The sequence below is a fragment of the Pithys albifrons genome, chromosome 21, assembly GCF_047495875.1.
Source record: "Pithys albifrons albifrons isolate INPA30051 chromosome 21, PitAlb_v1, whole genome shotgun sequence".
Lineage (NCBI taxonomy): Eukaryota > Metazoa > Chordata > Aves > Passeriformes > Thamnophilidae > Pithys > Pithys albifrons.
In genome coordinates, this window is record NC_092478.1 from 503,611 (window position 1) to 781,305 (window position 277,695).

A 277,695-nucleotide genomic window follows, 5' to 3' on the forward strand; every position below is an offset into this window, starting at 1 on the left:
TCTTTGGGAAAGATGCCTCTTCGAGGCAGAAAAGTCTTCCTAAGCAAATCAAGCTCTGATCTCCTCAACATAAATCTCCGGAAGGGTCTTCTACCCTTACACCCAACATCACCCCAGAGTGGCCATGGTGTCTCCCACCACCTTTGGGTTCAGCTCTTTACCCCAGGGGCCTGCCTGTCAAAACTTTGGAGCAATTCTAATGAAGTCCCTCATTTCTCCAGCTGACCTCCAGCCTGAGCCAGACAATCTCTGGCAAGTCACGGTTACACCTGAGTCCGCTTGACTGGAGAGCTGCGCACTTGGAGGTTATGGAAGCGCTTCAGAGGAGAGGGGATTCCTGCCAGGCCTCAGAGCAGCATTCAAAATGCATGAAGACATGTTGTAGGAAGGGATTGGGGAAAAGACACACGAGTGTGAACCAGGGGCCATGGCAGAACTGAACTACGCAGATGGGAAGTTCGTTATTGAGGCTGAGTGTCAGAGCATGCCATAAAAATTTAGTTTATCCTCAGAGAGCTGTGGTTGTGGAAGAAGGATGGGAGCAGGGAAGGATGGCAGCTAAGGGGAAGGCAGAAGGGGAATATCAGAAACCTGTAGTCTGTGTGTCCTGGTTTGGGCTGGGTTAGAGTTGAATTTCTTTCTAGTACCTGGTACAGTGCTGCGGTTTGGGTTTGGGATGAGAATAATGTTGATAAGACACAATTTTTAGTTGCTGCTCTGCAGTGTTTCCACTGAGTTAAGGGCTTTTCTGCTCCTCACCCCACGCCACCAGCAAGGACGCTGAGGGGCACAAGAATCTGGGAAGAGACAGAGCCAGACAGCTGATCCCAAGTGGCCAAGGGGATACTCCAGACCATATGGAATCATGGTCAGTGATTGAACTGGGGGCAAAGCCCCAGCTGGGGATCAGTTGGTGAGTGGTAAGCAATTGCATTCTGCATCACTTGGTTTGTATATCCTAATTCTATTATTATTATTGTTATTATTTGTTCCATTTCTGTCCTATTAAACCATCTTTACCTCAATCCATGAATATTACTTATTATTCCCAATTCTCTCTCCCACTCCACTGCAGCCATGTGGTGTTTACCCACTGGCCAGGTTAAACCATGATTCCATGTCAAAGTGACATCTCCTGTTTAGCAGTGTATCATGTCTCCCTTCTGGTTTTTAAACAGTCCCCTTTATCACTAGCAGTTAGAGTGCTTGATTGACAAGGCTTGTAATACACCATGGAGTTGCCTTTATTTTTCCCACATGTTAAAGGAAAAGATACTAAAAATACAATTATGGTTTTGAGCCAGGCATAGTCTGTTCTAATATAATTCATCTCAAAGACTATCCACCGTGCCTGCTGCACCCAAATCATTTATAAAACATTAGCATCTCCTGTGCTGACATTTCACTCCTATATTACAGGAGTTACACGCAGACTTAAAAAAATTAATAAAGTGCTTCTCTCTTCATTCTCCCACTGAGAGCTTTGATTTCCAGAGTATGAAACGAAATAACCAACATAACAACATTCTCCACTTCTAAGGGACAGTGCCAGACTCATTCAGTTGCTATTGGTTATAGAGAGTAGGACATGAGGGAGCCATTTCAGATCATGGATTATTTGTTCTGGCTGCATTGGACATCCCTTTAGTGGAGCTTTAGAGCCCTGTAGACAGAAAAGTTTGGCTAGGAGCTGGAAGGCAGAGGGCTTGATGAAGTAACCTCTTCCTTTCTCCTCCCAGAATGAGTCTTGCTATTCCCCAAGAAAGTTGTTTAACAGAGAAGCATCCAAGCCTCTGCCCTTCCTCTCTTGCAAGTTGGACAGAAGAGGCGATGCCACTCCAGCCTCCCACTCCCACTGCCCAAGTGCTCAAAACCAGAAATGCACTGGGAAGTTTCTTCCTTTTTTTTTTGTACTGCGAGTTTCCCTTTTTGTTTCCAGATACCTCCAATGGTTCTGCCACTGTGTAAATACCCTCTCCCCTTCCACAAAGTGGTTGGGAGGGTGGATTTCCCAAGATGACCCATTCTTCCTGAAGCTGGTGATGTGCCTGATGGAAAACACAAACTTGTTTCCTTTTCCATTTCCAGTCCCACATGTGAGCTACGGACTCGAAACATGCCACCTCTGGGATATGGTTATAAAATAAACAGCAGCCTTTTCTTGTCCAAGATCACTTTTATTTCCCTTGTTTCATTAACTTCAGTGTCTGTTTGGTCTCACATAGCCACGCTGACAGGGAATTCACACCAACTGAAGAATTTGGGCAGCACCTCCCTGAGCCTGTGGGCTGCCATCAGTGAAACTGCCAGCTCTGCCGTGCCCTCCCTCCACCACAGGGTTTAATTTGGGATGAGGGGAACAGACAGACCTGCTCCCTCTCCTCCACCTGGCCACAACCCCCTTCCTGTGGCTCTCTTGGACCATTGATGTCTCGCTCCTACCACGGACAAGCAGCACTGGGCTCTGTGCTTCTCGCCAGTCCTCTGTGAGCTGTAGTTTCCCCCTTCTCTGACTCTTCCCATGATGCAACCTCTCCTTTTTAAGACACAAAACTTCTCCTGATGCTGTCAGGACTGTCTGCAGCCTGGGAGCTACTCCTTGCTGCCCCGGTGAAAACCTTAGTCCAGCTATAAAGGTCCTCATGCCACTGACACGGCTGGGAAGCCCCTCTCTGCCTCCAGCCCCAAAACAGCCCCTTTCCTCCCTGGGGCCTTGGAGTGCTCTCCGGAGACAGAGCTCTATGGCTCTATTTATTTGGGCTAATTAATCTCTCTCTCCCCACTGGTTACAAATGAGGATGTAAGGGTGAGTTTTGGCTCTCTGGACATGGACTTTGCTGCGCTGCACACAACCACCCCCCCGCCCCTCCCAGAGTTTAGTGCTCTGAATTGCTGAGAACGTTGGTCCGCTGTGGTTCCCCCGCGTGCACTGAGCCCGCCCGATGGCTTTCAGCATCTGTAGGCACTGCTGCCGGTTTGTTTTCTTGAGGAAAAAAAATCATATACTGGTCTGCTATAAATTCACCATACAATCCTTAGTTCTGAAGATATAGTTTCCATATAGTTTATAAACATTGTAAGACATACATATGGATAATTGAGGGGAAGGAGGGGAGCCTGTGCATTTCTTAGGGGTTTTTTTCAGATGTGTGAGCATGGTTACAAAAAACACACCTCCTGCAGGTACCTCATTTCTTTAAGTGTTGGGTTTGTTGGGTTTTTTTTGTTTAATTCCACCTCTGATCAGTCTTTCCTTTGGTTGTTGGCTACTCTAAGCCCAGCAGGCAAGCCCTGTTTTGCTGTAATGCCTGAGATATTCAGGGGTTTGAGATTGTCTTCTAAGAGATTCCCAGCCAACTTAGGCCTCTGGGTTTGGAGCCAAAAGGGCTAAAACATGGGAGAACCAATGTTCTTATTACATTGTATCAGTGTCCTTGCACTCTCAGAGAAACGGTGTAGGCTTAATTGGTGATGGTTTTTACAGCAATTATGTTCCTTTCAGTAATTGGAGGGGTCGTTAGAGCTCTCAAATGAACAGGATTTCACAAGAGCATGGTACAGTCCTTTTGTCCGGTTGTTGTCACTGATGAATTGGCTATTGTCCCTGTTATCTGCTTTTTGTAAGGTTGGCTTTTTTGTTGTTGTAGGTGCTCGGTTAGGCTGTTTGTGACAAGGTGTGATAATGCCTTTTAATCCACTCCCACTGTGCTGGGCACAGTCCGCACCGGCAGCCCGGCCAGGCACGGAGAGACCGTCAGAAGCCGAGGCAGCATTCTTCCCTTCGCCAGGCCAACGCCAGCCACGTACAAAAAAAGAAGAATAAAAGAAACTCTGGTCCTTTGTAGATTGGTGGCAGTGCAGCTCCGCTGTGTCCGCAGCCGGCTCAGCGGACGACGGCCGCCAGCACCACCAGGACCGCCAGGAGCGATGCCCTGAGCCCCGGGCAGCCCGCGGCCTGCTGGACCCCGCTGGGTGGGCGGATGGGCGTCCGCCGGGTACACTTACCCTTGCGTTTGGGGGACAGCGTGGGCATCACCCCAAAACTGAATTTGTGCTGATAATCAGGCACATAGTCTGGAACCTCCTGCCCGTGTTTCCGCGGCCCCAAGGACACCGGTTTAGAGGTTCGGTTACGGCTTTTGTGGCTGGTGCAGTTCTTGCCAGGTTTGCGGTAGCCGGGCCGGGAGCCGGGGCCAGCAGGCTGACTGCTGTGCAAACTGTTCTCAGCCCCTCTCTCCTTCCCCTTCTCCTTGGAGGAGTGGTGAGGGTGGTGGGCTTTGGAGGCTCCTCTGTCCGCTGTGGAGAAAGTGTGTGTTTTCATCTGATGAAGTGACTCAGACCCTGAACAGTTCCTAAAGTCTTCTGCTCTTAGCACCTTGAGGTCCTGGCCGTGCATCTGCTCGGGGGACTCGCAGATGACGCTGGAGCTGGAGCCTCTGAACCTGTGCAGCCATTCCCAGAGGGAACGGGCTTTGCAGTCGCAGCTCCATGGGTTCCCATTCAGCCTGAGGAACTCCAGGGCTCCCAGGTGGGCCAGGCAGTCCCCATGCAGCTCCGAGAGGCTGTTATTGAACAGGAAGAGAGTGGTCAGTCTTCGGAGGTCATGGAAAGCACGCCTGTGAATCCACTGCAGCTGATTTTGATGTATGAGCAGCCGATCCAGGTTTATTAGTCCCCTGAATGTGTTCTGATGGAGGCTCCAGAGCTTGTTTCCATGGAGAAAAAGATGGCTGAGGTTAACCAAGTCAACAAAAATATCATCCTGAAGGAACTCAATGTGGTTGTCTTGCAGGTAAAGGTATTGCAGGTTGTGGAGGCCACCAAATATTCCACTGGGGAGGGAGCTCAGCCCGCACTTGTAAAGATACAAGGCATGGAGTTTCACCAGCCCTTGGAAAGTGTCTGCAGCTAAAGCCCTTAAGTAGCGGTTGTCCCCCAGGTCCAGCTCTTCCAGGTTGACAAACCCATCAAAGGTGTTGGGGTCAATGAAAGTGATGTTGTTGGAGTAGATCCAGAGGGTGACCATGGAGGGGCTGAAGTGGCCCCGCAGCAGCAAAGTGATCTGGTTGTTCTGGAGGAAGATCCTCTCGCTGTCCTCAGGGATGCCCTCAGGGATGGTGACGAAGTTATGAGCCTGGCAGCTGACTGTCATTGGGGACGGGTAGCACACACAGTCGGTGGGGCAGCCCAGGGCACTGGGCACCTTCAGCCCCAGCAGCACCAGCAGCAGCTCCGCAAACCCCCCTGTGCGGAGAGAGGGGAGAGCGGCGTCAGCAGGAACCGGGCACCTCCCGCCCACCCATCACTGCTGTGGAGACTATTCTGGGTGAAAAACACCCCCAATTAACTCAGCCCTCCTCTCTGCTCATGAATTACCCACGCGGCTGTGATGAGTAGGCTCATCACCTACGGTAGTTAAAACGTGATGTATGGAGTACTCCCTGCCTCCTCACCCTGCCTGCAACAGGCAGCTGGTTATGTTCCCAGCCCGGAACAGGCAGGAGAAACTTTCTCAGTGAGAATTCACGCTGGCAGTGCAGACAGCAGGGCCCCTTGCCTGCAGGCAGGCAGCGCACTTGGAGGAAGCTCTGTGGTGCGAGAGCAAACAGAGGAGACGCAAACTTTTTTATGTGACCATCCCTCCTCATATTACATCTCTTAAATCGCCCACACTTAACAAAGCAGAGAGGAAAAGGTTCAGAGATTTAGCAATTCCCGGCAAAGCACCTCAAATTACACACATGCAGTGCATCTCCTTCCCCAAAGGCACAGTCCCATCCCCACCATCTCCTTTTACTACAGTTGTTAGACATCATCATCCACCCTGAAACTCAAGCGATTTACAGGCAAATATGTCGTCAGCAGTTGGTGGAAGAGACTGAGCTGAAAACCCCGTTTGGAAGTGGGATGCTCAGACATATTTTTAAATGGATGTCCTGTGGCAAAGCATATTGCACCCTCTAATGCTACAGTATGTGCTTGTGACTGGGGTTTTCTTGCAGCAGAGAAGTGGAGAGTGAGGCAGGAATCACCCCTCCCTCTGCTCAGCTCTCAGAGCACGGGTTTCACCGCCCTGCTCCCGTCTCACTCCCACTCCTCACACCAGGCTTGCTTTCAGGCTATTCCTTCTGTGCCGAGTGGCTTTTCAGACTCATTGCACCAGACTTGTCATTTCTCATTCAGATTTTCCTCCTAGATTTGGCTTTTTCCTCTTACACACAAAATTTGCTCATGTCTAATGAATTCTGCCTCTGGACTTTATGGGGAAAAAGAGTAACAGCAGAGCAGAGCACAGCTGCCGATGCCATCCTGCCCACGAGTCCTACTCAGCTTGTAATAATCTGAAAAACGAGAGTGGAAGTGGAGTTCATCTCTAATTACTCCACGTCGTTATCACCAGCTAGTCCAAGATCCTGGACCGCTTGGGCTTTTACAGTCCCTCTTTTCACTGCCTCCAGCCAAATACAAGTGGCAGGCACAAAAACCTTACTGTTTTCTTATTAATTCTGTTTGAAATATAACTCCATGGTTGCTGTTGCCTTTTGCCTGGTATGGAGATCTACTACCTTTTAGTTAACAGCAGGTGACCCGTCCATCTGGACCCATCCTTTCAAGGCAAACTTGTCACATATTTTAGATAAACTGGGTGATTCAGACTCTTCATAAAACACCAGTAAGAGGCAGTCAGGAAAAGAAATAGCATCCCTGCCCAAAGCATTAGACCAAGCCTTGGCTGTGATGGGAATGGGGAGGACAACTTCCAGGTGCTGCCCTTCAGAAACAAAGCATTGGCTACCAGAAGGGATGTCTCATTCCTGCACCACTGCCAAAAAGGGGTGGTGAGTCGGGAACGTTTAATTTGCGACAACTCCTACGATTGTGTAGGAAAAGGAATGTTCTCCAAGTCACTGCCGTAGCATTTTGGCTTTGCTGTCGTGCCTTTGCAATGAGTGAGGGGCTGTGCTGGTGGGAGCATCGTGCCAGTGCTGACTACCCAGCACTCTCTGCCAAAACAGGAGCCCTCGCTGCAACTCACCACACAAGCACAGCCTGGGAAAGTGTGGTATCCTGGTGATACTGTGATTATCCGAGTGCCAGATAATGATGGAAAAGATAAAGCTATGTTTGCAGATATATTCTGCTGGGTTTTTCACCTGTGGATGTGCTTCACCAAGTTGGGATGGCTTCATGTTCCCCATCTTACCTTGGTGACACTGGACTTTGAAGCCTTCTATAGGTCTTATGTTTATTAGTAAAATCCTGCCAGCCACAAGTGCTGTGACGATCTCCCACATGCAGAGTCTGTTATTGCAAATACCAAATCACAAGGGTCTGAATCAATAAACCATCTCCCAGCTCTACGCAGCAGGTTGGAAGATTACATATTGCTTCCAAACAACGGGTTTATGCGCTGTTCCGTGACACAACATTGCCAGGCTAACGGGATTACCGAGGGGAGGAGGAGCCGGGCAGGGATCTGGGAGCAGAGATGATTTCACGTATCGGGATGGTGGTGACAGGCGGCTGTTAGCAAAGCACAGCGATGGGCGAGGACAGCCTGGGTCTCCCTGGAGCATGGCCAAGGTAGAGGCTTCTGCTGAGAGGGAGTGCAGTGTTTAACAGCTCACTGCCTGCAGGGATAACTCAGAGGGTAAAGGTCAGAGGAGACTGAGTCCATCTCTTTAATTAACAGGCATCTGTGAGTTAATGGCTGGAGATCTTATGGACAGGGAGCTGTGACTCCTGCAGCCAAAGGATGGTGGTGGGGATAGTCTGGGTTGTTGTTGGTTGCCAGCTTCCCAAGAATATGACAGCAGGAAGAAAAGCCAGGGATGTCTTTCTACCTGTGTGCTGCAACTCGGGAGGAAGGAGAAGAGGGAAACACAGGACAGATACATAAGAAAAAAGGGTGAACAGGTGAGCAGGACTTGGAAAGGGAGTAGGCTTAGATTAGATACAAGGGAAGAATTCCATGTGAGGGTGGTGAGGCCCTGGCACAGGTTTCCCAGAGAAGCTGTGGCTGCCCCATCCTTGGAAGTGTTCAAGGTCAGCTTGATGGGGCTGGGAGCAACCTGGTCTAGTAGAAGGCATCCCTGCTCATGGCAGGGCAGATGGAATTAGATGGTCTTTAAAGTCCCTTCCAACCCAAACTATTCTGTGATTTTATGAAGGTCTGGACTCTCCAGTGGATGCACACAATGCACAGGGTCACATCGAGGAAGCCTTCCCTCCAAGCCTGTAAAGCCTGCTGATTGTGGAGTGCTGTGAGAAGCTGCCCCTAGGATGCCCTAGGATTGGTCACCGTTTAGATCTGGGGATGAGACCCCCAAGAAGCAAAGAGGTTGTAGTCATGGAGCCATGAAGCTCCTGAGGTTGGTAACAGTAACATTGTGATATCCAGCAGCTGAGTCCCACTGGGACGAGATAGCCAGGAGCACTTTGATCTCACAGGGCTTCCCAGGCAGGAAAGCACTGTGGGAACTTCCCCAGAGGTCCCAGCCCAGCTCTCCTGATAGTCTGAACCCATCTTAACTTGTTGAACTTGTTAGTCCTGATTCAGCCCTTTCAGCTTCATTTTGTAAAGGTTGCCAGGCAGCTGGAGGGTCACCAGCCCGTGTGTCTGAGCTCACCAGGGAGGGAGAACTTCAAAAGCAGCACAGAAAAATCCTACAAAAATCTGCTGGTGAAGTGAGTAAAACGAAATCCCCACTGACATGGATAAAACCAGCAAAGGGGTGTTTATGCCCTGCCTTTCTCCCACTGACACACCGTGTTACCCTGACTTCTGCTTGCCGTGTCCTTCTGCCGCCTCCTGCTTCTGACTGAGGTTTCAGTGATTGGAATCAATTCGTCCGACTGTCCAAACCATTTCCCATGTAGCATCCCTCTAATTGGGCATTAATTAGGCATCAGTTAATGAATGCTTGAAATAATTTATCTTTGGATGCGTCCAGTTTGCAGTCTTACTTTTAACAGCATTAGACTCATTATTAGATTAACATCGTTATAAATGTTCTCCATTACCTGCCTGTTTCCATTGTCTTAGCCTTATTACCGAGAGTGAAAATCACTCCTCCTGCATGCATTATTGATGAGTAAGGGCTTTCTATATGGAGCACGGGATTAATTGTTATACACTGTAATGCATTTAGTGTGAAGCCTCGATTTGTGCAGGAGCTGAAAGCAGCCAGAAGAATGCAGACTCCCGGAGCCAGCGTGCTCAGCCAGACACTGCACATCCCCTTCCGGCCCAGACCAGGTTCCTCCCGGGCCAGTGCCAGCACAGGAAGAAATCTGAATAAAACCCCTGGTTTGATACCCAGGATCAAAGGGAAAGGTTTGAAGGATTGGAGCACTTCCCTGCCACCCTGGGGGGGACATTGGCCTCTGCAGTACCACTTGCTCCAGAGAGCCTGGTGTAGCTGCCCCAGCCGTTCCCTTGGTTTGTAAGGTTTATAGCACTTCACTGGATCTCCAAGCAAGGCAGAGCCTTGGTTTCTTTAGGGTGACAGGATGCCACTTCTTTTCATTAGGAGACTGAGGTTCGAGGCCAATAAATCACTTAGAACAAGGCTAGAAGCTTTGTCCCTGGGGGGATGCACCTGCAGAGCCCACCCAAAAGGCAATTCTGCCATGAGCCACCACCACCCCCTACCCATTTCCCCTCTGTGAGCTGCTGTTCTCACACAGACACTTTCACCTCCCCACCCGGACAAGCTTATATGGGTCACAGCCCATCTAATTCTCTGGCAGAAGAATCCATTCTCGAGGATGGAGCGGGCTGCCTCTCTTCCAAATCTCTCCTAAACTGCCATCTGCTTTGGGAGACCCATCTTAGCTCATGTCTACATGCAACTTGACTGCCTGCTTACTGTGTCCATTACAGGGGCTGCTCAAGCTGTTAGATTTATAAGCTCTTTAGAGCAAAGCCCTCTTCTTCTGGTTGCTGATTTATGTATCTTTACTGCCATAAAACACTATGTATAGCCACTACATAATACAAATAATAATACTTAACCAGAGTGTGCTACAAGTGGGGAGAAAGCATTTGGCTTCTGCTCGCAGACGGGATTATCAAAAAGGGAGAAGCTTCCTCATCACTCACCCTCTCCCAAGGCCAAATTCACACCTGGTGTAACACCACCATCTCACTCTCAGTGAGCTTCAGAGAGAGACTTTCCTTCCCGTTCCCACCCTGGATCTATCAAAGAATGTTTTCTAAACCCACCCCGAGCAAACTCGTGCACAAAGACATGACAACAACTCCGGGGGAAAACACACTTTGAAACTTGGGAACAAACTCAGAATTGGATGTTCACATAGAGACAAATTGTTGTTAGGGAGAAAAAGAAGCCTCAGATGTTCACAATTTCATCACCCAAGTGAAGGATGATGAAAGACAAGGCCAGAACAGTAGCAGCAACTGGGCATGAGCCAATTGTCAAACTCCAGATCTGGGATGGTTTGACAAAGTGGTATCTGCCCTGTGCTTAGTGGCTGCAGGGTTTATATCCTCTTAGTTTTTTTTTGCAAAAGAGAGGATAAAATAAACAAGCCCATCCTGACTGTCACAAAGCCTCAATTCCCCAGTGAGCAGCCCCTCTGCAAAGCCCCCTGGGCACTGCCCCCCAGTTCTGCAGTGCTTGGCAGCAGGAGCATCCTCACTGGGATTCCCCCAGAGCAGCAGCTGCAGCTCCCAGCACCAGGACACAGCACAGTGCTTCGCTCTCTGCACGAGCTGCCTTTCACACCAAGAGTGGCAGCCACCCATCCACCTTCATCATTTTATTTTTTTTTTTGCGACTGGTGTCATAAATAACTGACAGATCCCAGCTGTTTGGAATTATGGTTTCTGATGGAGTGACAGCTGCTCCCAATCCCCCAGTCATCACCCCGGCAGTTCTGGAACATTTCAGCAACATAAAAATCATTGGAGATAATTTCAGTTTTGCATAATTTGGTTAGGCAAGCTGTGATTTAATGGCAATTATGACCTCCGAGGCAGAAGATGAGCTTGGAGGCTACTGGCTGCACACGACTTTAGCTCGGGGTGCAGCGTCAGGGATGTTCCAGGGAGACAGTGCTACAAGGAAAAAACCTTTCTCCAGCAGCTGGAAATTGCCTTCCTTGGCTGGCAAGTGGAAAGACTGTTCCCAAAGGAAGAAGTATACAAGGAAATTTGGAAGGAATAGTGTTAAAGAAAGCTTTGGGAAGAGGCTGGTGCCAAAAGATGCATTGGGAAGAACCTTTTAAAGAAAAGACAGGAAAAGGCTGTCGTCTGGGGAGTACTGTAGCCCCTACAAACTCTTCTGTGTCACCAGTATCTCATGTGTTAACTGGTACAAACCTCCTTTTGGAGCATCCCAAAATCAAGTCCTTTAGGGTATTGCAAGTTCAGCTTACATTTGCTGACCTGGTATCTGGAGCTCCTCACCTTCCTCCACCAAAGTCAAGGCCAAGGTCACCTGGAAGTTTCTGGATGGTTGTCATTAACTTCTACTGCAGTTTGAAACCAGACCATAAATTTCATAGTGTAATAATGTAAAAATCAATAACTCTGTTTGAAACAATAGCTTTGTCTTCCATTTCAGCCGGCTCTGTTATCTCCCCACGGACAACGTCCCTCTGAATCACACAAATAAAGAGAGGGGAGCAATGGGTGGTGGGGAGGCTGCTCTCCTGCCAGGTGCCCAGCCCCTCCATCATTACAGATTCAATTACTTAATTTATTCCTCTCTTGCAGTTAAACTTCAGGATGATTTAAAAGGCAAAAAGGAGCCTCTTGTACTCAGTCTCTCTGCCATCCTGTCTGACACAAGGTCTCTTGGGCTTTCCATGCAGGAGATGCCCAAGCCCCTGATGCCCATCACCATGGGTGGCACAGCCAAAAGCCAAAATAGTTTTGGAAAAACATAGAACAAACTCACACAAGCAAAAAAAAAAATGAAAGTCCACCCTTTTCCAGCTCTGGCTTTTTGGGTGAGGAAGGTCTGGCTTCCTTTGCTTGCTTATTTTCTGTTGTTTGCTGTAGCACTGGCTCAAAATATACATTGAGAAGCAGGATTGTCTTTCACATGTTGGTGGATGTGTGATCCTCAAAAACAAATTAGCACCGATTCACTTCTATATAGAGTGCAGCCGTCAGGGAATCACTCCTGAATTCACAGTGAAGGAAAGTAATAATGCTTCCAGCGTGCTAATCCTCTCCAAGAGCAGCCCCTGAACTCTCTCCTGGTGCTGGAGGCACCACTGGAAATTACAATTGTACTGAAAAAATAATAAATAAATACAGAAATTGGCAGAGTTTGTGCTAGTCCAGAGGATTTGTACCCTAATGTGGAACTCCCTGTTTAATTAGCACTCCTCTCTGTCTGCATCTCCTCCTCCCGCTCTTGAGCTAAAGAAAAACAGGGGAAAAAGGAGGTCAATGATGGAAGTGGCAGCGGGATTGAAACTCGGTTATAGAAACTTGTTTAATTTAAATGCTTCTTTCAGGACTAAAATACGCAGAAGCAGAGGGAGTGTAGAGTGTGTTTTCCCAGTGTAATCTGCTCTGCTTACCCCAGTTCTCTGTACACCTGACGCTGCAGCCATGCCCTTGCAATACAGCTGCTGGGATGCTGCTGGTCCTGTGGCTGCAAGAACAGGGCACAACCCTGGAACCTCAGTGGAAGTTTGGGAGAAGAGTAGATCAGAGGCTGGGCTGCTACTTGCAGCAGTTGGAGACAGATCATTGGGATGGGATGGGATGGGATGGGATGGGATGGGATGGGATGGGATAGAACAGAACAGAACAGAACATAATAGAATAGAATAGAATATTTCTGTTGGATGTTACCTACAATGATCATCTGGTCCAACTGCCTGAGCACTTCAGGGCTGCCTGAAATTTAAAGCTTGTTATTAAGAGCACTGTCCAAATGCCTATGAAACATTGACAGGTGCTGGGGCATTGGCCACCTCTCCAGGTAACCTGTTCCAGGACTGACCACCCTCCCAGTAAAGAAATGCTTCCTAATGTCCAGTCTAAACCTCTCCTGGTGCAGCTTTGAACCATTCCTATGTGTCCTATTCCTGGATACCAGGGAGAAGAGATCATCTTTTCCTGAGAATCCTTTCCCTGCTGCCAGAGGGCTTATCGCTCCCCTGTGACTCATCCCATAGTGCATGATGGACCAGCATTTCAAAAGCCACCGGGGCCTTCCTGGAGTGCAGACCTGCCAGAGGGAAACAGCACTTCTCACTTCACCTGGCTGAGTCCAGTCCTTGGGTCCTGCTGTGGCTGGAGGTGTTGATGGACACCAGGACGCTCCCACTCCTCAAGGAGAGGATGACATGAACCAGGAGATGCTCTGAGCGTGACATGCATAAATACTGCAGGATTTCAGGCATGGACAGGGGGGTTTTACTGGCTTCTGGCACTGCTGTCCTGTTCCCCAGCAGGCACCAGCCATCCTCTGCTGGTCTCCAGCCCAGGACTGGTCTCTGGCAGGACATGCCAGCAGCCTGCAGTGAAGCCAGAATAGAAACTGGCAAAGGACAGGGAGATCTTGAGGTCCTTGAGAAGGGACTAATAATTCCAATTGCCCCCAGGGAAAGAGAAATACAGGAGGATGACTTGAGCTTAGTGGATTGTCTGAGGCATCTCAGGGGATCATCAGATACTTCCACTCCCTTTTTGTCCTGAGGTGACAAGTTTTCCTTCCCATTCACAGAAATGCAAAGTAGTTCATTCACAGCAGTAATAAGAACGATGTCCTTCTTAAAACAGTTGGTGAGCAAACCCTTCGAGGTGCTTTACAGCAAAACAATTGCAGATAAAATGAAAAAATCCACCCCAGCTGAGCACCAGCCAGATCGGTATCAAATGCTGAACAAGCTCATGTGTAGCAAAGGCAGATTCACCAGCTCATTTCTCTGCCAGCAGCTGGCCAAGACCTATGGAGGGTTTCTTTAGGATCAGAAATACAGCCAAAACTGAGCAAATATGAGATGGAAGAGCAAAGTAACAGCTGCCCGGGCTCAGTGCACGCTGGACTGCCCCATCCAGCCCACATCCACAGGAGCTGGAAAAACTGGAGGCTGCAGAACACCAGAGATGCGATGCACTGGATGGATCTCTACCTGCATGGAGCCAGGAGCACAGTGACCCGACACAGGGAGGCAAAGGTGTTTTGATGTTAACACAGATAATAGGGAGAGAATTAGTTCTATAAACTGTAATCCTGCTGTGGTCCCAACCCCAACAGTGTCCTGTGCGACCGAGATCCACAAGCCAATTCTGTACCATGCCGTGTAGGATCCCTTTCATCCCTTTTCAGTCTTTCTGCATTTCAGATTTGCTGGATGTCCTTGTGTTTGGTGGAGAAGAGGGCAAATTGGAGCCTGTCATGTATCTTCTTCCTCATTCAGCAGCACATCATTCTGCCTGCAGCAGGGGGGAAGGAGATGGGCAGGCAGGCATCAAAGCTGCTGGCTCTGTCACATTTTCTTCCCCCCAACCAAAAAAGAAGTGATGGCGTCATTTGGAGTCCAGCCCACAGGCTCAGGTCTCTTTCCCACACCCAAAAAGGGCAGCAACACCTTTCTTTCACTATGCCCTTGGTCTCCTCTCAGGGTGATGCCAGGAGCTCTCCACATGAACGTCCTTGCAGGTTGCCAGCCAAGTGAGCATGGCAGACACCAGCAAAACCCCATCCCCAGCAGAGACACGAGCCAGTACGCTGGGCTGTGAGCACAGCTGCCTTTCAGAGACCCCTCCTGTGCTTTGCACTGAACTTTTTACCAGCTCACGACGAACGCAGGGATGAAAGCCGAGCGTGAATGGCTGTGCTGTGCCGCTCCTCCCTGCGGCGGCCGCGGCCCAGCCACACTCAGGGCCAGTCGGAGGCTTAATGAGCTGAGGGAAGGTGCTGCTGCCCAGTTACATATTGGGCACTGCCACTCTCCCACACAGCTCTTGGGGTGTGGGGGCACATGAGGGAGCTGAGGCTGGGGAGGGAGGTCACCACTCGCTGAGCACCAGTGCTTTGCCAAACCCCTGAAGTCTGTATGGTTGGAGCAGTCAGATAACAGGAATTAATGTGCAGGCAGTAACCGTGGTCGAGACACAGCACTTTGCTAATATCCTGCTTTGTCTAACTCCAATGCCAGCATTTCATCCCAAAATATCCCCCTGCCTGTCCCCCTGGGAGTGGACTTGGTGGAGATGCTGCACATCCCCCAGTGCCATGCAAGTGCCTGCATTAAAAGCTTAATAAAAATAGCTTGATAGCGGGATGTGTTCCCATCACCGGCGGCTCTCGAGCTCTGCCCATCCCTGGGCCTCCATCGCAGCAAGGCCAAGTAATTACGGGACGGGGCTGCAAGGGCTCGACAGTCTAATTTCTATTAATTACAGCCCGTGTATGATACCGTCGCTGCGGAAAGGGGAGACAGGGAGATGGCAAGTCATTGCAGGGCTGGAGGGGAATGGCATATGCTGAAGGATGGTGATGCCACCCCACAGCAGCCAAAACAGCCAGGTTGGCCACAGCAAGGAAGGGGTTAGGGTGAAAAGCAACAGGCTGTGGAGTGACAGGGATGTTCTATCCTTCACCTCCTCACGTTGTGTTGCTTAAATGCACGTTTTGCAAAGTTAAAACAAATTGCAACCAGCAGAAATCAGACTTATAGGGGAAAAGAAAAGAAAAAAAAAAGAAGATCTTGGCAGAAGGATAAAGGAAGGCAACTGAAATGCTCATTAAAACTGAGGGGCTCCGTTTCCTTGTCCAAGTGGCCACATCTCCGGAGGCTCCCAGATCCTTTGAAATGCCTTGTCAGACAAAGCCTTTCATCCTACCTGATTCTGGCTAAATTCATGGACCCAGAAATTTTCACTGGAAACAGGAATGAAGGAGCAACTTCATTCTGACTTTTCACTTTCCATCTGATCGCTGTTGATACAATTTATTCCTATGACAGCATCTGCTGCTTTCATGGGGTTTTTATTCTGAAGTACAACTCGTCTTTGTTAGTCCCATTTTTGGGCCTTTCATCATTTGAGTCACAACATAAAAGGCATTTAAATACTCCTGCTTGGAAACCAGGCTGGGGAGAGGCTGGGAGCAGGGAGACGCCACGTCTCCCCAGCCCCATCCCTCCTCTGCCATGGGATGAGGTGTCCCAGTGTGCCACAGTCCTGTCGTGCCTTCCCCATGCCTCCTGCCAAGGATGGCACTCATGGGGTCATCGTGTCTCCATTCTGATGCTGTGAAATCCAGACGTGGTTTGGAGATGCAGCTCCATGCAGAGCCCTGCATCCCACATCTCTGTCGGGGCAGCATCTCTCCCGGCTACCACGGACCCAACGAGTGTTCCCAGGGGCTCCATGCCCTCCTCAACAGTCAAAACCTCTTGTTAGACAACTAACTGCCTGTCACTGCTGTGGCTCCAGCCCAGGCTGTGGTGCTCAGCTCTCCATGTCCCCATTGTGGGGAGCTCTGCCGCCCCTCTCTGCCACCCATACCCCCTCGGAGCTCGCTGAGCGCCCTTGTCCCCATCAGTGCTGGCAGATCCTGTTCTGCCCTGGCATCTGCTGAGCTTCTGAAGGCATCTGGGAGTTCAGAGCTACCCACAGAAAACTGGAATCTAATAATAGCTTCATGGTGCCACACCAGCAGAGAGCTGAACAGCTACATCTGGCAGGGCGAGGCCACCGCTGGCTGCCCGTGCCTGCCTGGGCTCCTGCCTGCTCAGCTGGAAGAGAAATGCCTTTCCTGGGAACCTCTTCCCTGGCTCCCAGTTCTGTGTCCCCCTGCAGCCCCCACTGCAGCTCACAGACCACTCTCCATGCTACAAGGACTCCCTGGCAAAAGCAGCATGGCTCACACCACTCCTCAAAACCCTCCACACACACACATGCCATGGGCACAGGGATCCACACCTATGATGGGATTTGGACCCTGTGGAGAAGCCACTGGGGGCACAGAATGGGCAGCACCCACCCTACCACGCTCCCAGCTTGGCTCTGGAGCATCCTTGGGACAAAATGGCCTGTCCCCCTCCTGCTTTAATTCCCCTGCCATATTTTTTACTCCTGCAGGCACTGCTGGCACCCAAGTATCCTCCAGCAACACCCCTCAGCCCACCTGGTATCTCTCACCCTGGATCCCATCCCTTGTCCCACAGCTCCCAGGAAAGCAAACACAGCTGGAAACTGTGCTGCTGCTTATTGGAATAACCTTTCAGGTTTCATTTAGTGCCGCTCCCTTCCACCCAACCTTTCCATCGTCAGCACTTTACTAATTGCAACTTTTAACTCGTTGTGCTCAGGCAGCCCAAGAGCAGCCACTGCAATAAAGACATGGGGTCCCTCTGTTCCCCATCACTGCTCCCTCCCCAGAATAAGGGTCGGTCTAACCAAGTGTGAATATTACACTGACCACAGCCCATATAGCCCCTCTCCTGCTCCTGGCTCACCCCACAAGCTTCCTGCTTTGGGAAAAGAGCAATGCAACCCAGAAGACCAAAAATCCAGGCAAAATCTCAGCCATCACCTGGGAGTATAAATCAGTGTATGACTGGGCAGGGAGGAGGCGAGAGATCCTGATGGCTATCTGAGCATTGTCTGCCTGAGACTTATTCAATTATGGCTCTCAAGTTCAGCATCTGAGCCTGGCGCGGCGCGGGCCGGGCGGGAGGGAGGTGGGTTACGGCCCCCTAATTCAATCACGGGGCAGAGGCGATGGCGCAGGCGGTGCAGAAGAAGAGCTGTCGCTGTCTACAGAGAGACTGAGACTCCAACAGCCTTCCCGGATGGCTCTGCCCACTGACCCTTCCTGGAGCTTCCAACTGCATTTCCTAATGCACTGGGAATGGCTCCATGTCGCTGTTAAAGGCTGGGGCCCGTGAGAGGGAGCGGGTCATTGGTGCCACCACACAGAGTTGCACTGACCAAACAGCACCTGCCGTGAGAGGTGGGATGTTCCCAGCCCTGTCACCACACAGCTTTTTGTCCAAAGACAAAACAGGCCAAGAAACCACTACTTCAGGAAAGCCAGAGGTGCTTTCTGCAAAGTCCAAGAAACAGCGAAGGAGGAAGATGGAGATGCTGTTTTCCAGCTGACACCATGAACCACCGAGTGTGACTAAAACTTGAGGAGGGTTTGCACAGGGGTTCAGGTACTGTGGTGATGCCCATGGCATTGAAACCTCGGCAGCTGCCCAAGGAGACAAGGACAGAGGGACATAATTGGGCAGGAAAGAGAGGAGGGAGCTGGGAAGGCAGATGCTTTCCCTGAAAGCATTTACAAGGTCAACTACTAAAAGTGGAGCAGAGTGAGAATTCAGCTTAGGCAGGGAGTGGGACCACACCAGGATGCTCACTGGGAGGCAGATGAAGACCCAGCTCCCACACTGGCACCGAATTACCCAGCCGAGGGCTGAGTGAGGCAGCGAGACAAGGTCACGGTCCCACTGGAGCGGCACCGGCGGCGAGGGAGCTCCGGCTGCGCCAGCTCTGCCTCCACGGCAGCAAATTCAATCGTGGCGAATAACAGAGTGGAACAAAATCCAGCAATGCAATAAAATCTCCCAGCGTCTTGTTCACCTGAAGCCGAGCACCTGGAGCTCGCACAGGAGGTGGCACGGCCTCTGTGGGTAACCTCGTGTCTGGGGAGCCCAGTGAGGGGAGGGAGGGTTTTAAATGGTCCTTTGGGTGCTTTCCATGGGTGATGGGTCGTTCTGCTGCCAATAAGGCTCACAGGAGTGGGACTGCCAGATTTTAGAGCAAGGGAGAGACACTGGTTCCTTAAGAACCAGGGAGGCGAAATCCAATTGTGCAGCATCCACAGCTGCCATTAACCTGTCTGTGCTCCCACAGCCTCCCATTCCTCTCCTGACAGCAGGGGCTGTCCAGCGCTCGCTGCCCCGGCTGCCGGGGATTTGTGTCTGCTGCTGCAGTGGCACACAGCTGTGCCGCAGGCTGTTCTCGGGTGCTTTGCTCTGCTTCCAAAATGGAGCTGGCTAAATGTCCCCTTGTGAGCTGGGGAGCTGTGGAACCGATTACTGGAGATGGAGAAATGGTGGCAGCTTCAGGAGGAACTGCTGGAACAAACCACAGCTCCAAACCCCAAACTGAGGCCATGAAAGGAAATGACATTGGAGGTCCTTGAAGGAGGGTCCTTGGGACATTCCTTGGGAATACCCCGGGGCATTCAGCTTACAGTATCACTTCCAACAGGCACAAGCACAGCACTCTCACAGCGCACGGCAGGGAATTACACGCTCACTTGACAGCAGCTCTTGCCACGGTGTTCAGAAGCATGGCTGGGTTTGTGCCCTACATTGCCATACACACAGGTGGGCATTAGAGGGGTCTGCACTATTGGGTGTATAGCTGGAGTTCTCTAGGGTGGACCAGAAGGGGCTCATGGGAGAAGTACAGGATCTGGACTCACTTTGCTCAGCCCCACACTCTTCCTGGCCCATGGAGAGGGTGAAAGTGAGATGATGGAGAAGAGAAGGGAGAGGAGAGGTGGGGAGCAGGGAAGAGGCAAAACCAGCCCCACCAACCACCTTGCCTTTCTGCATCCCAGTTCCATTTGCAGATTTATTAAATCGAGAGCCAATTCTGACATAATTTCTTTCAAGCAGCTCCACCTTGCAGGTGTGCGAAATTTATTTGAGATAAAGAAAACCATTACAGAGAGACAGCAATCTTCAAAGACCACCTCCGAGACCTGAGAGAAATAAAAACACTAGCCCGTGCAAATGTGCAATTAAGTTTCAGAATACTCCTGCTCCATGAAAAGCTCTGTCCCTGCAGAGAACAGGCCTTTAAGGCAATTTTCCCAAACCCTGCTCAGCATTCACTCAAAAATGCCTTTTTAAAACAACATCTGATTTTTTTCCTTCCCTGCCTTGCTTCTCCTCCCCCCTGCACTTGCTTCCATCACTTCCAGGTGGAACACAGACAGCTCTGGTTGGGACATGCGTCCTACCCATTCGAAGGGGGACACGGGACACAGGGGGGTCCCACCCACACAGGGCACAGCTCTGTCTCATCCTCCAGTCATATCAGATCCACAAACTAGAAATTTTTAGAGCTAGTCTTGTCATTAAAAGAGAGAGCATGACGCCAGCATGGCTCCACCTGGGGACAATTTGCCAACTATTCCCAGTTGAAGGAGCTTCATATCCCTTATTCATGGGTCATTCTCTGCTTGGTGATTAATTAAAAATGCATAATTAACCTGTGGAATGCACTGCCACAAGGTATGGGGAGGCCAGAAGCTTAGCTGGATTCGGGGGAGGATTATATGTTTAAATGGATAATGAGAACATCTGGTGGTACATTAACAGGGATGAAGGAGAATTAAGGAGAAGAGCCTGGCTCGGGCTCGGCACAGGGTGCAGGAGGGCAGCCACAGGATTGGCTCAAGGAGGGCACTGCTGGTCCAGCCCCAGCCTTGGCAGAGACACCAACACACCCATGGCACCCTGGGGAAGTGCCACTTTGGGAATGAGTGGGTGTGCTTGGGGAGGAGGCAGGGACAGGGCTGCGACTGGAGGGCTGGTTGCCTTTGGGCTTGAGGTGGCTGCCTAGGGCAGTGGGATGGTCACCATGGTGGCAGCTCCTTGCCAGAGCACCCAACCCAGCAGCCACCTCTTGGGCATGGAGACTGGTGGGGTGACACTGACCCCCAAAAACACCCTGATAGCTCAGCCACAGTGGCCTTAAAACCCCAGGAGAGCAATCATCAGCTGCAGCATCTTCTGCTGATGACACCAGCCCTGCAAGCACAATCATCTGTGCTGCTGTTGGTGAGCTCTAAAGTCATGGCACGTGACTAAGAATCCAGGGAAAGTGCAGGAGACACAAGATCAAGCCTTGTTCAAGCTGGCCATGCAGCGAGTCCCAGGCCTAAGGCACGCAGTCCACACAACAGGCAGTTCCTGGGGGTCTCCAGCTTTCAGCCAACACATGGCTCCCAGAACTGAGACTGGCACAGACCCTTCCCCATGCCAGCAACCCCCAACCACTCCAGGCTCCACACCAGAACACAGACACCTTCCACCATCCTCCTTGGATGGTGGGCGCAGACCATGTGCTTTGCTTCACTTTTTTCCCCTAGCCATGGAAGTTTTCTTAGAAAAGCCTGTCAGACAAACCAGAGACTCCAGAGCAAACTCTGGGCTGATGACAGGATTACCAAATCCCTGCCAGCAACGAGGGCTCAAGTAGCTGCTCCTTTGCATTGTAAATCTGCTGCTCCATTGTTAGTACCAATTGATGGTTGTGCAAGGCCTGGAAACCACAACATCTCGCAGTGCAGAAGCGTTGAAGGCTCTCAACAAGGTCCCCAGGAACTGGGGGTATTCTCACAGCCCTTCATCCAACGGCATGACCAGGGCAGTGCCAGGCACCCAGCATGGCTCCTGCTTTACAGCAGCCTGGAGAAGGAGGGGATGCTCAGTCCTCCCAGAGGGACACAAGATGCTCCTGCTGTCCCTTCACTGCATTTTGGAGGTGATGACACGGATGCAGCAAGATTGGGCAGCCAGAGGGATTCTGGGTGTCACAGTGCCCCTGGGCTCGCTGCCTGTCCCCTGGGATGGGGTGGCTGCAGCACATCGTGCTCAGCCTGCCTGTGTGGATGGGCCTGCCGGGCCGGGGTTAATCTTGTTGTCACACTTTCCCTCCTTCTTGCTGGCTCGGCGCGCTTTGACCCGCTGTGAAATTGTGGCCAACAGCACTGAATATTTTAAGAGCAGCACTGCAGTGATGGCCACATGGCAGAGCAGCGAGGCAGGCTGGGAGCTGGGCTGGGCCCCTGCTCCCTCCCCCCCACCCCAACCCATTAGCACAGTTCAGGGAAACCTAAAAAATTCAAAAGACACTGAAATATGCAGCATTTTGCTCTCTCTGGAAATGACGCGCTTCGCTTCCCAGATGCTCCCGAGTAGGAGGTTGTAAATAAGAGGCTTTATGGCACGGAGGGTGTTGCCAGTGGGGCTGCTGAACCCAAACCCACACCCTAAACCCCATCCTGCCCCTAGCTGGGGACAAGGCCATGCTTGGGCTTGGAACAGACCTGCACTGGCACCAGTGCCCATCCTCACTAGTGCAGTGAAGAGACACCAGCCATTACTGGATCTTCCCCTCTCCATCCCTGGCCTCTGCCTGCTGTTCTCTGCCCCTCGCCCCCTGCACCATCCACTCGCCACATCCCTCCTCCCCTCAGCTGGGACGTGGGTGCCGCAGGACCCGACACAAACACCTGTCCTCAGCACTTCTGCTATCTGGGGCATGGCAGAGCAGCAGCAGAGGAACTACCAGGAAAAAAAAGGATAAAAAAGCGCACCCTATTTGCATAAACCTCACAAAAAGAGGAGCTGGAGCCTGAGCCTGGAGAGCTGGAACATCAGTTGGGGATCACCGGAGCTGATAGCAAGTGCAGCAAGTATTAGGGGAGCATCAACTGGACCAGGGCATGTTCTGCCACCAGGTCCCTGCATGTCCCCAAAGTGCTGCCCCAGGGCTTGACACCGATCCAGGAGTGACATGGGGACATTTTTTCATTCAAGTGTTAAGAGGGCAGATTAATCGCCGTGTGCTGGATCTGTCACGAGCTGGGATGTATATTCTTCTAGGAATTTACAAGCAGTTCTGTCTGAGAAATAAACAACTGGAGATAAAAATTACATTGTCACCGTGCAGGTGTGATCAATGGAAGAGACAAACCCTCAGAGTGTTGGCGAAGTGCCACTGGCACAACCTGCCCAGGGAGCACCAGACCCTGGGGCAGCTGGGAAATGCTAAAGAGACTTCTGGAAAGGTGGCAGGATGCACTCCACTGAGCCCGCTCTGTTGTGTCTCTGCCCCAGAGGCCAGGAAAGGTGGGAACAGCCACCTAGACCACGCTCAAGTGAGGAAGCTACTGAACCCTGCAGAAAACAATGCTGGTGTTGGGTGACTGTGAGGAGCACCCAGGATGCAGCCATGGCAAGATGCCTGGAGCAAAACAGTCAGTGGCAGAGGGGGCTGCAGCCCCCAGGTCAGATCCTTCTAAAACCCTCATGGGCTCTGTCTTCAGCCCCCAGCCCTCATCTCCAGCGTGTTTCCAAGGTCAACAATGGGTGTAAGTCAGAGCCAGACTGGCAGCCACCACATTCCCCAGGGATGCACAAGGAGCACTGATGCAGTTTACACAAAGCCCCTTCCTAATTTGGTTTCTCCTTCATCTTTCTCTGCTTCCTGTGGTTGCATGGCCTTGGCCTGGCCTGTCATGGTGTGACAGAGCACACTGCCTGCTGGGCTCACTCCCTGAGGAGGGACAGATGTTGGCTCCCTTTTAGTTTAAATGTGAATTCACACTGAAAGTGCTACAAAAGCTACGTGTGACCCCCTTCCCAGCCTTCAGCATCCTGAGGAGTCATGACTCGGTTCAACATGCCAGGACAGAGATCCTAAAACCATGTGGGGCCACCCAGGTGCTCCCGAGGCTGGTGCCTTGCTCTAGGCTGGCACCCAGCAGCTGGTCCAGCAACTGCCTTCCGTCTATTAATAAAGCTGGAGCAGCTGGTAGAGCATCCACCACGCCAGTCCTCGGGATTTATCCACATTGCTCTGCCTTATCAGCCATGCTTTTCACAAGCACTTAAATTCAGGAGGAAAAGGAAAAAGTGAAATCAGATAGAAATGCAGGTCTGTTTGCTGTTTTCTCCAATGAAATGGTTCTGGGTAAACAGCAGACGCCTTTGATGAAATCCCAGCAGGCTTAAACAATAAAGCTGGTTACAAACTCAATCTGGCGCAGATATCAGATCTGAAATTGTTTCAAAAAACATGTCAACATTTTCTAATGCTGCTGCAAAACTTCCTCGGCACCGAGCCACGAGGCTGCGCCTGTGACGCAGGACCCACCCCGCTGTCCCAGCTCGTGCTGTGCTTCCCACGGGGAGTCCTGCCCAAGGACCTCCTGCAACCCCCTGCCTGCTGGGAGATCCCAATCCGCAGGAAGAGGCTCAGCATCCCTTGCAGGCAAGAGATGCACATTCCCTGCTTTGGGATGCACCACGTTGTTTTCCAGCTGTAAATCCAGTTGTCATCCCCAGGCACAGCCTGGCTGAGGCTTCACAGTTCTAGAGGTCTGGCAGGATTGGAAGAGGGCCATCAGGCAGGTGGATGTCCCTCTCATCCCATCTCAGGGACAGAATTCAGCCCTGGGTTCATCCCAGGCAGCACCAAGGACAATTGACTTTTCCACGGAAAAACAATTTGCAAAGCGCTGTGGTGGCAGAGAAACACAGCCTGGTGCTCCTCTTCCATTTTGCCTCCAGTTTGACACTTCTGCATCCTGCTGAGACACCAGCCATGGCCCAGGACAGGATGGGGCTGCAGTGGGATGCACTGGCCCATCTGATGGAATGCCTGGTTGGGGGCAAGGCTCTGTCCCTCTCCTAAACCTACAGCACAGTTTGGGGGCACAGCGGAGACTGTGCAGGACAGGGCAGCTGGGTCAGGATGACAGGCAGTTCAGCAGCTCCTGGTAATGAATGCTCCTCTGTCAGTGTTGGAGCAACAGGGACCATCCAAACTTGGAAAACACATGGGGCGAGAGTGTAATGAGGCAGGTCCCACATTGGCACTGCCAGCCTGCCAGTTACCCAGCACTGGCACTTCCCAAACAGTGCCAGCACTTGGGGTCTCTGGAGGACACCGGGGGATGCAGGTCCCAGTAGGGACCAAGGCCAGGAGGTGAGAGGCTGAGGAGGAGGAGGAAGAGGCCACAGGTCTGGTCACACCACGAGTGTGGACACTGTCTTGGCTCTGGTTGGGAAGGCAGTGCCAGCTCTGAGGGTGTGTGGGGTCCCCCCAGGGATCTGCTCCACAAGACACCAGCACTGTTGGCTCCAGTCCTACACATACTCTGTCCTGCAACCCTACAGAAGCCCCCAGCTTGGAGCTGATGCCTGACACAGTTCATGTCCCGTGTGGCAGCAGGACAAGGGGTGGCTCTTCTGGAGCTGTAGAACCTTCATCCCTCACAGAACTGGAAAGGACAAAGGGGACGCAGGAGATAAAAGACAGGGCAGGAGGAGGAGGAGGATGAGCAGAGCAGGCAGATGGGGATGCAGGGGGCCAAGCCTGTGCTCCAGCACTGCACAGGGGGATGTGGCAGACCTGCCTCCTCTGCGGAGGTTGCCTTTGCCATCGATCTCTGTTGCACTCAGGCTCATTAGGGCCAGGGAGCTGCTGCGAGCGGCTGCTGGAGGAGACAGACGGGGGAGCGATCGCTGTGGCTCCCTGGATCGTATTAAATATTTACTTTGTTTTGTTTTGTTTTTCCCAGCTATATTGATCAGAGATGGAGTGGGGAGGGGGGCGGAGGGGCTGTCAGATGCTGGGAGGGAGGAGCAGAGGCACCAGCTGAGCTGCAAAACGGGGACAGACCCTGCCACGGTGCTCCCCAGGGATTCACCCGCTCTCCCCAAGGGCACCCAGTGCTGTCACCCTGCAGAGCTGCTCCTCGCAGAGCTACTCATCCCCCACAAGGGTCAGGACAGGCATCACCAGCACATGGGGGGCTGCAGCCAGGCAGCGCCCACTCCCCATCCTCTGCCTGCCCCATCCCAAGGGATGCAGGATGGGGGGATGCCCAAGGCGATGCCGTCTCATGGCAGGGGGTATCCCCCTGCCCCGGGCCGGGAGGTGCCCCCCTCGTCCAAGCTGGGCCCCGAGAGCAGCCGCGCAGCCGGCGCTGTTTCTATTTCGAGAGGAACTCTACTGGAAAAGGAACAAAAGCCGAGGGAAGCTATAAATAGCCGCCTCCTTCACACCAGCGCCTCCTCGCCCCAGCATCCTGCAGCCCGGGAGTCCCACAGCATGGCCCGTGCTCAGCCCCACCACCAAACCCCCTCCACACCTTCGAGCCAACACCCCCATCCGAAAACCAGAGGGAATAACACTCTGGGGAATATTTGTCCCCGAAGCAGAAGAGGCTCTGAACAGCGGTTTGCCAAGTTGCCCGGTGGCTCTGCCCAGCTGCAGCCCAGCTCCTGGGGGGTTTGCCACTGCCCGGCCAGGCTCTGCACCCACAAACACCCCTTGGGGATGAATTCAGCCACCTCGGGATGCTCCTCTTGTCCCTGGCCCTGTCTGTGGTTGGCAGGGAGCAGGGAGAGCCGAGTGGCTCAGGCAGACCTACTTTCAAGGCTTTAATCCCTTTTGCTTAAAGAATTTTTTTTTTCTCTCCCCTCTCTTTCTTTTTTTCCCTTTCTTTTCCTTTCCACACAGCAAAGATGGGGTCTGATCAGAGGAGAGACGCAGGGAGCTGACAAGCTGCGGCGTACAGAGAGAAAGGAGAAAGAAATACATATTTATTACCCTCAATTATTAAAAAATAGTAGCAGCAGATCTTAGTCCCTGGCAGAGGCACTGCAGAGTCGTTTGTCTGAGGACTATTTTGTTTTTTAAATTCCACTGAAATTATAATACACTGGGTTTGTTAGCACAAACACTCTGGCATATCCCTGCTGAGGGGGAATCATCCCGACCCCTCTCCTGGCTCTGCTGTGCTCCCCGTGGGGTGGCCACATCCAGCACCCAATGGGATGTCGAACTGGCAGGCAGCTGCAGGGAGGGCAGTCAGGGATGCAGGAGCTCGCAGCAGCCTTTGTCCCCCTCTGCCTTCATCCCAGGGGATCAGAGGGGCTCGGCCCCACACAAGCACATCCCCATGCCCAAATCTACATGGAAACCCGGCGGAGAGAAGGTCTAGTGGACAAAATCTCACCCAGGCCACCAAGGGCCAAAAAGTCCCACGATATTCTCCATGCTCAAAGATGGGCTTTGCACCCTCAGGATGGCACCGTGGGGGTCCTGTGGTCACGGGTTCAGGATTTCCCCAAGCAAACCAATGCAAATGCTGGTGCAAACGCAGCTGGAAAAAATAGAAAGCGGTTCCCAAGTGCAGCACACGGGGCTGGCGGAGCCACTGGCACCTCCCCTCCACTTGCAGGGCTGCTCTGTAAGGAGCCCTGCCAGAGCAGCAGCAGCCAAATTCCTCCCGCTGCCGCTTCCCAGTCACGGCTGCAGCCTCCCTGTGTGATGGTGATGCCAGGACTTGGGGAGCACATGGAGCACCTCTGACACCCCTCGGCTCCGACACCACACTTTCTCTACAGCAAGGATCAGTTGGGATGCAATGGACCACTGTGGACCCACAGCCTGCTGTGTCATCATCTCTCCAGGGCCAAAAGCTGCTGTCATCCCATCCTGCTGGCCACGAGCTGGGGAGAGACCCAGCACTGAGGGGAACCAGCTTTTGCCACGGGGAGTCACTGGGGCAGTCACAGCTCTACCAGCCCAGGCGGGAGCATCACTAAAAGCTGCTCCCCAAAGCTGGGCTGGCTCCAAGCTGCTGTGCCAACACTGCCAGGAAGCAAGCAGCCAGCGGGCACATGTGCTGTTAAAGAGGAAAAGGAGCTTTCTACACCAAATGGCGCATTTTCTGCTTAATAACCCCCAATCCTAATCTGTGCAAAGAAGATTGCCCCCTGCATCTCCCCGTCCTGCATCTGCTGCGTGCTGCTGCCCACACTTAACACGTGGGCAAAGCCATGGCTGTCCCACCAGCCCGTGCCCTCGGCAAAATGGGCAGGAGAAAAACTGGGCACTGGGAAAGGCAGGCAGTGCCCAGCACCGAGCCCCCATCATTTGTCATCAGTAAAAATAAGATTCCTAAAAGTGTCCCCTCTGATTGCCGGGCGGCAGGCGCAGGGCTGTGGGTTTCCATGGTGATGCTGTTCTGCAGGGATAGTACAGGGGATCGGTGGGATTGGTGCTTCCATGATTTTGGAGATGGGACATGGTGCTGACATCTGGACAAACGACAGTACCAGCCCTACTGCTAGTGGAGGGACCACCTCGGGCTGGGGTAGCACCACCCAAAATAGCAGGGAAAGAGCACCCTCACTGGAGAGGACAAGGATGCTCCTGCATCTCAGTGGTGCTCTTGGGGCCATGCCCTGCTCCCCCAGCCCGTGCCAGCACATGGACCCCCGGCTGCTCCTCATTGACTCCCACCACCTCCCATTTGCTCCTGGCCTGACAGCTCTCTGTTGTTGCCTCCACTCTTAAATCAGACTCCAGCCTCTTTCAGTGGGTTCCAAATCAGGCCAACACCTTGCTCATCCCAACCTGCTGGGAACCCAAACAACAGCCACCATTGTTGGGGTACAAGTGCCTGTGCTAATGCTACTCCACCACAGTGCTTTGGAAACATAATCTCCAGTTAATAACCTGAACACAACTAAACCCCGGAATTGCACTTTGCAAAGCCCAAGTTTTCGACTGTTTGGGGGAGCAGGAGCAGCTCCCTGGGGTGGCGATGGGGAGCAGTGTCACCCACAGGTGTCCCAGTGTGGGGCAGAGTGGGAAGAAGGGCAGCTGCCCCCAGTGATGTGGAGCTGAAGCAGCCAAGTCCCAGGTCATTCCTCTGCAAGGGGGGTTTGCCCTCACACCGCCACAGGGGCACTGCTGGGAGCTGGGCACACCCCAGTGGGAGATGGTCCTGGTCACACCTGGCCACCACCACTTCCATCTAAGCTTCCACACTTCCCTGCCTGGCTTTTGCCTTCAATCGGGTCAAAATCCATCAGTGCTCCAGCAGTTTCCAGCAGCTCAAGTCCCTGCCCGGCCCCAAGGCAACAACATCCCACTTGTGGCCTCATCCTGCAAATCACAGAGACCCACTGCCCACAGTGCTGGCTCGTGCCACCAACTTCAGCACCATCAGGTGCTTCAGGGAAAGGTGGGTGTGAAATCACACTGGAAAATGCGAATTTTTACATTTCCCCAGCAAGTTCACTGATGTTTTTAGGGCAGTGCTTTGAGGCCACCTGGAGTGCCACCCACAGCCTCCGGCACCCAGATGGCACTGCGGGGCACTGGGTGCAGCATCTTAGGCAAAAGGTGGGAATAACACTCAGCCAAGTGTGGCCTTGGCTCTGACCCTGCCGGGCTCCATCAGCACGAGTCACCGAGAGGCAACGGCTCCTTTGCATCCTGGCTCCGACTCCAGATCCAGGCAGGTCTCGTCTGCTGAGCCCTCCTTGATCCCCCCATGCACCACCTCACAGACAGCCTGGGCCACATCCTGACCCCTCCCCGCCCCCCTCACTTCACCGGGCACAGAGAGCTTGTGGCTTCCTCTCAGCTCTTTAGGAAATTAAACTTTTATAAGCAGAAAGGTTTCTGGGCTCTTGGCTCCCCGGTGCAGGAACCGCAGCCCAGCCTGCGCCTGCACCCTGCCCAGTGGCTGCTCCCCTGGCAGGGAGGGACAGAGGCTGGATGCCCCATCGATGAGCTGAGTGATAGCAGGGGCAGGGACGAGGCTGCCCATGACCTTGGTGTCATCCTTGACCTGGAAATCTCCCCCTCCTGCACCGCCAGTGTTGCGCTCCTGCCTGCGGCCATCTCTGGCAGGCCTGACACCCTCGCCCCAGCTGGAGTTGCACCCCCAGCTTTCTGTCCCCCACTGCCACACCACCAATGACATCCCCGTGCACTAAATCCGCCCTTAGCACCACCGGTGTCTCCATGCATGAAGCTCACAGGGCACAGGAGACCCAGAATGCCCCCAGGAATCGCAGCACTTTCCTGGCCATGCCATCACCATCCTGCAAGAAACGCCTTTGCCTGTGTGGCACTGCTGGCGAATCTGCCCCCCTGCGAGCAGGCACATGGAGCTGCTTCCCTGGGAGCCGTCAACCATGGCTTAGATCCTGCTGCTCCAAGCCCTGCCACGTCCTGCAGCCTCATCCCCGGTCCCTGGCAGTGGGATGTGGAAGGTGGTGGCAGTGCCATCACACTGCGGCGCCTCCCACCAGCACAGCCTTGCACTGCCATCACCCTCAACAAAATCAGCGCAGAGGGGTTTGGGCCCAGCACCGGGGCAGCAGCTCCCCCCACCTTCCCTCACCTCACATGTGGGGTGTCCCCTCCACACCCACCTGGGACAAATGCTGGGGACAGGGACCACCTTCCCAGGGACACCTGGCCACAGTGAGATGGGAAGGGAAGAGCATCTCGGTGGGATGGAGGCCTCTTCTAACTGCCTGTTGAATTATTCAGGAAAGGTATTAACTTATAAATGAGTGTGTTTGACTGATTTTGTGGTTGATGTACAGATAAATTCTAATGAAAGACAGCTACAAGATTTTAAATTATTAATTAGACTGCCACTTAACAAAGCCTATTTGGCACTCTATTTCCTTGCTTAACAAGACAAAAACTTTAAGAATAGGTTTTGCTTTAGCCCACAGGCTGTTCAATTTGCATTTTGTTTTTCTAGCTCCACAAATGAAAGCTGTAGATCTTGACCTTAACAGGCTACCCCTGGTGGGATCCAACCCTGCCAGCAGCCTCTCTGCCGGCCTCCACTTCAGGCTCCCAGTTTCCCAACCTGGATGATGCTTTTTTCCTCCAGCCGGCAGCACCACGGCTGGGAATCAGGGCTGGGAACTGTGACTGCTCCGAGGGCTTGGGGTTTGTTCTCAAGTCATCCAGCCTGGCTGGGTTAATATGGTGAACAAAGCCAAGGCAGGTGCCGAAGAAAGGAGCATCTGAGCGCGAGGCTCCACAGCCACAAGGTGACATTCCCCCAAGTGGGAAAAAAGCATCCCTGGGGTGGCAGTGGGCGCTCTGCCCTGCCTGGGGTCCACACCCCGATGTGGGGGCTGCAGGCACAGCGTTGGCACCTTCTCCGCTGCCGGAGCCTCGCTGGAGAGGGGCATGTGGTGGTGCTCTCGAGGGCTGGGCCTGGGGCTGTGCAGTCACCCCCTCCCCAGGCGCGGGGTGGGAGTGGGGGGTCCAGCTGGGATTACCCCGCACGACACCGCTATCCCCACCGTCTCGCCGGGACCGGCCCCGGGGGCCGCGGGACCGGGGGTCCTGCCTCCCGCCAGCGCCCCGAGCCCGCGGGGAGAGCCGGCTGCTGCCCTCGCCGTGATGTCACAAAGCTCCCCGATGATGTCCCAGGCGGTTGTCATGGAAATCGCGTGATGTCACAGCGGAGCGATTCTCCTCGGGGGGCGGAACGGGACGGCTGGCCCCAACTTCCTCGCCGAACCCGCCCGCACCCCCCGGGTGAGCCTCGTTTCGCGTTCCCTCGCCCTGAGGGACGAGCACCGGCACCGCCACGCCCGCCGCAGCCCCGCTGCCTCGGGGACCCGTCGTACCGCGGTGTCCGCGGGACCCGCCGTGAGCTCGGCGCTGTGGGACCCGGCGCCTGCCGTGCCTTCCCCCCGCTCCGGGGCTCCCCCTTCCCGGCGCGCTGCGGGGCCGCCGGTGCGGCTCCCCGGGGGGTGCCCGAGCCCCGGTGGCGGCGCCGGTAACGCGGTGGCGGCGGGGGGCGCCCGGCGGCGCGGCCCCAACTTCGGCGGGGACACAAACTTCGGGGCCGGCCCCGCTGCCCGCGGTGCCCGCGGCGGCCGGTGCGACGCTCACCTTGGCGGAGCATCTTGGAGCCGGGGCGGGCGCGGTCTCCCGGCGGCGGCGGCGGCGGCGGCGCTCAGAGCCTCGGGCGCGGCGGCGGAGAGCGGTAGCGGCGGCGGCGGCTGCTGCTGTACCGGGAACGCGGAGCCGGAGCCCGGGCGAGCGGCCCCCGCGGGGGCATGGCGGGCCGAGCCGCAGGGGCACCGGGCAGCGCCAGCCCGGGAGCACCGGGGAGCGCCGGCCGCGCCTCTGCCCGCCGCGCGTCCCGCCGCCGGCTTTTAGGGGGGAGCCGCCCCCTCGGGGCTGGGGCCGCCGCCGCCCCCCACCCCCTCGGGCAGAGCCTATAAAGGGGCGCCGGTGCCGGTGCCGCGCTGCCTGCAGCGGCGGGCAGGGCTGGGCAGGGCGGGGCGGGGCAGCGAAGCGACGGGGCGGGCAGGGCTGGGCTGGGCTGGGCCGGGCTGGGCGAGCCCCCACCCGGGCCCCCCCTTCCAGCGCCGCCGCCGCCTCTCCCGCCTCCCGTGGACAGTTCGTGAAAGTGCCGCTGCTCCCGTTCCTCGCGCCGCCGCTCTCCCTCCGCCCCACCGGCGGGGATGGCCCAGCGCAGCCCCCCCGGGGCTCTGCGGTCCCCCCGGGACAGGCTCTCCTCCCCCGCCCCATCGCTGTCCCCTCTGCCGATGTCGTCGACACGGAGCCGCGACATCAAGCCGGGGCTCTGCCGCGCCGCCCTGCGCCTGCCGCGGTCACGGCTGTCCCCGCTGTCCCGCCTGCCCCGCACCGTCCCTGCCGCTCCCCGGGGACCCGCCATCCCCTCCGCCCCTCATCGGCCCCTCTGCCCGCCGTGTCCCGGTGTCCCGCCGAGGTTCCGCCGCCCGCCCGATCCGGATCTCTGCTGTCCCCCTGTCCCCTCCGCCCCGGCACGGTCCCTGCCGCCCCTCCGGAGTCCCTGCCGCTCCCTACGATGCTCTCCGCCCCTTATCGTCCCCTCCGCCCCACTGGGTCCCTGCTGCCCCACTGGGAGCTCTGCTCTCCCCTCTGCATCCCGGTTCCTGCTGTCCCCTTTGTCTCCCGGTTCCTGCTGTCCCCGCACTCCCCGACGGGATTCCGACACCCCACCGGGACCGCGCCGCCCCCCTGGGCTGTCCCCACTGCCCCCGGACTGTCCCTCCTGCCTCTCGAGGGTGCCTCGCGCCTCCTCCCCTTCGCACCACCGAGGGTCCCGTTATCCCCCCGGCAGCGCTGCTGTCCCCACTGTCCCACCGAGGGTCCCGTTATCCCCCCGGCAGCGCTGCTGTCCCCACTGTCCCACCGAGGGTCCCGTTATCCCCCCGGCAGCGCTGCTGTCCCCACTGTCCCACCGAGGGTCCCGTTATCCCCCCGGCAGCGCTGCTGTCCCCACTGTCCCACCGAGGGTCCCGTTATCCCCCCGGCAGCGCTGTTGTCTTTACTGAACTGCCGGGGGATCTCCACGACCCGTGGGTCCCTCCTGCTCCACGCCTCGCAGAGACTTGGCTTCTGCCCCACGATATGAGTAGGGGCGACATATGGACCGCTCCTCATGACAATGTTCCCGATGCCCCTGTCCCGTCCCTGTGTTAACTTTAGGACCGCCAATCCCGGGGCTGTCAGCACCGGGAGAGATGAGACAAAGCCACCTCCGCGACGTGAAGGGGGAACAGCCCCGCCATCGCATCGCTTGTCACATCCCACTGCACACCCATTGTCCCGTCGGAACCGCGCCGAGCCCCCTTGGTCCCCCCTGCGCCGTCCGTCCCGTCGGGGCCCGCCGGTCCGTTCCTGCACTCGATCTCTCGGGCGGCGACTGCTCTGGCCTCGCGCGGGGCTCGCTTGGTGCTGCCTTCGCGCCCCCCGTGCGCCACAGCGATGGCGGCGCCCGTGCGGGGCGGGAGCGCGGCCGGGGGGCCCGGCGCAGGTGGGCCGGGACCGGGCGGTGCGGGCTCCGGGGGCCGGGATCGGGGCGGTGCGGGCTCCTGGGGCCGGGATCGGGGCGGTGCGGGCTCCCGGGGCCGGGGCCGGGCGGTGCGGGCTCCTGGGGACGGGCGGTGCGGGCTCCCGGGACCGGGGCCGGGCGGTGCGGGCTCCCGGGGCCGGGGCCGGGCGGTGCGGGCTCCCGGGGCCGGGATCGGGGCGGTGCGGGCTCCTGGGGCCGGGACCGGGCGGTGCGGGCTCCCGGGGCCGGGATCGGGGCGGTGCGGGCTCCCGGGGCCGGGATCGGGCGGTGCGGGCTCCCGGGGCCGGGATCGGGCGGTGCGGGCTCCCGGGGCCGGGATCGGGCGGTGCGGGCTCCCGGGGCCGGCCGGTGCGGGCTCCCGGGGCCGGGATCGGGCGGTGCGGGCTCCCGGGGCCGGGGCCGGGCGGTGCGGGTTCCTGGGGCCGGGCGGTGCGGGCTCCCGGGGCCGGCCGGTGCGGGCTCCCGGGGCCGGGATCGGGCGGTGCGGGCTCCCGGGGCCGGGCGGTGCGGGCTCTCGGGACCGGGACCGGGCGGTGCGGGCTCCCGGGGCCGGGATCGGGGCGGTGCGGGCTCCCGGGGCCGGGATCGGGGCGGTGCGGGCTCCTGGGGCCGGGACCGGGCGGTGCGGGCTCCTGGGGCCGGGGCCGGGCGCTCTTTCGTTACTTCGCCGCGGGAGGCCCTGCGGGCGGCGGGAGCGGCCGAACTCGTGCACGGCTCCGCCACAGTCCCACCTCCCCCGCCGCCGGCCTGGCCCAGCCGGCCCTTTGTCGGTTGTCCCGTGGGCCGTGCGGGGAGGGTTTGGTGGCTCATGAGTGCCGGTGCTGGCTGGAAATAATGAATAATCCCCCTGCTGTCACTCCCCCGCCGCTCTCTGGCATCGCCGAGATGTAGGGGGGCGGCTGCTGGCGGGGGGCGGCTCCGGGATGAGGCTCCCGGGGATGGATCAGCCGCCGCTGGTGTTTTTTCCCGGTGGGATAACGGGATGTCCTTGTTGGGGAAGGAGGGACGCGTGCGGGTCCCGCTGGGTGCTGGCGGGTGAGCCGTGCGGGGCTGTGCTGGTGTCCCCTCGGTTTGGGGACAGCCACCCTCACTCACGGGTTTCACATAGTTACAGTGTCGCTTTCTGGGCTGACCCCCATTCTTTTTCCCCAAAAGAAGTAGCAGCCACGTGCTCCCAATGTGAGAGGCAGGACCCCACCTCCTTCTCTGCTTGTCCCTGCCTGTTTGAGCGTAGAGACTCCTGCTTGTCCCAAGGGCTGGCGTGAGGACAGCAGGAGTGCTGCTGGCCCGTGGGCCACAGGGTGCTCTGCCCTCCTGGTCCCTCCCTTAGCCCCCTCCTCTGTCCCACAGCCAGAGCCCCCGTACGACGTGTGGCACAGCAGATCCCCGAGGAGATCCTTGGAAATGTGGAGCTGCAGGAGGCGGTAAAGGCCCTGCCCCAGAACTACAACTTCGAGATCCCCAAGACCATCTGGCGGATCCGGCAGGCCGGGGCCAGGAAGGGTGAGCACTGACCTGAGAGAGGGGAGACTTTGGGGCTGCTGTGCCGCCCCCGCCCCGTGGGGCACCCCTGGGGCAGATGAGGCTGGGGCCAGGGAGGTGCCAGGCTGCCTGCAGTGCCCTGGAATGCTCAGGCTCTGTCTTGGCAAGCTCTCCTCCCCTCGAGGTGGGCTAATAGATCTGTATCTCTGGATTATAATCACATTGGACAGGACAGGTTGGGCTGCACGGACCTGTCAGCCTGGAGATGTGTCTGGGATGCTGGCCAGGTCCCTCCTGTGTTCCTGTCCTCTTGCCTCTCCCTGTGTTTTCCTGACATGCTGCTGGGGCTGGGAAGGGGAAGCCCAGCAAGGTTGGGCAGCAGGGCAACTAGTGGGCAACCAAGCTGTGCTCTGGTCTGAACCTTCCTTGGGGTCCTGTGCGGGTTGTATAGCCCTGGAGGGGTGGAGAGTGGCATTGGTGGCCTCAGGAGTGGTGTCAGGGCTTTCCCTCCCAGCCTGTGCATCCCACTAAGCAGTGTGAGACACTGCAGGCATCAGAGCATGGAGCCTCCCCTTCCACCCCTGAATGTCACCAGTGTCCCCACCCTCACTTCAGATTCAGGCAGGGGCTGCTCACAGGGTTGTGGGGCTGCAGGGGCTCGGGGCAGAGTCAGGTCTGAAATGCTGTATCCACCTGGAAATGCCTCTGCCCACTGCCACCGAGCTGGCAGGGCTGGCAGGCATTGTGAGGGATATTCAGGGAGCTGAGCTGGTCCTGGCTGTGGGGTGGGAGGGCCGGAGGCTGTGGGGCTGCTCCGCCCTGACCTGGCTGTGGGCTGGGAGGCAGGGCTGGATGTGTCCTATCAGGACATGGCAAGGCTGCCCAGCCATGCAGCTCTGGCTTTCCTTGCTGTGTTTTGCTGCTTGGCACCTCCTAATTAAATGTAAATATGTGGCTGAGCCCATCAGCCAGCCAGCCGTGCCGGGATTTAAAAATCTGTGTGTTCAGAGCCCAGCCAGGGGCTCATTGCTGGGGCAACGCAGCCTCCCGCTGGGCTGAGCCAGCCCTGCCTGTGCTCTGTCTGCAGGTGGGTTTGGGGGGCTGGGGTGGCACCCTCTGGCCCCATCGTGCTGTGTCAGTGGAGAGTGACCCAGCCACCTCCTGCCAACCCTTTGTGGGGGAAGGCAAAGCTATTTGTAGGTCTGGAGTGGAGAGCGGTCCCAAATGGGCCAAAATGGTCTCATATGGGCTGGGAGATGCTGAGACCCTGAGCTGTCAGCACTGCCAGGTCAGGCAGGAGCTGGCAGAGCATGTGCTGCTTTCCCTGGGCCCTGTGGATTGGAACAGGGTGGAATTAGCCCAGTTTGAGCCAGGTCTTTACACAGCTCCACACTGGCCAGCAGGCTGGGCCTGACAGCACAGGGATTTTGCTGGAGGGGGATGTGGAGAGCATGTTTGGATAGATGTCACTGAAGCTGGGATATCTTGTGGGTTTGGGAGGTGAAACAACAACAGGATTAATGGGACTTCCTCCATTCATTTTCCCCATCATAGTCCTGCCTCCTCCCTACCACCCCATGAGGGCTTCTGGCTGGACACCAGGCACTGGGAGGCCCAGCTGGTCTTTGGAGGAAAGAGGACTATTCTGAGCTGCCAGGAGGGAGCAAACCAGAAACATCATTTGTTGTTGAATAAATTCCTGCTAAGGCACAATGCTGCATCGTTGCTGGTCACCCTCCTGAAATGGGGAGAGAAGCAGGAAGGGAAGGTATAGAGAAGGACAGTGAGGATGATCAAAGGTTTGGAACAGCTTCTGTATAAGAAGAGATTAAATAGATTTATATCCTTTAGCTGGAAAAGAGGTGAATGAAGTGGGATATGATAGGGATGTAGAATTGTGAATGATGTGGGGAAGCTGAACAGGGGATGATTATTCACCCTCCTTGTACTGGGAGAACCAGGGGACATGTTTACTTTATTAGGAACAGGTTTAAAATAAACAGAAGAAAGTATCTTTTCCTGTGCAGCTCGTAATTAAAATCTGGAACTCATTTCTGCAGGGAGTGGGAAAGACCAGCAGTGTCAGCGGGTCCCCAGAGGGATGAGGGAGGGCGGATATGGCCTGAAGCAGCACAGGGAGCACCCCGGCTGCCAGAGCCACCAAGACTTTTGGCCAGTTTCTGGCTGTTTTGGGGAGGGTGGCTCTGTGGCTGCTGCTCAAGCTGAGTATGTTGGCCCTGATGACCAGGTCCCTGCTTCAGTATGTCCCTTCCAGCTTCTCCTAACCCTGGGGCTGTTTCTCTTCCCAGTGGCCCTGCAGATGCCAGAAGGGCTCCTCATGTTCGCCTGCACCATCGCAGACATCATTGAGCGGTAAGACCATGGCTTCTTTTCCATGCTTCCTTCCTGGACTCCAGAGGCTGGCAATGGGGTGGGGGCTATTGCTGGGAATGGGGTGGCCACTGGGCGGAGCTGCCTGGGCAGGATGAGGCCCAGGGCTATAGACAAGAGAGTGTGGAGAGCCCCAATGTGGCTGCACTCATGGGGCACAGCCAGACAGCGCTGCTGCCCTGTGGCAGGTCACATAGACATGCTGCCAGCCCTGGGGACAGTGCAAGCCCAGCCCTCGCCGCTTGTCTTCTCCTCCCCTTGCTGCTGTGCTGGGAGCTGCTGACAGGCTCAGCGTGTTGGGGCCCCTGCAGGGGTGCTGGAGCCAGGGAGCAGCCGTGTTAACAACCAGCTGACACCAGCCCGGTGCCAGCACACTTGCCACAGCAGCACTGCCAGCCAGGAGAGGGCTGCCAGCAGGGCCACCACTGCAGTACAGACCTGTCCCCCTGCCCCGTGGCCTCGTTCTGTGTCTGCAGCCATACTGCCCAGCGTGGAGCTCAGGGGCAGCCTGTCTGGCTGGGGAGGCTCAAGGCCACGGTGAGGGCATGGAAGGGGTCACTGCAAGCGACTCCTGCTGGGCAACCCCTTCCCCAGGGCTCCTCACTTGTTTTTTTTGTGCTGCTCGGGGCGGAGGTTGAGGCACCAGAGAGTTGCTGGGCTGTGCAGTGACAGCAGATGCAGGCACCTTGTAGAAATTAGCCGTGATCTTTTTACTGCTGAGTGCATCTCCCTGCCTGCCAGCGGCCCCCTCCCCAGCCCCTCTCTGTTTTAGCACAGTGAATTAGTGGTAATAGCACCACGTGCCTCGTCTGCCATTGGGGTCGTGGCTCTCATTAGCAGCTGCCTTCCCGGGGCCAGCAGGCTCCCCTCTCTGCTGCCGGAGCCGAGCAGCCGCTGCCGCGCCGCAGGCTTTGTCTGTGCTTTGCCATCGCTTCCCCTGTGGGGCCACGGCAGCCCTGCTCTGGGTGGGAAGGTGGGCGTGGGCAGGGGACGGGTGTGTGGGGCAGGGAATGAGTGCAAGTGTGGGCAGATCTACGTGGGTTTGTCCCTTTAAGTGGAGCTGCCTCCTCTCCGGCTTTGGCACCCAGCCGCTTTCATGTCTCCGACTTCAAAGGCAGCGGATTAAGGGGCTCTTTTATCTGAATGAAACCTTAAGCCTCTCTTCCCGGTGCATGGTGGATTCCAGGGTGCTGAATGCCAGGGTGCCGTGGAGGGGCTGTGGCAACACTGATGGAATGGTGGTTGGATGGGGGGATGGCCTCAAGGCTGGCTGGGAGGCATGTATCCTTCCCTCGCTGCCACCATGCAGCACCTAGAGGCACCCCAGTTGTTGGTCCCTTGCTGGGAGCACTGGGTACCATCTGTGATTCTCGCTGGGGATGTGGCAGTGCAGGGTACCAGCACTGCCAGCTGGAGGACTGTGGCTGTGGGCAGGAGTGAGCCCAGCCCTGTCCCTGCTCTCCTGGGGACACACTTGGGACCCAGTTCCACTGCCAGAGGTGAGTCAGCAGGTGGCCCCGTTAGTGCCTGCCTCTTTCTGCTATTAATATTCATCGCCAGCATTAATGTGGAATCGCAGCTCGGCCGCTGCTCCTGCTGGCCCTTCTCACCCGGTGCTGGGGCCGGACGAGCCTCTGACGTGACGGGAATGACTGCAGCCTCGTGCTCTGCTGATGGCTGCTGTGGCCAGCCTGGGGACATGGGCTGGGGGTACCATCAGCTCTGGGCTGGTATGTCCCCTTCCCTCTGGTGGCAGAGAGAATGCAAGGGCTGAGCATGCTGGGGCTACCTGTGCCCCCATGGGGAGCATTGCTCAGTGTGCAGCCCCTCTCCCCAACCCATCCCTGCAGCCTCCTGCCCTGTTCTAGCTGGTGGGAAGTGGTGTTTGGGGATGCCAGTGAGCTCCCCCTCCCCTGTACGTTCTGCTGATGGCAGCAGAACCATGCCCGAGGCTGGTGCCCCTGGGGTGACAGTGCCCATCCCCTTGTGTTCTGGCTCAACCAAAGCCATGTCAGCTGCTGCTCAGATGGAATATTTATCCCTTCTGCTGGATCTGCCTTTTAATAAAATATTTGTGCTGTGGCCTGGCAGTGCTGGGCAGAGCCGAGAGCAGGGATGTGGCTCACTGTGTTGCAGCATGGATGGCTCAGGGAGGACACAGTCCTCCATCTGTCCCCATGCAAGATGATGTCACTGCATCCCTCACTGCAATGTGGGAGCCCTGGTGGGACAAGGAGAGGGGGGGCTGCCACTGAGGCCTGGCTGGGCTTCCCGGTGTTGCACTGGTGCTTGCCAAGCCCCAAGGGGCTGCAGGGATGAAGATGTAGCCAAAGTGTCACAACTGCTGCCAGGAAGGCTGGTGGGGTTCCTATCCTGGAGCCTTTGAAATCGAGAGTGCACTTGGAGCATTGACCGGTGTGAGGCCCAGTTAATTAGCGTTAATAGGTTTGTCATTGTCAAAGCTGTGCTGTGGAGCAGCCAGCTGCGGGAGGGGGCGGCGGGGCCGGGGTCTGCCGTGCTGCTGGCACCGCATCACGACGCTCTCGCCGCACCTTCCAAATTGTCTCCATTTGTCACGGCTGATGTAATTCGGCAGAGGGTAACTCGTGCTGGGGGGCGGCAGCGTAGAGAGCCACGTGGGGGGATCTCGGGCTACGGCTTGGGCAGGGGGCAGCAGCCCAGCCCACCTGCTGTCGTGCCTGGGGGGCGGCAGCTGTGCCCCCTGCACCACCAGCTTGCAGTGGGGGCTGTGGAGCCGGGAGTGGAGCCCTGCTCCCCTCACTGCTGGGGCTGGAGCAGACGAATCAGCTGGGCTCTCTGTGCTCTCGGCTGGGCTTATGATTCCATGTTAATGAAGTCGGCTGTCAGGCTTCGCAGCTGCTGATCCCTCTGTCTCCTCCTGCCGAGATGGGACGAATGGCTCCTGCTAATCAGCTATGGCTTGGTGGCAGGGACGGGCAATGTCAAGAGGGGCCAGGGCTGTCCTGATGCCTGCGCAGGCTGTCCTGCCACAGCCTTAACAGCTCCCAACTCCTGATGGCTTTTGAGCATCCGTGTGGGGCAGTGCTGGAGGTGCACAGTCCATCCCAGTGACTGTGCTATGGTGTGCCCAGGAGCATATAGGGGCTTTTCAGTGACAGGGAGTCTTGAATCATCTCTGGCAGAGCAGTAAAGAGTTAAAAATCTATGCATACAGGTCAGCAGCTGTGGCAGAGCTTGAAATGCCCCACTGTGTCCAGGAGAAAACAGCCCCTGATGGCTGCTGTGCTTGGCAGTCGCTGGTACCATAGCTAGTGTGCCCAGCAGGTTTCCAGTGCCATGCAGGCACCAAGTCCCATGGCCAGAGAGGTCTGTCATGTGGCAGACAGTGTGGCACTGAGTGCTGTGGTGAAGCTGGCAGCATCACCAGGAGGTCCCAAAGGGCCATCCTGGGACACTAACAGAGGTCAGGATCCAGCCTCACAGTGCTGTGACTCTGCTGGCCAGTGCTGTCTTCCCTTCTGCCCTTGTCCTTTAAGCACAACCTGGAGGCTCTGGCAGAGTGGTGCATGCTGTGCAGGGGAATTTAATCACCATCATTAACCACACACAACAGCATCATTAGGAAGAATGAAGTCCTCACTTCATTGAAGATGTTTAAAACCTTCTTCCCAGGTGGTGACTGCTCGAGGGGGACAAGACAGGGGAAAATGTATGAAATCTATAGGGCTGTCACCTCCCAGGGTTGAGATGAGCCAGTGCAAGTGTGGTGCCCACCAGCACATGCCCCATGCCACCTCCTCCACAGAGCTCTGTGGCCTGGCTATGGTGAAGAAGAAACAGGCACCATTTGGGTGCAGAACACACCTGGTGACTTTGCCACCACCATACACTGGCCCTTGGTTTGCCTTACTTTGTGGTTTTTTGCAGCTACAGGGCCAGCAAAGCTGGGGTACCCCAGGATGTGCCCCTTGGGATGGTGGTGTTGGCTCTGGCACCTCCAGTGAGGGCAGAGTAAGAGGTCCCCTCAGGCAAGGAGACCCAGCCAGAGGTGTCTGCTCCTGATGGGTGCAGGAACACCCACCTCCCCCCATCCTGACCCACTTGCAGAAGCTCAGCAGGGCCCTGTGATTGCCCAGCTGCAGTGGGCCTCTTCCAGTGCCGATTGCAATAAAATTGCAAGCTCATTACTTTAATTATGTGCAGCCTTCCTGTGCTAATGAAGTTGGGAGTGTGGTAATGGGGCTTGGTGATGGGCTTCTCTGCTAATTAAGCACATTGTTCGCTGCTCGGGGCTGCACTCGGCCCCCCACAGCCCAGGACAGCAGCATCCACCAGTGTCCTGGGACAGACTGGGTTTGGGTACAGGGCAGGCAGTGAGTGTGGAGTGATTGTGGGGCTTTGCCTTTGTCCCAGAGCCAGGGCATGAGTTATTTGAAGGGCCACATGCAGGTGAGGCAGGTGGCTGAAGCAAGGAGCTGTCTGCGCCATGTCCCTGTTCGCAGCAGGACATGCAGGCACACCAGCATCTCAGTCCTGGTTCCGTCCTCCAGTAGGTAGCCTTGTGGTGCCAGGACCAGCCCCTCTCAGCCTGGTCGCCTCGATCCCCTCCCCACCAAGGGCTGGTGGGGCCAGGCATGATGGACACCCCAAGGCTGAGGACTCCTCCCTGCTGGGGAGAGCAGCTCTGCTTCATGGCTTGAGAACCAGCGCTGTATCATTCTCACATTGCCAGGGGACCTCGCCTTCCTGCCGGCAGCAAACAGTCTCATCCGTTTGTTGATGGGCTGGGGTAAATCAGGACTGCTCCAGCCAAGTGCCAGTGCTCAGGTGACAGGGTGTGGCCACCCCATGCATGTGTGAGCCTCTTGTGTGCCTGTCTCTGACCCAGCATTTTCAGTCCTCAAATTGTCCCTAGGTCACTGTCACCTCCGTCCTGCACTCGCCAGGGGAGAGTGAGGCTGGGAGGCTCTGGGGGTACCAGTGTCTGGGATCGGGGCTGGGACCTGGCCCACCTGGGCATGTGTCCTGCCAGTGATGGGCATGGCGCTTTGTAAATGGGATTTTGGGAGCCATCTGTTTAAAGAAGGAGATAATGAATTAGGGGGAGATGCGAAAAATGCTAAGGCCAGGCGGTTTTTCAGAATGAACCGGGTTTGCAGGACGTAAAAGATGAATAACCTCCCCACGTGTTCAATATTCATGAGCTCCCAGCTGTAGTGAGTCTCCGTGCTGGGTGGGGGCATCCCCATCGCTGCGTCCTCCCTGCCAGCACACACTGCTGGGACCCACCCATGGCTCCACTGACTTCCAGGGACACAAAACACCCACAAGGATGCTCCCATGGCTGTCCCCTGCCCTCATCCTGGTCCTATCTGGTGGATGGGCAGCTCCCCAGCCCGTGTCAGAGACAGGTGCTGCTAATTGACATTTCCTTCCTCTGTAGTTTGATGAAAGACTCTGGCGACACCGAACTGATTAAAACATCAAGGGGAGGCCCTCGTGCTTGCCTTTGATTTGTCTTGGGGGATGATAACTGCTCTGCTCGACTGTCCAGCCCTGCCGGAGCTGGTGATCCTGGTGCGTGCCATGCCATCTGGGTGCCTCTCCTGTGGCACCACCAGTCTCCTGGCACCCCTCCAGCCTTGCTGGCCACAATGGCAGTACCATTGGTGTCCCTCCTCACCAGGCATCATCCCGTAGGCTCTTGGCTCAGCTGTGGCTCTTCTTGCCCGTGGGCCAGTGGCCGTGTATCTCTTGGCTGCAGCTCCGCACACCGGGCAGGGGCCATCGGTGCTTCTGCCCTCCTCCCTCCACTGCTGCTATTTCACTTTCTTGCTCTTCACCCCCAGGGACTTTCTCTGGGGTTTGGGCCAATTTGCATACATTTTAATCTATAAAAAATTAAGCGGCGCTGGCTGCCGCTCTGAGTCAGACCTCCCCGTCCTGAATCTTAAGGAGCTGAATAATTTTCCACTTTTGCTGAGATGTGTGGAGTCTGATTCATGTTCATCTCATCACCTCTCATTAGAGGAGGGGGCTGGGGGCTCGAGAGGGTGGGAAGAGCCTTCTCGAACCTTCACTGGCAGCCCCCTGCCCCACGGCGTGGCCATGCAGGCAGTGGAGGATCCATCCTCCCATCTGGGCCATGCTGGCAGGGAGGGATCATTGAATTTGGGAGCTGGCAGAATCTGGTCCGTCTTCTGACACTCCCCAACTGCATCCCCAACCCTTCCAACCCTTGGAAAATTGTGTGGAGTGGGAGATGCCCAGGCTGGATGCGGGAGGTGAGGATGGCTTTGCCCCCTCTCTGGGAATGCTCCAGCAGAGCTACTCCCCTGTCCCCCTCCCCAGGCGGTGATGGATAGGCCGGAGCTGTTAATATTCAGCACGCTCCACCATTTCTCCACCTTCTGCCATCTGCCCAGCTCTGCCCACCATTTCTATTCTTGCCACCGACATAACGCTCCCTGCCTGGTGCCTGGGGGGAGCACAGGACCCTGGCCTACAGCCAGCACTGGGGGTGACACTGTGCCAGGGCCCCCTCCTCCCCCAGCCCCATGCCAGCAGCAGGGGGTACCCTGCTGGCACCAAGCTACAGCCGCTGATGTGGCCTCGAGTAAATAAAGAATTAGCATCTGGTTTAAGCATCCCCTCCAGGCACCAGGCTTTGTCATCACAATACCTGCTTTCCTCTGTAAGCTACCATGACCCCTCCCTGGGAAGGCTGCCAAGCTAATAATCCCCCCAAATGGTGATACAAAATACCCACCAAGGTGGTGCCTTCGAATCATGCCAGAGCCGTGGCTGTGCTGCTCAGTACTGGGGAGTGTCACTCTGCCCACTGGCTGTCCAGTGCCAGGTGGGCTTGGCATGGAATGCCGGATGCTCTTCCTGGAGCACATCCAGCTTGGCCAAACTGGCACGAATGGGTGACACAGCCAGGTGCAGATTAGGGTGCACTGGCTCTCACAGTGCCCAGGCATGAGGTGGTGGAGGCTCAGCCAGCTTGGCTGGCACAGCTGGAGATGCCACTGTAGCTGTTCTACCCATCCTGGTGGATCCAGTCCCCAGGGCTGGCTGGTGGAAGTGGCAGCACCGCATTGTGCCGGGTCTCCCTCTGCTGCTCTCCCTGCCGGAGCATTAGGAAGCTGGCAGCGTATTGTTTGATGAGTGGATAATCCGCTGAATTGCAAACAGCTTTACCCAATTGAAGAGGAGGATTACCGCTCTCCAGCTTAATCATGTTGACATCTCGGAGAGTAGCCAGTGCTTGTCTTCTTTGGCACGTGGTGCAATGGCAGCGCGGGATCCCCCAGTGCCACGGGGCTGGGGGGCAGACCCTGGGCTGTGGTGACACAGCCGGCCATGACCTCACTGCTGTGCCTTCCCGCAGGTTCACAGACGCAGAGACGGTGGTGATGGGTGATGTGACCTATGGCGCGTGCTGCGTGGATGACTACACGGCCCAGGCCCTGGGTGCTGACTTCCTGGTGCACTATGGACACAGCTGCCTAAGTAGGTGACACTCAGCCCTGCGGCAGGGCTGCCAGAGTGGCTGTGCGTGGCACTGTGGAGGCTGTGCTGCTGCCACCATGCCATGGCAAGCGGCTCCCCGCCCTGCTCAGCATCAGCCTGGAGACTTAGTGCCAAGGGCTAATCCCTTCCCAAAGGGATTTCTGTTCTCCAGCTTCAGCTTCTGGCTTTATATTGGCCCAGGCTGGCTGGGTGGCTGCCTGTGGGCAGGATTTTGGGTGCAGCAGGGCATGCTTGTGCTTGGCTGCTGCAGTGCACAGATCACAGCCCTGTGCCCAAGAGCAGAGCAACAAGGCCATGGCTTGGCAGGACCTCATTAGCCCAGGAGCTGCCAGTGGCAATGAGGCTGCTCTTGCCTCCCCACCCCACCTCCCTGGGCTTTGAGAGAAGTCAGGAATGATGGCAGAGGGGAGGAGGGCCTGGGGGTCCCACTTACCCCGGGGCTGGGAAAGGCAGCTCTGCAGGTACAGTGCAGGCTGGGCGGGGAAGGGAGGAGGAGGCTGTGTGCTCCCCAGGCGGACAGTACTCTGGATCCAGTTGCCATGGAAACTGCGCTGCTGTCCCAGATGCTGCTAACTTTGAAGTCCACCCAGGATGGAATCAGCCCAAAAATAACAATAAGACACTCTGGGTTTTAAGGTGGATCTGCAGAATTGCCATAGCGAGTGGTGGGCATGTGCATCCCTACTGCCACCATGCTCCCAGCACCTGGCAGCCCTCCTGGATGTTTATGGGGTTGTATAAATGGGTTTGAAGAATTGCATCAGGCTCCATATGAAATACTGACTCCCCAGTTGAGAACTCAGTCCTGAAAGCCATGTCGGTGAGAGTGTTCATGGTGATAAATATCTGTGCTAGGTGCTTTGTTACGGAAGGAGGGTTATGGGCACCACTGGAATAGGGAGTATAAAACTCCTGTTTTGTATCCTGCTGCTCATGAATGAACAGCAGGAAGGGGAGGAAAGCACCGTATCCATTGGGCTGCTCCGGTAAATGGGAGTCACATCTTCTAGAACTGCTCCCTGCAGGGACAGGCAGGCACTGCCAGGCTGACTGTCACCAGCCTAGCTGCCACCTGCTGCTCATGGCCTTGTGGCCCTTGCCTGCACTGGGTTGGGTGGGCCACAGGGCACCCACAGGGCGCTGGACTCCTTCCAGGCTGTCCACAGTGCTCCTGTAGCTAGCCTGGCTGATGGTAGGGCACACAGACACTTGCCTGCTCCCTCCCAGCCCCACGTGCCCCACAGGAGGGAGTAATTTGCACTTAATTGTGATCAGGTGAAGAGCACCAAAATGGGAAGTGAATGCGGAGCTGCAGATCGATGTGGACTCTGTGTACTTTAATTATTCACTTCATCGTGGTGACAAAGGCTTCTTAGCACTGGGGGTAATTAGATTTGTGTTCATTGATTCCCCAGGCTGCCATTATCTGGAGAGAAACATGCAGGTGCTCTCCATGGATCCCGTCTGCAACCCCTGCCTGGGGTGCCAGCACAGGCAGAGAGGTGGCACAGCTCACCCTGCCTCCACCAGGGCAGTTGGGGTTCAGGAAACCCCACCAACATCCTTTATCCCCCAGCTGCAGGAAGCAACAGCCTGGGCTCGCTGGAGCCCTGGATGTACCTCACACACCCTCTCTCTTCCTGTCGCCAGTTCCCATTGACTCCACACAGGGGCTGAAGATGCTCTACGTGTTCGTGGACATAAAGATTGATGCATCCCATTTTCTTGAGAGCATTCACTTCAACTTTGCGGCGGGCACCTCTCTGGCCCTTGTCAGCACCATCCAGTTTGTCTCCACGCTGCAGGTGAGATGAGATCCCTGGCAGTGCATGGCACAGGATGGGGCTTCTGTCCTGCCTTGGCCCCTGGCTCAGTCCTTCCCTGTCCCAGCTGCAGGGTGGGAGCAGCTGCCCTGGGGTGCCCATAGTGCCGATTCCCCTCTGACGAGTCACTGCAATAATATGCTGCTGCCGTAATGTTGATCCAGTACTTTGTAATAACTCTGATCAATGTTTCATGGCGGCACCCCTGCCTGGCTCCCCCGGGAGCTGCTCTGTAAATGTCAGGGCAGGCAGTGGAGCACTTGGCATTTTGATGCAGTGCCGGCAGCGGCCGGGGAAGCTCCGATGGGTCTGTCTGTCTGCCCCTGAACGGCCGGCTGGGCAGGACAGGAGGAGATGAATGAGCCTCTTGAGCCATGTCTATCTAAACACGGGACTATCCAAGCATTAAGCCTTTTTCCTTGTCTTTTAATTGATATGTTGGTTGAGCCTCAGTGAGCATCCTGGCTGTGCTGGGTTGTTACTGGTGCTGCCCCAAGTAGGCTGGCTCCCCTCTGCTGTTCTGTGCTGGGTTGCAACAGGTGAGACTGTCAGGGCCAGGGTGTCCCCAGGGGTCTTCAGCCACCCTCTGTGCCGTGGTCTATCCCTGCTGACCTCCGTCTCCTGCAGGCAGTGTCACAGGAGCTGCGCTCCCAGTACAAAGTGTGTGTGCCCCAGTGTAAGCCATTGTCCCCAGGAGAGATCCTGGGCTGCACATCTCCCCGGCTCGCCAAGGGCACAGATGCCATTGTGTAAGTACCTGGGGTCTTCCAGGACCCTCCAACCTGACTCAGTCTTACCACCCTTCCTGTACCCCCTGCCAAGCTTCGGGCAGCGTAGGGGGGTGGTGAGGGACATCCACGGGCTGGGACAGGCCCCCTCCAGCTCTTCACACTGCTTTAAGTGGCGTGTGCTTGTAGCACAGAGGAAATAATTGAGTCGTATATCAGAATAGATAATAGATGGAAGGGCGGGTGGATAATTGGAAAAGACAAATGACCAGGGCCCAACATCACAGCAACATTAATTTTATTTAAGGACAGCAAATTAGAGGGAGCACTTCGCTTCCTATCACCTAATTATTTTAGGTAATGGAAATGCTTAATGTACTGTGAATACAGTGTGCTGCAGAATAAATAAATACAAGCACCCCACCCTTGGGGGGAGCTGGGGAGCCCAGGTGTGGGTTTGAGCCCTGCTGAGCTCGTTCTCACCCACACTCCTTGGAGCCTACAGTGCCAATGCCTGTCTGAGCGTGGCTGTGCAGGGATACAGGCTGGGCACGGGGTCAGTGGGAGCTCTGGCTTCACCTTGAGCCGCACCAGCTCTGCTTTCCATCTCTCCAGGGGCATCAGGAGCAGGCAGGGGTGGCCAGGCTGGCATTGCATTGGTGAGAGCAGGTCCTTTCCACTGACACAGGAACAGCAGTGCAGTACCAACTGGACGCCTTACCTGCATCCTCCCTGCGTTATTATTTTCTTCTTTGCGCCGTCTCTGGGGCTAACTTTTGCAGACAAATTAGCTTTGATCTCCCAAAATGTCATTCTCCAATTAAGGGCAAAATCTAGTCAAGTTTTACGTCTGAATTCATTTTCAAAGCCCTCACTCCATTAGGGCAGCTGAATGAAAGGCTTTGAAATGTAATTGCTGACTTGAAATCCGATTAGAAATGGAAGCAGCAACGTCTAGAACCAGCCATTGAGATGAAGCAGCTCCCAGCCACCCTGTGCTGGTGTGAGCATCCCTCTTTGCTCTGAGCATGGCTGCGCTCCTGCCTCGCCATGCAGGGGGTTGCACAGAGAGCCACTCATGCCTGTGCCTGCTGCCCCTGGGCCCCACCATAGGAGCTTGGAGTCCTGGCCTCTCCACACACTTATGGCTTGGGAAACGGTGGGCATGTGGATGGGTGCCTTTGTTTCCCATGTGTCGTAGCTCTCCCTCCCCTCTCGGCAGGTATTTGGGTGATGGGCGCTTCCACCTGGAGTCCATCATGATTGCCAACCCGGGGATACCTGCATACAGGTATGGCCACACACTCCAGTTGCCAGCAGCTCCATGGAGGGGAGCACCCCAACTCCTCCAACACACTGGGGACCAGCTGTCCCCACCATACACACCAGAAGCACCCCATACTGCAGGGCTGGGCAGACAGCTGCCTGCAGCAGGCTCAGGCAAGTGAGAGGCCTCAGGGTGGGTGAGGAGGTGCAGCAGGGAGATGAACATGAGCCATTTAGTCCAGCTGAATATAAACATTTTGACAAGTACCTGTGAAAGCTCGTGGAGGTGCAGCCATTAAAGCCCGGCTGCTGCAGGCAGAGGCCATAAAGCGCTATGATGAGGCTGCTGAAAGCAGATGAAATATCAGGAGTGAAAGGCTGGGCCCATTTGGCAGAATCTGAATTTCCTAGTAGGTCGTTTGTTACTAACGGGAGGCGCACGTCAGGTTTATGGCACTGGTGAAGCTGCCGAAACCTGAGTGGGATTTGATTAAAATTCTCCTCGTCAAACAAAGCAACAAATCAAATATTTCTTCATAATTGATGAGCTAGGATAGTGGGGAGCTGAGCGTGGAGTGCAGAGCTCAGGCTGTGCTGGGTGTTGGGGTGCTGCGTTGGGACACTTGTCCCTGTCCTTGTCCCTAACAAGCTGTTTGGGTCCTCCTGGCTGACGACAGATGCTGTGGGTGGCAATTAGTGCTAATGAGAGACAGACATCATTTGGGGCCAGCATGGAGGGGGGTCAGGTGATGGAGCGCGTGTGAGCCTGGCTGTGCTTTGCAGGTACGATCCCTACAGCAAGGTGTTCTCCCAGGAGCACTACAGCCACGAGCGCATGCACCGCGCTCGGCAGGACGCCGTCCGCACCGCCGCCAGCGCCCGCTGCTGGGGACTCATCCTGGGCACCTTGGGGCGTCAGGGCTCCCCCAGAATCCTGCAGGTACCGGCCCTCTCCCCCATGGCCCCCGCTGGGGCACTGGGCACTGCTGCTGGGCATGGGAAAGAACTGGTGAGCGATGGCACCACTGGCACAGTGTCCTCGCTGCCGAGGCGAGTGTGGGTGGACATGGCAACCCATCACTGGCCACTGGCCCCAGTCTGCGTGCCCCTGAGCTAAGTGAGCAGGGCAATTAGCAGCAGATGAGGGAGGCCAGGCAAGGGCTCATTAAACCTGCCCCTTGGTGGAGAGAGCTGGCTAGTCTTGGAGACCCCCATGCCCAGACAGCTTGGCAATTAATTCCCTGGGTTTGGTTTAATTGGATGAACTTCTGATCAGGTTAATCATCCCTGCTCAGCTGCTTTACTGGCGCTTTCTGCACCCCAGCTGGGTGAGGGGAACAGACAACAGAATGCCCCATGGGCCTAGGGTGCCCTGCTGACACTCAGAAATTTTGGGGTAGCCGCATGAGCAATTTGGGTAAGTGCAGGGACCAGTGGGTAGAGCAGAGCAGCAAGGTCTCTGCAGCTGCTGGTCCACAGGAGCAGGACACTGGCATGGCCACAGCTGGCTGGGCAGGGGACATGGAATGCCAGCTTCAATGGACGAGGACATCCCTGGCCCCTCTCCTTCTCCTGCAGGTTCCAGCCACAGCCAGCCCATGGCAGGCAAGCATCCCAGGGCAGGGAGCAGCTAACGAGAACAGATTGTTGTCACTGAGCAGTAATTACTTCGTTAGGCTGAGGCATGTGCGGGGGAGAGCTGGGTGCCAGCCGGAGCCATGGCTGCAGTCCCTGACACTGTGCCTGGCCCACGACTGCCAGGGGACACGGCAGTGGGGCTGAGCTGGAACCCACAGAGGGTCTGATGGACAGGAAGGTGCTGTGGGAAGGGCTTGAGGGGCTTGATGGGGACCCTAAACCCCCTGGTGCCTTTTGCCCCCGCAGCACCTGGAGTTGCGTCTCCGTGCCCTGGGCCGGCCCTACGTGCGGGTGCTGCTGTCTGAGATCTTCCCCAGCAAGTTGCAGCTCTTCCCAGATGTGGATGCGTGAGTGCTGCTGACCCCGCTCCAGCCCCGGGGTGCCCCATCCCTGTCCAGGTCTCTGACTCCTGCTTGAAGCCATTCCTGCCATACCTGTCCTGGGTTAGCACTGTGCCTCCCTGCACAAGCTCTGCCCATGGGGCTGGGAGGGGACATAGCTGTTCTTACCATGGTGGCTCTGGCACAGTACAGATCTTGTGGGGGGCTGCTGAGGGGCTTCACTGTGGCTTCTTATTCCCAAAAGGCACAGCCCTATTGTTGTCACATGTGTCCCTTCCAGGTGGGTGCAGGTGGCCTGTCCCCGGCTCTCCATTGACTGGGGAGAAGCCTTCAGCAAGCCGCTGCTGACACCTTATGAGGTGAGCACCCTGCTCTTGTTTTTTGGGGACCCGTCCTGATTTGGGGTGAGGTGTCAGAGCAGGCTTTGGGGTGTTGCTGCAGCCAGCAGTGTACCCTCTTCTGTCTGCATCTGTGCACTGTCCAGACATGCTGCTGGGATATCCAGTCTCTTGAGAAACCAGTGGGATTCCCAGTGTCGCAAGCTTTGCTCCAGCAGTGCCCCGCCCGGCACACCAAGCCACTGCTGGGACGACTGCCCGCCCCCTGTCACGGTCACGGCCTGGGAATTCAGCTACCTGTCCCCTCCACAGGCTGCAGTGGCTCTCCAGGACATCGAGTGGCAGCAGCCTTACCCGATGGACTTCTACGCCAGCGAGTCCCTGGGCCCGTGGACGGCCAACCACGGCGGCACGCAGCCCCCGCGGCGCGGGCGGCCGGCACGGGTGGGTGGGCAGCGGGGTCACCGGGGCTGCGGGTCCCGCTCGTCGCTTCCATCGCGGTGTCGGGAGCGGCGGTGGGAGCCGCGTGCCCAAAGCGCCCCCGCGTGGCTTCGCTCCCGCCGTGCGGGGCTGCCGGAGCCCCCCGGCACCCGCAGCGCGGAGCGCCCGCCTGGCCCCGGGAGAGGGGGCTCCCCCCGAGGTGCCTCACGGGGTGCTGTGCTCTGAGCCCGGGCTGGCTCATGGAGGGCAGGCAGGGGATGGTTCATCCCTGACCCCGTGACACCCCCTTAGCCCCGCTTTCTCTGCAGGGGAAGCTGCCCGCGGCGCCCCCAGCCCCGCCGGAGGGTGGGGAGCAGCTGAGCACCGGGGACTCTGCAGCCTCATGAATGCGGCCTGCACCTGGTCCTGCAGCCGCCACACTCCAGGACCCGGCGTGGGCAGAGGCGGGGGGCACCGCCGCCGCCTCCTGCGAGGGTGAGCACCACCGGGGCCCCCGGTACCTGCGCTAGAATGGATGGGGACGCACCCCGTAACTCGATGAGACCGCAGCCCTCAAGGACCGCCCCGAATGGCCGCGGGGAGTGACGCCCTGCAAGGCCAGTCCGCGCTGCAGCCCTGATCGCACCGGGGGTCCCGTCCCCGGGGTCCCGTCCCCTCCCGTCGGGTCCCGGTCCATCCCCTTCCAACCCGCCCCGCCTCCCCTCTCCTGCCCTGCGCCCTCCCGCCGCCAGGGCGCGCTCCGGCCCCGCCGCGTCTGTCCCGCCGCTCCTCCCCGCGGCCAATCAGCGCGCAGCGTTTGGGCGGGAGGCGGAAGTGGCCTCCCGGTGGGGCGGCCATGGCGGAGGCGCGGCCGCTGCGGGTGCTGGCCCTGCACGGGTACCGGCAGAGCGCCCGCCGCCTCCGACAGCGCACCGGCGCGCTGCGCAAGGCCCTCCGCGGCCGCGCCGAGCTGCTGGCCGTTGACGCGCCGCACCCCGTGCCCGCCGGCGCCGAGGACGACCCCGACGGGGACGACCCGCCCCGCGGCTGGTGGTTCTCGGGTCCCGGCACGTTCGAGGCGGGGGAGGCGGCGGCGGCGCCGGTGGGGCTGGAGGAGTCGCTATCGGCCGTGGCGGCGGCTCTGGCGGAGCACGGGCCGTTCGACGGGCTGCTGGGGTTCAGCCAGGGCGCGGCGCTGGCCGCCATGGTGTGCGCGCTGCGGGCCCGCGGCGACCCGCGGTTCCCCGTGGCCTTCGCCGTGCTGGTGGCCGGGTTCGCCAGCCGAGCCCCGGCACACGCACACTTCTACCGCGAGCCCATCGCCCTGCCCACGCTGCACGTCGTGGGGGACACCGACGCCGTGATCGCGGCCCCGCTCAGCAGGGAGCTGGCCCAGTGCTTTGTGGAGCCGGTTCTCCTCGCCCACCCCGGCGGGCACTTCATCCCTGCGGCTGCGGCGCAGAAGGAAGCCTACCTGGAGTTCCTGGAGCGCTTCCGCCCCGCGCAGGGCCAGGCCGAGCCCCCAGGGGTTGGGGAGGCTTGAGAGCGGCTGTGCAATAAACGGGGCTTTGGTGAGCCACGCGCGGCCCCCCGTGCTGGTGACACATCAGGGTCCCCGTGTGTGCACAGAGCCCTCAGCAGCTCCCTGCACTGCTCTGCTCTGCACTGCCCACCCAGGGCCCGGCTGCTGAATGGTTCTTCATCTCACTTTTATTGCAGCTTTATTGTGTACATGAGTACATATGTATATAAAATTATATACATATATATTATTACACATGTATGTAACATGTTGTATGACACGTAGTGTGACTGTTTGGGAGTTGAAGGCTGGACAGTGACGCTGCTCTGTGTGAAATGATTCCAGAGACTCAAGTAGCTGTTCAAAATCAGGGTCCCTCAGCTCAGCCATAGGAAGTCTCTGCAGATCACTGAGCTCATGCAGCTGTTACCCCCCAAAGATTCTCGGGGTTTAGTATCTGTTAAGCCAAGCTTCCAGCTGGTCCAGATCTGGCAAACCCTCACTCCTGGCTGGTGTTTATTTCAGGAATGAAATATCTGCTGGTTCGCTGTGTGTGTTGAATCTTCCCTGCACGCAGTGCCTCCATGAACAAGAAAACCCTGTCACTCTGTTTCTGCAGATGTGTTTCTGATAATATTTTCCAGAAGTGCAGGGAAATCTGTATTGCTGCTACAATTGCAGGCGTCCTGCCTGGCTGCTGCCCAGTGCAGAGCCAAGGTAGGCCAGGCACCAGTCTCAGGCTAGGGCTGTGCTTGCAGGTCTTCTCTAACCATGGCTTTCCTTGAGGGTTTTTAGTTGCTAAAAGGAGAAATTGAGTATAAATTCTTCATTTTCCCCCTGCTTGAGCAGCGGAGCAGTGCGGTGTCATCCCTGCAGGGGCCAGAGGATGAGAGCAGCAGGCAGAGGGCCAGAGCCTGAGGCCCTTCCCGTGTTCACTCAGCTGGGAACAGGCCCAGCAGCTGCTGTGGGTTAAACCAATGCAGCAGAAACGAGCGGGTCTCAGACTTGTCAAGTTTTTACCCGTTGGTTTGTGGCTGGTTACACAGCAGCACAGTGGTGGTGGTAGGAGGATGGGGAATTTTGGGCAGTGGTGGCTGACTTTACCCCTTCAGCTGGGCTATGTCCTGGCTGATTTTAAGATGTGGGGTGTCCGCACTTCTTGGTGGCCATGCCAGGGACACCAGAGGCTGGTTTGGGAGTCGGGCTGCATCTTGAGGCTGTGTGCCCGGCTACAGCAGCTGCTCTGGCCGAACACGTTGACCAGCCGTGGCAATTCACGGGCGCCTTCGCTCTGCTCTGCCCGTGTTGAGCCCGGGGCAGCCGCGGGGGGCCGGCCGAGCTCCGGCCCTGCGGCGATGTCCGGCACAGCGGCTCGCCCCGCGGGGCAGGCCCGGCAGCCGCGGCCCCCGCACCACCGGCCCCGGCAGCTCCCGAGCAGGGGGAGGGAGGCACCGGCAACGCGCTGGCGAGGGGAAGGGAAAGGCGCCCCGGGTGCGGCGAGAGAGCGGCGCGGTCCCGGCACTGCAGGCAGCTCCCTCGGGTGGGCTGGGGAGGGATGTTGAGGGATGGGAGACCCGAGCTGGAGCGCTGCGGTACCTGCCTCTTCCCAGAGTCTGCGTAAAGATGCCTCCTGCCGGGCGGCTCCTGTACCGGTTTAAATAAATTAATAAAAACAGATAAACTCGTCCTTCTTCCGGGGGAGGTTACTGTGTGAGCAGTGGGAGGAGGAGAGTGCCTCCCACGGCTGTCACTGGTGTCCTCACCTGAAGGAGGGGTTTGCCATGGAAATCCTGCCCTCTCCCTTTTCCACTGGTGAGGCGCCTTCGGGCTGGCCCTGCCTCTCTTGCAAATCCAAGTACGTTCTTGCGATGCAGCCACACTCAGCTGTCTGCAGTGGGGAGCCTGAAGGCATGACTGAGTGATGTCCTTCCTTCCCTCATTCACTGTGCTGATGGAGAGTTTCCTGTTCTCTCACCCGGCATGGCCCAGGGGAGTTGCTTTCCCCCCAGAAAATAGCATGGAGCAGTTGCTGCCCTGAGAGGGAGTGATGGAGTGAGCCTGGGCTCTGGGTGGCAGCCATGCCATGGCCTGGGACAAGAGGGCCCTGATACAGCCACCGGTGTTACCCGGCAGCACGAGAGCCTGGCAGTTGTGGCAGGGGGAATGTCATCCTCCTTCTCCCCAGATGAGCCCTTTCCATACCCCAGCACAGCCACAGGAGTCACCTGCATGACCCCAGAGACAGGTAGGGCCCTGCTTATGGCCACAGGGCTTGTGAGAAGCCCGCCATGGCCACGGGGGGCTGAGACTCAGCAAGGAAGGGCTTTGCTCCCCCCTTCTGGGTGAACAGGACCCCCAACCCTCTCCCAGTGTCCCAAGGAGGGTGGGAGAAGATCAGCACAAGCAGAGACACTGCCAGCACTGCTGTCTCCCCACAAACTCCCACCACCTTTTCCCCCAGTTCTCTGTACCCCTTCCCCCTGTGTCACTGTCAGCTTGGGGTCTCTGCTGCCCACTCTGCCAGCCCACCCACATGGGGTACACCAGGCACAGGCAGGGACTTCCATGGGCAGCGCTGGAAAAGGAGATGTCCCACCAAGCCTGGCATCAGATTCAGATCGTGGCAGGGTTTCAGCCTCACTCATCTCATGCTCTTCCTCCCTGTCTCCCCCAGCAGGGACTGGAACTGGCATGCAGAGAGGGCGCTCTGGGAGAGTGATGTGTTTTGCAGCCTGTTGCACGCGTGGTTTCCCCCAGAGCTGCCTGGCCCCTGCCTGCGAGGAGGCAGCAGCACAGGCAGGGGAGAGCCAGGGGCCATCCCTGGGCCCCGCTGCCAGAGCAGGACTAAGCCGTTGGGAACAGCCCCCCCTTCCCTGCTTCACCCGCAGAAGCTTCCAGTTGTGGCTGAGTCACTCCTGCTGTAGCTCCTTCTCTCCTTGTTTTGGATGGAAGTTTTCCATGGAAACCCACGCTGGGCCGGGCCGCGGGCTGGGATAAACACGGCTGAATCACAAAAGGCTGTTTCGCCAAGAGCTGTCAGATGGCAATAACAGTGTGTGCGGCCAGGGGGCAGCTGCCCGGCCCTTTGGGAGGGGCAGCAGCAGCACCTCTCCCTGCACCCCCCACCGGCCATGCTGGCTTAGCCCTCCTCAGACCACCCCAAGTGCCCACACTGCCGGCATGCCACTTGGCAAAGCCAGGAGTGGGTCACAGGCTTCAGCTAGAAGTTTTCTGGGGCCACGTGCTTTCCTGGAGACGCACAGGGAAATCCTGCCTGGGACAGTACCTTGGGCCCCTGGCTGCAGCCCAGTCCTCAGCTGTGGGTTCTGTAGGGCCACGGCTGCTGGAGGTCCCAGAAAGACGCCCTCCCACTCTGCTGGCCGTGCACAGGAGTGTGTGCTGAGGCCACTGGGAGCATTGCTGAGGTAAGGCAGTGCTTGTGCTCTGCCTGTGCCTTGCTGAGCATCATTCCACCATGAAAGTGACAAGTAGCAAGTCAGCCATGGCAGGGGCTGTGGTCTTCCTTGGCACCATAATCCTTCCCAGCACTGCTGTGATCTCAGTGCTGAGGAGGGACACAGGAGCTGGATGGCCTCTGTCCCTCGAAGCTGATGGCTGGCCCCGGGCCCAATGGCTTGGAAGTGCCATTGGAAGACAAGTCCCGATGTCAGGAATCCAGGATATTTTTATAAGGACTCTGGAAGAAAAAACTAATTCCAGGGTGTCAGCAGGAGAGACTTAGCCTTCAAAACAACAACAGCACAACTGGAGCCTTCCCAGGCAGGAGCATCGGGTCTGAGGGGCCACAGTGCTGCCTTTGGGACATGTCCCCTCAGCCAGGGGTACCCTGGAAGGGACACAGGTGCTGCCACAGCCCGAACTTCCATGTTGATGAGACAAGGAGGTGTTTCCCTGGGGATGGGGTGTGTTTTTCCAGGGAATGGAGTGTGGGTTTTGTGACAGCAGCACCTTTACAGCATGGATGTGCCTAACAAAGCTGCAGCTTTACCTGGGACTGCCCAAAAATCCCCTTCCTTGGAGATGGGAGGTGCATGGCCTGTTACCAGCAGCAGCAATGGAATAAACAGGGGGTAGGTAGTAGTTGGGGCAGTGCACAGTGGGCACTTTGTCCCTGTGGTACTCCCCTGCCTATGGCTCCTCTGTGGCACTGTGGTGCTGCTGGCCACAGGGACCTGATGGTAGCTGTACCTGTCTAGGTGAGGGCAGAGGTGCCAGGTAAATGACCCCATGGGTGGATGGGGGCTGCTAATGGTGCTGCTCTGGAGAGAGGGAGTGTGAGCAGGGGGACCCTGTGTGGCCCATACACGGTTTAGGTGGGACACTCATGGAAGCTCCTTGTTGGAGCCGCAGTATCCCAGGACCATGGGTTCTTGTTTGGGGATTCTCCCTGTCCTCCTGCCACTGCCACTTCATCCACTGAGGCCTGATCCCCACCTCTGGTGTCCCCATGGGATTAGGCATCCCCCTTTTCCTCCAGGGTCTCTGTGGCCACTACTCTCCTTCCAGTCCCCTCTGTCCCCGTCCCTGGGGTTGTGGATCCCCGGTGCCTCCCGCGAGGGTCCCTGCCCCGCCAGCACCGGTCGCTGCCGGCTGCTGAGGGCCCGGTGCCCGGTGTCGGGGCAGGCCGGGCTGCTCTGACTTCGCCGCTCAGGAATCTCCTGGCCGCGACGGGCGGGTTGTGCAACCCGCGACCGCCCCCGGCCGCCCCCGCCTCGACCCCGCGGGCCGCGCTCGGTCCCGCCGGCCCCCTCGGCCCCGCGGGCGTCCCGTGGTCCTCCCGAACACCGGCGGCGGGACGGGGGGCACCGGAGGGTGGGACGGCACCGCGGCTGCCGAGCGGACAGACGCTGCGGGATGAGCCGGCGGGGGCGGCCCCCGAGCGGCGCGGGGCCCCGCCGGGAGGGCAGGTGAGGGACTGCGGGGCGGGGGGCAGGATGGGGGGTTCAGAGCGGGGGTCCCCACCGTTCCCGCTGCCAGAGGAGGAACCGCTCGGCGCCCGCCCCCCCTAACAGTAAGAGTTGATGTGCGGTGAGCTGCATCCTGCATGTGAGCTCCTACTGCCCCGGGAGGCAGGCAGCCCCCGACGGGACCCTCGCCGCCCCGCCTCGGCCGCCTCGGGGACCCCCGGGGGTGGGCGCTGAGGGGAGCCAGAGCTGCCCGCGCTGCGAGTCCGCCTGTCCCGGCGACCATGGCTGTAGACTGTTACCCCCCCAGCGGCACAGTAACAATCTAAAGCCACGGTCGCCCGGGAGGCGTCGGAGCGGGGGTTACCGAGGGGGACTGGGGGGGCAGTCGGTGCCTTGGCGACGGCGAGGAGGCGGCTCCGCCACCGCAGCGATCGCGCCCGACCCCCACCGGCGGCACGGGGGGGCCCTCGGTGGTTGAGGGGGGAACATCGGCAGCATCGGTAGCATCCGCCCACGCCCCTCCCCGCCCCCTGCCCTCCCACGCGTGTCCGCCCCGCCGGGGAGTCCACCCCTACCTGGGCTGCAGCGGGAAGGCGGGGGGGCGTCCGCCGTGGGGGGGTCGGTGTCTGCGGGGGGGAAGAGAGAGCGGGGTCAGGCGGGCACCGGGACACCCCCCCATCCCCGCCCCTTCCCGCCTTCCAGCCCCCACCGTCGGGGCGCGCTCCTCGACGGCTCAGAACCACGGACAGCTCCCGCCCCACCTCCCAGCGCTGCGGCGGGGCCGGGGCCGGGGCCGGCGGTGGGTCATGCTTCAGTAGCCATGACTGTAGACTGTTACTGTCCTGTCCCTACGCAGCAGTAAGCAGTCTAGAGCCAAGGTGCCGACGCGCTGACTCGGGCTCTTCTAGACGGAATCTCCGCGCTCTTTCGACGCACCGGGGTGAAGGCGACCGATCCCGCCGGGCTGCGGATCTGGCAGCACCCGAGCGGGGAGTACTGGGGTGCGAGGGAACCCGAGACAGGTGCAGGGTGCTGGACGTGGTGGCACCGGGGGATGGGGTTGGGGGTCCCGTCGGCGAAGGATGCAGTGAGGCTGGGAGCGGGGTGGACAGCAGGGCCGGGTGTCACCGCAGCGCGGGACACACACACACAAACGCCCTACACAGGGATGCGCTTCCCCCCTCTCCCCGCCCCCCCAGCCGCCGCATGGCGCGGGAGGCCGGTCCCGCCGCGCACCCCCCCGGGGCGGCCCCGCGCTCAGCGCCCGCCTCCGCGCACCGCCCCGCAGCCCCCGCCGCCCCCGCGCCCGGCCCGCACGTGGGGCTGCGCCAGGAGCACCGCACCGCCCCCGCCCGCCGCAGAACTGCCCCCCCGCACCGGCCTCCCGCTCCCCCCCGCTCCGCCTCCCGCACCCCGGGCTGGCAGGTGAAGCTCCCGGTGCCCCGGGGCTCCGCTGCCCCCTCCCGGCCCCGCACCGGGCTCCGTCCCCGCTTACCTGCGGGCCAGCCCACCGGTGCCTGACCTCCTGCGGGCCCCGCGGTTGCCGGGCCGGGCAGGGGCCCCGCGGCTCTCGGCGGGGCCGGCGCCGGTGTCGGTGCTGCGCTGTCCGCAGCGCGCGGGGCTTTTATAGGATCGGGCTTGTAGTAACGGGGATCTCGGCTCATTCATAGAAAAGCATCAACCTACACAATGACGTGAGCGCTACGTCAGCGAGGAAATTTAGGGAACGGGAAGACGCTACTATTTATATCGGCGCGGGGGGAGGACAGCGGCCCGGAGCTGGGCAGGGGGTCCGGGCTGCTGTGGGACCCCCGCCTCCCCTGGCTTCCCCGATCCGCCCCCCCCGGGGCCCGGCTCCTCCAGGTGCACACTGAAGCAGCACCCAGCACTTCGCATCCCTCCTCCACCTGCCGCCAGACTCGGGCTGTGCACCCACTGAGACTCAAGCAGAGGGTCCTGTCACCCTGAGCGCTGTGGCGTAGGGCGCTGTCGGGGTGTCCGTCCGGGCACCCAGGGGAGGCCAGGGCACCCGTGGCCGCCCAACCACCCCACTGGGCCAGAGTATGGCCCCATCCTGGTCTCGTGGTGTTAACCACGGGGCTGGTGATTTGGGGCTGTCTGAGTCCCCCATCATGGGAAGGGGTTGCACAGGGGTCCCCACTCCCGGGCACCAGCCTGGGGGTGCCCCCTGTTCACCTGCACCACCCACCCTACAGAGAGTCCTGAGCTGTGTCTGTCACATATGCCCTCATAAGAATCCCTGCGCTTTCAGTGTCCCAAGTACCCAAGGGTGCCAGTCCTATGCAGGAGGATGGGACAGCAAAAAGGGATGTTGAGGGGTGAGTTTACAATACATAGAGGGACACCCCGTTGCAGCACCGTACTTCCCTGCACCCTTGCTCTTGGCATGTGCTCCCACCAAGGCTGTGTTCTCCAAAAGTCATCAGTGCCACAGAAACAGGTTGTGGCTTTGTGGTTTGAAATAATTTTGCCCCCAAGATGGGCCTAGAGTCATATGCAGGAGGATCTGGGGGGGATCCTTTCCCCCCTTTATGCGTCCATCCATCTGTCCATCTATTCATTCCCCCCGTTCCTGCTGGAACCGTCTGACCTCACTCTGCTCTGGCGAAGCATCACACCGGTCGCCACAGCAACAGCGGCGTTGTCATTGACAGCAGCATCGGCGCCCGCAGCATCCGCCGCTGCGCAAGGCCGCGCTGCTCAAGGCCACACGCTGCTACGGGGGACTGGAGCCACAACCCCCGACACCCCTCTTGTTGTTCACTTACACCCCCAAATACCTGCAGAGCGCTTCAGGAAATTAAACACCCCCCGACCTCACCAGCATGCCCCCATCCTCCTTCAACCGCCCCGCTAAAGTTGCTGCCACCCCCGTAGAACCCCCCGAAACGCCTTGCCCCCCGGCTAGGTAGGGGTGTCCCCGTTCTCTCCCCTATTTTTTTCCCACGCAGCACCGGCACCCGCCCCGTCGGGGCTCTCCGGTTCGGGTAGGGGAGGCGGGGAATCGCTGCCGCAGCGCTCCCCGCCGCAACCGTGACTCAGCCCCGGGATTAGTCAGCAAGCGGGGCCGGCCCACCAGCAGCCGGCTGCGCAGCTCCGCCGCTCCTCCGGGGGCTGCGACCCCCTCCACTCCCCGTCCCGGACCCACGACGCGCACAAGGGCGTGTAGGGGGACCGGGATGGGGAACCGGGGGGGTCGCGGCCCCCGGGAGGAAGGGATGTCGCATCCCGGAGCGTGGCCCGTTGCTGCCATCTCGTGGGCTTCCCACTAGTGGCTCCAGCTGTGTCCCTGCCGCGGAGGGGTGTAGAGGGGGGCCGGTGGTGTGGGTGGCGACGGGGAGGTCCACCTGTGGGGCTTGGAAAGGTGGTGGGTGGGAAGGTGGTGATAGATGAGGGGGATTGAAGAAGGACAGGGTGTCATCCCCCCACCAAGCATTACCTGAGAGGGAAGGGGTCCCATAGTACCTCATCACCCCACAGAGGAGGAATCTTCACTTGCCTGAGCACCACCCCACAAGGAAGGGGTCCTACTCCTACTGCCTCATGATGCATCACTTCAAAGGAAAGAGGTCTCTTCACCTCTTCCCCCAGATATCAGCCCATCAGAAATGTTCTTCAGCCACACTGATACCATGAAGAAGAGGTCCCATCGCCTCATGATGCATCACCTCAAGAGGAAGGTGTCCCATCACTCCACCAAGCACCACTCCACAAGGAAGGGGTCCCGTTGCCACACAACATCACATTTGCAGGGTTGGGTCTTTTTGTTTAATTGAGAATTGCCCTATGATTAAGGGGTCCCACTGCCCCATGAAGCATCATCCCACAGAGTAGTCTCATCACCTGTCCCCCCAAAATGTCACCCCACTGGAAGTGTTCCTCACCCAACCTGAGCATTATCCCACAAGGAAGGAGTCCTGCTGCACCAAGAACATCACCCTTAAGGGATGGGGTCCTGTAATTTCACCAAGCATCACTCCACAGGGATGGGATCCTCACCTGCCTGCAGTTAAGGGTTTTCATCACCCCATAAAACTTCACCCCACAAGGAAAGGGTTCCATTGCTCCACAAAACATCACCTTGCAGGGATGGGTGCTCTTGTCTCCCCAAACATCCCCACATATGGAAAGTGTCCCACTGCCCCCTTCCACTGTCAGGGACCTCACAAAGTTCAACAAGGGGAATTGCAAAACTGGTCCTGGAGAGGAAGAGGCCTGGGCTCTGAGGTATCCAAGGTGCCATCTGGTTGGACAGCAGCTTGGTGGAAAAGACCTGAGGGACGTGGAGGACATCAAGTTGACCACCTGTCCTTGGGATTAAGAAGATGAATGGTGTCCTGCTCTGTGTTAGGAGGAGCATTAGCAGCAGGAAGAGGATCCTTCCTGTCTGCTCAGTGCTGAGGAGGCCACTTCTGGAGTGCTGGATCCAGTGCTGAGCTCCCCAGTATGAGAGAGATGTGGACATACTGGACAGAGTCCAGTGAAGGACCACTAAGAAGACTAAAGGACAGGAACGCCTTCCCAGTGCTGAGAGATAGACATCTCAAATCACCTGGAAAAGAGAAATCTCCAGGGACCTGATCAGTGCATACACATCCCTGGAGGGAGGGTGTGGAAAGGATGAAGCCAGGCTCAGCTTTGTGATGCCCAGTGCCAGGGCCAGGACACAGGTTCCTCAGACCACCAGGAAACACATTTTTGCCATGAGAGGAGCATTGGCATGGGTGGCTCAGGGAGGTGCTGAAGGCACTGTCCTTTGAGATATCCAAAAGCCATCTGGGCATGGTCCTGGGCAGGTCCTGAGTAGCCCTGGAGCAGAGGGTCAGGTGATGACCACCTGAGGTTCCTCCGAACTTCAGCCCCTGTTTGATTTTGTCTCTTGTGCACCTGAACATCCCACCACAAGGAAGGGTCCTCCTGCCCCATGAAATGTCACCTTGCAGGAATGGGCACCCTTGTCTGACCAAGTATAACCGTGCAAGGAGGGGTCCCCTCAGTGTCACTCCATAAGAAAACGGTCCCATTGCCCTGTCAAGCTTTGCTGCACAGTGCCCCCCACCCACCTGAGCATCGCCCCACAGGGAAGGGGCCCCCTTTTCCCACTGCAGCATTGCCACCCAGATTGTGCAGCAGAGAGTAGTCACCTCCAGCCTGGCCATGCTGGCTGAGGAAGGGGACTGTGGTGTGCTGAAGGGGCTCTGCCTTTCCTGCCACCTCGCAGAGCCTCTCTCATGAGACACTGGGTACCCTGGGAGCATCTGAAAGTGTCCTGTGCCTATCCTAGCCTTGTTTCACAGCAGGGAGGGCTCCATGCAGACTCCCCCCGAGCCCTGACTAACTCGGGGAACAGCACCAGGGGTGGGCTGGGCAGTACCGATCCACTCTCAGCCCGGAACAGCCCAGCACCGTCACGAGTTTCATGGCCCCAGCCCAGGTGGAGGGAACACACGCAGGGGGCGCAGCGCAGGGCGCGGGGGGCTGCCATGGCCCGGCACCGCCGGGGAAATGAAGTGCAAGCTGCCAGCGGGGACTGCGGGCTCCTGGCGCTGCCGGATGCGGCCCGGCTGGCCAAGGCGCCGTAATCGAAGACATGTGTGTGGGCTTTGGGGAGAGGCTGCGCTGGGAAACAGGGCCCTGCAGAGACCGGGGGGCTGTATCCTGTCCAAAAGCCCAGGTCCCACATGAAGCCAGGCATGCGAACGCGATCCAAACCACAGCTGGATTTGAACCGAATCTCCCAGCATCTGGGCTAATTTGCTGCAACTTTGATTGATCGTGGGGAGGGGGCACAGGCGGGAGACGCTCCAGCTCAGACCTCCCAACAGAGCCAATGACTTAACCAGAGCTGGTTCCAATCTGCTTAGCACATTGAGGCAAAAATGCCCCTTTCCCTGCACGCTCCCGGTTGCAGGCGCTGGCTCTGCTTGCGATCCCGCAGCGCGGCCGTCCCTGCTCTCAGGGCTGGACATCGGGGCGGCTCCCTGGGGAGATCAGGCAGGTTTTGGGGTCTCTGGGTGTAGAATGCTGAGTCAGACTCGGGTTGGGATCCTTCCAGAAGACTACGCAGGACAGGAGGGGGGCTACGAGTGCAACCAGCCCCCCCCACCTGCCCCAGACCCCTGCGGACACCGATCCGCCCCTCTGCTCCTGGGAGAGGCCGGGAATGGGAGAGAAGCTGTAAAAGAAGGTGGAAAAAGTGAAGCTTTTTCCACTCCCCGCCCTCGGCCGCTGCCCCCAGGGCTCGGCGTCACTCAGCAGGTAGCTGGGGCAGCCCGGGGTCCCGGCCGGCCCCGGGGGACGCAGCTGTCTGGGAGCCGCTTGCTGCCGTGATTTATGCAGCTCAGCCCCATAAATTACCGGGACGGAGCCCGCGGGAGCCATCGCTCACAGCGACGTCCAGAGCTCGCTGCCAGAACCTGAAACACTTCCAGCCGTTAATTGAAGAGAGAAGAAAAAATAGAGAGGGGGAGAAATTAGTGCCCGGGGAGTTGGGATTAAACTACGGCTCTAACGAGGGTCGCCCACGTCCTGCTCCCAGGATCTCTGTGCTTCCTGTGGGCACAAACCCAGGATGGGGAGCAGGGAGGGGGATTTCTGAGCTGATGCCTGGGATGAGCCCACAGCAGGGTCCTCATGGGCAGTGACACTCCATCCCGGTCCCAAGGATGGCATCTCCGTAGTGAGCTGGGACACCCTGGGTCTGATGGAAATCTGACAATGAGTTCCAAGTGAGTGATCCTGAGCCATGAGGGCAACGGCTACCACCACCATGCCCCTTCCCTGCCAGCACCCATCCTTTCTTGTCCCAAATTCAGGGTTCGCCAAACCCTGTCTCAGGGCCCCCACACTGGCTCCCGCTCACCAAGGGACCAGGCGTGATCCAGCCTGAGAGAGAGGGCCTTGCTCAGCTCAGGGTGTGCCAGCGGCACTCCCCAGAATTAGCGGCCGGCCTGGAGAAGCCCATCACGATGCTTCGCTGTACCAGGAGGTTGTGCAAGAGGCTGCGGCTGTGAGAAAGGAGAAGTGAAAGTGTGAATCAAGAGGCGGCTCCCTCCGCGCCAAGGGGGATACCCCGGGCTGCACCCCTAACCCAGCAGCTTTTTCTGGGGCGGTTGGAGGGGTGAAGCTGGGGAAAATGTGAGGTTGCCTTCTCCTCCTCCTCCTCCTCCTCATTCTTCTCCTGCTCCTCATTCTTCTGCTTCTCCTCATCCCAAGCCACTGCAAGACCCCAGCCCACCCTGAGCCGCGGCCACCGCCAGTGCTGTGGGCGCCCCCCGCTTTCTGCCCTCCCGCACCATCAGAAAATTAAGGCCGGTTGCTCTTCACCTTTCCTCCACCAAACCCTTCCCTACATCACCTCCACCCATTGGGGTCCCTTCTAAGCACCCTAAAACGATGGCACCCACTTCAGCTCTCCCACCCGCTAGGTGCTATTCCCCCCCTTATGTATCAGTACCCATCCCTCGGGTGGCGCAGCAAGCAAGACCCCTCCACTTTATCCTTCTCCAACGTCCGCCCCGTCGGGTCCCACCTGCGTGGGGAGGAGCCGCCTGCGGTAACGGGCGGGGGTGGAGCGCCCTGGGCACCGCTAGATGGCGCCCTACGAGCGGTACCGACGGGGGGGACACATCAGCCTTTGCCCGGAGACACCCCCGAGCCCCCCAGTTTCGGGGTTCCTGGCACTCCTCCGGGGTGCCTTCGGGCAAAGAGCGATGTCCTAAGTATGGAGACCCCCGAGGGGGCGGTCGGGGCGCGGCGGTCGGAGACCGGGAGGGGGAAAACCCGGGCTAGGAGGAGGAGGAGACCGGGATGGGGAGGGAGGGGTGTGTAAGGGGGGGCCCGGCTTGCCGGTGCCCCGCCCGGGATGGGAGGAGGAAAACCTCCCGCCGTCTCTTTAACAGCCAGCGGCGCTGCTCGGAGTTCAGGCCGGGGTCAGGGGGAGTTCGCAGCCCGGGTTTCACCTCCGAGCTGGCGGCGTCGGGAACCCCGAGGAACCGCTGCTGCTTCTTCCACAACCACCTCTTCCTCCTCCTCCCGTTCCGTAGGACCGGCCGGGAGCGCGGGGTATGGAGGAAGAGAAGCAGCAGAGGAAGAGGAGGGTGGAGGGGAGCAGCAACCGGCGACGGCCCCCCAGGGGCTGAGCCATGAGAGTTCACCGAGACCTCAGCTGGTTGGCGGAGGCCACCGGGCGCCCAGGTAAAAGGAGGAGGGGGACACCCCCAAAAATGGGGAAAAAAACAACTCCGCCGGCGCTTGGCTTTGCGCACCTGGGCGGGGGGCACCGGCACCGGAACGGAGGCGGGGAGGGGAGGTCCCGCTCCCCCCTCTCCGGACCGTCCCCCAGCTCACCTCGAGGCAGGGGGAGGAAACGGGGGCGGGGGTGCCCGGGGTGTCCGGCCGGCCGCTTGCCGGGACGGGGGCGCATAAGAAGCGGGGAGGCGCGGCGGGGCGCGGGGAGCGGCGGGCGGGCGGCGGGCACCGGGCACCGGCTCTGTGCGTTCTCCCCGCGCTGTCCCGGCAGGCGGGCGCGGGGCCGCGGGGCGGACGGGGCCGCGGGGTCCCGGGGCGGACGGGGCCGGGTGCGGCGCTGAAGGCGGAGGCGGGTGATGTCACTTTCTCCAAAACCCTTCGGGGGTTTTCGCTCCCCTCCCGCCCCCCGATCCGCGGAGAAACGAGCCCCCATATAAGTGGTGTCACAGACCGGGCGCCCGGGCAGAGCGGTGTGTGGGGCTGAGACCTGACCCCTCCGCACCCACCCACCGCCCACCCCATGCGCGGGTGAACCCCCCGACGCGCGCGGCAGGGGGCACGTGGGGCTGGTTGCAGCACTGACGGGGTGGCCGGTGTGTTGCAGGGCGGAGGGCGAGGAGCGGGATGCTGGACGCCATGGAGGTGCCGAGCCACTCGCGGCAGCTGCTGCTGCAGCTGAACACGCAGCGCACCAAGGGCTTCCTGTGCGACGTGATCATCGTGGTGCAGAACGCGCTCTTCCGTGCACACAAGAACATCCTGGCAGCCAGTAGCGCCTACCTCAAGTCGCTGGTGGTCCACGATAACCTGCTCAACCTGGACCATGAGATGGTGAGCCCCGGCATCTTCCGTCTCATCCTTGACTTCATCTACACCGGCCGCCTGGCCGAGTGTGAGCCAGGCAGCGAGCAGAGCCTCGGGGCTGTGCTGGCCGCCGCCAGCTACCTCCAGATCCCCGGCTTGGTGGCCCTTTGCAAGAAGAAGCTGAAGCGCAGCGGCAAGTACTGCCACCTGCGCGGGGGCTACGCGCCCTACAAGCTGGGCCGCGGGCTGCGCGCCACCACGCCGGTCATCCAGGCTTGCTACTCCGGGACACCGCGGCCTGTGGACCTGCCGCCCGTGGAGCCGGCGGCACCGCTCAACACACAGTGCGGGGAGCTGTACGCCTCAGCTGCCCAGGGCACCCCACTGCACCCCCACGGGCTGTGCCCACCCGAGCGCCACTGCTCGCCGCCCTGTGGCCTCGACCTCTCCAAGAAGAGCCCCACCGGCCCCTCCGCCCAGCTCCTGCCCACTGACCGCCTGCTGCCTAGCGAGCCCCGTGAGCCCTCGCTGCCCCCACGGCACGACAGCCCCCCCGTCAGCGCTGGCCTCCTGGCCAGCCACGCTGCTGCCTACAAGGACTCCCCGCCAGGTGGTGAGCCGGGGGGGCATCCCCATGCCCCCGACCCCTTCCGCAGCACACCGCCCTGCGCAGAGCCCCCGCTGCCCCGCGCTGACGGGCGAGAGCTGATGTACCGCTGGATGAAGCACGAGCCCCTGGGCCCCTACCTGGATGAGGGGGAGGCGGAAAAGGAGCTGGAGCGTGAGGATAAGGCCGAGTCACCGCCTGTGCCGCCGCAGCCCCGCTACCCCAGTGTGGAGAGCAATGATCTGGAGCCCGATAACAGCACAAGTGAGGAGACAGGCAGCAGCGAGGGCCCCTCACCCGGTGACACGCTGGACCGCTACTGCAACCACCTGGGCTATGAGCCGGAGAGCCTGGGTGACAACCTGTACGTCTGCATCCCCTGCGGCAAGGGCTTCCCCAGCTCCGAGCAGCTCAACGCCCACGTGGAGGCCCACAACGAAGAGGAGCTCTACCACAAGGCAGCGGCCGAGCAGGCCGTTCCCTTCCTGGACAAAGGTGGCCCAGGGCTGGGTGACATCCTGCGGCCCTATCGCTGCTCCTCCTGTGACAAGTCCTACAAGGACCCAGCCACGCTGCGACAGCACGAGAAGACGCACTGGCTGACACGCCCCTACCCCTGCACCATCTGCGGCAAGAAGTTCACGCAGCGCGGCACCATGACCCGCCACATGCGCAGCCACCTCGGCCTCAAGCCCTTTGCCTGCGACGCCTGCGGGATGCGCTTCACCCGCCAGTACCGCCTGACCGAGCACATGCGCATCCACTCGGGCGAGAAGCCCTACGAGTGCCAGGTGTGTGGCGGGAAGTTCGCCCAGCAGCGCAACCTCATCAGCCATATGAAGATGCACGCGGCTGGCCCTGATGGCAAATCCAAGCTGGACTTCCCCGACAGCGTCTACGCCATGGCTCGCCTCACCGCCGACCAGCTGGGGCTCAAGCAGGAGAAAGCGGCCGAGCTGCTCTCCCACACTTCGCACTTCCTCAGCGACCCCAAGACCATGGAGAGCCTCTACCCTCTGGCCAAGTTCACGGCCGAGCACCTGGGGCTGAGCCAGGACAAGGCGGCCGAGGTGCTGGCGCAGGCTCCGCACCTCCACGCCGAGGCTGCCCGGACCATAGAGCGATACTCGCCCCCCTAACCCTGGCCCTGCGGGGGGCTGGGGAGGCCACTGGGCTCCCCTTGCTGCCCCACGTGGAGCTGGGGCTGGTGAGAAGCCATGGGCATTCGTCCCCTGGTGCTGCCGCTGGCCCTGAAGAACTGGCTTGTAGCAAAGGTCTCATGAGAGCTGCTCCAGGATGGCTGGCTGGCGTGTCCTGCGCCCAGCACCATGGCTTGCCTGGGAGAAGCTGATAATTCAGGGACTGACCCTCTGGCCGTGGGGGCTGCCGGGCCTCCAGCACCGGGCGGGAGTGATGCACAAGCTGTGAGGCCAGATGTGCCCCGAGGCTTTGGAGGACATGAGCCCGCTCCTTACCTCAGGGCTGCCCCTGGGCAAGAGGACACCTGCAGCAGCCACCGTGTCACCCCAGCCTCACGGTGGGACCCGCTGGCACTTGGCTCTGCCGTGACAGGACCCGGACTGTGCCGCCTCGACCGCTGCGGCCCGTGAGTAGTTCATCCCTCGTGGCTGGAGCGACGCTTCCGTCCTGAGCGAGAGCGGCCGGCACGGCCATGCTGGGCTGGGGGGTGTGTGCTGGACCACCCCCTTGGGCCAAGCTGGGGGCTTGGGGACAGACTGACGGAGCGGGTGGTGGGGTCTGAGCTGCAGGCATAGGGCGGTTGAGCCATGCTGGAGAGGCCGGGGAATGGCAATGCTCCTTGGCTCAGAGCAAGCACTGACCCTCCATCCTGACCCAGGGGCTCGGCCGGCATCTTCCGTGTTTGCAGGAGCTGGGGCAGGGCCTGTCCCAGACTGAGCCCCTGGGCCCTGTCCCAGCTGGCGCTGCACCACCATCAGGGATAGCCAGGGAGGCCTCGGGACCCGGCGGCTTTACCCTTGGGTGGCCACTAGCCTTGATTATTTTATTATTTTTTTATTTTTGCCAAAGATGCCTGTCCCCAGCACAGCTGGGCAGGGCCAAGGGGTCCACGACAAAGACAAAGCAGTCTCTGGCTTGTCAGCTACAGGAGGTGGGCAGGGGCTGTGGGAAGGGTCTGTGGAGCAGAGCCCAGTGGGTCCGTGTGACTTGGGGCTGAGTCCCCTCCAGGCACATCCCACCACTGCTGCACCTCCTCTCCCACCTTCTGCTTGGTGTGGGCAAGTGCCCCCAGCCTGGACCCGCCCTAGCTCGTGCCCTGACCCCTTCATTGGGGCTAATGTGAAGCTTCACTCCCCTCCCGAGCCCCCTCCTCTCCATTGCACATGAGGCCCGGGAAGCTGCCAGCAGCAACTGTCCCCAGCCTTGAAGCCACTGTGCCTTAGCCTGAGCTGGCCACTCCTGCCCAGTTGCCCCCTGAGCATCCCGGGGCTGTACCAGTCCCCCAGGGTCGGCAGTGTCCCCTGGAGCTGCTGTGGGACAACTGGTGGTGGTGACAGCACCCAAAGCACAGCTGGCAGCGCCCAGCAGGGCCCCGGCCCCCCCTGTATCACGTCCAATTTGTACACGGGCTACTTGCCCCTTTTTTTTCTATAGTCAAAATGGAATGAGTAATAAAAGTGACATTAACACGCGTGGCCTCTCGCATCCTTCTCAGGGCAGGGCCTGGCCAGTGTGGGGCTGGTGCTGAGCAGGCCTGAGAGGTGCCCTGAGGGTCTTTCTTTGTGTGTCTGCTTGCCCAGAGCCCCTCAGCTGGGGGCAGCAGCAGACACAGGTGGGACAGACCCTTGTCATTGCTGCAAGCACGAATCCTCCCTGGTGGCCACCCACCCCACCCCAACCTCCACAGCAACTCACCTGCCGACAGCAAATGACACACCAGGCTGCACAGACATGTTTAGTTTAATACTAAAAATTATTAAAAGCAACTTAACAAAATAGCCTGAATACGGACACTGCCCCAAGACATGGGCTCCCGGGAGCCTGGCACGGATGGCCTCAGGCATGGGGCACTCAACCTCCACTTGTTGTTGTGCCAGCTGGTCTGGTGGCATCGAAACTGTCCCACAATGGAGCCCGTGACATGGCAAAAGGAACTGGCGCCTGGCAGAGCCACAGGGCATTCCAAGCTGGTGGTACCTCAGGAAGGGCCTTGGAAAGCAGTGCTGGGGCAGAGCCACTAGAAAACAAACACTAAAACACACCCAGCACGGGGAAGGCAAAGTCTCTGCAATGCTGAGCCAGGGTGGCTGTGGGTACGGAACTGGGATGTGGGTGCTGTGGGTGCCATGGCCCCGGGTGGGCTCACGATGGCTCTGTGTGACCCATACGAGCTGTGGGCACCCCAGAGTCTCTGTGGGCCAGGCTCTGCCCTGCAGCACAGACCCTCTGCCCAGTGCCCCAAGGCTGGGGCACTGCTCTGGCACAGGTGAGCCAACACAGCTCCATCGTGCTGCCGAGGCTTCGACGCTGGTGCTGGCCCTTGCTATGAGGCTTGGCAGCTGGCACGGGGTAACTGGGCTTCCTGATGCAGACACCAGGCCTAAGCCATCCACACAGGAAAGAAAATGCTGGGCTCCATCCTGCTGCTTCCTCTGCCACCTTTGACACTTCCCTCTATGGCCACAGTGCCCCGGCAGGGACCAGGGATGGCTTTGGGGTCACTCCCACCCTCAGCTCATGGGATTGGGACTTGACAGAGCTCCAGGAGTTCCAGTTCAGGGGTTAATGCTCCCTCTTAGCTTCTGGATTTGGTGTGTCACTGGGGCAGGACACTTGGTGATGGGACCACATGGGATGTGGCAGGCTTAGCAGCACATGAACCCTACATCCCAGTGTGGAATGAGTGACCCAGGGATGAGACAACGGCTCCATCCATGGGGCACCTTGGGAGAGGATCCTCTCAGCTGGGCAAGTAATGAGGGGCTGAGTGCTGCCTCGGCACTCTCTGGCTCCTCCCAGCCTGCTCTGCAGCCACGGGCAGAAGCCAGATCCCACATGAAAGAGGACCCTGTGGAAATGTGAGGAGGCACAGAGGGGACAGCTGGCTCTGGGGTCTCAGGACAGTTTTGTTAGCCTCACTCTGAATCTTAGGTTAAAAGCGTGCCTAAAGCTAGCAGGGTGGGACTAAGGGGTTTGGTGGAGAAGGGAAGGGGCAGGTAACACCTGGGGTGGGCAGGAGTACAGGACAAAGCAGCTGTGGGAGACTGGGGGTGTTCAAAGCCTCCCTCAGCAAAGCAGGTGGGGCACACACCTGAAAACTAACCTACACTGAAGAAATGAAACTCAACAAGAAAATCCTGCATAAGGGAGAGGACAAGCCTCTCCACAAGCAGCACCTCTGCGTGGGGCAGTGCACGGTGGGGAAGGGGCTGGAGGCCTGAGGCTGTTTGGGCCATGCAGGATGAACAGGCTGGGGCAGGAGGGACCCTGCCCTTGAAGTCCACGGCCTCTCCAAGGGGCACAGGCTCGACTAAGCAATCCCAAAGTCCGTGCCGGCACGTCCCCAATCTCTGCCCTACGCAGCCTACAAACCCAAAGAGCCACCAGTGTGTGGCTCGAACTCTCTGCACCCAAGCAAACCAAGCAAAAGGCTGGTGATCCAGCACAGGGCACACCCAAAGCTTCCCTTGCCAGTGGGGCTCGCCAGCTCTGCACTGGCACTGCCCAAAGGCTGGTGGGACCCTCAACGGCCCAGCCTCCACGTGAACCATCCACAGCAATGACCTTCCTGGCTGGCCTGGCCTCGGGGGCCCTTCACAGCACGGCCATTCTGGGCTGGTTGAAGACGTGGCATTTATTGTTCGTGGTGGGCTGGCAGCGGTGGCGGCACGGCGAGGCCGCTGCTGAGGCCGGGCTCCCACAGTAACAGGCTGCGTGACTCGCTCAGGGGCTGTTGGCCCCCCTCGGCCCCCTCAGCCCTCCTGGGCCCACTTGAGAAAGGTGGGGATGTCCCGCACCGGCACGTTGCGGGTCAGCGCTTTGACTCGCAGGTTCCGGTCGTCCGTCAGCAAAACCACTTCCCTGAGCAAACGGATGGGATCATCTGCAACCACGACAGAGAGAAAGAGTGGAGTGAAGCTCAGACCTGCCTGCTCTGCCCCAGCCCTTGCACCCATCCCACAGTGTGTCCCCCACACTCCATGCTACCAGCTCCCTGCTCCCTGCCAAGGCTTTCTGACATGGCTCAGAAACTGCCCTTCACCTCAAAGGCCATCTGCTCCCCACACTGTGCTGCACAGGGACAGTTTGTGATCACTGCGGGCTGCCCACACAGGGTGGTGGACTGGCCACAGGCTGAGAAGAGGAGGTCCCTGCTTGATCCAGGCCAGGAAGACAGCCCGTGACCCTGGCTCCAGCAGGAAGCTGGTGCTATTATTCTGTTGATCTCATTATAAGATCTAAAGACACCTCTTATTTTTTGCATAGTTTTTTTGGAGTTGCCACTGACACCAAGGCGTTTCTGGATGGGGCTTAGCCAGCCCCAGAGAGTTGATGCCTGAGAAATAACCGAAGGGATCTTGCCCCCAGATGGATGAGCTGCCCCGCACGCAACACGCTGGGCTGGGATGTGGAAGCCACGCTTACGTGTGTGCGAGGCAGGGGAAGCATATGGGGTATGTGTAAGCAGCTGGGTCCTGTGACCAGAGTACTGTTCCTATGAGCACAGGAAACACAGTGCCTCCGAGCCAGGACGGGAATGGAAAAAACAGAGTTTATGGGAGCCCAACGTGGGCCCAGATTGGCTGCACAGGGAGCGGCAGGACGAGGGGAAGGGGAGGGTGGCCAGGAACACGGGCTACACTCACGGTTTTGGGGCTGAGGATAGTGGGGCCAGCACCTGACTGGCCCATGCCAGGAGGAAGGGGACTGGGGGAGCAGTGGGAAGGCAGACTGGGGACTGAGGTCTGCTGGAAGCGGGATTGGGAGCTTTTGTGCGGACACTTTAAGAAATGTGTAACAATAAACATCCTCTGCTCCGTGCTGGTGATGCGCCTGCTTGTTACAAACCAGAGGCTGTCAGCTTGTCAGGCCCCATTCCCCATAATCCACATGATTTCAAAATTCAGCATCATTTGCACATAAACATTTGGTGACGGTTTCTCTGTGAATCTGACAAGTTAAGCTGCTAAGAATTCGCACTGACAAATGCGGGTTGATTTCTTGGGCAGCTGCTGATGCGATTCCCATCCCTGCCGCCCTGGCAACAGTCTGGGGGCTGTCTGGTCCCAGCACACGTGGCTGATGCCAAGGAGGAATCCGGAGGGAAAAGAGCCCTGGACAGAAGGCATCAAGGGGCATGGGGAGGAGGCGCCTTCTGTCCCTTTGTCACCACAAAAATGGCTCTATGGACGTTTATGGTGGGTTTGTCACAGGCTGGGGCATCCCCAAAATGCTGTGAGGTGCACATTTGGCCATGAGGTGGGAGGGCCACAGCCTAGGGCTGACTGGAGGCAGAAGGCGGCACCTTGGTGTTGAAAGAGGCAAATGGAAGGAGAGAACAGATCCAAGGGCCGTGAAAGAGAAACAAGAACAGTCCATGGGATGCAACAGAGAAGGGAAAAAGAGAATGTAAGGATGTTCTACCTTTGTTGGAGGGCATGAAGTCCTTGGCCTTGTCATTGCAATAGTGGAGGCAGCAGGACAGAATCAGGTCATCATTGTTTCCCTGAAAAAAAAAGGGCAGGGTTAGTTACCCTTGGCAGGGAACCCCTGAACCTCCACCCCCTTGACTGCTGCACCACCTCAAGACACCCCAACACAGCTCAGAGGAGAGCAGGGCCACTCTGACCTGAAACATGAGCTCTGTCACCTGGAAAGAGGGGGACAGAGCTACCCTCTGCCTGGACCTCAGGGAACCCAAGGTCCCTGATTTTCCCCAGGGAGGTGGTGGCAAATAACTCAAGTGTCTGGGATGCCCCTTACCTGCTGGCCAGTGGTGTCTTCACTGCGGAAGGAGATGGATTCCAGCTCATTGCCTCTGCTGGTCAGAGCCCTCAGGCAGTTGTCCCGGCTCTCAAATCGCTCCTCCAGGAACTCGATGGACTTCCTGGCTCTCTCCTGCACTTGGCGGGCATAGCCTGCAGCCCGGTGCTCCATCTCTGGGCCCTTGGCCAGGCCATCCAGCTCGTTTATCACTTCAAACAGGAAGAGGAGGTACAGTTACTACGGGACAAGGTGCTCCCATGACCTGCTGCTGGAGCATGCAAGTTGCCAAGGCCTCAGGGCCGGGGCACTGGGAGCTGGCTCAGGAAATCTGGGTTCAGCTGCCACAGCGTCCCTGTGCTCCTGGACTTGGCTGCAGGTCTGGAAAAGCTTTGCTGCCTTCCACCTCCATGGGTCACCTGGCTCAGCCCTCAGAGCACAGGCACCTCACTCCCACAGTGTAACTGGCAAGGGCAACTGGTTTTGCTTGGCAAAACACTGGGGAGCGTTGCTGTGCCCCCCACCTCACACTCCTGCATCACAACCAATGGCATGTTTGTGTCAGGAAACCCTGAACTCCTGCATCCTGCTCCTCCACCTCTGAGCACAGCGATGGCCAGTGGCACTGTGCCTCCTGCCCATGTGGGACTGCCTAGCTCTGCACTGTCTGACATGGAAACCTCCTGCCCTCATGCTGCAGGGCTGCACATGGGAACAGGAAGCAGGCAGTTCCCACCCTGGCACTATTGCCCACACAAATTCCAGCTCTATTTTCCCACCTGAAGCCACCATTCCATGCTCCTGGCAGGGAACAGGCTCCTTTCAACACCTCACCCATCTGGCTTTGTGCATCTGTCCTGACTCGAGATGAGCTTGGAATCCAGGTGGATTCCCAGCCTGTTCACCTTAACTGGAACCTCTTGTACTGCTGCCAAGCAGTCAGGAACTCCAGCTGCTCCAGCCCCCTAAGCCCAAGGGACCTCAGAGCTCCAGGAGGGGGCCAATCTTCGGGTGCTGGGGCTGCTGGAAGGGCCGCTTTGTCGCAGAGCAAGCACGTGTGTGCAAGCAAAAGCACTCATGGACACATTTGGATGCATCCCAGTGTGCCCAGCCTCGCTGCTGATGGCAAGGCTGGGCACACAAATATGCATCCAGATGTGCAAACAAGCGTCCTGCCTGTGATCATGCACTGGGCTGCGTGTGCATGAGGCCATGCGCGCTGGAGAGCTGGAGCGCACGTGTGCACGGCGGAGCCTCCGCGCACAGTGTGTGTTTCAGCCATGGCTTCATTTCTGAAGATTGTTTCCGAGCTTGGAGCCAAGTCCTGAGTTCAAGTGGGAACTATGCATTCCTTGGGGGGTTCGGGGAGAGAGCTCGGGGTCTGAGGCCTCTCCCCAGTGCTGTGAATCACTGCCCAGGGAGCCTGCGTGATCACTCTGTTCCATGGTGAGACTGGCACTCACTGTCTGGGTATTCCAATTAAATCTGCATGGAGTTGCTTTGCTCTTCCCTGGCTGGAGACTCTTCTTGCTACCGACCTGATGCTGCCATTTCCACACAATGCACGGCTGGGCCCGGGGTGGGGGGAGCCATGCAAGAACGGAACATCAAACAGGAAAAGCTGGTATTCCCTCCCGAAATCCGCCTTCCTGCTTCCAAGCTAAACAGGCTTCAAAGGGGAGGCTTGTTTGTGCTTCTGCACCAGGCCTGGCTTCTCCATGGCGGGGTCAGGCTCAAGGAGCACAGTGCAGGTTAAAGAGCAAGAGAAACAAACCCAACAAGAAGTCGGGCGCTTAACCCCTTGCTGCATCCCTGGGAAGAGCAGGGAGGAATACCAGGGGAAGGGCACTGTGCCTATCTCTGGTCCAGTGATGGGACATGGCACCAAGGCCTCTGTCCCAGCAGTCACAGGCCCCTGGCTCATCCCAGGGGATGGCTTCCTCCTTCCTGCCCACCCTGAGGGCTTTCCTGGGGGATGAGGAGAAATGTGACCAGCACCCAGCGTGGACAGGGAGTTGTGTCTTTAGGGCTTTGGGGAGGCTCATGGCAGCAGTGGGAGACAGACAAGTTACTCTCTCCCTCCTACGATGGGCTGTGCAAGGAGGAAGCGGGATGGGAAGGCACTTAAGGTGTTCAATCCTGCTTGTGGCAGGGCAGCCCAGGCTCCTTTTGCAGGTTGAGGGCAGTAGCATCTTGGACAGGGACAGGACCAGAGTTTTTGGCTCTCCTGCTGCCCACCCCTGGCTAAGGACTGATGGAGAAGCCTCACAATAACCACAGGAGCACACAAGGAGGCAGGGCCATGGCTCCAGGGCAGGTCCCAGCTCTCTCAGGTGATAACATGCTCCACAGCCCCCAGGGCTGCCCAGGCTCTGCAGGTGCTGCTGCCTTCCCTCTGCTTCCACACAAAGCCCTGGCACTGCAGTGCCAAGCCACAGAGCTCCCTGGTACCTTATGTGCTGAGCTGGCCAGGCATCCACCCCTGCTCCTCTCATCCAGGGACCCCAGCCCCAGGAATCCCTCCTGAGCTGGGCTGCTCACCATGCAGGGAAGGGTGGCAGCTGGAGATTGGCTCTGGGGCAGGCAGAGTTGTTTGCTGGACACCAGGAGTGGAGAAGGAAGCTCAGAGCTCTGACAGCACCCCCATGCGCAGCAGGCAAGAAGGCGTGCACCTCACTGCCTGGACGCTGGAGATGCCCATGGGACACAGCTGGCCCCTGGTCTCCTGTGGCTGGCGATGGGATGGGACAGCCCATGGGCTCTGCAAGGCTCAGCCCCACTCCTGCCCTGACCTCTCCTGTTGCCCTCAGGGATCCTCTGAGTGCCAGGCTGGCACTGGGATGTGCCAGGCGTCGGAGTGACATTGGCCGGAGGAACGCTACCTCCAGCCCAGAGCGTGATCAAACAATCAGAGCAAAGGCATCTCACCAAATCCTCCCGCCACCCTGGGAGACCACCCAGCAGCACAGCCTTTATCTGCCAGGGTGAGTGTTTACCAATAACGGGAACCAGCTTGCTGTTTTACTGCAAGCTTTATAAGGATAAAAAGAAGGGCTGGGCTTGAGCAGCTCGAGACGCTGGGACACAGGCTGGCCATTTGCTCAGGCTGCCTAAGCCCCAGCTCAGCTGGGATAAGCTATCTGCTCTGATTGTTTAACAATTCCTCCTCCTTGCTCCCTTCAAAATACCCCCAAATCCCATTTAACACCCATCTGCTTCTTCCAGCCCCCTGGTACCCCAAAAAGAACCAGGAGGAGAGGGTTTTGCTGAGTGCTGTGGGCAGAAGGCTGGCAGGAAGGGAGAAGGATAACAGGGGTTGAAGGAATGCCAACAACGACTGGGATGAGACAGGGCAGGATGAAGTCCAGTCCCACAGGACGAGCCGACCAGCTCCAGACCACACAGGCACTGTGGGCACGTGGGACATGGAGAGAGGGAGCCCGAAAGGAGGGACAGACCATGCTAGGGGAGAGGGGAAGCCCCCACTATAGCCCTACTTACCGATCAGGGGCACCACCAGGATGAACTTCCTGCAGTCCAGCAGTGTGACTAAGCTGCTGAGGTGGTCGATGAAACCATTGGTGTCTGGGACCAGGAAAACAGGTCTGATCTCCAGCTCCATCTGCCTCATTTGACTCTGGTCTTTCAGCACAGCCTGGAGGAGAAGGAGGGACACACGGTGAGGAGGAAGATATCAGCCCTACGACCTGTGGACCCAAGGGCAGAAGACAAGCCTGGCTAACATGCACACAGCCATGTGAAGGAGACTGGAAGGAGGCTGCATCCATCCCACCTGCACACCCCAAACACCAGCTCTTGCAGGCCCACAGTACACAGCTGGATGGCAAAAGCCTCCAAGAGATCAGTCTCCAGGAAAACAGCCCTGCCCAGGCTCTGGGGAGAACTGAGACCAGCCTTGGAAATGGAGGAGTTTTCAGAACTGTCCCACTTGCGGGCCTGGCAGTTGCCAGGACCATTGGCACCAGTGCCAAGAGACCGACCTTGACAGAGGCCAGCAGGGAGAAAAGGGGGATGAAGCACGGGAGTTCTGGGGCTCCACACAAAAAGCTCAAGGCAACAACAGCCAAAACAAACCAGTCTGGGACACACGAGTCCTGCCAACTGCATCCTAACACAGGGACCCCAAAAAGGCAGCCAGAGGTCTGTGGAGTGGGGATCCTTAGCTGAGTATCTCCTGTTCCTACCACCTCCTGCACCTGCCTTGCCTCTTCTATCACCACCCAGCTGGGAAACCAGGTGGGTTAAAGCCCTGAAAATTCACAGTGCTGTCCTTGGTTGAGACATTTGTACCCATCAAAACCAAAGCTGCTCACACTCACAGAGGGAGGGGTATGCTGGGGCTCACTGCCCACCCTCTGGGGCTGCACCTGGAACTCTGGACAATGCCAGTTGCCAAAACAGGACCTCAGAGCTCACATATGACTTTCGAGGCTCTCGAAGGACTTGGGCTCTTTAGTAAGTCACAGGATTAAAAAACTCAGGATGCTATTCTAGTGTTTCCTCTACTTAAAAATAGCTTCCCTGGACTTGCTGATGTTTGTTGCCTCTAATAGGAACTGTTCACCCAAGGAGCACAGCAGTGCTGCTGTGGAACACATCCACCATGCAAACCCTTCTGAGACTGGGCTTGACCCCCCCAGATGTGCCCTGGGGACATGTGAGGACCACAGACCTGGCTCTGCCCAGTGTCATGGAGAGCTACCCCTGCCCACAGTGAGGAACTCAATCCTTCCTCAGTCTCGTCAAAGCCTCAGAGGTGCCCTGGAACGATGAGCTGCATGGGCCAGCAGTGGCCATGGAAAGAAGTGGTTTTTAATTCATTTCCAAGTGTTGTCATCTGGCTTTAAATCAAGACGGTTTGTTGCTGCCACCTCCCACAAGTGTCTCTAGGCAAGGCAGCAAACAGAACCTCACCACGTGCCTCCCATCCTCCTTCTGGCAGTGCTAGTCCTGGGGACATGGCTCCCACAGACCCCAAAGGGTGACAGGCAGAGCAGGAAGCATGCCAGGTCCTGTCTACTGCATGTCAGTGCAAAGACATGCCCTCCTCATCACAAAAGATACACACAAGTGTCCCCATACTGATGCTCTGCACCAGATGTGCTGGATGCCTGTGCTCTGCCTTCACCCGGAGAGGTGTTGGCACTCACTGGTGGCACAGGAAGAGCTACAGTCAGGGACACCCTGGGGTAAACCCCAGCATGGTGCTTCTGCTGCCTCCTTGCCACGAAGACAGCAGCAGGTGGGGTCTCTCCACAGGGTCTTTGGGGTGTGGGAGGAGATGCCCATCCCTGAGAGACACCAGACCATGCTCCACCTGCTATGGGGAGGCAGACAAGGGCCCATCAGCCAACCCAGAGACCCCGAGAGCAGCATCTCCCTTGTGCGGTGGCCAAAGAGATCAGAAGCCCCAAAGCTGCATGAAGAGGGGGGTGAAACTACACAGCCTCTAATGAACAGCAACAGTCCTACATGAACAAGGGATGGTGGCAGGAGGGGCCTCCTGTCTGCACCCTAGTCCTGGTCCTGATCCCAACCCCGTGACTTGGGCCAGCTCACGCAGGTGACCTCAGGAGCATGAGCAGGACGCTCACCTCCCCCTCTGGCTGGGGGCACGGGGGTGACAGTGGGCAGGTCAGTACCCTCATGTGTGGCACTTGCCCCGGCAGCTTTCACAGGCCGTGCCCGGCCGATTCCTGGCAGCCGCCAGCAACGCCTGTGCCGGCCGTCACGTCCCATTCCGCCTGCCGGGCCGCCCGGTGAGAGAAGGACACAGGATGCGCCGGGAGTGAAAGAGCGAGGTCGGCGGGGAGCGTGCCAAGTCCCCGCGCACAGCTCCGGCCGCGCTGGGAGCCAGAGGGAAACTCGCCTTTGCAGAGTTCAGAGGCCGGCAGCGAGATTTATTTTTGTTTGTGTGAGTAAAAGGCTGCAGAAGCCTCTGGCCAAGGGGCTTGGGGGAGAGAGGAGTGGCCTGTGATTCATGCGGACGCTGGCTGGCCCCACGCCAGAGATGAAAGGGAGCCCATGTGTGGGGAATGGGGAGGCGAGTTCTGCCTTAACCCTTCTGCACGATCCCACGGGGAGCAAGGGGAGCATGGGTTTGCAGATTGGGATGGCCATGTCTGGGGCCCTGCTTGTGTGCTTCTGTTCCTGCCAGAAACATGTTGCCAGTCCCATCGTGCCTCAGTTTCCCTGATCCGAGGACTGGAAGATAGTGGGCTGTGTGTCTTGCTGGGAGGTGGGGTCTGGAGACAACCATGTGGAGAGCAGGATGGATAGAACAATGGAGGCACAGCCTCGACCTGGCCCAGGTGCTTTTGGATGGTTGGATTTTAGCCTTGACTTATTTGAATTAAATACACTGCATGGCTCAGTGGCAGGGTGACTGCAGTGCTGGATGTGGCAGGGGATGTCTGAGGCTGGGGGCTCCCTGCTCTCCCTTTGTGCTGACAGCTCCCCCTCCAGAACCCACAAGCTGCAGCCTCAGTGCTGCTCCCACTCGCAGCTCGCTGCCCATCCCACTGCTCCGGGCATGGGGGCTTCTCCCAGGAGCTGGGCCAGAGCTGGAGGTGGCTCCCTCGGCTGCCCCAGCTGGTGGCAGCACTGAGATCAGACACTCCTGCACACACAGTCCCAAATTCCCAGCTCATCCATCAGCTGGGATCACCTGCGGGATTCTCCAGAAGGCGATGCCTGGGTGAGGGGGCTTCCTGCGTGGGCACATGGTTGGTCCCCCAAAAGCCGGGCCACCAAGCAGGACTTCGTCCAGAGTAACATGGGGGTGACCTGAGGGTCTCCACCACCATCACTGAATAGGAGAGGTCTCCACATGGATCCCTGGGGCTTCACGCAGAGACCCCAGAGCTCCTCTGCTCATGGTGCCAGGATGGTGGAAAGGCCTGGAACTGAAGCTTGGCAGAGACAAATGTCCTGCTGCCTTTGGGACAGGTCACGTGGGGTCACGCTGCTCTGCTAGGATGGATGGATGGCCTATCCTGCCACTACCTCTCCTGATATGACTTGCTCTCCAGCCCCAGGGAAAACCGGTGCAGCTGCCCCTTCCAGCCCCTTGTGCTCCACGGGGATTGGAGGTGGATTTTCCAGGGCCAAGAACAATGCCTCTCTAGTCTCTGCTCAGGGCTTCCTCCTCCCAAGGTTCGTCTCCAGTGTCCTCCTCAGGAGTGAACGTGCCCCGTGCCTGGTAGCTCACCGGGGCGGCCGCCGCGGTGGAGCCTTGGTGGGTGGGTGTGCGCCTTCCGCAGAGCCCCCGCGCCCAGGCAGGTGCGCGCCGGCGCGTGTGCGCCCGCGGCATTGTTCCTGCGCCCAGGAGAGCGTGAATGGGACACGGCTATATTTAGCCACTTACTCACACTACCGCCACAAAGGAGCGGCTGCATCTTAAGGGGGCGGCCGTTCCGTGGGCTCAGAAGGGACAGGAGAGTGGCTATTTTGGGAAGACATGTCATAATTGGCTGCCCCGGTTAAGCTGCTTCTGTAATGCTGAGCAAAACAATAGCAGCATCCAGAGGAAGAGCCTGTTATGTTTCAGGTGGGATGTTTTCAACCGGTCAGGAAACTCGACCGCTCCCAGCGCGCAGCGGCAGCACAAAGGACAGGGGACGCTGAACAGCATGGACCAAGGGCCTGGCCAAGCAGCAGGGGCAGCAGGGGGAGCAGGGCAGGACCTGGCGGCGGCTGGGAGCAGCCCTGCCTGAGAATGCTGCCTGCCCCAGCAGCGCTGCTGCCACCTCCTCTGTGCACCTGCCTGCCTGGCCTCTTCTTCCGAATACCTGGGCAGGACCGAGGTTTTTCACCTCATCATGATGCATCGCTGCTGTCACCAGCTGTCACCAACTTTGTCCCAATCTGGGCAAGTGCTGGTGAGAGCAGAGACAGGCTGGCAGTGGAGCCAGGGTGCAGCAGCCAACCCATCACCCAGAGCCAGGCAGCAAAGGGCTGCCCACGGACACGAGACCTGACCCTGCTCTGGCCTATCTTTCCTCCTCAGGATAATAGTTTTGGGGTCCAAGCTCGAGTAGGGGAACAGAGCTGATCTCTGCTGTTCCCACTACAGCTGCTCCTGGCCAAGGGTCACTGGGTTTGCCATGTATCCTGCCTTGACTCTGCTTCCCCCCATCTCGAGCCACAGTCCTCTGCACACCCAGACAGGACAGGGATCAAAGGAGCTCAGTGAAGCTCAAATTCCCCTTGAAGTATGAATGTGACCCCAGCATGGAGGCTGCAATGAAGACCTGCAGGGTTACCCTGCAGCAGCAGTGAACCTGGAACAGTGTCAGGTGTGTGATCTCCAGGAGCAGCAGAGCTGGGCTGACAGAGGTGGGGACCAGGGCAAAGGCAGGGACAGTGCTGGAAAACCTGCTGGTGAAAAGGCAGGGACTTTACCTGTGAGAAGCACAACTCATCAGGTCCCAGGTAAGGCCATAACACCATGTTCCCCTTGGGCACAGAAAGAAAACAGACGGCCAAGAGATAAAGGCTTTGTCCTGCACCCTGGGCCCCTGCACACACCATCACAGATTCTACAGGAGGCAGACACAGCACCTGGACCCAAGTCCCCACCACTGTGCAGGCACAGCCACACGGCCCTGCAATGGGAGCTGAGGCTCTTACTGTGCTCAGCCAGGAGCCACATCTGCTGGACTTGAATGGAGCTGTGGCTTGTCCCCAGGATAATGAAAGTGAGACTCGGAGAGCAGCTGATGCTCCCTAGGTGGGCAGTGAATGAGAGGCTGTAACAGGGAAGGCAGAAGGTCCTCAGGTCCCATGAAACACAAAAGCTCCTGGGAAGGGCAGAAAGGTCAAGGATCACTGGGCTAAGAGGGAAAGTGGAGGGGGTGGATGCTGAGCTGGCTCCAACTTGGCCTCTCCTGGCAGCATTTTCCACCCGAGCAACTTTGCTCCTCCAGCTGTGTGACCAGAACCAGGGCAGGGAGAGGACTGGGGCAAGCACATGTGTTCTGCTCCAGGCCATTCCCAGCCAGCTACGGACTGGATGACTTTACTGAAGCCCTAAGGACCTCTCCTCCACCCCGCGCCTTCAGACTCCAACTGCACCTCAGCTCTCAGCTGTGCAGCCCCTGAAGCTGCCCACACCCTCATTCTGACCTCTCTCTGCCTGCAAGCATCGGCCCCAGCACGGCCGGGAAGGAAGGGCGGAGCATGCCGGGGGCAGAAACCCCCTGACAGCATCAGGCAGCCCCCACTCTCCCCGCAGAATGGGCACGGCCATCCCGGGGGCCCTGCTGCAGCTGCACTGGTCGCCAGGGCCGGGATCTGCTGCACACTGCCCTCCCTGAACACGTGCAGTTCCTGTTTGCTGTGTCTGTACAAGGCGGTGGGAAGTGGGGAATTTACTTACACCTCCCGCTTAACAACCCTGGGAGGCTGGAAGGCTTCAGGCCGCTTTAATTTACAGCCCATCTCTCCAATCTCTCACTCGTTTGCTGCTGCTTTCTTCCTCTATGTATTAAGGTGACCCAGGTACCTGCCAACAATAATGGACTTGCTTGCGGGGGCGGCCCCTCCCTCCCGGCACAACTTCTACCTTCGCCTTGATATGAATTGCTCCAGATTGAAATGAGAAAAGAAAAAAGGCAAGATCTGCAAAGGTTCGGGGTGGGTTTGGAAAAGCGAAGCGCAGTGGTTCTGGGCCCGGCGCCAACAGCCGGAGGGTACACATGTGCAGCCTCTCCCAGTAGGGCCTTCAGCAGCCCTGTTTTACAACCACCTCGGCACACACTGCAGAGTTCACGCATATGGCCAGACAGATGTGTCTGGCTTACGTTCAAGGCTGGAAAATGAAGAATTATGGAAGTGAAGGGCCCTGGGCATTAGAGAGGGCGGAGGTGAGGGGGAGGGGAGCCAGGGAGAATTTTTCCTCTGCTGAGAAATCATCATCTGGGCTGTGAGGCTGGAGGAAGAGGAGTCGCGAGCAAGGAGGCAGCCAACAGCCATGCTTGTGAGATTGCTCTTAAAGCAACAGGGTGCATTGCCAGGCGACTGCTCCCAGTGCAACCAGTCTATTTCACCAGCTCCCACTGGGAAATATGCTCAGATGAGGCCAGGGCCAGGCCAGGTTCACCTGTATTCCGTCTGTTTGTCCCCATAACGATGGCAACGTTCTGGCTGTCCGCAGACTATTTTTCCGCCGCTGGCTCCTGCGTGAACTCGGCCGTTCACGTCCCACCCTCTCCCCGCCTGCCTGTGCCCCATTGCACAGGAAAGCTGATTTCTCACAGAACCATGGAGCCTCTGCCCTGGGTGGGGGCACAGCTCACTGCATGGCACACACAGCTCACTGCATGGCACACACAGCACTGCAGTTCAAGCACTGCTCTGACAGGGCTCCTGGGTGTGCTGGCAGCTCTGTAGGGGAGCTGTGTCTGGCTTCCAAAGGGTCCCAGGCGTCCCCCAAACATTCATCTCAGGGCCTGGGAGGGCAGCTCTTACCCAGGGTAGGGACAGCAACACTATTCAAAGGCCAAAGCTGAGCTTGCTGCTGTGTTTCACAGAGACAGCGAGGGGCACCTACACCCTGGGAGGTAAAGGTGCTATGAGACATCCCAAGAGGCTTGCAGAAAACATCTATGCACTGTGGGCACAGCAAGGTGGGATAAGCCCATCCTACCTGAATCTTGTCTTGACGACGTTGCTGCTCAGCAACTTGCCTGGCCAGGGCTTGCTTTTTGGCTCTGAGCTCCTTGATGTCCATCTCTCCTCCACTGCCTTCAGTCTCCGAATCATCTTCAAATGCCTCAATCCTCACATCATCCTCCTTCTTTCAGGAAATGCAGAAAGAGAAAAACAGGAGAGAAGTCATTGTAAAGGATGTTGGTGGCAGGGACCATTCTTGTTCTGCTCTCCCTCTTCCAGCAGACAAATCCGTGTCAGGCATGGTCCATCATCCCTTGCTGATGGGTGACTATTTCTAAACATCCAAAAGAAGCCAATTAGTAGTAAGCATCCAGGAAATGACAAGGTGAGACAGGAGGTAACGGGGCAGGAAAGGCAGTGACCAGGCAGGGCAGGGGCAGCCCAGCTTTAATGCTCTGTTCTAAAATCACACTCTCTTCCTCACCTTGGAACACTCTTCCCACAGCCTTGGGTGAGTCACTGATGTTTTATAGCCTTCAATTCTGTGAAACCATGGTATTTCCCTGTCTCTGCTTTGCCTGGCTGTCGAGGTGACACATCCCTTGGAGCAAATGCTGCTGTATGAGGCTGCTCTAACACTGCTGCCTTATCCCAGGCTGGGCACACAGACTGGTCATATTGACAGGAACTTCGAATCCATGAACCCAGGAGAGCAAAGAGCCTCTTGCCCTTCTCTGTTTTGACCTCTGAACAGGCCAGAGAGATTTCTGCATCCACCACAAAACTTCTAGCTGGGTTGGAACCAATGTTGCATGAGACACTGAACCAAGGTTCTCCAACCTCCTGACCACACAAGCACTTCTAGACCATGTTGCATCTTCTCCCTCTCCTAGAGACCCTTCCCTGGGGCTCCTCACCAGGAGTTCTGCAGACTCTTCCCAGTATACCTGCCCTGACTGAACTGGAGTCCCCAGAAGGAGTCACACTGTTCCCTCTCCAGGTAAAGGCCTCACTGGACTTTTTCCCATGCACCAAAATCTTTGGGACACAGGAGTGTGGGAAGGAGTAGCTGGTGTCTAGCTGGGGCTCAGTCACAAGTTCTGCTGCAGCTTTGTTGCTCTCCCCAGTGTCTTCAGGTGCAAAGGCAAGCCCACAAGTCCCTGTTCCTCAACACGTGTCCCACATGGGCTGCCCAGGAGCTCAACTCTGCTGACAGTCCCCTTTTCTCGTTCAGGTCCCTTGCCTCCTCACTGCAGTGACCAGAGCTCTTCCCAAGCCGTGCCACTGCCCATCAACCCCTCACTGCACAAAAGCCAAGGGTTGTGGTGGGGCTGGAAAGACTTCCCAAGTGGCACCTGGGCATAAAGACCCGCTCCAAGTTCCCTAGAGGACTGCAGGGGACAGATCCTGTGCAGAGGGATAAATAAGAGCACGATTGCACTCTGCCCTATGCAGGGTGCCATGACACGTCGCAGCAGGAGGGACTTGTGGTCTTAATTTAGAACAACCCCAGCACTGTACAGTCATACACTCAGTCATGTCACCAGGACCACACACCTGCCTGGACACAGAACCATGTTCTCTTCTCTCCTTGTGACTTTCTAGGCATGGGAAGGAGGAAGATGGAGTCCTCAGGCTCACTTCCCTCTGCCGGGACAGCCTGGGCCACAGGGGATGGGGGAATGCTGCCAAGAGGGAAAGTGTCACGTACTGGCCTCAGGGAAAAACGTCGCCCAGATCTGCTGCAGTGGGTTGGGACCTGCTTGCCCAGGGTGTTGGTGGTCACACTGGAGAGCTGGAAGCTCGCTGGAGGTAAGAGTCCAAGGAGGAAGCTCTAGGGTTGCACAACGAGCTCATGGAGAGGTTCCCACAGCTGAGCAGAGTTGGTGGGAACAGGGCAGTACAGAGCTACCCTCGTACTGTGCTTGTTCATATCAGGAACTGGAGGGATTGACTCAATAAAACGAGCGTTCTGGAGAACAGGACCATCCCTGTAGTGACACTGGGTAGAACCAAAAGATCCCCCCATATTCCATATGTCATCCTGAAAACCTCCAGTACCTTCTCCAGAAGGGGACAAAGGTCCAGGTCCCTTACCTTACAGAGACATCTCTTGCTGCCTAGCGATTTGCTCTGAGCCTCAGTGCAAACAAAATCCCCTAAACTCTGTCTCCTGCTCAGCTGGAGCTGGATGCTGGGGCAAAGGGTGCTGAGCACAGTTTTGTTCATGGCTCCTCTGGCTGTCAGCTCCCTCGGGCACACAGAGCCATGGGACACAGACAAGGTGCTGTCCCTGCATGTGGCGATTCCCCTGTGGCTCTGAGTGCCTGGCCTCAGCACAGGGAGGGGAGCCAGAGTGAGCTTGGGCACTGCTGGGCCACCCAGCTTCCCATTTCCAACCCCTCTGCCCCTCTCTCCTGTTTCCTTGGCCTTTCCAACTGCAAGATTAAACAGAAGAAAAGAGTCAACCTGCAGAGCGGTTGGCAGGGCCCTTAAACACACACACGGAGCCTGGAGTGAAGCAAGGCCTACAGGAACAAGCAAGGGCAGAAAAACAAGAGCTGAATTCCTTAATCACATCAGGATGTGAGAGGCAGGGGAGGGACGGGGCGCCAATGTCAGCTCTTCCTGTACGTGTGCTGGAGGCTGGAGCTCAGGCCTCCTCTGCAACCATCTCCACAGCTATAAACTTGATCCTGAAGCTGAACCCTGACACCCCCTCGCCCACCTCCTCTCCCGGGGCCGCAGTGCTGCACGTTATTAAAGCTCCCCCAGCTCTGGGTATGAACCAGCAGCATCTGGAACTCATAGGAGCATGCCAGATAGAGGCAGGCGGGCTGGACTGGCAGGAAAGGGCAAGAGCGAAGCACACTCGGGAGACAAGGGCTGTGCACCATTTGCCCCCCTGGCTCCCCCCCCAGAATGCACACACAGCTACGCCAGCTATAAATAGCGGGAGCTGCAGGGCAGGCAGAGGCTGGGCCCCACAGGGGTGATTCTTCCTTCACTGAGGCACGCTCTTCCCGCACAGTACCTGATCTTCCAGTTGTTTTCCCTCTTGGCTTCCCATTTCCTTTCCCATGGCGTCTGGGACGGGTGCCACTGACACATATTTTCCACCCTTGAATGCCAGCAAAGGCTCTTCTTGTCCACAAAGGGCTTCCAGGAAATACTTCAGAACTGTGACCCTCTTGCAGTCGGCTGCAATAACCTACAGGGTGAGGATGAGGGGGTTGGGGAGAGGGAAAGGAAAACAAAGTCAGTGCAAAGGAGAGCGGATGAGTAACAAGCAGGGGGGAATGCCTGGGGATGGAAGGCCTAGCGGGATGCAGGCAGCACCACAGGGATGTGCAGGGTGCCTCTCTGCTAAACATGGATGGAAGGGGTTTGCTTTGCCTCACAGCCCACTGTCCCCAGGGAAAAGGAGGCAAGGAAAGTCAGGACACCCAGCTCCAATCTGCGTCCTGCCCTGCCTCCTGTGTGCACCACATGGCTGGAGGGCTGCCAGGGGACAGCCAGCCCCTTGCCCAGCTCCACCAAATGGGGAAAGAACTGCTGAACCATGAGAGATCAATGAATGATGTGGCCTGGCCCTGTGTTTTGCAGATTCCCCCCTAAAAGCTGTGGAGAGATGCAGCTGTGAGAGCAGGTAGGTGGGGGCATTTGAGAAACGCTGAGCCCCTCCTCACCTCCAGCCTGACTCAGTCCCATGGGCCCATCTCACAGACCCACTGGGGAGCCTTGTCAGGGAGGCTGGGACGGATCTGGCCAGAAGCAAACTCAATACCCTGGGTAATTATCCAATTTATGAGGCTCTCAAATGGAGTTTCCAGAGCATGGGAGCCTGGTGCCTCCACAGCCCTATCCCACGTGGCACAGCCTGTGTCGGCACCTCCATCAGGACTGGCCTGGCTCAGCCCTTGCCCCTTTGCAGCAGGGCTCTGCACCTGCACAGCACTCCTCTGGTGCTTCCTGCTCACTGGTGTCACCCCCAGGGAGCTGCAGATTTAGAGGGAGAAAGTCAGCAAACAGGACTAAACGTGATACACACTATGGACACAAAGTCCACATTGATGCCCGAGCTTCTCCTGTTCCACCCAGACCACCTTGGTTTTGTCTACTTGTACAGAGCCTCAGAGACCCCCATCCCAAAAGGGTCCTTGCAGGCTCCCAGGACTGGGATTCTGAAGCCAGGGAGAGGGTCAGACCCCATACAGGTGACTCAACCAGGTGCCTCACAGCCAGGACATACACGGTGTGATGCCAACGCCGCACACCTCGGTGTGACAGACACTGGCTCGTCAACATGCTGTGCCCTGAGGGGCTGTGCCATGGTGAGCAAGGGCTGGCAGTGGCACCGGCCCCACTGCACCAGGCTGCCCTGAGAGGAAACTTCTGCTCTTCCACAGTGCTGCCAGTTTCCTCTCTGTGGCTAATTTTAACCACCGTGCTGCTGTAGTGCGTGTCAAAAACCTGACCCTCCTCTGACCTCCAACCTCCCACCGCAGTCACTGCCACAGCAAGGCACCCCTGTGGACCCACAGCTGGGGCTGCCCCCATTTGAAGGTGGCCCCCTGGGATTCCATGTCCTCCCTATACCTCAACAGACAGGCAGAGGGGGAAGAGAATCCCCTTCCTCCCTGCAGAGGCAGTTGCTGCTGCAGAGAGGTGGTATAAGCAGGCTGATCAAAAGAATTAAAATTTAGGGGAGAAAAGGACCTGAAACCACTGATTCTGCTCCTAAAAAATGTGCCCTGTGAGACCAATGTAAGAAAGGACAAAGTGATACTGGCCCAGCAGCCCTGGAAGCAGTTTGGGCTGCTGGGGACTCTCTTTCACGGGACAGCCCTTTGCTGTTTGTGGCATCCAGCCAAGAGCAATCCCTGCAAGTGTCACCACAGGAACATTCCCATCCTCCTGGCTCTCCTTTAGGAATGATTGTGTGCAAAGGAAAGTCAGAGAACAAGAACAAAGTGGGAATGGCTGTTATGGGAAACATCCCTCCCAAGAGCTCTGGGCTGCAGCAGCCCCGAGGGAAGTGGTGGAAACCTCACCACCAGTTTCACCCCGACTTGACGGGCTAATGCCATGGAGACCCAGTTTGACTCACACGGGGTGACTTCAGCCCAGGGATTTTCCAATCTGGGTATCTGTAGTTAGTTCCTTTGTGAGCAGAGTGCCCACCACCACCAGCCATGTCCTGTGGGATGCCAGGATGTGGCCAACAGCAGCACCGCTGACAAATGGGATAAAAACTGCCTGTCCAGGTGAGGAAGAGACTGGGTGACCCACCCCAACACCATTCTGGAGGGATTTCTCAGGACACCTCTAGAAATAAAAGCCATTGCAGCCAGTGTAGGACCCATAAGGTTTTCAGGAGGGGCTGAGTGTTGACACAGATGCAGCACAGTCATCAATGCACGGCAAAGGCTTAAATCTGAGCCTCCTGGACTGGGAATGATCAGGCATAGTGCAGAACACCCATGGCTGGGGCTCAGGACAAGGGCAGGTGGGATCACTCCTTCCACACTTGAAGAAGAAACTAGTAGGAAACACCAGATTTCCTGCCAAGCCAGCACAGCACATGCTTAAATCCAGTTCATCTGCTGGAGAGAAAAGAGCCCAACCGAAGGCCCATGACATAATGCCACAGCAACTCGTCTCATGAACATATTTTTCCAGCCCACATGAATAACAGGGAAGGAGCAAATGCTCTGCACATCCCTGTCATGTGCAGCCCTGCTCAAGGAGGATGCGGCAGAGCCTGGGGTGGAGCAGCCAGCCTGGCCCTGCCACAGGGCAGCCCAGCCTCAGCGGTGCTGAGAAAGAAGTGACCTGTGACTGGCACTCGGGCCTCTCTTGAACGGGACCTCGGGTGTTGCAGAGCAACCTGCTTTTGCCAGAAACTTCCTGTTTTGCAGTGGAAACCCGAGTGCCCTTGGCAGCACCGGGATGGCTGCTGAAGGTGCTGGCTGGCTCATGTGGCAATGCCAGTATGGCGTGGTGAGGACACCAGGAGCTGCGTCCACGCTAACCAAAGGAATGGGAGCACAAAATGGCACAGTGTCGTCGTATTTGGTGATGTGGCAGCAGACACCCCGGCCCCAGTGGGGAAATACAGCCCTTCCCCCTCTGACTGTGCAGTGCAACAGCAGGAACCGAAAGCCTGGCTTCAAGTCACTGCTGGGTATGAAAATAGGCCTGACACGCACACAGCCGCTCTCAAAGGAAAACTGAAACCGAGAATTGCTGAAGTGGTCTGGTGCCCCCGCCCGTGACCCGGGCTCAGTTCCCCAGAGGCACCACCGAGCCCCTCGCCACCACGGTGCCTCTCGGGGACACGTGGCCAGGGACCAGGCGTGGGACCGAGGCAGCTGTGGCTGCAGCAGCCCTGATTGCCAGCCTGACCTCATCAGGGCTGGAGGGGAGAGGTTCCCAATCTCCTGCTCCATCAGACAGGCTCACCACCAGCTCCAGCACCAGCCACCCACGAGGGGCTGGTGGCTCCTTGGCCACACTGACAAGGCTCATTAGCCAACGGCTAATTCGTGGGGCTCACATTAACACACTGATCATTGAGCAAGACACAGCAGGACACACATTAACACACACTAACTGCCTGTAGAGACCCACTGGGCTGCACATTAACTGTACCAGCTGTTGAGTTTTCAAAGCCACGCTGCAGTGCCAATGCCCACCTCCTGCCATCAGTGAGCTGCACCTCTGGTCTGAGGAGGGAGCCTCCAATCTAATGAAGCTGATCCCCTGCGTGGTCTTGGCTATATTTCCCCCTGCAGATAAAACAGGCAGAAGGGAAAAGCTTCTCTGAGTGCTGTGGAGGGCAGAGAACCCCTGCACCTGGCCCAAAGAAGACAGTCCCGACATCACCATGTGCCCTCCAGGAGATTTAAGGGGAGGAAAGGGCCTCTCTCTGAGCGCTGTAAACGCTGTGCCTGAGGGGACACGTGCACCTGGTGCTGGCAGGGTGACACCCCAGAAACCAGGCACGGTCTGGCTTTGGGTCAGAGCCGTGCCTGGAGCCGGCGGGCAGCTCTGCCCTGCCCCGGCCCCGCACGAGGCTCTCCCGCAGCTCAGCAAATCGCTGTCACACCCTTCGCCGCCTTCAATCAACTTTTACAACTTGTTAATTTTACGCAGCGTCCTAAAGAGCAAATAACTGGGAGGCAGGAATGCAGACTCCTTCAGCTAGTCCAAAGAGCCCGCGGCAGCCGAGCCAGCTGGCCAGGGGAGCGCTGCTCAGCCGGGGGACCTGCTGCATCCCGAGGGAACCTGCTCCGGAGGGGCTGCCCCACGCCCCGGCAGCCTCTGGCAATGCCACGCTGCTCCTGCAGCCTGTGGAGGGACCCTGGCAGCTCCTCCCTCAACAAAACCTTGGACTCCACAAGGAAGCAGAAGGCAGCAGCTTTGGAGGAAGGATTGCTTAGAGGATAGGCTGCCATTGCAAGCTCTACATTCCTGTGTTCGAGGGGGAGACACCAGTACATCCTGACAGCTGGATTCAGACGGGGAAAAGGACATGAGAAGTTTGAGTCATAGCATAGAGAGATCTTGTCCCAGATTCAGAGATGGGAACGGGACAGGACCAGGACTCAAAGCCAAGTTCCAGCACAATCCAGCATGGGGATAACACTGTTTTTGCCACATCAGTTTAAAGATGGCTTAGCTGAAGTAGCTGAACGAAGCTGAAACCAAGTGAGCCCCAAACAATGTAAAACACGCAGCGACTACATGGCCCAGCTGAAATGTTTGCACTGACCCTGCTAAAATATCCAGGGAGGCCATAGCTCAAAGTCTCCCTGTGCCCTGTGCTGCCTCCTCCCATCCCTGGGGATCCAGCTCAGAGGAGGAGCCCTGAGGAAAGAGCCTGGTTTGGTCTCATCCTTTCGGGGATTTTTATCTTGCAGGCTTGGACAAGCTGGACTGGGTTTAACCCTGGACTCATCACAGCCCAACTTCTGTGGGCTTATTCCCCAGCCAGGATGTGACTCAAGTTGCTCCTTGCTCTGCTCAGCCCCAGATACAGCTTGGAGGGGTTTGGCCACCTGGGTAGGGAGGACCAAAGTGTCCCTCACCACTGGGCAGCAGCACTCGCAGCTGGATGTAACCCTGGTTTCATCAGCTGAGAGTTGTCTGCAGCCACAGGTCTCTCAGAGAAACTTCTAATTTCAATTAATCCCACAAGCAGGTTCAGTGGATGCAGCTCCCACATACCTGCAACTCTGTGTGTGACCCGAGAAAGCACCAGTGGCTGCACCAGGGCCCAAACCAGGGCACCACTGGCTCCAATGGATCCTGCTGTTGTCCTGGCTTTGCAGGACCCAGTGCCAGCATGGGCAGTGCCTGGCACCAACCAGAGAGCACATGTGGGGAAAGGATCCACCACATCCATGCCTGATGCTCCATCACAGCAGAGAAAACCCCCAGGGAAAACAGAAAAGCCCAGATAAACCACTGCAGTTGCTCTTCCCCATGGCCACTGCTGGAGAACCACCCCTGCAAAGCAGGGGCTCCCCAGAGAAGGCATGGCCATGTCTTACTCAAACCTCTCCCCCAGCATCCTGAGCCTTGCACAGGCACAGCTCCAGCCTCTGCACTGGAATACGTGGTCTCAGACAAGTCACTAAAGCAGATGTGCTTTTGGCCTGGCAAACTCTGCCTTTCCAGCTTTGGCCACACAGTTCAGCCACAACTGGCCTTCAAAGCTGGAAAGCAGCACAAAAAAGGAGCCAACTACCCACCACCACCAGGGTTTTCTGGGCTAAGACCAGCCTTGCTTATCCAATGCAGTGATGCAGAGGATACGTGGGTGACATAAAGGTGCCAGTTCTCTCTCTGACTCACACCCAGTGGCTGTGGGGCAGGAACACAGATGAAATTTCTACTGATCTAGGTCAGAAGCCACTTAAACTTTGGATGGAAACCCTAGACTGTCACAGGTCCCAGCCTATGTCCCTGAAGTCCTCTGCACAGCCTGGCACTGCCCAACAAAACATCTCACAACTTCCTCTCAACTCTTCCCTTCCTTGGTGATGGCACATTGGCAACCTTCCTTGGTGATGAAGAAAGCTGGTTTTCCACCCCAAAGTACATCTGAGGGTGCTGCAGGAACCTTTCATGAATTTTGTGGAAGAGTCAACACTAAAGTTGCTGAAAGCAGATGCTCTGGATGAAAAACCATCCTCCAGATCTCTCCTCAGTTCCTGTGCCCAGGATGGCCTGGAGGGCTGATACAGCCCAGCTCAGGACCAACTGCTCCCTGAAGCTACACAGCCCAGAAGGGAAAGTGCCTGTGGATTCCAAATCAAGCTTTTAGCTTTCATTGATGCTTGGAAAGACTTGCCCTAATGTCTTCTTCACCTGTTAAATGTGCTAAAGAACCTTTCTGTCAGATCCAGGGAGCAGCAGCACTTATAGCAGGGAGCAGGTGGCTCCAGGTGGCATCCAACACCTCATAGACAGGAGGTAGGTCATCAGCTTCTTTAATTTTACTCCCACCAGCTCATTCCCACTGGGCAGCAGCAAAACACAACGAAGGCATGACTTCAGCCGGGGTGAGAAGTCCCAGAGAAGACGATGAAGTACAGGAGGTCTCCACTGCATGATGGACATGTTTTGTCAGGTTTGTGAGTCTGGCTCCTGCCTGGTTCTTCTTGTGTCCTCAGGCAACACTGCCAACAGCTCATCCAGGGCTATGGGCTTCCCCACTGTGCAAAATGGTGTCTCCAGGAAGGCACTGCAGGAATTGCTGCAGGAATTTTCACTGGAGAAAGCATTTGCTTCCACCCTCCATGGCCACACATCCCAGTGCTGATTCCCACAGCAGTGATACATCCATGACATTTCTGCTGTCCCAAGAAAAGCCTTGAGCACAGGACCACACATTTCAATTGTCTGCTGAGTGAACAAGGGGCTAAAAAATCACAGCTTTCAAAGATACTGTGAAAGAGGCAGATGACTCTGGGAGGAACAGTGAGTCACACACAGGGACTCCTTGTTACAGCCACCTCAATGGCCTCCTCTTTCCTATACCAGCTCCCAGAACATCCCCAAACTTCTCAGGAGAAAAAAGACAAAAAAATCAAGACACAGAGTAAAGCCAAGCCAAGTCCAAAGGAGCCTGTTCTGCTCCTCCCTTGCAGATCCTACTGGCACACTAATGGGGGAAGACAAGTCCCTGAAATCCTGCCCCAAGCCTGTGGACCCAGGTTGGAAGAGGAGGAGGGCAAGATCCGTATTCTCAGCAAAGCCAATATGGCACCATTGACAGCTTTCACAGGGCATGGACTGCTCTCCCTGCTGCAGGAGTCTCCAGGCTTTTCCTTTTCAGGGACTGAGGGAATTTATTTCCTCTGCCATTTCGGAGGATGCCTGCCTTGCCAGAGATTGTTTTGCAGAGTTCAGACAGATAAGAAAGTGGTTAGCAGGCTCTTTGGTGGAGGAAGGGAGGATTGCTTAGTAAGGGAAAGGGGACTGCTCTGCTCTCAGCAGCCACATGCTGCCCTTCCTCTGAAGCCACCGCTCTGGGGGCCGCTGGTGCTGGGGACAGGGATGGGCCATTCCTGCAGCTATCCAGCCCTGGGTGTTTTTTGGGCACATCTGCTCGTGGGGCCACACTGCTGACCAGAGATGCTGTTCCTGTGCCAGGACTGAGATCTGTCTCTCTTGGAATTCGGGAAATGCGCCTGATGAATGTTCAATCCAACATCTCAATTGCAAATCTCAGTGCGCTCTTGCAACAGTGAGAACCCTTTGCAGGGTACATGGAAAAACGAAGGGCAGGAGCCAACTCCAGGCTGCCCACACTTCAGAGACAGTGCTGTGGTTATCTGGTACCCTTCCCATTCCAGAATGTGCCTCTCAAGTGGCAGCAGGAAGGACCCGGCCTCACTGTGGGGCTCACATGGAGGAAGTCTGAAGATGCACAATTCCTGATGAGCGTGTTCACCTCCAGCAACACCAACAGTGCTCCATGGAGGTTTGAGCTCAGCTCCTCCAGATCCTACACCCAGCCCAGACTGAGGTGTTATACCCCACAGCAGGGCAGAGCAAGCCCTCACTGACAGCTCTCATTGACAGCACAAGATCTTTCCCAAGGACTTCCCCACGGAGACAACTAGAAACTGCCCTGCTATTTGACCCCAAGAGTAACTTGGTGATTCCTGCCCCACAGGCATCAGTGTCTGGGGTAGCAGAGCACTAAGAGGTTTGGTGGGAAGCTGGGTGGTGGAAGAAGAAGCGTGGCAACACAGGAACAGGGGAGCAAGGATGAGAATCTACGATACAAAATGGCAAAAAAAAGCATCACTCCCTGATGGCCTCCACCTGCCCTGCCCAGACCATCCACCTCTCGTTCTTCTAGTGTCACCTCTGCTGCAGGCAGAGAGGAAGCCACAGTGTGAGCCTGGAGCACCCATGGCATGAAGGACTTCCACGTCCGGAGGTGTTTCCAGGCTGCCCATCCCTTGCAAACCTGACTCCTGACCTCAGCAGTGGGAGGGAGAAGTAAGAGTGGAATATTCTGCCTGGTCCTGGCAGAGCCTTTTGGGAAGCCATTTCTGTGAGTTTACACAGCTTATACATTCTCCATGCAGTTCCTGGCTGCCTTCCATCGCAGATGAGAGTTTTATGTTGAATTTTAAGTTTGACCACAAATATTTAAACTTCCTTGGACCACAAATGCTGTATCTTCTTTGTGGTTTAGTTGGCACCAAATGAGTATTTGCAGATCCCTATATGTCTGTCTGTCATTTAAATATCTCACGGAGCTGCCAAAGGCTTCAAAAGTGAAGGGGCTCCTCCAGCAGACCCCTGATTCCCTTTCTCTGCCCTTCACTGCTTGGTGCAGGAGAGGGAGAGATGCAGGCCAAGCCCTTGCAGAGGGCACAGCTGCTCTGGGCTGAGTGTTTCATACTTACACTCTATTAGGCTTGCTTTCCAGAGAATGTCATCTGAGATCCCACAGTAACTTCCACAGCTCCTTGCCCTGGTGGATACTTGAACTGGGATGAAAGTCTTTGGAATTTTCTCCTCTTCTTTTAGGAAGCCCAGTCTACAGGAGACTGTTTTAATGAGAACTGCTAAAACCACTTAAAGCAGTACAGCTCCCACCTGGGCACTGCTCACAGCCACCCCACGGGGGTTTTCACTTCCTCAACCACCAGCAATTCTCAGTGGGTGACAATCCTGACCTGCTGAACTGGGCTCCTGCTCTAGGGAAAATGGTTGGAGTGGCCACTGTCAGTGGCAGAACAACACTGAATTCAGGGAGGGCTGCTCGGCCAGGAAAATGCAACCAAATAAACACTGTAAAAGATCCCTCCTAAGCACCCCATGCCAAGGGAATTTGGTGTTGCCGTTCCATGGAGCTGGATGGGGAGGGGAGAACTGAGGGTCCCTGAGCTGACACTGAGCTGGGTGGGTGAGTTATGGAGAGCAGCAGCCCAAAATCTGAGTTAAAAAGCACACACACTGGCTTGAGTAAAGTTGTGCTTCATTTCCTTCAGACTTTCTAGTCTAAGACAAACTGGATGCTTGTCCCACCAATTTTAGGGGAACTTCAGAACACAGAGCAGTGTGGTAGATGCTACTTCTGCAACACTGCTTTTACTGGCACAGGGACCCATGCCACTGGCTGCTCACAGCACTAGTCCCACCATCCCTTGGGAGACACAAAGCAACTGTGTGCCCAGGGCAAAAACTCCAGCAACGCCTGCCCACATCAGAAGAAACAGATACCTGAGTCAGAGCCATGCAACGAGAAACCTCCACTCCACAAACCAGAAGCCAGACTGAGCAACGTCAGCGCCGAGCTGCCCCACTGCTGCTCGCACGCTTCGCCAGCCACGGATGCTGCTGGAAAGCTCGGGGCACTGCAGCTCTCCTCAGCTTAGAAAGTGGAAAGAGAAGCAGCCTTGCTTTGAACCAACATGCAGGCAAAGGCCTCGTGAGAGGGCAGCTTATGGGGCTGGGGTTGCTGCGTGCAGGGAGGAGCTCCTCCTGCCATTGGCTGCTCTGCCGGGGCCAGTGCTAAATTCCCTTGAAAACAGAGGGTGGGGATACAGCAGGCAATGTAATAACACCAGAAAAATGCCACCACAGCTCTGTCGGCTGCGGCTCCACAGCCCCAGAGATATTGGCAATACTGGCATTTCCCCTGCCGCAAGAACCACACTGGCAGGGCACTCCTCAGCTCGGGGCAGGGTGGGAGGCAGCTCACAGCATTTCCAGCAGCCACTTCAGGGAGGGACAAACACCGTGTTTTGCTTTACAGTGAAATGCTGCCACTTAGGGGACTCCCGATGACGTTCTTGTGCCTGAGAGCCCATGTCCTCTTCCAGGAGGGGCTGCTCCAAGCAGGACATGCCCAGTTAGCCTACCAGGGAGGTAACTTTCTGCACTGAACCCAAGCTCCGGCCCACACGGATCCTGCTCTGCTCTAAGGAAGCAGCGAGCACAGCTCTGCTACTTATACCCAATGCTCTGCTCTTCTGGCAAACGATTAATGGCCTGAGTCTTGCAGTCGCTCACTTCCAGCTGAGCCAAGAGCTGCAAACACACCTAGGGAAGGAGGGGAAGGGAAGGGAAGAGGGAATTGGAACAGTGGTTTGTCAGGGAAAGGAAAATTGCTCTCTCTGCCTTTGTTTTTGGGAGAGCTCCTCCTCCCAGGAGCGGGATGCTGAGCACAGAGCGGGGCCCCTGCTCCGAAATGGAGGAGCTGAACCAGAACAATAGGGTGGGGATTCTGGATTGGCCCCGACAAGTGGGGTGGGCTGGAGTGGCGGCACCGATCCATCCTTTTGACTTCATTCACACTTACAGCTGCATTAGAGACATTTCCTGAAAGCACAGTAGGAAGAGAGGGGTATTCACTCACTCCACCCTCCATCTCACACCGTCCTCGCGATCCAGCCGTGCACCGAGAGCCAATTCTGGCCTCTGGCAGAGCTGCAGGCCAGACATTACAAGCGCTGGTGTGAGCAGCACAGGTCCCCACCCGATGAGCAGCGCACAGACTTGGAGCACAGAGGAGGGGTGCAGCAGCCAGAATGAAAAAAACAATGTAGGGAAATGCAGAGCATTGAGTGCATCCAGGGTGGACAAGGAGGTGTCAAGAGTGGGATCTGAGTGTCTGGCTTTGGAACAAAAAGAGGTGCAGCCACCGGCTGATACTGCATGAAACAAGGCAGAGCTTCTCCTACAAAGGAGGGGAGCAACACTCACGCTGCACAGGGCCTTGAGGCAGGACTTGTGCCACAGCACTCCCACCCCAGGGTGACTGTGGCACAAATCCTGCCATGCCTGCAGCACGTCATCTTCCCATGATGCCACAACCTGCAAGGTGGAGCAGAGGATTGGGAACAGCATGGCAACCCCTGTGCCTGACTCACCACGGCCCGGGAGCTGCGAGGCCCCAGCGCACTGTGATCCTGCATGTGGAGCCTGAAAAACAACTCCTCTTCTTTTTTAAAAAACAAAAAACCAGACATCCTCTTCCAAATCTGGAGTTACTCAGCCTGACTCACACCAAGTCTCTCCTGGCTCTGCCAGCACTGCCTGCATGTACCTGGAGTGGGCTGTGCAGGCTGTGCTGGTGATACCCACAGCACTGCCCCACGTGCTGCAACACCAGCTTGCTGCAGCAAACCTAATTATTTTCAGCTTCAAACTTCAACCATTTTTGGTGAATCCCCAAATTGAAAAAAAAAAAAGAAAAAAGACAAATAAATCAAGACTATATTTTTTTTTAAATGGGAAAAGCATTTCTTTCATTCTCCCATAATATGAATCCAGCAAACATGAAAAACATGAACCCAAACCAAAGCTCAGACATCACATCTGGGGAGAGACCAAGCATGGAAAATTTTAATCCAAAGGTTAATGTTTGGGAAGCTCCGAGTGTGTGAAATGAGGGGTTAGATGGGTGCTGCTCCACGGCTTGAACAGTTGTTGCCGCCAAGTGGTGGCTTTCAAACGGTGCCTGCCTGCCCCAGCCCAGGCACTCAGGGTCAGGAGCTAAAATAGAAAACAACTGAAATCACTGGAAGCAAACAAACACTCAGATCAGATGCTGGAAAAGCCAAGCGAGGAAGGAGCCAGCAGCATGAAACACAGCTCGAGCCCTGTGACTGGAAACTGTCTTCTGACTCGCCCTGGGTGAATTGCATCAAACCACATGGTTGTGGGAGCCCTCACCAACCCCTCCTGCTCCTCTGAGCTCTCCTGTGCCACTCCTGCAGCTCCAAGATCACCTGGCTGCCCTGTGACACTCCTGTCCAACTGTCACCTCCATCTCCTTTGCTCACTGCTCTGCAGGGTGACACTGCTGCGGTTATCACACCTTGGGGCTTTTTCCACCCCACACCTTTCTCACCAGAACCACCATTTCCTGCCCAAGGACAGAACACCCAACTCCTCCCCTTCCCCCCCAGCCCAGACAATACACATCCCTATACTTGCCCAGAGCAGCATCTCCACTGCTCTCCTGCTCACTCCAGCCTTGCATCCCAAGCTGCTGGACTTCTGCACCCCCCCTGCACATCTGCCCTCTGAGACTCTCATGCTCCCGTTTTCCCGACATCGTGCCTCCAAAATGCCTTTGTCTTCATCTTCTGCATTAGATTATGCCCTTTCCAGACTGCTCCTTCCAGACACTAGAAATCTCTCATCTCCAAAGCTCCAACAGAATAGCACCCTAATTGCCTTTGTTAGGAATGGGGCCATGCCTGTACCATTGCCATGGCTGCTGCGGGGCCGCGGCGGCACCAACAATGGCTTAAAAGCTCCAGGAGTTCAGCGTCGAGTCCTCCCACACTAAACTAAACACAAAGAGAAGGAACATATGTCTGCAAAGGGGCTGAGTCAGGTGGGTCACAGCCCAGCCCGAGGGCTGCCCACGGGTGGGAAGGGAGGGCATGGCCCCAGCAGGCGTGAGAGCATCCGGCTGCATCCACAGGGATGCTCCTGGGATCGGCCAGGGCAGAGCTGCTCCCTGAGGCAGCACACATGGCTTCAAGGAGCTGCAGCATCCCTGCCCATGGGCTAGGCTTTTCTCCTAAGCAGGCACTTGCCAGGAGAAGAGCTGGGCTGTTTCTCTCCAGAGTACCAACAGCTCCTTTCCAGACAACTGTTTCCTGGAGCCATAGGAAGTTTGATTTTCATCACTTCACTGAGGGATGCAAGAGAAAACAACTGCAACCTGCTGCAAAGGGAGGAGAGCGACATCTCCCAAAGAATTTGGATGTCATACTGCTCCCCCCACAATGGTGTAAAGAGGAGAGTTTCGACAATCCAGCTCCAAAGATTCTAATTCTGACTGGGCACAGGCTGCTCGAGGTGTCACACACGATCAGGCTGCTGGGGGTACACAGACACTGGCCAGAGAAGGGGAGAGGGGGAACTGTCAGCTCTAAGCAGAGAATCTGCAACAAGATGGAAAAGACACAAAATAGGGCTCCAAAATGCAAACTGTCCTTTACCAAACCATTGGCTAAGCCAGCTCCAGACCAGTTTTAGGTGTATAGTGCCTTGCTTGGCTGAGCACAAAATCCAGTCAACTCTTGCTTCCTGACCACACTCCTCTCTCTGCAGGTAAACACCTAAATCTGCTGACAACTACTGCAGAAGTGTGGGGGTGAAAATGAAAAGAAGAAAACAGAAGTGAGGTTGAGGGAAACACCAGGAACCTCTGTACACATTGAATGTTTCTCTAAGCTTAGTCCAGAAAAAGGACTCTAAAAGTGCATGCAAAGCACCTCTGTCTGGGCAAGGGAACAAGGGAAGGGCTGACAGGAAGGGCAATGCCAAGGGAAGACCCCAAGGAGGAGCTGAAGGGAAATTGTGGCAGGGCTGACCTGTAAAGGCAGGGGAAGTGTGTGATGAGGAACACGAGCAGAACAGGCTGGCAAAGACATGGCTCAAGACCGGGCTCCCTCAGGGTCCATGCTGACAGAAGCGTGTGCTAGCACGCTCCAAGGAGTCCCAACAAAGGACAGGCAGGCTCCAGCTGCCCAGGGACCAGCTCCCTGCAGCCCTCCAGCCAAGGGGGAAAATGTAATCAGAGCAATTCCTATTAGTAAGAATATAAAGACTTGGAAGCTCTGGGCTGTCTCTTGACAACTAATTAATTACCAGGTAGCATCCCCTTGAAGCTGCCAACACAGCACACACAAGTTCCAGCATGATTTAGAGAGAGAGATGAACCTTACAATAAATTCTAGAATTTTGCTTCATCTCCCGCCATCTGAGATCCTGGGGGAACAGGAAAGGGTGGCAAGAGGCAACTCTGAAGCCATCTGGGATCACCATTAACTCATTCACTCATGGCCTCTGAAACAAAAATGCTGACTGCACTGTGAGCAGCAGCTTCCAGCCAGAGAAGCTCCTTGGATTCTCCATTTCTTAAATGCTCTTCTGACAGTTTCTGCCACAGGGTGCTCATCCCTGGCACTCCCTCACCTGTCCCCCAAGGCTTTGGCCCTCAGCACAGTCTTTGAAATTATTAAAAGCAGGAATTGTATTTCAAATAGTTTCAGGTGAAATGTTCCTCACTGACAGAAATAAAAAACAGTAAGTGAAAAAGTATGTCAAGAAAGGGGGAAAAGGACAAGAGGAGACAGACAGAGTGAGTGCTGCTGACAGCTTTTATGAGAAAACACAGAAAACCACTACAGTGGCAGAAGGGATCAAGAGGCCTTGGCTTGAGCTCATGGACCTGGCTGGTGTGGCCTTGCAGTGCTGTGCCCAGCTGGTCCCTCACCTCTGACTGCATCCCACTCCTTGCCATCCTCAACAGAGCATCCCTTTCCAGCTGATGAGTTGCTGATTGTCATGGAACTGGTGCATCAGGGCAGTCACGGAGCCACATAGTGCATCCCCACACAACTACACCGTGCTGCAGGAAAGGAGACTCCCAGGATCACTGCCATTCCACACAGGGACAAAGGCTATCTGGGCTGCAGAGGTCACTGGAACAGCAGCAGATGCTGCTAAACCACTGCAGTGTCCCAAGCTTTGTCAGGACATCTCACGCTAAAAAAGGAAAGATAACAACAAGCTACAGCTGAGGATCAGGATGTCTGCCCTGTTGGGAGAGGTGGGCTTGGGCAGCCAGGCCCAAGAGTCACAGAAGGGTTTGAGTTGGAACCTTAAAGATCATTAGTTCCAAACTCCCTGCAAATGAAAACTTTCATGATTCAGTACTGGGGGGTCTAAACTAGGAGGTAACACATGAAATATGAGGATATTTAAGGATGGTCATCCCAGTCTAACATTTTTCAGGCTCTAGAGACACAGGGGAGATGGGACATGCTGCTCAGTATGGCACATGGGGACTGAACTATGCAGGACACCAGGGAGCACCTCAGGGGCTGGTTTTGCCAGCACCCAGGGTGGTATGAGATCAACCAGTAGTGGCACCTTGATCAGCATGTGGGGACAGTGCCTTGAGGTGACATTTTACACATGACAACTCTCCTACCTCACCACTTCAGGCAAGCAGCTGGTCTGGGTTGGCAGCTTTTGGGACCAGAAGCCTCCACTGCCCTGCTCGAGGCCACAGCTCTACCGGTGGCCACAGATTTCTTCCTTAGACACCAGGACAGCCACGGGTCGTCTTGTTCAGGTGCAAATGTTCTGGGGCAAGCCAAAACATTTTTTTTTTCTTTTTTAGATTTTAGATTTACTTGATCTAAGTCCAAAAACTGAGATGACATCAAAGGGCCCATTGAGTAGATCCCCTCCAGAAACACAGGGGGACTTTACCTTGTTAGTACAAACACGGTTCCCCTCCAGACTTCCTGGGAACAGCTGAAGCAGCGCTGCACTTCAAAAAACCAGCCTGCACATCACAGGGCTGGGGAGGAGCTCAGTTCTGGCTCAGGATTGTTGACAACCATTTCAAAGTCCATGCAGGATCACACACAAAAATTGTCACAGCCCTGAGGGCAACAACTTTCTCTCTGACCCCAGGATATGGGCAATGGCAGGGCAGGAGTTGTCACATGAAGCAGTTGGGGAGGGTATGAAGTCTGACGTGAGGGAGAGAAAGAGAAGAAGACTTAGATGATGGCGCAATTTATCCCTCCTGGAACTGGTCAGTGATTGTTTCCCACGAGCTACCAAGAGGGATGAATGTTCCTTCAGGATTTCAACCCCTGCCAAGAGAGTCCATCTTATTCTGAGGGATGGCAACTGCCAGCAGTTCTGTCCCTGCTGCAGTCCCCAGCTTAGATCTGCCTCTGGCTGGGGTCAGAGGTCACTTCCAGAGGGACAGAGGAGACCAGCAGGAGCCCAGGCTCAGCCATGGCATGGAGTGACAATCAGGAGATATGCTGCTTCCTGAAGAACTGGAACTGATGTGCAAATAATGACAGACAAAATGTGGGGCGAGGAAGGGTTAGAGAGAGATTAGTCTGGGGCACACTTTGGGAGATACACAATGTTAAGTATGAGGGCAAAGGAAATGAAAACTGGAAACTCAAACATAGTCAAGAATCCAATCCCAGCCTGGGCAGGAAGTTTACACTCTGCTTCTAAATATACATGTTTTTAAATCAACAAACTTTCTTGTTCCTCAGCTCTACTGTACAACCACACAGGAGAACTAACCGGATAGAGGCACTGCCAAGCTCTCCTCCTGGCAAGGCTGCTGTCCACGAGGGACAAGGGATGGGCTTCCCTGATCCTGAAGATGCTCTGGGAAAGCAGAATTCCCAGCTCCAAGCATGCTGCTCGGCATTTAGCACCCAGTCCCTCACAGCCAGAGCTTCCTGTGCTCTCCAAGTGCCATGCCCATGGACATGAGGAGATGGAATGATACTCTGGGAGCAGGGCTCAGTTGTGGTGCCTCTTTCCCCCCTGCTCTCTGGCCACTGCATTCATGCTCAGCAGTCAGATAGTCACATTTTTTTTAATTTGATATAATTATCTCCTAGAAATTACTGTACACAGCCTCTTGGGATCTAAAGCAATTAAGTGAAGATAAATTTCTTTCATGGAGCAAGCTGTCAAAGGATGAAGCAATTTCATTCCCCATTTGAAGTGGAAGCTTTGGGTCATGCATGGTTTATTTGAAACAATGCCATCACCTAAAGCTGCTGATCTTATCTGTCTTTCTCTGTCTCTCCATTTCAAACTGCTGAAGATGTGCAGCGTGGCACTGCCTGAAGTGATGACATCTGGCACCAGGCCAGCTACAGAAACAAGCTGCTCCTCCCCAAGCCTGAGTGCAAGAGGCCAAACATTCCTACTAAAAAGGGGGAAACCGAGGTGAAATCTGGGAAGAGCTGAAAAGTGGGAATCCTGCCCAAGGGAAGAGACTCACAAGCCACAGGAGGAGTGAGGTGCCTGCAGGAAGGGACGGCACTGCCCAAGACAGGATGGGAGCATGTAGAGCATCTCTGAGGGGTAACAGGCTACCAGGCTTCCTCTTCCTCACCAGGCTGCCCTGAAGCCATCTGAACCAGGTGCCCAGAATTTCATCACAAGAAGGAACAGCCCTTCAGTCTGTATGAGGAGAGACACGGCAGGATGGAAATTATATCCCATTAGCACACGCACACTAAGTTTCTCAGGATTTCCAACAAATTCTCTCCTGTCCTCACACTTCACCATGCCAAGATGTTTCATCTTGGACAAAAAACCCCACATACAAATTAAAGTAACTCATTTAAATAAAAGCATTCTCCAAAGTGGTGGGTTTTATCCTGAAAAGGGGATGATATGGAGCAAAGAGTGGCCGCAACGAGGGCTCTGCTACCTCCACAGGTTCAGCTCTGGAGATGCTCCCATGGGGGACTCCTGGGAAGGAAGGCATATTTGGTAGGTATTACATACTTTCCAAATATGAGGTGTCCATCCATGATGATGCCTGGGCACGTCAAGGCAGTCTCTTCAATCACAGGGAAGTCAGTGAGGATTCTCAATTCTAAAAGGAGGTTGCAGCTCTGAGTATGAGAACAGGCAACTGCTGAGCAAATTCAGCTCCCATGGGCTGGACTGACAAGAGCATTTTACCCACGAGGCTTCTGCAAAGCTCAGATCAGTGCAGATCAAATCACTGCTCATTAGGACTAAAAAAGGTTGCTGATACCAGAGGGAGCTAATAATACAAGCTGGCCACGGGTACAAGTTTGAGAAGCATCTGGGTGACTTAAGAGTGCAAAAATGATCTTCAGAAGTGACCTCAGCACCAAAAATGTGGCATGTCACTGACAGCTGGGAGGTCACTGTATGAACTCCAAAAATGCACAGCAGAAGCCACACCTCTGATGAACCCTTGAAATGCTGCTCCCAGGCTAGTTTTCCATGGGAAACATCATGTGTGGAACAGGTATCAGGTGAAGTGACACACCACTGGAAGGATGTAGCAAACTCCATCTTCTTCTGTCCCTTCCTTCCGTAATAATGGCTGCTATAATAAACATCATATCATTTATGCTTAAGATAAACACAGAACTAAATTCTAAATCTGTTTGGTCGTTCACAGACCAGGCAGGAGTAACTCCTCAGAAAACACATTTGTCTTCATACTGAGAATTTTTGGTTTTATGTGCATCTACCTATTCCAATACAGTGGAGTTTTGGGGAAGTTTAAAGAAATGAATCAACAAAATGACTACAAATAAATACTATTATTGTCACTATTCATAATATATAAACTTATAGACAAATATTTTTGCATATGGTGGAGAAAATGCTTTATGCAAAATGCTGGTATGCACAATGTTAAAGCAAATTTTGTTAATTTAAATAAATTTCCTAAATTATTTTAGGAAATATATGCAAATACATTATGAGGAAAAATGCAATTAAATTATCTGGATTAAATATCCAGCATATTTCGTGTCCCACCACAGATACAGTCAGGCCAGCAGCACAAACATGTGAGGTCTATGTTTGGGAAGAATTTTAATGCTTCCCAATGAACCTTCCCTTAGTACACCTCATCTTCCTAGGGGAGGTGGGTGGCCTGGGGCTGAGGCCCTGGCCTGAAATCCTGGGTATGGGTATCAGGGGTTTGTTCTCATCCTGAAGCAAAGGCTTCCTCTGGGACCCGGGGCAGTCCCTCAGCCCCGTGTTCCTCTGCTGCCAATCTCTAACGAGGAAATGGCTTTTCCTTCTGTCATAACGTGTTGTGGAGATACATTCATTAATGCCTGAGAAGTGCCTTTGACTTCAATGACAGTGAGAAATGAAAACAATAAATAAGATCACAGTAGTATCTTCTCTCTCTGACAGGAATGTGACAGCACGAACACAGAGGTTTACAGCTCTGGCCTGCCGTGAGAGCTGGGCTCTGCATCCTCACCCAGACCCAGCCCAGAGCTGGCAAAAGGATTTGGCATCCACAAAAACAACACAAGGTCCAGCTGGGAGCAGAAACGTGGGGAGCAGACTCCAAGCTCAATGACAGAGGTCACCTTCCGTCTCCCGTAGAGACAGAGTAGATCCCCATCTGTTATTTGGGCTGACCACTCCCTGCATTCCACCCCGTCCACTTCTCTGGCAAGCTTCCCAGGATGTGGATCTTTCTTATTCAGGGTAACAATGAGGAGTTATTAATTGGGTCTTTTTTCAGGTTTCCTGAGGTCCTTCCAATAGCTGTGTTGGTGGATACCACAGCCATCGTCATCTTCAGATGGGATGTTTTAAGCAGTTGGTCAAAGACAAAACAGTGCCACGGAACAGGGTTACCCCGAAGCTGAGCCACAGGCAGAGACCAAGAGTCAGATCAAGGACTGAGTTAGTACCAGAGGAAGGAGTCTGAGCAGTGGCAGCATATCCAGCTGGCAAAGTGTGAGGCAAAGAAGCAATCCTGAGTCTCTGTGCAATCTGAAGCACCACATTAACACCTGAGCACCACTAGGATTGTCTGAGAGGAGGCCACGCTTCATGCCCAGGCACAGCTCAGCCAGCCAGAGTAGCCTTTCAGTTTCCTCAGGGTTTCTCTGGGTAGCAATAAGAGATGGCTCATTGGGAGGGGATCCAGCATTAATGGTGTTTTAATAGACTTGTCAATATACTTATAGACTAATCAGCAAATTCCATGAGGTCTGGGCTTTAATGTGTCATTCTAAGTACACTAAAGCCATGGTGAATACCTCTTCAGTCAGAGCTGTGCACTCTCTGGGCCTGATGCCCTGCCAAGTTGTGGCAGTTTTTGTGCCATTTGGGTGCTGGCACAGCAGAAACGAGGCCATTTCCTGCTGAAACCCTCCAAGGGAAGAGAGGGTGCAAGCAGCCTGCTCCAAGGAGGTGCTGCACATGAGTTGACTCTTCTTTCCTAGGTCACTCTGCTATTGCCGACTCTGAGAACACATGGTCAGCGAGTTCCTTGAATAGGACATTTCCCGTTTCCCAAGAGTCTGTGTTGAACCTCTGGAAGTGGCTTTTAGGACAAAAGGACTAAACACAAATAAGTTTTCCCCCTCATTACATAAATCTGCCCTGACCATGACTGAAGTGAGGATGTTCAATAACGAGCATCACCTGATCCGCATGAGAAGTTCCAAAGGCAAGCATTGGACAAGGCTGATTTATCCTGTCACTCTTTGCCTCGAGCTGATGATCCCACCACACTTCCAGAAAACACTTCAGAAAGGTCTTTAGCTGACACCAGAGGCAAACTGTGCAGGGCTGGCTGAGGACCCGACACGTGCAGGCACACATGCACTACTCACACCCAGGCTGCCTGATTCACTTGGAGCCCATGCAGTGGCTCAAGCACCCTGTCCAAGATGAGCCTGGAGGAGAGGCAGACATGGATCCAAGGCAGGGGAGGAAGGGATGGAAACATTACAAGCCGCTTGAGAAAATTCCCCATGGCTTCCCCATGCACTGGGGTAGTGTTCCTTCCCTCCACATGCCAGGAAAGAGGCATTTCAGGGGTAAGGAAGGCTGTTTCCACCAACTGCTGGTCCTTCCCTACCCACTTCTGCCTGAGGAGATGGGGCTGCCTGGAAGGCAGCACCTCACACTTCCCTGCAAGTCATGTCCAGACCACAAAGCCACTCTGGTGCTCACTGACAGGCACATTAAGAGAACACGTGTAACTGGATTTTAATGTGCTGGCAGGTGGTTCCTCACCTCGCAGTGTGACTGCAGTTCCCACACACAGCTCTCAGCCTCAGGACCAGGCAAAGCAGCAGGACCTCAGCTCTGCAGAGGTGCTGGACTGGGGCTGCAGTCAGACCTGCTCCTCCTCGCCATCCTGTCTGGCCAGGGCTATGGGACTTGTTCACACTTGGCTGTGGCAAAGAGGCTGCAGAGCTCTGAACTCCTGCTGCCCCCAACACCATCTCACAGCTCGATGCCCTGGCTGGGCGTCATCAGGCACAAGCACTCGGCACAGCCAGGGCGAGAGGACGTGAAAAACTCGTATGCCCCAGAGACTGCAGTGCACAGGATATGGACTGGATTAGAATCTGGTCAACAGAGGTCTTAAAATGTCAGTGTAAACAGGAGGGCAGTGCTGGCGGGGCTGCAGGGAAGCTTGCTTGGGCTTATGCAGCTTAACAATAGGTTCAGTGACCTGGACAAAGAAAACCTTTACTGATAGAGCCAGCAAATTGGACACTGTCTCAAAGCCTCCCAAACTCTGAAGAGAGTAACTCACTAATAGGCAAAAACTTGGAATTGCTCAGTCACCTACTCATGAACAAACCTCATACTATTTAACACAGTTAAATGCAAAGTTGTTCTGCAGAAGCAAAGGCTGCAGGACACTGTGAGTCTGTGGGGGGTACAGAGGAGAGCAGAAGACCCCATATCACCCCCTCCTGACAAGCTGGTGCAGCAGCTCAGGAAGCAACAAGTGGAGCCTGGACAGCTCAGACACACCATGAGAACGGCTCAGGGGATCAAAACCATGCCCAAGAGACTGTCCTGCCTCTCACTCTGTCTATTCTGCTTACAGAAAAAGGATGGGGATCAGGGGCACATTTGTATATCAGGGTTAGAGCAGCAACTCAGGACTTCCCAACTTGCAGCAAAAGTCAGTTAGTGAAAACTGAAATGAAGCAAATTTAGCCTGGAAATAATGCACGTTTTTAACAGAGCTTGAAACTGGCTCCTGTGACAATTTTCCTGAGGATCCTGATGGGTTCTCAGCCTTCCAGAATCAAGGGTTTGCACTTTCTACAAGATCTGCTGTTGGAAATTGCCCTGTGGTTTCCTGAAGGAGAAAAGACCAGCAGAGATGGCCACAGCTCCCCCAGCCTGCCAGCACCCGGGGCTCTCCCAGCTGGATTCCCCACATCCAGGACTGACACAGACCACTGTGGGCTCCTCTTTGAAGAGGGGGTTTCTGACCTGTACGTTCTTCCCAGAAGCTCCCCGATGTTCAAAGCACCTTGCTGACAGACAGCCAGGTGTGCCTGTGACAGTGACCACCTCCACAAAGCCAGCAGGGGGGCAAGGGGGGAGCAGCCCCCCAAACAGAGCCCTGGGCAAGGCACGGGGGAGTACTCCAAGCCCAGCTGTGACATTTCCTTTCACCTATACCTGTACAGCTGTTTCCTACAGGGCTGCAGCCTCAAGTGAGATGCGTGAGGCTTCCGTAGGTGCTTGGGAACAAGATGGAACAGAAACGCTTCACACCTGGCCCCAAACTCACAGCACGCTGGCAGGTGGCCAACATAAACTGGCAGAGTACCAGTTGCAATGGACATCAATTAAGCAGCCTGTCATCCTCAGACTGCAGGCTTTGCTTTTTGCAATCTGCATCGCTCCTTAAGCCTTCAGCAGCACTAGCACTGGAGTTTTCCAGATGGGATCATTTCCCGCAGATTCCACTCGCTAGATTTATTGCAGGCTTTTTTTTCTTAACCCCCCGCCCCCCTTTTAAGAGCCTGAACTATTATTCCACATTGTGGATTTCTCCAGGGCTGGATTCAGTGTCCTCACGCCGCGCTAGTGCTTGTTTGCCATCAGTTTCCTTTAGCTTCAGCTGCAGAAATGCAGCTTTAAGGATATCCTCAAAACTCTCTTAGCTTAAAAAGTGATTAAAAACTGAGACTAAATGATAATGGAACAGGATTCCTCTCGGGAAGATGCCTGCACAGCCCTGGAAGATGCAGCAGAAATCACTAGGACAGCACTCGTCCACATTGCTATGATACTACATTTAAAACAGCACAAGAGTCACCAGTGTCCCCTCCTCTGCCATCCAGACCCAGGGACATGGACTTGTCTTGGCACTTCCCACTGCACTAAGGGCGCCTGGGAAAGGCAGAGAGAGGCTCCCCTGGTGACCACAGAGCCCCTGGCACCCGCAGCTCAAGGCAATGCCAAAGATGGACGAGGAATTCAGAGCAGGTGATACTCTCCACGCTACCTTCGTGGTGGCATAAAATCCAGCCTCTCCTTCATCACCCCATGACATCATCTTCCAACATGGCCCATAACTTAGTTTAATTGCCTTTTACAATCCAAAGGCACCACATGAAAGCGAAGGTCGAGGCTGGGATGGAGTTCAGATACTGGTCAGCAAATGTAAACATCTCCAACTCTGCCGCCTCGGGGCTGCCAACTCCTGCCAAGTCCCCGCTCCGAGCAGGCTGCCTGTGGCAGGGATCTTTCACTGCTTGTTTGGAAATTCAGGCAGGCAGGAATGGAAGGAGTTTTTCAAGGATGACTCCTCTTTGGACTCTCCTACTTGGGGCTCCGATCTCTGCTCACAATTTCCCTTTTCCTCTCTGGAGCAAACTCCAAGCTGGAAGCTCTTGCTCTCATGGGCTGAGTGCATTTGCTGGCCAGCTGGAGGGAGATGCTCCAAGGCTATGGAATGGGAATATGGAAAGGATGCTGAGAAAAGAGTTCTATTTGCTCACTGGGGTTTTCTCTCTGCTTACAAAGAGTTTGTGCTCTCAGAGTCCTAGTCTTGCTAACCTTCTTCTGATGCCTTGCAACAAGTCCTCCAAAAATCACTGTGGTGTGGCCACTCCAATGTGGATTTAATCCCTGGCATTTCAGGAGCCATTAGGTCTTGGAAAGGACAAAAAATCTGGTGTTTAGAGGCATGACAGAGCCCAGTCACTCCAACAGCTACTCCTCCTGGGCTTTTAAACCTGGGGCTCCCGTGCCAAGAAGCATCACACATGACTACACGCTGCCAAGAGATCTCTGAGAGTCTTAAGAAGACTGGAATACCATAAATAAGTTAAGTGAATAACAAGACAGGACTAATTTTAGCCCAAGTCTAAATAATAATTAGCTTCTAAACAGCTAAACAGCTAATCTAAAGGCTACTGCAAATCTAAAGCATGCTGGGGCAACTAGAGAAGGGTGATATTTGGACTGACCACCTGGGCTGGACAGTGCAGAGGAAAGAGATCTGGGATTTCTAAGGAGAACAAAGCTTGAGGTTTGGGCTGCCCTGAAGGTGAGTGAAACAAGAAACAGCACCAAGTGTGGGAAGCTCACTGGCCACCCCGGAGCTGGAGGAACCATGCAATACCCAGCTCATAGGTCTGGGACAGTAAAATACTGCTGATTACTTTTCAGAGCCTTGCATTTTAGGGCTTTCATTTGCCTGGTGAGGTGAGACAGGGTTGAGACTAGCTGAGTGGTGAGTATCTGAGACAGTCCACTCCACACCAGCATGCACATGAGGGGGAAAAAAGTGCCTTTCTGTTTGAGAGGAGGGAACCACAGTGACTGGCCCTATAAGCACATGTATTAATCATGCACCGTCTGGTTTTAATCCACACACTGCTGATCCTGCGTCTCACTGTATTGTTATCAGGGGAAGGAGTATTTCTCCTCAATCTTATTCACCAGCCAAAAGCCTGAAAATGCAAAAAACACATTTGTGAAGTGCCTTCCCAAGGACCCTGGGCCCCGGACCTGGTGAGCTGGGGCTGCTGCCTTTTTATTGGCATTTAGAAACCTTTTATTAACGTGTGTCAGGGCTGGGGGAGGAGAGACAGGCTCAGGTTTCAGGACCCCCCATGCAGAGAGGTTTATTGTGGGAAGGGACATTAACACTTTCTCCTCCACATCTCCCCAGGGCTGGGGCATGTGGCAGAGGGTGTGCTGCAGGCACCACTTGGGTGATGCACATGTTGAGCCCATGAAGAGCTTGCAGGGATGTGGACAATCAAGAGTTGCCATGTGCCTGCTGAGAGGAGAAATGTCCCTGCTCTGCTCCATGTCAGGGATCTGCAGCCCTCTTCTGGCCTTGCCAGCAGCTCCATGGGGTCACTGCAGAGCAGGATGCTCCTGAGACAACAGGATTCAGAGAGAGCTGAGGAATCCAGGCCATGTCCCAGGTTCCCAGGGCTGCACTCAGGCACAGCTCAGATGCACCACCACTAGGACTTACTTTAACCTGAACACAACCCAAGTGTTTTCCATTACAAGTACCCCATAACAGCATCATGAAACCACAGTTGCTACCTTCCTTCTTCCCAAACCTCAACTCAGCCATGCTGCTGCTCCCTGCTCTTGCCTTGGGTCCAAGGCTGGGTGAGTGAGGTCCTGGCACTGCATCCTTGGGCTGCAAAGGCTGCAGACACAGCTGACAGCTCAGGCACCAGGCAGCATAGTTTGCTGCTGACTGGTACATTCGATGGTGTTCCATCACACAAGCTGCAGTGGATATCTGCCCAACATACACCCAGCAAAACAGCACCAAGTTATGCTCACCCCAGAGCCAGCTTTTGTTGGTTACAGCTCCAATGACAGTGCAGGAGATGATGGGAAGCTCTAAGTGTCCCACTGGCTCCAGCAGGAATCCGAACGCGCAGCTTCGTGGCAGCGAATGGAGTCAGAACATTTTCACTCAAAACAAGAGCCAGGCCAAATGCTCAAAAACTCACTGAGAAACTCTGGCTGAATTCTGCACTCCATCTGCTAAATGGGACGTGGCGAACAAAAAGGAGTGGGAAGAACAGTGTTTGTCCTATACAGCTCACAAAACAATCACCCTCTTGGTACAGCCAATAACCCAACACCATCTTAACCCCCATTCTCTCCCTTTTTTCCCTTTCTACAGACTTTTTTCTGAAATGTTATAAATTAAGAAACATGGGGGTAAATGCATGGGGTAAGGATTTGGAGCATCACCAAGCAAGGTGAGTCATTATCCTTGAAGTAAAAAGCCAACTGCCTCTTCCTAGCCATGCAAGTGACAGAAAAAGGACCACAGTGAGCTTCCCAGAACCCTCCTCCTATCCCAGAAGACACTCACAGGATGCCATATAAAGACTAGTACATTTTCATTGCCTCTCCAGTGAAGAATTTGGGCTGAAAACTGGGACAAGACTGAGAACACAAGAGAAAGAAATTGGGTGCAAAAATAACTCCTGATAAAAAGCAATGAAAAATCAGTATGGGGAAAAAAACAGTGCCAGAGAGAGCTGCTGGGTGCTGAGTGAGGCACAGGGATATAGATCCCATCATGCCACCATGCTCAGCATGGACACACAGCCTTCCACTGCGAACAGCCCAGAGATGCACCTCAAAGACTCAGAATGGACTGGTTTGGAAGGGATATTAAAGTCCATCTAGTTCCAAGCCTCTGCTATGGGCAGGGACACCTTCCACTAGACCAGGCTGCTCAAAGCCCCGTCCAACTTTCCTTGAACTGATGAGCTGCTGAGGAGCTGGATTCATCTGGGCTCTGCACTCTACAAGGAGAGCAGGGAGCAGATGGTGCACTGGGCCTGCACACAAGGACTCCCCATTTAAGGTGGGTTGAGGGTTTCTTTGCAGGGAACTGCCTTTCTGTATCTTGCTCACAGTCACTCATGAAAGGCACATGAGTTCATGCCTATCAGTCACAATGTCCTGGCTGAGTCTGCAGTGCCTTCTGCAACACTCCACTTCTACAGAGTCAAGTAATTTCCTTCACTAATACTGCAGAAGGAGAAGATTTGTGGAGCAGGGTAGTCATCTGACTGTAATAACGCAGCTGCCACTCCAGTCCCTTTCTACAATGTTACCAAATCACAGAAAATGGGGTAGGCATGTGCAAAGAGCTCACTTTACCTCTATTCCAAGGTGTTTACCTCACCCAAGTTGTACCTGAGAGAACCACCTAGCCTGCTTTTAAAATCTCAAGGCTGATGCATTTCTGCCAAATTGCCAACGAGAAGTGCTTAACTACCCAAAGGTATGAAACCCTTCCTGAAGAGTCATCTTCATCTATGTTGCTGCAATTTATGCCCATTCCTTCCTATGCTTTTCAGTATGGAGCTGAAGGACACCTTGTTCTTCCTCTTCTCTGCATTTTCCCTGAATTTCCACTAGATTAAAAAGCTCCAGCTCTCCCAGGCCCTTCCTGGAAGTCAGGCTTTTGAGCTCTCTGCTCTAACTCATTAAACCTCCCCTCCATCCTCTTGAGCGTTCTCTGCACAGTGAACATACATACCTGCTGTTTCACCTGTCTGACCATTAATGAAAATGAAAGAAATAAAGAGGGTACAGGCACAGCCAGGCCTGCTTGATTTCCCCTGGGATCTGTGCTGCCTGTTTGGCAGAGCTAACACCATGCCTGACATTCCCAGCTGCCTGAGCGGCTGGTGCTGAGCTGCAAGGGCACCAGCTACCACCTGTGGAGTTGTGCAGTTTCTTTAAAAACCACCAGAAGGAAAGTGAGCTGGGACAGGGATAACTCAGCTCGGAGGCTCAGATGTAGCCACAGGACAAAGACACATCTCTAAGATGACTGCAAGTGCCTGGCAGGGCAGGTAGATGGCACTCCGAAGATACCGGTATGTGGTTAGAAGAGGCAGAGTTCAGGGAATTCAGACCCTCTCCCACAAGTTATGGGGCACCAGACAGAGCTGCTCAGTCACCTCACCTGCCTGCTGGGGGCTCTGATTCGTGGCTGCTGGGAAAAGAATCTCTGTGTAGGGAATGGGGCACTGGGACTGTCCCCAGCAGAAGCCCCATGAGGCATACACAGGCATTAGGGCAGTAATGGCAACCACATGTTTCTTATTTTAATCCCATCAAATAGAGCCTTGAAAATTCTTGTTTCCACAGTGACTTCCTGGACAAAGGTGCTTCCCCAAACTGGGAGGGCTCTTGGTTTTACCCTTTTACCCTGTACTCCTCTCTGCTGCAGGCAGTGCAGTGAGCACAGGTTGGGCAGACAGAGAAGTGAAACAGAAATTCGCACCTTTGGGTCCCTCTGTGAGAAAGGTCCTAAATTTCTCACTGTCATTTCAGGAAAACATCAAGAAGAAGTGGCATATGGGAGGGCACACTGCCACATCACACACAGGCTCTCCACAGAAACCTGCCCCTGCATCCCTGCTTCTCCCATAGCACCAACAGCTTGGGGAGGAGATGCCAGGGCTTCCCAGATGAGCTGCACTGCTGGAGCTGGGAGTCTGTCTCCAAGCAGGAAACTGTTGAGAGCCACTCTTATCCTGCCGTGCCTCCAAGGGCGTGCAAAACAAATGCCATTGTGCCTCCTTCATCCCTCATCAGGCTCACACACACTCTCCAAGTGCAGCCCCCAGATCCCTCCTGGCCAGGTGGTGGCAGAGAGCAGACCCAAAACCCCACATCAACAAGGGAACTGATTTCATTATTCTAAAAACAAACAGCCAAAGAAAAGTTCAGGCTAGAATGGGCTCCTAGAGCAAAGAAAGGAAAATAGAGAGCGGGCAGTGGGGAATGCTTCATATTCCTAAAAGCCTTTTGTACGTTAACACATGGTGTCTGCTTCTCTCTAGTCACCTATTTATCACTCTCCTCTTTAGAAAAGGAAAAAAGTCCTGGCTGCCTTCCTAAGGCAGAGTTTTGTGGCCGGGGGGAGGGGGAGGGTGCTTTAAGCATGATGCAAACCATTTGGAGTGCACCGAGAGCTCTGCCAACACAAGCTGCACTATTTAAACAAGTGAGGAAATGATCGTATATACAACATGCCAGCAAGCACACACACACCAGAGGAAGTCGAGAGGGGTTTTCATGACACAGAGCTGGATGTCAGCGGCTGAAAGGTCGATATTTTCCCTTAACACCCTTCTCAATGACTTAATCGTGTTCCGTTTGCACAGAAAACTTCCCAAGAATAAAAGTCTGGATGAATTGAGGGGGGATGTTTGGCCTACTGCTGACCTTGTCCGAGGTCCTCTCCACGTAGCAGGGCTCCTGGGGGGCAACCAGCAGGGGAACGAAGCCCGAGAGCAGCCGATCCTCTTCCAGGCTAAGCAGGGCAAGGTCGTCATCTGGGTCCTTGTACAAGGGCACCTCCGACTGATTCACTGTGGTCAGTATGTTACAGAAGTCAGCCAGCGTCGCCCACACATCTACTGAGACCCTGGGAGAACGAGGAGAGACATGAGCAATTCAGGGCTGGAATGTGCTGGGAGTTGCCTGCAATGTTGCAGCGAATACCAGAGAGGTGAGGAGAGGCAGGCACAGCACCACTGCTGCCCTGCCCCACAGGAGGACTCAGCACAGCTGTGCTGGCACCAACCCGGCAGGGACCATAACCCTCACCCGCCACCCGTCCCCCTGCGTGGGGCCGGGTCCCGGGAACCAGCCCTTCCCAGTGCTCTGCCCACCTGTGCCACTCTGGAGCCAGCACATCTGCGGGGAGCAGCGTCCCCATGCAGTGCCGGCAGAACCCAGATCACTCCAGATGGCAGAAGGGATGCTTGTGACTCAAGAGCCTGCTGAGAGGGAGGACAGAGCGGACACCCGCACTGCTGTCAGGGCAGGAGGGGCTCCTGGAGGGCTTCGGCCCAGCCTGGAGGGCTCCAGCCCTCCCTGGGGCACTCTCTCCTTCACACAGCTGTTATCTGCTGAGACCACGTGCTGCAGACACAGAGCCTTTCTCAGTTAAACCCCAGTCACAGGGGGGTGGTAAAGCCAGGTTTTGCTTCCGGCCAAGGGTTTCAACACTCACAAGTGACCTGCCAAGCTGCCTTTTCCATGTCTCACCTCCCCAGAGTGGCCATGATGTGTGGGGAGCTGGTTGCAAACACAAAGCCACTGGCAACCCTGGACTACTTGCCACATGTCCCCATCACACATCCCCACGGCTGACCACCCCGGCAAGGGCTCAGCACCCCAGAGTGCCAGGATGGAGAAAAGCAGGGAAGGAGGCAACAAGCACAGGGGTACCACAGCTGACCAGGCTGTCTTGCATTGCATTTCTTCTTCCTGTTTCTAAAACCACTCAGATTGGGGTGTATTTTAGTGCGTAAACTGGGATGAAGCAAGGAATAAAGGACACTGGGATTGATGTGCTTTTGGTGGCAAAAAGGAAGGCTGCTCCTCCACCCCACATCTCTGGATCCCCAAAAGCAGAGGGCAGCCAGCATCACCAGGGGTGCAGCAGTGGCCAGTGCAGGCCGAGGCAGCCCAGGCTGGAGGGAGGCCCCCTGCTCTTTGAACTGCTCCAGGTGGACAGAGTCTGCACTTGGTTATTTACGGGAATCAATGTACCAGGAAAGCACACTGAAATGAAACATCTTGTTTTCAAGAGCGTCCTGGGAGCCAGGCAGAACGAGGGGCCATTAATCAAAGCCCGGCACGTAATCAGCACACATGTAATGCAGAGTCGCCCACGTCCCTGAGCCAGCACTAGCCCAGGTCCTGCAGAGGAGAAGAGGTCCTTCTAAACCCTCTGGTCACAGACACCAGGAGCTGGGTTCATTCACAAAGCTTCATTGCTTGGCTCAGCCAGGTCTGGCTGTCAGAAATGTTTAAATATGGAAAAAAATAAACAGTTGCAACACGTTTTTCGGAGGGATCTGTCCGAGGCCCTTTGTGATGTAATGGGAAACGCTGAGTTTGTGCTACCAGCTGGAAAATAAACAGAGCTGCGAGGGTTAAAAGGAACTGAACTTTCCACGACCCCTATCTGCAAAAGAAGAAAATAATAAGAGGAATGATCCACTGCCCCACAGCCTTGATAGTTTATCCTCCAGCCTGGGCTGCAGAGACAAGCACCGGATGTGATAGGGCTGCTCTGGGCCACCTCCAAGGCGAGCTCTGCCCATGGGAGATGTGCAGGGCTTGGGAGGCTCAGCCTCCCCCAGTGCCCTCTTGGCAACTGGGCTCTGCTGCCTGCGGCCAGTCACATCGCACTGGTGGGGCCCCATGGCTGCCACGAGGGTTTGGCTGCCATGAGGGAGGTGCAGAGGCATCAGCATGGAGAGGAATGGGAGCAGCCGATGGGAACGAGTGCATGATGGTGCTGGGGACAGCCACGGATGCAGAAGATGTTCCCAGGGGGCTGGGACAGCCAGGTGCATGGGGCCAGGGAGGAGGGCAAGGAAAGTAACACATTGTAGAGAGCTTGCCTGTATTCCCAAAAAACAGAGCTGCAGGCAGGGGATGGAGATTAGCAGTGAGTGTGGGAGGAAAGCAGAGGACAGCGGCAGGATGCTGGGCTGGACTGCGATCTACAGCAGAGCACGGGCTTGGTGAGGTGAAGGAGCAGCACAGACAAAGTACAGGGAGCATCTCTCTCCACAGCGTTTGGCATCCAAAGTCAGAAAAATGCTACATGAACAGTTACTGAGCTGACACTGCTAATGCCCTTGCAGGCACCCAGACCAGTGGTCCCCTCTCCTCTCCATCAGCACTGCCAAGCAGGGCACCCCTCACCACCCCTGAATGCAAAAGCAGTTCCTGTCACTTCATCCTTCAGCTTCACAGTGCCTTGCCACATCTGCCATATGCCCTGAATGTGACACCTTCAAGACCTCAGACTGTGCTGGCTTCCCAGGTAGCCAGATCTCACTGCAATGCAATCTAGGCAGTCCCCTTTGCAGCACCCTGCAGAGCCTTCAAAAAGCCAGCAAAGAAGAAGGTGCTGGCAATTCTGCTCTAGTTTTCTCCTGTGATGGCAGAGGCAGCACTGCAGAGATCAGGTCTGGCCATTTTCTGCCACCCCCTCAGGTGCAGCTCCTTGCCTGCAGCGCATCTCCCAGCACTGCCACCCATCAGTGTCATTCACCAGCAGCTTCCAGCTCAACAGCCAGTGAGGGCAAACAGCTCCTGCTGACACACAGGGCCCTGTGGATCTCCCAGTGCACTAATCCTGGAAGGTCGCAAAACACTCAGAAGCCCTGTCAGGCACCTTTTCCCTGCTGCCCCTGCCCAGGACCACCTCAGGGCCACCCCCAGGCATTTCTGGCTTATGTCGTCACATGGCACAGCAGTGCCAGAGCCTCTCTGCAGAACCCCTGCAGTTCCAGGTGCCTGGAAGCTCTGTGTGATGCACAGTGCCACAGCTTCATCATCCCTCTGCAGAGGAAGGCCCCAAACTACTGACACTGAGCCCAGGCACACAGTTCCCAGGTACAGGGACAAGGCTCCCAGAGCTTTTAACCGAGGAAGCAAGAAGGGGGTTAGCGCGAGGTCTTCACTCAGAACGGGGGTTCATTCACTTCCCCACAGACACATTTACATTTGCTTATTCCACTAGGACAGGAAAAAAAATAAGAGTTAATTTCTTTTTTATTGCCTCAGGATTCCAGGTTTAATGTAGCTGTCAGTGTGAGCACAGCCCAGCTGCACGCTGACAGGACACGGCCCAGCCAGGCGACGGTGAGAGCTGCACAAGTGCACAGCGAGCTGGCCTGTGGCCCCAGAGCAGAGTGTCACCCTGGCAAGGCTGAGGATGGCTCCTGGCAAAGATGGTGTCTGTATGGGCATCACCACAAGGCAAAAGGCACACACCAAAGAGTGGGGAGAGCAGAGAGTACCAGGGTGAGCCTGCTGCTCACCGAATCCCCACAGCCGCGGCGCTCCGGCACAAGCCGCCATCCTCACTGGGGCGCGGGCTGCCTGGTGATTAATATCAAGCACAATGACCCCATGTTACAAGCCTGCAGGGGCCTGTGGAGGTGGCCATTTCCTGTGTAATACCAGCTTGTTTAAACACTAACATCCAAACTGCACAGCTGCAGAACAAACCCGGAAAGCGTGGCGCAGAAGAAGTCCTGCATTGTGTTCCCAGCCGGCCCAGGCCGTGCTGCCGTGCAGATGGCAACTGCCTCGGGGCTGGGAGCCCCCGGGCCAGGCACTGCTCACTGCCAGCTCCTGGTGCCCATCCGAGGAGGTGATCCACATCCTCCCCCTCGGTTTCCTCTCTCCAGGACCAGGGGAAGCTGAACTAAAAGCTCGAAGCAAAAAAGGGTTGGCCATGGAAGCTCTCCTCAAAAGGTGTTCACCAACCTTGTCCTGGGCTCAGACGGAGCAGGACAAGGTGGTCACTGCCCCTTTGCACAAGTGATTTCCTCCACTCTTCCCTGCACATGGTCCCTTTGGCCAGCTGGGCATCCATAAACCCATTCATCTCCCAGGAACCTGCTTTTGGAGCTGGAGGGACACTTTCCTCCCCAGCAGAGGTGCAGTCTCCTCCCAGCCAGCTTTTGCTTTACCACAGCCTCCTTCTCCACAGAGACTTTGGCTTCTGCTTTGGTCGACTTCACCTTCATTCTCAGCCAGGTTTGCACAACTGAGACACCTCTGAATCCTCACTTTGATGTCTCAATAGAGAAACTCTGGTGGCCAGTGTTACTGGGGCTGGGCTCTGCAAAAGGGATTTTCCATTTAGTCTCCAGCAGACTGCAGCAATGTTTTGGCACCCCTGTCCAAGACTCTGTCCATCTCTCCCAGTGGGAGCTGCCATCTCAATGACACTTCTCCGCAAGAGCGATGCGATGAAAGCGATCTGGCAGATCTCTCTGGGAAGGTAAGCTCTAGAATGTGCTCACAGCTTTTGGATTTAATTTAATACTTGGTTTAAATTAACCATTTTTAAATGCTTGCAGAGAGTCTCCACCAACAGAGAGGCCCTTCACCCCACGCAGAAGGAGTGTGGATTTGCCAGGGTCAGCCCTGCAGCAGTGTGTCTGTCCAGCCAGTGGCTTCCCCATCAGTTCTGGTGCTTCATTTAGCAATGGATTAATTGTGGCAGCAAAGCTGCTCCTTGCTCTCCCCTCTACAGCCCTCTCCACAGCCCTATGCCCCAAAAGGAGATGGATTCACTTGGACAGCAGCCTCCTTGGAGATCCACCTCTCACCCCATCTGCTGCTAATATCGCTTCCTGAGGGGATCCACCCCACTGCCCTCTCCTCAGGACCCTTCTTTTACATCCCAACCTCTGCAAATTACTCCTGGGGACAGTTGGTCTGAAAGACACTTCTCCAACCCAGTCCAACTGCCTTAAACAACCATCTGCTCAGACCTCGACGCAAAGTCTGCCATGAAACATGCAGAAAGAAGTTAATTTTAAGATACAGAAGTGACTGTTGCTTCCTGCTAGAAGATGTGGCAACACCTGGCCCAGACACACAATTCCCAAGGCATGGGACACTGCTGCTCTGAAGCACAGAGTTCCAAGGTTAAGTTTAGTTCCTATTCTGAAAACAGATGAGGAAAGGGCTGTGGAAAGCTTGCTGAGTCCCTCTTCCAAAGTAAGAAGAACACCCTTCCCCTCTCAAATACACACAGCAACCCCAAGAGAGGGATTTACACAATCCATTGCCTGAAATACTGGTCCAGGGCATCCCCTGAGCCATGGTGACCATGCAGTGCACCCAATAGATGGATGACTGCACTGGACCAAGGAGAGTGGGTTTGGGGAAAGAAGGAGCTTCTTGCTCGGGTTGAATCTCGAACCACTTTGCCCCCAGGTAGGGAGAGGATGCCTGCCAGGAACCAGGGTTTGTTCTCAAGCTCCCACAATGAAAGGACCCTGAAGACACAACATACCTGAGCCTCCTCCCATCCTGCTGCACAGAGCCCACTCCTGCATGGCTCACATCCACATGTCAGGTTTCGGCAGCACTCACCCCTCACACCTTTCCCTTCACCTCTGTGTAAGGCGGAAAGCAGCGAGCTGAGGAATTTGGTATGGGGTTGGTTTTTTTATTGTACAGACTCAAATCCAGCAGTGTGATAAATGCATCCGAGCTACAATTAGGAAGATATATAGCATCAGAATGCGAAGGTCTGGGCAGCGTGGTGAAACGCGGGCTCTCCAGAGCCCCAGCTATGTTTCCCATTATGTAACCCTGGTCATGGGCAGACAGCCAGACTCCAAATGAAAAAGAGACTCTGGCTTGGCACCGTTTCTATTTTCCTATCCTCATTCGGGGTCAGCACAGTGTCATACAGCTGCAGAGAAAGCTCCGGGGATTAAACCTGGGAAAGACTCCAAGACCAGGACCCGGGTTCAAGTACCAGCTGAAAGCAATAAACCAACTGCCACAGCTGGGCTGAGTTTAGACGTTCTCAAAGTCCCCCAGCTCTCTGTGGTACGAAGAAGGAGCAATTGTGAACATGGCAAAGGCAGCATGAGCGGAGGCCGTGGGACACAGCCCAGCCTGGGGCTCTGGGGGAGCCCTGAGAAGCTGCCCCTGCCCCATCCCAGCCTGGGGCTTTCGGGGAGCCCTGAGAAGCTGCCCCTGCCCCATCCCAGCCCGGGGCTCTGGGGGAGCCCTGAGAAGCTGCCCCTGCCCCATCCCAGCCCGGGGCTCTCGGGGAGCCCTGAGAAGCTGCCCCTGCCCCATCCCAGCCCGGGGCTCTGGGGGAGCCCTGAGAAGCTGCCCCTGCCCCATCCCAGCCCGGGGCTCTCGGGGAGCCCTGAGAAGCTGCCCCTGCCCCATCCCAGCCCGGGGCTCTCGGGGAGCCCTGAGAAGCTGCCCCTGCCCCATCCCAGCCCGGGGCTCTGGGGGAGCCCTGCTGAGCTGCTGCTGCCCCAGCCCAGCTGCTCTTGGATTTGAGCTCTGGGCTTCTAGTGGGCTGCCAGGTGGGTGTGAGGCCTAGTTTCCCCAGAAGCTTTAGCACATTCATGGCAACCCTGCAGGGCTCTCCTGTGCTTCAGGGGATTTTTACTGTCTCTTTTCTGTGCCCATGCTATCATGAGAGGCAACAAAAGTGCTTTAAGCATGTCTAACCAGCTTTTCTACTGGCAGCAATGGGGCCTTGTGGCACATCCCACCAGCAAGAGGCACAGAACATGAGTGACATGGCACAGGCTCTGTCCTCAGCTCTACAACTTGGCATCTGCACTTGCTCCTTGCATGCTCTCCCTGCTCCTGAGCTCACCCTGTCCATAAACCTTGGCTTACTCCACCACGCCTGCTGCTCTGACCCATGTTTTACTTCTAAACCTCTTTGAAACTGCTCCTATCTAAACCCCTAGACTGGTGGCTCTACCTGGTTATTGAAGAGCCCCAGGGCAGCCAGCAGGCTTGTGCCAATAGAGAGCTGAAACACTAAGCCAGTGCTCTCCTTTTCCTTCCCTATCCCTGGGGAAAATATTCCAAGTCCCAGGTCATGCTCAAGAGCAGAGCTGGTTCCCTGCTACTCATCACTATCCACACCTACGGGAAAGCTCAGCCACTGCTGACCCAGAGTTCTGGACCACCAACACCATTCCACACAAGAGGACTGGGCTGAAAGAGCAGCCAGTCTCCTCACTGAAGGTAAGACATTCTCTGGGTGAGCCAAAGAGTGGAGGAGCCAGGAGTCAACATGGGGCAGGCTGTCCAGGAGTCAACATGGGGCAGGCTGTCCCTGCTCCAGAGCGTGGGCATGGTGAGACCAGGGGCTGCTCAGCCACTCTCTGGGGAAAGGGGGGAAGCAGCCAGGCCTCTGGTGCAATATGAAGACCCTCATTCCTCCATGGACCAGACTTGTGAAGTAGAGCCCCTCAATCTATTTCCACTACTTCTGAAAGAGCCATGTGGTGCTACAGGATAGGCTGCCACAACTTCCATCTTCTCTCATCCCACAGGGTGAGCAGGAGCCCACACCTCTCCATCATCCCAGGGGGAGACAGACTATTGCCCTGCAGGAGGTGGAGCAGCTCATCCCAGCAAAGGTGCCGAGTGCCAGCTGCATGAACCCATCAGAAATTCCATCTCAGGGCTGCCCGTGGCCAAGGGCTCAGCAGCTCCCTGTGCAGGCAGGGCGAGGGCAAGGGGGGATTGGTGCAGGCGGGTTCACGTGACAGATCCCAGTTGGAGTTCCTGCCCAAAGATGGGCAGCAGTTCACATGAGCAGGCAGCGGTCCCACACCGAGCAGCCGACAAACAGAAAACAGACTCCATCTCCACAAAATGAGGCCCAGAACTTCCTGTGTGAGATTTCCATTTCCTCAGCCAAATGAAAAAGAACTGGAGTAAGAGGCAATAAACTAGGAGAGCAGGACTGGACCTGACGCACGGAGCAAGGACCCATTAATGGTTAAGCCACTTTGCTGGATTACTCTTAATGCGCCTTCCCATCACCCTGGGTTCTGGCTCCTTTGGATTAACAATAAGACGTGATTTCAGGGTCTGGATCCAGAGCTCCGGAGGCAGATGGAAAATCCTGCGGGAAAGCAGCTACGGAGCATGCTCAGACACTGCTTCGCATACTCCATACTTGGCCCCTTCACTCGATTTTCTGTCCAAAAATATGCAAATTGCCTAGTCCGCATTATGGACTAATGGGCTGAAATCGGCCAGTTTAGAAAATTAACCCTTTTGTGCACTGCAGGGTAGAAAAAAGTGGTTTCTGAAGTGGAGGGGAAGTGACTTTGGAGCTCCAGGAAGAGGCAAGCTGCTCCAGGCCAGCCCAGCCTGACCACGGTTGGTCTGACTCAGTCAAAAAAAGGCAACAAAACGTTTATGCTGGAAATGGAGTTCCCTCTGGTTGAGAGAAAGGCCCTGCCTGTCCAGCAGGGACATCTAAAGGAGGGGTATCCCAACCAAACCAAACACACCTTCTAAGCAGAATGAAAATCCATCTCATGATCCACCTTCTAACACACAGAAGCAACAACACGCACCTGCAAGGCCCCCTCAGAGGTCCTCCAGCCCCACCCACACATCCAGGAAGAAGTCACTGTGTCACCAAGGATGACAAGTGATCCCCAAATATTCCCTGGGAGGTGAACCTTGCCTGGGTGCTCAGGTCGGAGTGCCATAGCCAGCAGTAAGCATGAGCAAGGGGGAAGGATGGCATGAGGAGCCCAGGGAACAGACACCAGAAGACAAACCAGAGGATGCACGTACTCTTTGGGGAGCTCGAGAGAGGTCGGAGGAGGATTCCAGGTGTCCGGGTGGCCAAGCATCCAGTCTGACCAGACCTTCACACTGGGGAGCAGCTCCTTCAGGTCCTGGGGCAAGGCAGACACCTTGATGTCATCCTCCTCATCCTCCTGCTCCACCTCTTCTGGTTGAACTGCAAATACAAGATGTGAGAGCTGAGCCAGCTCACCACAGTCAGGAACCAGGCTCAGGCAGGGACTGGAGATGCACGGCACAGATTCCAGCATGCCAGCCTTGGATGTACAAGGGAACAGCCACAACCCATAGCAAGCACAAAGACAGACCTGTTCTCCCTACACAGACCGGCCTGGAGGTCTGTGATCCCTTTCATTGAGGGCAGTGGACTGTCACTGCAACAGTTTCAGGATTCTGAGGTCCTAGTTTAGGGAAGTTTCCCAATAGCTGGCAGAAAGCATGCCCTGAGTCCATCCCTTCCTTCCAAACATTTCTGTCTGCACACATCAGGGGCTTTCCTGCAGATGATCCAGCCATATCCTGGGCAGAGTTTGGGATGCTGGGAGGGAATCCATGGGCTCCAGCAGAGGGGAAGGGGTGTAAAAACCAGCAGGAAGTGAGGGCCTGAACTCCACCAGGCTGCCTTGTGGGCCCCTGCATGGCTCCTTCTGGTAACCCCTTACCTGGCACACATTCCCTCAGCAAGTTGGTGCACCTCCTCACCAGGAGTGCAAACATGGAGAGCCCCAGGGCTGTGGCCTGTTCCTGGATGATGGAGCGACAGTCTTCAGAGATGCACTCTAGGAAACAGAGAGGGTTTGAGTCAGACATTCCATCATGCTTTGCCTTCACAGTCTCCCTTTCTGCATCCCACATGGAGCAGGCGTAAGCAGCTCCCCAGCTCACACCTGCCTGGACTAAACTGCTCCATGCAGGGAGGAAAAAAGGTGATGAGTAGCCACCCTCGAGCCGGAAGAGGCTGCAGCCACACTGCCCACACCACGCCCGACCCCACCGTGTGTGCTAAGCCAGCCGGCGCCAGGCGGGCACTCAGGGCTCCCAGCACAGAAGCTGCTGCCGGGAGCTGATGCCTTTCCCTGAAGGAAGGGGGTATGTTTAAGTGTTAAAAGGGTAATTAGCTGCATGTTTGATCTCTGTCCCCGCTGGAGTTTAACCTCAGCAGCTGAGAGGAGGGCTCCTCCCATTAGTTCAGCAGTCACACAACAGCTTGTCAAGAGAGTTTAATTGGAACTGTTACTCAAGTAGATGCCACACGACCACAGCTCTTCCAAACAGAGCCGGCTCGGAGTGAGAGCAAATCCCCCCCATTACATCTACACCCAGCCAGAAACCACTTCTGAGGCTGCTGAGAGCAGCGGGGAGCTGGCTCGAGGGAAGTGCCTGGAGCCGGGCGTGGGTTCCGCGGAGCGAGGCCAGGAGTGTCCGTGGGGAGTGCCAGGCTGCCCCTGCCCCCTGCACTGCTGCCTGCCCCCACAAGGGTTTCAGGCATTATGGGCAGCCTCTGGCTCCCAGTACCCTCTGCCCTCCATTCACATCCTTCCCTGAGATGTGGGTGAAGCCCCAGCATGGGGACGGGCAGGGAGAGCCCCAACAGACGCCCAGTCACCTCCACTGCAGACATCAGCACCAGCTGCACGTTCAGCACAAAGGAGGTGTTGGAAGCTGAACTTCCCTGATGTGGCAGAGCAGGGATTTTGAGCACAGGGCAAGAGCATTAGAGTAAGACACTGAGACCCCATTTCAGCAGGGGCCAGCAAAACACCTGAGATGCAGAGAACAAAGAGTGGGGTTTTAAGGGCAAATTATTTCAGACCTGTGGGGTGGGAGATTAAAAACAACCAGGAAAAGTCTAAAACACACCAAGAAAACAGAATAAAAAAGGGAAGATCTTCAGGCTCCATTTGGCCAGTTCCTACAGTTGCCAATGAGTTCAGCATCCAGGGTGAAGGCCACTGAGGGTAACCCTGGCTGGCACCAAAGGTGCCTGGTAGCTGAATAAGGGTGCTGAACTCCCAGAGCCTGGGCTGAGCTGGTGCTGCAGAGCAATGGTAGGAAGTGCCACACTGCAGGGGCTGTCAGCTTGTGGAGGAAATGTAAAACTAAAGATGTGACCACTCTGGGACAGTAAATCTCTTTCACGAAGCCTTTCCCACAATTAGCACAGAGTGCTAGTCCCAGTGCTCTGGCCACAGTCCAGCCCAAGAAATTACAGTTGTCTTCCCCGCACTCCCTCCTCCTGCACTCTGGTGAGATGCTGCACTGTCTTCACATCTTAAATGGACACACAACAAGATCATGGTGGTCCAGCTGCCGCACCTGAATCTGGCAAGTCCCTAAGGGGTGAAAAACTCCAAGTGATTCAGCAAGCACCCCTACACTTTTGAGTGGGCAGCATCCCTGGGACTCCAAGCACTGCACTCAAACCAGACTCTTGGTGACTCCTAAACTGGGCTTGTACAAAAGCCACATTCTTCCCCTCCAAAATAGACAAAGCTTAAAGGTGTTTGTGATGGTGAGTGTGATGAGCAGCTGTATTTCAGGGTGTATTTCAGAGACTGGCTCCAAGTGCTGGAGCAATGCTTTGTGGTGGCTGTGGCCAGGCTTGGTCACAGGGCTCAGCCCTTCCCACTCCTCTTGTTGCAGGCTACAAGTTCCCCACAAAATATTTAACAACCAAAATACAGTAAAATGTTTCTTGCACATGAGTTGCGGCAGGTGCAGCCATCTGCAACCTGCTCACTCAGGCTGAGCACTATGGCCACAGCTCCAAACATCTTGTGTGGCTGCAAACCATGTGCCCACCAGCTCACGGTGCTCCAACACACTACAACAACACTCAGCCTCCATACACCTGCAAAGCTGCCCACTAACAAGCAAAGGGAACAGGACACCCACATTTAAGGGCTCTTTCCTCACAGTTCTAGCTCAGCCCTTCTGGGTGTTGTCAGCTCATCATTAAATTACACTAAACTCCCTCAGTCCCGTTAGTTCGTTCCCTGGCCAAGCTCACCAGCCTCTTTCCCAGGTGGCTCCCCCAGCAGGGAAGGACAAGCATCCAGGTGGGTGCTTCTTCAAGACCCCTGAATATAAACCAGCACTCCAACTCCCCGCCCTGCCAGCAAAGGCTCTTAAGAGCTTAATTGTAGGACAAAAGAGGAAAGCACCATAAATCAGGATAAACTTTCTCTTTGTGCCTTTTCACCACTTTCCTCAGGAGGCTGGAGCTTTGGCTTTCCCTGAGCTGGGAGATGGGAGCCAGTGGAGATGACTGTGAGGTGGAGGCTGTGGGGTGGCAAACACCAGGCCACCCCTGGCACAGGAGACCGTCAGTGTGAGGGCACAGTCAAAGGGCAAAGCACCTGCACTGTTTACATAGAAATTTGTGGAATGTTTTGAGTGATGGGCAGTAAGGAAATCAACTCTCTGCACCCACCATGAGGTCTCTCACTCACACCATGCACTGAGCTTACCCTGGCACTAAGATTAAAACGCTTTGCAGAAGATATACTGAGATCCTGACTGCCCAAGTCAGGGTAAACACTGCAATTTCCACATCTGTTTCCCCAGATCCACAGTGGTGCAGGAGAAGTGGAACAACAGCATCAGGTCCACAGGCAACCCTGCATCCTATCCCTGGAGGTGGTCACCAAAAGCTGGTGATAGGGGGCATTGATGGCAGTCCATCAGCTAAAGCTGCCACAAATCCATTCCACTTCCTCCTCTGAAACCCCAAATCAGGCTGTAATCAGATAACCTTCCCAATTCACACCGAGCCACACTGTACAGCTGGGGCACAGTGTGGAGGTGTCAGGCAAACTATGGAGAGAAATCATATGCAAAAAAGGCTGCCACGAGGTCACAAGCCCTGAGGTGGTGGGAGCTGTGGCTCTAATGTGCCACCAGCAGCCCCAGCAGGAAATCATCCAGCACCAACAACCACAACATGTTCCCCCTTCACCTTCTCCCCCTGCAACCCAGCAAAGAGCCCTGTTAATGCCAGCAGTGGATAAACAGCTCCTGTCACCATGTCACCTCTCAGCTCTTGCCTGCGCAGCCCTCTGTGAACCTGATCACACAGCACAGCGGGGTTGGAAATGTCACCTTTCACTGCCATCAGAGGTGCTGTGCGGGTGCAGAGGCGGGGGAGCAAAGCTGGCACCGCCACCTCAACAACTGGTTGTTAAACCACAACCCAAGGTCAGGACTTCAGGACTCGCAGCCAAGACTGACTCAGGGCAAACCCATACCCTCATCCACGCTGTTCGGCCACACAGCCTGAAGTCACAGCAGGGAGCTGAGCCAGTCTGAAATCCCTCCTTCTGGAAGCTCCCTGGGGCTGGAGCTGTTTCTGGGCCACTTGTAGCCCTACAACAACAACGTTAGCAAGCCTCAGGTACACACAACACTGCACAGGGCTACAAAGAAGCAGGCAGAGCGTTTTAAAGCAGGAATGTGCCGTCAAACGTTTTGCAGCCTGAAAGGACAGTACCCACACTTCACAGGCTGATTTTGCCTTGAAGATCTGTCTTTCTGAACAAGAAAAAGCAAGAGCCTTGCAGTCCCCTGTCAGCCCCTGTGGAAGTCAGGGCTTCAGAGGCAGGAGCAGCAGCAGGACGTGAGCTCTGACAGTTGTGAGCACCATGTTACTGCCTGACACCAGCCACTCTTGAGACCCTTTTTCCAGCTGGCTTGGACTTTAACTATTGGAGCTGAAGTTTCCATGCTGGGTGCCTGTCTTAGTCCAAATTCTTCTGGAAATCTAGGCAAAACACCTTGGCCACTTCTGAGAGGAAAGCTAGGAAACAAGATAGTGGCTTTTACCTCTGAAAAAAACCACTTACAACCTCTTCCTTGAGCTAATCTAGCAACTGCAAGTCCTGGAACGGGGATTTGAGATTTCGCTGCAGAATAACCTTTTCAGCAGAGAGTTTTCCTGTTCTACTAGAAATCTGTCCACACTTGGCCAAGCTATAAACATCTGAAAGACAGCAGTTTTCTGTATTCAATAGGAATTAATTTCAGCAGTTAAAAATTTCTAAGATTTCACTTCCCTGAGCATGCTCCATCTTCCTACCTCCCTTCATCTAACCTGTGTTACAAGCAGCAGAACAACTGTCCTGCTTCCATCCAGCGTGTGGGGACCTCTGAAAAAAATGTTCTTTTACTAGTCACTGCTGTTTGCTGTGAGCTGGAGGTTGGATCCAGACTCCTCCAGCCAGCACCCACACTACCTGCTCTTAAGCAGAGCCCAAAAACAAGGGAGGATGAAGGGATGGGATGGAAAAAATGGGAGCTGACTGAGAATCAGACTGAACACAGAGCAAAAGCCACTGGGAACCAGGGCCAGCTGGTTTTTCTGCAGATCACAAAAGCCCTCTGAGCTGCAGAAAAGTCCTTCCTCTTCGTGCATAGCAAAGAGGGTTTTTCCCTCCAGCTGGGTACTGGGCTGCATGGAGAGTGCTGTTTTCCTACCAGGAGGCCGTTTCCTTTGCAGGGAGGAGCGGGGAGAGCGGGGCAGATCGGCTCCCACAGCGCCCTCTGCGAGCACCTCCCTGGGCTCTCACTGTATCCACACCAGGGCTGAGAGTTCTGCCTCCACCCAGCCCGCAGCAGGACCTGACCCAGGATTCCTGCAGCCATAAATCTACCTGTTTCACAGGGAAAAGGGTGTGTAGGGAAGGGAGAGCAAGAGACATGGAGAAAGGGGACTTTTGTAAAGGGAAGAAATTTGTGTTTCTCTGAGAACGTTATATTCATGGAAAACATAAACCAACTGTCGTCAAAGTCGTCCGAGCTCAGGAAATGGAGCGGCCGGGAGAAGGCTGCCATGTGGCCGGATGTTATGTATTTCTAATTAGTGCTATACATCTTTCAGCAGCGAGTGTCCTTTTGCTGGGAAACACAACGCGCTGCCCTTGTTATTGTAACTGTCAGAGAGTGCTTAAACAGATAATCTCCAGGAAAAGTGATAAACACATCCCCTCTCCCACTAGGGTGTGCAAAACAGCAATGCCAAACCTTTATTAGGGCAACCAACCAGCTACAGGAAATGGGAATGGGAAAAGAGAGGCGATGCAAGGGACAGCTGCCTTTGAGGAGAGGGATTTGCTGGGGGAAGCTTCTTGCAGCCACTCGAGTGCCATGTGCCGAAGGAAATCCTGCGAGGGACAACTGGGGCAGAGGGAGCTCAGGACACGTAGCCTCGGGCAGGGAGTGCTTGCAGGAATGGGGCAGGGGGCAGGGGGCGAGGGCTCCCAGCTGCTCCACTCTGAGTGCCGTTGGCTGCCATGGAAGGGAGCCACAACCCCCAGGCTCATGAGCAAGCAGAGGACATGCTCTTCCATCCATCCTTCATCCAGCTAACACAATGCAAGGAATGCTGAACCTTCTACAGTTAAAACACCACCAGCCATCAAGCCCTAGAGACTCAAAGGAGACCAGATTCCTTTGATTCAAGCATCCAGACTGCTCTATCCAAGGGCTGGGAAGGCTCCACTGAGACAGTTCCATGCTGGTCTCTCCGTCCTCACCTGTGCTGCGGCTCCAGGACAGGAAGCCCAGAGCAGTGCTGACAGCAGGTGATCCCAGGGCGGGCAGGCTGAGCAGCAGGGACACGCTTTGCTCACAGGGAGCAACAGCTGAACCCACCTTTCCCAGGGAGGGCAGGCAAAGGAACAAATGGGTCTATGGACATAATCCCAAGGATGACATAAGGAGCTGGCCAGGGGACACGGGAGCTGCAGGAGCTCGCTGAGTGCAGGGCTGGGGGTGAGCAGTGCCTAAGGCACCCAACTGATGTGTCAGCAGCTCGAGGCCCAGACAACTGATTCACCAGCTGCTGCTGCCCTGGGAGGAAGAAGGCAGAGGCTGGTCACCTCTGAGCTGACACCACCTGAAGGCAACTCATTCGCTCTCTTGCCGCTCAGACGGTGTTTTCCCCGTGAGTCACTCCCCGCCAGACACAGTGTTGGCGTGGCTACAGGTTAGCCCACCGGGCTGGCTGGCTGCAGGAGGCAGGGAACAGAGCCCTGCCACCGGCCCAGGCAGCTGCCCCACTGGCACAGACCCCACACGACCGACGGGAAGATAAAGCAGTGGAAGGAGGGGGACGCTCACAGCTGTGGGGCATTTCCCTGACGCCCCCTCACAGGGGACGTGTGAGTCACTGGCACTCCCAGCTCTCGCTGGGAACTGGCGAGTCACACACACACTCATTTGCCCCCGCAAGAGCCTGGGAATCTGGAGGCATTCACTCAGCCCAGGCTGATCCCCTGCAAAGAGCCTGGGAACCATGGGCAGCTTTCCTGGAAGGATGCTCCCCAACTCTGAACTTGCACACAGCAGACACGATGGCAGCCCCTCCGTCCCAGCACTGTGGCTGAGCTGAACATCACCACCTGCAGCACCCAGGGCTAAACCCTTCCCAAAGCAACCTTCAGATTGCAGTTATACCCTGAATGCCCCCAGTCCACCTCCCTGTACCACAGAGAGACAGGAAGGTCCTGAAAGGGACTTGGTCACAGGGCCCAGACATGTAGCAACACGGAGGAACTTACTGCATGTGTTCCCAGAGCAGCTGGAGCTGCCCTGGAGCCCTCGGCTCCCTCTTGCTCCATGCTGAAATCCTGACTTGTCCGAGGGAGGGAAGGAGGGAGGCCTAGGAGGTGAGGAATGCTGGGGGCCTGGGGAGGATGGAGCAGTCCTCCCTGTGGAAACCATTAGATATTCAACACTTCATTTGTTTCCAGCCGTCCTGGGCTGCAGTGCTGGGCTCTAGGACGGGAGGCTCTTCTCTGACGTAACCAGGAAGCAGCTGCAAAATTAAGGAATCCCTCATGACATCATAAAAAGGGTCGATGGTTTACAGGGGAAGGTATAAAAATTAATGACATATTCCCACCCGAAGCAGCCAGCCTGCCCAAGAGCCACAGGGGAAGCCATGCTCTGCCTGCCACGGAGCGGCTGCCTGTCCAGGACAGCTCTGTGCTACCACCTCCCTCCGGCTCCTCTCTGGCTCTGATTGTCCCTAAGCACAGGCAGGGCTGGATCTTTGCACCTGGGGTGCGATAACCAGCTCAGCATATCCTTCCTGACCCTGATGAACAAAGCTTTGGGGAATGACTTTAGGGACAGCTTTCTTGTGTACTGAGGACTGGCCAGAAGTCAACAACAAAGAACATCCCTGTGAAGTGACTCAGGGAGAGACAGCTATTGTTTTCCATAGGGAAAGTAGACATGTGCACAGAGTGCCCCAAACACCCCAATTTCAGCAGCTCTGGAAGACCATCAGGATCTGCAAGAAGGGGCAAAGGCAGTGGCACTCTGTCCCTCTCCACCATGCAACCCAGGCTAGGGCAGAAAGAATGACATTAGCCTTGAGGGCAAGCACAAAGCCATTTCCACTTGAAAAGGGAAAAGGATAGTGGTTTAAAATTAACTGCAGTTTTTTCCAGGAAATATCAGTGGAAAGAAGCAGCCATTTTTAGAAATGTTATTCTCAGAAATTTCCTGAAAAGACCCATCAGTCAAAACACAGATTGAAGCCATTTCCACTTGCATTAAGCAGCACTTTGGAGCTCTCCCTCCACACTTGGGGTGCTTGACCCAGCTGGCAAGGCCAGGATCCTGCTCTGCACCCCTGACCCCAGTGAGGCTGCAGGGGTCAGTCTTGGATGTGAAACTGCCCGTGCAGTGTCAGAAACACTCCTCCTGCCCACAGAAGCACGTACACCCTGGTTTCCACTGGGCACATTCACACCGAGACACACCAGTCCTCAACCCCCACAGCTGGGGCAAAGGCACCTCCAGTCTCACCCACACTGGCAAATCTGGAGAACTGCCAGAGACTGTCATTTCTCAGCACTGCCTCCACCAGAGTCACTCTGAGCACGTGAGCTGACACTGGCACTTACAATGCAGGCACAGCAGTGTCTTCACTCGCCTCAAGGCTCCACACAATCCCCAGAGCCACAGGTTCTGCTGCCAGCAACTGACAGCAACACGAGTTTGACCCGTCTGGCAGCTAAAAGGCTGGCAAATCCAAATGTACGTAACTCCTGGCTGGCTCATAAGCAAACGTGTCCCTTCAAGCTGGCACGTCGGCTCATCAGTGTCTCTGCAGCTCCAGACCAGCCTGGCACCAGCTGTCTCTTCCTGCAGAGGGAATATTTGCTATAAGATGCACAAGCAAGATGGGATTGAAGTGACTGCAAGGGCGAAAGGGCCCAAAGGCAAGCAGAGCATCAGGATGAAACAGAGAACACTGAATGAAAGAGGAAAAATCATGGATGATAGAAATGAGAAAAAGGTTTCAGGGGCACTGCAGTGATGCAGAATGATAACAGAAACCCCCTGACGTCTCATTCTCTGTCTGCACAGATCTGTGAGCCTTTCTTGAAGACTACAGCTGCACTGACCCTCCCCTCAAAAGGGCTGGCAAGGAGTGTCTCAGCTGCCAGGGGCACGGCTGGGCGTACACAGCACCATGGCAAGCGCTACCAGCATCCCTCCCAGGAGCTCCATGTGCCCAGCCATAACTGTCAGATGTTGTTTACAGTGGGGAGGAGGTGTGAATGGGGCTTCCCAAGAGATTTCCTCCAGCCTGGAGAGAAGCTTTACCAGGGCAATTGTAGCAAGTAACAGGCAGTGTTTGCAGCCCTCAGCCCATGCTGGAGGTGGGCACATCCCCGGCAGCAAATGTGAGCAGCCAGCCTCGAACTTGCCTCCTCAGGGGTGAACTTCAGAGGGCACTTTGAGCCTGGAGTTAATGAGAGCAAGTGCCTGCAGACAGGAGCATTCAGAGAAAGGAGCTTTTGATGGGGCAGGAACAGCAAGGGGTGAAGCTTCCATTTCAACACATTCACTCCTTTGCTGCTCTTCTTTTTATGGCTTCCTGAGGGACCAGTGTGTCAGTTTGCAAAGCAAATGCCAAAACATAAAGTGAAATCCATGCCCCCCTTCCAGCTCTTGGGAGGCAGCAAATCCCAGGGTCTTCACTGAATGGCTGCAGGCCTGCACTGCCACCTTATCTCCTGCTCCAGTGCCAGCTTGGTCCCTCCAGCCTCCCTGACCAATGGCAGTGGCACCCCGAGCCCCCCAGTGCCAGAACACCCTGCCAGGTGGGGCACAGCCCAGCCACTCTGCATACAGTGATGCTTACCTAACACTTTCCACTATAAGACCCTGGTTTCAGTTCCTAAGAACTTTGCCAAACTTTAACCATTTAGGCTGTAATCCTTCATGCCAAAAGCTTTCTTTGAGCTAAATTTATTGGGAAAATTTCAACTACAAAGGTTCAGCCATTTGCCAGAATGAGGTTAGGGAAAATATATTGTTCTTCTGAAGTTAAAAATTCTTTGACCATTTCAGCAAAATCCCTAGCACCTTCACACTTTGGAGCAGGAATCAGAAGTTTGGCAGGGAACAGCGGCGGGGCCTGGGTGTGCCTTCTGCCACCTCCATCCTGCTTTGCCAAGGCAGGGGCCTATGGAAATCTGGGTGCTTATTATCACACACCTCTTATATGTCACTCCAACTGAAGCAGCAGCTGGTTTATCTGCTTGGAGAGGCAAGGGAAGAAAGAACCAAGCCAGGTGAGACATTGGAGCAGGAAAGGCAGGTGGAAAAGGCCGCTGGAAGTGGCACTAGGGAGGTGACAGCGTAGCAGTCCCTTCTGCAGCCCCCTCACTGCTCTGCTGGCACCATCAGTGCCTGCTCTCCCCAGAGGAAACAGCCCCACACATCCAGTATTCCTGCTGTGGCAGAGGCTTTCGTGGTGCAACTAGATTTACATGCCAGCCAAGGATCCCAGATGAGGTCAGTCTGGTTCCATGGGGGAGCTCACTTTTCTGAAATATATGGAAATTACATATCCAAAAAAACACTCAGAACACCAGACTTGGAGCCATCTATGCAGCTTCAAGTCAGCTCCATCACACCTACTCATCATAAAGTTGTCATAACAACACATCACTTTTTCTCCCCTCAAGGTACCATTTTCAGTCAACACAGAAAATTAACAGGCAGCAGAGACCCTCCTGCAGGACGTTCTGATGTGCTGAAATGAGCTTGGGTTTGGTACAGCTGAGGGGCTGCAGCACAGAGTCATGGTTCAAGGATTAAATGGAGAACTTGATTCCATCTTTGCCTTGGTCCTGAACTTCCAGGGGGATCCAGAAGTCACCCTAACCCCTCCCAATGCATGCCATCAGCATCTGTGTCCCTCACTTGTTGGCTGGCCATGGTGACACAGAGGGGATGGAATTTGCATATACTGGGCACCTTTGCTTCGAGTAGGATCAAAGGCAGCTTCTGAAGGAATATGTTTTAGGAGAACTGCATCTCCTGCATCTCCATGTGGGCAGTCAAGGAACTAGAAACCCTGGTATGTTCCTGAAGCTCAGTTCCCCACTGGGACCTGTTAGAGGTACCATGAAAAAAGACATCCAAACCCGAGACACTTTAAGCACTAACCAGTGAGTTTACACCATCCAGTTATTTGGACCTGAATCTTCTAGCTCTTCCTACGCTCCATGTGGCACTGAGCATGATAATAACACTCTATCAGCAGCCTCTCTGGAAAACTCCCATGCAAAGGGAAATTAATTTTATAAGCAAAAGGACTCTAAGGGGAAAATTGAGCCTGGGATCCCTTCGCCATGTCATCGTCTTGCCTATCACAGGAGGCCTTATCTACATTACACCACCACTCAAGTGCTGCTAAACACAGGCTTTGAGGCTCACTCTGCTTGGAAACACCCCCTCACAATGCTCCTCATGAGGATACATCCAGTTCACCCACCAACCTCTCACAGTGAATGGGGGCCATGGTCTTCTGTGGGAATTTGGAAAGAATTCTGCTCTGAGCGGTGCCATGCGAAGGAAGGTTCTCAGGTATCAGGTGAGCAATTCCCCGTGGGAAGGGCCACAACCACAGGCACAAATGCACAGCACGCACAGAAACCACTCCAGGAAGTTCAACATCCGAGCCCCCCTGTTAGAAAATATGATCTCAGTGCTCCAACAACTTCTATGGAGCCGGAGCCTCAGGTTCCAAACCCCCGTGCAGGCTGCGGCACGTGCGCGCTCACTCCAGCTCTGGAGCCCTCACCACAGCACTCGGCAACTAAAGAGCCTTAACCTTCTACTTTCATTAACAACCGTAAGATATCACAGTTTTATGCCAAATTCCTCTTTTCCCCTGTGATTTGAGACAGGACTGGCATGGCCGCAATGCTCCCCGTGGCTTCCGTTGCTGCAGATCTCCCAGCGTGGCCACTGGGAGGTAAGGGCTGCCCTGGAGGGTGGTGGCCCAGCCTGGGGTGCCCCAGCACCCCTGTGTGTGCTGCTGTGCCTCCTGCCAGGAGGACGGGAGGGGGCTGTGGACTCCCATGCAGCCAGCGCCGCCGCGTTTCCTGCAGAGATTTGAAAACCTGCTGCAGTTCCAAAGTGAGCTTCGATTTCACTGTGACCAGCAGCTCAGAGACTCACAGTTACTATACAGCCGAATAAAATATTTTTTCATAAATTTAACGCCAGCATGTCTGTGTTTGGAAACTTTGAAAATCCATGTTGTATGGTTTACTGCACTGGAAAAGGTGCCAACAGAGTTTCAAAGGAAGGGAAGTGTATAACTGTTTCCTTTCAAATGCATTTTCCAATGGGATCCATTGAGGGAAAAGGCTGGAACTAACTAAAACATTATTAAAAACTGTTATGAAAAGAGACAGAGAGATGGAAAAAGATAGACAAAAACTCCAATACACAGCCGAAAGGGAGGGAGGGAGGGAGGGAGGCAGCAAGAAAGGGGATATGGGCAGAAAGACACTTTGGGTGGGGAAAACGGGGCGAGACGGGGAGTTTTAACTGGCAGTCACCCTTCGTGGTTTCATACTGTTGCAGATCAATTGATCAGGATTGCAAGTGCTGCTGGCCCAGTGGCACAAGGCGAACCACAGAGCTGGCTGCAAGCGCAGCCCTTGCGAACTGCTGACCTTCAGTTTTCAAACCAAAAATATTCTTTGGGAAACAGTTACAGCTTGGTTCCAGCCCGGGCTGCCAAGCGAAAAACAAGCACTACTAACCTGAAGTAACGGCCCAAGTAACTTACACCAAAGCAACAATCAAGACTAGTAACCTGAAGTAACTCCCTGGTGCGATTCAACCAGCAGCAACCACGCGTGACTTGTGTACAGGGGCTTGGCTCTCCATCCTCCCGGGGTGGAGCAGGGAGTTCTCCCATCACTGACACCCTCTGTCACAATGAGCACAGGCCCTCACACTGTTCCTGCTCTGTGCCCCACACTCAAACTACCCTATCACCAAGTCTATAAATACCAAAGCAATGGGTCCATACGGTGCAGTGCCAGCCCACTCCCAAAACCACCAGTCCAGCTCCAGGCACAGTCCTGGATTTGCTCCCAAGGAAGAGGGAACCAAGAGGGGTTCAAAACATACATTTTGCCAAAGATCTCAGTGTCCTGCCCATCAGGAGGCTGCCAGGGTCGGGGCTGAGTCTCTGTCACTCTGCCAGGCTTCAAAGGGCCAGGCTAGGGGTGGGCAGAGCTCGGCGCACTCCTGCAGAGCTCCAGGCCTGTGGTTCCACGGGGTGTAGTAACCCTGGGCTGTAGCACACATGTCGAGGGATGAGGGGAAAAAAATAAACAGACAGACAAAAGAATGAGGATGCTCTGCCAATTCCAATTGTGCAGCTTTTATTTTAAATGCTTATCAAGCTGAGAAAGAGCAGAGTTCTTGGAAAACAAGGTTTCCTTTCTTCCCATGCCAGTGTCAAACACCCCGAAGGACGGGTACAGCAGCGGCGCTCGATGCCGACTGCCCTCTCCGCAGCTGCCACCCCGGCGTGTCCCACCCGCCCCAGGAAGGGCTCACAACTAAAGGCCCTGGGGTTTCTGCTAAAAAGATCTCTGTGATTTATACATATATATATATATATGTATATATATATTTTATTAATCTCCAATCTGGCTGGGTTCAAATTATGGCCAATTACCCACCAACACTTCTCGCTAATAAAATCAGTTTTTACAGGCCCTAATTACTGCTTTCGCTGAACTGCTCCACAGGAAGCAGAGGCTGCGGCTCTGCAGACGCAGCAGACAGCAAAGCTCCAGCGAGGAACCCGCGAGCAGCGGCAGCGAGTGACTCAGAGGGCCGAGCGAGGGGCGGGCGCAGGACAGCGTGAGACACGGCGCCCGTGGAGCGCCTCGGCCCCGTCACGGAGCACCCACCACCTGTGACGCAAGGCCGGTCCCGGGGACAGCAGTGACGGCCGCGGCGCTGCGCCGGAGAGAGGATTATATCTGGAAACGGCTGCATCAATCACACGTGACAGGAGAGGCAGAGTCATCTCCCACGGGGAGCAGCCTCGGACAGGGGTCCCCCCACGCTGGCTGAGGGGGCACAGGAGAGGCGGCTGCTCAGCCCAGCTCCCACCTCTGGCTCTCTCCGTTCCAAACACAGCTAAGGGAAGCAGATGGAAACGGCGGAAAGGTAGAAAATTCCTGTGGAAATGCTAAGTATCCAGCCTGCTTCCAGCGACACACACACGCTCCTGCCAGCACAGCACAGCCCTGAAGGGCTTCCCAAGCACGAAGAATGAGCAAGAACCCAGTGGGTGACTGCAGCCCCCAGCCCTGTGCGTCCTGCACCCACAGCTCTGCACAGCACAGGAGAGCAGAGCTGTGCCCTCCGTCAGGAACACCCTCCCTGCCAGGAACCCCCAGCCCAGGCTGCCGGAGCCCCCGGAGCGCGCCTGCCACGCAGGTATCCCGGCTCGGCCGGGAAACGCGGCTCTGCAAGATTGATCAAGTTTTTTTCCTTCTCTTAACTAGGATTACACTAATTTCCAAGGCCTAATGGAGTCCAGCTGCGATGGGAAGGCAACACCACAGTAGTAGAAAGACCTTTACACATTGGTGCAAATTTGTACAACATTAAGCACACACACACACACAAAGCCCTATAAAAAGGATGCACTGCAGTGGGATATTTTTAGTCTTGACAATACAGCCCTAAAAATACGACTTTGCTAATACATCACTACAGAAATATTCCCAGTGTCCATTCAAGAACGGTTTAAAACATTTATTTTTGTTTCCTTTTGCAATGGTCAGAGAGGAGGGAGAAAATAGAAACTCATTGATAAGAGGAAACGAGAGAGACATGAAAAATTGAAAACTACCTAAAAGCTCATGGAGAGGTTTATTTTATTAGTTCTTAATAAATATCTTGCAGATTTCCTCAGGAAATACACCAGATCACATGTAAAATAGTTTGGTACTGATGTCAACTGTGTCAGCATATGAAATCTATTAGGGTGAAGCCACAGCAGGGTGATCAGCGTGCTGAAAAACTGCACGGCACTGAGGCAAGGGGGGTGGGGGGAATCTCACGGCCCTTCCAAATTCTTCGAGAGGTAAAAAAGTCAGCCAAGACGCAGAGAGAGAGAAAAAAAGATCCCACATCCTGCTTTGCGCTGCCAGCAATGTGAAGTGCCCAGAGATTAATTCTATGTCTGGCCTGGAAATGTGACTTTAAAGCATTGGAGGGAGCGGGGAGGAGGAGGAGGAGAGAGGAACGAGAAGGCCAGGCGACCGGGACTGGCACGGTGCCACCGCCCCCCTCCCATCCTTCCCGAGCCGTGTTCCAGCACAGACAGCACAAACCCCAGCAGACGCAGCTCCCGGCGCTGCCAGGGCCTCGCACCAGCTGGGGCGCGTCTCCTGCCCCGAGCAGCCAGATGGGCCCTGCAGCATCACTTCCGCTGCGCCTCCTTTAAAGCCACACGAGCCCCCGTGGCCGCGGTCCACGCTCCCCCCACGGCCCTGCACAGGGCTGGGCCCCCCGGCAGGACGAGCCCTGTCCCAGCACCAGGCAGGAGGGCTGTCAGCCCTTGGCTCCTCGGGCCTCGTGCTGAAGGCTTTGTGCTGTTCCCAACCCGCCCTTGGCAGCCGGAGCCTCCTCCTCATCCCTGTGCCATTGCCCGGAGAGCAGGCGCTGCTTGCGCAAGGCATCCCTGCTCTGCCCCTGGGGCCGGCCAAGAACCACCCAGAGTTCACCCAGACAGGATCAGGGGACCACACACTCCTGGGAGGGAGGGGAGAAAGGGGGAATGGAGAAACTCCACAGCCAAACCCATCCCTACACAGCATCCCCTTCCCATCCCACAACGACATGCTCCTGGTCTGCCTCTGGTTCCATCCTGCAGGCTGGGGGACCCAAGAGCCCCAGCAACAGATAAACCACTCATGTCCTCTGACTGGCACCTATGAGCCACCCTAAGGCCACATTAACCACAGCCATCATGAGCCACATCAACCAGCATTAAAAGTGACCCTTCCATTAGAGAAGGACTGTGTACCTTCAGGGCTGCCACGAGCCAGGGTTAAACTGTCGTGGTCCGTGATGCTGGACGGGGCGTCACATAGACAGGGTGACTCCTGAAGGTACACCAAGCAAGTCCTCACCTTCCTCCTGACCATCACCTAGCACAGGCAGAGCCAGCACCATGATGCCAAGAACCAGCTGCATGGCACATGCAGCCTCTGGCAAACCTCATCAGGGGAAATAAAAGATCTCCACACATAAACCTGTGTGGGGTCACCTCCTCACTGCAGATGCAACCAAACATAGAAACACAGTCTTGGCTATGCTGCCGTTCCTGATCTCAACATTAAGGCCAGAGATCCCAGAATGCTGCCGAGGGTGCTCGCTCCCAGTTGAGGCCTCCCCAGCACCAGGCAGATCATTCACCGAGGGGCTACAGCCTGAGAAAAGATGGAGGCAGGATGGAGCTGGCAGGGATGAGCCTGCTGGGCACCCCCAGGAGGAGGCCCTCTCACCGAGCTGGCAGGCTGCACTCAAACCTGCACAGGGCATGGGGCGGGCAGCCCTCCCTGCCTACACCTGGCAGCTTATAAAACAGCCCCGCAAGCTCAATCAGGAGTTTTACAACTTCACAAAGCACCATAATTAGCCTAATTATACAGTGTTCTCTCAGAGAATTAAACAGAAATACAGTAATTGACTTGGTGCTGCTTAGAAGCACGAGGAAATCAAAGGTGCAAGGCACATTAAAGAATCAGAAACATCTCTTCAAAAGCAAGAGGATTTCCTGTCACACTGCAAACATCAAAAGCTTCACCAAAGCTGCTGCACCTGGTGTACCCCACGCTGCCTCCCTGGCACCCCTCTTTCCCCACCACCAAAGCAGGGGTGATAGAGAGCTTGGGGACAGCAGCCTCAGGCACCTTCTTCCTCACTTTACAGCAGGACAGATGGACACAGATTGCCAGTGTTCCATTTCCTGCCTTTCATTTTACACAGTGATGCTGCTGTTTCATTGAAATGGCAGGTTGGACTCAGCATTCACAGAGCTGGCCATGCCTTGGCACCTCAGCAAAGCCCCTCCAACTGACCTTGCTGATCACCTGCTCTGTCCTGACTTGCTGCTCTGGCTCCCGAAGCTTGGCTCTAAAGCAGACTCAGGTTTTGTCATTACAAATCATTTCCCCTCTATTTGTTGCCCTGAAATAAGACCTCTGTATCACCCTGCATTTGGTGGAACAGCTTCACGGGCAGATGTAAGGAGGTGCTTGTGTGACAGGCAGACTGGGCAGAGCCCCCAGCGAGCTCATCCAACACTGCTCGGGGGGGCTCTGCTGCACTTGGGCTGGAGGGCAGGACTGGATGGAGAGTATGAGACACAGGCAACACTCGGTTTTGCTGGAAACCTTTCCCTTCCCTGCCACAAAGCCCTGCTCAATCTTTTGCCTCCGAAGTCAACGTCTAGATTTCAGAAATCTGAACTGCCAGTGGAAATTCCCTGCAGCGTGTTGATTATTACATCTCCTGCTGGCACTTGTGGCAAGGGGAAAAAAGTCACATGGCTTTCTGGACACATGTTTCGCTAAGGAGTCTTGCATCAGAGGGCAGAAGCCAGCAGCCAGGAAAATAACTCCAATTACGGTAAATAAATCCCCAAATATGTGACAATCTGCCTTTTAAACAGGAAACAGAGGGGAATAAGCAAAGGAAGACTTTGGTCTAAACATTGCTGCCACCAGCCTCAAGAGCCCAAGAGTGAGACTCTGAAGACACGTCTGGGCCAGAATTATTTTACCTGAACTTTACTGATGTGTCTCAAGTCCGAGACAGTTTCCTTCCCTGAAGGGAGAGGCGCCGACAGTTCCCAGCAACTGTGCCAACCTCCAAGATTCCCAGTGGCTCAGAGGAGAAGCCCTGGAGGGTCAGCTGCCACCTCCGGACATGTACACATCCCTCAGGAGGCTCAGCACAGGAAGTTGTGCGGCTCCTGAGACAGCAGTGCAGGTATTGCTCCTCACACCATCTCAACCCTTCCTCCCGCTTACACATCCAAGGTCTGGGCTGTGTCTGGGCACAGCTGGTAGCAGACATCACTTGACAACAGGTTAAGTGTAGAAGCCCTTTGCCCAGGCAGTGACATGTCAGAACCTGCTAGCCCTTGAGCCTCTGTGCAAGGCAGGCAGCACAGAGCAGGGAAGGATGGACATCAGCACCAGCCAACCCTCCCCTGGGTTTCCTCTCCTGATTACAACTCAAACACAAGGCAAATATAAGTAGCAATGTGAAGGGAGAGGAAGGATGAATTAAACATCCAGTTCCTCCAAACTTAAGGCCTTGGGAAGTGTTATGTCTTAACACCACCTCGCTGAAGACAGCACTGCCCAGTCTCACAGGGAAAGTCACAGCGACTGCCAAGTGCAGCTGGAGATCTCAGCACAGACACCTCCGTCCACATTTGCTGCATGACGAGTGAAGCCCCAGGACCCAGAGAAAGCCAGTTACCAAAGTGCTCAGCTTCAGCCTCCCTGCATCGAGGGGGCTGTGTCTGCACACAAACCAAGACCCCAGGCAGCTGGAGGGACCTCAGGCTCTGCTCTCAACAGATCACAGGGCTGCAGATGCTCAGCATCCCCACAACACAGCCCTGCAACGCAACGTCTGCGTTGACCTCCCTGTTGTTGTGCCCAAAGCTGCCACGGCTCACAGCACTGCCTGCTCCAAGGTGCCAGCTGGACCCTGTGGAAGCAGGTATTTACCACGCAGAGGGGAATTAAGAGAAAAGGACTGAGTTCTGATCCCCATACCAGGAAAGATCAAGCTGCTGCTGCTATCTACATCCTGAGGTTTATTAAGCTTTCTTTTATGCCTAATTTTAAAACTCCACCAAACCAAGACAGCTACCCACAGCACTGCTTTATTTTTAAACTCAGGTAGATGCACTGGACTCTCCTTGCATTCAACTCCTGACACCTTTTGTCAGCTCCAGCATGCAAGATGTGGTTAGAGCCTCATGAGAAGACACCAAGATGAGGCTGCCGCAGGTGATCAGTAAATGCTTCCTCTGAGCTTTTTCTGATTTTGCAATTAGCTCTCTGAGCAACGCTGGGTCTGAGCAGCAGAAACATGACTGTGGCAATGGTCAGAGCTGATGTTCTGCTGAGGGCAGACACCACCAGCCTCTGCACTATCTCTGGGGATATTTTAAGTGTTCATGCTGTAGCTCTCTGGCCCGGCAGCTGCGGTCAGCAAAGCGAAACCTGCTCTGTCCAGCACAGCACTGTGAGCAGCAGTGGGGTGGCAGAGGAGCAGGCTGCTGGTTAGCACAGCACAGCCTGATTTCAGGGGGTCCTCTCCACCTAGGCTGGGTGCTGACCCCACATGGAAAAAGGGAAGTCCTGTACCTGCTTAGACACTGGAGATCCTTTGTTATGTCTATCAACACCTGTGCAAGATCAGCACCTCAAGCTGGTGCAGATGTTCAGGGAGCAAGCAGTGCCACATGCATTAGCAAATCCTTGCAAAGGCCATAGTCAGCACACACTCAGGTGACAGCAGCTCTCTGAGCCAGGCAAAGTATGCCCAGCCCTGTGGCCTGGGCAGTATTGACCTACTTGACACTGCGCTGAGGACACCAGTGTGGCAGTGCAAAGAGGACAGGCACAGCTCTGAATCTGCTGCAGGGAGTGGGATGTGAAGCCTCCCTTTCTGCACGAACCATCATGGTTTCCCAGCCAACACTACCTGGCACAGAGAACCTGACCATGTTCCGTGCAAGAAGACACACCCAGAGGGCTGTGAAGCAAAGCCCAGACCGCCTCTGCCACACTGTCTGCCCTCTGGAGCCACCACACTCCACATGAGCACAGTCCCACTGTCAGGGTGCAGGTAGCAGGTTTTCCTCCTCATCCCTTGGCCTCGGCAGAGCAGGGGCCCTGTACACTGGTCACCCTGCCCACCCCATCACTCTCCTCTGCTTGGAACACACGGCACTTTCCCAATCCTCAGCTGAAGCCGCGCGCTTGGCCGGACCCTGCCCGTGCCTCGTGCCCTGACTCTGCTCAGCCCCGGGGGATGCAACTTCATTCCCCACATGTGCTGAGGATGCACATATGGCAGCCCCCTCCCTCTCCACTTCCACCTAAGCCCGACCTCCTAACAACCTCCACACTGCACAGCCCGAGCGGCCCAAGAGTGCCAGAAGGCATCCAGGTGCTGCAGCCTGATGCTTCACACCCGCAGCCAGGCAAATTTGCTGGGATTTCCGGGAAGTGTCTCCAGGGTGCCCCGTGCTGCTGCACCCCCACTTTGGTGCGCGTGTTTGGAATGTGGGGCCATCGGGGGGGGTGGAGGGGAAGTTATTCTGGTGGTGGCCTATGAATAACATCCAGTGATTTATAGGAAGTATAATCCAATAATACAGTAAAATAAAACAGTGTGTCTGAGATGGGTTTGATTCCAGGAATTATAAAACAAATTATTAAAGAGAGAGAGAAAGAAAAAAGCCTCAGAGAGGCCAGATCGGAGTAAATTGGGCACAGATGGGCTGGGAGGGGGTTTCTCTCCCTCCACTCACCGAGATGCCCCTGCCACAAGCACGGCTTCAATTAGTCTTTTCAGAAACCAGAGTTTTATTTCCCCAAATTACAGAATTAAAAAAAAATTAAAATTCTTGGAGTGTTTGTGGTTGGGATAAAGGGATCCAAGCTTCTCTGTGAGTTGGTTGCACAGATGGCCACCAAACGGTTAAATGGGCCACCCCACAATGGTCCCACCCCAGCCAGAGCACAGGATGGCCCAAAACATTGGTGGTTACCTATGTCCTGTCATGGAAAGCTCCAGCAACTGCAAGTCTCTGCCATGCAGAGTGGCCATCTCTCTCTGCCTCCCTCCCTGGGTGGGCACTCTTTCCCCTACGGGTCTGAGCTACAAGCAGCTTTTTCACACCTTTCACTCCTGACTAGAGACAGCCGAGTCAGTGGGACCCTCACTGGCTGCACAGCGTGGACCTGCCTCCCTGGACAATGCAGGAACACGCCACTTGATGCTGAGCAGCAGGGGAAGCACTTCATGTGGGAATTCTTTGGCTTCCTCTGTCAGAGAAAACAACAGATCCAATTCATCTCCCAGGGTCCTCCCAGTGCTGCACAGGCAGCTCAGACCAGCTCCAGCGTGCCTGCTGCTGTCCCTGGGAATAAGCACAGCTCAGCCTTCTGCACCAGCCACAGGGCGCTGCCTGCACTCACCTGAGCCCTGGCTGGGCAACCACTGCAGGCTGCAGGCAACCACAGCAGCAACCTGCATGGGAGGAGGATGTGAAATACCACGTGCTGCTCACAGCTGGCTGGCTCTGAAACCAGTGCACCTCAAAAAAAGTCACTGTCAGAAGAGCACATGGTGACCTTGCACAGGTTGATTTATGAAAGAGTAGCAGTGGCTAGGAGCAGAGATACAGAGGACATGCCACAGCTGCCATACAGGGGTCATACACCAGGACAGGGACACCCCTGAGGGACCACAGCCAACCCACACCACAGCAAAAGAAAATGAGTAAAAAGCAAAGAGCAGCAGATATAAGCATCACACACAAGCCCCAACCTCCCGTGCTGCCTGTTGCTTCACTGAAGGAATTGGGACAGACCTGGAACAATCCACACCAAAAATGGGAGAAGCTGAGGCTCAGATGGGGCAGGATCGTGTTTGATGTAAGCTTGAGGAAGAGGGAGGAGAGGAGCTTATTGAAACATTTAATTGTTTAGGTTTCCTTTTTCTTAATACCTGAATCTGTGCTTAAAAGTTTGTATTCAGGGGCTTAAAATTTTGCAGAAGTTCCCCACATTCTGACTGTTTTGCCCATGACACTGTGACAACTGCCAGCACCACCAGATTCCAGCACCAGAGATTCATTAGACACCAGACTCAGGACAACAAGTTTCTCAGGAGTCACTGGGGCTCCAGAGACCTAGAAATACACGGCAGGGGAGGGAGGGAGCAGCTATCCCTGAAGAGAACACCCCTGGACAGAGGGAAGAGAGGTGCTCAGACAGAGCTCCCTCCTGGCCCCAAACCCACAGAGTTCCTCCTGCTACTGCACACTCACAACTGAGGGTCGGTCAGGCCCGTGCGATGGGAAGGACATGGACACGCTCTGATCCCAGATTTGCAGGAGGATTTCAGTAGGAGGAGATCTCTGGAGGCTGTTTGGTCCAACAACAAAGTTAGATCCAGCTCTGCAGAGCGGCCGCAGCCAAGCTTTGACTCCGGTCAGCTCCCCTGTAACACTGCCTGGCAAGCTGGCACACAGGCAGGGTGGGACTCCTCCTGAGCCCTGCCAGCCTCCCCCAGCCCACAGGAACACTCAGCCCCCTCACTCCTGCTGCTGCCCACACTGCTGCAGCGCAGGGAGGTGACTCATGTGCTGGGAAATGGAACCCGCACCTTCCCGACACTGTTCCTGCCGCGCGCTCCAGCCAGACCCCTGCCCACAGCAGCCCACACGCCAGGGAAGCAGCCAGAGCCCTTGCTCCATGCTGGGCATTCAGTAATCATCCAGCAAAGATTCCTGCCTGCCTTCTAACCTCCAGACCCTTTGCTGGCTTAGCTTTTTATTTCCATCTGCACCCAGCTCTTCCCAGTATCACAGCATGGGCACTGAGCCCCACCTGTGCTGTGCCAGCACTCGGCATACGAGCACTCAGAGACCACCAGGGCATCTGCACTAACAACAGGATTTGCTTTGCCAACAATATTCCCAGCAATATTTCAGGGTCACCAGAGCAAGGAGCCCTCAGGGACATCCTTGAGGGGCACTCGGCCTCAGATGGCAGCCATGGTGCCACCTGACCTGCAGGCATTCCATGGACACTGACACCTGCAGCCTGCAGTCCCCAGCAGGAACAGGTTTGCTTTCTCCAGAGACCCAAAGGCTGGGAGCAGCTGGCAGATACCTACACAGGAGGCAAATAACTCAGAGAACACTTCTTTTTCGCAAGATAAAAAGTGCTCCCTTTTTCCCTCACACACATGCACAACTCAGCTACAGATGGAAGAGCACAGTGCAGGGGTCTGAGGGCTGGGATTGCTTCCAGCTCTGCCACAGAGGCTTGCCATCCAGCCCAGACAAATCTCTTCCTCTCCTTACCACCCGTTCCTCTATGTGGCACAAACACCACTATTAATTCACCTACCAGGGGTATTATTAATATTAATAATTACCATATCATGCAGACACATTTGCCTCTAATCATGAAGTACTTCACAGCTCAAAGATAAACATGCCATTGCTGGCTGGCATCTAGCAGGTGGGAGGGCATGGCTGCCTCACCAGCAGGACTGACAGCTCCTCCCAAGCTTACTCTGGGAGAGGAGGGTGCCTGCAAGGCAGGCACAGCACAGGGGGGCTGATTCCCAGCCCTCTAGCTGCTGCTGGTTCACTCCATCAGGTGACCCTGGCTGCTAACCACCAGCCTGACAAGTGGCCAACTAGCTCACAAGGGAGAAAACTTCTAGGAGCAGCTCTTTGGGGCTCAGCCTGATCGCCCACACAATGGCTTTAGCTGAAATCCATCAGCTGAAGGCCTTCACCCTTGGGATCTAAATCCCAACCCATCGGCATGTCTCCTCCCACCCAGGGAGCACAGCCCCATCCCTGCTGCCAGACAGCTCAGGCAGACACGGGTACCTGCTGCTGAGTGCATGTTGGGGGGACACAGGGAAAAAGACATTCCCTGGAAGCCTAATTTTAGAGTCTGGAAGAGGCTCTGCTTTGGTGGCATCTCTGCTGACCAACAGATGGTAAAGTCCCCATACAGGCTTCTACTTGGATGGAGGAGGTAAGAGGAGCAGGAGAATAAGTAAGACGATCTTGCTTTGTTCTCTGTGCCTTAATATGGGGCACAGGTTCCAGCCTGGCCTTTCAGACAGTGGCATTGTATCCCTTGGGCACCTGCACAGACACAAGCAGTCACAGACAATGCCACTCTCCAAACAGCCAAGGACTCCAAGACCCTCCCAGGCCTTCTGGTGCCAGCAGAGGCACTGGGCAGGGCTCAGGTTAAATGCTGTGAGTAATGCCACATCTTTCTTCTGTGCTGATGACTCGGGCTCCAGGCAGATGTGATGCCTCCTCACTCCTCAGACGCCTCAGTCAGCTCCACAGAGGCCCAGCCAAGGTCCCTTTGTGTCAACACCCACAGGCACCTAAACATCACTCCACCCATCTGTCTCCAGCTGGTGTGTCCCCCCACCCTTCTCCACATGAGCAGCTTGGCCATAGGGAGTGGCTGCTCCCAATCCCAGTTCCCCTAAAGCAGCAAGTGGTACCTTTGGGCTGGGAGTTGTACACTGCAAACATGTTGATTGCCACGAGCTGGAGCATGCGGGTGCTTCCAATGGGAGGGGGGCTGTGCTGCAGCAGGACCTGGAACTCCCTCAGAACCTCCTCGGCCACCGCAGGGAAAGTCTCCATCCTGCAGACAGAGAGAGAGGCTGTAGAGTGCAGGTCAGGAAGCTGGCATGGCTCACTCCATGTCACACCACCTGGGGAAGAGGGAACCCCTGGGGTACTGTCTCCCATCCAGGAGCCACGGGAATGAAGGTGCAGGCTGCAATAGAGGCAGCTGAAGCCCTCCTTAGAGAGGGCAGTGAGGGATTGTTCTGTGACCGACAGGCAGCATTCCTTTGGCAGGAAAACATGGCCTTTATGAGTCATTTCTGACCAACCATTTTTTTCTACTGACTTCTACCAATCTGGGAGGGCTGCCAAGGGGCTAGCAGCTCACTTGGACCAGGAGCAGCCCATGGGACTCCCAAGAAACCCAGGCTGCAGCAAAATGCACACACTGGTGCCACATTGTGGGTGTGGCAGTTCCAATGTATTGAATGTTGGCCAGAGCATGCTTCCTCCAGAACGGTGCTGGTCCCTGGGCTCCTCGCTGCAGGATCGGATCCCATGGCACTGAGCCCCATCCCCTCCAGGCTACACACTTCCCAGCACTGTGACTGAGCCCCTAAACTTCATCACTTCGAGCCCCACAGGACAGGGACTCACTGCCTCATGTAGCTGCTGACAACATCAAAGCCAGAGCGGGTCCCCACGGCCCACGGCGCTGCCATCACACGTCAGGACACAGCAGTGGTGCCACCGCTGGGGAAGGGTGGGCTTTCGACACCACTCACCAGCACCCACGAAAATCTGACACGTTTATCCTACTCTTCATCACTAAGGAAATTAGCTGAGGTCACTTGTCAGAGCTGTTGGATCCTCAGCAATCTCCCAACTGAAGTGGGGTCAAAAACCGAACTGATCACAGAGAGCCCAGTCCACTCCCAAAAACACGTGAGATGTGGCTGCCCACAAACAGCCCTCACAGAAAGTCCTCACCTGGTATGCCATGAAGACAACTTCATTACCAAGCAGCTGCCCAAAACCTTGGAAACTACTGAGGGGGGGAAGGTCCTCCTGCCCCACTGCCTCTTCTGCTGTTTTCTGTATTAATTCTTTTTCCTACACTAGAGAAGGCCACAGCCAGGTCCAGCAGACTGAATATCTCAGACCAAGTGTCCAGTCCAGTTACCAGTGACATAGCTGGGTGTCCATATGGGAGCAAGGGAGCCAAAATCCAGATGCCTCACCCTTTGTGGAGCCCGGACAGGCGACCTCAGGGGCCTTCACAGCAATTTCCTCTATCTTCCCCTGAGAGATTCAGATGTTGTGATATCAGCACACTACAAGCTGGATTAACAAGTTAGTTCTGGTAACCCACATGGGCAATTCTGCTTGGCTTCTCCAACAGACTTTCAGAACAGTGACAGCTTTATTTTTAAAGACAAAAATGGCTTTCTTTTTATATATTCATGGGTACCTTTCAACACTCAGGTCTGTCTCGCAGCAGGGAACCCTCTCCCTGGGCACAGTTTACTGGAGCAGTTCAAAGTCACTGTTACCTTCCCGAAAACATGGGCTGGAACAAACAGACCCCTCATAATTTGTAGCTATGCAGAATGGAGTAGCTCCATCAATACAAAAGCACTGCTCTTCCTGCAAGAGGCAACTTCCCTGGATTTGGGGTACAGCCAGGGAATTAGAGCAAACTGATTGCTTCTAAAGACTTCTTAGTTTTGAGAAATCTCAGACCACATCCAGTGTTTCCAGCAACATCCTCCTCGAGCAGACAGGACTCTGGGGATGGAGGAGCCCTTTGCAGGATGGGTTGTTAGTAAGGAGATGAAGATTATTGCCATGGAATAACAACAAGAAGGAGCAAGAGCTTCCTCAGCCCCACTAGCTGTGCTTTGATACCACAGCACATCTGGAACAGCGTGCAGTAACTCCACTGAGCTCAGAACCAGCAGGTCAGGAGCCGAGTAGAAGCTTTTAATAAATTGCTTACCTGTGGTTTTAGGAGCAAGAGTCCAATTAGGGCAACATCATCTTTTCCCTATTTTTTACAGATAAATTACCAAAGATCCTGCTCAAAGAGGACCTGACTATTCCTCACCTTTTAACTATTTTAAGCACGGAAGCTGTTTAGCAGAGCTGGATGATTTTCTCTTCCTGTGTCATGGTATTACTTTCTAGTTCCCTTCTAAGTACTTCAGGGGATATTCTACCATTAACCATACTTGGGTTTTCTAAATGACTGTCCTGGGAAGCAACTGCCTCAAACTCTGCATCTTAATTTCACAAAAGTCTCAGGAGCCAAATGTGCAACTGATCTCTGCAACATCCCCATTAATCCCCTGCTGGCATCTGTTCAACCAGAGCTCGGCCGTGAGCACGGCCCCACAGAGCAGGGGACCAGCAGCTCCCCAGATTCCTGGCCCTCCAGCACAGACACACTGCACTCACTTCCCAAACCTTCTGTGGGCTCTTGCAGCTCAGCTCCTCTTTTCCTGTAGGCAGGAGGACATCCAGCTCTTTCTCCTTGCTGCTGGCCAGTCTGCTGCCAGCAAGCAGATAGTCAGTGCCTTGTGACTCAGGGAGAGATCAAGAGCACAGGCAGAGAGTCAAAGGCTCTCCCCCTCACCCTGACACTCTTCAACAAATTGGCCAGCACAGCTCCTGCTTCCCTTTGTTTATAAAGGGCCCAAAGTGAAGCATGTGACCCTCCTGAGTGGCCATCCCCGGTAGTGCTGGATGGAGGAAGCCCCAAGGTGTCAGACAGCATGGCAAGATCTGTGCTGTGCCCTGCACTGAATGTGCTTTCCTGCTCCAGAAGGGAAAGGGGACAGAGAGTTGTACCTCTGAGTCAAAAATCTCAACAGTAGGGGCAAGATGCCATTTTTCATCCACATCACCTTTATCTATGTGGCCTGGAAAATGTGTCAGCTCTGTAACTTGTAGCTAGCAGCTCTTCAAGAGACTGAAGGGGCCAACAGAGCTCATGAGAGTCCAGTTGCTTTGGAGGCACTGGCAGGCCCAAACAGAGACCACTGTGCCAGGGACTGTCTGGATTCATGCATGGTTTCTCCTCAGCAGCTGCTCCCACACAGGCGCCCCATCCCAACCACAAGGGCAGTCTGGACCCAGAGACAGCTCCATGGGAAGCCCCTCAGCTGCGAGGCTGAGCTCTGCCCTCTGGGTCATAAGGATGTCCCCCAGGCTGGGATCACAGCCCAGCCTGGGATCAGGCTTGCTTTGCTTCAAGGGTAGCTGCTAATTACTTGAAAGCCATTTCTGACAGCCACTGCCAAGGGCACTTTGTACAAACCAGTTCCCACATCCAGGCCAGCTCTCAGCTACAAGGCTTTCACAGAAATGGCAGCGAGGAGAGGAAGGGTAAGGCTTGTCGTGATATGCTCCAGGTGGCAGCTTTCAGCCACCACATGGATTTGCCTCCATGGCTTTGTGCTCCTCAAAGGCAATGGTCATTGAGAACCCACATCTCTGCTGTTTAAGGGTGAGGGGCAGCAGAAGAGAGGAAGGCAAACCCAGAAATTAAACGGGAGGGAGCTCAGTTTGGTGATGTGAAAGAGAGAAAACAGCATCTAGTCCCTCCTGTGTATCAACCATCTGAGCTCAGCCTCTGCCAGAGGGTCCCAATGCACAGGCCAAAACAGGCTTTGAGGGGGGAGAAGGAAAAGCCCAAGCCATAAGCAGTGTGGATCAGAGGGCGGGTAAGGAGAATAAAAACCAGGAGGCCAGGCCTGCAAGAATTCACACCCTGTGCCCTCAGCTCCAAACACAGCTTAGTTGCTAACAATATTAAATTCCAAAAAGACTTGTAATGTAGGAAAATAAAATAAACATCCTGCACACTTACCCAATCCTGGTAAACAGCTTCCCATGGGCATGGAGAAAACTGAGGATGAACCTTTTGTTCAGCTGCATGGGAAAAAAAAAAGGAAAAAAAAGAGAGAGAGGAGAAAACAATTAAACTCTCTCCTATTTCCTGTGAATTAAGAATGTCCCCAGTGACAGAAGAACCTGGCCTGGATACTGGGGGTGGCACTGGAGATGGGAACCAAATGGACATGCCCGAACTCTTACAAACATCATGCACAGAGGCAGAGGCAAGTGCCAAACAGCTGGAGCTGAAGCCGGGAGAGGCGGTGGAGACACAGCACCCTCTGCCGGGTCCTGAGATCCTGTGCAGGGGCTGCTGTGACCCGGGTTCCCAACCCCAATACCCACACCCTGGGAACCCCCGGGCAAAGGTCTCCCTGTCCATGCTTCACCAGCCTGAGCATGGCACAGCCCATGGGACTCTGCAAAAGCAGTCCCCAAAGGCAGCCTTTCCTGCTAGCATTCCCATCGATGGAAAAAACAACCCAAGTACCAGCAGCAGCCTGTTCCGCGCCCCCGAGCGTGTCAGAGGCAGAGCAGCAGCTGGACGAGGCAGAGAGGGAGTGGGATGTCCTCCCCAGGGCTCTCCACAGACAGCCCAGCACGGTGAGCTCAGCAGCAGTGCTCGAAGCACTGGTTTGTGCCTTGCCCGGAGCAGCTCTCAGCAGCAAGGGAGGACTGGGAGGATACTGCACCTCATCATTTAACTCCAGCCTTAGGCAATTGCAGAGATGGTGTTCAGATAAACCAGCAAATCCTCTGAGAGCCTGCTGTTGAACATCCATGGAAGTTATTTAACTGCCCAGAGAAGCTGTGGATGCCCCATTCCTGGAATAGTTCAAGGCCAGGTTGGATGGGGCTCTGAACCAGTGGAAGGTGACACTGCCCATGGCAGGGGAGGGGCTGGAACTGGATGGTCTTTAAGGTCCCTTTCTACCCAAACCATTCCCTGACTGCACAGAGCTAAGGGGACACGAGCTGGCTGCAGCACACGGCACAAAGGCAGCTTCCTGCCCTGCTTTGGTCTGTAACGCCAAACTCTGACTTGAGTAATTACTTACTCCTGCTCAGGGCTTTCCCAGTCCTTATCTAAACAGCTCTGAGGAAGGCTGTGGGTGGGGAAGCACTCACTGCCTGGACCTGAGGTGGCTGTGTCACACCAGGAGTGGACTGGCCTCGCTCTCACCTCCCCCAGAGCAGGAGGTTTTCCTCTTGCCCCTGCGCCTGCAGAGCCTCAGCACGGTGAGGAAAGCCAGGCTCGAGCTCCACGCAGGGAGACACTGACCAGGAGCAACCCAGAGCACCACCACCCTGCTCCCATTTGCACGAGGCTTTTATAGCATCAACTCCTCCACTTCTGTTCACATGGGGAATCAGAGGCACAGGGAAAGGATAGGATTACCTGGCAGGGCTTTGGCAGTGCCCAGCCAAGAGCTGGGCACACAGCAGAGGATGTAAGATGGGCAGTGTGTGATGCCTCCCAAGCTCCCTGCCAGGCCTGTCTGCAGGGGACAGTTGTCACAGGCAGTCCCAGCTCTGGTGCTACCTCCCATTTGCATTTCCTGAGCCCTGGGCTCCTGCCATGACTGATGCCAGCTGCTCCACGAGGTGGGAGTGCTTGGTGAGGTGTAATTAACCCAGCTGCACCCCCGGAGGACCCATGCAGGAGAATGATGCCCTGCTGCAGAGTCACTCCTGGGCCATGTGCGAGCTTAAACATAAAACCTGTCTCATAAAACAAGCCAGACCAATTAAACTGGCTCCTGCAGCAAGGGGTTCTTGCTTACTCACTATTTTACTGCTGCCCTAAAGAGCCCTTTCCACTAGGACTCAACTTTATTTGCCACCATTTTATTGACTGTGCAGACGGAACCCAGAAAAGACTGGGGAATACCAGGACAGCACAGCAAAGCCCTTATTCACTCTGCCAGAGAAGTCTGGTTATGGCTGATTCTTCACCTTAGGACACCATGTCAACTGAGAGCTCAAAACCTTTCACAGAAACTTCAGGTATTTCTTTTTCAGACAACAGCTTGTGGAGGCAGAAAGCTGGTTTGTGACCAGCTTTGTGGCTCTGGCTGCAATCACACCCCCTGAGACATACACGGCCCAAGGAATCTGTGCCCCCAGCTCAGTGCTCTGCCTCACAGCAAAGCCCTGTGCAAGAACTGGAGGAGAGGGTCCATGCTCTGTGCTCTTTGAGGAGGAACATGGGAAAGAGCAGGAGCTCATGGCCTGACCCATTTCTACTGGAAAGCAACACTCATGGACAGGCTGCATGAGGCGAAAGAGCAAACTGGGGCCAAAGTTCTCCTCCAATGCCCACAATTCACCCACGGCCTTGGGAGCACTCACACTGCAATCCCCCACACTGCTTTCCATCAGCAGGGGAGAACCAAAACTCCCCACCTTGAATGGAAAGTGACACCCAGCAGGGACATGCCCAGAGTGTTTCCACAGCAGCCAGCTCTGGTAGGGCTTGCCAGGACGTTGGATTCACCCTCATCTTCTCAGAGCAAGTTTCACACTCAGCTCTCTCACTCGCAATCCCAAGGACTAATCAGTCACACTCCACAGGAACCAGTGCAGAACTGCAACAGAGGTATCTGCATATACGTATTTATAATTGGGATTTTTTAAGGAAATATGATACCTGCCTCTAGGCATGAAGCATGTTTCATACTTTTGGCCAACTTAATCACAAACCCTGCAAGCCCAGGCAGAGGCCTCTGTGCCCCAGCACTGTGGCATCTCAAGCAGGCACCTCTTGCTTCTTTCATCACTTTTTCTCTCACAGCCTCAAGGTTTTGATGAGCTCATCACTCAACTTTGGACCTTTCATCTCTGAGTTCACACTAAGGCCACAGGCTGCTTTGACTGGGCTTTTCTCTGAATGACTGTTTCTCTACTGACTCACCTGACCCTCAGCCTCCGGGAACCCTCCCAGCTGCTCCCATGAAATTCCACTTCCCACGGCGAGAGGGAAACAGTGACCTGCACCAGTGGCCCAGCTCTGAGGCACGGAGGAGGAAGTTCTGTCACCTGCTGCTCTGCATTCACACGGCAGAGAGGAACACTTCCCAAAAGCACTGCCAGCAAGCTCACTGCCCTGACAGTGCTACCATGACACCTGCAACAACTCACTACCTTCACCTCACTCACTGTGCAGCCGAAAAGCAGCTCCCTTCAAAGATTTCCCAAAAATGGTCTTTGTGCCAACGTCAGGATAGCACTTTTATTTCACTGCCCTTTGTGGGCAACGTTGCTCCTTGGGACAGGACACCAAATCTGGTTGATCCCAACTGCTCACTTGGGAAAAGCTCATCAAAAAAGGCTTATAAAACAACTAAACCACCTAAAAAAGGGATTTTGGCCCTTCCAGTTGAAAAGTGGGCATCACCAATATGGAAGGTCTGAGCATATAGTGAAGGCATTAGTTATAAAAACAAACCAGCTGTCAAGAAGAAAGGGTCCCTGCACACAGTAGTGCCTGGAGCTGGAAACAGCTGTTTCTGCTGTCATGAGTCAGCATGTGCAGACAGACTAAATCCACCTGGGAAGAGGCAACCTCACCAGAGGAAGCAGCCCAGTGGTGCTTGGGGAGCGCTCACACACCTCAGCGCCAACCCTGCTGGATTTGTTACCATGGAAGAAATCAACAGTGACTAACAACTTCTCAAGGAGCAGCTAAAAGAGCAGAGATAGCAACGGGCCTGAGCAGCCAGAGCTCCAATCCATGGGGAGCACAGCCTGACAGCACAGACCCGCACTCAGGCCGCTGCAGGAAAGGTTTGTCAGGTCCTGAGCCAGGAAAGAAGAGAGACTCAACCTCCTCAAGAGACTGTGCACTGACAAAAGAGGGTTGAAAACGGTGTCTCCCACTCCAGAGCAGCAACACTGGAAATGCCACAGGGGAGCACAGGAAAAGGAGTGCCATGATCAGGGCTGGGAGGACGAGCTGCTGCGCTTGAACCCAGTGCAGACCCGTCTGGCTCTGGGTGAGGAGTGCACAGAGCTTTGGCACCTGAGCATCAGCCCCAGCTGTGAAGGAGGCACCAAATAAGGGAAAGATTCTGGAGAAGTGACTCCTGGGGAAAAAGTATTTCAATTTAAAAATTGTTACTTCAGGTTTGGAAGTAAATTTTGGGATCTGGTCTTTATCAAACAAGGCAAACTTTCTTCAACATCAGCAAAGCATCTGTGGAGCAGAAAGTGGTGTCAGAGTCAAAATAGGCTGCAAAAGACAAGTCCATTAATCAAGATACCAGATGCAAAACTGCCTGTAACAAATGCGTTGTCTCCACCGGAGTGGAGGGGACTGGAGCACAGCAGGATGTTCTCCTAAGACTAGGGCTCTCCTCAGTGACAAGGGGTTGGGATATAGACCACAGAGCCACACAGCTCTGCTCCAAAACACGTTCCACACTCATCCCAAATATTTGCAGGGTTTCTTGGGCAGCCAGGCTTTTCCAGGCATAGCTTCCTTGCTGAGAACTGTGTGAAATAACATCCAGGCACCCAAAACGTGCCATATTCTCACTCCCAGTTCAAGGGTTAGAGATACCACAGTAATTAAGATTATTCCACTCTTTCCACAGGCAACTCCTTCAGAGCTCCACACCACCCAGTCCAAGAGCAGCAGTGAACCCACCCCCTGCCCTGGCACGGCTGTATGAACATGGACCTGAGCCTTTGTCCCACACCACCCCAGATTTGCAAGGCACAGCTCTGGGTGCTGTTTTCCTCGGCAGTATCACACTGAAGTAATACCAAACACTGATACAGAGCTCTCTGAAAAGCCCAGGATGCTGCAGTGGGCTTAGCTGGCAGCACACCAGGAGCAGCTTTCACTGCTACAGGTGCAATCCCAACAAAGTGCTGCTGCAAAGTGTTTTGTGCAAATGGCTACCTACATAAAGCAGACCAGACAAAAGGGCTATTAAGATTGTCTGTCATTTTCAGTGTTTACAAGGCACCCACAGAGCTGTGGGCAAATTCCAGCTGGGCTAATTACCATAATCACTCCTCTTCATATACCACCTGCAACCACAAATGGATACAGAGCTTGTCTTGGCTTCTTCTTGCCACGTGTTTGGTGCAGGTTTCAGTTTAGCAGTCACAATGTCCTGCCTTGAAACAGATTAATCTCTTCAGCAGTAGAAGCAATTCCAGTGAAAATCCTGCTGCTTAACATCAGACACGGCACAAACGTAAAATCCAATTTGCTATGACATGGAAGGAAGAGGGAAGCCTGATGTATCATGGCCTTGAGGCACAAAAAAATTAATTTACAGGTAGGGACCCTGAGACAGATCATCATCCTTCGCAGTGCAGCAGCTCCAGCACCAGGACACATCACATGGCTGTAAGAGTTACAAGCCAGCAACGCAGCAAGAGAGAAAGAGGCATTTAAGAAGCCCCTTGGCAAAACCACTGAGCTTCTGAGTTCTTCCTTCATCACTGCAGGGAGCAGGTGAGAGCAAAAACGTTAAGCAAGAAAACAGTTCACTTCAGTAACATAAAGATCAAAAGCTGTGGTAACTTCACTGGCTCCAAAACAAGTATCTGACCTATAAATAAATTCAACACTATTTAATAACGAATTTACTAGCAGAACTTTCAATTCAATGAAAGCAGGTCAAATAGAATATTTATAGGTGTATTATTTCCTTTTCTACCAAACTCATACCTAAATTTGGTTTCCCTGAATTAGTAATATGCAACATTCTTGAAAAAACATTACCATTAAATGGAATAAAAATGATTAAGTAACCTCTTAAACAGCAGTCTTCAGGGACCCTCACTGAACTGGATGGAAAGAGGGTGGTAGAGGCTCACTAAAAACACTTTTCATCAATGTACTGAAAGGAAATTCTGCTGTCAAACTGCAGCAAGTAATGATGGCTACAGAGCTTTCACTCAGGTTTATTATAATCACTTCAGAATCTGGGGTTTTCCAGCATCAGAGGTCATGTTATGCATCTGGCATCGCATGTAACGTTAAGTCTCCAGAAGATCGTGCCCAAGGCAGCTTCTCCAGAAGGGCTCCAGGGACTACAATGGCTGAATTTCCAGTGCAATGTCCAGCAAAAAGGATTAAAACACATCCCTTGGATGTACAAGCAGAGCAGGCACCGGGCAGCACATTTCACATCTAAATACAGCACTGTCAGGGCTGACACTGAAATACTGCACCCAGTTCTAGTGCCCTTATTTTTAAGAGGATGCTGAAAAATTGGAAACAGTCCAAAAAAACAGCCATAAAAGTGATTCAAAGGCTAGAAATGATGCCTTGCAGTGAAAAATTTAAACAGCTCAATCTGTTTAGTATTATCAGAATAAGCCTGGGACTGCAGGGTACAAAGTGCCTCTGTGGTACTCACGGGCTCACAGGACAGCAAAACACAGGAATAAACTGGAAACATTCATTCCGTAAATAAGGTGTTTCAGATCCAATGTAATTACTACTAGAACAAATTCCCCAGGAAAAGGGTGGCTTCTCAAGACTGGATGTCTTTCTGGAAGTACTGCTTTAGCCAAACACGAGTTATTTGGCTTCATACAGGAGTAGCAGGGTGAAATTTAAGGACCTGTGATATACAGGAGATCAGACTAGATGATCTAATGGTCCCTGCTGACCATAAACTCCATGAACCTGTGCAAACATGCCAGAGAGTCCTCAGCTGAGATATCAAGTTAACTTTTGACACAAAACTTTCCACGAATTGGCTCTGGTGCTGCAGGTCGTTTAAGATACAAGCTCAGCTCTTCAAGGCTGCACCTGGTTAGGCACTGACAGAAAGGTGACCCAGGCGGAGCCTTCTGTGTCCAGCAGGTAAGAGGGAGGCCACATGTGCTCTGAAGCAGCCCCAACCAGCAAAAGCAGCTTATACTCAAACACTCACCATTGGCCAGGAGCAAAAAGCATTTCCTTTCCTGCGACAGAAAACTGACACTAAAAAATGTGTGATGAATTCTGGTCATAAGAGATCAACTGTCAATGCAGCTCAGGGTGTCGTCAGCCTTCCTCACTACCCCAGAGAAGATTATTTGTACAATTAAAGCACATAGAAGGGAGATAATATGAGAAATTAGGAAGGGTGAAGACTGAAGAGATCAAATCCTGAAAGTCTTAGCATGGAGTCAGGCCAAGAGAGAAGACATTTGGCCAACAGGCTGAGCAGAGACAGAGCCTTCCAGAAGGATGACACCATTGCTGCACGCAACCTTCACACTCCTGTTCTCCCAGCCATGCTCACCAGCCACGATAACGGGACAATGGCAGCCACTCCCAGCCCGCCTGTGCCTCAGGCTTCCCAACCCACAGGCAGTTGTCTACCCTGCTGCATTCCCAGAGTAATTCCAGAGCCCTCCCTTCTACCTGGGCAGTAGCACACAGGGCATGAAGGCATCTCCCTCTCCACTTTGAACTATGCAGCAATGAAATCTGCTGGGGAGGAAGAGGAGAGCCAAGGACAGAGGAAATGACACAGACTCCAGAGGTTCCACTCCCTGATCCTCCGGAAGGAAGTTCCTTTCCTAGTACCCACCTCCACAGTGGACACGAAACCTGTCTGGAAATGGCTCATTCAACACTGAAGAGAAATAAACATTCCCCATGGCAGAATCAAGAGGTTTGGCTGTGGATACGAGGTGCCAATCTCAAAAAATCTACAACAGAGAGCAGGAAAAGTTGGCCTGGGCCAACTTCAGACATAGGTCAAGGGCAGACTAACAAGAAATCTCAAGAGCAATCAGTGTCTACAGCCTTCACTCTGCTCTGGGAAACCTCCCAGCCCTGCTATTAAGATATTTTACTTCCTTTACCAGTACTGCCAGTTCTGGCAGCATTCTTGTCTCAAGTGCAAACTCCCCCTCCCAATACACTCTGCAGTGTTTGGATCATCAAACCCACTGCCCTGAGAAAGGACTCATGTGGAGCAGCAGGAGGGGGTTTGGTTACACACAAATCCCTGACTGATCAGCACCAGCAGGAGAGGAAATGAGGAAAGAGTGACTGACAGGGAAAGGAAGTTTCTGGATGATTGTACTTGGGTTTGGAGTATGAGAAGCTTGTTGGAACTTGAAGTCTTGCCCCCCTCACCACAGCCTCTCTGAGCACTGACACAGGCACAACTCACTGATGTCCTTGTAGCGCTCCCATTGCTGACCCACCACGACACTTCCACACACATTCATATCAGATGCCTGTTGCCAGAAGGAGAACATGCCATTGTCTCTCTCACTCAGGCAACGTTAGTCCCTGCCTTGTTCTTCACAGTTAAACAGAACCACCAACATGGTCTAAAAAGAAAAGGGAAAGAAAAAAAAAGATCAACACCAATTTCTGGAAACTCTTACTGATAGCTCAGCCTTCACTTTCTGGGTAGTGACAAAAGGTCAAGTTGTGCTGGAAAGCAACATGTGGGTTCTACCCAACATGAGTGCACAGGTTGAATTGGGGATCAGGCTCTGTGAGCTCTGCTGAGCTGTGGTGGAGCAGCACTGAGCATCCACAGACCACGAGACCAGGCCAAGTGGAACAGCATTTCTGGTTGCATTCCTAACACAGGAACTGCAGCCAAGAAGGTTTATCAGCAACATAGAGTAAAAAACAGTTTATAAAAAAGAAATCAAGTGCAAGCAGGGATGGTGCACAACTGGCAGGCAAAAAAAGCCAGTGCTGAGCTGCATGGCTGAGTGTCACGTCTCAAACCCAGCAAGGCCAGCAGTGTGGTTTTGGTGTTTAACCAGTTTCAACTGCAGCCTGGCACTCTTCTACTTCCTCCACAGAGAAGTCTTCTCACTGCTGGGGGACAGAAATGAACCTCACCACACAAAACAAAACGGCTGGAGTAAAAATAAAGCCTCAAGGTGGTTTGATGACTGAGGTCATACCAGTAGGTGGAGGGGTTGTAGGCAGGGGGAAGCACCCAGAAATACTCACACTGCCAACCAAGAATGAGATTACAGAAAAGGAGGCAGGGCAGAGAACTAATGCGAGTCCAGCAGTAAAGAGGCTGAGAAGTCTCTTTCACACGCCACCAGCTCCCCCATGTTCAAAACAGTTTGTAAACTGTTTCCTAAACACAAAGGGAAAAAAGCCCAGACCTAGTCCTGACCTCCAGGAATGAGTAACCAAACCCAACAGCTTCCTGCAAGCTCATGGGGGTGAGCAAAATGAGGGCAGGACAGAGGGAACTACAGGTTTCTCTCTCTCAAGTCCCACTTTGGGCACAAAGATCAAGGATGCAACAGCTCTTGCTGTTCTCTCCTGTGGGTGTTGGATCAGGGACAGACACATAGAAGGGCAGCCCTTAGCTGACTGCTAGGGCCTGGCACTCCTGCCACAGAGAGCTGCTCTGCTCGTTTCTGTGCCACTGGGGAGGCTCAGCATGGGCTGGCAGCACTGCAGAGGTGTGGATCAAACACAGTTATAACCAGACTGCGGGGGAAGCACAGCCACCCACTGACAGCAAGGACAGACCATACTGCAACAGAGCACAGAGGGGATCACTCACATCAAACACGAGAGAGCAGCGAACCGTGGAGGGGACAAACTTCCTGACAACTCGAGACACCCTCCTGTGACAAGGCACTGACAGCAGCCTGACCCAAGGCCTTACCTGAAGACCTTGTGTGTATCCCACTACCCTGTGTGGTGAGAAAAACACAAGGGGACACTCCCTCGTGTGTCCCCTCTCTCTGGGGACACACTAAACCCCCGCCCTGGTGGGGCTCAATGTTTAACTGACAGGAGAACAGTTCAGCTGGCAGCACACAGGGCATGGCCAGGCACTGCTGGGCCAGTGGTTCCCCTGCCTCCACTCTCTGCACAGGTGTATGGGTTTGGATAAAAAAAAATCCCTGGAAGTGTGCAAGAGTCAGGACAGGACATCAAAGTGCAGCCTTCAGGGTACTTTTTGGGGAGCTGTGCCCCAACAGTGGGGAGAAGGCAGCACATCAGCCCTTTCACTCTGCCCATCCAAACCACAGGCACAGCCCCAGTTGCCTGGATTCAATTTCCAGATGAGAGGCTCCTCAAAAAACTGGTCATTCCAAGGACTCTGCCCACCTGACACCATGAAGGTAGCGAATGAGGGAGGTCTGTATTTAATTCAACAAAGATTATTCTTAAGAGCCTGTACAGAAAAGATCAATCTTTCACTGTCCTGAGCAAAACCACCCAGCCATGCTGGGAGGGGGAGAAATGCTCCCACCAGTCTGGCAGAGACACACCAAAAATAACCAGCTCCCCAAGCAGCTTCTCTGTGCATCCATAAGGAAGAACAACTATCATTAGAGCAATACATCATTTCCACTTTTTCCTGTCACTTACCTCTAGTCACGTGTAATGGAAAAGAGCTACAGGGTGAGGGAAGAGCTGAGAGTAGAGGGAGCAGCTCCCAGAAACAAAGGTGTCTCTGGGGTCTATTTGCATGAGCAAAGCTGGGCCATGGTCAGAGACACCCAGCTGACACCACAGCAGCCTTTTAAAAGAACAGACACTCCCAGGGAGCAGAGGCAGTGACGCCAAGGCAACCCCAACTACGAACACAGGTCACCACTGCTGCCATGTGTGACTGGTCCAAGCAAAGCACAGGCTGATGGAGCAGAATGGCCAAGAAACCCCCAATCAAAACTTCTACTAGACTAAAATGAGTTTTTATCCCACTGCACCCTCTCTAGATGCAAAGTCCAAGAAACAGCTCCACCAGATGAAAAATTGCATAGACTGAAACAAGGCAGGAGAAGGAGCCAGTCCAGTCACCCAAGTGGCTGCTGCTCAAGAGGAACAAGCGCAAAGCACCCAGAGCAGGAACAACCAACATCATCAAGAACAAACAGGTATGAAACATGCAGGAGCTGAACAGGACAGCAACCCGTTTCACTAAGGACAAATGTCCTCTGCTGAGCAAGGAACTTGGGCAGCCCCAGGGACTTGCCAGTGCTCCTGGATGTACAGGCATTCCCAAAGTTGCCTCCTCCAGTCTTGGACTTTGACTGGACTGCAGAAGTGTAAGTGGATGCAGAACCAAGAATTACAGAAGGTGAGAGATGTCTCACCTTGTAAAGAAACAAACCACAGGAAGTTGTGAAGATAGCCCCAACCAGGCATTGCTGGACACGTTTCCAGTTAGCTGAATGCAGTCTTAGAACAGAAGGACAGCTCTCACAACCTCCACTGCTTTGAGAAGACAGTGCCCTCATCCAGCTGCAGAGGGCCATTTCCCTGTGTGCTTGGCACTCATCTGACTTTCTAGGATTGGGAGATAGAAGGACATGAAGGGGTCCAAAAGAGACCAGCACTGCTCATCTGAAAGAAAATACAAACAAGCATCCAGAGATATGCACTGTGCACAGCTCCAACATCGCCACTGTCTCTGGTATCCACACCCACCAGCAGCACAGAGGGACACCTGTTTGTGTAACAGGCTTCCAAGACAAACAGGTGGAAATAAAGAAGAAATACAAAAGTAAGAAACTATCTATATTTAGGCTATTGAGAGAACTTTAACCTCTTTTGCTGTGTCTTTGGGTTTTCTTTGGTAGACCTCCTGGTGGTATTTACTGCTGGCTTGTGGAAACCCTGGTGTACTGTCCACACTCCCTGCTGATAAGAAGGCAGGCTGTGTAAAGGAATGGAAGTTAAAACCTCTTCTCAGCTCCAATTATTCCACTGCTGTTGCTCCCAGCAATGAGGCAAACATAACACCTCTGTGCCTGACCAGAAGGCTGGAGGAAAACAGGATTGTTCTTGCAGCAGATACACAGGGCTGTGACAGCAGATGAGACTCAGGTCTTTGCTTTCCCAAGAGCTTTTTGGGTGGCTCTACCAAACTCTTGCTGTTCTACAAGACTGACTTCTCACAAAGAGGCTAAGAGACTTAATTCTTTAATGATGCTGAAGTATTCAGACATCTGGAGCCAAGTATTATTCAATTACTGTCCTGCCAAGGGAAAACCTCTCTTACCTAATCTTAGCTGCAGCTCTGGAGCATCTTTATTAGTGCCTGCATGCTGTGTGGGTAACACAAGGAAGTGTCTACTGCAGAGCACGGGCAGCAGCAATTGTGAGAACCTTAACTCAGCATTTCCTGACAGGAGTGATTAAAATCTCAAACTCAGTGTAATATTAACACTTTCTCAAGAGACTGACAGCCCGTTTGCCCTGTTTACTTTAACCAATTTACAGTCTGCATAGCAAGTTGCATATGGTACTATCAGATTTAAGATGAATATAGACCCACAGCAAATGAAACTAGTGGCAGGGAAGAAATGGCAGAGACTCTGTCCTTCAGCTCACCTTGTCCTGCCAGCTGTTTTTAAAAATCCAACACAACTGCTCACTGGTTCAGCCTCCCTTTTTGCATTTCTTATTCGAATTGCACACCAAGTGACCAGATGTTGTCAGATAAGTGGTCAGCCTGGGCCCTTCTGCCCCTGCACACCTAGAAATGTGCAGCATAAAGAGACAGTCAAACCACCAGTCACCTTTGGTGGGGTTTGAAGGAACAGCCTCCATCAGGGGGGTACCAGCAGCCTCTCCCCCACACTTCTGCCTTGTACATACCCATGGTCTATATCTGCAGTGCTTTATCTGCTTCTAGGGTCTGAACACTTACCAGTTCTACCCTGTAAAATTCCATTCTCTGGCCCAGAAACAGCTGCCATAAGACTGATGCCTGAGGAGCTACCTGTGGAGCACAGCTGTGAGGACACATGAAAGAACTTGGCTTGCCTCAGCCTTTTCAAGGGCTAAAGCTGGCAAGGAAGGGACCGATGACACATTTAGATTCACTTCCCCAAAATGACAAACAGGCGTTGGCACAGCTCCCCTGGGAGCAGAGCTGTTCCCTCCTGCCCGGCCAGGGATGTGGGGCAGAGGTGCTGCCAGGATGAGGCTGCTCCTGCCGGGGCCAGGCAGGGCCCTTCTGAGGCCACACAGTGCCCCACAGCGGCAGCTCACGCTGCTCGGCGCCCAAACACACAGGGAGGCTGCAAGGGAGACGGGGAGAGGCTCCAGCTGCAGGGAGGAAGGAGTCCAGAGCTTCCCAAGGAGCTGCTGTCTTTATCCAGCCCCGAAGCTTCACAGCTCAGGAGCTCTGGCAGAGGCACAGATTTAACATTTCCTTTCCACGTGGTTATTTTTGGTGATGTGGCCATGCCACAGCCCCACAAGCAGTTGTGCCAACTCGAGCACGATCCCACAGCAGGCACAGGTAAACTGAGTGTAAATCCCTTGGCTGCCAAAACCAGCAGTGCCCAAACCCAGGCCCTCAGCTCCCCCTGCCATTTGCCATTTTATTTCTGACCATGTTGCCTCTCCATGACCAGAAAGATTGTGCTTTCCATAAACCAATTTTTCAAACAGATGAAGGAATCAAAACTAACAGTAATAATCACACAAATCTGTGAAGACATTGCCAGTGACCTGTACTTGAGACAGCACAGCCCCCCGGGGTTACACCACAAACAAGACATCACTGCTTCCCACTTCACGAGCTGTTACACTACCTGAGGGCACTGCAAAACAGAAGCCCTCAGTGCCTCAAAAACACTCACAGCATCTAATTTCAAAGCACCTTCATCAGTGATTGATGAAGAGGCTAAAACTTGGCACTTTCCTTTTAACAATGCTGAAAAGGTCTCCAGAAGGGAAGTTGAGGAGAGGGAAAACAACCAAGGGTAGGAACATCTTAAAAAATGCTGCAGCATCGTGCCAGAGCTTATCTTCCAAAGCTCTAAGACTTCACCCCAGTTCCACCCAGCTGAAGTCACAAACTTGTTATAAAAGCCCAGTCGTCTCTGAGAAGCTCTGCAGTGCTCAGAGAAGGTCTTCCCAGTTCTCCTAAACTCACATCCTTAACAGCCATTTTAGGACAGACAGCCCAGAGCTCCCTGGCAAGTTCTCTTGCAAGTCATGTGTGCCAGTGCAGTGCAAGGATTCCTGGAGGATGAGCTCCCAACCACCACTGCCTTCGCCCACATTCCTGAGCCTGACAGAGTTCACTCCAGCTCCTCTGGCAAAGTACAGCTGGACAGGCTCACAGGACACACTGTGTGACAATCACATTTTTAATTCTTGCAGAAGAAAGGTGCTGGTCTGGCCTCTCACCAGAGCAAGTAATGTAAATGTAACACCTACAGTGGAAATTGAAACCATGGTTTTCACATTCCCAGTGCAAGCCTCCAATCATCTGGCACTGGGACAACTGACCCACTTCCAGAACAAGCCTCAGAACTTCCAGGGTCACTGTTAATCCTGGTTTCCAGCACCTGACCTCATTTCCCCCTGGGAACCTCACCCAAGTTAGAGCCCTCAGCAGAGGCATTTTACAGCATCTTCTGTTTGTGCCTCTCCTGTTGCACACCAGCCACGCCAGCACACGCTGCCAAGAACTGGATGGTAACAACGTGCCTTAAACACGAGAGGCACGAGGTCACCAGCTCCTCAGCCTGACCCAGGCACAGCTCCCACAGGGAAAGCCAAAACACTGGAAAATTTAGCAACAGGAAAGCAAAACAGATCCAGTGTCATTCCACTGCATTCCAAACACATGACACCAAAGCCAACCGCCAGTACTCACGTCGCTGGGGCTGAGGCTGCCCAGCCCATTGTCCTGCTCGGAATCCCGGCCGGACTCGTGGCCCTGGGAGCAGCGGGGGTGGCAGGGATGGATCCAGATCTCCAGCCGTGTGGCATCATCTCCAACTTGGCGCAGTGTGGACTTCTTGCTCTTGCCCCGGTGACTGGGGCTCCCATCCAGCACCTGGTGTTTCCTCTGCTCCATCTGCTCAGACTGGGCAAACAGGACAGATTCAGAACACCCAGGGATCAAAGTTCAGAGAAGTATATAATTATATTTACATGGATAAATTAGCCTTTCTCCCTGCTTCAGAACCACAGCAATACACTGACAGCACCAGAACCAGAATCTGGTTCTGACTCTACAGGTGAGAGGTTCTCAACTCCAACTGTCCCCGAACAAGAAAAGCTGTGTCCAGTCACAGGAGTGTGTGGCAGCCAATGTGCTGTATTTAGGGTGGCTCTCTGGGGCACAAAAGGACTACAGCCTCTCTTGTCCACTCCCACAGGTGTGGGGCACCTAAGGAATAAGGTAATGAGATCCTGCTGCACGTCAAGGCCACGCTGCAAACCATAGCAACCTACCACCCTTGCTGAGCTTGGCTAAATTACAGCTTGTGATCCAGAAATAAGTGATTCAGCTACCCAAATCACCCCAAAAGCAGCCCAAGGAGAAGCAGAAAGAACACCATGATCCCGAAGGCTGCCTCTCTCATCTGACTCTCAACATGGAATTTCTTAGAAGAAGGTAAGAAGTGACTCCAAGCGCAAAAGACACCATCGCTCTCCCCTCTCACCACAGGGAATTCAGCAAGGGCAGGTGCAGCACCCCACAGCCCAGCTGCAAGACTCACCTTGCGTTTTGTCTCCTCAAACAGACTCATGAGGCTCTCCTTAGCTGTGAGGATGGGGTTGCTGGCAGCCAGGCTACGCATGTAATAGTACACAGCATCCAGCTTCCTCCTCTGCAAAAAACACAACCAGGCTCAGACCTGCCACTCCTTCTCAATCACTCAGAGTCAGGATCCCCACGTGCTTCTCCTTCCTTGCCCCTCAATACATGTGCTCTCTCCCTCAATACTGCCTGGGACAGACAGACGCAACAAACACTGTGACCAGCAGGATCTTGAACTCTCCATCCACATTCACAGCTACCTACAAGCAGCAGAACAAAGGTCTTTGTGTGTCAGAAAGGTCCCTCCCAGCCATGAAGGAAATGTGCTTCTGAAGAAAGAAAACACATTTTTGAACTGCTCTGCTTTAAACCAGCATCTTCAAGTGTTGTGAATGGGCAGATCCCTACCAGCATCTGTGTCCCAGCATGATGCTTCCATTATCTGCTGTCACATCTGCCTTGAAGTTTTCCTGCATGGCTGGACGAGCCAGCACAACTGAAACCCAAGGAAGTCACATGTGGATATTGCTTAGACCAGTGCCCACAGGTTTAGTGAAGACATGGCAAACAAACCCAGCATCCTGATGGAAGGCTTTGAGCACAAAGACCTCATGCAAAACTTTAAGCACAACACACTTTTAAAACATTTGCTCTCTCAATAGTCCACAGAACAGTCGCTGAAATGCCTGAGGGAGTGGGGTGTATCTGACAAAGCTGCCTGAAGCCACTGCAGCTGGAATGCACATAGCACATCCATCAGCTTTCTTCTTTAAAAAAACACAACATCTGAGCACTGCCCTAAACAATGCCTTTCTCCACCAGATGGACTCTCCCAGCCATCCCAGAGGCTCTCCCTGTGCCTGCACATCCCTGCATGATGAGCATCTTACCGTGTAGATGGCCAGCAGTGCCAGCTGGTTGTACGGGCGGCCATTTTTGGGAGCAATTTGCTGAGCCTTCAGGTACCAGCTGGGGAAGTGAAGCACCAGAAAGTTACTGAAAGGACATCAGGCTGCCTTCCTTGCTGTTCAAGATGGGCATTCCTGTAGGGAACAGGCCCTTTCCACAAGTGCCCTCTGCCTGCAGGAGAGTGCACAGGCAGCAAGCTGTGCCCGGCCTGGAGAGGGATGGGGCACAGGACAAGAGGGGCAGATCCAGCTGCAGAAGGAAATACCCTTGGTTCAGCCCAAAGATGAGCAATTAGCCAGACCATCAAGCACTCGCCCCATACAGCCTCACATACAGAGCACAGCCAGTTCAGGGAATGCTTCTCTCAGTCTGTTTTAGCTCCCTGGCAGCTGGGACCAAACCTGCCCTGTTCTTTGGCTGGTTCACTTTCAAGATATTTAATCATCCCAAGTGAAGAGGCACCCGTTCAATAGCAGCCCATTCATCCCTTCATCCTTGCACTTATTTTCCCTTCATTGTATTATCCACTCTCCAGCTTATCATGCCACATGGATCCATTAACACTTCTCAGACACATCATGAACACTCTGTGTTCCCCTCAGTCTCCCTGAGATATCAGCACACTCCACAAGGTCCACAGATCCCAAACCCAGGAGCTTTCTCTGCACCGTTCTCCAAATCTCCACAGACTTCATGGCTCCATCCCACATCCTGGGCTCATTTGCTCCTTGTCCCCTCAGTCTCTGCTCCACAAAAAACCATCAGTGACAGGAAGCAGTAAGTGCCAGTAAGTCCTGACAGAGACAGAACATATGGATGCATATGGGAAGCTCTTCCAGATGAGAAGTCACCAGAAAATACAACGGCCACGCTGCCAGCCTCAGCAGCCTAAACCCTCCCTGCTGCAGGATCAGCACAGGACAACTTCCACACTAGCTGGATGATGAATGGGTCTGTGGCTTGCTCTCTGGAACAGCAAAACAGTCTCAGCTACAACTTTCAGCTTCACAAGACTGTGATACAATAGAGGAGTGAAAGACTCCAAAAGGGAGAGGAAAGATTTCTTTGGTTAGAGGCAAGTCCAGGATGAAATGAGATCCACGCCTCACAGCCAGAGGCAGAGCTGTGCTCTGTGCTGCCACAAAGAACACAGTCCCTGTGCTCCTACCTGCGTGCCTTGCCGTAGTTTGCCGTGTCGTTCGCTTGTTCTCGGTACCGGCAAATGTCCCCTTGACAAATCATGCACCTCTGGGCACTGATCAGCGCGTACTTCACCTGGAAAGGAGCATGCAGGGAACCTGTGAGACTGCACAGCCCTGGCTCACCTGCAGGCCCAGCCAGAACACAGGGACCGCATAGAGCCAAGAGGAGGTCAGTGACACACTGAGGGTCTCACAAAAGGGCAGCAGAATGAAATCACAAGGCTCCATGGCACTGGTTCAACACGTGCAGGGGCAAGTCAATCCCCAAACATCTCCTCTCTGACAACAATGTCCCACCTCTCTCTAGAAGGAAGTTGTTCAGTCCATGACCGATTTGAGGCCAGTTGTCAAATAAACACATCATCTTGGGAAAGGAGCTAGACTAAAATATTCTTTCCAAGCTGTCCCTCACACCTGCACTCACAGCTCAGAGCAACACATCAGGGAGGCAGCACAACCGCCAGCTGTTTCTGTTCACTATTCTGAATTCCAGACAGAAATCAGAGATGTGCAATATCTAACAAAAAATAAGGGTGCCTTTGGACACTTCCTTCCCTTTATTATTTCGCCAGTAGCTGAGAAAGATTCCCTGCAAACAAACTGACTCTGTCTGAAGTACAGCTGCCTGCCTCTTGGCAAGGGCAGCACAGAGTTCAGCCCCTTGCAGAGGATCACCAGGATAAGGAGCCTGCAGGGGGAAGGCAACCTACCATCTTCCGGAGCGGCTTACTGCGGATGGCCATCCCGTCCATATAGTCCTCCAGCTTGAACTGGTAGGACACCTGCAGCTTCTGGAGGAGGCCATCAAAAAAAGCAGAGCCCTGCAAAACACACATACACTTGGATGTTACGCTTTTGCTGATGACAAGCACAAAATCACCATGCCATCCCTGCCACGTGCATGAAAGGAGGTCCCTCTCCTTAGCCTGTTTCTCTTCAGAACACAAGGAGGTCGAGGGATCTCCAGTCTCAGAGGTTTTCAAGATAAAATCAAGGTTGACCTTGTCTAGTGTTTGATGAGTCCTGCTTCGAGCAGGAGGTTGGACTAAAAGCCTCCAGCTGTCCCTTCCCACCACACTAATTCTATAAAACATCCTCTCGGGTCTGTCAGCATACCTGGTACAAAGAGTAAACAGAACTGCACATTTTAACAGAATGACTTTTAAAGCAAATTTGATAAAGATGGCACAAACACCTCCCAGGAATGCTTCTGTTTATTTCCACTTCAGGGTATTCATTTCATTTTAGGTTATCAATTAGAAATTGATAGAATTGATAAAACACATCAAAACAAGGCCATTTTGAATTATAACAAATATCCACCTGGATGTGCACCTGCCCCACTAAACCATAACCTGTATGGGAATTCTCCTTGCACAAGGATGACCATAGAGATATGAAGAGGACCAAGACTAGTTGCACCATTCCATTCTAAACACCAGTCAATTCCACACAAAGTTTTAATGGAGTTTGGGGCTGTTTCTCTCTTCTTACCTCATCTAGAAGCAGGAGCAGTTTGTTTCGAATTTCTTGGGCATTTTCCCCCTGCGGGTCCTTGAGGAGCTGCCGGAATTTCTCAATCACCTGGTAGAACGCGTTCTTCCACAGCAACTGGTCCACGTTCTGGGTATCGGAGAACTCGATGTCCATCAGGATGCACCGCTCATAGAGCTGCAGCATCTCCACCCTACAGCAAAGCACAGTCAGGGGTCAGTGCAGGAGCATTGCCCGGGCTCAGGAAACGTGCTGAACCACCTGCTGCTCACACACAGCAGGCATGAGCTGTCAGCAGCACTGTGGCAATTCACTGCTCCCAGACTGGTCCCAGAGGGAGTGGGAGCTGCTGCAGTCTAACCCTTTCTGCTCCAAGAGGGCAAATCTCCCTTGTGCACGTGCATCTGAATGGACCAGGCTCAGCAAAGAGCAAGGAGCTCTGCTATAGTCCTGCCACTGGAAACAGCAAGGCTCGTGTGTGTCCTGATACCAACACAGAGAGCACACACAATCCCAGACTCTGCTCCTTCTGAGCACAAAGTCTGGGCCAGGAACAAACACACAAAGAACCAGAGGGCAACAGAGGACTTGACATTAAAACGATCCCCAGGTCCCTCCCTTCCATCCAACCTAAACACAGACCCCACTTCCTCAAAAATGAACGAGGGGAACATCCCACCCCAAGGAAAAGAAAACCTCAGAGTCCCAGAAATTACATTCCCCTTGCCAACTACCTACAGCCATACCTGGATGCTGCAGCAGAAATCCTCCCTCAAATTAAATAAATTAACTCCAGGCTAGAAACATCTCTGCAATATGTGGGACAAGTTTATGGTGAGGGGGATCCTCAGCTGTTCCTGCTTTGGCAGATGTATTCCTTATAAAGCTTTGAGTCCTACAGAAAACAGTATGACAGCAAAAGCCTGGAGCAAAGCCAGATGGCAAAAAACCTGGAAGAGCCTGACAGGATCAAGAGAAGGGATGCTGGCAGGATCCTGCAGAGAGCACAGAGCAAGGTTCTGGTGCCTGACCCCATGCAGTTCCCAAGCCCAGCACAGTCCCACACCCCCACACACACCTGGGCAGCACAAACACCAAGAGTACTGGACCTTTCCACAGATGGATATCGGATAAGAACTTGTACACAGCTCCAAAACAGGCTGGCAGCACACACTCAGACACAGGCAGGGTACAAGGGACAGTGCCAGCAGGGACAGGGCCAACTGTGCTGATGCTCCCAGGGCAGGGTGGGCCTCCACAGGCCACAGCAGCACTGCAGTGTTTCCTCTCCCTCCACACAACAGCTCCAGGTGACCTCAGTACCTCGACAAGGATCTGAAACCTTCAGTGCTGCTTCAAGGACAGACACATCCACCCCTGTGGATCTATAGTGCAAGTCCCCAAAACAGAACAAGCCTTGAAACGAGCTTACCTGCTAAATTCACTGCAAGTCAGCTCTGAAAATAAGCCCCAAGAGAGGCCCTGGAGACACAGAGGTCACAAGTAAATGAAAGATGCTGAGTAGAAACTTGCCACAGCCATGGTAACTACCCTCCAGAGCACGAGTGTCACTTCTCTCTCACTAGTCTGGCATCACCAGAGTACTCCCACTGGAGTGTCACAGTGTTGAGAGGCATCAAGAGCAAAACTGCACAGCATTTGAAAGGCAATACCCTTGGCACACAACACCAGGAAACCACAAAATGCTTCCTGAGCACACACAGACAGTCACCATCCCTGAAACCCACAACAGGAATCCAACAGCAGATGACTGAGGAGAGATGAGAAAGCAGAAGTCTGACAGCAAACACTGAGAGCATGAGAGCACTGGAACTGAAGTGTGAGAGAACAGCTCCAGCAAGAGCAAGAAGAAGCCAAAGGCTGCAGCAGGTGCTTGTCCTGCTCCTCTCTGACCCTGCAAGACAGGCAAGGCATTCATCAAGCACAAGAAGCCATGGCTTAGCTCCCAGCCCGGGTAAATGTCATCCTCACCCCCAGTTTCCTTCCGATGCCCACACACTGGCACACAAACAAACCCAGCACATCAAAAAGTAGCAACCCATTGGCCCATCTCCCAGTCTCTGAGACAGATCCCCAGTACACCAGACCCCCAGGGAGACACCATTCTGTGGTATTTCACCCTGGAAGGTACTCGGGCACACACCCCTCCAGAGCACAGCCACAAACCTCAGCTGGGCCATTTTCTCCAGCCCCTCCGGGCTGATGCGGTCCCTGGAGAGCAGGTTGCTGAGCTGCTGCTCCTGGTTCCCAGCCTCTCGCAGGAGTTTGCTGAGCTCCTGCTGCTGCATGCTCCGCATCTGCTGCTCCAGCTCGGGGCTCAGAGGAGTGGGGGGCAGTGGGCCACACAGGTACTGCCCTGCCTGGCCAGGGTACCCAGGGTAATAGGCTCCTGGGTACACACCATTGGCTGGACCCACGGGATACTGCAGGGAATACCCACCATACGGATACTGGGGGCCTTGACTGGAGGCCCGAGGGTAATAGTAGGGGTTGTCAGAGTTTTGGAATTTATAGTAGGAGGGCTGGGCCTGGCGGGCTTCCCCCCAGGAGGGGGGGCTCACTTCATCGTCCGTGTCCAGGAAGTGGAGCTGGGCAGTCTGGCTCTTCAGGGCGGGTTTTTGGTCCGGGTTATTTGGGTCCCACAACCTGCGTGCGGTGCCACCTCGGCCCCGGCTCCGGGCGCCTTTGCTGCCCCCAAGGAGGAGCCTGGGCCCAGGGTGAGTGGCTTCAGGGGCACCCACGGTGCTGGCAGAGAGGTCCGTGTTGGCTGGCAGGAACAGAATCCCGCGGCCCCTCCCTTGGGGCTCCCTGCTGTGGCTCCCTGGCTCCAAAGCCTCTGCATCTTTGCAACTAACAAACGGTTTCAGGGACTTTTTTGTATCTGTATCTGCCAGACTGACACCCCTGGTCATGGTCCTGCTGTCAAACGTGACTCTGAAGGGTCCCTTTGCTTCCCTGCCATTGCTGCTCCATTCGCTCTCACTCCTAGAACCTCGGCTCTGCTCCGAATGCTTTTTCCTGTCCGAATTCCTGCTGGAGCCATATCCTTCTGCCTCATCAATTCTGTCATCATCCAAGGAGTCAGTGGAGGACACAGAGAGCTGCTTCCTGGGCCGTGCTCGTTCCCTGGCCCGCTCGTGCCTCCTCTCCACGCCATCCAGGAGCAGGCCCCCGTCGGCGCTGGTGCTGCTGCCGGCAGAGCTGGTGCTGCAGGTGCGGTAGCGGCTCCGGCGCTTGTCGGTGCGGGAGTAGCGCTTGGTGGGGCCCAGCCTGCCCGGCAGCCCCTCCCCACCTGCCCTCCTCAGCCGCTCGCTCCGCTCTGCTCGTCTTCCTTTCTCTCCCCGTGAGGCCTTCCCTCCTTCCCCTGCCTGGCTCCCCTCTCCGTCCTCCTTGCTCGGTTTAATTTTCCTGTTGTTGTCCTTTCCAGTGCCTTTCTCTGTCTCTTCATCTCTCTCGAGTTTCAGCTGCTCCATCCTGCCAGTGACGGCCTCGGCCGCCGCGCGCAGGGGCGGCTCCTTCCCCGCGGAATGCAGGCGCTTCCCGGGCTGGTAGATCTGCTGGTCCGGTTTCCTGGTTCTCCTGGGGGCCTTGGAACACCCCTCATCCACAGAGGGCTGCTTGGACAAGATCTCCTGGCTCTGCCCACCAGGTTTGGTCTCTGTCTCTTCCTTTTCCTGAGAAGGACCGTTCTGTTTGGGGCCATCGCTTTTGCCCAGCTCCTCCCTGGGGGGAGTCCCTGCTCCCACAGAGCCCCCGGCACTGTCCTCCTTGCCCTCCTCAGTTCTGCTCCTCTCCTTCTCTGAGGCTTCATGCTTTACTGGCACCAGTTTGCCACTCAGTCTGGAGAGGCCAGGCTTGTAAATCTCCTGGTCTGGGCGCCTGTTGTCCTTGCGATGCCTCGGCTCCTTCACCTCCTTCGTGTTTTCTGGGGAAACACAGACAGAAGAAAGTTACTCCCACCACAGCGAGGCAGGGACCAAAACATACTCTGACCAATAGCCAAGGGGAAACATTAAGTAGAGGCAAAGAGCCTTCCACCCTCGGGGCAGGCCTGAGAGAACAGGGCTGGAAATCTGTGTAAGGATTTCCAGGAAATCACAGAGTAAGAGCAGAAACTGAGAAAGCCCAACAACGCTGACCAAACCCTTGGCCTGACTAATCTACAAAACACAACCTGCAACAGGTTTCTTCTCAGAGCACCAACAAGGGACAGATAAAGCCAACAGAAGACTTAAGCCCATGTGTAAAGCTTTATGATAACAGGTTCCAGCAGCAGTCACCTGCCAGCAGCCCGTTGGGAGTCAAAGGCGCGTCTTCCCCCTTGGTTACAACCCGGTAACGTTTCTCTCCTCCTCCGTTAACCACATTTACACAAGAGCTCGTTACGGAGCCCAGCCTGGGCCGCGCACGGTTAACGAGCCACGACAGCCGGGCTGTTCCCAGTGCACCTGCTCAACTTCTCCCGCTGTCAGTAACTCGCACGGGCCCCAGAGGGACCCTCTGCCGCTCCCGGGGGTGCCCGCGGGGCTGGGCCCGACTGCCCCACACCGACCCACCCGCCGGGGCTGCCACTGCGACCACAGGTCTGCGCCCCCACCGTGGCCACCAGCGCATGCCGAGGGGCCGCCGGCGGGAGGGCAGGGCCGGCCGCGGGTGCTCCCGGTGCGCTCACCTCGGGCCTGCGCCGCCACCATGTCCCGCAGCTCCGCGGCCGAGACGCGGACGCGCTCCAGCCCCTCCGCCATCTTGGCGGCGCCGGCGCGGACGGCGGCCGCGCAGGGACAAACCAAACAGCCGCCGCGGCCGCGCGCAGGCGCTCCCGGGCCCGCGCACATGGCCGCGCTCGGGGCCGCGGGGCCGCGCCCGGCGCTGGGCGAGGTGCGGGCGGCGGAGCGGCGGCTGCGGGGCCGCGTACACCGCACCCCGGTGCTCACCTGCGCGGGGCTGGACCGCAGGGCCGGCCGGAGGCTCCTCTTCAAGTGCGAGCTCCTGCAGCGGACGGGCTCCTTCAAGGTGCGCGGGGCGGCGGCGCCGCAGGGCCCGGGCAAAGGGCGCTGCTGGGCTGGGGAAGCGCCAGTGCCCACCGGCAGCGCGGGTGCGGTGCTGCCCCGGGTACAGGGCAGGCTGCGGGGAGCGGGTTCCCACACCGAGCCCCGCGCTCCCCGCAGATCCGCGGCGCCCTGAACGCCGTGAGCAGCCTCGTGGAGCGGGGGCAGCGGCCCCGAGCCCTGGTCACACACAGCAGCGGCAACCACGGGCAGGCGCTCGCCTGTGCTGCCCGGGCAGAAGGTACCTGCATCCCGACCCCCGGGCAGCGGGCACAGCAGAAATGCTGAGCTGGCTCCTGGGCAGAGGCCGCTCCACATGCCCAGCTCAGCCTGCCCTGGAAAGGACAGATCGCGCCCCAGACCCTGTGCTGGCAGAGGCAAGGCATGACCTTTGCCTGCACTGCTAGTGGGTGCTTGGGGCTTTCTGGCTGTTGGATTTGCTCCTTTCCCATCACACAGGGATCCCTGCCTACGTGGTGGTGCCCCGCACTGCCCCGCAGTGTAAGCAGGCTGCCATCCGTGCCTACGGTGCCACGGTGGTGCCATGCGAGCCCAGCGACAAGGTAAGGCACAGGGGAGACCAACCCCGGGCACGGCCCAGCTGGACTGAGAGACCACCCACCCACCTGTGCTTGCCCTTAGGCCAGAGCCGAGACAGCAGCCCGTGTAGTCCAGGAGACAGGAGGAGTCCTGGTGCACCCGAACCAGGAGCCAGACGTGATTGCAGGGCAAGGCACAATCGCCCTGGAGGTGCTGGAGCAGGTGAGGGAAAGGCACGGGAAAAAGGGGGACATGAGGTGCCAGGAGCACTGACACTTCCTTTGGGTACAGGCACCCGAGGTAAACGCAGTGGTGGTTCCTGTCGGAGGTGGAGGAATGATTGCAGGAATAGCCATTGCCATCAAGGTAGGCAACAGCTCACTGGGGCAGCAGGGGCTGCACCTCCCTCTGGCAAGGGCAGGATTCCCCAGGCAGGCAACAGCTTTAAACTTTACAGAGAGACCCTGCTGTGAAAACCTGTGGCTGCTTGGGGTCCCTGCCTGGCCCTGCATGCACCAGAACAGCAGAGAGGCACATACCAGTGCCAACCAAATGGCTCCTCTCTCTCTCTCTCCAGGCTTTGAGACCAGATGTGAAGGTATTTGCTGCTGAGCCAAGCAATGTGGATGACTGTTACCAGTCCAAGGTAAGAGGGGTGCTGACCCCCAACCTTGACCCACGGGATACCATCGCAGACGCCGTTAAAACCAGCATCGGACCAAATACATGGCCCATCATCAGGGATTTGGTTGATGATGTCCTGACAGTCTCAGAGGAAGAAATCAAGGTAAGGGCTCCCAGTTCCCTTCTCAGAGTAGCTGCCAGCAGGCAGCTGCCCCCATCCCTGCTCTGCCCCTCTGCTCCCACCCCACCACACTCCCAGGACAGCACAGGCCCCTGCACACCACCACAGCTGTGCGACACCCACACTGTCTCCAGCTGGAAAGGGCTGGGGGAAGCTCTGCTCTCCCTTGCCAGAGCACTGCAGGGATGTGCTCACACTTTGCCCTCAAAGCCCTGGAGCAGCCTGTCCTGGCTGCTGGGCTGACAGCTGCGGCTCTGGCCCAACAGCAAGCCACATGGCTGGTGTGGGAAAGGATGAAGCTGCTGATAGAGCCAACAGCAGGCGTGGGACTGGCGGCCGTGCTCTCAGAGAAGTTCCAGGCAGTCCCCAGGGAAGTGGAGAACGTTTGCATCGTGCTGTGTGGGGGAAACGTGGACCTGAGATCCCTGACCTGGCTCACAGACCTCTCTGGGAAAACAGAATGAGGACAGAGCAGTGTCTCAATGGAAACCTCACTCTGAATTTGTACAGTGGCTTGTGCACTACTAAAAAAACAAATGAGCAACGCTGAACATTTGTAACCTTTTGTGGACAGATAAGGGAAGCTGGCATTGATCTCTATGGGGGGCCTGGAAACACAGCACTGCCTCTTTCCCCCTTCCCAGCTGCCCTGTTCTGGGCCAGGCCTCCAGAGAGCTGCACTCAGTCACCCTCCCCAGCTGCTACTTGGCTTTTCTTTCTCAGCATCCCAGGAACTGACAGCAAATTCCTGTCCTTCATACAGCAAAATCCCTGTACACACCACCATGGCAGGGCATGAGGGAAAGAAACAACTCCAGGGGACAGGGGGTTCAGCAGACAAGGAGTGCACAAAGCTTCCTGGCCACCACCAAGACAGAAACACTTGGGAATTTTTGACATTTTCCATTAAAATAAATAGCTATAGCTGATACCTGAGCAGCAGCTGGCGAGACAGCTGCCCCTGTTACACACCCCAGCAGTAACACATCCAAGGCATCAGTGCTGTCCTCAGTGTGCAGGGGCCAAGAACAGCATCCAGGGAGGCAAGGCACAAACTCCAGCCTTGCTGGAGACTCATTCCATTTCCACCTCCTGCTCTGGCAGCACACTCTCGCTCCTCACCCATGGCACAGGCTCTGGAACATGCGGGTCGTAAGTCCATTTGGGAAAAACACGCTTGTAGAGGTTCAGCAGCACCGTGTCCTGGGACTTGAGCTGTCCATCAAAGTGGCACTTCATGTGGCCATGGGTCCCTGGGCAGAGAGAAGAGGCCATTAGCAGTCTCTCCTGCCCAGGAGAACCACACCATCTCAGCAACACAGATAAATACAGGATCAAACCTACCCAATGGCTCCTTGATGTGTCCCCTACGTCCCCACTTTGTCCTCAGCTCCACGGGCTTAAACCACATCACATCATCTGGAGACCAAACATGAATGGCAGGTGAGGAGCAGGCTGGGCTGCACCAGCAGAACTGCTTTCACAGGAGCAGGAGTCCTGCTCCCACATCTGCTCTTCCCACCAGAGCCGAGCCGTACCTCTGTTAAAGAACATGTACCGCACGACGGCTGTCCTGGTGAAGATCTTGAAGGGGTGGCCACTGAGCACCAGCCGCTTGATGACAATCCTGTCGGGGTCCACGGAGAGCAGAGAGCCCGTGGCAATGAGGTCATGCATTCCTGCAAGGCAGAGCCACCAATGCACCAGGGCAGGCGCCTCCATCGCTGCCTCCCCCAGCACAACTCCCTTCCCCAAAGGGTTCCAGGCCCTGAGCAACCCCACAGCAGGGACAGACAAATGTGATAACGGGGATGGAGATGGGCTCATCTTCTCAAACAGCAGCTTTTTCAAGTCATACTTTCAGGAGAGATGCACTTGTAAACGGGGGATGGAACAGTCTGCTAACATCTGTTTCCCAGACACCAAATGCTCAGCATTTATCAACTTACCATTACTTCTCTGTTTAAAAAGCAGCACTGAGGCAGGAGGGAAAGTGATGGGAGCGTAAACAGTCACCACCAGGGCAGCATCCGGGCGCAGGAAACGCTCCAGCTTGTGCTTATCAGCTAGGACAGAACAGCAATGGTCAAGTTCAGGCCAACAACAGTCCTCAGAGCTCTGGGATACTCCACTGAGACCATTCTCTCCTGTCAAACAGGCTCTGCACCTTAGGAAAAGAGGTGACAAACACCCCTTCATTGCTGGCACACAGCATCTGGGAACAAAGGCACTCCTCTGAGCTACCAGTTCACTGTATAGTCTGCCACCACCTTGCCTGGACCAGTGGGCCACCTGGCCCAAGCCCTCCCACTTCCCCTGATTTAGTGCCTGCCCTGGAAGCCTCAGAGCCTAAGAGTGAGTCTTCACAAGTCCTTCAGCCAGGTTCAGACACCATGGCTAAGACATCACTGGCTTCCTGCCCCAGAATCCCCAGCCCCATCCCCTGGTGTACCTGTGCCCACCCCACCAGTCCCTCACAAACCTGAGGTGTGCTGGGAGAACAGGGGGGATGCTCGGAAGCGTCTGAACCCACAGTGGAAGATCAGCTCCTCTTTGGCCTTCACTGGCTCAGTGTTGCTCGGATGCCGACGCACCAGGAAGTTCAACACGGACATCTGCAGGCAGCAGCACAGTGAGGGGCTGATGGCAGGGCAGACAGGTGATGGTGGACAGCAGAAAGCAGCAGGACATTGCAGCAGATACAAATGTCTTTGAGAATGGCTTCCCAAAGGATCACTGGTCACCAGTGCCAGTACTCAGACACTCTACCCTAAACCCCTTGGGCAGCTTCTGCCTGTGCTGACCAAAGGGAATCTTCTACTTTGAAACATGAGCAATGCAGGGAGATTTCAGCCCAAACCCTCACAGCCAGACTCTCTCCAACCCCAGGGAATCCCAAGAACTGCACACAAACAAGGTATCAGCAGGGCCATACAGTCACCTTTTGTTCATGGGGAAGCAGCGAGAACAGGACCAGGGGTTTCCCTTCCTTGAAGCTCTCCATCACTGAGACAGGGACATTGCAGACATGCAGTGTAATGTACCAGCCCACCTGCCAACACAGCATCAGTTGTGAGTATTTCTCTCAACTAAAAAAGTGTCAGAAGTAAGATATGCCTGGGAGAGAATCCAGGAGAACAATTTCATCTGAACATAGGGCTCCATGCTATGAACCAGCTGGCTGAAAGATCCACCCATCCACCTCCCTAATTAAGTCTTTCCTATGAGGAGCAGGGGAACATAGCAGGGAAGATCAGCAAAAGGGAGTTACCGAGGCTCCCTCAGTCTCCTCTTTCTCTATTTGCCGAAAGAGGTGCTTTCTGGTTCGGGAAAAGTCCTGGAATTGGAAAATCCTGGCATAATCCCTTGGAAGATTCTCTTTGGGGTCCCATGGAGAAGTTCGGAAGCTTTTCAACCCCCTGTACTTCTGGAACCTAGAGAACAGACAATTTGAAAGACAAACTACTTCACCAATGGAGGTGTGTGACCACCACCTTCTGTGGTCCACAAGGACTCACACCTTCAGATGGCAAGGGGCACAAAGCAAACATTAGACCTCAGGAAACATCTTAGAGAGATCTGAAACAGCTAAATTCCTGAATAACCTGCCCTTGCATCAGGGTCACCCTCCTCCCTCTCCCAGGTCAGGACCCAGCTCTCCCTGCTGCAGGGAGCTGGCCAGACCACCTGCTTCCCCCCAACTAGTGCCTGCCCTGGAAGCCTCAGAGCCTAAGAGTGAGTCTTCACAAGAGTCCTTCAGCCAGGTTCAGACACCATGGCTAAGACATCATAGGCTTCCTCACCAAACTAGACAGAAAGGCACCATCCAGATCCTCTGGAAGGCATCCCATTTCTTACCTGACTCTGGCAGGTACATCACGTGGTGTATCCACCTCATCTGGAAACATTTCATCCATTCTCTCCTGTTTGTATCTCTCCAGCATCTGTTCATCTTCCTCCATCTTCTCGTCGTACTGCTCGTCCCGCAAGCACTCGGAAACAGTCATGGTCTCACTCTCCTCCTCTCCAGGTTCCTCCTCGCTGCTCTCCCCATCCTGACACAGGGCAGCACAGAGCCCATGAGCACAGAGCTGTCCATGCAGCACTGAAACCCTGTGTGTGCTCACAGTGTCACTTGTGACCCCAGAGACACCCCAGTCCCTCATTTTGGTGTCTAACAGGCCAAAAAACCAACATGATACATGAGAGACTTAACAGTGGAAATCCAGGCAAGCCCTGGCTCTGTGTCATGCCCTTGCATGGATCAAGGCAGGAGGACAGGATTATCCTAGAATATGCAATAATGCCCTGGAGATCACCTGCACTATCAGCTCTTGGAAGTACCTGGGAAACTGCCTCTTCCATCAGATCATCATCAATGCCATCATCTTCATCGTCATCTTTCTCACTGCCTTCTTCTCCATCATCCACAATCCAGGCAGCCTGGTACTTCGATGTGCCTTTGGGGACCTTCACCACCCTCCTGCTCGCCTTCAAAGAATCTGGAGGATTCACACCAGTTAATACAGGAACAACTCTCCTTCCCCTCACAACATTTGCACCAGGACAGGCACGATCACATCTATGACAGAGCTGCTATTTCCCAGCCCTGAATTTGCCAGGACAGCCAAAATGTAACCCTGCTGACTTCCCAGGCAAACCACACAGCCTGCTGATCAGCCCTGGGCTTCCAACTAGGATGTTTCTTCACAGCCATCCTGGTGACAGAGGTTTCTGACAACCCTCTTAACAGAAACAAGGAAAAGTACAGAACTATTGTTGCTACACACCCTCTGCTTCTTGCAGTTCTTCTTCAGTAGGCCACGTCTGTTCCCCTTCCATCGGATCAGGAACCACCTCTGATTGCAGAGACTCCTGCTTGCTTGGATCTGCCTTCATCAGGACCTTAACATCCTCCTCCATCTCATCAGTACCATTTACAGAGTCATCCTGAAGGGCAAGAACACACCTAATTAAAGCTTGCAATTAGTCTCAAGTAAATTAATGTGATTCTGAAGGCAGTTATGTTGTGCCATTACATTATTACAAGCAGCAGGAAAGGAACCTCAGCCCAGCAGCACAACATGGATACAACTCCCTTTCCCCTCCCCTTGCCCTCACACACCCAGTTGCACTTTCCTCAGGGAAGTTTAGAAACCTCGTGTTTTAAGAGGCCTGGCAAAGCCCTGACCCTACATACACCTGTAAGACCCCCCACACACCTGTACCTCCATGTCCTGACTCCTCTTCTGTGCTTTCACCACTCGGGGGTTCAAAGAGAGCGGGTCAGGGGGGGCATCCACCTGGCTGACCTGGAAGTCTCCGTGCCCCACGATGTGCACCAGGCTGTTCACACCGAGGGGCTGTCGCCGGACAAAGCCAGACACCTTCAGGGTCCCAACCAGGTGACTGTCCTGGCCAGGCACGAACTCTGCCGCGTAGGCGAGCAGGTGGGCGCGCCGGGCCCGGAAGGAGAGGGGCCGCTGCTTCTGCGTGCTCAGGTGCCTCAGCAGCAGAGAACAGTCCTGCTCTGTGTGCAGGGGGAACAGCTTGGCCTCGGGAAAGCGCTTCTCAGTGGCTTTGGTGAGCTTCTTCCTGGCATCTATCCACTTCTTAGGGGGCAAGTCAGGGCCTCCTGGGACAGCAAGAGCTGCCAAGCAGAGGAGAGAGCTCAAGATCAGATCATAAACCTTCTTATGCCCCTTTTACCAAACACAGATAAACACTCAGGCATCGGTAACCCAAATAACCAAAGATTTCCACCACAAGGTGCAAAGGCAGTTTCACTCTTTTCAGTGATGCCCAGTGAGAGGACAAGGAGCAATGACCACAAACTAAAACACAGGAACTTTCATCTCAACATGAGGATGAACTTCTTTCCATCGAGGGTGGCAGAGCACTGGAACAGGTTGCCCAGGGAGGTCATGGAGTCTCCCTGCCTGGAGAGATTCCAAATCCCCCTGGACATGTCCCTGTGTCACCTGCTCTAGGGGATCCTGCCTTGACACGGGGGTTCCCTTCCAAACTTAACAATTCTGATTCACACATTCAAAAGAACATCTGAGGCAGAAAACCTGTCTTTAGAAATAATATTTTGAGACTAAATGAGACCATGGAGATAAGAGCCCAGGAACTGAATTTAACAAGAAGGTGCCTGAATCCCTTGGCTCTGCACACCTATGTAACCATCCCAGTGCTGACACCAGCACACAGCCAGGGTCCTCAACCCACAGCAGCCTCTTATCTCCAGGACTTGCCTGCCATGGGATAACACAACAAGGCACCACAAGCAAAGCATTCACTCCTCTGTGATCAGAAACAGACCAAAGATCTGTGACAGCCCGTTAACAGATGAAGTTTTTAATCACTGCAACAGTAAATCCCCATGAAATACCTGCACAGCCCACCAGAAGCCTCCCCCCATTTGTGGCTCACTCACCGTAGCTGGGGAGCCCCTGTGCGAAGAGGCAGGACAGGCAGTGCTCCCCTGCACCGTCCCAGCCATCTGCAGGGTCCAGGAGGAACAGGAGCGAGTCGGCAACCTTGGCAAGGTCTAACACGGTGTGAAGGTCGCCTGCACGCACAACAGCGCCGTTATGGGGCTGCCAGGGGCGTGGAGCCGAGAGCCCACCCGCAGCCCCTCCTCACCTGCCTGCGCTGTGACAAAGCGCCAGCGCTGCTTGAGCCGCGGGCAGAGCAGGGCAAAGCCCCCGGCCCCACCCGGCCCCGCCCGGACAACGGCTCCGTCCTGGCTCTGCAGCAGCCGGAGAGTGTCGTGGGCGGCAGCCCTGCTGTGCAGCAGCACCACAGCCACGAGGTGTGGCGGCCCATCCCCGCTGCCCAGGCTGCGCTTCTCTGCCAGCACCTGCGGGCGCGATGCAGAGCGTCAGTCCCGGCCCGCTGCCCAGGCCCTGCCGCCCACACCTCCACCCGAACCCACTCGGTCCAGCGAGGCTCCGCTTGCCCCAGAGCGAACCGGCTCAGGCTCTCCCTGCTCTCCCTGGCGCAGCTCCTGCTGCCGCCGCAGACGCCCAGCCCGGCTCGGTTCCACCACCCGCCCCGAGACCCGCACCGGCCGCACTCCGCTGCCCCCGCACTGCAGGCGGCCCTCACTCACCGCCTCCTTGCGCTGCCGGCGGAGCTGCAGCGCCTGGTGCCGCCGGTCCACCCTGCTGAGGTCGCGGAGCCGCCGGCGGGGCTGGGCCTTGACGGGGACGCGGCCTGCGGGGACAGCACGGTCAGGCGCGCCGGGGCCGGGGGAGACCAAGGGGAGCCCGCCTCGCCTCACCCCCGGCACGGCTCACCCCCGGCACGGCGCTGCGACGACCCGCTGTGCTTGCCGCCCTTGTGCGCCTTGTTCTGCTGCTTCAGCGGCCCGGGCCGGTGCGCGCCCACCGCCGCCATCGCCAGCACCACGCGGCCGCCGCCAAACGTCACTGCCGCGCGCCCGCGGCGCACACCGAGCACGTGCCGGCGACAGGGAGGGGCGGGGCGGGAGAGACCCCCGGGACAGGAGACCCCCCCGGGACAGGAGACCCCCCCCGGGACAGGAGACCCCCCCCCCCCCGGGACAGGAGATTCCCCCCCCCCCCCCCCGGGACAGGAGACCCCCCCCCCCCGGGACAGGAGACCCCCCCCCCCGGCACAGGAGACCCCCCCCCCCGGCACAGGAGACCCCCCCCCGGGACAGGAGATCCCCCCCGGGACAGGAGATCCCCCCCGGGACAGGAGACACCCCCCCGGGACAGGAGACACCCCCCCCGGGACAGGAGACACCCCCGCCGGGACAGGAGATCCCCCCCCCGGACAGGAGACCCCCCCCCCCCCCGGACAGGAGACCCCCCCGGGACGGGGCATGGAAGGCGAACGGGGTTCGTGCCCGTGGCGCCGTGGGGTAATGAGAGCCGTGAGCCGGAGCCGTTCCTTCAGCGCTTTATTGGTTGGTTCTTTGTACACGTATTTACAGAGAGGGACAGGGCACGGCCGCGCTCCGGGAAGGGGCCTGAGGGATGAAGCAGGTGGGGAAAGGCCCTGATGAGCCCCCGGCATCACGCCCAGGCCCGGGGTTGGCCGGCGCTGCCCACTCCGCACAGACCGATGGAGCAGAAACATTCCTACGGTGCCTCAGCCTGTCCGGTACCGCAGCGCCCGTGACCTCGGCCTTGCCAATCATTATCCACCCAGGAATGTCTGCTCGGGGGTAGAGGCCTTAGCCCTACCCAGCCCTGGGGGCACATCACACCAAACAACACGGGCACCTCGAAGGTGCCAACCCTGCCCTGGCAGAGCCCCTGCTCCAGGACCACTCCATCCCGTTGGGATAAACAGCTCTCTGCCCATCACGGGAAGCTCTGGGGCCGCAGCACCCCAGAAACACATGGGTGAGCAGCAGGATTAAACATTGACAGTGGTGTTGCAATTGCCAGTGAAGCTGAAGCAACCCGAGGGAGAGGCAGAGCAGCTGCTACTCCCACCCCGACTGAGCAACTGCATGGGAGGGAAGAGGCAGGTTCCTGCAGGTCCCTGATGCCTCTGAACTTGAGGCATCTTCCCCCACCTTTTCCTCCAGTGAGGAAATCAGGGTGACTGATCATGTCAACTGTGGGCTGGACTTCAGGGATCCTTTTCTACCCCTAGAAGCAGCCTGTTTCAACATTTCAGACTTTAAATACTAGCTAGAACTACCTGAGAGGAAGGAAGACACAAAATTAAGAAACCAGTGACAGATAAACACTGCAGTGATTCTCTCCACACAGGGACCCGCTGGCTGTGAGAGCACAAGAATCCCTCCCACTGTCAAGGCTGTTTGTCCATCAGCCAGGACAGCCCACAGCACCACCGATGCAGAGGCTGCTCAGAGGGGACTTGGGGGGAATAACCAGGATACCTCGAAATCAAGAAAAACATCCCATGAGTTAGTTATATCTTGTCATTTAAGCAAGACCAGGGAAAGGAACAAGGCTGGAAACTTTCTGCCCCCACGAGTCACCCTAAGTCTGCAAACCCAGAGACAGCCACAAGGTCCCACCATGGAGGCTGATGCCTCTCCAGAGCTCTGCAATCCTCAAAGCTGCTGAGAGCTGCTCTAGCTTGGAAGAGCCAACACCTGATTTGCACTGTGGATTTGGCCCTTTACGTGTAAAAATCCCCACACATCCCTATATTGTAAACTTCCAGTGACTCCACTGACCTGCACAGTTCTGCAGGGCCCTCCACACAATACCAAAAAATCACAACCCACTGAGCAAGCAGGAGAAAGCAAAGCACTACCTCACTGTGGCTGACAGCACTGCAGGTGAAAACAAGCTCCTCCTCTCAGAGCAGCAACTGCCGAGGAAATACAGATACAGCTGGAGTGTGAGCAGGGAAGAACCCTCCCAGCAGCTGAGATGGAACTCCCTGCAGCAAGGCAAGCCCTGGCAGGGAGAGGGCTCCCTTCAGCTCTCTTGTACCATCACAACACAGAGCCTGGTGCTCTGCACACACAGGACACTGTGACAGCACCTGCTCAGCACCACCTGTCACCCATCTTGTCCCCTCTGCACCCTCTTCTCCAAAAAAAACAGGTTTCACATCACAGTCCACAGCCCAGACAAGGTGTGCCATGAGGAGTGGAGCTCACAGGCTGCTCCAACTCTGGCTGAATCCCAAAAAGCAGCTCACATTCCTGCTCCCTACAACAGCCTCACTGCTGCCTCCTGAAGCAGAAAGAACTCTGGGCTGACTCCGTGCAGGGGGAGCAACAATCCAGGTCAGGCTGGATGCAAAGCCAAGGCCTTGGTTTATGAAGGAAGACTGGTTGCAACTGGAAGGGCCAGTTTATTAAGAGAAACCTCACATTGCAGAGAAGTCACAACACATTGGAAAGGGTCCAGGCCTGCCGAGGGGGCCAGTCTTCTGCAGCAGCACCATCTACGTCCCAGCTCCAGCCCCAGCAGGTGGCACAAAGGGAAGGGTTACCTGTAACACAACTTATGCTTACAAGCAGCCTGAGAGCGCCAGTGTTAAAGTTCCAAAGGGCCTCCCCGTCAGACAACAGTTAAAAAATGGTTTAAAATGTTTAAAAGCTCCATGTTCTTGGCTGCAGCATAATGGGGAGGCAAAGGTCTACAACACACACAGGCCTCTGTGGGTCTCAGCATCGCCCTGATCTACCAGTGAAGGCCAGAGGGAGGGGTCTTCTCGTCTTTGTTGCTTTCCAGAGAAAAGGGTGGGATTCGGACATCGAAGTGGGAGCCATCAGGCCTCTCAAATCGGAAAGTACCCCTGCAAAAATAATGGCAGAGATCACACTGAGGCCAGGGGCAAACACACCCAGGAAGCATCAGCAAGAAGGTAAGACACGAGCTCTTCCATATCCTGCAGGGACCCTGGGGTCCATCTGCAAGGCTGGTCCAGCAGCAAGGACACGGGTTCAGCAGCAAGGACAGCTGCTGCCAAGATGACTCATTTATGGAGGACTCCTGGGTGGTTTTACATCTCATCTAACACACATTTCCTGCACTAGCTGTGATGACTGGAGCCCACAGGAGGCAAGCACCTTCCATGCACCTGCAGTGGTGTTTATCCAACTCCCGCTCCCCAGGAGACAGAATCATCCAAGTTATTTTAACAAAGTGATTACTTGTAAATTCAGATTTGTATTTCTTGGCAGAAGATCCACTGGTTTTGTCATCTGTGACAGTAAGAAATCCCATCACAGATATAATCTGGAATAGTTCTGCTTTGCATTTCAGAACTGAACCTGCCTGTCCTTGCACAATGAATGTGTTTACTGCTCTGAACTACAAACGACTGTGCTGCAGGACACGACATGAGCACAAGGATTGTGGAGATAAACTAACAGGTTCTCCGGACAGAGAGGACACAACTGAACACCACAAGTCAAGCTGAGCAGCTCCTGAGCTGCAGAACCTTTGTCTCTTTCTCTTCAGGATGCACACAGAGGAAAAAGCTACCAGACCATCCAGTTGTATTCCCCAGGGCATGCACTCAGGCAATTAAAAATGCCTGACATGGCAAACCAGGGTATATCCTGTATTCAAAAAGCTGCTCTCCTGCTTTTCCCAACTCAAAGGCAGTTGAACTCTGAAGCAGATTTAAAAATGCAAGCCAGAAAGACCTATCATACAGCAGGCAAGAGGTGTCTGTGCATTCCTTGTGCACACAGAGGTGGCACTAAATGTGCTAACTCAGCCAAAATGCAAATAAAAGGAAACTGCTTTCAGCCTGTGGCACAGGGAAAGAACAACTCTGCTGAGCACTTCCCTTCCTGCACTTACAGAAGAGACAGACTGAAGACCTTATCTGGTCTGAACTGGGAAAAACCCTGCATGCCAATTCCTTGTGGACACAGAACTGCACAGAGATAAAGCCCAGTCCTTTCCCAACAGAGGGTTACCAGTGCACACTTCCCTGCTGCCAAGGAAATCACCAGCACAAGGCCTTGCCTCTTGCACATTGCAGTGAAAGGGACAGAAGCTGAGTACAGCAGAAGATGAGAGAGAACTGCTTCAAGTCTTCAAATCCAGTCTAGCACAGACCACAGAGGGAGGATAAATTAGTCTGGAACCTCTCCTGGTGCAGAGAATCAACAGATCATCTTATCACTAACCAGGATACAGCTTTAGAGAAGGTCATCAAGTTTTAACCACCAAATATGTCCCATCCAGTCCACTTCTCCCCAGCTTTCAGCCATAACTCCAGGCTGTAAAGGGCACCCCAGCTCCCTGTTGTGGGGTCCTATTTCTAAAAACTGTTTCAGTAACAGGGACTTCTTACCACATGTGACCACTGGAAGCCTGCAGGGAGACGTGACTGCTGTACTGAAATGCTGGCTGTTCTTTGGACAGAACTGGCTCCTGAGGACAAAAGACCACTGGGCATCAGCAACACATCTGCACATTTTTCCACAGACAGGCATCAGCAGGAAATTTATAAAGCATGAAAAAAACCCAGAGACCCACCCCCAGCATTACTACCAGTTACACAGCAAACAACTTGCCCAGTGAGCCAGAATTCTGTTATTACTCCAGTTTTCCCACTACCAGTCATTAAGGATCACTCTCTAATACTCAGTAGGAAGTTTCAGTTCATGCAGACTTAACAAATGAAAAGCTCATGATGCTTTTCATTGCCAGGTTCCCATTCCATCTGTTTCCACTGCCCACTAAACAATTTACTGGCAAATCAACCCAACCACGCAAGAGAACTGCAGCAAAGCTCTGTGCTTCCTGAGCAGAAGAGCTGCTCGCCATACCCACTGTGCCCGCCATACCCACCCTGCCCGCCATACCCACCCTGCTCGCCATACCCACCCTGCCTGCCATACCCACCCTGCCTGCCCTGCCCGCCATACCCGCCCTGCCCGCCATACCCGCCCTGCCCACCATACCCGCCCTGCCCGCCATGCCCGCCATACCCACCCTCCCCGCCATACCCACCATGCCCACCCTGCCCGCCATACCCACCATGCCCACCCTGCCCGCCCTGCCCGCCATACCCACCCTGCCCGCCCTGCCCGCCATACCCGCCCTGCCCGCCATACCCGCCATACCCGCCCTGCCCGCCATACCCACCCTGCCCGCCATACCCACCCTCCCCGCCCTGCCCGCCATACCCACCCTCCCCGCCATACCCACCCTCCCCGCCATACCCACCCTGCCCGCCCTGCCCGCCATACCCGCCCTGCCCGCCATACCCGCCCTGCCCGCCATACCCACCCTGCCCGCCCTGCCTGCCATACCCACCCTGCCCGCCCTGCCCGCCATACCCACCCTGCCCGCCCTGCCCGCCATACCCGCCATACCCACCATGCCCGCCATGCCCGCCATACCCACCATACCCACAATCCCCAGAATCCCCACCATACCCACCCTGCCCACAATATCCACCCTGCCCGCCATACCCACCCTGCCCGCCATACCCACCCTCCCCACCATGCCCACCCTCCCCACCATGCCCACCATACCCACAATCCCCACCATACCCACCCTGCCCACCACGCCGCGGCCTCGGACCGTTTCCAAGGTGCCAGACAAGCTAAATATCCTCCAGTGCCGTTCCCGGAGCTGAACCACTTCACTGTCAAGGTTCTCCAAGCGAATACAGTAGCGCCACTGGACAGGAGAGAGACTGTCCTTAAGAACTGGAATCAGCTGCAGCCAGTTGAGAACTCACAGCCGATCCTGGGAGCAGTTGCCAGGCAAAGGCTGCTCTCCCTCAGAGCTGATCACACAGTAATGCCACATGCCACAGCAAATACTCCTTCCCTTGAAACAAAAGGCACTTACCCAGTAGACATGGGAATTCTGGGCTTCCTGTCAAGAGAAACAAAAGGCTTTAGCTGCTGCCCTTTGACAAACCATGCCAAACCTCTTCAGCTGTCAGCATAGCACCAGCACAGGGGCTCTCGCTCCGTGCCAGGCTGACGCAGACAACTCATGTGAGCACAGACTGCTGCTCCCCGAGGCCATCCATCAGCACAGCCTGGCACTGGCTCTGCTCTACACATGTGATCATGAGGGGGGAGATTTGCAAGGATCTTGTGACAACCCAAGTTGAGCTCCCTGTTAATTACACACTTTATACAGATCTGGAAACACCCGTTGCCTTGCCTTCAGGCACCTGTTTTTCTGACAAGGTTAGGACAGTTGGACTCCACAGAAGTTGTAAATCCACACCAAAACGTCCACCTGCCACAGCATGGGGTCCCCAGCAGCTGTGCTCAGAAACCAAACCACTGCAGGAATTCCCAGCCCTCCCACTCAGGAGTCTGTTGGAGCCTTGTTATTTTGGATGGTCCACATGAAGTTCTCATGCTGCCAAGATCACATGGTTACCAGCTCAATCCAGAAGGCTTCAGCCAAACCTTGTAACCCACACCAGGGCCAGGAAATGGGCAGGCACCCACAGCCCATCACTGGGCAGGGTAACAGATGCACCTGTCACTACAGCGCCGATGGCCCCGGTGCCACCTCACACACACCCATCTCTGAGGGGGGCAGTACAGGACTCATCCACAGGCCTTCCTATGTATCTTGCCCTGCAGAACATGACAGGGTAATTCCCATTCTACTGGTAACTGGCAAACACCAAAATATAGGAGCTGTTCTCCAAAAATGTGTAGCAAAACAGTTTCATGTCCACACCTCTGCTGCACAACATGAAAATGAAATCACAACTGTGATTAAAAAGTCATTTCTGTCATTAACTATGATTAAAATGTCATTTCTGCAGTAAGCAGAAAGTACCTTAAGTCAGTAAACTGGTCTCAGAAAAACCTGCCAGGTAAGCAGATGGCAGAACTGACACACAGACACAGCACAGCCCTACCCTCATGCCCATGTAGAAGGGGATGACCGTGACTCGGATGTTCTCCGTGGTTTCCCGGTGCACATCAGAGAGCTCCAGCCAGGGGTGGTTCTTCTCCTGCCACGCACACAGAGTATCCCTTGCTACAAAAGGTGGGACTGTGGGAAGGGAAGGGTGAGAGTTTATGAGAACCAATACTGTACCTGGAGTGCTCTCCCCTCACAGTAAGTCCTTACAAGTGAAAAAAATTATTTAAAGATGCCTTTACTGTAACAAACTCCAAACCAGACACAATTTTGACACCATATCCAAGATTTTGGGGTTTGGGTACTCTTTATAGAGCACCTCAAGCACCTGGCTTGGCAGAGTTCCCTGTGAAGCCAGAAATTACCTTTTGTTTGGTCATACATGAGGAACCTCTCAAAGAGCTCATGCTGGATGGGCACTTGATCAGTGGAGCTGTAGGGAAGGATATCTTCATGGCTTACATAGTCCAAACCTGAAAAACAAACCCCAAAAGCCTGTGAACTTCCCCAGCAAAAGAGCAGCTCCAGAATCTCTGGCAGAAAAATGGATCACATTAGTAAGAAATTAAGAAAAGGACTTTAGCAGCAGAAGCCAAAGCCAATACCATGATTACAAGGAAGAATGGAGGAAACAGTCCAGCAATAACCCTTGGCAACATTCTCCTGGGAGATTTCTCCATGGAATGATTCCTCTGACAAACACACACTGTCTACACAAGAGTACTTTGGGCAGGAAATTCACAGCACAGGAAGAGATGCAGCTGCCCTGATGACAAGGAACATCCCACATGCAACTTGGTAAGGGATCTGTCTCAAGAAATGAGGCACAGCTCTGTCTGATCACAGAGTGCCCAACTTCCAGCTACCCAAAGGGCTTTGTGTGCTTTAGTCACTCTGCTGTTTCCAGCATAGCCCTGAACTACAGACAGATCCACCACAGGAATGTCCTGTAGGAACTGCTGCTTCACTGGCAGGAGTTGAACACTGATGACTCTTCTGACCTCCCCTCGTGCCCTTCAGAGGCTGAAGGAGGATTTTGCTCACCTGGGATGGCATAGAGGGCTCTGCTGTCATCGTGGTTTGCCAGGAACGTCACCGCTTCTGTCTGTGACCTCTGGGACTGAGAAAAAAGGGCAGTTTATGTCTTTCTGTGGAGATTGTTGTGGGCCAGTTTCCAGCCACACTTCAGTTTACTGCTGTGGTTTGTAAAGCATGAAATTATTATTTTATTTAACTAATTCACCTCGGAACACTTCTCCTTTTAATTCCTCTAGACTGACTAAGTGAGGAGCATTGTCAGTGCTGCAACTTACATTGACAATGACCTGCATGCAACAGAGTAGAAATGACTACAGGATGAGGGAGAGGATGGAGAGGGGAAACATGATACACAAAGCAGTCGTGTGACATTCCAGAGTACCTTTCTCAGTGAAAATATGTCCTGAAGAACAAATTTGTCCTAGCCAAATTTAGCCACCACAGCCACTTTTTTCTGTGCCTGTCCACCTGACCTACTCACAGAGAAACAGACACTTGAGTTTCAACACCAAGGTTAGCCCTTACTTACTATGTGTGGACAATCCCGGGCATCTATTAACACCTGGTAGTAAGTGTGTGTTTTGCCCTTGACCTCTTTGGAGCCATGGCCTGCCACGTTCTCGTTCCTAAACAGAAAAGCAGAGCTCTGAGCTCAAGTGCAGGACTGCAGCAAATTACTGTTACTGGAACCAAGCACATTCTTAAGTCATGACTTTATTAAAAAATACATTCCAGTCTGTAAATCATTTGATTCCATCAAACAAAATCCCTGTCAGCCACCCCCAGGACTCAGACCAGCTGCCATGCCCACTAATAGTGTTTGGTAGAGACACAACAGCTCTGCTGTCAGACAGCTCAGAGGCTCTTCCTGCCCAGTCCAGTCTCCTCTCTGGGATGGGTATTCCTTCTGCCCTCTGACTTTCTCTCTGCTGGATCCTTATTCCTTCCCAGCACAGGGGAAATGGAAGCAAGAGGGGACAGAACTGAAGAGCAACTGCAGAAAGATGAACTCGGCCTGGTGGGCTGAAAGTGGGGAGGAAGTTGACAAATCCAACAAATCCAACTCACTGTCAGTTCACAGGAGCAGCAGCTGCAGCCTGCACTCTGTGGCACAGGAGCCTGGGCCCAACTCAGAAAAGTGGGGGCTTTATAACACAAAATGCCAGGAGCATCATTTCTCTAATTGTTTTTCATTTCCTTCACACACATTCATTCTTCATACTTCCATCCTGTCTCTAATTAACACAAAATTAATATACCTGCAATGTCCTCTCCCACTTTATGCCCATGCAAACAGACCCACACAATTGCCCTCGTCAAAAACACACTTGCAACACAATGAAGATGTGCCAGTACAACAAGAAAAGCCACAACAACCCCTCAAATCCTTACTTTTCAGTGACAGGAGAAGCCACATCCCGATCATAAAGCCTGGCTTGCCATGGGAACAGGACTATTCCACGATAGCCAAACACACTGTGCAGGAAGAGCTGAAAGGAATAACTGCAGTTTAATTCCCAGCAAGCTTCAATCGACATAGAAACAACAGAAAACATGAAGCCAAAAGTCCTTTTCTGACAGGATTTAAAAGATCTGTTAACTGAGGTAAAACTAGAAATATTTACACAGGGTTTGAATGTGTGGGATGAGGATACAGGGAGAGTCACCACAGTGAGAACAGAGCAGAAACAGGGAAACAGTCTGGGACAAGAGAAGAAATCCATGCCATCTCTATCCCATAAAGGGGGACTAAACCAGTAACTAACAGAACAGCAGAAAAGAGACCAGCACAGGAGAGACTGCTCAGAAACACAGCTGAGAGTCACAAGCACAGAAGTGACAAATGTAGTTGTTATTTCTTAAATCCAGTAATTGTCTCTTCTGATGCTTGAGGGGGAAACCCTCAGTGGGGCACAGGCCACTGTAGAACAGTTGTGTTGTGCTGCAGATTCTTATCGTCAGAGACTGACAAACTGCAGGCACAGCAGAGCCAAGGCACACTGCACTGTGAAGCTTCTGGCCTTCTGCTCCCCTGCAGCAGCCTCCTCTCCCTCCACAAAGCCTCAGCTGCCTGCTCGCTGTGGCACAGCCCGCAGGGGCAGCGCTGCCTCCACAGCCCCTTACCTGACCCGTCTCGTATTTGCCGTGTTGCTTCGGTGCCTCAAACACCCCCACAGTCTCCAGCACTTTGCCCTCCGGACGGTTCCTTGGAGTAGAGAGGCAGCTTGGAGGGTCTGCAGGGGCTGAACGAGCCCCCGGGCCGGGGGGTCACTGCCCCTGAGCCCAGGGTGCTGGGCAGACACTGCTCCGCCCGTTACCCCCGGGTGCCTCACACGTGCCATGGCAGCCCGGGTGCCCTTTCCCTGCCCTGCTCCCCGCCCTCTGACAGTGTCCCCTCTCCCAGCTGCCCTCGACACCCCCTGCCAGTGTCCCCTTCAGCCCCACTCCCTCCCTCCCATATCCCTGCCCTGACAGCTCCATTCCTGTGTTCCAGAGCCCCCCGACCACCTCCTGCCCTCACCGCAAACCCCCGAGAACCCAGACCCGCCGCGTCCCCTCCTCGCAGGCCTCACCGCGACGAGAGGTGCCTGCGCGGGGGCAGCAGCAGCGGCGGGAGCGCCGCGGGTCCCCCCGGTCCCAGGGCGCGCAGGTGGCGGGCGGGGGGCGGCTCCCAGAGCGGGGGCGGCCCCCGGGCCCGGGCCCGGCCCAGCGCCGCCGCCACCACCGCGTACCGCCGAGCCGCGCCGGCCGACATGGCGCCGCCGCCCCACAGTGCCCCGCGGGGCCGGCCCCGCCCCCAACCGCGCCGGCCCCGCCCCTGGGACCGCCCCTCCCGTGGGCCCGCCCCGCCCGTGGGCCCGCCCCGCCCATGGCCCCGCCCCTGGGACCGCCCCTCCCGTGGCCCCGCCCCGCCCGTGGCCCCGCCCCCCCGCCGGTCGCCGCGGTGACGGCCGGACCCGCCATGGCGTCTGCAGTGCGGGCCGGGCCGCGGCTGCGGCGGGCGGTGCGGGCCGGGGAGCTGGCGGTGCTGCCCGCGGGGCTGCGGCACGACGTGGAGGCGGCGCTGGCGGCAGAAGGAGCGCTGGTGCCCTTCAGCCTGCTGCGGAGGCTGCACGGCGCGCTGCGGGACGCAGGTAGGCCGCGGTGCGGGACGCGGGTAGGCCGCGGTGCCCCGCAGTGACCGCGCCGTTCCACCGCCCGCAGGGTCCCCGCTGCACCTGCACGAGCTGTTGGAAGGCTGCGAGATCCACGTGCCCGAGCTGCCGGTGCCGCCGCGGGTAGGTGCGGGCTGGCGGGAGGCGCGGGGGGCGGCGGCGGGCCCGGTTCTCACGGGCGGTCGGTGCTCCCCCAGAACCCCGAGCTGGTGGCCCGGCTGGAGCGGATCAAGGCCAAGCTGGCGCACGAGGAGTACCAGCGGATGACCCGCAACATCACCGGGCAGGTGAGAGGCTGTGCACTGCCCGCCCGCTGCCCGGGTTCAATAATCACGTTCTTATTAACATTAAAATACAACCGATCACAAGTTATTTTAATTCCTTCTTTCAGGAGACGAATGGGCCGTTGGCTGAATTTGGGAGACAAGGTGAGTGGCTGCCTGTCCTGCTGACACCCAGCAGTGTTTGCCTGCAGGTCAGTTACAGGAACTGTTCCATCTCCAGCTGCTGACATCAGACAGCCCTTCCCTCTCTGAATATCTCACCAGAAGGTTTTCACACACTGAAGTGTTCCTTGAATAAAGGACTTTGCTGGTCATTCTTACCAATGTTTCTGGAGGCATCAAGTGTGTCTGGGATTCCTGTATCCCGGCTGAGGCTGTCCCAGGCTGGCTCCACAGCAGGATTGATTACACGTTGTCCCCAGCCCTCTCCCCAGCTTTACTTAAGAGCATTTCCCCCTTTCTGTCCTGCAGTTCGCTCTGTCAAAGCCGTTCTCATCACCATATTCAACTTCATTGTCACCGTGGTGGCCTCCTTTGCCTGCACCTACCTGGGCAGCCAGTACCTCTTCGCAGAGACGGCAGCGGTGAGTCAGCCTGGCACCCCTGCACCACGCCACGGTGCCCAGGCCAGGGTGGCACCACGCCACGGTGCCCAGGCCAGGGTGGCACCACACCGTGCTGCCCAGGCCAGGGTGGCACCACACCACGGTGCCCAGGCCAGGGTGGCACCACGCTGTGCTGCCCAGTCCAGGGTGGCACCACACCACGGTGCCCAGGCCTGGGTGGCACCACGCCACAGTGCCCAGTCCAGGGTGGCACCACACCGTGCTGCCCAGTCCAGGGTGGCACCACACCACGGTGCCCAGGCCAGGGTGGCACCACGCCACAGTGCCCAGGCCAGGGTGGCACCACACCCTGCTGCCCAGTCCAGGGTGGCACCACACCACGGTGCCCAGGCCTGGGTGGCACCACAGCCACAGTGCCCAGGCCAGGGTGGCACCACACCACAGTGCCCAGGCCAGGGTGGCACCACACCCTGCTGCCCAGTCCAGGGTGGCACCACACCACGGTGCCCAGGCCTGGGTGGCACCACAGCCACAGTGCCCAGGCCAGGGTGGCACCACAGCCACACCCCCAGCATCCCCCTCTCTCTTTGTGTCCCCAGCGCGTCCTCTCAGCCGTCATTGTGGCCTCGGTGGTGGGCTTGGCCGAGCTGTACGTGATGGTGCGGACCCTGGAAGGGGATCTTGGGAAACTGTGACCATGAACCTTCGTGCTGGAGGCTTTTTTCCTCCCCAGGAGTCATTAATCTGGGACAGGTTTATCTTCTCATGTCTGTTTGTACCTGCTCCTGCTGTGGGAAGACTGCTGCACTCCTCAGGCTCGTCCTTTGCTTGCTGCTCCTGGAAGGAATCATGGATTGAAAATCCTGCAGCTGCAGAACAGGAGAGGGAGTGGCTGTGGACTCTTACCACCCCCACATGGACAAGGGCATCAGCTCCCACCATCCCTGTTCTCCTGTGATGTTTCTGTCCTTTAATTCTGGAAATAAAGAACACTGTGTGTTTGTAACCTTCTTCCTGCATAGTGGGGAACGTCTGCTGGCATGCACAACATGCATCTGAAAAGACACAGAGAGCTGTGAATCTTCCCCCTGGATCCTGCATCCTGCTCTGTCTCCTGTCAGAACCTCCCTCTGCCTGCCCTCAGTGCTCTGCCTGGTCCCTCACTTGTTTTTGGGAACCATTAATTCTCATGTGACTCAGATGGCAGCACCCAGCCCTGCTGATGTTTGGTGGTTTGTCTCAGGGAGGAGCATGAGCCATGGCTGGAACAGTGAGGGGTGGATGGTGCTCCTAACCCTCTGCCAAAGGGTACCCAACTTCTGGGGTAGGGAGGGGATGCACATTAATACTGATCCTGGGGGCTTTTTGGGTGCCATGGAGCAGAGAGCAGAGCCAGCTCTGTGCACCCGCGGTGGGGAAGGGGCGCCCAGGCTGGCCCTGCCAGGCCCTGGGGACACAGACACCTGCCAGGTGGGCACCCTGCCAGGGCTGGACATGGTGATTAATGCTCTGATGGCAGCTAAGCCCCTGTAGAAACACAGTTTAATATCCGATACGGGGGATCTGCCGGCACCTGCGAACGTGCCTGCGGATTAGGGGCGGCCGCGCCACAATCATCTGTGGATACGGCCCCAGATTAAGGTATTTTTTCCAAAAGATTAGTCGGTATTAGGGGGCTGATGGGGAGCTGCCCCTGCCGCGGCCGCACCGGCATTTAGGATATTGGATGACAACCTCGGGACCTTCGGGGCCAGCGGTAATTCCACACCCTAATGAAATCGTGGCGCTAATCCGCGGGGGCCGCAGCGCCGGGGGGGTCCCCAGTGCCCAGGGGGTCCCTGCAGCGGCTACAGCTCGCCCAGGTTGGTGATGGCCGCGCTGTAGATGAGGTCAGAGATGGAGCCCAGCGAGGTGGGGAGGCCCCGAGCAGGGCTGCGGGCTCTCGGCGGGGGCACGGCAGGAGCCGGGCCCGGGGTGCTGCCGTCGGGGGGGGCCGCGGGGGAGCCCCGGTCCCCGGGCGGCGGCAGCGGCGGCAGAGGCGGCGGCTCCGGTTTGGCGCTGCGGATCCTGCGGGCGCGGCGGTTCTGGAACCAGACCTGGCACGGGCAAGGGGAACTGTGAGACCGACAGCGGCCCGACGGGGCAGCCCCGCGGGGAAGAGGAGAGGTCCCGGCCCCGGGAGGGAGGGAAGGGTCCCGTCCGCGCTCACCTGGATCTTGGCCTCGGGCAGCTGGGTGAGCTCGGCCAGGCGCTCCCGGGTGGCGATGTCCGGGTAGGGCACTGCGGCGAAGGCGCGCTCCAGCTCCGACAGCTGCCCCCGGCTGAAGGTGGTCCGTCGCCGCTTCCGCGGCCCCCCCGGGCAGGGGCAGGTGCACGGCCCCGGGCCGCTGCCTCGCCCCGCCGCCCGCCCGGCGCCCGGCCCGCCCGCCCCCTCGGGGAAGCGGAGCAGCGGCTGGGGGACGCGGGAGGGGCCCGGGGCCGCGCTCATCCTGCCCGATCCCCCGACACTGCCGCCGCTGTCCCGGCTTTTATCCTCCCCGAGCCCCCCCAGCCGGCCTGGGACCGCCCCGAGCGGGCGGCGCTGCCACCCCCCGAGCTCTTCCCGACGGCTCCCGAGGCTGGTACCCGCTCCGCGCCCCCGATGGCAGCGCCCCGACAGCCTCGGCTGGCTCAGGGACCGTCTCCCCCAGCACCCTCGGGGACAGTAATCCCAGCACTGCTCTTGCTGGTGTTCCCCCGCCGCCGTCGGGGGCACGGTACGATCCGTGAGGATCCCAGGGCTCGGCGACCCCCCTGCCACCCGCCCCCTGTGCCCCCTTCTCCGCTCCTCGCCCGCCCCCCCGCTCGCCTCCCACGGTGCGGCCGCCGCTCTCCCGCGGGGCTGGCACGGGTCAATGTTTAACCGGAGCGGTGGTACCGGTTGTGCGGGGCAGCCCGGGCCGGCTGGCGGTGGCTCCCACTGGGACCGGCCGAGCGCTGCGGGCACCCCTGGCACGGGGGACTGGGGGGCTCATGGAGCCGGAGGGGCAGCGGGGCGGGGAGACCCGGCTGGACCCCCGGCCCAGGGCCCTCCCACGGGGCCAGCAGAGACCGTAAGTTGTGAGGGAGACGGAGCGGGTGGAGGCCCCCCTGTCCTGGAACAACAAACCTGGGCAGTGACTGCCCGGCTGATGCAGCCGGGGCGGGGTGGCATCGCAAAAAATGTGGGGGGCACAGGACCGTCCCTCTGCGGAGATAAGGAGGGACACGGCTCTGTGTTCTGCCAGAGCTCAGGGCACAGGGGGGCGGGAGGGCAGGGCCAGAGCAGCATGACCGGGGTCCCTCTGCTGCAGCCCCTGCGGTGCCGCCGGGCAGAACCCCCAGCTGGGGGGCACCCACCACCCCGCTGCTCTCTGTGCCCCACAGGAGCTCCGGAGGGGAGCGGGAGGGCCCCGTGGAGAGCAGAGAGACGCGGTTGAGGGTGGTGCTAAGGTAAGGAGGGGGACGGGAAGGGCTCGGGGACGCGGCAGGGACCCTCCTGAGACAAGGGCATGGCGAGGCCCCCCAGGGTCCCCGTGCAGCGGCATCTCTGTGGCCCCCCATCCATGCCCCATCATCAGGGTCCGGCCACTGTCCTGCACTGAGACGCGGCGAGGGGACCGGCGGGTTGTGCACAGCCTCGGTGACGCCGCGGTCCACGTAAGTGCCACCTCCCCGCCGGGGGTCGGGGGGCCCTGTGGCACCCTCTGAGCTGACTCTGTCCCCACTCTCAGGTGAGCGCGGCCAGGCACGATGCCACCTTTGGGTTCAGCGCCGTGTTCGACGCCGGCACCTCGCAGGAGGCTGTGTTCGAAGGCAGCGGGATGAGGCAGCTGGTGGAGCTGGCCATAGATGGGTGAGTGCCGGCGAGCCCCTCGCGGGCCCCAGCCCTTCATCCACCCCCACGCCAGGCCTCGGCGGCGGCTCTGCACTGCTGGGGTTGTGTCGGGAGGTGGCATCCCTGTGCCACCGCCCGGGGCCATACCTGACAGCATCTTCCACAGCTTCTCCTGCACCGTCTTTGCCTTCGGGCAGACCGGCTCGGGGAAGACCTACACCCTGATGGGGCCCCTCACCCAGGTACAACGCTGTCCCCTCGCACCTGACCCGATCCTGGTGGTTGAATGGGCTCTTCTCACCTGGTCATGGGCACTGGGAGCAGGTAGGTGCCCAATACTGCTCACCATTTTGGCATCTCTACAGAGTGAGACCCAGCCAGCAACCCCGGCCCTGCTGGGGCTGATGCAGAGGTCCTTCGCCTACCTCCTGGAGCAGAGCCAGAGCCGTGGCTCAGACCTGGCTCTCAGTGCTTCCTACCTGGAAATCTACAATGAGCAGGTAAGTGTTTGCCTGGCTGCCCATTGGCCCTGCTGGCACCGGTGCCCTGCTCACCCAGTGTCTCCCCTCTGCCAAACCCCAGGTCCGGGACCTGCTGAGCTCGGGGCCGCCGTGTGCTCTGCCCCTGCGGTGGAGCAAAACCCGTGGCTTCTACGTGGAGAACCAGCTCAGCGTGGACTTTGAGAGCCTGGAGGCCATAGTCAGCCTGCTCCTGCAAGGTGCTGCACCCTGGGTGCTGGGCTGGGGCACACACAGGGGGTTCCAGACCCAGTGTGGGAGGATTCAGTCCCCAGAGACCAACCCCAGGGCTGGTAGAGCTCCAACAGCAGCCAAGAGGAGCAGCTCCCCTTCCTGTTGCAGAGCCAAGGCATGTCCCCCTGCAGCTCTCACTTCCATCCCTGGCAGGATCCCAGAGGCGCCGGACCTCAGCACACGCCCTCAACAGGCACTCGAGCCGCAGCCATGCCCTTCTGACCATTCACATCCGCAGCCGGACCGTGAGCGCGTCCTCTCTGGGGAGGGTTTGGGGGGCTCATCATGGGGATGCAAACAGCTACAGGCTGGTGGGGTCACCTCCTCCTCCTTAAGGACACAGTGGTGGGGCTGGGGTGAGCAGCAGAGTCCAATCCCAGACCCAGGGGTTGGGACACTGCTGTGGGCCGTTGGGAAGGGGTGAGGGGGACCAAAGCATTACCCTCCCAATGCGGGTCCCCAGCCCAGCGCTGGCCCCAGCAAGCAGGGCACACTCTGCTTCGTGGACCTGGCTGGCAGTGAGCGGGTGAAGGAGACCGGCTCCAGCGGGGAGCTCTCTGTGGAGGCCAACAGCATCAACCGCAGCCTCCTGGCACTAGGTAAGGGCTGTGGGACCCACCATGGGAGCACGAGCTGCTGGTCCCCTCCAGAGCCCTGTTGCACCCTCTGTGGCTCATCCCATGGCAGGACATTGCATCTCTCTGTTGGCCAAACCCCAAGGGAAAAGGACGCACATCCCGTACCGGGACAGCAAGCTCACCCGGCTGCTGGCCCGCTCCCTGGGCGGCTCGGGCATCACCCTGATGGTACTTGCACAGAGGAGGCTGGGCAGGGGTCCTGCCCCGTGGATTGGGAGGCCAGAGGGCGACAGTGACCACCTGGCTGAGAGCTTACCTGCTTCACTTTCTTGTCTGCAGGTCGCCTGCATCTCCCCATCCTCACACTGCCTCTCAGAGACTCTGAGCACACTGCACTATGCCAGCCGGGCCCGGAGGGTCACCACCAGACCTCTGGCCAACAGGGTATCACAGACAGCAAACCCCTCTCAGCACCTCTGCCCCTCTTCTTAGACCTCCCTGACCCACCCCTTTATGCTTCCAGGTGTCCCGGGAGAAGCTGCTGCAAACCTTGGAGGAAGAAATTCATGCCCTGAAGTTGGAAAACCTTTCCCTGCGCCAGCAGCTGTCCCTGCCCAGGGTGCTGATGAGGAGCACAGAGGTCCCAGGGAACCCACCAAAAGCTTGCCCAGGTTGGGGAGGCAGGCACGGCCCCACAGGACTGCGTCAGCTCCCTCTTGAAGGGCAGCTCCCATCAGAGGGAACCCCAGCCTGGCCCAGCCTCTATGGTCTCCTGCGGGACTTTGTGGTAGAGAACGAGCAGATGAGGTATGGGAGGCGTATGTGGGATGGGACACAGGTGTATCTGCTTACAGAGCAGCCAGAGCCCCCAGCTGGGCAGCATTCCGTGTCAGCCTCTCCCAGGGACTCTGTGAGGCTGGGCAGGGCCCTGGAGCAATCTGCAGGCTGCCAATGCCCTCCCTGCCCTGTTCTCTTACTGCTCCCCAGGCAGCCCCAGTCGTCCCCAGACCCCAGTGGTGACATCCCAGATAGCCCATCCCACAGAGCCACCCACAGCTCCTGTCACAGCCAGGCCCTGCTCCGGAGTGCCCATGCCCCCCAGGTGTCCCCTGGCCACTCTGCAAGGCTCCACCAACCCGACAGGACAGCTGCCTCCATGCCCCGGCTGCCGGTGAGAGTGGGGCCCTGCACCCCACAGACATCCTGCCCATGGCAGTGGGAAGGTGCACCACCCACCCATCCACTGCTGGCCCCTCTTGCAGAAGCTGCCTCCTGCCCCCAGCCACCCTGGCTGCACAGGGTGCCCACAGTACTGCCCTGGAGCAGCCAACACCACCATGTCCCAGGTACAGCCCCGGGGTCCCTTGGAGGGGGTAGCACAGTGTGGCATAGCAGTCCTGACCGCTCTGCTCACCCACAGGTGCTGCCAGTGCCCCCTGTGCCACAGCCGGTCCCCATCGAGGGAGGTGCTGGAGTTCTGCCCCTCAGAGAGGAGGACACGGCTCTGCCTGGCTCCCATCAGCTCCACAGGCACCTACAGCCACTCCAAGGGAAGCGGTGAGAGCCAGGCCTTGAGGCCACCCCACTGGGCATCAGCTGCAGCTCAGGAAGGCCCTGGGGCTTTGGGATGGCTGTGTCAGTGGGCCAGGGTTTGTTCATGTGTCCTCACGGCAGGAGCCGGGGCAGAAGCAGGAGCTTATCTCAGCAGCACCCACTCCCTCGGGAGCTGCCTCATGAGCATGGTACCAGCCCTGAGGGAAGGGTTATCCCTTCGGCACCGCCATGGCCAGGATTGCCAGAGCCCAGAGGTGAGCAGGGCAGTGGGGGAAGGCCAGGCAGAACCTCAGATGGGGTCCCTCAGGGATGGACACATATTCTGAGCACAGTCACTTATGCAAGGGGCTGTGGACTGATCCCGGGGGCACTGGAGACCTAACCTCGCTGGCTCCCTGCTGGCAGCTGCTGGCACTGCCCCTCTCCTCCAGTGGGAAGAAGCACTGGACTGGCTGGCAGAGCAGATCTGAACAGCCACAGCTGCACCGTGGATGGGGCCAGCAGCACAGATCTGACACGGACTGGAGGGACAACCACAGCCCTAGGGGACACGGGAATCTGGGACTACAAGGACTGCGAAGACCCGTTGGATGGACAGACAGACAGAGCTCTCCAGCCTGCACGTCGCTCACAGTTTATTTCTGTCTAGCTGGGACTGTGCTGCCAGTGGTGGCTCCAGGCTGCCAGTCAGGTGCTCTCCTCTGTGGGCTGTGGGCAGTCCAGCCAGTACTGGGCGATGGAGCGCGGGTAGCGCGGCCGCACCAGGTCCACGCGCTTGGTGCGCAGGTTGACACGGTAGTACTTGTCTGGGAGGAAGGGGACAGAGCTGTCAGGACTGCCCGCAGCTGTGTGGAGCTGCCAGCCCTCACTGCCAGCCCTGGGCACCTTCCCACTGTGTCCCGGAGCTTGGGGATGTCGTGGAGAGGGAGCAGCCCTCCCCGAATCATTCCTGGATCCCTCCATGCCAGACTCACCTCCTACAAAGAAGTAGACGCTCTGGAGCGTCTCGCACTTGGAGCCTGACAGCCTGTCGCTCTCAACCCCCGCAGAGTCAGAGTCGTTCTGCAGCCAGCTCCACAGTCCCAGGTTCAGTGACCGCTGGCTGTTGTACCTCTTGCGCTGGCGGCGAGACTTCCTCCGCCGGGGCTGGTGGGAGGCCACGTAGATCCTGCCAGCCATGGCGGCATCCAGAGGGCTGGGCACTCCCCGCCAGTCCCTGCTGATGTGCCGTGGGCCGCTTGCCCCGACTGGAAAAGGAGCAGGGAGTGAGTGAGAGAGAGAGCAGTGTAAAGGGTGAGCTGAACCCATGGACAACCTCTAGTGCCTGCTCCAAGACCCACGGGAATGTTTCACAGGATCCCAGCCTGGAAGGGATGTGTGACAGGGACACAGGCCAGGCAGAGCTGGAGCAGCCCCCCACCCCATCTGGGGCTGGGATCAGCCCTGTGCTCCTGAGCCCCTTCTCCTCCTCTCCGTCTTTCATTTTGCTTGCCCAGGGCTGGGGTTTCCTGTGGCATCCCCAGTTCCAGTGACAATAAACAGTTCCAAGCAGTGATGCTGTGGTGTGAGGTGGCTGGTGACAGGCTGGGTAAAGCAGGGAATAAGGGCTGAGAGGGTGGGGTTTGGGATGCTGTGGGAGATGCAGCTGTGGCCTGGGGGGTTCCTGTGCAAGGCCTGGGTAGGACATGGGGACTGATCCAGCCTGTTCATACTTCCAGGCATTGCTCCCCCTTCCCTGGGTGCCTGCACCCCTTGCACCCTCTCCATGTGGGTTGTATCGGCACCTTCAGCCCATTCCCCCGGGGCTGGCTCAGCCCTTACTCAGCCTGCTGCCAAAGAGGATCTGGAAAACATCCTCCCAGCTGTCTCGGTTCATGAAGGCGTAGTGTTTGAACACCGTGGAAGGGGAGGACTTCTCGCAGTCGGCCTGCGTGGGCTGCTGGGCAAAGTCATAGGACCAATAGTACTTGTCTAGGAGAGGATGTGCAGGATGTTAGTGGAGGACATGCACTCGAGGGGGAGTAGCAGAGAGGTGTCCTGCTGGTGCCAGGCTCTGCCCAGGAGCAGGGGCCTGCACCCCTTACCCTTGAAGAAATAGACTCTCTCGTTGCCATGGAAACTGTGTGCAGGGAGGGCAAAGGCTGCGTCCACATTATTGGGGATGCCCTCAAAACCCTCAGCGATGTCCCGTGGGTACCCAGGGTCCAGGGCTCCGTCATCAAACCGCCAGTACTGGGTGCCCTGGGGAGTGGGGGACAGAGCAGACATCCTTCAGCCATGGCTCTGCCAGGGGGAACGAGTGGATGCTGAGTCCCACCATTGGGCTGTGGCTGCCTGGGGCCCCTGAAGAGCCACTAGGGTTTGGAGTCATCTGGCAGCCCCTGGGTGTGGGTGCACAGAGGGTGCTGGGGAGGGATAGGGTGGGTTGGGGGCCTGTGCCAGCCACCCTGGGAATTCCCCCAGCCATGCAGCTCAGCTCCTGCCCACCTTGAAGAGGTAAGTCTTGCCCTGGCAGTTGATGCGTGTGAAGGCTGCATCAATGGGGCCCTCGATGCCCCAGACATCACTGATCAGCTTGGGGTAGCCAGGCAACACGCTTGTCTTGTCCAGCTCATAGAAGTACTTCCCTGGGGAGAGAGGGGAGGTGAGTTAGGAGGGACTCCAGGTGCTGGCATTGGGTCATGGCCCAGCAGTGTTTCCCAAGTGTCCAAGAAAGGTCCCCAAGATACCTCGGAAGGCGTAGAGGGAACCGTTCTTCAGGTCGGTGAATGCATCAAAAGGTCTCCCACTGCACAGCTCCTCAGGCTCATCCCCGGGATCGCGACCCCCAGATCCGGCTGTCGTGGGGCTGGGCACCACCTCCACAGGCAGCTCTGTCTCCCCAGGGCCTGGCTGGCTCTCCGGTGTGGTCTCTGGCAGCACTGGGGGCGTGGGCAGTTCTGTGGGGTCTGCCCTCGGGGGCTCTTCCGTGCCAAAGTCGACAGTGAGGTTGTAGTCGAGGTAGTCGTCCTCCGGCAGGGCAAAGACATCTCCGCGAGTCACTGCGGGAGGGAGCAGGTTGGCCCTGGGTGTCTCCCACTGGGTCTGGGTGTGGGAGCTGCTCTCCCCCAGGCAATATGGATTTAGAGTCATGGAATTGCTAAGGTTGGAAAAGACCTCCAAGATCATCAAGTTCAGCCATTAATCCAACACTGCCGGGTCCAACACCTCACCATGCCCCCTAGTGTCACAACTACACAGGTTTTAAACAGTTCCAGGGATGGTGACTCCACCACTGCCCTGGGCAGCCTATTTCAGTGCCTGACACCCTTTCAGTGAAGAAATTTTTCCTTCTATCCAATCTATACCGTTTTTACTGATCCCATGCTGCAGATGGCAGTGAGCCAGCTCCCAAAACCCCCATGACCTACAGCGCCCTGACTTCACCCTGTGGACACAGAGGAGTGCAGAGCTGACCGAACACAGACCCTCTGAGCCCTGCAGTGTCAGGCACCCACAGCAGCCTGTTCCTGGCCTGGCCGGGAGGGCAGTTGCAGGGCCGGTACCTTTGGCCTTGCAGACGGTGGAGTAGTCACTGCAGCAGCTCTGGTAGTACATGCAGAGGGTGTCACACTGGCACTTGCGCTGTGCATCGAAGCCATCGTCGCAGCGCCCTTCGCAGGAGTCTGCAAAAGCCACCCCACAGTTCAGGAGCAGCAACATGGGGTGGGAAGTGGGGCCTATGCCTGCCCCAGCCCAGCCTAAGGGGTGAAAGCAAACTTGGCTATGTCATGGCTGGGGGCACACCACTTCTTCATGATCAACCCCTCACCCAGCTCCCACCCAGGTCCATGCTGTGTCAGGGTCTCAGCTCCGCACCGGCAGCCAAACTGTAGGATGGCCAAGGATTTGCCAAGGCATCTTTGATACCCATGTGCTGCCCACTTGCCTTCTCCCCATCCTACAGGTCACAACCACCATCTGGTCTCTCCTCACCCAGCCCAGGCTTGCCCTCCCCTCTGTCAGCCCAGGAGCCACACTTGCTCCATGCCCAAAGCACCTGGCGAGGGGCACCTGGCTGGCTAAGGCTCACCTTCAGCAGCACGGGCAGTGGTGACCAGGGCCAGCACCAGGGCAGAGATGAGCAGCCTCATCCTGAGTGTCCGGGAGCGCAGCCCTCCTGTGACTGTGTGGGCTGGAGCACGGCAGAGGCTGGAGCCCCAGCATCCACTGTTTGCTCAGTCTGCCCCAGGGGAAAAAACAAACAGGCCAAGGTCAGAACAGGGGAAAAGGGGTAGGGATGATCTCCCACTCAGCTTCCCTGCAGTCTGTACCAAGCCAGGTGCACTTGGAGGGGACAGGGGACCCTACATGTGCAGGCACTTCCATCCCAGCCTGGGTGCAGGCTGAGCACAGCTCAAAGAACAAAGAGGCACAGCAGGCCAGAGCCAGGTAACAGTTTTGAGGTCCTACCACATTTATTTCCTAGCAAACCTCATGGCATTAAAGTTCCCAGCCGTTTCCCAGAGTGGTCTTTGCAAGACAAAAACCCAGATGAGACAGAATGGGAGAGCAATGATCAGGCAAAGACTAAAGTCCTGGTCTTACACTTGTCCAAAATGTCACCATTTTGAAGGACTTACTCTTGGATTTCATCTTTCTCAATGTCAAGCCTGGGAACAGACCTGGGGAACCACAAAGCACATGGCTAGGGATGGGGCAGGTGCCACCTCTGGGCATGGGGACCAGAGGCCAGAGGGGAGCAGCCAGGAGGGAGGGAGGGCAACAGTCCTCTGCACTTTCTCTGCAAAAGGCAAACAAGAGCCTGTGTATTTTGCTCCCGTCGTTCCCTTTCCAACCAATCTTTTCGGTTACTAATTAATGTCGACTCAGCTCTTTTGGCAGCTCCTGATAACTCTGGGATGGTTATTTAATCAGGGGCAAGGAGCAATCGCACATGAAGCTGCAGCAATCCTTCCTCTGCTGCCTCTGCTGTCACTGCGCTGCTGGGACAGGAGCCCCATGGGGTCCATCCCAGCCCTGGGGCAGGAGCAGTGCAGCTCCGGGCTTTACATGATGCAGGATTTGGGGAGGGAAGTATCCCAGCAGGGTGCCTCCTTCTCCAGGGGTCTCCCCACTGTCTCCTCGGACAGAGGCAGTTCCTGGCACTATGTGCTCCTGTCCTTACTGGAAAGAGCTTTATTTGGTTTTGAGACAGAAATTTCCACCTGGGGAGCCAAGGCCAGACACCAGACATGGGTTGTTGGGATAGGACTTCTCCTGCAGCCGTCCCCCCGCTCTATGGCGGGGCTGGCATTGTCCCCAAGTGCCAGCACCAGCCAGCGCTGCACTCCGGCTTCGTGCCATCCCTGTTGAGCCAAGCCGGAGGGCCAAGAGCTCTGGGACGGCTCAGGCTGGCGGGAGGCTGTGAGGAAGAGACGCTGGGCAATGCATGAGCTGCTTTTGCCGATCGGCTGAGACAAAGCTCCCTCATGTCACTCCAGGCTCCCAACCACCAGCACAGACCCACGAAGGCTCAAGGCGAGCCCTTTCGTGCCAGTAGGAGATCTCAGGAGGAGGGCTGGTTGGATAACGGGGCCCTGGGGAGCCCCTGCAGCCAAGGCTGGGCAGAGCCAGCGAGGAGAGCTCAGGCGAGGAGGCTGATCCCCCAGCACAAGGCTGGAAACCCCTGCCATTCCAGAGCCCGGGCTGCTGGGCTTGGATATTCCTCCCGAAAAGCAAAGCAAAGCAAAGCAAACCAAACCAAACTAAAAGCAAAGCAAAGCTCAGCTCTCTAACTAAGGGCATGGTTTGAATTCTAATGGCCCCGGGCTGCAAATCCCTCTCCTCTGCACTGCAACGGCCGTATCATCGCCCCCGCTTAAAAATCATTTATCAGGAAAATCCTTACTAGTTCTGTGCCGAGCCTCTCCCGCCGTCCTGTGCCCCTTGGGCTGCCTGGTTTTCCGTCCTTCGCTGGGAGTTGATGTTCCCTTCCTCCGTCTGTCCCTGCGCAGCGGATTCAGAGCGGATTAAAAGCGACTCTGTCACATCAAAACATCAACTTGAATTTAAGTCTCAGACTGAGCTGGTAACAACCTGGTTTTGGAGCCAAGGACTTAAGCTGCTCCTTCCTTCACAGGCGAGAAATGTCCAAAGCATTTCGGCCCTGAGCACGTCTGGCCTGGAAAAAAGAAAACAAAAGAGGCCCAGGCTGCCTCTGTTCTTTCCTTTGTCATGCAAATCCCGAGCCCACCCAGAAGAGCTGCTCTGAATTTCCACTGATTAAAGGGTATTTGCCCCCTGCTGATACCAAATGGGTTCAAAACTGTGCCAGGGTGGCCACAGCTTCCCCGTGACCACGGTGCCCACCGCAATGCTTGGCCTTTTTACCTCCACTGTGCCCACTTCCCTGGTTGCAGAGGGTCCTGGAGAGACCTGGTGCTTCAGCAGAGTGGAGGTCCCTGCCTGCTGTGGAGGTGCCCACTGCAGCAGCAGCTCGGGCAAGGTGAGAGGGACATGGGACATGGGGACAGCAGGACAAGCCCCAGCTTAGGCCGGACAGAGAGGGCTGTGGAGTGCTGGAATGGTTTGTGTCTAGTTCCAGCCTCCTGCTGTGGATAGTGACACCTTCCACTAGACCAGGTTGCTCCAAGCCCTATCCAGCTTGTCCTTGAACACTTCCATGGAATGGACATCCACAGCTTCTCCGGACAAGCTGTGCCAGTGCATCACCACCCTCACAGGGAAGAATTTTCTCCTGGTATCCAGTCTGAATCCCTTCTCTTTTAATTTTAAACCACACCCTTTGTCCTATCACTATCTACCTGTGTAAAGTCTCTCTCCCTCTTTTCTAGGTCCTGTTTCAGTACTGAAAGGCCACAATCATAGATTCAGTTAATTTAGATTGGAAAAGACCTCTAAGATCGAGTCCAACCATTTTCCCAGCACGGCCAAGCCCACTCTAAGCCATGTCCCCAAGTGCCGCACCCGCGCTCCTGCTAAACGCCTCCAGGGCCGGTGGCAGGAGGGATGTGGAGGGATGTGGAGCATCCGCAGCAGGAGGGGCCGCAGCCGCCGGACCGAGCCCCTCCTCGGAGAGGCGGTGCCTGCGCCCGGTGACATCAGTCCCGGGGACCGGGATGCTGAGCCCGGCTCGGGAAGGCGGCACCCCCTCCGCTTCCAGCTCCGCATCCCGACAGGGCACAGGGGGCACCGGGACGCGTCCCACCCCCGTCACCCGCGGCCACTCCGCGTCCCCGCAGGAGCGGGGGGTCCCTGCGGGCGCTGCGGGGCGCGGGCGGGGGATGCTGCAGTAGCAGCCGCCGATGCTCGCCCTGCTCCTCTCCCTGCACACCCTGGGCCGGTCCCTGGCCATGGCGAGCGCGGAGCGGCTGACGGTGCCCGAGTGTGTGAGCCGGGCGGGCGGCTGGGCGGGCGGGGGCGGTACCCGGGAGCACCGTGGGGTCTCCCCCGGGGTGGGCACCGAGGTGCGGGAGGCGCTGGAGCGAGTCCTGCCCGCCCTTCGCCGGGCCATCGCCCACGCCACGCAGGCGACCACCCCTGAGGGGCTGCGGGCGGCCATCGCCGAGGTGTTCCACCTGGTGGAGGAGGCCTGGGGGATGCCCGCGTTGGGCAGGGACGTTGCCAAGGTGCTGTGCGATGTGATCCGCCTGGAGGGGGGCCTGGACCTGCTGCTGAACCTCCTGTACACCGCCGAGCTGGAGACCAAGTGCCAGGCAGGAAAACTCCTGGAGCAGATCCTGGTAGCAGAAAACAGGTGAGTCTGCCAAGAGCCCCCTGCCCTGCCAGGCACAGCCCTGCCCACCACCCCTGGCACTGTCAGCTCTTTCAGAGTCACAGAATGGTTTGAGTTGGAAGGGACCTTAAAGATCATTCAGTTCCAACCCTGCACCATTGGCAGGGACACCTTCCAGCAGAGCAGGTTGCTCCAAGTGCCGTTCAACCTGGCCTTGACCTGCCTCCACCCATCCCACCCACATCCCCCAGGTTTCCCTGCTCTGGGTGCTCCCAGTGCCCAACCCTTCGGACCCCCACGGCATGCCCCCCACACCCAGCACTGGTGCAGCTGGGCCCTGACTCACATCCAGGAGATGGTGTGATCTGCTCCCTTCTCCCACAGCTGGAGGGAGGAGAACCAGCCCCAGCTCAGGGATGCTGGTGAGGATTTGGGTGTCCTCATGAGCCCCCCTCAGCCTGGGGCCACCCTTTGTGATCCACCTGAGTCAGTTTGGCTGGCTCAGAGCATCTGACCCCAAGGACAAGACGCAACTCTCCCTTAGCCATAACTGCAGCAGGAGGAGGAGGAGGACAAAGCCACTTCTCAGAGACTTCCTGCTGCTGCTCAGGGCTGAAATGAAGCCATAAGGAGGGGACTGGCTGGTGGGTGGGCCTCAGAGGCCTCCAGCCCATGGCCCCTAGCTCAGACACATGTGCTGCTGCCCAGGACAGGTGAGAGGTGCTGGGTTGGCTCTGCCAGAGCATGGGTACAGGTGGGGTGGGATCATGTGCCTGCATGTGTGTGTGTCTGTGTGTGTGTCTGTGTGTGTATCTGAGTCTGTGTCTGTGTGTCTGGGTGTGTGTCTGGGTGTCTGGGTGTGTCTATCAGTGCATGTACAAAGGTGCATGTGCATACTGGTACCTGACACATCCAAATGCACAGCACTGCTGACGCAACACCCACACACAGCTTGCCCTTCCAACACCCCAAATGCACCGTGGCAGCCCCACTGCCCCTCGGAGCACCCCAGCCCAGCCCACCCCATCAGGGCTCTGGAAAGCACGTGGAGGGAACCTGGCCAAAGTGTTGCTCCAGCTTCATGGGTGATGTCTCTTGCTGTCAGGTTGTGGACTCCCAGCCTGGGCCTCACTGCATGCACTGGCAGGCAAAAATAAGCAACGACGAAATCAGGAAAGCCCATTAGGCTGGAATTTAATCCCAGGAAGCATCACTGGCACGGTCTGCATTCAGCACTCAGCTTCTTGGCAAGAGAAAGCATTTACTGCAGTTGCCATCTGTGCTCCAGGAGCAGTTCATGGGTCAGGGTCTTCAAGCAGCCATGGGCCCCCAGCCCCTTGCTCCCTGCAGCCTGACCCATCATCAACCTCTGGAGCAATGGCAGGGAGGTGTGGGGTCCCCCTTGGATCCAGGCCTCTGGCTTACAGGCCTCTTCCAGTCAGTGCACAGCAGCAGTGGTGCTTAGCTGGGAACTGCACCGGTCCTGGCTCCATTTGTGGCTGTGCGAGCCGTGGACCTGGAGGGGCCGTGTTTGTCATCCAGCTCCATGGCCCAGTCTGGGCTCAGAGCCAGACGCAGGCTGAGGGCTTTTTTTTTTTGTTCCCCAGAGCTTTCCACAGCATTTCCTGTCAAACCCGCTCCAAGGTCAGCATGAGCCCTGTGGGTCACAGGTTTCCCAGAAATGCTCTTCCCTCCTGCCAGCACAGAGGCTGCTGTGCCATCACCCCACCCTCGCTGGGGATCGAGTGTGACACTGCCCTCCTGAGCAGCATGGCATGGGGCACCTGTGCCAGCACTGCACATCCATCAGCTCCTCACCTACCTGTGCCTCTCCTTCCCACAGGGATCGGATTGCTCGGATTGGTCTGGGCGTGATTCTGAACTTGGCCAAGGAGCGAGATGTTCCGCAGCTGGCACAGAGCACCTCTGGGATCCTGGAGCACATGTTCAAACACACAGAGGAGACCTGTTTCCAGCTCATCTCTGACGGAGGCCTGGATGCCATTCTGTACTGGTGCCGCTGGACGGACCCCATTGTGCTGCGGCACTGCGCCATGGCCTTGGCCAACTGTGCCATGTACGGAGGGCAGGCCAACCAGCGCCTGATGATCGAGAAGAGGGCAGCAGAGTGGCTCTTTCCACTGGTGTTCTCCAAAGATGATGAACTAATCCGGCTGCACGCATGCCTGGCCATCACAGTGCTGGCCACCAACAAGGAGATCGAGAAGGAGGTGGAGCGCTCGGGGACGCTGGCGCTGGTGGAGCCCTTCATCGCCTCGCTGGATCCAGAGCAGTTCGCCTGCGAGATGCTGGGCAGCAGTGACAACATCCAGGGGCGCACAGCAGAGGACCTGCAGCGGCTCGTGCCCTTGCTGGACAGCTCACGGCTGGAAGCCCAGTGCATTGCTGCCTTCTACCTCTGCACAGAGGCTGCCATCAAAACCAGGCAGAAGAAAACACAGGTAAAGGGTAGGTTGGCCTGAAGGAAGGTGATGCCCAAGGGAAGGGTGGCCACAACTGCATCTTGGTGTCTTTTGCTCCCCTGTGAGCTCACCAAGCACCCTGGTCCTTGCCTGGTCCAGCACAGTTTGTGGGGAGGAGGAAGGAAAGCACAGTAACCTCTTCTCCTTTCATGTCCGCAGGTTTTCAGCGAGATCGGGGCCACGCAGAGCCTGAAGAGGGTCGTGTGCTACTCCACCAGCAGCACCACCTCCTCCCTGGCCAAGAAGGTGCTGCGCATGATAGGGGAGGAGGTTCCTCGGCGCATCCTGCCCACAGTTCCCAACTGGAAGTCCTGCGAGGTGCAGACGTGGTTGCAGCAGATCGGATTCAACAAATACTGCCAGAGATTTCTGGTAGGGCTGTGGGCTGGGGGAGGGACACATGGAAGGGCCTTTCTGCCCCATCTTGCAGCAGAGGTGTAACCTTTTCCTGGGATCTTTGCAGCCTGGATTTCTCTTGGCAGGATCACCAGGTGGATGGGGACATTCTCCTGAGGCTGACAGAGCAAGAGCTGCAAGAGGATTTGGGGATGGACTCCAGCATCACTCGGAAAAGGTAGGACTGTCACAAGGGCACACTGGACTCTCTTGGCCATCACCACAGAGGCAGAGCTGGGGACAAGGTCTGTATGTTTCCCTTCTTGCAAAGAAAAGAACAGAGATTCTCCAAATGCAAAATCTGGACTGCCAGGACTTTTCTACTGCAGTTTGCAGTCCCAGGGGGATTTCTGCAATGGGGTCAGTGCATGGCAGAGTTGTGGGAACGGGAAAGGCACAGGGCAGGTAGGATCCTGCAAGTTACTCAGAAAGATGGGAACTTACCCAAGCCTCTCCTCCCTTTGCTGAGCTTGTCACACCTCCATGTCCCGAGGACCAGCACTCCCATGCAGCTGTTCTTCTCTTTTCTACTCCTGTAGCTCATCCTTCACCACAGCATGGAGCTGCACTCCCTGCTGAGCAGATAAAAGATGTGGTACCACATGTCTCTAGGTCCTGCCTGGTCCCTCAGCCCCCCCTCCCCGCTCCACACTGTCGTGTTTCTCCACCAGGTTTTTCCGGGAGCTGACAGAGCTCAAGACCTTTGCAAACTATTCCACCTGCGACCACAGCAACCTGGCTGACTGGCTGGGCAGCATCGACCCCAGGTTCCGACAGTACACCTACAACCTGCTGACCTGCGGCATCAACCGCAACCTGCTGCACCGGGTGACGGAGCAGCAGCTGCAGGAGGACTGTCACATCGACACCGGCTTCCACCGCGTCCGCATCCTCACCGCGGCCAGGGGTGCGGGACCCGCGGCGGTGGGGCAGGGGAGGATGGATGAGCATTGGGAGGTGTGTGAGGTGAGCTGTTGGGTGTTTGTAACTTCTGGTTGCTGTTTGCTCTGCCTAGAAACACTTCACTCCCCTATAACGCTGCAAGCCACGTCCAATGGGACTGATGTGTTCATCAGCTACCGAAGGAGCACCGGGTCACAGCTGGCCAGGTGAGTCCTGCAGGCAAGAGCAGGTGCTGGGCTAAAGTCCAGAGTGAAGGCAGATAATCAGTCAGTTGTGGGAAAAGCATGGACTGGCAAGGAGGGAGAGGCTGCCAAAAGCTGCAGAGCAAATGGCGACAGCACATGCCATAACCTGCACAGTGGCCGGGCTAATTCCCAGTGCTGTCACTGCCACCTTGTCCCTCTTTGACACTGACTTACCCTTTCCTCACATTGTGCTCATAGGGGATCACAGCAGGGAGTTAATGTCAGCCCCCCATGCTCTCTGCATGTGCCCAGACAGCTTTAAGCAGGCTGGGTTGGAGCTGGCATCTCAAGGACCATGCCATTCCCTATGCGAGCCTCTTTGCTGCTCCTCTGTCTCACCATCTCTTGGTCAATGTGGTGGGAGAGCACGTGAAAACTCTCCTCATGGTGCTGTCCCCTTTTGCCACCAGCCTGCTGAAGGTCCACCTCCAGCTCCATGGTTTCAGTGTGTTCATCGATGTGGAGAAGCTGGAGGCAGGAAAGTTTGAGGACAAGCTGATCCAGAGTGTAATGAGTGCTCGGAATTTTGTGCTGGTCCTCTCACCAAATGCACTGGATAAATGCATGGAAGATCCCGAGTGCAAGGACTGGGTACACAAGGTAAGCAATGCCATCAGGTGGGAGCTGGGTGGATATTGGAGCAGGAAGGTGTTGCTGATGGGCTGACACGTGGCATAGCATGAGCACCTGTGTGTTACTGCAGGAGATTGTGACAGCTCTGAACTCTGGAAAGAACATTGTACCTGTTACAGACCATTTTGAGTGGCCAGACCCAGAAACACTTCCCAAGGACATGAGGGCTGTCCTGAAATTTAATGGTATCAAGTAAGTAGAAGCCACCTGTGCCTTGGTGTTCCTTGACACCTGGAGAGAACACCTTGCATAAGCAGTAGCAAAGAGCACAAGGATATTGGGAGAAACAGATGAGAGAGGCAGAACAGGTCAAAGGGCCAGTGAGTCACTTCAGGTACTCCAGAGCATGCAGGGAGCAAAGGTTCCCACCACATCCCTGCTGCTGGTGTTGTGCCTGGGGCTCCTCTGGGTGACAGAGCTCCCCACGCCAGCACTGCCAGGAGGACACCCTTCCCTGTGCCCCCAGCCCTCCAGGCAGGAGTCATGCTGGCAGGTTTTGCAGCTCACTTGGATTTCTCTCCTCTCCTGCTTCCCCTTTATGCATCCCAGCCTGGCAGGGCATCCTGCAGCATCCAGTGTTGCTACATTTTCCATGGGGAAAAGGAGGATCTCTTAGCTGGAGTGGAGGAAGGGAGTCTCTGGCTCCCAGCTCAAATGAACAGAGATATCTTGTGGCTTCTCACACAACAGAAAAACTAAACCACATTCTCACCTCAAACACAGGTGGTCCCACGAATACCAGGAGGCCACAATCGACAAAATCATCCGCTTTCTCCAGGGCCGCTCATCTCGGGACTCCTCGGCTGGGTCAGAAAATGGGCTGGACTGCTTGCTCCCCATGGGGCAGAGCTAGAACCAACACAGCTGCCTCATCTCCTCTGCAGACTTCCCAGGTGACCCCTTTTTGTGGGGGTCCAAATTTGTTCCTCCTGACTCTTTCCCATCTTAGTACCCTGACTTGAGAGATCTGTAGCTTGTGACTCTCTCCTCACCCTCCAAATACAAGTCCCTGGCCCTGTAAGGCCAGTACTCACTCACACGGCGCGTGGTGAGCCAAGCCAGGGTGAACTCCAGGATGGATAAGTCTTCCACACCCTCCTGTGGGACAGCAGGACATGCAGGGGGTGCAGGGGAGACTGTCCAGACCCCCACAAGCAACTGCAGCTTCCCCCAAAAACTCATCCAAAGAGGCAGGGACTGGTGAGGGTCCATTGCAAGAGGGCACATGGGAGAGAAGAAAAACTGACAGGAAATGGTCCATAAGCACCACCTGGCTCTGCTCGTGCCATGGAATATCCTTGCAGTCAGAAACTGAGAGCAGGGAAGGGCCAATAAAAGCTAAGCCCTAACAAAATCCCTGTGTTTGAGAAAGATAACACACAGAGGCCTTCTCAGCTGCTTTCTCTTTTCCAGTAATGTCCCTTTATCACAAGAGCTCACTCCCTCCTGGAGGGCCTTCCAACTCCCCATGCTGCAAAACCACTGTGTGCTCTTAAGTGCCGACGGAAGTTTGGGGTTAGACCACGTGAAGTTTCTGCAAGATCTCTGCAAAAAGTGCATTTAAAACAATGCCCCTCCCTCCACCTGATGTCTCAGCTTTACCACTCTATCAGGTCCATTCTTGCAGGACATGGGAGGCTGGACTCTGACTCTGGAAAATACATCTCCATGCAGATAGGGAAGATGCTAATTGCTGTACTCGTGGAGTTATTATCCACTGGCTGCATTTTATTCAGTCACTGCTCCACAGCAGATCTCCTGTGGTCCGCTCCTTCAGCAGGAGCTGCTGTATCTCCCTGCTGACCACCACACACCCCAACAGCCCTGGCAGAGCTCACTGGGGTTGTCCCTACTCACTGCTGGATGCAATACCAAGTAGTATTTCTACCAAGCTCTTCTGAACACCCATCAGGGCTTTTTGCAGCTATTCACCTTAAAATATCAAGAAAGAGTAAAGCTGATGCAAAGGGCTGGCAAAGCATGCCAGGAGTGTCCTCTAGCTGGGAGCAGGACTGGCACTACCTGCTGCTGACACTCCTTGGTGAGGAACCACGACCATCCTGACAAAATCCCTGAATTCCATGCTCCCAGCCTTGTCCTGCTTCTCCCACCTGCTTGGAGGTCAAGGAGTCTCTCAGCAATATGCCATTTTGCAATTAGTGCCAGAAATTGCAGCTCCTACCCGAGTTCCTATTTTTTAATGCGGAACACAATGAGTAATGCAAAAAGATATCCCTGCTCAGAACAAAGAGGAAGATGGGAAAACAACAGGCTGCCTGGATGCTCTGGAGAAGCTGTAGAAGTAGCAAGCTCCACTTCCCATCCCTGCTCAAGATAACTCTTTCAGTAGATAAAGAGAAGTCTCAGCCACCTTGTCCTCCTCCTGGCTCTCCCTGAAGCTTTGCTGTCTGCCTTACCTGGCAGGAACACAAACTTTTTCTTCTGGCTTAGATCCATGAACATTTCAGGGACAAAAAATCCAGAAGTTAATTCTGGTGCTTAATCACAGCTTTATGGCTAGCTCTTATCAGCTCACAGTTAATGGCATCTTTGCTCTCCAGTGAAAGGTTAATAGCCATATCTGCCCAGAATTGATCAGAAATAGAATCTATCTCATCTCCAGATTAAATACAAAGAAGCCAGCAGATGAGCCCAAAGGTGAACCTGCTAAAGCATAAAAGCCACTTCTGAGCTGCTTCAGGGAGTCTTGAATAACTGATTGAATGTCAAGGCCTGCATGGCCACTGAAGGAGTCCCACACAAACAGTCATAAGGATTTTTCTCTCTACAATAATACCCAGTAAGATTATTGCATTTTGTTTCCCAGGAGCTCTGTAGCAATTAACCTCCTCACCTACCATTCAATGTGGAGATTTACTTGTTCTCTACAGCTCAGGTGACTCACCTGAAACAAGTTCCCATCTCATGCTCCAGCTGCCCAGACTGTGAGTCCTCCTGTTTCTCCATCATTATCTTTGCCTTAATGAACTCACCTTGCTCCTGGAAAAACATCTGTCTCATAGCCAGCCCCTTCCTGCTGGGGAAGCCTCAAGGAAATTCTGTCCTCACCCTCCCTCATTCCTTTGCTATGTCATGTCAAAAGTGTTTGGAGTTGTTCTATCAGGAACTATTAATAAATCTGGTTTATACTCTACATCCCCACCTCTTCTCTGTCTGTATCACAGGCTTCTCTCCCTGCAGCTTTCTCACACTTGCCCTCCCTTGCCATCACACAGCAGAGCTGACATTCCCCAGGCATCATTCCACGTGGGACCCCCTTCATGCTCACCTTTGCATGGCCTGATGTAGCTCACTGCATCCCCAGGGGCTCTGCCTGCTGCCCACAGTCACCACAAATGGCTTTCCTTTCATACTTCTTGGAGGAAGCCTAGGAAAACTTAGTTTTAATAATAGGCATAATAGTTCCTATTGAATTTCTCCCCTGCAAGCACAGTGGCACAAGCAGGAGAGCAGAGCCAGTACACAAGTTTCACCTCACTGCACAACACTGAGCAGTTGCTTGAATTGGTGTCCAGGGAATATGTGACAGAGCAGAACTTTACTTCACAATCAGTTCAGCCACAAGCACCCACCACAACACTCACAGCATGCCCTGTTCCTCAGGGAGGCTAATTCTGGGCTTAGTCCAGCAATGAGACCTGTAACTCTTATGTCCCTTGGCATAACTACATGAAACAAGTGGCATAACACCAAGTTCTTAAAGCCTCCCTGCTTCTCCACCTCCTGCTTCTCTATTCCCCAGTTCTCTTGTTTTTCCTCTCCCACAATCTCCTTTTATCCCAAACTCCTAATGGACAGGAACAAAGCTGTGTATAAGGATGCCACATTTCCTTCGTACTTAAGGACAGGTTTCAGATGAAGCACTCCTGCAAGCTTTACTCCAGTAGTCAGGAAAAACAAGTTTTGGCTCCTTGCAAGTCCCAAACCTGCATTTTTCCCGACTTGTGACTCTCACATACTCATTCTCCACAAGACAATCAAATTTCCACTGCTGCTTTTTTCTGCAAAGTCTTCAGTAAAGGACAAAAGATAAAGACAATGGAGAGAAGACCCAAGCAAGGCAAGGACAAACAACATCAACAGCTGTAGGAGAAATCTGTTGTTTTATGAATGATAAAAGAGAATGGAGGCTTTATTCATTCTGAAAATAACAGTAAAGACATTATTGCAGGTACTTGATCAGCGTGTGCAGTGCAGTGTACACAGAACTGCTGCTTTAAGGCACTTCAACGGAAATAGGATTGTGGCAATACAGGTAATACTTTGAAAGGAACAATTGTAAGCACCATGATATGGGGTTTGCTTGTTGGCACCAACAGATCCTGAGAGAGGCAGCAGAAGTGAGGTCACCAACACCAAATTGTGCCTTGGGGTCCCTTCCAAATCAGCATATATTGTATTTGCACTGTAGTATTCTCAGCTGATCTACTACTTCTCAAAAGCACCTTTGAGACCCTGGGCTGAGCTGCAGTCAGGCAGGACATGCCACTGGCACTCCTACAAACATTTCCTGAATTGAATCCTCTTCCTAGGATACCTCTAACTTGCAAAACTGATGCTGGTTCAGTCAAGGAGTATGGCAATAGCAGTTCTGTGCTAAACTACCCCTCTCCATAAGGATTTCTGTGGGAGTTTGGTCTGGCATGTGACATTTTTGCAGGGGTTTTATTGGCAACATGTTGATCCAGAGCACGGATCTTCCTCCTCAGCAGCACAGTGTTAGGTATCTCTGCTTCAGTGTGGCTCTGCAGGCTTCAGTCCGTGCCTCACCCATACCAAAAGCTCATTTGCTACACCCTGCAGCACTCAGAAGAGAACGTGTTTGGCAACTAAACCAAAAGTCAGTCCTCTCTCTCCACTAAAAGCATGTCACAGCCTTCTTCAAACCCCAAACCACTAACCAGCCGTGCAAATGGCCCACAATAGGTTGGTTGGCTTTGGGTCTCTTGGGTTTTCTCTGACAGATAAGCCAACACAATGTTCAGGAGGCATTCACATCTGCAAATCAAGTTTCTCCTGTAGTCAGAGTCATGATTTCCAACCATTTGGCATTTAAAAGTTACTAAGGACAAGAAGGGTGTCCATCCCACACTTATCTGTCCTTTGAGAGAAGAATAAAGAGCAGTCTTCAGGTGGACCCTGCTGTGCTGGCCAACTCCTTGTTGCTCAGTCTTTTGCAGGGGATGGGGCAGCATCTTGGAACGCATTGTAGTCATGTTTTGAGTCCCAGATTTCTATCCACCTAGGACAGAACAAACAGTTAGAGCCTTTGATGGCACACTAGGATGTTGCTGAATTAAGTAAGTTTTAAAGTTTCAAAGGAACAGAACAAAATGATCCTGCCAAGAAGCTGTTGCACTTCTACTGCAAATCCCAACACAGTCCCTCTCCCAGAACCTACCAGGGGTTTGTTTTCTATCACAACACAACTTGTGCTTTAATTATTAAAGAAATGACAGGAAGAGATACCGCTGAGAGAGCTCCATCTATTCCACAAAGGAGAACTTTTGAATTCAGCTCCAGATTTTGGATACCACTGTGGGTAGAGTGAAAGTCTGAAGCACTTTGAATACTGGCAGCTACATTACTTAGGCTGTATGTTTATCCCTAGGACTTGGATTTCAGAAGAAATTACCTGCACCTCTGTTTACTGGGTTAACAAACACCTTCTCAAGAACCCCAACTGAAAATACACCTTAAAAACTGTCTCTCCTAAGAAGAGTAAATAATATTTTCCATATGACATTTCATAGGTCCAGTGGCAAAGTTCAGAAATTTGAAGTCAGTTACCCAATGATGGCTGCTGGAATAAGAAGGATTATAGCCCCGAAGAGAAATGGGAATCCCCTCATGAAGTGCAGCGTGGCAGGGTAGAGAGAGTTGAACACTCCTGTGGCCACAAGGGAACACAGCCCTTGCACGCAGGCAACAGAAGCAAAGAGAGCACCTGGAAGGGAGAGATAAGAGATTAATGGTGAGATAGACAGGTGGTTAATGCCAGAAAATGGCTTTAACACAGCCCGTTCAGTGGAATTCTGTCAATCTTTCTAAGGGTTTGCATTTCCCATCAGAAAACTGGTGTGTGCCTACCAAGTGTGGCAAGCTGGGAAGCAGGGCTGGCCTGGCAGGTGAAACCTGTCCCACTTGTTTCTCTGCAGCCAGGACCATCTCACCAACCTGCAGAATTGGTATCACCAGAGCTGAGCAGGGGTATTACCTATCAGCTGGATTGTAAATGTTTCAGACTAGGGCTATATGGATCTGTTTACTGAGAAGCATATCTTATCACTTGTTAAACATTAAGTACAGCAGAAGACTGCAATTTATGGATTTAGCATCATAAATCTGGTGTCAAGTACATGCCACCTTCATTCTAAAATAAGAAACAGGAATTGTGCAAAATCCCCTATTGATCATTCCCACCTCTGCTGCCTCCTCCCTCTGCCTTAGGGACATTCCTATGCCGTGTTTCACAGCAAGTGCAAGATCTCCAAACACAATTCTGGATGAAAGGCAAATATGCTCCTCCTGCAGGTTATCCATGATCTTTCACCATGGTCAATGATACAACCCTCCATCAACATCTGGTTCTTCCCACTGTTACTGATCTACAGAGAAAAGTTATGGCCAGGAGAATCACTTTTCTCTTTGTTATATAACCCATTTTAACTCTTGCTCCTTGTAAATGTTTTGGAGATGAAGAGATGGATGAGTGAACTATTCCTGCAAATACTTCTCATCTTGCTTTTCTTCTCTTGTCCTCATCTTGAAAACACAGCAAGTCTAAATGAACTAATTACAATTATTGTGGGGGAAAAAAAGAGTTACCCTGGGCCTGAAGGTGAGGACAGGGACACAGGAGCCTAGAGGAGCCATGGAAGTCCTAACCTCCCCAAACAGTTTGGTTTCACTGTTACAAGAAGACAGTGTTTCAGGACCTGGCTTAGGCTCACCAGCTAACTCCTTACCTTGTTCTGCCTCGCTGACCAGTTTGGAGAGCTTGGATCTGATGACTGGCGTGGCTGCCATGGAAAGGAACAGAACCCCATAACCTGTGAGCAAGATACAGCACATTAAGGAAAGCTCAGCTGAAAAATAAAGTCTCTCAAGTCAGTCCCAGAAATCTGTAGCTGCAGGCAGCTTCTCCCTGCTATATTAGACCCAATTCACCCGAATCTCATAATGCACTTTAGTCTGTGTCTGCAGTGTAATACAGATCTGGGAAACCTAATATTGTAGGAACTATATGGATGCACTTTCAGCTGTAGTGTTTGGCCAACATTGCCATTAGCAAGACACAGCTTTGTTGATGCACAGGGTGAAAGAGGGGCAGAACTTCCTCCACTTGCTTGACTGCCCAAAAGCAGTGGATGCATCTGCCCTCCTGCTTCTAAAGCGTCGCTCCACTGAGCCTGAAATATAAGCATTTAAGAATTCAGCATCACCTGTAAACATCAGTGGTGTTGTGGTTGCAAGGGAAATCACAACCAGTCCAGCAATGTTGGAGATCAGTCCTATCTCTGCCACCCAGGTGTCTGCAAGGCAGAGCTGCAGCAGCCGCAGCCCCGCCAGGCTGCTCAGGTAAGCCAGGTAGTTGGCGGCAGAGCCGTACCCGATGAGGTCAGAAGCCCAGCAGAGAGGGAAGCCAAGCTCATACAAAACATAGAGGTCCTTGGATCCAAAATGCACTGTGACAAGAAGGAAAAAAGCCAGGGAGTAAAGAATGAGCTTCCACCTGGCGCTGGGGTGTTCCGGGGCCGTGTACAGCCTGTACACAGCCTTGTAGTGGCTGAGCGTGAACAGCCGGGCTGGTTTCCGCTGCCTCACTGACTCCCGAAGGCAGAGAGCGGCGTAGAGGGTGGCAGCCAGGCTGGCAGCGAAGGCGAGCCAGAAGGGGTTGACGTAGCCCTGTGCCCGGCGCCACTGGCCGCCGCCGATGCTGGCCACCATGCCCGCGGTGCCCAGGCAGGCCTCCAGCACGGCCACGCGGAACGTCCGCGCGCGCCGCTCGCTCGTGTCGGCCACGTAGGCGAAGCTGCTGGCCAGGATCAGGTTGTAGTCGCCCGTGAGGCCGCTCAGAATGCGCCCCAGGAGAAAGTAGGCGACGTGCAGCTCCAGGTACATGACGAGCAGGTAGGTGGCTGTCTGCAGGGCCAGGCCTGCCGTGGGCAGGATGAGCGCCGGGCGCCGGCCCACGCTGTCGCTCCACGGCCCCAGGAGGGTCACGGAGAAGAGACTGACGAAGAAGCCCCCCAGGTTGATGTAGAGGTTCCAGTGGGACACCAGGGCTTCCACCTCCTGCACGAGAAACAGGCGGTTGAGGACCCTCAACAGCACCGAGTGCCACCCTGGGCTCTTCACTTGCCCGGCCCTGCCCAGGCTCCCCTTGCCCTCAGGGCCGCCCTGTTCCTGCCGCTGCTCCCCTGTTCCTCCTGCCCTCCCGCTGTGCCCCTCTCCCCACACCTCTCCCCCTGTGCCCCCCTCCCCACACCCCTCTTCCTCTGCCCCTCTCCCCACATCCCTCTCTCCGTGCCCCTCTCCTCACACCCCTCTCCTCAGTGCCCCTCTCCTCACACCCCTCTCCCCCTTTCCCTCTCCCCGCACCCCTCTCCCCACACCCATCTTCCCCTGCCCCTCTCCCCCTTTCCCTCTCCCCCTTTCCCTCTCCCCACACCCCTCTCCCCCTTTCCCTCTCCCCGCACCTGTCGCAGCGGGTCGGCGCCAGCGCTGCTGTTCCCGCAGCCCGCGGAGCCGCTGCCGTTGTGTCCGTGGTATCCGCGCTCGGCGCCCAGGCGGTCCCACAGGTACTGCGTGGCGAGCGGGCCCTGCAGCCCCACGCACAGCGTGGCGAGGAACAGCAGCGGCTCCACCGCGGGCAGCGCCGGGCGGCGACCGGGGGGCTGCGGGGGCGCGGCGGGAGGAGGAGAGGGCTCTGCGGCCATGGCGGGCGGCGGCGGGGCCCGCTCGGGACGGGACGGGACAGACCGGGACAGACGGGCCCCGCTCCGCCCCGGCCGGGATGGGACAGACGGGCCCCGCTCAGGACAGGCCCCGCTCCGCCCGGGCCGGGCCCCGCTCCGCCCCGGGGTTCGCCCGGGGGATCCGCCGGCGCTGCCCCGCGCTGAGGCCGGCGCTGCAGCGCTCAGCCCCCCGTGTGTTTGTTTCGTGGAACTGCTGAGGTGGGAAAAGCGCTCTGGGGCTGTGGAGCCCAGTGTTAACCCAGTGTTAACCCGGCGTTATCCCAGCGTTATCCCGGCGTTATCCCGGCGTTATCCCAGCGTTATCCCGGCGTTATCCCAGCGTTAACCCGGCGTTAGCCCAGCGTTAACCCGGCGTTAGCCCAGCGTTAGCCCGGCGTTAACCCGGCGTTATCCCGGCGTTAGCCCAGCGTTATCCCGGCGCGGCCAAGGCCACCCCTACCGCGTGTCCCCGAGTGCCGCAGCCACAGGGCTGCTCAATCCCTGCAGGGACACTGATCCCACCACTGCCCTGGGCAGCTGTGCCGGGGCTGGGCAGCCCGCTCTGTGATGGAATTTTCTCTGATATCCAGTGTAAATCCCCATGACCTGGGTTCGTGCCGTTCCCTCCGGTTCTTTCCCTGGTGTCCAGAGAGAACAGCCCCTGCCCCTCCCGAGGAACCTGCAGACCGCAGTGAAGACTCTCCTTGGGCTCCTCCAGGCTGAACAAAACGAGTGACCTCAGCCACCCCTGGCGTATCTTCCCTGTAAGGTCTCCCCTGAGCCTCCCTTTCTCCAGGCTGAGCCCCTGCAGCTCCCTCAGCTGCTCCTCATCATGCTGGTGCTCCAGCCCCTTCCTCAGCTCTGTTCCCTCTCTGGACACGTTCCAGCCCCTCCGTGTCTCTCTTGTCATGAGGGGCCCAAAACTGAATCAGGATTCAAGGTCCGGCCCCAGCAGTGCCCAGCACAGAGGGCACTTCCCTGGTCCTGCTGGCCACGCTGGTGCTGGTACAAGCCAGGCTGCCCTTGGCCACCTGGGCACACACCAGCTCATGTTCTGCTGTCAACCAGCACCCTCAGGTCCCTTCCTACTGGGCTGCTTCCCAAACACTCTGCCCCAAGCCTGATGGTTGAAGAAATTTAAATGTAAACCCTGTTTTTCATTTCTCCAAACAAAGCAAAAATCAACATTTTAAATGCAGTAGGATCTCTGCAATGTTGCAGTTAGCAATATGTGATCTCTTAACTCACAGCACATTAGAAAATACTTTTTTTTATAAAAAACAAAATAACTTATAAACCTAGTTAATAAAAGTCTTTGGCTGTGCTGTTTGGTTTCCTGTGAGGTTTCCTCTGCCTCAAAGAGCAGATCAGTAAGCAATGACCAAAGGTGCTCTTTAAATTCAAAGCACACGATTCAGAGTATTAGATTAACCCATTTATATAAACTCTTCCAAAGTGATGTAAATTGGCATCGCTCCTTTGACACCAGCATGGACTGTTAATGGCCCACAGGCAAAGCTCAGACAAGACAAACCATTCATTTTGCACTAACACTCTTCCAGAGCTCAGTTTGAGCATCTTTGCGAGTATCGTGACTCACGTGACAGAGGGAACCATCGCTGTGGACGTGTTGCTTCTGAAGAACAGGCACAATTCATCAGCTGAGAGCCTTCCACGTGGCTTCTTACACTCCATAGGCGAGGCTGCTGCTGGAGGCCAACCTTCCTGTTACAGAGATGCAAAAATGATGCATTCTTTCAGATTTTCATTGCAACCTTAGGGCATGAGAGAAAAAAGAGAAAAAAATACCTTGCTGTTGGCAGATTCCATCACTACACCTGTTCAGACACTAATTAAACATTAAATGGATGCAAAATGTTGGGGGAAATAATTAATTTGGAAGTTCTTTCTCATTCTTTTTGTACAGAGGATGAAACAAGCTCTGTTTGTTGTGAGCAATATGCCCAAGTCGAGCCTTCAGAGCTGTGAGTTTGCAGCTCTGGCAACTGAAACCCCACTGGTTTTCCATCATAAGCACGTTGTTGAAAGAAAACAAGCCCTGGCAGAAAAGGGATGAGAGGGAGAAACAGCAGAAGCTTTTTGTGGAGCTGACACCACATGACCTAATGTCTGTGCTTCCCTTTTTCTTTCTCTGCTTGAGTAAGCTATAAACAGTGCCAAGACAATTTATACCAATAAAATGGAAATGTTATCATCATTAGCTGAGGGATGTGCTTGTATGATCTACCAAATAAAGCCATCAAAGTGACATTAACAAGACACTCCCTTTGGAATTATAAAGTTTAGTTTCATTCCTGCCTATTTACAGACTCAAGTAATTCACAGCTTGTATTTTGGAGGTTTCCTGCAACTGGGACAAGAATTGCTGATGATTTCCCTGTAGCACCTTTTTTTCTTTACTCGTTTTTTTGCCTCCAATACACCCTGCAAGTTCCCAAAGCTGTGCCTATAAACATGCTGGAGCTGAAAGGTGAAAAAAAAAGCCAAGTGTCTGCAAAGTGATGCCCTGTAGCCAACTTTTCCCCAATCCACTAAGATCTGAGGTAAGGCCTGTCAGTCCCTCTCTGTGGGGGAACTTGGTGTAGCACCTGGTGACAGGAGCTCTGCCCAGTGGATTTTGCTACTCAAAGTGAATTTCTTAGTGAACACAATGATGTTTATATAACATTTCCCATCGTTGTTTCTAATCCCTGTATTTGAGCATTACAGATGCAGATGTGGTTTTCAGTGCTCTACATACTTTTTAAACAATTTTCAGCCCATTTTGGAGGGAGCAGTTTCTCTTTTTTATAGGAGGAATAACAATACCTAGTCAAACATGGCATTGTTAAAGACAAAACCATTATTATGTAAAAAAATAAAAGCTATGTCATTTCAGGTTGCTTTTAATAAATTTCCTTGGTCTACAAAGAGTTAATTCTGTCCTGGATTTACCACCTTTTGGGAAGATTGTCTTACGAAAGTTCCTGGTCTGACACTCTTTGGCTGTCCCCTCCCTTCTTTGTTCTCTTCCTTCTTTCTCCGATTACAGTTCCAAAAACAACACCCAATCTCCCGAGGTCAATGGTTAATATTCCCCAGTGTTTATATAGTCCCCAGCAGCAGACCCGGGGCCTTTCAGCACTGGGCCAGCTCCAGCACCATGCCTGGCATCTTGGAGATCATCCTGGCCTTCAGGAAATACCTCATCATAATCTTGGTTCCCCTGCTCTCTCTTGCTCTGCCTCTGGCTGTGCCTACCAAGGTAAGAACTTCAATTTAAAAGCCAAATCTCCACACCTCAGAGCTGCTCCTTTTAAGTGACAGAGCAAACAGACCACACAGATTCTTTCTCGGAGAGCCTTAATTTATTGCTTGAAGATCTCTTTTGTTTTTCCTGATCCGACACCTACAGATATTGGGGTGATACAAAAGCAATGATGGACAAACAGATACATCTGTGATTGCATCTTCTAGAAGAACATTCAGTGACATGATTTGTGACTTTTGCTTTGCATCTGACTGATTTAGCAAAGGACTTTCTATGCTGAAGATTATACATGTGAACCTAAGTTACAATCAAAGGTTCAGTTTTCATTCCCCTTCAGATTCTCTAACAGTATCCAGTCCATGTCTTCTTTAACTTTTTCTCTCATCACTGCCAGGTAGAAGAGGCATTTTTCTTGGTCAGATAGATGAGACATTCTGACATATAAGGAAAAATAGTATGTATTTCACTCTTGTTTTAGCATATCTCTGTAAGAATCTTCCCAAACAAGGATTTTAAATTTAAAATATCAAGTTTTGGAAGACACCTTGCTTGGGGTTCCTTCAGAAAGAGTAAACTACAAGGAGTGGCTGGTAGTGGGGCAGGTATTTCTGGGACATTGATCATTGATCACTGAAACAGCTCTGTGAGCTGGCAGCCTGCCAGCCTTCTGCTGCTGCTTCTTTCTGGCACTCCTAATCTCTTCATGCAGAAATATCTAATCTCTGGCCTTCAGGTCTCTTATTGCACTCCCACTATCTTGAAATAGCTCGTCCTGATCTACCTCTCCTGTCACTTCCCTTCAGAAGTTGTAGCTCTTTCCTCTGGTCTCTGCCTGTGCCTGTTACCTGGTCCCTGTTGACTCCCAGTTTATAGTCTCCTTCTCCAAGCTTCTTTCTCATTTCACTCACTTTTCCCTGCCCGTCCCAAAGTTCTTTCTTCCTCACAGCTCCGTTTGTGAGTGTTCCCAGAGACTCTGGGGCTCTGACCAGAGGGTTGTGAGTGTGAACAACAGAGTGGCACTGGCTGGAGGTGCAGTGTGGTAACTGCTCAGGTGTGGCCCCTTATTCCCTCAGTATGCAAAGAAAAGGGATTAAATTATTACTTAAAAGCTTACTAGAAAGAAAAACAGAAACAGTGCTTTCTTTTGCTAGTTAACATTCCATAGGCAAAAGAGTTACTGAAGGGAAAAGTGATCTGGATCAGAAGACTTCTAAGAAGCCAGAGATTTTATTTTAATTATTTTTTTCTGCCTCGAGGCCAGAAGTTCAAACTCACTTGCTGGAGGCATTGTTGCATACAGTAAGTCCGTGGTGTTACCTGTGGAATGATTTGGCAGTCTTGGCTCAATTCCTCTTTGAAAATTACTTTCTCTGGTTTCTATGTAGTCAGCAACAACATGAAAATTAAAATGTTCTGGACTTTCCCCTTTGAAATCTCTAAGAAGACTTTTTGGGTTAGAACTGTGCACCGTGGCACTGCTGAGCAGGAAAAGCTGGTGCCTTCACACGCAGCAATGTGAGCAGGCAGGAATTCCACATTTTTCTATTCTGTTGAGCTATTAACCTGCCCTATAATGACATAGCACTGGACACCAAACTATTATAATTGAGAGCAAACAATGATAAAAATTTTGCTTAAAGGCAGACAAATGTCCTTACAGGAACACTGACTTTGTGAAAAGGATCATACTTTCATCAAACAAACAAGTCAGTGAAAGCTGAAATGACCTATGGCCAGTCTGTCAGTGAGGCTTTCAAAGTCTCTGCCAAGCTAAAAATCCACTGAAAAATTGTAAAAGTATTTATAGTACAAGGAATTCAGGCTATTGAAATTAACTGGGGTTCACCTGTGCCATATCCTGGAACACATGGAGAAAAAGGTGAAGCACCTTTGACTGGATCATAACTATCTCTGCAACTCAAAGAACATAAATACAGAGTATAACACCATCAGCACCTTAATCAAGAATCAGCACCTTAATCAGCACTCTAATCAAGAATCCTGTGCAGTGACTCCCAGTCCCTTATCATGAAAGGTTCAAAGTCACCCCTTTGTTTCTTTTCCTAAGTAACTATTTTTATTCCCCCTATTTTTCACATTCATCATTTTTAACTCGGAGTTCTGATAAGGTTGTTGAACAGTTTGTCATTTGGTTAGAATCTGCATAGGTCAGAGGATAGATGGGAGAGGACAGGAAATCACCTATTCTCTAATCCCTTAATCAGGCATTGCCTCCTGGAAGCGTGTACAGTGTGTTCTGATCCCGTGTTCTCCTCCCTCTTGCCCCCAGGAGGCAGAATGTGGGTACGTTATCATAGTGATGGCACTTTTCTGGTGCACAGAAGCCCTGCCATTGTCTGTCACAGCTCTGCTGCCTGTCCTGCTGTTCCCACTCATGAATATCATGGATTCAACAACAGTAAGAGATCTTACTCCATATGTATTCACTGGGCATCTTCTCTAATTCTGGGTTTATTTCCCGCCTTATTATTGTTGATAACAACAACAACAACATATCATTAGTAGTATTAGTAGAATTAATATTAGTGTTATTACTACTATTGCTGCTGCTATTCCTACTCCACTGTTGTTACACAGGGAATTTGCTGTCTTCACTGTGGAATAGAACTTGCACAGGCCCAGACTGAGCTCTGGGTGGAGCTGCTAATCTGAAATCAAAGCAATTTCACTGTTCAGTTGCAATCCGTATTTACTCCTTGCTGATATCTTCAGAACAACCTCCTTCAGAAAGTAACTTCTCCCTTGGCTTCTTGTGACAGTTTCCTCTCCCTTGTTCCACGTTCCAGGTGTGTCAGGAATATTTAAAGGACTCCAACATGCTTTTTATCGGGGGCCTGCTGATGGCCATTGCCATTGAGAACTGGCACCTGCACAAGCGTGTGGCTCTGCGTGTCCTGCTCATCACTGGGGTCAGACCAGCCCTGTGAGTACCACTCAGGAAAACACCACGAGGTAAAGGGTGTTAGTTCCCATCTCCTGTGTGAATCTGCAAACCATACCCTGCAAATGCTTTCCTGCAGTCCAGGGGAGTTAGTGCCTGAGCAAGCCTTGCAAATGGGGATCCTTTGATGTGCTACAGGCCTGGTGTGTCTTCTTTGGAATTCCAAATGACTTTAGGTGGAGAAATAGCAACAAGAGAGTCAATTCTGGAAAGACACAGCTCCAGACAGCCAGGGAAGAGCACAGCTGAAACACTGAAAACATGGAATCTCTGCCTGCTACACTGATTGCCAAGAGAAGAGAAAACATGAGGATGCTTGTTTTGAAAACAACAAATGTTTTCCAGACTAGAACCCTGAGCTATGCAGAGGCTACATCACCCTATTTAATCTGTCTTAGCTGATAACAAGAGGGAATACCAAAAGAAATTACAAAGCAATAGAACAAAAATGCATACAAGATAAACCCTTTTTCATCTCATATATAATCTACCTCTCATCTAAAGAATAATTTTGAGACAAATCACAGAGTAGTACTGAAATGAGGATTAGAATTTTAGATGAGTAAGAAAAGAATGTTAAATAATAGAGGTGGGACAAAATTACAGAAAAATAGAGATCCTCATCCTTATGGCTTAAACTGATTGCCATTTGGGATTAAGTTCAGCTTGCAATTCTTGTTTAAAATGTATTATCATGTATTAGTATGTTATTGAGATGGCATGCCTTCCTTGGAAGCATGCAGAATAAGCAGGATCTGACTAGATAAACTGCTTGCCCCAGGCTACCAGCTTCCACTTTCCTAGTCATAAGAATGTAAAAAATTGGTTGAAATTACGAAAAAGAAAAATTAATGTTAAATCTCACCGTGTTGTTCACAAAGCAGCCCAGGGTAAGAGGAAGTGCTGGGTGGGAATTGCTGAGCATTTTCCAAACCCAACATTTGTAGTCGAATCTTTGTGACAAAAATAGAGCATTGCAGTGCTGAGTTTTGACCCAGCCTTTCCAAACCTTCTCATTCCAGACTGCTCATGGGTTTCATGGTTGTGACTGCCTTCCTGTCGATGTGGATCAGCAACACAGCCACCACTGCCATGATGGTCCCCATAGCACAGGCAGTGCTGGAGCAGTTGCACAGGTCAGAACTGGAGTCCAGCCCTGCTGACCAAGCATCTGAGAACATCAACAAAGCCTTTGAACTGCAGGAAGAGTCAGCCCCACCTGTTAACTCCAAAGAAACAGAGGAAAAAGGTGAGTGTGTTATGGGTGGTTTTCTCTTTGGGGTGATGGAGCATGGCCTGATGCCTTCATCACTGTCATAAGGGTTGCCAGTAAATTCTAAAAGAAGGACATACCTAAAGCATCCTGACTACACCACACAGCACTGCTGAGGCTCTTCCATGAACCACCACAAAACCACCATAAGATCTACTGACTTGACTGAAGTTAGAAATAGATAAAAAATACGAAGAGATAACTAATGAATAAACCAACAAAAAGAATGAATTCTCCATTAGCTGAAGCCTTTACATTAGGCTTGATATTTCCCTGTATATTTATGTTTGTTCAATTATTGTCTACAGTGTAACATCAGATAATGTGGAATTCCCAAGGGAAAATTCGTGGCTTATTTCAAGTCCAAAGGGTAGGGATTAAAATCATTTTTCTAATCCGAAACTACATGATCAAACAATATCTCTTTACCAGCTGTCTTGCCCTCTCCTCATGTTTGCAATGACTCCAGTGTTTCTGAATGTAAGTCCCAGTGCCAGCACTCAGTGCTGGTACAGAATGAGTTCCCTTCAGCCCAGCTCCTCTGGCTCTGTTGTAGCTCCCTGAATTTTTACCTCTCTCCCCTCCATATGCAATTCAGACATTGCCCTAGTTCACCAAGAAGTGTCAGCAAAATGGGCAGAAGATCAAAGAATTAATGATGCCAGCCTTAAAATGAGGAAATCTGGTTCCTTCAGTTTTGAGTCCATTGTGTCCTAGCCTTGAAATGCTGAGCTGTGCAGGCATGATACCTTTTCCTTTCCAACATAGCTTCTGCATCTCTTTTGTTTCTTGGGATCCAGGTAGTACCCACAGCCTGACAATTGAGGAAGACAGAAAGAGAAATGAAGCTCTGCTAGAGGAGAAACACAAGAAACTCTGCAAGGGAATGTCTCTCTGTATTTGTTACTCAGCCAGTATTGGAGGGATCGCAACTCTGACTGGGACAACACCAAATCTGGTACTGCAGGGACAAGTTAATGAGTAAGTGGTTGAAGGTGGGGTCACATACCCACCAAACAGCATCATTCTGTACAGCTGATGTCCAGGCAGCACAGAGAAGGAAAAGCAATTTGGTAACTTCACTGGGAAGTGAGCTCCTCTCCTTAATGGGCCTCCCAGTACTCAGAAGAGAGTGGAATTTTGGATGCTAACAGCCACCTGCATTTTACAGGCACTATCCTGATAGTGGTGGTATCATCAACTTTGCCTCCTGGTTCTCCTTTGCCTTCCCCACCATGGTTGTGTTACTGATTTTGGCATGGATTTGGCTACAGATCTTGTACCTGGGCTTTAAGTGAGTACCCTTCACCCTCTGCAACCCAACTGATGGGCCTGTGATCAAGGACTCGTGGCACAAGTGTAACGTTGACACAAGTGATCCTTTTACTGCTGGGGAAAGTCACACAGCAAGTGACAAACTCCTCACACAGAGCAGAGACAAGAAGAGCAGCACACTCAGTGTCTGTTAAAATACTGCAACTTTTTCTCTGAGGAATCTGATCAAATCCCAGCCAAATGTACTCTGTAAATGAAAAGAGGAAGTTCTAACAGCATATGACCTGTTCTGTGGCATTGCTGTCATGTCCTAAGAGATTGCTGTGCTTCAAAGCAGGACATTGATTTCCACATGGAGCTGGTAAATGCTTTGTAAGGAGAGCTACTTCACACCTAAAGGATTAGTATTGTGCTAGTTCCAATGCCACTCACTCTGAGTAACCAGCTTACATTACCCACCTGTTTAATACTTGGCCTATCACGTGTTCATTATGCCCAACCTCCCTTATTTTACATGAAAAAAGTGCTGTAACACCTGAAATGGTACATTCATCTTCAAATTCCTCCTTTAAAATTCTTATTTTCTGTCATTTTCAAAAGCTTGGCAACTTTTTACCTTGTAGTGATCATATGGACTTGTCAGTCAGACTAACATTGTCCTGGTCTAGTGGAAGGTGTTCCTGCCCTTGGCAAGGGCTTGGAATGAGATGGTCTTCAAGGTCCCTTCCAATCTAAACCATTCTGTGATTCCATAGTCTTTTTCCCCATGTGCTCAGATAGCACATTTTTTTAGTGTTTAAAGCATGAGTTTTTAGGGGCAGGAAACTTCTTTCTGACCATCTTGGCAAGCTGTGGTAGAATGCAGTTAGTACCCACCATGGCTGCTGGTGCTATGATTATTATAATATATTTCATTTCAATATTCATATATCTAAAAGACATTATGACTAAAAATGAAATTTGAATTCTTAACTCTGAGGGTATCTGGCAAATTTCTGTGAGATTTCTTGTCCATTTTCTTCCAGTTTTAAGGAGAATTTTGGTTGTGCTGCAAATCCCTCTGTCAAGGCTAAGGAGAAACAGGCCTTTGCCATCATCAAGGAAGAGAGCAGGAAGTTGGGCAGAATGAAATTTCCAGAAATAGCAGTTTTGATCCTCTTTTTACTCCTGGTACTGCTCTGGTTTACAAGAGAACCTGGGTTCATACCAGGCTGGGCAACAGTTCTTTTCAACAAAAATAATACAAGGTACTACCACTTCTCCTCACTTTCAATAAAGTGAAGTATGCTGGATTTTATAAAAATGAAAACGTAGCTGACTAAATCTCTGACTGCTCTGTTGCAGCTATGTTACTGATGCTACAGTTGCCATCTTCATTTCAATTTTGTTATTCATCATCCCTTCTGGCTTTTCCAACAATGCACAAACAGGTGAGTTAACTGAAGCATCAAAAATCAACTGTCAGAATAGGTATGGGAAACTTTACATTTGAGATTTACAAAGGAAATTTCAAATATTAAATAAGGTTTCGAACTGCTCTTCTGGCATAGTAGAGCTTTGTGTTTAGGTCAGCAAGGCAAGCATTCCACAAAGGTTCTCTGCTTCTCATCATTTAACTAAGTAGGAAACTCTTATCCCAGCACTTCCTGCCTCTAGTATACACATATGTAAAAACTTCTGAGGCTGGAATCTTCAGGAGAGAACATATGACTTGACAAAAACACACAGAGCTCTGCAGGTATGTTGTAACATTTTTAGCTTACCTGTGCTTGCATTCTGCTGTGCTTTTGGAAGCAGCTATGGATCATTCATCAGTGGGTTTGCAGGTCAAGTTTTAAAACCATAGTTGGTGAGGCTTTTAGCATTTGCTTCCAGAGATAATTCCAGGTCTTGCTGACAGAAGGGTTTTCTGATGTTCAGACTAAACTCACATTCCACTCAGAAGTTCTCCTTTTTTTGAAGAATGGCTTACAAAATCTTTTTGGATTTCAGGTGACAACAGGTCGAAGTTCCGAGCACCTCCACCTCTCCTGAACTGGGAAGTCGTTCACCAGAAAATGCCATGGAACATCGTGTTTCTGCTGGGAGGTGGCTTTGCCTTGGCCAAAGGCAGTGAGGTAACATTCCTCGGCTGGCCTGGGATTTGTCTCCTCCTGGGTGTTTTCCACCTTGCTCGTCCTGCTGTCCCAGGACACCAGAGGGCACACTGGGAGCATCAAATGTGCCTTTCCTCAGCTGCTGGCAGAGGGACAGAGCTCACCATCCTCGGGAGGAGTCCTGTGATTACAGCAAATCCTGTTACCTGTGTAATGGGATGGTACTGCCAATCAGGGCAACATGGTTAACTGTGTTTCTGGAGAAGTGGGTGATTAAGAAACTACCCCAGCACATTAAAGGTTCTCTTAAGTAAAATTGAATTGATGTGGCAAGTATGAGGAGATAAGGTACCCAGGATGGGTCTCCAAACTATTTCAAACAAATTACTTATGGAAACAGGACTTAAATTAAACTACTAGAAGAGAAATGTAGAGCTTGCTAAAGAACCTTCAAGAACAGATAAAAGCATTTGGGTGTCAGACTGAAGGATGTGCTGCTCTACTCCTGCAGGAATCTGCCAGGAGCCCAATGCTACATGTTATTTTTCAGTAATGATTTAAGTGGTGGAGCAGAAATTAATTCATTACAAATACAGACAATAAAGAAACTGGGGAAGACTTCAAGTGCCTGGAAATACTAATTTAGAATTCAAAGATCAAAATTAACTATAAAAGTGTTTCTAGAAAACAAGGATGCAGCTTAGTTTGGGAAACAGGAAGAAATAATCAAGTATCAGAAATGTGGAAATGACAGGTTAAGTTTTGAAGCTGCTCATACACCTTGTCCTGGTCAGTATTTTTATATTGCTACTGAAAAAAAAGCAAACAACTGGAAACTATTGGTAGTTTAATCATACCTAAGACATGCAAAATATAATCCTTCCAGTAAGGACTAAGGCCTCAGGTACAGTAATTTGTGCAGTTTTGGCTATCAGTCTTCAACAACACATGGCTGTGTGAAGAAAGTTTAGAGGAAGGCAGTAAGAATGGGAAACGTTTGTAAAGGGAAAGATTTAAGAAATTACATTATTTTATTCTAGAATAAGTCATCAAATGCATAAAAGCTGCTGCAGAAAGCCCAGAATGACAGGGAAGATGCTGGTACTTTCCATTGACTGAGAAGAATGGAGGGTGTGTAAAGCTTCAGATAGTTCTCAAGATCTCAAACAATGTGATGAAATCACATTAAATCACTAGAATGTCTGCTAAGATATATTGAAAGTATTTTAGAAAATGATTTCAAAGATATTTGTTTATATTTAAAAAAACCCCAAATATTGATCATGTGCAACTAATGATCTGAACAGAGAAATAATTATTTTCTATCACTAAGGTCCTATAAATGTAGTATCTTCTTCTTTCAAATTCTGTGGAAGGGAAATTACATTCATTTTAGTTTAGCCTACCAAATGGTCCTGTCCATGCCCACTGGCTCTCACATGTTTTTCTACAGAGAGCAGTTTGTAGAAGAACTGCTATGAGAAGGAAAGGTCAAACTGACATGAGAACTGTAACTGGACTGCAATGTGGTTGTTTCCTCTCCAACCTACTGTCCTGACAGCCCTCTCTCCTCTGCTACAGAAATCTGGTCTGTCTGCATGGTTAGGGACCAAACTGACCCCTCTGCAGAACATCCCTCACCCTGCCATTGCCCTCCTTCTGTGTCTCCTCATTGCCACCTTCACTGAGTGCACCAGCAACGTGGCCACCACCACCCTCTTCCTCCCTATTCTGGCTTCAATGGTAAGTTCAGGATCTCAAAATGTTCTTATAAGAACAGTGTTCAACTCTTCTCCAAGCATAATCTGCCCAGTTGTCAAAACTGACTGGCTGCCACAGCCAAGCACTGGTTTGTGTGTCCAGTCAGGGGCACAGGACTTAAAACATACAGCTATGTATGTGTGTGCATATATGTGCATATAAATACACTGTGCTTAGTTCCACCTTCCTGAAATCATTGCTGGTCAGAAGTAAAGGGATTAAATTCACTGGCATATTAGACTTTGCCTTCTGGCCTAAACAACCCCATGAGGTCACTGCCAGCTGTACTTGTTTTTTCCAATTTGTTCTGCATGGAGACAGCAACAGCAGCAGCACTTGCTCCCCACAGCTTTCCATTACTGTATTTCACTCCAGCCACTGGCCTTCCACAAGTCTCTGAAGGTGATAGCATGACCTAATTCAGGCTTTCTGCATTTCCACAGGAGATTCTTGTTGCTGGGGTGGACATAGTTCTGCACTGTGAAAAGCTGATTCCAGATAAAAACTGGAATAAGCTCCTCCAAAATCTTTTTGCATAGGCCAGAGACTCCAGCAAACTCCTACACTGATCCACTTACCTTCAGAGCTTGGGCTGCCCTGTCTCCTCTGATCATTTAATTCTGTTCTTAACCAGTTTGAAGCCACTCTCTGTTTTTTTCAAGGGTTTAGAGTTGAACACAACCATTATCATCCATTTATACAGCAGCATCAGGAACACAAAGCACTGACCACAAAATCAATCCTTGCATTTGCTGCATAAAGACATGGGCAAGAAGTGCCTAAAGCAGCACCAGAGTATGAGTGGCTGCAGGTTTCTGCCATGGACAAATACCATCAGTTTTCTGCCAAATGATTTTTGTGTATCAAACCCATAATCTTTGCTCTCCCTCCCTGCACAGGCTGAAGCAATTTGCCTTCACCCCCTCTATGTGATGCTGCCCTGCACTCTTGCTGCATCCCTGGCATTCATGCTCCCAGTGGCCACTCCTCCCAACGCCATTGTCTTCTCATATGGACAGCTCAGGGTTATTGATATGGTGAGAAAAACCAGGCTCTTTTCAGAATTTTCACCTCTACATTTGATCTTTCCTTTTTCTAATATTGGTTCTTCTTGTAAGAGTGTTAGAAAACTCACTTTGCTCAGCTGATGTCAAACAGAAAGAAGACACATGTGTGCACTAATAAAGGCTCACACTGACTCAAACATACCCTGAGAGCCTTGAGAAGATGCTGTTGAGCTTCTGAAGACCAGCCAAGGCCTCTGGAAGATTTTCCAGTAAGAGCTGCCAGTGAGAAATGGCAATGTCCAACTGCTTGGAAAGCCCAAATGTAGAGCACAGGGGTGTCAGAGAGCCTTGTCATCTGGGAAGTCCTTCTGCAGGGATGGGGAACAGCCTGACACATCTCCTGGGGCTGCCCTGATGCTCTGAGAAATCACTGTGTTAAAGAAAGAAGGACAAGGATGCCCTGTCTCCTGACAACTTTCTAAGAACAAAGCCACAGTAACATTAGGGATAAAGGCCAGGTCAGAAGAGAAAGTCCTACATAAGTGGATTAAAAGGATTTCAGGACTTCTACTTAAAGAGTTTTATGCAATGGAAACTCATTTTGCCCCTAATAAAAATTATATTTGTGAGGAAAACATATTTTGATGGAGTTCTCATGGTGCTGTAAAAAAAACCCAAAGAGAAAGAATATCCATGCAAACAATCCTAACCAGCAAGGAAGGGAAAAAATGCTCAGTTCGAGTAACAATGCTTCTTTTTTTTTAATTCTAGGCCAAAGCTGGATTTGTCCTCAACATTCTGGGAGTTCTGACAATAAATCTTGCCATCAACACCTGGGGTTCATCTTTGTTCCAGCTGCACACTTTCCCATCTTGGGCAAACAAGACAGGCACATGCCTGTGATGTGGAGAGGCAAAGGAACCAAAGACTGTTTCTGCTGGAGCTGCAGAGAGAACAGGCCTCTCATCCCCACCAGTTTTGCCAAGGCAGTGGTTGAGACAGGCCTGTCCAGGGGAAAAGGACAAGCCACCTGCAAGCAAACCCATTCTGTTCATACAGCAGCCACGTTGCCCAGCAGTGCTGTTTGGCTGGCAATTTTGTCACCCAGCTGGAAGACAAGTAACCTCTGGCTTTTCAGCTGGCCCAGGAACCTTTAGGTTTTCTGTCTCTCAGGGGTATTTTCCTCAAGTGCTTTTTCACTCCACGTATAAAGTCCGAAATCTGCAGTGAGAAAAAAGAGAGGTGTATATATATATATATATACAAAAGGAAGGAGAGAGACTCTGTGTTCCTAATTTCATGCATAGATCTGTGTATTGTCACAGCTGACAAGACTATTCATTTGTACATGTGTATATGTTCAAACTGTACATGATTGTTATATACTCCATGGGCATTGACAGCATTACAGACAAATCATGTACTGTCAACCCCTTCTATTACTTTGAAATATATTTATTTGCAGTCCCCTTGTTGTGAATGTAAAAGACAATTTTTCCCCCCCAGAACATCTGCCCTGTTGTTATTTATATAAGATTACAGCCTGCAAGGTCATGATAGGACCAGAATTATTCCCTTGAGGAGAGAATCCCCATGTCCTAAAATACACATGATTGAATTAAATATTTTTTTAATGTACCCCTGTGTTCTGGGTAATTTTTAATTAGTTATCCCTACTTCTGTCTTCCATGTATCAACTGTTTGTCTGTTTGCTTATTTAAAATAGCTTTATATAACCAGAGAAATCAGCATAATTGATTTTCTTTTATCTTTAAAGTAGCAAATACTTTATTGTTATTGAGAGTCCAGTTTTCTTGGAATGGCCAACCCAAGATTTTCCTCTTAAAAGGCTTGTAATCCTGTTAAATATTTAATCTCTATTGTGCTGGACCTGACTTTGAGTAGCACATAACTCCTAATAACCAAACTGGCACAGATAGTGGAACCTCCAAAGACACTTGGCCAAAACACTCTGTTAGTAGCACAGCTGAGGTTGCCCTCGGATGGACACGTGCCCCTGAGGTCTGCACTGAGGTCTTTGTTCTGTTGCTGTCTAAATTTTGTACAGAGTGGGTTGCATTTCTGAAATCCCACTCTGGTGGGATCCCCAGACTGGTTCCATGAAAATGAACACGAGGGAATTTCACTCTAAAATAGTGTGTGCTCTTCAAAATCTTTCCTCTTTCTTTCTCTCTCCTAATTATTAGGAACAAGGACAGTGTGCAGAGACACTTGGCTTACAAACTGCCAGAATTCACTGACCTGCAGTAGTTTCTCTCCAGTTCCACCTCTCCAGACTGTTCTGGTGCCTGCTGGTCACTGACCCCTCTGCATTGATGGCTTCACTGGCCAGTTACTCTGGGAAATCACTGTCCTGGCAAGAACTGCCTGGTATTAACCATTCAGTGGCTTTGACAGAGTGTTTTAATTTGATGTGTCACAGGGATCCCACAGAGTATCCACAGGACAAGAAGGAAAGGCATCTATTCTCTGTTGCTAATGAGCTACTCAGTAATTGATTTCAAAGACATTATGACTTGTTCAGGTCACTGCTAAACCACTCTCCTTTTCCTTGGCATTTACCTCTATCAAACAACATCCCAATCTCCCTAAATGTTTTCATTACCCTGCTCACTCTGTGTCTGAGGACCTAAAAATGCCAAGCTGAAGCTGATGATTTGCTGTGAACCTCCCTCCTTCTCTTTTGTCTGCAGCACCAGGGCAGTGTGCACAGCTTTTGTTTGCTTTTTGTTTTCTTTGAAACCCTGGCACAGAGTTTACATGTCCTTCTAAATTACTGCTTACCTAAGCAGGAAAGGTGGAATTCTTAAAACATTTCCCATCAGCCTCCCCTTCCAGCCCTTTAAAACTGTGTTATGATTCTTTGAAGTCTTTTCTATTAGTCTACATTATTCAGAGGCTGTGGTGTGTGGCAGTACCTGCAGGAGCACAGGTGCAATCTTTATGCCAATCTCAAGGAGAAAGAAGAGAGACCTGAAGTAGCTCAGCATGTCACAGGCCAGCCCATTAGTGCTGGGTGTTCCATGTCATTAGCATGGAGGGTGCATAAAGGTGAGACACACACCAGAGAGTGCCTGCAGTGAAAGCCACTCCCAGTGTGGAAATGTCCAACTTCCAGAGAAATAGGGGTGAAAAGCTGTGGGAAGAAATGGAAGAGAAGAGGAAGAGAAGGGGAAGAGAAGGGGAAGAGAAGGGGAAGAGAAGGGGAAGAGAAGAGGAAGAGAAGAGGAAGAGAAGAGGAAGAGAAGAGGAAGAGAAGAGAGAGCCAAATATAATACCATAAAGAGAATTAAAATTTCACTACTCATTTCCACCTTGAAGTGATGGTGGCACAGGGCAGTTTATTGCCTTGGGTGTGTCTGAGCTCAGGACCAGTAGAGGTACAGCCACATATAATGTGCTTGTGCAAAAGGCAGTAACACTATTAAAAATTTTCATAATTTTCTAAGCAAAGCAGGTAGAAAGTGTTTCTAAGCCCCATTATTACCCAGATCACCTTTGAAGGGTGGTTCCCCATTATGTTTCCAGATATTGCCCTCAAGGAGTGGCTCCATTTCCCATTGTGTGATCAAATTGCACAATCTGCTGTGAAACTGCCAGCTCAGCACCTGCTGTACTTAGGGGTGATTTCCAATGCACTCTTCGTTTGGGAGCTGACACTGAGTTTGTTTTACACAGGAGTTGTGAGTGATAAATTTGGTAATGAGAAGGGGATGTCTGCCTTTTTGCCTGCCTGGTCTAAAAAGCAAGTGCTCTACAAAACCACAAAATACAGGTTTCCCACAGTGGGTGCCAGTGAGTAAGTGGGTGACTCGCAGTCACCTCCTCCATCCTCCCGGAGTTTGGTGCTGTCTTGCCTTGCCCTGCCCAGGCACACACACACACACAGGCTCTGCAGGCACACACATGTGCACCAAAGAGAACAGGGAGGCCTTGCCCTGGGAAACACACACATTGCTGTGACCACTCCATACAGCCAGATGAGTGTTCAGCAGGCTGATGAAAATCACTTACTTTTGGGAAAGGCACTTCATAAACACCTCGGCAGCAATTTGTAAAGTGGCACATGAGTGATGCAAGGGGCACTGAAATCATAAACAGACCTAACAGGACACTTGGCAATTTGAAAGCCAAACCAGGGTAAAGCCAACTTGTCTTTCTAATCCTCAAATTGGTTTGGAGAAACCAAAAATTTGCTCCCAGTCACTTAAAATATATTAAAATTAACTTTAAGGAAGCCTTGTTGTATAGCACTGACATATTGAAATATGTCCAGGTCTTACAACTGAATTCCTAAACTTTTATTAATAATAACAATAAATAAATAAAATCTACTTGGAAGGACAACATATCATAAAATGGACACAAAATAATTAGTTCTCAAAAAGTTAAAAATTATTTTCAGAAAACCAAATACAAACCAACAGCAACATCAGGTTCAGGGTTTAGCCAATAGTCAGCAGCACGTTTGTAACTATGCACCTTTCTCAGGGGCTGTAAGAGCAGTTCCAGTCATGTCCTTGGAGGAATTGTCCCCCTCGGATCACTCTGCATGTTGGCAGGATTGTGAATCTTAGTGCAACACTCCAGCTTTCTCCATTTGGCTTATTTTATCCCAGGAATACAACTCTGCTCCCAGTTAGCACGATGGATTAGGGCAAAGGCAGAAGCAGAGTTTAAACTTTCTGCAGTGATGAATAACTAAAGAATAGAAAACAGAAACACAAGAGCTTAAGAAATACATAACTTGCAATCACCCAGGAATTTCACAACCCTCAATTTTTTTTCCAACATGGGACCAATAAAACTATTTACAACTTGATTCACTGAACTTTATGGTTTGAGTTAGTAATGAGCAAGGTGCCAAAGTCTGGAAATGAAGTGGTTTGACTGTACTAATCACCTGGTGTCCAAACTAACAACTGCTTAATAGAACTTAATCACTACTGTCAATGCTGTGCATTTTCTCCTATTAAGGAAACATTTAATATTATTTATCCTTTAATCATACTAACAGACTGAAACCATCCAGGAGGTGCAGGTTCCCTCCCCACATGCCATTTAGTGGCTGCAGACACTGCACCAGAGCACGCTCAGGGTCCCCACATCCAGCCCAGCACAGGGTCCCCACATCCAGCCCAGCACCTGGCCTGGGGTTGATTTTCCTTGCAAAACTCCCTTAAATACCTAATGGGGAAGGAATGGAACAAGGAAACACTTTCCAAAGGCAACACATGACAGGAGAGTAGAAAAACAAATAAAATTGATTGAAATTGACAAAAAGGAAAAAAAAACAACCCAAAGCACAAACTATTTGAAAATAGAGAAGAAACAGAATGGTTAATTCAAGGATTCAATCCTCATTCAAGGTTTCAGCTTTTATATATTGTTATGATTTATATCAGACCAGATGCAACTGCTTCAAGGCTCAGCCCTTGTTCACCTGTGCAAGGTATTTGTGGTACAGCATTAATCATCACTGCTTTTAGTTACACTGCACTTGAAATATTAACTGTAGTCACCTAAAACATCCAAAATTTACTTTGCTTAAAGTTTATAACATCCAGCCAACTTCAGGTTGGCATTGAGGCTCTCCTGCCAGCCCAGCAGCACCACAGCATTTCCTCACTTGCCTTGGTCCAGTCCATGAGACGTAGAACAATTTCAAGTTTTCCCAACACCTGCCACAGGGACCCAGGGCTTTCCATTCTTTGGAAGGGAGTGGAAAACTCTAGGATGCCAAATATCAGTAATTCTGCTGATTATAGAGCTTGTAATTTCTTTCTATAAAGCAAAAGGAGAAGTGGTCAGAGCTCTCCATGAAACTAATGTCTATATTAATCTGGAATTGCACAATGTGAGATGAGCAAGGAGTGTGGAGAAGGGGAATGCAGTGCTGGTACAGTTAACTGTTAGGGCACCAGTTTTCCCAGTTGCCCATGGAGAGGATCTTAGACAGCGAGTGCTGGTTATTCTGGGGCACTTGTAGTGTCTGCAAAGGGAAAGTCACTTTTCTCTTTTTGCTCTAGGACTCTCCTGATGAGACTTGCCAGAAAGATGAAAAAGGATCCTCTTTATTTTTGAGATGTCTGTCACCTGAAGGGAGTCTGAATTTTCCTCCTTGTTCCTACCTCTGGCAATATCATTCCTGCTACATGAAACATGCAGGAATCATAAATCACTTGTCTGCATTGCAGATAACAGGGTTGGACAGTGTGAGCTCCCCCACAGCTGTGCTTTGGCTTTTCTCCTCAGACCTGAACAAGTGCTGTGGTATTGAGAGCTACAACTGGCACTGAAGCAAGAGTAGTCTCAGAAGATACCAGCTACCCAACCTGAAATAATCTTTGTCATTCCTTTACTATTACAGCTTTATCACCCAGTCTCCCTAGAAGGTAGCAACATCATCAGAATTTGTTCTGATGGCTTTTAGAGACTTGGGGTGAGGACAGACCAATTCTCCCTCTAATTACTGGCAGAAGTCAATGCCCACAGCTGGCACTGCAGTTCTTCTGGACAGCCACTAAAGGTCAGTGAATGGCACAGAAAAAACAAGCTCCACAGGAGTTCATACTGTATGTTTCTGTATTTTGGCAGAGATACTAAAAGGAGGGGGGGGTGGTGAAAACCCCAAACCCCAAACACGGAGCTTATTAGCCTAGAAGAAAACTCTTTGGTCTGTTTACACAGTAACCACACACCTGTATCTGAGAAATAAGAGACAAGTGATGGGGAAAGGGAGGGGACTGACATCTTTGTTTTCCTCTGCACCAGGTGCACTCAGGTCTGTGCTGTCTCTGCAGCCCTCCTTTGCCTCAGTGCCCTGTTGGTCCATGTGCCTGCCAAGCAGCCCCTGCAGGGAGGGCTCCAGCTTCGTTCTGGAGCCCCGGTGGGTGCCCACCTCAGTCAGCCACATCCTGAGCCTGCCCCAGCACAGCAGCAGCTCCTCCACATCACAGACAGACAAAACACTACATTTGGTACAAAATGGTTGTATTAATTCATTTTCCTCACTGGACACAGCACTTGATTTCCTGTTGCTGCCAGTTTACATCCCATTTTTATGGACATAAAGGTGGCAGTAAGGCAGCTTGTCCTGTCACAAGGCATCTGTGTCATAAAACATCAAGGTAGGGGCCAGAGCTGAACTAGAAGAGTGTCCCATACCCTTAGCTCCTCAAACTAAAGTATAATACAGTGAAATCCATTTGCATTAACCATCATAAGTCTGTGTGTCTGGTTCTCCTCAATACGACTGTTTGATACTCCTTGGCAAATGCAGAACAAGAAAAGAGGGATATAAATAATAAATTAAAAAGAATATATTATTACATGATATATAGATTCTTATATTTTATATTATATATAAAAAAAATTAAGGATAAATTTCTTTATACCATGAGAATGACTGAAAGACACTTCCTGTCTATTAAGCAGCCCCATGAGCAAGAACAAGGAGCTGCAATTGCAACACTATTCCATGAGACCAAACATAGAGTGATACAATTGTTTAGGTTGGTAAAGACTTCTAAGATCATCAAGTCTAACTGTTCCCCCAGCACTGCCAAGGCCACCACTAACTCACATCCACAAGTGCCACATCTATGTGGCTTTTAAATCCCTGCAGGGACGGTGACTGCCCCACTGCCCTGGGCAGCTGTGCCAGGCTCTGGGCACCATTTCAGTGAAGACATTTCTCCTGAGATCCAGCCTCACTGAGGCTGCACTAATCCCCTCATCCAGACCACTGACAAAGCCATGGAGTAGGACTGGCCCCAGCACTGAGCCCCAGGAAACAGCACTGGGGAGCAGCCACCAGCTGGGTGGAACTCACTGCCCACCATTCCCTGGGCTCCAGCCAACAGTGCACCCATCCAAACCATGAACAGCCAGTTTCTCCAGGAGAATCCTGTGGGAAATGGTGTCAGAGCCTTTCCTAAAGTCCAGGTAGACACATCACAGCTTTTCCCTCACCCACTAAGCGGGTCACCCTGTCATAGAAGGAGAACAGGTTGGTCAGGCAGGACCTGCCCTTCATGAACCTGTGCCAACTGTGCAGAATCACCTGGCTCTCCTGTACATGCCACGTGATGACACTCCAGGTGATCTGTTCCATATCCTATCCTGCCCCTGGGACCTCTGCAGTGGGCCAGGATTGCTGGCAAAGGAGGGAAAGGGGCTCAGTGAGCCCTTCCACCACATGCCCAAGTGTCCTGGAGTGGGTCCCATCTGGTCCCGTGGCCTTGGGCATGTCCAAGTGCTGTACCAGTTTGCTGACCATTTCCCTTGGATTATGGGGCTTTCTTCTGCTCCCCATCCCTGTGCTCAGCTCAGGGGGTTGGGTACCAAGAGAAGAACTGAGGGAAGGAAGGCATTAAGTACCTCAGCTTCTTCCTCATCTGTTGTCACCGTGCTTCCCTCCACACCCAGAGAGGATGGAGATTCTCCTTAGCTGTTCTGTTGTTGCTGGTGTATTCATAGGGACATTTTTACTGTTGTTTACAGCAGTGACCAGATTAAGTTCCAGCTGGACTTTGGCCCTTCTAATTTTCTTCAGTTGGGCTATTGAATTCCCCACTGCTGGCTGGGAGAAAAGCAAATTTATTTCCAAGCTCTATTCTTTTTGTATTCACTTCTTTTTAACAATAGTAGGACAGGAAATTATCCAGTATTTACCCAAGCACAACAATCCACGTGAAACTCTGTTAAGAACATGTTTTGCCACAAAATACAGGACAGTGCAAAAGGCATGACATGATTTATCACAGAATGGTTTGGGCTGGAAGGGACCTTACAAACCATCTCATTCCACCCCCTGCCATGGGCAGGGACACCTTCCACCAGCCCAGGCTGCTCCAAGGTTTATCAGCTGCTCTGTAGCAATGGGTGGAACGGGACTGGGCTGCTCAGGAGGGATAACATGGTATTGCATTAGCACATAGTATTTATATCATTTTTATTTCTTTAATCTGACTGCATGCAACCCTACAGACCAGAGAAAGTAAAATCTCTGTTTAGGAACTCAGATCTTCATTGGGAAAGGGGTATTTAGTGTTCTTAGGCAGTGATTAACATGAACTCTGAGTTAGACTTTATAAACATGGTGAGTCTTAAATTTACACAACAAGTAGAGTAATAAAGATTAGAGGAAAGATCTTGAGAGGGAGGGAGAGAAACCTCAGTATCTAACCCAGGCTGCTAACAACACTAATTACAACTGGTCTCACAACAAAATCTTTCAGGAGACAGGATATTTCAGCTTAAGATTTAAAAATAACCAGGTGTTATTCCCTCAGCACAAAGAATTGTCCAGCACATCCTACAGAAGAGCACCTGAGTTTTCTTTAAATCTTACTCAGGTTATTTTTTGTCATGAAAGCAGTACCTGCATCCTTGGCAGTTGTAAAAATATCATGCATGGCACCACCTGCCAGACTAATAACAATAATTAGAAATGTAATAAACTGTTCATTGGCAAGGGAACAAATTGTCTTATCCTTTGAAAGTCACTCTGGCCCGAGGCAATTCCTCACAGACATTTGCCACTGATGTCACAAGAGTCAGAGTGAAAAGCACACTGTGCAGAAAAACAAGAGAGGAGGAAAATAAGGGGAAAAAACCACTGACAGAGACATCTGAGCAACATAGAGCAGCTGCAGAGTATTCCCATTTTACTGAACAAACCATTAAAATGACTTACACAGAGGTGACAGTGAGGGAGAACTGATCCTGTTGCTTCCTATGGAACTTCATAGACTGGAGTCTTTGGAGAATCTCAAGAACTCATAACACTTGCTTGAGATGAAACAGTTTTAACTGAATTTAGAATGAAAACCTCAGGCTTGCAATTACTTCTTTTTTATCCTCCTTAATTCTTTTCATCTTTTGTACAATGATCTTTCATAAAATAATTAGGATCTTTCATAACACATTTGCACTGAATACCTTCTGTAGTGGGTTGCTCAGACTCCTGTACCTCACACATTTCATTTTAAGTCTGGCAATCTGAGATCAATATTTCATGCCCACTGAAGCCCATTGCAGTGCTCAAGCAATCTCAGATGGTCTGCCAGGCAGGAATTAATGGGCTGTTCAAGACTTTTACCTCCCATTACAACTCTCCATTTGAACAGACCACACGATTTCTTGTTTTCTAAGAGCCTGTTTAAAATCATCCTCAGCAATAACAAGGTGGTTTCATATTTTCGTGACCTTATAATGTTTATGCCCCCTCTTTCATGCAGGATGTTTTATTTTCAAAAATCCATTTTCAGTTTCTAAAATGTAAAAGCCACCCAGATATCTGGGAACATAAAATATTTGCCTTCCTCATCCATCTCCTAAGCTCTGTGCAGGCACTCAGGAGAACAAGATGATGGGTCCTTGCTTACAGAGGAGAGGAGAAAATCAAGTCCTAAACGCTGCATAAGCACTTCTTTCTGAGGCTTCTGATGATTTCACAGTCCCAGTAAGTCATCTAGGAGGGGCCCATGCCAGGCAGCAGCCTGCTTTTGTTCTTTGCTTTGTACTAAGAAGGGAGGGACATTGCTGAGGTACAACACTTTGGGTATTTATGTGATTCATTCCTTCTTTCATTGAATCATTTGCTGGTTCCTAAGATAATACCTCTGGGATGATTTCAGCAGCTGTTTGTGGAAGAAGCACCAGGTTTTGTGTTTTCCACTATTCTGTGTGAAGATAAAGATGATCCAAGGGTTGTCCAAGCAAGATGGGAAAATGGTTTGGACAGGAGGGGGATCTTCCCTCCCACAGTTCTGGTTACAGACCTGGTGGCTCCAAAGTCCTGCACAGGAGTTGGGAGGTGGCTCAGAACCTCAGTGCAGCCCATGGAGCTCCCCACACATCCTGCTGAAGATGCTGCATATTCCCCAAATCCCAGCAATGCCCTAAACTCCAAATAACTCATCCCAGGCTGTGTTTGCATTACATTTGGTTAGGAAACCCCAAGTATGCCAGTCCTTTTCAATGTTCCACATCAGCTCTTCCCAATTTACCTTTTTGCTTCAAAGTCAATACCAAAATGACTGGTAGAATTTGAGAAAACACCTTGAAAAGGCAAAATTACACAACTTTCAGCTTTACCTATAAATATTGCAGACAGGACTGTATTCTCTTAATGAGCTCATAAGAAAGTCAAATTTCAGCCTGGTCTAGTGGAAGGTGTCCCTGCCCATGGCAGGGGGTTGGAACAGGATGATTTTTAAGGTCCCTTCCAACCAAAACCATCCTGGCATTCCATGATTCAAGAACTAAACTTGAGTTGTATTCCTAAACCAGTTTTTCTGGTACAGCTCTATTAATCCTGATGATGCATCTGTATTTCTCCCATTGTTATTGTCAGTGAACTTTGGGAAGCTTAGGACAAATGTTGCCCCAAATTCTATGGAGCAGAGAAATGCTAAAAAGGTGTGCATGTATTGGCACTGGCTGCTTATGGAGCACTGGAGTTGGGAAGATCCAAGCACACTCCAAGAAAGAAAGAAGACAGACCAGTTGTACTGGTTATTAGGCATAGTTAAGGGGCTAAAAAAAACAAACTCAAACCAACACACACACACGTTTCTGCCAAGCCAGTTATAAGAAGATAATCATGTGCTAGGCTAAGCCTCTGGCAGGAGAAAAACACTGTTAGCTGTCTTCTAGTTAGCTAAATATTAATCATCCTGTATAGAACCAATCATGTCAGTAACTGGCCAGAAACCTGGTTAAAGGTTGTGGTACCGAGAGGGTGTTTGATCTCTGCAGTATTCCTCAGCCTCCACAGAAGATATGTTGAGCAGGGCAAATTCCAAAGGAATATTCCAGTTTTTAGGAAATCTGTAATTGTTTTGAAAGGGATCTGTAACGTTCTGCAAGATGAGAACCTGGACAGACACTCCAACAATTCAAAGCAGATTCTCTTCAGCTGCTGCAAAGGAGCAGTGCAAGAGCACAACTGGTTTCAGCTTGGGTTGAGGAGTAAGAGCAGAGAATTGCAAATGTGCTTCATCTGTACCACAAAGAAACATCCCTTGTCACTCACAACCCAATGCCCTTCCTGAGCTCTGTCCCAGCTCCAGGAATGATGCTGCATGTTCATGACAGAACACCAGTGGCAAGGAGGAGCAAAAGCGGCCTGAGAACTGACAGATGAACATTTCTGGGGCAGGTGTGGGCTATTCAACACCTTTGAAATCATCACACAGCTTAAAATAAATGGAAAATAAAGAGATCAGGCAGCAGCCTTAGGAGCAACAGCATGAAGTGAGTGTGAGTGTTCATTGCCCTGCTCATATCTCAGCACTAAGTGGCCAAACCTGCACAACACACTCACAGTCAGGAGTGGGACAGGACTGGGCTGGGGAGGCTCCTGCAGTTCAGAGTTCTCACTGGTACATCCATATGTTCTGGAAACTCCCACAGTCCCTCAAGGCCTTAAAACCAGAGTGGAACAGCATTCCCCTTTGAATCTCTCGTGGTCTGACCTTAAGAAAGTCCTGTCGAGATAGAGGAGTTGGAGGTGACTGCACAGAGATCAGCCAACCATTCCACTCTCTCCCATGTCAGCACCACTGCTGGGATCCAGTCATTTGTCTTCTGACATTGGCCACACTCCTCTACATCCTTCACTTTGGCATTCTTCAAATTCCCATGCTCTGGAAGCTGATGTAAGGTAGAATTTCTCCTTTTATTTTCATGTCACCAAAACTCCCGTAACAGCCTCGCTCTGCACAACCCTGTGATGTGAGAAAGAGCCTGGCAGCCAAAAGTGCAGAAGCCATAAGACCAAACAAACAGAGACAGGCTGCCAACCTACCACTCAGCCAGCAGCTGCAGGCTAGGAAAGCTCCCCTGCTGTTAATCTTGTAACAAAAAAAAAAGGGGAAGAACATCTCAAAAGCCTTTTTCTGAAGTGCAATGTCAACAAAAAGGGAGAGTTGATAGAAAGGTGCCAGCTTTCAGTAATTACATTCAGTGAGAAGAGAAGAAAGTTTATGACATGTTGCAGAGCATTCCAACATGATTCCAAGGTCTGAAACTTTTATATCCAGTGGTCAGCTCCTGTCCCTCCCTGGGGACAGCAGAAGGATCCAGCCCCAGCTACCCTGGAATGATGCAGGGCCCTGAACGTGGAATGGGAACAAAGAACTAAGCACAAGGCAAAACAACCCTGTGAGAAGAATCAGAGATTATCACTTCCAATTATTAGCCCAATCTCTTTCTCTTAAATTAATTAACTCCCTCCTGCATTGAAAGTTGCAAACTAATAGCAGTCTTGTCAGAAAGGCAGAGCAAAACCTACTGCTGGATGCCACAGTGACTGTAACACGTGTCTAGAATTTCATCTAGAGCAGAAAGGCAGAAAGTCAGGCCCAGCACCACCTCTCGAGCTCATCTCATTTCTAAAATAACACAGTAATAGCTTGTGGTGGATGCCACATTGCTCCTGATGCTGTGCTGTACAGGGAACACTAAATCACTGCTCAGAAAATGATATTTCATGTATAATGATGGTTCTTTAAATTTTAATTTAAGATTAAACAATTAGCAAACCAAAAGTTCTGCAAATGCCAACAAAAGAGCATCTTGCAGGTGTGCTGGATTTGGAGGCTGTAATTCAGACCTCCCTGGTGAATTTTATCCTTCAGTTTCCTAACACTGCAACCCACAGCTCCTCTGAGCTGCAACAGTAACAGGGCAAAGACAGATGTACTTTACCAGAAGAAGAGGCTCAGAAGGGAACAAGAATTATACTCTTAAATTCCTGTTCGAGGCCAGGTTGGACAGGGCTTTGTCCCTGCCCATGGCAGGGGTGGCACTGGATGGGCTTTAAGTTCCTTTCCAACCCAAACCACCCTGTGATTTTATGAACTCTTGGGAATGCTGACACTGCTGGGCTCAGTTTACCAATGTGTTTTCCAAGACACATTAGAGCAGCAGATAAATGCACTTGTGATTACTTGTGAGGGACGAAAATGGACTGAGGTGTATGTAGGTTAAAGCAAGGTGTGTATTCCCTAGGGATATCTCAGAAGATAAAAAGCAAGCCCTGACTACTATTTAAAGGCAGCCCAGCAGACGGTTAAAGTTACACCCAGGTGTGTCTTCCCTCAGGTGATCCCAAGGGAGAGATGCTGGGCCACTTTTCCTATTTAATGGTGGCAGAGGAGCTGGTTAGTTTACGTCCCAAGTCATTTTGTAAGCTTATCATTCAAATGTTAGGATACAAAAATTGTAAGCCTAAAAAGCTATTTATGATAACAAATACTGCTGCCATCACTGCATAACAAAATATAAACAATGTATTAAAAATAAGCAATTATCCCACTACTAAATTAAATAAGAATATTTTATCAAAGGGATGAATTTATGCTCTGGTTGAACAAAAAATGAAGTAAGTTCAAGGGAGAGCTCCTTGCTGACAAATTTGCAGATGAACAAGATCATTCTTGCCAGTTAGAAACAGCAGGAGAGGTTTATAGTGAGGTCAGTAGTGGTTTTCCATGTAAGGGTATCGAGGAACATTTAATGTTAAAATTGATCAAACACTCTGAATTGCACATGAAATGTCCCGACCTTGAGCTCAGCTTATGCAGTTCCAGTGCTCTGCCTTGGAAAGCACCAGTCCAGGGAAAGCTTTTGAGACAAGGATCAAACTATGGAACACAAAGATAATCATATTTTTCCAACTTCTATTGCAAAATAACTTCCTATGCCCAGGATGCCAACAGGCAGCCCCACAGGAAGCAGATCAGGTGGGGTGACTCCCCCTAAGAGAAGGAAAGAGAAACAGAAACAGGCTCTTGAGTTCCCCATTCTGGACATGCCCAGAGACCTCAGGCCGTGTCAGGCAGGCTGGCATTCCTCTTTGCTCTCCAGTTCTGCCTGTGTGGAAGTGCCAAACTGCCACTTTGGTCCCCTGCACTGGGCAGCTAAGCCCTCCTGGAAGTGGAGAGGAACCATTTCCACTCACTGACGTTACTATTTCAGTCTAGAGACACAGTCAGGCATCTCTGAATTTGTTCCACTGGCTTGCATTTTGAATATTTACTTTGCAACTTTGATGGTTGCAATGTTTTCCCCCAAACTTAAATATCAGATTAAAGAATAGAATTTAACAGTTTAGCATAGCTGCCATTACACCAAATCAGCATCTCAGTCTTTCAATAAAAGCCCAGGGCAAGGAGAGATGTAAAGTTATCACCTTACAGTAGTCCAGTCTGGATCTGACAAAGCCAAGGGTGGTGTGATGGAAGCCTCTTGATCTCTCCTGTTCTTTGCTTGTGGCTTCATCTCCTGAAGAACAAACAGTTTTAATTTAACAGAACTCTGTGAGGAAAAAGAAATACTGACTTCAAATTCTACAAAACTATTTTGCCACTGAAAGGAGAAACCCCACAAAGCAGAGCTGTTGGGAGGGCTGAACTCTTTATACCCACAAAGTGGGTGTTGATGGAAGGCTGTGACACACGTCAGTAAGAAACAGGAGAATCTGCAGCAAATTCTAACACCCCATTTTCCTCTATGCACTTCCTCCTGAAAGCTGTCCCAGGAGAGGAGAGGTGATGCTTTCCATCAGTGGTTCACTTTCATTCAGGCTCTTATCTCTGCACTGCCATCGCCCCGTGACGCAGCTGAGCACACACACCCCAGGGTGAGTGTCAGAGCAGCCACCTGGGGACCAGCAGCTGCTGCTGCACACCTGGGGCTGGGCCTGAGGGACAGTCAGGCCACTAATGACTCTGCTGCTGGGCTATTGCAGTTAGCACCGAGTTACTGACACAAAACCATCTCGGATTTGTCCGTCTCAGCCATCACAGTAAGACTCGTAAATTAAGGGTAGTGCAGAATTTGGGAATAATTAAGTAAAGATGTCGAGTGTAGCCCAAACCACCTCAGAACCTTCCCTGCCAGCTTCAGACAAGTAACTCTGAGGAACATCAAACGTGAAAGTCCTTGGAAAGGACAAGCAATTATCCAGCACTATCTTTGAGATCTTCCAGACAGGAAGAGCATATCCACCAACAGCCCATGACCATCTGTACAAGATGCAGCAGATAACTTGACAAAGCCTTCATTTCCAGTATCAGAAATCCTTGACAGATCTAATAAAATCAAACTGCCAAACTCTTCATAGGAAATAACTCACCACAGGTGAAAACACAGATTTTCCTCCACCGGCCTTATTACTGTGGCAAGTGGGTGCTGTGGGAGAGGTTTTCTGCCACCAAGCAGTGTAAGATATTCTGCAACAGGTATCACAGAAACACTTCATGAATAGCATGAACTTAACACGAATGTGAATAGGTCCTCCAAAGCAGAGAGTGTGTTTTGATCAGAGTTTCAATGCCTTATTCAGTATCTGCCCACAGTGGTGGGAGATAACCAAGGGTGTACCTGCACAATGACCCGGGGGCCGCAGGGATGGCTCTGCTGTTTTGTGGAATGATGATGATTATATTTAGCACTCATTCCAGGCTTTTCATCTTCAAAGCACTTTACAAACATTAATTAATCCTCACAACACCCTATGAGGTAGGTGAGTATTATTACAGTAGGTGTGATCAGGTTTGTGGGGGGGACTGGAGAGTGTGCACAAAGCCAGGTAAGGGCAGCAGAAAAACATATTCCTACAAGTGCAGCTCTAAACTCCTGTTCATCCCTCAGATCTGCACACAAAAATCCTCTTCACAGAAATATATGTGCACACACATGCCCACACAGACCCATTTCCCCTATCTGGTCCTGTTTTTATGGCTGTGCAAAGGCACTCTGGTTTTGAGAAGGAATATTGTCTTGTGTCTTGTTGTGTTCCTCTGACAGTTAAACAGGGTAAGATGTTTTGACATTCCAATGTGGAGCCACAGCTCCTTTCCACGCTGAGAGTTCAGACTGAACAAATGCAAGAAAGGTGCCTCTTTCTGGTCGGTGAACACTTTCTGATATTCTGGCAAACTCCATGCCAGGAAAGAGTGTTTTTAATAACCACAGGTGGATAATAGTTTTGCAAAACACAGTAACAGACGGGTATTTTAAATCAAAAGGAACACAGAGAGGTGGAGAGGGAGCGCTCTCTCTCCAGACAGTTAGAGCTCAATACCTGCCCAACTTCTCTGAAGAATTACCAAGCGAACAAGGAAAAAAAATGCAGCTTAGTCATATTTGTATTCTTATTAAATGCAGGACTGCCTGGGGCGAACAAGAGCTGATATCATAATTATTGGCTTGCCCAGCCAGCTGCCTTCTCTCACCTGATGTAAGATCAGATCTCTCCAGCCTCTGGAGCCTCCGGAGCGCGGAGCCTCCGCTCTCTCAGGGCTCTTTGAATGACCTAATCCTGTCCTGGAGCAGCAACACGCGTTTTGCTTCGGTAGAAAGGTAAGAGGAAACCTCTGACAGCTCCAGACAGCTTTGGAGAAGTGAGCCGTGAACGCCAAACGGAAGGGGGAGCAGAGCTCTCCTGCCCGGGCTCATCTATTTAATGTGGAGTCCCCGAGGCTGACTTTGAAGAACTTGAGGCTGAGGGAAGGGAAGGTCAGCACCTCCATCCCGTTCCTCGGCAGCTCCTCCAAGTGTTTATCAGCCACAAGTGCGGAGGAGCAGGAGAAGGAGCCAAGAAACTCGAGGTAAGTTCATAGATCCTTTGGTACTGGGAGACATCAGGATTGTAGGTGATTTCCCAAAGGAAAAAAAGCGGCTCTTCTGGTCTCGGGTGTCGATCAGCTTAGTCCAAGCTCCTTTCTGTTCCATAGTTGTAAGGAAAGCTGGAAGAGTTTACTGTCACCTGGGAAAAAAAGAATCCAAACCAACCAGGGGAATTAAATAACAGAAAGACAAACTGAGGAACATTTCTAAAATAAAAGAGGAAATCTCATGTCTCACCAATTCTTAATAGATTTATTTCATACTTTTCCAATGGAGAATCCAAACCTTGGGAAGTTCTGCAGTTTGAAACCAAACTTGCTTTCACTCTGACCTCTCTTTTAAATCTGGTGCTTTTGCCTCCTGTTTTGTAGCAGTAGGTGAAACTTTTGTTTAGACTTAGTCCTATACAGAAAGGTGACTGAATGATCTCCAGAGAGAGGCAAGGATGTGTTAACTGCAGGAATGACTGAATTTGAGCACTAAGAATAGAAACTTGCTTCTTATTTCTTTATGTGCACAGGAAATACTTCACTTTCTTTTCACTCCTTAGTTTCACTGTCAGATTTCCAGCAAGAATGGAGCTGTTTGTGTTACAAACACAATAATTAACAAACCTATAAATATCAACCATCTTGTCATTCACCTCTTCACCCTCCTGCCTTACTGGATAGCAGATTAAATCTTGGACAATTAGATTTTATTCTATAAATGTGTCAGTTTGGTTTATCCACATCGTATGTTTCTGATTTGAATACTATACCAGCTATGTTGAATTGGATGAGTTTTATGCTGGAAATGTATATATTCTGTTAATAACTGAGCATAACCCCCCCAGAAATATTAAAGATCTAGAGAATATATTTGCTAGGGAGTAAAGGATTGTGCAGTTTGTTGCCAGCCAGGTGATACCCTGTATGATATACACAGCCAAGAAAATACACAAATAAAACAGGTGGTTTATCCTCTATCCTGGTGAGAGGAGATGGACATGAGTAGAAGCAAATCAATGTAAATGAAATAAGGGACTACATGCTGGTAATCTGGGCACCCACACTCACCTCCAGTGTTAAAGTGCAGTGTGAGAAAGGACTGCCTTGTACATGAGCACAGAGACTGGTACAACATCCCTGAGTTCCTGGGTATTCCCAGAGCCACGTGCCAGTCACTGAGACAGGAATCAGCCAAATCCTCTGGAAATATCCATGAACTGCTGTGGGAGTGTGACCCCAGCACTGCTGGAATACATGAAGGCTCTTGCTGTTACTGGAAACACTGACCTGGAAGAGGAAAGTGTAGAGAGGGAACCTTCATCCACACGGAGCAACGTCCTTCTGGTCATCCCTCGTAACAACACCTTCTCTTTTTCAGAACAGCTCCCAGCTCAGACACAGTTTTTGAAGGGGGCCATGACAAAGACACACTGAAAAACCTCAGAAAGTTCATTGTGTCCTTTTTGAGCATCTATGTTGTAAAAACAGAAATTACAAGAAAACGTAATTGTTTAGGATCTCTGGAAACTAAACATTAACCACAACAACAATATTCTAATACTTTTGACCACAAAACTGCAGAGATTTAACACAAGAAGTGGTGTCATGCAGAACTACTTTCAGTCATGAAATCACTCCTATATCCTGGTTTCATAAGCTGTTAAATGACCAAGGACAGAGTGACAGAGATATGCCCTCCAAAAAATCTGAAACAGACATTTCCAAGCCCTGCAAAAAGTCTTGAGAATTGATCCGTGTCAGAACTAAAGTGATCCTTTGGTTACAGCCCAAAGTGACCACAGGTAGGTTGGGAGGCAGAAGTTCTGCATTAGTCCATGCAATAAATTTTAAAAGGCATAAAGTTGCAAATAAATCTAAACAAAATAAAAGTTAAGAAACCCCCTATGTATTCATCCCTTTAAAAGCAGCAACCCAAAGCACTAAAGTGTATAATAAGGAATTTTTACATGTATTGCTCTGCCCTGCTTATAAAGCAAATAATTACAGATACAAAATATTGCAGCCTGGCTCCTGTAGGAGCTTTGGAGGTGGCTCTTTCTGACTGTGCCCATTGGAAAGCAAGGAGCAGAGTTGCTCTGGAGGTGGCACAGGTGGAGCAGGAGTTGGTAGCTCAGTGTTCCTAAGCTGTAGCTCAGAAAATGTTGAAAAATCGCTGCTGGTGGTGGCTGTGACCTCTGCTGTTCCTCAGACACCCTGAGCTTTACAATTTGGGTCAAACACACCTCTCTGCTCTCCTGCATCTCCAAAATGATTTGCTCAAAAGACCAAGAGATTAATTACGGAGATGATGCAGATTAAGAGAGAGGTACAAATAAAATCTCCTCTCCTACATCTGTGAGTCCAACCAGTGCCACATCTTGCCTAGACAATCCTTCACTCTGTTGTTATTTGGAAGCAGAGTGGGAGTTCTCAGAGCTCTGCAGGGCTGAGAGAGGCTGGAATATCCCAAGCAAACCCTGAGAGAATGAACAGCCTGATCTGGTGGAGGGTGTTTGGAACGAGGGGGTTGGGATTGGGTGATCCTTCAGGTCCCTTCCAGCCCAAACCTTGCCCTGGCTCTGTGGTTCAGAGCAGAGCTGTGAGGGGCTGCTCTCCCTTCTGAGTCACTATGGAATCAATACCCTAATGTGGTGCTAATAACAGGATGCTGCATATATTAGAAATCAAAAGCAAAGTCTTGGCCAATTCTATTTATCAAAGACACTGTGCCACTTTTAATAAGATTAGGGCAATAATTTACTCTTTTGCCCCATTGCAAACATAAATCCAAGTCATGCCCTCATAATCACATCCAGCTCCTCTGCTAATTCCCAACTGTCTCCTCACCCCATAGACAAACATCCTGTATTTTTGTTGTTTTCTTTAAAATCAGTTAAGTCCTGTACAACCCAACCTGTGCCCTGAGTCTCCTGGTCACACAGAATATTCTGCCACTGCTTTTCCCACCATGCCAAGAGAGCTGAGACCCCCCCACTGTAACCCAGAGCACTGAGCTTGCTGTTCTTTGCAGACACCTCCTTCCCAAGGGCTGTACCCCACCACTCTTCCCTCAAACAGTAACTAAAAGAGCCCCCATGGAATTAGAGAATGGTTTGGCTTTAAAGGGACCTTCAAGACCATTTTGTTCCACCCCTGCCATGGACAGGGACACCTTCCCTAGCCCACCTTCCTCCAAGCCCCATTCATATTTCAAACAATGATGAGAGAATATATTATTCTTTATTTTCTTCAGCATGCAGGAATTCAGAGTTGTCCACAGAACAACAAGGCTACCTTTTTTTGCATTATATAAACAAAATAACAGCACATAAGGTCATTATATGTCTTCTACCTCAATTCCCTGTGTTTTCAAATGAAATCTGCATTCTTTGTGTTCTGTTAAGTGTTTCTCAGTACTGAAGGGAGCTGCTAAACTTGTAGTTAGTAAAGTGATTCCTGTGTAGCCTTTACAAATCTCAGCAGTGCCTTTTGAGGCTTAGTAAATAAATGTAAGATCATTTTAAGATGTTTGGACGAGACTGGGCTCCTGCAATCCAGAGCATTATTATCTTTCTGTTGGTGAAGAGCTCAGAAATGAGTGAAGCAGAGGGTGAGGTTCCATCAGAGTCATGTAATGAAGCTAAACATGCTGTCATTTTAACCCAATTTGTTTCCCTCTGTACTGCTGCCTCACCAGTTTGTGGGAGCCTCTCAAAGGAGCTCATCCAGTGTCAGCTCACAACTTCCACACCTACCCTGACTTTGCTCTGCAATGGGCAGGGATCCCTGCCCTGCAAACTCCCAACTGCTGGTTCAACAGACCTGCCAGGACAGGTCCCTGCAACATTCCCCTCTGTGGGCAAATGGTAGGATGCCAGAAATATTAGACAGGAACCTGTTCTCCCAGGAATGTAAGTAATTCATAGAAGGAAATAATTTACTATTTTCCCAGCTGGAATAATTAAACAGCCAGGCACTGTCCTCCCAGGCTGCAGCAAAGGGGAGCAAGGAAGAGGGGAGGGGGGGAAAGCTGGAATGTCCTGCAATATAAATTCTCTTCCAGACTAAATAACCTTAATTCTGTAAATCTTTCTTCATAAGCCAGAATTTCTAGGGCTCTGACCATTCTGCCTTCTCTTCTATGGACTCCAAACTGGAGTGCAGTTCTTCAAAATGCAGTGACCAAGCCCACAAACCTCTACCAAGAGGATTTAACTTCACAAATCTCACAGAACACATTTCTGTCAGCACCTCCTGCTTGCCAGCCTGTCTCCTGTTCCATTCTGCCCTGATGTGGTTGGTTCAGGCTCAGGCTGCAACCCATGAAAACCTCAAGGTCTTTCCATGCAGAATTGCTGCCTCGTCACTTCTCCTCCTTGTCTGTCTGCAGGGTTTGTTATTCCTGCCTGGATGCTGAACTCATTATTGCTGAACTGCACTGCACTTTCTTCAGATTGTTTTTCCTGACTCCTTCTGAATATTAATCCTGTCCTCTACACACATGGGTAAAGCCTCCCATCTTCAGCTGTCTCCAAATGTGATGAGGGCTCCTCTCCAGACTGTCACTCAAGTCATTAGTGAAAATACCAAGTAGTACCAGCCCTGCAAACACCCTCCATTCTGGCAGTACCAGTCACTGACTGCTCCTCAGGCTCTGCCCCACTCAGTTTTATCTCCTCTCTGCCAGAGCTTTGTCTCAAATAACTTTTCTCAGCTTCCTTAGCAGAACATCCTGGGCAGGAGCACAGGAGGCTCCCTGATGTCCACCTGAATTACCTGTGCACCTTCTCCCCTTTCAAGGCCATATCCAGGGAAACTGCACTGCCAGGACAATTCCTTCTTGGCAAACTCATAATGCCTTGTACTTTTGCCTTTTTTCCCCCTTCGTCTGGTAGTTTTTTTAATTTTGTACTTGCCTGGAATCAAAGTTAAATCTGCCCCCTGTAATTCCCTGGCACTTTCAGAACAGGGACTGTAATTCCCTCCTGTCAGTCTTGTCCCTGCCCCTGCACTCAGCAGGTTCTCAGCCCAAGACCTGCAGCTCTGCAGGAATTTCAGCTGATTCTCTAAACTCACTAGAATGAAATTAATTGGGGCCACTGAATGTGATGACATCAGCCCTGTGCTCTGGGAGGGGAGAGCTCAGTTCTTCTTCCCTGGCTGAGATCAGAGGCAAACACCATTAATAGCCCAGAATTTCTCATCCTCTGACTTGGCATTGCCCCGTTAGTTTTCCATTGTGCTTTAAGGTCAGTAATTAATGTTTGCCCTACTTTTCCACCCAGGAATAGTTGTGGGATGGGTTCTTTTTTCTTTGAAATGCAGAATGTCTATAGAGCACCTGATCTACCATATGGATTTGGGGTCAGCTTTGTGACACCTGAATTCTGTTTTGGTAACATGCAACAAACACTGTTGTCCAACATCTTTTATAAGAACCTTTCAAAGCACTGAAAAATTACATACCAGGACCAACATTTTCAAGATTAGCCATTAATGCAAAGTAATTTTTTTGGATAGTCTGCACACAGTCTTCTGATGTGTTGAGAATAATACTAATTATTTAAATCTATGGAAAATTACTGTCTCTAGGTATATATCAGTTCAGTACACAGCACAAAATACTTGTGCTGGTGTGGAAAAGCTCTTTGCCTCATAGAATTTTCATTTAATGGTTAAGACTCACTAGAAACCTGGTAAAGGCCTCCTAGATTTCTGCCTATCCTCAGAGAGGTGAGTGCCCTACAGCTCAGTCTGACATGCCCTGGCCAGCAGGAGTGGCCAGCAGACAAACCCAACAGCTAAAACCGACCACAATTCACTCACAGCTGCTCTTTGCTGCCTCTCTGACTCTACAGAAACACTGCAGGAGACTCTTTTCCACAGGTTCATGCATCAATGTGCAGGAAGGCTCAACAGGACTGCAAAAGGGGCTGAAAAGTTTGGCTTAAACTGCTGATGTTCCTCATTGTTGAAAGCCTCCAAAGAAACGGCCATTTTAAGAAAGATATTCAACAAAAGTAGTAAAAGATCAGGTATAGAGAAAGAGAATATTTTCCCACATGTAAAGACACCATTAAGCTAAAAAAAAAAGAGAAATGATGACAAAGTGAAATTCCATAGAGAATAATAATGTGGGAACTGTAAATACTGAAACTACCACGTGGTATTCACTCCTTGAATTCAACAATATGAATAATCGAATTTTATCATCATGGAATTCTGAAAACTGAGGCTATGATGGATCTATGACACTTGCCCATGGCTCTATGAAACCTGGAGGAGTCACGTTCCCACCTTTATTTCATAACCACCCATGCAAACATTTGCACTCTTGATAACATAAAAATTGCAATTCCTGTGTTCTCCCCCCTCCAGCAGCACAAAGTTTCTCAAAAAAATGTAAGATATGCCAGGGATGACAATAAGAAAATGAAAACTGGCAATATTTGGCTTGGAAAGAGAGAAGGAAAGAAAGGCTACAGAGAAAGCAAATAAGAGAACCCATAGGAAGAATTCCTGTACTCTGGTTGAGCAGGTCAGATGTGATGCTGGGTTCATTAGTGATGATAATGCTCACACAAACATGCATGATTTTGGAATAGACACAGGGCCTGGAATTCCCTGGCAGAAAATCCAGGCACATGGGAGGGTTTGGCTGTTTTCCTGCTGCCCCCTCCTGTCTCCACCTGAATGGAGCTGGGCCAGACCATCTCCTGAGTCCCACCCAGCCCCAGCCTGACCCTGAATCTGTCCAGCCTTATTTCTGCTCTGCAGATCTTGGTATGAATCAGAACCAACAGCTGGGAAAAGCAGACACCTCAAAGCTCTGCTCCACACACTCCCAAACCCAGAGAGAAGGTCTGAGACCAAAGTGGGGGATCTGCCTTTGGAAGCTTCTGCCCAAAAAAAGAGTTGACAAGGAAGCAAAGCAGGAGTTTGCTTCCAGGAGGAACTGAAGCCTTTTCACCAGCAAAGAACAGCCAAAGGTGGCAAAACTTCTCATATAGAAATTCTTTTAACACAGACTCAGACAAAACTCATCCCAAGCACAAATCTCCTCGATAAAACACATTTCACACCTCACAACTGGCACTGCCATTACATATATCTATATATGTCCAGATAAAATTCTGGGTTTGATAGGAAAAAATATTAAATCAGAGGGCATAAATATGTGAATGCAAAAAATATAAAATAAAAGTGTGTTCTTTAATTTCAAGCCATTAATTCATGAATTAATGAATAAACACCTACAAAGTCTCCAAGCCACAAGCTCTTGGCTCAGGTTCTGCTTTCCCTTGTTAACATCTTTTTGCTCCTACTGAATCCACAGTTCTGTGTTCTGGGTTTGCATCACACCCCCCAGTCCCCAAAATCCTACACTGTTATAAATTTAGTCCTGTACTTGTTTGGTCAGTCTGAGAAAACTAAAACACAGAACAAGGAAAATATTTTACTGCCTGTAGAGGTCTGTAAGAGGAGGAAAGTTGTTGAGCCATAGCCATTATTGATCTTGATACAGATTTGTGAGGGTTTATAAAATCTAAATATATATTAAAATATCAATTATCTTCTTTTCTCCTGAAATTACTAGTCAGAGGACCTAGTCAGCAATAAGAAAACTGTATTTCTAGTCTCTTAATGAATATTCTTTATCAGCTGTGCTTTATGTGTTGGAAACAAACACCTATAAAAAGTTTAATTTGCATTCTTTTTTATGTATAAGAAAACAGAATGGCTTTTGTAATAGGTTCAGTTTTACATCTCAGCCTTTAATGTGGTAATCCCCTTAGATCAGTTAATTATGTTTTATGTATCACTGAAATTCAATATTTTAGGAGAAGAAATAAGCAGAGTTTCAACCTCTTTATAGCCAGATGCTCCCAAAAATTTAAAATTTCATTTCAATAAAGGAATTAATTTTTCACACTAAGGAGAGAATGGACAAAGTCCCTGTTAGAGGGGCTGAGTCTGCCAGGGGGGATCTCTGAGGCTTCACGAGCTGCACAAAGACTTGTGTGTGTCCAAAGCAAGAGGAGCAGAGGGGGAAATGCAGCACTTACACAGTTCCTAATTCATTTTAGCCTTTCTCTTGTTCTAATTTTCATCCTGGAGGATTCAGTGACAGCATCGAGGATGTGGCCACACTTCAGTCCTCTTGCTTACATGAGGCCTCCTCGATGAAGCAGAGACTGTTCATTCAGTCTGTTTATTGCAAAGCTGGTTTTGCACACACACTTTTGGGGTGTTTGCTGTTTCTGCAAAATTCCTGTCCTTTGTGTCGGGGGTGTTTTTACCTCATGGTTTGTGGTGAAAGAAATCTCTGTTTTCTCAAGTTGTCAGGGCCTTGCTGTAAGTGAGAGGTGCTCATTGTGTAAGAGAACTCAATTCCTCTTCATAGAGTATGAACTTTGCATTTTCGAGGTTTTGTGGTTTATTTAATCTAGTTTTAATTTTTTTTCATACCTTGCCCTAAGATAATTAACCACAATTTGGGACAGAAAAAATTAAAAGCACATTTGTTGTTTCCATTATCAGCAGAGTGGACGTGCTTGGACTGAAGTAGAGTGACAGACACATGAAAAGATTGAATTTGGAATTTGTTAGGAAACAGTGGAAATCAAATATCTATTTTGAACACATACAGAGCTCTTGATTGAGATCCTCTATTTCTTCAGATATTCCTAAAAATGTCAAGATATTTAAGCATGGAGAAGACTTGTATAATGGTCTGCATTTCTGAGCTACTCTGTTGATGGAATCCTTTTGAGACTCAAACCCTGAAGAGGTTCAGGGTTCACCTGAAGAGGTGTCTGCACATCACAGACTTGGGCATTTTCTTCTCAGTGGTTTTGCTGAGCAAAAATTAAAATTAATATAAAAGCTCCTCACGTTTCACAGGGTGGATGAACCTGGCTGAAAAATTCATCCTAGTTATACAAGTCCCACTATTCTGGGAAAATTTTGCACTAAACTCAAATGTAAATCACAGTGGCTTGAACAATGTCTTTAAACTACCAGCAGTGAAGAGAACTGGGGAAAGGAACTCTGCTTTGTTTTGCTCTTGTTTTAGAAGAAACAATTTTCACAAAGCTCCAAGAATTTTCCCAAAAGAGTTAAAGTCAGTGAAGAATTAAATTAAATTAAAAATCCAATAGCTATTCTTGATACTTTGGCTGCTAACAGAGAGGATGCTCGAGGAACAAACGAGCCACTGGGAAAATGGGTGGGTGTAGCAGAGGAGAGAGCTCTGGGAATGTGGGCAGGGAAAGGGGGAGGTCCAGCCTTGGACAAGGCACTGAAGGGAGAGAAGGTTCATTGGGGGAGGGAACAGTGTGGCCTCATTTACAGTTTTTAGAGACTCTTACGCTGCTCTTGCATTTCATAACCATAAATACAGATGGTTTTAGCTGAGCCTGTTTCATATTCTCCCTCATTTTCAGATCTTGTCCCCTCCCCTGGGAATTTCCTTTTTACTTATATTAACAGCAAACATGAAGTTTTCCCACCCTTACAGACAGCAAACAAAACCTTTCCTGAGGAGTTTGGTGCCTTCATGACCTTGGGTTTTGTTCACTTTGCTGGGTTTGCTTTTCCTTCCTCCACCCCTTTCCTTTAGTCTTCCTCATTTCAAATGTCTTGTGTTTCATCCTCTTCCCACCAGTTTTCCTCACAAAAAGTTTGCCATGTTTGTGTTACTCGTTTTGCAAAACAATGTCAGGCCATATTTTCCCACAAGGTTCTTTAATCTCCAAACTGTCCCTCATTAATCTTCAGTGTGTCTCTCTCATTTTTTCTGGGAATTCCAAAGACAATACTTTAAAGTACAAAAGCAAATTCTCAACTTGCTGCTGGGGTGAGAATGACTTTGTAATTTTGGGAGCAGGGAGACAAGAATGTTGGGATAATCAGGCATTTGCCTTTTTGGTTTTTCGCCTGCAATTTGTTTCTCTGTTTTTTCCCTAAGAGTGTTTTGCCTCTGCAGGCAGGTAACTGTATCCCCCTGGAAATATGTCACCTTTTACCCTGCAGGGAATCCATGGCATAGAAACATGAAATATTCTCTGGGTTAATGTGTTAAAACTGCCCAATGCAGTGCCAGGGTACTGAGAACATCCCTCCTGGGGGAAAGCAAAGGCCCATCGAGCCCAGCCTGCTATTCCCAGCTATGGACAAGACCAAATTCCTGGGAAAAGCTCAGGAAGAGCAAACACGGTTTGCAAGTCACAGATCTCTTATCTCAGAGCTGGCGTCCATCCAGTCAATAAACCACAAGGGCTTTTCCTTTCCATGAACTTGGCCAGCCATGCCTTGAATGCACAGGGATTTCTACCCCACAGCTCCCCGTGGTGGGGCCTCGCTCGGCTCAGCTGCTCCCGGGGTGAGGAACCACCTCATCTGGGAGTTTGGAACCTCCTTCCCCCCCAGAAGCTGCTGGGGGGCCCTCAGTGCTGCTCTCCCTGTCTGAGCCACCTGTGGTTTAACATCTCCTCAGTTCTTTCAGCACCCCCACTCACCCTTTTCCAGCCCAAAGCCACTTACTCGCTCCTCACATGGAAACTGCTCCGGACCCGGGATCAGACTCGCAGCCCTTCTTTGGCAAACAATGTTTTTGCACTTCTCCTGAGGTTTACCTGTAAGGTTAAAGGTCTTTTTGCTGTTCCTCCCACCTAATCTTCATCATAACTATTTAGAAAAACACCATCATCTGTAAATTTTGGCATGGTGCTTTTCACCTGTTTTCCCTTTTTTTTTGTGAATTCATGAGGCACCATAAAGTCCCAGCAGAACCCTCCAGGATCACCCCAGTGACCTCCTTCCTCGTGCAAAGTGATCACCCCCTTTTACTTTTCATTTTCTCTTTTAACCAAATATTCACCTGTGCAAAGATTTTTCTGTGTATATTCAGGATTTCAGTGCCTGTGTATTTCCCTCTCTGTGATGAAGCATCTTGTCAAAGCTCTCCCTGCTCACCTAAACAAACTCCCAGCCCAGTTTCCCCAGTTTAACCTTAACGTGTGAGCCACATTGGCCACTGCAGGAGAGAACAACACTGGGGCTTTATGGGCAGAAAGGTTATTGCTGGGACAGGAAGGTGAAGAATAAATACCATTCTCCATGACCTGTTCCTCCATCTTTCCTGCTTTGTATGCACCATTTCTCATGCATGCCTAGGAAAGAGTGTCAGCAGAATCCATCACTCTGCATCAGCTGTGCCTCCCTGAGCCAGCTGGATTAGCTGCTCCTTGTTAGGTGGATGCTGAAAGACCTTTGATCTTATGAAGTCAGAGTAGGAGCTTTAGTCTTGGGGTTTGGGTGGGTTTTTATGTTGGGGTTTTGGTGGTTTTGGGTTTTTTTTTCCTTTTTTGGTTTTTTTTTTCCTTTTCAAATGTTTCCCCAGAAAATAAATGCTTGAACTAGTGCTGTGCTACTGACTGCATGCAATGTCTTGTCTTTCCTGGAGGTTTGTGTGAACTGCACTGCATAGCCCAGAGTAGACACATTAAACAAGTACCAAGTGTAGTTTGAGCTGATTCAGTAAAACTGACAGAATCTGCCCAAATGAAAAGTGTAACTCAGGGCAGCTCTGCCTGCCAACACTAAGAACTCAAAACAGATGATAACAGCTGAAATTCTACCTGTCTACATGTATTTAGTCTCACATTTCCAAAGAAAAACCAAAATAACCCTTCAGTTAAAACAGCTCCTGAACTTGGTTTTTGGAGTCTCTGCTGTTTCTCCACTGAACAAATCCCTGCCTGGTGAATCAGCCATTCAAAGGGTTTTTTTTGTTTTTTTAACATACTCAGCTTACAACTGTGCAAATAAGATTCCCAAATCCATTCCTCAGATCAAATAAAGGTAATTACAGAGCTTACTGTGGGCGATTCCCAGTGGGAGGGTGGGAGTGGCCACGGGTGGGGCTGTACAGGCACAACAGAGAAAATGGGAATGTACCACACCCGTCATAAAACATGCTGCCACAGCCAGCAACAGAAACCATTAGGGTGGATCATCATCCACACCTTCTCATAAAGGCACAACCATGGCATGAGATCCCAGGATGAACTCTCAAGTCACAGGGAGATGAGTGTGACTCACCCAGGGGGAAAAGGAACGTAGAGCACATTACGAGGCTCCCAAAGGACCTGCTCGTGTGTCCCCCACGTTCCCCTGCCCGATGTGCCCCAGAGAGGATGAGCAGGGCAAACAAATGCACACAGCCCTGGGGCTATCAGTAGGGAATTCATGGGAACAGCCTCTTATTAATCATCTATCATTACACGAACACACAAGCAACAAGGAGCAGGGCCACAACATGTTATATTTTGGGTATGGAGTAGATGACAATCCCTGACCCACATTATTTATTATATCAGTGGTTCTCACATTTTTTGAAATGTTAACCCATCTCATCTCTTGGCAGCTGCCTTTAAAACCAACTGATAATTTGCCTTTCCATTCAAATTTAATGATGGACTCTAAAAAACCTGAAATCTTTTAGAAAATATTGTGGATAGCCTGTAGACTGCTCTGGAAACTAAGAACCAGAATAGGCACAGAGGGGAAAGAAATACATCTGGACTGTATGAAAGAGATTATAACATGATAGAAGAGAGTAAAGTGAGATGGACTGTCATTGCAGGGAAAGGAAAGGAAAGGGGATGGATAAAGGAAAGTGTAGGAGAAAGGGACACTGAAGCCAGCAAATAATGATGTGAAAAGTGGCTATAAAAAAGGGTAAGAGTGAAGCACAGGGGCAGGTGCTGCTGGAGAGGAACAACGGGATCACCCCTGGTACATTCTCCTGGCTCTCAGCAATCTGCAGTTCATTAATTTCTGAGCCAAAGGAGGGGTCTCCTTATCTGCCTTTCAATTTATTGGCTAGAGGTGTTTTACCTTTACTTCTTCCTCTGATTTTGTTTTGTAAGTCCCATGATTGTACCAATAGCTCTGCTACACTTGTCGCATCTCCCCAGACCCAGAGTAAAACTCTGCTCTGAATTCAGCACAAACAGTTCAGTTCCCACCTGCTGCCCTGAGCCTGCCAACACCTCCACCGTTACCTCCTGTGCTGGTCTGACCTGCCACAAGTTGGTTACTCATGGCAGAATCACAGAGTTTCAGTAGCACATTAACTATTTCAACCCTGACTTCAGGCTTAGGTTCTGCCAGAAAGCAATGGAATTTCATGCTCCTCCTTCAGGAAACAGCACAACCATTCATGCAGAAAACAGGACATGCAAAGGATTGGGTTGGACAATACTGCCAGAGTGGCAAAGCTGGAAGGGAGAGCTCACATCCCTTTGATTGGGTTAACTGGTGGAGTTGGAAAGATGGATTAGTGCTTATGAAGATGAGGGAAAGGTGTGGGGAAAACCAAGTCTATATGATCTGCTCATTCACCTTCTCAGCTGAATTTTTCCATGCTTGGTTTCTGTTGAGTGCTGAGTTCTCCTTTTGCTGAGCTAATTGCACAGGTTCAGTGCCTGTGAGGGACTTTTCTCTGTCAAGGCCTTCCCAAATGATGGTCTGCCCAGTCTACAAGAAATATGGTAATTCTTACAGTGTTGTTATGGCAGCCACACTGCATGAATTTTTGCAATCTTTTCTATTTCTGCATAAATTAATACTTTAGAATTAGAGTTAAAATGTATGTTTACAGCAAGTAGGATCTGGAATGCAGCATTTATTTCTATTGGCATTATTGACTGACAGATCGCAGACTTTTAACTATAAACTGAACAATGGAATTCTCAAACTTCATAGATCCTCTGACTCCTTTCTCAAAAAGGCTCGGGGGGAAAAATCCCAATCAGTTATTTCTTTGTTGCATTTGCAAACATCAGTGTGCTCTGGAGAGGAAAGGGGGATGCAGTGCTTTGGGGAGGGGGCAGAGGAGGGAACCCAGCCCGGGGCAGGGGCAGGCAGGGCTCAGGGAGCTGCACCTGGGGCTGGGTGAGGAACTGGGAACATCCAAACACACCTCCCTGTCCTGAACAGCGAGAGGGCCCTCACAGTGACCTGCAGAGTTCAGGGGAGCTGGGGTTGCTCTGTGAGGTGTATCCCCAGCCAAACACCCCACGAGACACAAGCCAGGGATTGTTCCGAGCCCGGCCGTGGCTCCCGGCCATGCAGAGCTGAGGGATCAGCTGCTCTTGGCTCACCCCAGCACTCAGCTGGGGTTACAGGTTCTCACTGTTGCCTTAGTTCAGAGATGGGTATCTCATCAGAGCAGCCTCAGATTGTCATGCAACATTTACAACAGTCAAAATGACATGAAATGGTTCCAGCTACATCTGGGATAATCCGATACCTCTTCCAAATCAAAGCAGCATTGTTTTCTTTCACACATCCTACAGCCAGGCAACCCACAACTTCCTTAACTCTGCCTCCAACAGTTTAGTGTAAATGATTTATTGTGAGCCTGAATTATTGGCAACCTCCCCTGACCATAATTTCTTCTCTTAAAGAAGGTTTGTCAGTAAGTGGTCTGATTTCTCTTTGCTAAAATCTGTATTAACAATGCAAAGTGGTTTGGAGTCGGTTGGGTTTGTTTGGGCTTTTATGTTATACATTCTTTCTACAAAACAAAGTGTCTCTAAAGGATATTTTAAAAACAATAACAAAAGAGAACAGTAACAGCAAAGGTGTTTCAGTAGGTTGCTTTGGCAGTTTGTACTGATCTGTATTTGTAGCTTTGGTTGAGACAGAGCAGTGAGTGAAGCTGCAAATGGCTTTTGAGTGAAACATTTTAACACCAAGAAAAAATGAAAGAAGTGCATGGCCAGAGGTTTTCCTCTCACAGCAAGACATATCCACAGCCTGGCATTCCAGGATAAGCATAACCTGGGGATGAAGTTATTGCTGAGCTGCTGGTGCCAATCAGAAAACTGAAAGCAGCCCTGTGATTGAAGCCTTGGGGTTATCCCCATACAGGAAACCCTCTGAAATTCTCGCCATTGAACAGCCACCACTGGATGCAGGTTATCAGTCCAACATTGCTTTGGTACAAGGCTGCTTCTCATTTAATAGTCAGTAAAAAAAAGCACAACAAAAAAAAAAAAAACACTTTCCCTTTGCAGCAGGGAATTTTCATAGTGTAAAATGGCACTGAGTCTCCTCTTTTCCTACCAGCCTCCAAGAGGCACCAAAATGCAGCTGATCAACAGAACCTGGCAGAGGTCCTGGAGGGGAGGGGAAGGACAAGAATAATTTGGTTTTCCTGGATCTTTTGTACTGACTGTCCAAATAACCACAATGTACTCACTTGGCTTTCAAGAAAGGAAGGCTGGTTGTCTTCAGTGAGCAGACCCAGACCATTCTGACCAGTTGAAACAACTCTGTAGGTAGTGCTGCTTCTTCAGAGAATCACAAGATGCTTTGGGTTGGAAGGGGCCTTAAAGATCATCTCGTTCCAACCCCTTTGTTGTCCCAGTTCCTAATGGTAAACATAATGAGAACAGAAAAGTTTCAGGCATTATTATACTCTGCAATCAGAGGTTTTTAACTTACACATTTTCTTTATTCTCATTAATCTGTTTTTCTCAAACTCCTTTTTCTTCATTTGTGACCCTTTGTCAAATGTCTCTCCCAATGCAGAAGCCACCAGGCAGGAATCCTACCTGAGCAAAAGGTTTTTAAGAAATTCTAATGCTTAAGACCACAAATTAGGCAGCTGGGCTGAAATATTGCAGTATGAAAGAGAGGTCAGGCACAGCTTTGTATAACCTGAAAATAAGTGGGAAACCAGCACTAAGAGGGCAGACAGTGTGGAACACTTACAAATGACAAGGAGACACACACATGTATTTTCCAGTTGTCAGTTTTCCGTCTGCTTCTTTCAAGATGAGAAATGTATCTGCTCATCAGCCTCCAGTTAAGCTACTGGGAGGAGAGTCAGTGCCTGAGACACTTCTGAACTTTATCTAACACAATTTTTTCCTGATACACCACTGTGGGTCTCATGCTTGATCTCCAAGCCCATTGTGCTTTATGCCCCCAGGCAGTGCAGTCTTACTCATCATAAATACAGATTTCTCTTTGAACTATAAAAGCAAATGAGGGTTTCCACATTTTAGGTGATATATCTTTGTTAACCAAACCTAATAAACCCCTTAGTTATTTACCTGACAGCTATTTCAACACGTGGCAGAGACCTGGCAGATTAACTCTTGAATTAATCCCTGTCCCCCTTATCTAAACTGTGAGCACAAACCCCTTCCACAGGTACACACAGTGCAGGGTCATCTGCATGTCATGGGAATCAGGATGGAAGTTCTACCTTTGCTTTACTGCACAGCTAAAGGGAACAAGGACTGGAGAAAAAGGTCATGGTAGAAATCAAAATACTGGAACATTAAATTTATTCCTCTTAATCCAAAGAACACCATCAGAAATGTCTTATATATCCAAAGATCAAAGACAGGGAACTTGGGAGGAGATCCAGCTAACAAAACCAGGTATGGAATGATGAAGTAATTTACGTATCTCAGATACATTTAATTATGCAAAACAGAGTGGAAAGGCTGAAGGGATTGGGACTAATGAAAGAGAAAGTGAAAATATAAGTGATTTGTAACCATCAGTCTGAGTAATGACAGAAAAAGATCCTTTATTTTTTACAGTCCCTCTGAAAGCAGCTGGGGTGTGTTTGTACCACAGTCTCTCCAGTCACTGATAGTGCTCAGTTTGTGCTGACTCATTAACTCTTGAGCCTACATAAAACAAAGAAATTACCTATTTTCATAAAAATTACATGATGAATCCACAGTAACTCCATAGCTCATCCTCACTGTCATTGTATCTACAGAACATTTCTTTGAGAGCTGACCCAAACACTCAACTCTATCTGGTGTTTCTTAGCACAGGTTGTTGATCAGCTGCACATCTAACTCTGTCCAACCATCAGCACCCAACAGTTCATCTTACACTTTAAGTTCTAAAAAATGCTTATTGTAATTTGATTTTGTCATGACAGGATTCGTGTCTGGCGTGGACTTGGTAATGGTTTCGCTACTCCAAGATCAATCCAATATTAAATTTTCCTCTTCAGACACTCTGGAAAGGGACCAACAAGACCTCATGAAGACACAGGGGGGTTCAATATCCCCAATTCAGCAAAGTGTGAGTAAACTGGCCCAGGCCTGTTCTCTGTCTTCAAAGTTCAAATACAATATTCAGCTCTTGCTGTACAAATCTCACCCAACCTACTGGTAACAAAGCAAACACCAAAAGTTTTATTCTTAAAGAGTAAAAATATGAGTTATTCTTCTGAGCTCATCTTAAGCTCTGTGTTATATTTCTTATTCAATTGCTTAGAACTCCTATTTCTTTAAAAATAAAAAAAAGAAATCCATCCCTCTAACTTCTAATCCCAGAAAAATGCCATATTTATAGTTAATTCTCATGCTGTTTCTAAAATAAATTAAAAAAGCAGACCAAGAGACATCAGAGCCTTTTTGTCTCCTCCCTGCCTGTAAAGGATCTTCAAGCACTTCACAATTCATTGGGACTTTTTGGAATAAAAAGTATATTCCAAAAATGTATATTCATCATGTTTCATAACGAAAGTACAGCTGAGAGTAAATGTTTTTCATCAGATAAAAGCAAAATAGCCACTGTCATTCTTTTATTGTGACAATTCCAGGTGGAGAATTGGCAGTCCTGCCATTCTTACAGCTTTATGGAACTAAATGCAAGGATGACTCTTTAATTCTAATCCAGGGAAAGATATCACAAGCTTTATGATATGCATTAGGACCATAGAGCAGAGTGAGGAGGAATTTCGTAGTTATGAACAGCAAGTTTGTGTTCATCTGAGAAGCCAAAAGTGCTGTCAGGTCAGACTGACTTTCTGCAGGGATCCACAGCAGAACAAAGGGTTAACAGCCTTAACACACCTGCAGATTACTGGGAAAGCTGTGCCAGGTTCCACTGCAGAGAGCACTGGATTTATGCTGACTTCCCTTTGGGACTTCTCAAAGTCTGGTTCTTCCATGAAGGAATATGTTCCTTTTCCAGTTCTCCTAAAATACTGTAAGACCAACCAGGATTTGGAAGGGGAAGGAGCAAAGGGACACTCAAAAATCTGGTCTGACTTTTTGAGTACCACAGAGCATTCCATTTCCCCCTTCCCTGAACAAACAACCTGCTCTTGACTGATGCACATCTTCCCAAAGGCATCCAGGTGGTTACTCATCCTTGGTGCCAGGGCAAATATGCAGATTTTCAGTGTCAGGATCCAGACACCAATTCTTGCCAGGCCTTTCTCCTCCAGATTAAAGAGCACTTTAGGAGCTGTTATTTTCTTTTTGCTAAAGTGCAAAAGGGCTGGGAGGAGATGAGACAGGCAGAAGGTTAAAGTGTCTGCCCAGAGCCTGCCTGTCTCAGAGTGCGTGGCCACCTTAATGAAGGGAAGTGATGTAACCACAACACATCTGGCCGTGTGTAACACCAGCAGGGGATGAGCTCAAGCTTATTTGACTAAACTTGCACACAGCAAGGCTTGCACTTATCACATTCCTGTCATTTAATCTTTCATCCCTTGATCATAAATCATCTTTTCCCTGAAACTGTCAGACCAACTAGTCAGTGGTTACCTAAGACACT

The 277,695-nt window shown here is 53.4% G+C and overlaps 16 protein-coding genes and 2 non-coding genes across 27 annotated transcripts in view; 9 read left to right on the forward strand and 9 right to left on the reverse strand.

Moving 5' to 3' along the window:
• Positions 1-1,233: 1,233 nt before the first annotated feature.
• On the reverse strand, positions 1,234-31,853 carry RTN4RL1 (reticulon 4 receptor like 1). Its single transcript, XM_071575251.1, has 2 exons — positions 31,496-31,853; positions 1,234-5,244 (listed from the first exon to the last, which is right to left on the reverse strand). The coding sequence occupies exons 1-2, from the start codon at positions 31,506-31,508 to the stop codon at positions 3,884-3,886; spliced, it is 1,374 nt and encodes a 457-aa protein (XP_071431352.1). The 5' UTR covers positions 31,509-31,853; the 3' UTR covers positions 1,234-3,883.
• Positions 31,854-33,328: 1,475 nt separating this feature from the next.
• DPH1 (diphthamide biosynthesis 1) lies at positions 33,329-52,122 on the forward strand. Its single transcript, XM_071574861.1, has 12 exons — positions 33,329-33,413; positions 34,803-34,955; positions 37,244-37,307; positions 44,701-44,822; positions 46,494-46,648; positions 47,294-47,415; positions 48,617-48,685; positions 49,444-49,600; positions 50,545-50,645; positions 50,920-50,998; positions 51,290-51,421; positions 51,727-52,122. Exons 1-12 carry the CDS (start codon positions 33,365-33,367, stop codon positions 51,802-51,804), a joined length of 1,281 nt encoding a protein of 426 aa, XP_071430962.1. The 5' UTR covers positions 33,329-33,364; the 3' UTR covers positions 51,805-52,122.
• A 44-nt stretch (positions 52,123-52,166) lies between these two features.
• Positions 52,167-54,618, forward strand: OVCA2 (OVCA2 serine hydrolase domain containing). The gene has a single exon (XM_071574862.1). It carries the CDS (start codon positions 52,254-52,256, stop codon positions 52,938-52,940), a length of 687 nt encoding a protein of 228 aa, XP_071430963.1. The 5' UTR covers positions 52,167-52,253; the 3' UTR covers positions 52,941-54,618.
• Positions 54,619-57,787: 3,169 nt separating this feature from the next.
• Positions 57,788-70,198, forward strand: HIC1 (HIC ZBTB transcriptional repressor 1). The gene is made up of 3 exons (XM_071574860.1): positions 57,788-57,847; positions 65,914-66,064; positions 66,723-70,198. Exons 2-3 carry the CDS (start codon positions 66,013-66,015, stop codon positions 68,666-68,668), a joined length of 1,998 nt encoding a protein of 665 aa, XP_071430961.1. The 5' UTR covers positions 57,788-57,847; positions 65,914-66,012; the 3' UTR covers positions 68,669-70,198.
• A 253-nt stretch (positions 70,199-70,451) lies between these two features.
• Positions 70,452-178,639, reverse strand: SMG6 (SMG6 nonsense mediated mRNA decay factor). 2 transcript variants are annotated; one of them, XM_071575421.1, is made up of 19 exons: positions 178,557-178,639; positions 176,051-177,809; positions 173,864-174,056; positions 173,080-173,190; positions 172,336-172,442; positions 171,149-171,227; positions 170,218-170,328; positions 169,365-169,577; positions 154,751-154,812; positions 150,810-150,955; positions 126,806-126,922; positions 126,132-126,300; positions 117,219-117,420; positions 88,162-88,338; positions 85,162-85,308; positions 77,994-78,147; positions 74,493-74,704; positions 74,154-74,235; positions 70,452-72,612 (listed from the first exon to the last, which is right to left on the reverse strand). In XM_071575421.1, the coding sequence occupies exons 1-19, from the start codon at positions 178,627-178,629 to the stop codon at positions 72,482-72,484; spliced, it is 4,245 nt and encodes a 1,414-aa protein (XP_071431522.1). In that variant the 5' UTR covers positions 178,630-178,639; the 3' UTR covers positions 70,452-72,481. The 2 variants fall into 2 exon arrangements, with proteins under 2 accessions (XP_071431522.1, XP_071431521.1); XM_071575420.1 differs by having other exon boundaries at positions 85,162-85,311.
• TSR1 (TSR1 ribosome maturation factor) lies at positions 177,753-187,701 on the reverse strand. 3 transcript variants are annotated; one of them, XR_011699546.1, is made up of 16 exons: positions 187,582-187,701; positions 187,395-187,498; positions 186,926-187,142; positions 186,717-186,851; positions 185,500-185,927; positions 185,068-185,227; positions 184,622-184,779; positions 184,136-184,332; positions 183,549-183,711; positions 183,219-183,329; positions 182,760-182,892; positions 182,227-182,343; positions 181,816-181,956; positions 181,622-181,696; positions 181,210-181,530; positions 177,753-177,809 (listed from the first exon to the last, which is right to left on the reverse strand). XR_011699546.1 is itself a non-coding variant. In XM_071575423.1 (15 exons), exons 1-15 carry the CDS (start codon positions 187,679-187,681, stop codon positions 181,352-181,354), a joined length of 2,412 nt encoding a protein of 803 aa, XP_071431524.1. In that variant the 5' UTR covers positions 187,682-187,701; the 3' UTR covers positions 181,166-181,351. The 3 variants fall into 3 exon arrangements, 2 of the variants coding, with proteins under 2 accessions (XP_071431524.1, XP_071431523.1); XM_071575423.1 differs by lacking the exon at positions 177,753-177,809 and having other exon boundaries at positions 181,166-181,530; positions 185,506-185,927; XM_071575422.1 differs by lacking the exon at positions 177,753-177,809 and having other exon boundaries at positions 181,166-181,530.
• SRR (serine racemase) lies at positions 178,699-180,822 on the forward strand. Its single transcript, XM_071575424.1, has 7 exons — positions 178,699-178,897; positions 179,053-179,173; positions 179,392-179,495; positions 179,575-179,694; positions 179,764-179,838; positions 180,050-180,259; positions 180,544-180,822. The coding sequence occupies exons 1-7, from the start codon at positions 178,718-178,720 to the stop codon at positions 180,739-180,741; spliced, it is 1,008 nt and encodes a 335-aa protein (XP_071431525.1). The 5' UTR covers positions 178,699-178,717; the 3' UTR covers positions 180,742-180,822.
• Positions 182,607-182,697, reverse strand: LOC139681781 (small nucleolar RNA SNORD91 family). Its single transcript, XR_011699558.1, has one exon. It is a non-coding gene; the product is annotated as a small nucleolar RNA SNORD91 family (small nucleolar RNA).
• On the reverse strand, positions 183,987-184,079 carry LOC139681780 (small nucleolar RNA SNORD91 family). The gene has a single exon (XR_011699557.1). It is a non-coding gene; the product is annotated as a small nucleolar RNA SNORD91 family (small nucleolar RNA).
• A 2,375-nt stretch (positions 187,702-190,076) lies between the features above and the next one.
• POLDIP2 (DNA polymerase delta interacting protein 2) lies at positions 190,077-198,450 on the reverse strand. The gene is made up of 11 exons (XM_071575042.1): positions 198,228-198,450; positions 197,779-197,860; positions 197,047-197,144; positions 196,184-196,280; positions 195,661-195,736; positions 194,982-195,089; positions 194,612-194,748; positions 193,570-193,596; positions 193,270-193,395; positions 192,059-192,138; positions 190,077-190,543 (listed from the first exon to the last, which is right to left on the reverse strand). Exons 1-11 carry the CDS (start codon positions 198,407-198,409, stop codon positions 190,429-190,431), a joined length of 1,128 nt encoding a protein of 375 aa, XP_071431143.1. The 5' UTR covers positions 198,410-198,450; the 3' UTR covers positions 190,077-190,428.
• A 130-nt stretch (positions 198,451-198,580) lies between these two features.
• VMA12 (vacuolar ATPase assembly factor VMA12) lies at positions 198,581-200,670 on the forward strand. Of its 2 annotated transcripts, none has more exons than XM_071574907.1 (6): positions 198,581-198,788; positions 198,859-198,932; positions 199,007-199,096; positions 199,201-199,237; positions 199,565-199,677; positions 200,393-200,670. In XM_071574907.1, exons 1-6 carry the CDS (start codon positions 198,617-198,619, stop codon positions 200,615-200,617), a joined length of 711 nt encoding a protein of 236 aa, XP_071431008.1. In that variant the 5' UTR covers positions 198,581-198,616; the 3' UTR covers positions 200,618-200,670. The 2 variants fall into 2 exon arrangements, with proteins under 2 accessions (XP_071431008.1, XP_071431009.1); XM_071574908.1 differs by having other exon boundaries at positions 200,259-200,486.
• Positions 200,671-201,184: 514 nt separating this feature from the next.
• Positions 201,185-202,438, reverse strand: SEBOX (SEBOX homeobox). Its single transcript, XM_071574909.1, has 2 exons — positions 201,869-202,438; positions 201,185-201,755 (listed from the first exon to the last, which is right to left on the reverse strand). The coding sequence occupies exons 1-2, from the start codon at positions 202,145-202,147 to the stop codon at positions 201,507-201,509; spliced, it is 528 nt and encodes a 175-aa protein (XP_071431010.1). The 5' UTR covers positions 202,148-202,438; the 3' UTR covers positions 201,185-201,506.
• Positions 202,439-202,553: 115 nt separating this feature from the next.
• On the forward strand, positions 202,554-206,972 carry KIF12 (kinesin family member 12). The gene is given in 18 exon segments (XM_071574897.1): positions 202,554-202,619; positions 202,621-202,751; positions 203,065-203,130; positions 203,259-203,337; positions 203,412-203,533; positions 203,682-203,757; positions 203,881-204,015; positions 204,098-204,233; positions 204,421-204,512; positions 204,731-204,866; positions 204,955-205,073; positions 205,185-205,289; positions 205,369-205,652; positions 205,833-206,016; positions 206,108-206,191; positions 206,266-206,402; positions 206,520-206,653; positions 206,805-206,972. Coding segments are annotated over 18 exon segments (2,151 nt in total). The 3' UTR covers positions 206,870-206,972.
• Positions 206,973-207,010: 38 nt separating this feature from the next.
• Positions 207,011-212,397, reverse strand: VTN (vitronectin). The gene is made up of 9 exons (XM_071574906.1): positions 212,290-212,397; positions 210,472-210,621; positions 209,945-210,064; positions 209,129-209,440; positions 208,887-209,026; positions 208,484-208,640; positions 208,221-208,370; positions 207,374-207,646; positions 207,011-207,205 (listed from the first exon to the last, which is right to left on the reverse strand). The coding sequence occupies exons 2-9, from the start codon at positions 210,530-210,532 to the stop codon at positions 207,087-207,089; spliced, it is 1,332 nt and encodes a 443-aa protein (XP_071431007.1). The 5' UTR covers positions 210,533-210,621; positions 212,290-212,397; the 3' UTR covers positions 207,011-207,086.
• A 1,142-nt stretch (positions 212,398-213,539) lies between these two features.
• Positions 213,540-219,749, forward strand: SARM1 (sterile alpha and TIR motif containing 1). Of its 2 annotated transcripts, XM_071574896.1 has the most exons (9): positions 213,540-214,158; positions 215,981-216,599; positions 216,780-216,992; positions 217,103-217,194; positions 217,688-217,923; positions 218,032-218,125; positions 218,575-218,764; positions 218,868-218,989; positions 219,521-219,749. In XM_071574896.1, exons 1-9 carry the CDS (start codon positions 213,707-213,709, stop codon positions 219,648-219,650), a joined length of 2,148 nt encoding a protein of 715 aa, XP_071430997.1. In that variant the 5' UTR covers positions 213,540-213,706; the 3' UTR covers positions 219,651-219,749. The 2 variants fall into 2 exon arrangements, with proteins under 2 accessions (XP_071430997.1, XP_071430995.1); XM_071574894.1 differs by having other exon boundaries at positions 217,688-218,125.
• A 3,153-nt stretch (positions 219,750-222,902) lies between these two features.
• On the reverse strand, positions 222,903-239,024 carry SLC46A1 (solute carrier family 46 member 1). 3 transcript variants are annotated; one of them, XM_071574902.1, is made up of 6 exons: positions 238,323-239,024; positions 227,521-229,503; positions 226,264-227,116; positions 225,787-225,870; positions 224,609-224,765; positions 222,903-224,060 (listed from the first exon to the last, which is right to left on the reverse strand). In XM_071574902.1, exons 2-6 carry the CDS (start codon positions 227,758-227,760, stop codon positions 223,985-223,987), a joined length of 1,410 nt encoding a protein of 469 aa, XP_071431003.1. In that variant the 5' UTR covers positions 227,761-229,503; positions 238,323-239,024; the 3' UTR covers positions 222,903-223,984. The 3 variants fall into 3 exon arrangements, with proteins under 3 accessions (XP_071431003.1, XP_071431006.1, XP_071431004.1); XM_071574905.1 differs by lacking the exon at positions 238,323-239,024 and adding an exon at positions 229,588-229,851; XM_071574903.1 differs by lacking the exon at positions 238,323-239,024 and having other exon boundaries at positions 227,521-229,538.
• On the forward strand, positions 230,927-242,750 carry SLC13A2 (solute carrier family 13 member 2). The gene is made up of 12 exons (XM_071574901.1): positions 230,927-231,043; positions 233,340-233,468; positions 233,857-233,993; positions 235,034-235,260; positions 236,085-236,265; positions 236,456-236,578; positions 237,585-237,806; positions 237,904-237,989; positions 238,552-238,676; positions 240,237-240,398; positions 241,316-241,453; positions 242,195-242,750. The coding sequence occupies exons 1-12, from the start codon at positions 230,942-230,944 to the stop codon at positions 242,324-242,326; spliced, it is 1,764 nt and encodes a 587-aa protein (XP_071431002.1). The 5' UTR covers positions 230,927-230,941; the 3' UTR covers positions 242,327-242,750.
• A 15,968-nt stretch (positions 242,751-258,718) lies between these two features.
• FOXN1 (forkhead box N1) overlaps positions 258,719-277,695 on the forward strand; it is a 35,823-nt gene continuing 16,846 nt past the window's right edge. For 2 of the 3 annotated variants that reach the window (XM_071574898.1, XM_071574900.1), the window contains exons 1-2: positions 258,719-259,071; positions 276,065-276,210. In XM_071574898.1, coding sequence (XP_071430999.1) covers positions 276,091-276,210 — 120 coding nt within the window. In that variant the 5' untranslated portion in view covers positions 258,719-259,071; positions 276,065-276,090. The remainder of the gene's footprint in view (positions 259,072-276,064; positions 276,211-277,695) is intronic. The other variant, XM_071574899.1, reaches the window with a different exon arrangement.

Bases quoted from the DNA above. Each gene is read 5' to 3' on its own strand.
- VMA12 (XM_071574907.1), top strand. From the start codon at position 198,617: ATGGCGTCTGCAGTGCGGGCCGGGCCGCGGCTGCGGCGGGCGGTGCGG. The intron at 199,238-199,564 runs GTGAGTGGCTGC...TCTGTCCTGCAG, and splicing joins GGCTGAATTTGGGAGACAAG to TTCGCTCTGTCAAAGCCGTT. The intron at 199,678-200,392 runs GTGAGTCAGCCT...TTTCCTCCCCAG, and splicing joins TCTTCGCAGAGACGGCAGCG to GAGTCATTAATCTGGGACAG.
- VTN (XM_071574906.1), bottom strand. From the start codon at position 210,532: ATGAGGCTGCTCATCTCTGCCCTGGTGCTGGCCCTGGTCACCACTGCC. The intron at 210,065-210,471 runs GTGAGCCTTAGC...TGGCTTTTGCAG, and splicing joins CACTGCCCGTGCTGCTGAAG to ACTCCTGCGAAGGGCGCTGC. The intron at 207,206-207,373 runs GTGAGTCTGGCA...CCTTCCTCCCAG, and splicing joins CGTCTACTTCTTTGTAGGAG to ACAAGTACTACCGTGTCAAC.
- SEBOX (XM_071574909.1), bottom strand. From the start codon at position 202,147: ATGAGCGCGGCCCCGGGCCCCTCCCGCGTCCCCCAGCCGCTGCTCCGC. The intron at 201,756-201,868 runs GTGAGCGCGGAC...TGCCCGTGCCAG, and splicing joins TGCCCGAGGCCAAGATCCAG to GTCTGGTTCCAGAACCGCCG.
- SLC13A2 (XM_071574901.1), top strand. From the start codon at position 230,942: ATGCCTGGCATCTTGGAGATCATCCTGGCCTTCAGGAAATACCTCATC. The intron at 237,807-237,903 runs GTACTACCACTT...GCTCTGTTGCAG, and splicing joins TTCAACAAAAATAATACAAG to CTATGTTACTGATGCTACAG. The intron at 238,677-240,236 runs GTAACATTCCTC...CCTCTGCTACAG, and splicing joins CCTTGGCCAAAGGCAGTGAG to AAATCTGGTCTGTCTGCATG.
- OVCA2 (XM_071574862.1), top strand. From the start codon at position 52,254: ATGGCGGAGGCGCGGCCGCTGCGGGTGCTGGCCCTGCACGGGTACCGG.
- SLC46A1 (XM_071574902.1), bottom strand. From the start codon at position 227,760: ATGGCCGCAGAGCCCTCTCCTCCTCCCGCCGCGCCCCCGCAGCCCCCC. The intron at 227,117-227,520 runs GTGCGGGGAGAG...TTTCTCGTGCAG, and splicing joins GCGCCGACCCGCTGCGACAG to GAGGTGGAAGCCCTGGTGTC. The intron at 224,061-224,608 runs GTAACTGACTTC...GTTCTGTCCTAG, and splicing joins ATTCCAGCAGCCATCATTGG to GTGGATAGAAATCTGGGACT.
- SMG6 (XM_071575420.1), bottom strand. From the start codon at position 178,629: ATGGCGGAGGGGCTGGAGCGCGTCCGCGTCTCGGCCGCGGAGCTGCGG. The intron at 174,057-176,050 runs GTTTGTGGCTGT...GCTTTGCTGTAG, and splicing joins GAGAAAATGGCCCAGCTGAG to GGTGGAGATGCTGCAGCTCT. The intron at 78,148-85,161 runs GTAGGATGGGCT...CTTCTCCTCCAG, and splicing joins GTCGTCAAGACAAGATTCAG to GCTGTGCTGAAAGACCAGAG.
- SRR (XM_071575424.1), top strand. From the start codon at position 178,718: ATGGCCGCGCTCGGGGCCGCGGGGCCGCGCCCGGCGCTGGGCGAGGTG. The intron at 178,898-179,052 runs GTGCGCGGGGCG...CGCTCCCCGCAG, and splicing joins AGCGGACGGGCTCCTTCAAG to ATCCGCGGCGCCCTGAACGC. The intron at 179,695-179,763 runs GTGAGGGAAAGG...CTTTGGGTACAG, and splicing joins CCCTGGAGGTGCTGGAGCAG to GCACCCGAGGTAAACGCAGT.
- HIC1 (XM_071574860.1), top strand. From the start codon at position 66,013: ATGAGAGTTCACCGAGACCTCAGCTGGTTGGCGGAGGCCACCGGGCGC. The intron at 66,065-66,722 runs GTAAAAGGAGGA...GGTGTGTTGCAG, and splicing joins GGAGGCCACCGGGCGCCCAG to GGCGGAGGGCGAGGAGCGGG.
- POLDIP2 (XM_071575042.1), bottom strand. From the start codon at position 198,409: ATGTCGGCCGGCGCGGCTCGGCGGTACGCGGTGGTGGCGGCGGCGCTG. The intron at 197,145-197,778 runs GTAAGGGGCTGT...TATTCCTTTCAG, and splicing joins GCAAATACGAGACGGGTCAG to CTCTTCCTGCACAGTGTGTT. The intron at 195,090-195,660 runs GTGAGCAAAATC...TTTGTTTTTCAG, and splicing joins AGCCCTCTATGCCATCCCAG to GTTTGGACTATGTAAGCCAT.
- TSR1 (XM_071575422.1), bottom strand. From the start codon at position 187,681: ATGGCGGCGGTGGGCGCGCACCGGCCCGGGCCGCTGAAGCAGCAGAAC. The intron at 187,499-187,581 runs GTGAGCCGTGCC...CTGTCCCCGCAG, and splicing joins GTCGCAGCGCCGTGCCGGGG to GCCGCGTCCCCGTCAAGGCC. The intron at 185,228-185,499 runs GTGTGTGGGGGG...CTTGCCCTTCAG, and splicing joins GTCAGGACATGGAGGTACAG to GATGACTCTGTAAATGGTAC.
- DPH1 (XM_071574861.1), top strand. From the start codon at position 33,365: ATGGCGGCGCCCGTGCGGGGCGGGAGCGCGGCCGGGGGGCCCGGCGCA. The intron at 33,414-34,802 runs GTGGGCCGGGAC...TCTGTCCCACAG, and splicing joins GGCCGGGGGGCCCGGCGCAG to CCAGAGCCCCCGTACGACGT. The intron at 34,956-37,243 runs GTGAGCACTGAC...TTCTCTTCCCAG, and splicing joins GCAGGCCGGGGCCAGGAAGG to TGGCCCTGCAGATGCCAGAA.
- SARM1 (XM_071574894.1), top strand. From the start codon at position 213,707: ATGCTCGCCCTGCTCCTCTCCCTGCACACCCTGGGCCGGTCCCTGGCC. The intron at 217,195-217,687 runs GTAGGACTGTCA...TTTCTCCACCAG, and splicing joins TCCAGCATCACTCGGAAAAG to GTTTTTCCGGGAGCTGACAG. The intron at 218,126-218,574 runs GTGAGTCCTGCA...TTTTGCCACCAG, and splicing joins ACCGGGTCACAGCTGGCCAG to CCTGCTGAAGGTCCACCTCC.